The sequence below is a fragment of the Sus scrofa genome, chromosome 5 (assembly GCF_000003025.6).
Source record: "Sus scrofa isolate TJ Tabasco breed Duroc chromosome 5, Sscrofa11.1, whole genome shotgun sequence".
Taxonomy (NCBI): Eukaryota; Metazoa; Chordata; class Mammalia; order Artiodactyla; family Suidae; genus Sus; species Sus scrofa.
The window spans coordinates 11,225,100-11,468,892 of NC_010447.5; the positions used below are offsets into that span (position 1 = coordinate 11,225,100).

Consider the following 243,793-nt stretch of genomic DNA (forward strand, 5'->3'; position numbering starts at 1 on the left):
AAAGAGGTGGTGTGCGAGAGGATAATTACCCTCTTGCAGTGCTTTCTGTCTCTTCCACTCCGGCCTCCCATCGGCTTCTGCTCTCTGCGAGCGTGGTTGTGATCTCTCCTTTTGATCGGGCTGGTGGGTCTCCTCGAAGCCGGGCAGCTCTTCTCTTTGACCTGTTCTTTCACTCACTGCCACTGCTACCTCGTATTCAACCTTCTGGCGCCCTTTGCCAGCTCCTCACGTTTGGAGAGCAGAGGTTCTCAGGTTAGCACATATCCGGCCCTTCAGGGGGCATCTTGAAAGAGACATGCTTCCTTTCCGTTCTCTCACAGGCAGGTGCACCATGGTGGTTGGGCCGTTATCCTTTCTGAAAGTCCGGAGGCCGCGTGCCTGGATTTGAAATAGGTGGCAATGCTCCTGGGTGCGGCTGTGTAGAATAAAGGACCCTCGGTGGTGGAAGGACGGCTCTGAGGCTGGGCCTCTGTCAGACAAGGGGCCATTGAGATGGAGTTCGGGAGCCATGGTGCTCTGCCTTCATTAGAGCCGAGGGATTAGCATTCTGTGTGCTGAGTCTCAGTGCCAGGTTGGTCTCCTAGCCCCCAGCACCTGCTGAAAGAGCACACCAGGTTTGCTGCGAACTCAGCTCTGGGCCAGTGGCCTTTTCTCAGGCTTTCCCCCTCGGCCTCCCTGGAGCGTTTGGCGTCGTACCTATGTGGCTGTGGCCTCTGTGCTGCTGCCTTAGTCCAGTCCTGGCTTCCTTTACGTGAACCTTTGCTGGTTCCCCTCCTTTTCCTCCCACTAAGAGGCAAGTCTGCCCCCCCCAACTCTATTTGCCGTAATTACTTCTTTATACGGCCATGTATTTGTCTTCTTTTGCTCTGTAACAAGTTAGCAGAAACTCAGAGGCTTGAAACGATATCCATTAGCTCCTAGCTTGTCAGGTCAGAGGTCCAGCTTCATGTGGCTTGCTTCTCTGCTCTGAATATCTGAAAGCTGAAGTTAGGTGTCAGCAGAACTAAGATCTTATCTAGAGCTTCTAGAAGAAAATCTACTCCCCAGCTCATTCCAGTTGGCTGAATTTGGTTCCTGGCAGCTGTTGGACTGAAGTCCCCTGGTTTCTTGCCAGGTGTCAGCTGAGGCCTCTCAGCACCTGGAGGCCACCCACATTTCCTGCCCTGTGGTCCCCTCCATCTTCAGACCAGCAACATCAAATTCTTCTCATGCTTCAGATCTCTGGCTCCCTCCCTCTCTGACCTCTACAGCCATGGTTAGGTGAAGCCCACTCAGATGTCTCCCTGTCTTAAAGGACCTTCATTCCATCAGTAGAATCCTTTTGCCATGAGGGAGCATGATCATAGGTACTTCATGGTCACAGGGTCCACCCAGACCTAGACATAGAAGAATCTGCAAGAGCAGGATCCCTGGGAATCATCTTGGAGTTCCGCCTACCCCAGCCTCATTCTTGAACTCTAAAAATGATACCCCAGATATGCTCTGACTCCATTCCACTGTCACTTGGGGGATTTTGCTAAAATCTGTGTCCTCATCTGTTGGTCCCTCTAGCTTGGCCGCCCATCAACTTCGTCTCTCCTGCTCTTGGGCTCAGAGCCTCAAACAGTTCCTCCCCTTTTGCACTCTTGTATTTTGCTGTCAGGCGCTGTCTCTCTTCCTGCTCAGCTCTGGGTCTCGCTGACATCATCTCCCTAGTGTAGGACTCTGTGTCCTGCCTGTTGTTTTGCATTTGTCTTTCTCTTTCTCTCGCTCTCTTTTTTCTGGCGGGGGGGGGGCACCCTGTGGCATATGGAGTTCCCAGCTCAGAGGTCAGATCCAAGTTGCAGTTGTGACCTACCGCTGGATCCTTAACCCACCGTGCCAGGGATCAAACCTGCATCCCAGCGCTGCAGAGGTGCCACCAGTCCCATTGCACCCCAGCAGGAACTCCATGCGTTTGTCTCTGAGCTGACGTCCCTCCTCCCTCCAGCCTCCTTGCCAGTTAACGCTCCAAAACGCTGCTTCCCCATCGTGAAGCACAGAGGAAGGGTTCTTAAATGCCGCAGGAACTCAGAAGGCTGCTGCAGGACTTTTTGTTGTTGTTGCCACATTTGCAGCATGTGGAAAGTGGGCCAGGGATTGAACCCGCCCCACAGGCAGTGACCCAGGCCAGTGCAGTGACAGTGCTGGATCCTTAACCCGCTGCGCCACGAGGGAACTCTAGCTTTTTTTACCTTTTGAAGGAAGTGCAGAGATATCTCTCGGAACATGACTCCTAAGTTGTTTAGACCAACTGCTTAATAAAGGGGGCTCCTCACTGTTTCTTTGGGCCTAGCACTGCCGTGAACCAGGAAGGCTGAGGAATCTCTGCCATGTGACCTTCAGCAGTCACTTCACTCTGAGTCCAAGTCCCCACATCTGTGAGAGGTGGCTGGGAAAGATAGTCCCCAGGGTCCCTCTCTGCCTTGTCTGCATGTGTGTGCACACCCAGCGTCAGACTCGGACCTCACCTCTGCACCCGTGCTCCACCCACCCCACCCTCCCGCTCAGCCGGCAGGACGCCTATGGGAGACCCTTCCGCTCCACACAGCACATCCACACTTGCCTGGCCCTTGGGCTGAACTTGTGTGTGTGTGTGTGTGTGTGTGTCCTGGTCTGGATGAACTCTTGCGAAGAGAGGAGTTGGGTTTGTTGAGCGCCTGCCGAGTAACCGGCTACGCAAGGGAGGGACTGAGTCTCTGGCTCTAAATGACCAGTCTTACTTCTGCTCGCCGTCCTCCCCCAGCCAAGCCCCTTGGGGGCTCCTTCTCGGCCAGGGGAGGCAGCCGGCCTCGGCTCCTGTGACCCGGGCTCTCCTCCCGCAGCACTGTAACGGCGTCGACTGGCGTCAGAAGCTGGATTCCCAGCGAGGGGCCGTCATCGCCACCGAGTTGAAGAACAACAGCTACAAGTTGGCCCGATGGACCTGCTGTGCGCTGCTGGCCGGGTCCGAGTACCTCAAGCTTGGGTGAGATTCCTGTGGGAGCTGGGAGCTCAGCTTCTGCAAAGAGGGCCCTGCCGGCGGGGAGACCAGGGCTGGCCTCTCCGTTCCCTCGGGACGAGCAGCAGGCCTGGCGCCGAGTAACTGATCCCCGACCCCAGGCCTGGCCGTGGCTCTGCACCGTCCTGCCCCCATGTCATTCTCCTCCCCCAACAGGTACGTGTCCCGGTACCACGTGAAAGACTCCTCCCGCCACGTCATCCTGGGCACCCAGCAGTTCAAGCCAAACGAATTCGCCAGCCAGATCAACCTGAGCGTGGAGAACGCCTGGGGCATCCTGCGCTGCGTCATCGACATCTGCATGAAGCTGGAGGAGGGCAAGTACCTCATCCTCAAAGACCCCAACAAGCAGGTCATCCGCGTCTACAGCCTGCCCGACGGCACCTTCAGCTCCGATGAGGATGACGAGGAGGAGGAGGAAGAGGAGGAGGAGGAAGAAGGTTTGTAGCCAGCCTCGCTTCGGTCTGCCCGGGGCTGTGGGCTGGCTTGGGCACAGGCAGCTCTGCGGCCACAGTCTCTCTAACCTGACGTGAAACGTGGGCCGTTTGCCGAGAGCTGGCTTGGAGTAGCGCTCCGTCTGTCTCGGGAGCAGCTTCCAGAGCCTGCCGATCACATGACGGGGTTGGGGAGCAGAGGTCCCTTCAAGGTTCGAGCGAGGAAGAAGCGTCTAGAGGCAGGTGCTGGAACCCCCCGCCGTCAGCCGGTGTTCTGAGCGGGGAGAGGTGCTCCAGGTCGGTTCTCAGCCTGCAGGCTCCGCGGGCCTGCTTCACCAGTAGGGGGCTGCGGGCAGTAGCCGTTAGTCCTGTGAGCATCTCAAAGGTTTCACTTCTGAGGGAAGGTGGTGGAGACCATAAGCGATTCGGCAGTTTGACGTGGCTTTTGTATCTTTCAGAGGAAGAAACTTAAACCAGATGGCGACGTGGAGCCGGAGTCTGTACTCCCGCGGAGCCTGCGAGGGCTTTGGGTGCCTGCTGGAGTGTTTGTCTGATCCTTGCTCTCTGAAGCCTGACAGTTGGAATAAAGTAAAAGTCTGTGTAGTCTCTTAGCCTCATCGTGTGCCTGCGTTACGACTGACAGCCCTTCTTCCTCCCCCCAGTAGCCTCTGCTCGCGAGAGGGAGGCCGAGGTACAGAGTCTCTGCAGTTTGTGATGCGGGCCCCTCCGTGGTTCCTGAGCATTAGTAGTTTTACATTCCTGAGAAGGAGAGTGTGCTGGCTCATTTCGTTTTTTTGTTTTGTTTTTTTTGTCTTTAGGGCCGCACCCGCAGCACATGGAGGTTCCCAGGCTAGGGGACTAATCGGAGCTTTAACCACCCACCTACGCCACAGCCACAGCAACGCAGGATCCGAGCCACATCTGCAACCTACACCACAGCTTATGGCAACGCTGGATCCTTAACCCACTGAGCGAGGCCAGGGATCGAACCCGCAACCTCATGGTTCCTCGTCAGATTCGTTAACCACTGTGCCGTGACGGAAACTGCTCATTGTGTTCTTGAGCCCCTTGGAATTACCCTTTCCTGGGGAGTGCTGGCCGTTGGGGACTTCCTATGAGAAGCCCATTTCCACAAGCACGAGTGCCTGCTGGTTGCATGCCAGGCCCAGCCACTGCTCTTAGAGACACACGTCACTGGTAGAAGAGGAAGCAGGGCAGTCTTTGAAGGTTGGGGTAGGCTCGCTGCCGATGAAGGGCACTGCCTCAGAGGATCGTGGTGGGTGTTCCACTGGGTGGTGATCGTGATGGTTTGTAAATTGCTCTCAGGCTTGGCTTGGACTGGTGACAGAATCTCAAGCTGGCACCCTCAAAGAAACTATCACGAACAGATCAGCTACAGGTGTTCAAGATGTGTAACCTTTTTTTGCTTTTCAGGGCCACGCGTACAGTTTATGGAAGTTCCCAGGCCAGGGGTCGAATCGGAGCTGTAGCTGACGGCCGACACCACAACCACAGCAACGCGCGAACCCAGCCGTGTCTGTGACCTACACCACAGCTCACCACAATGCCGGATCGTTAACCCACTGAGTGAGGCCAGGGATCGAACCCACATCCTCATGGATACTAGTTGGGTTCATTGCCACTGAGCTGCAATGGGAACTCCCAAGGACGTGGAAACTTTTTTAAGTGGATAGTGTTCTGTTCTTGACACCGAGGTGATCATCCTGCCACGTATCATACTGAGTTTGTTTTCAATGTAGCTGGGGCATTAAAATTCACATTAAAGTAGTGACAAGGGTCATGGGGTTTCAAGGTCGAGCTGGTGCTCACCAAGCTGCCTCTTGCAGACCCACATGCAACCCAGCAGGATTAGCTGGAGCGAGTGGGCAGGTAGAAGTTAGTTTTGGTCTCATTCCCTAAAAACATCTCGCATCCACCTCCGCATGCTTTATGTCTTTCATCTGTCCATCCTTCCATCTGTTTGCTTGGGGCCACCAAGCCCATTGCTCTAAAATGGTCCTGACTCAAAACCCTTCCAGAGTGTCCTGCAGCCTACAGTCCAGGCTCAGCCTAGTCGGAAGCCCCTTCCTTACCTTCTCAGTCCTGATTTCCCAGTACAAAGTAAGACCAGCACCTGTTTTAAGGACTTAATGATTCGCCCAGACCCGTTCTTGTGATCTTCACGACCGCTGCTTCATTTGGGGTTAGGTACCTTTGTCGGGTGTCACTGTTGACTCAACACGTTACTAAAGGCCTCCTGTGTGTCAGATGCTGGTGAAAGCCCTGAGGTCACTACAGTGAAAATCACTTCTCCTCTAATGGAGCTGTTCTCTGAGGCTGATACAGGCTTCAAAAAAAAAAAAAAAGATAAATGGCATTCCTTAGGGAGTACTTTGATCCGAGAGCTCAAGGATGACTTTTCTAGAGCTGTCCCGGTGATGACTCCTAATGAGAAGGAGCTGCAGCCACGCAAGGCTGGAAGACCATAGGGTTCCTTCCACACCAGGCAGGGCTGCCTGCCCACCACACCCTTCGGCCCCATCTCACGGGACTCCTTAATAGCCCTTGAGCTTTCCTGTCCCTTCGAATCAGGGCACTGTGTGCTGCCCATGTAGATCTCAGGCAGGACCCCCTTCCGCCCTGGGGGAGCCAGCCCGGTCAGCCGGTTCACTTGAATGGCAGCCCAGGGTCTCCCCATCGTCCTCCGTGCTGCCTCCATGGCAGCTGCGGTTTCCGCATGAGCAGCACACTCGTGCTTAAGTGGCTTTACACGGGCCTACCGTAGGCCACTTTGTTGACGACATTACCAACAATGAAATAAATGTTCACATTTTAAGGCAAGACAAGAAAAATTTAAACCTCAAATCTTTTCTCCACCCTTTGCCCTCTTCTCTCCCTTCTAGTGTGCACTGTGCGTCTGCTTCTGTGGTAACCAGCCCTCTCCAGTGGCAGAAATGCCTGCTTACATCAATTTTTTTTCTGGTGCCAGCCATGGAACTCCTTAGAAGGTAACATTCATTTCTCAGTCCTGTGAGGGCTCACGACCCACCGCTCTCCTCATACATGCAGACATCATTGGTGAGCTTCCCGTACAGTGTCAGGACCCTGACATGCCCTCAGAGCAATCAGGACAGAACAGACTGGTTCTCCGATACCCTGGGGAGATACTGGGCCACACCTAAGAAAATTCTTAGCTTAAATGCCTACAACCGTCCTAATCAATGATGCAACTCTCTTAGAGTCTTGCCCATTTTACGAGATTGTTTCTTGCGCTACCAAATGCGACAGCCTCAAAAATAATGACTAGATGACTTGAAACAATTAACCAAAGATATACTTCTATAAAATCAAGGATTTTATAAATCAAGGATTTTATAAATCAAGGATTGGTTCGGTGGATTAAGAACTCAACCTGGTGTCCGTGAGGATGTGGGTTCCATCCCTGGCCTCACTAATTGCGCTGCCACAAGGTACAGCATAGGTCACAGACGCTGCTCAGGTTCTGTGGCTGCAGGGGCTAGGCCGGCAGTTGCAGCTCTGATTCAACCCCTAGCCCGAGAACTTAATATGCCGCAGGTGCAGCAGTTAAAAAATAAAAATAAAAATCACTGATGGTAAGTAATAAAAGGGAATCGTGACCTGGACCAAATAAGGAATGTTGCCCACCATCCAGTTCTACAAGAAGCAAGCCATTAGCCGCTGTGGTCACTAACCTGCCATCCACCCTGGAAGGAATTCAGGGTGAGGGCTGGGATGAGGCACTTTGTGCTCTAGGAAAACTGGCAGAACTCACCCTCAGATAGTTAAAATATTTTCAGGAGAAAATCTTAGGAACCCAGTTTCTTGCATCTTCCCATAATCAGAGAAGCACTAAAACCATTAGCTGAGCTGTCTGGTCCTCATGCCTAGCAGCAGCCTCCTACCAGGATGTGTTCTTGATTGCACGTATCCCTTCATCAAAATCTCATATATACGAGCCTCCCTCCCCTATCTCTTGGGAACATTCCTCAGAGCTTTCTGAAAAGCTATCTTCTGGGCTCTAATCCCCAGGATGGCTCAAATAAAAATTTCCTTTTCTTCCTTAGACTATTAATTAGTTGTTCATAGACACCAAGCACATGAAACATGATTCATGAGTCAAAAACATTTGTGGTGTTCCCTGGTGGCTCAGCAGGTTAAGGACCTGGCGTTGCTGAGGCTCTGGTCACTTCTATGGCCCAGGTTTGATCCCTGATCCGGGTGAGGGAAGAGGACTTTTTCTTGGAAAGAGCTTATCATTTGGACTATAAAGGGGGGGTGGGGGTGGTAATTAATGCCAGACTGCACTTTTTTTTTTTTTTTTTTTTGCTTTCTTGGCCACCCTGAAGCTCATGGAGTTCCTGCTACACCAAAGCAGCACAGGATCATTTAACCCACTGTGGGGGCCAGGAGATCAAACCTGAGTGCTGGCACTGCAGAGAGAACACCGATGCCGCTGCATTACAGCATGAACGCCTACAGGCCACTTAACCGCTTGATCTTAAGGAAACTGACCCGAAGCTCCACTTGGCCCGTCGGCTCTATTAGATTGGAAACGACCGCTGGCCTTCAACATCAAGTCAGTCCTGTTTGTTTCTTTAAGCAATAGGCTGAATCGCTGTAGCCAACACTTGTTTTTGTTTGTTTGTTTGTTTTGTCTTTTTGCTATTTCTTGGGCTGCTCCCACGGCATATGGAGGTTCCCAGGTTAGGGGTCCAATCGGAGCTGTAGCCACCGGCCTACGCCAGAGCCACAGCAACGCGGGATCCGAGCCGTGTCTGCAATCTACACCACAGCTCACGGCAACGCCGGATCCTTAACCCACTGAGCAAGGGCAGGGACCGAACCCGCAACCTCATGGTTCCTAGTCGGATTCGTTAACCACTGCGCCACGACGGGAACTTCGCCAGCACTTGTTAATTGGTTTATCAGTCATGGCTTCACCCAAACGGATTTCCCGTCTCAAAATACTGAGCCGCCAACTACTCTTTGGCTACATTAACGGACCGTCACAGCTGAGATGATCTCCAAAAAGCATCTGCTCCCATGACTCCCTCCCACGTGGAAAGGCACAGCTTTAAGGAGCTCCTGGACCCTTGACAGAGTCTATCCTCAGGTGGGCCACCACCGGCTGACGCGGATCTACCCCCGAGGCAGCACGTGCGCGCTTCTCCCGCGCGGCGGGGAGCCGGGGACCCGCCAGCCCATCCCCGGGTGACGCGCGCGCCGCCACGTGACCCCGCCCCCCGCCGCTGGCCAAGGCGGGAGGGGTGGGGCCGGGGCCGGGGCCGCCGCCTCAGCCGCGCGGCCGGGCGGAGCGCGGTCTCACTCCGCTGCGGGCTGTCCACCGAGCAGCTGGGAGGTTCGAGCGCTGTGCTGGGGGTGGGCCGGCGGGCCCGGGAGGCGGGAGCTGCGGGCGTGGGCACCGCGCACGCGTAGGGAGCGGCTCCCGGATGCAGCGCGCCCGCATGAGGGTGGCCTCGCGCCGCTCCGCGGCAGGTGTGCTGGGGCATCTCTGCCAAGTGACCGAAGAGGCCGGGGCGCTGGGCAGGGAACTGGGGTCAGCAGGCCACACCTCCTTCAGGCTAGAGCCCCGGAGGGCAGGGTCAAAAAGACGTGACCCTCGGGGGTCTTGAGACGCCCCAGAGGGTTGTTGGGCGCTCCGAAATTAGGGGAAATTTGGGGAAACACCCACCTTCTTATTACTATGGCAATAAGAAGGAGTCTGGCGCCCCTGGGAGCCGAGATCCTAAGGGAGATGGAGGGGTTCGGGACTCCTGCAGGGAGCCCAGAACTGTGCTTGAAACGATGGAGGCGGGGCAAATGAGTTCAGAGGTCCTTGGGTTCGGGTCCTTGCTCCCACCCAAGTTGCCGTGAGCTCTCCCGCAAGGCTCTGCCTCTTTCTGGGCTCCCAGTTCCTCGTTCACGTCCCCGGGACTCGAGGGGCCTTCCGTGGTCCAAGGTCTCACCCCTGTGGTCTGCCGTAGGATGGGCCTCTCTGCCGCGGCTCCGCTGTGGGGCCCCCTGGGGCTGCTTCTGGCCATCGCCCTGCACCCGGCTCTCTCTGTGTCCCCGGCCTCGGAGCCTGCGCACCGGGACTACTGCGTCCTGGGTGCCGGGCCCGCGGGCCTGCAGATGGCCTACTTCCTGCAACGGGCTGGGAGAGACTACACTGTATTCGAACGGGCCGCCAGGCCGGGCAGCTTCTTCACGCGGTACCCCCGGCACCGCAAGCTCATCAGCATCAACAAGAGGTACACCGGCAAGGCCAACGCCGAGTTCAACCTCCGCCACGACTGGAACTCTCTGCTCAGCCATGACCCCCAGCTGCTCTTCAGACACTACTCCAGTGCCTACTTCCCCGATGCTAGCGACATGGTGCGCTACCTGGGCGACTTCGCGGACCGGCTGGGGCTCCGGGTGCGCTACAACACGACCATTGCACACGTCACTCTGAACAAGGATGGGCAGGCCTGGAACGGCCATTACTTCATCCTCACCGACCAGAAGGGCCAGACATTCCAGTGCAGGTAAGGAATCGGGGTCCAGAGCTCACCTGCTGAAGCTGGAGCCTTTCCTAGAAGAAGGAAACCCATTGGGTGGCCCGAAGCCTGGGAGAACTGGGAAAAAAAAGGATATTTCTGCAAGTCTTTGCTTCCCTGAAATTCAGTGCTGAGAGGTTCGGTTCAGCCATCGTTTCGCACGTGTTTCCTAGAAATGTGTGTATTCAGAGATGCTTGAAAATTCTGACCATTTCTTTCCTCCAGGATTTTTCAGTCTTTCATAGCTTCATACTCACTGAGGCACTCCAGCATTGGATAAGGTATTCACCATTGCCTAAGCCTATGCACCCCAAAACCCTTTTTGTAGCGCATCTCCTGGAACCAGTGTTCCCCAAAATACATTCTGAGAGATGCTGGCAAGTGTCCTGCAAGTATTGACGGGCTCAGTGGCATTTCAGGACTGAATGAGCGGGAGGCCAACAGGCAGGCCTGCCAGCATTCAGGTTTAACTTGCTCCGGCTTGGGAGAAAGCTGAATATCATGTAGACAGCCTCAGAGGTAACTCACTCTACTGTGCTTGTTTAATCCTCACGAGGACCCTAGGGAGAAGGGTCATGGATCCCCTTTTACTGATGAAGAAGAGAGGCTCAGAGAAGTTGAGTAACTGGTGCTATGTCACACAGCTAATAAGCGATTCAGCTGCCACTTGAGCTCACATCTTCCTGACTCTGGCTATGTTCTCTTTGTGCTTTCTTTCTTTTTAGGGCCGCACCTGTGGCATATGGAAGTTCCCAGGCAGGGGTCAAATCGGGGCTGCAGCTGTGGCCTTCGCCACAGCCACAGCCACAGCCACGCCAGATCCGAGCTGCATCTTCAACCTATGCCGCAGCTTGCAGCAAGGCTGGATCCTTAGCCAACTGATTGAGGCCAGGGATCAAACCCGCATCCTCACACTGATTGGGTTCATAACCTGCTGAGCCACGACAGGAACTCCCTGAAGCCTGTGTTCTTCATGCTGCGCCAGACTGCCTCTCCCTTCCCGACCATCAGGCAGGTGCTCGCCAAGAATTGATCTTCCCCTGCCTTTTGCCAGAGGCCCAAATTGTGCCAATTTGGACCCCTGCATTTTAGGCAGCGGTGCTACAGTGGCGGGGGGGAGTCGGGTGTGAGCGAGTGGCCAGACCTGAGAACAAGAAGCAGCAGGGGCTGCCCACGCCGCTTCTCCAGGCCCTGGTTTTGAAACCACCTTGTGATCAAACCATTCCTGTGCGGGCCGGCAGGATCCAGCTCCCAGGCTGCCCACCGCAGGCTCGTACTCACCACCAGTAGAATGACCAGGACTCTGGAATCAGACTGGTCTGTGGTCACATTCGGGCTCTGCCGTCTGAGGAGCTCTGAGGCTTTGAGCCCACGGGAGCCTGTCTCTGCACCTGTAAAGCCAGCCAGATAACACCAACACAGAGCTTCTTTGAGCGGTAAGATGAGGCATAAAGCCCCTAGTCCAGGGCCTTGTACAGAATCACTGCTCAGCAGATTCTGCATCTGCCAGGTGAGTGAGCCAGTGGGAAAGCAGAATGGTCAGGTTTCATTTCCAAGTACCGAGGGTGGCCCTGGGAGGGACTGCTGTGTTCAACATCATGTGCCTTTTAAAGAAAGAAAGCAGAACAAAGTGAAGTGACTTATCTGATTTCTCAGGGTGTCATCCTCTCCGCGGTCAGAGAGTAAAAGTAATTCTCGTGGAGTTCCCGTCGTGGCGCAGTGGTTAACGAATCCGACTAGAAACCATGAGGTTGCGGGTTCGGTCCCTGCCCTTGCTCAGTGGGTTAACGATCCGGCGTTGCCGTGAGCTGTGGTGTAGGTTGCAGACGCGGCTCGGATCCCGCGTTGCTGTGGCTCTGGCGTAGGCTGGTGGCTACAGCTCTGATTGGACCCCTAGCCTGGGAACCTCCATATGCCGCGGGAGCTGCCCAAGAAATAGCAACAACAACAACAACAAAAAGACAAAAAAGACAAAAAAAAAAAAAAAAAAAAAAGTAATTCTCGTGGTGGGTGTAATTCTCAGGAAGGTGTAAAGGAAACTGCCTCCCCTGGATCCCTCCGTGAGGGACCTGGGGACAGTCTCAGATGCACTGGGACGGGTCAGTAAGCGGGTGAATGAATGAATGAATGACCCGCTTTCTTTCAGGAGCCAGCAGTCCGGCTGAGGTGGGCGAGCCAGGCGGCAGGTCCGAAGTGGGATTTTCACTTAGTGGTTTCATAGCTAAGAGGCTAAACCATCTTTTCTCTGTCCCCCTACCCCCACACCTGCAGCGTCCTGCTCGTAGCCACTGGCTTGTCAGTTCCCAACCAGGTTGACTTTCCTGGCGCCGAATACATGGATGGTTATGAGTCCGTGTCGGTGGATCCCAAGGATTTTGTGGGTCAGAATGTGCTGATCCTGGGCCGGGGGAACTCGGCCTTTGAGACAGCGGAGAACATCCTGGGCGTCACCAACTTTATCCACATGCTGAGCCGCTCCCGGGTCCGGCTGTCCTGGGCCACCCACTACGTTGGCGACCTCAGGTATGCCAGGCAGGTGCTTGCGCATCCTCTGCCAGCGGCCCCTCTCGAGCTGTCCCTGACCCCCACCAGCCCAACCACCCCATCCCTTGAGTCTCCCCGGACCCTGCACAGGCTCCTTGCTGTCCCCTGACCTTTCTCTGGGGCCCCAGGGCCATCAACAACGGCCTGCTGGACACCTACCAGCTGAAGTCCCTGGATGGGTTGCTGGAGTCCGACCTGGCAAATCTGGCCATCGTGAAGGACCACAAAGGCAAGTTCCACATCACCCTCAAGCTCTACCTGGAGGTAGGCAACCACAGCGCCGACGCCATCCCCCTCCCCGAGGACGAAAGTGACAACTTCGCCATGCGTGTGCCCTACGACCGGGTCATCCGCTGCCTCGGCTGGAACTTCGACTTCTCCATCTTCAGCAAGTGAGTCCTAACGGGTGGAGGAACTGGATTTGTCTCAGCAAAGCCCTCCGGCCCCTCCCTGGGCCGCTGAGTCTCGGGCCAGTGGGCCACCAGCAGTAGGGCTTTCACGATGGCACCTCCAGCGTGGATGTGGGTGCTGTCTGGTTTCCCACCCGGGACACGAGCTCTCTGTCCACTGGGAGCCCCCGTGGCTGGGAGGCAGCCGCAGCAGCATCGGCCCTCCCTGTCTCTTGTGACTCTCTACCCCGGGGACAGGAAAGCAGCTCAAACAGAATAGGAAGAGCCATTTACAGAAAGGCACTGTGGCCTGTGGCTAAGAGCACAGATTTTTTTTTTTTTTCTTTTCTCAGCCACCCTTCGGCCTATGGAGGTCCCGGGCCAGGGATCAGATCTGAGCCACACTTGTGACCCATGCCGCAGCTGCAGCAGCGCCAGCTCCTTAACCCACCATGCTGAGCCAGGATCAAACCTATGGCCCAGCGCTCCCAAGACGTCACCAATCCCATTGTACCACAGTGGGGACTGCCCACAGATTCTCTACTGACCAAATCTGTGAGCGCTGGGAAAGTGCTTTAGCCAGGCTGTGCCCCGGTGTCTTCAGCACTAAGATGGGAGTCATAGCTTCTCTGTCTAGGGCTATGGGGAGGCTCAGGGTAGGCAGATCCTTGGCATGTGCTATATATGCAGTAAAAGTTAGCTGCTCACATTCTTTATCACTGTGTTTTGAAGACCTGCTGCACGGATCCTTGTCTTTAGGCCCTGCCACCCCGGGACCTTCACGAGGCTTGGGATTCAGCATCCCACTTTCCTCTGGCCAAGGCCATGTGGCCAAGGAGACACTGCAGGGCCTGAACATACCCTCCTGCCCCATCAGGTCACAGGGACCCAGAGCCCAGCTTCCAGGCAGGCCTGCATCCTGGCTCTGTCCCTGACCAGCACATCTTTAACCTGAACCTCAGTTACTCTGTCTGTTAAATGGACAGAGTTATACCCACCTGCTAGGGTCATGGCGTGGTTTAACTTCGAGAAGGAATGGAAGCACTACCTCCCTCCAGGCCTGTAAAATTGTCTTGTGCACAGCAGCCTTTTTTTTTTTTTTTTTTTTTTTTTTTTTTTTTGTCTTTTTTTAGGGTCATACCCACAGCACATGGAAGTTCCCAGGCTAGGGGTCGAATCAGGGCTGCAGCCACCAGCCTCCATCACAGCCATAGCAACGCAAGATCCGAGCTGCGTCTGTGACCTACACCACAGCTCATAGCAACGCTGGATACTTAACCCTAGTTCAAAGTCAGGGATCGAACCTGCGTCCTCATGAATATTCGTTGGGTTCATTACTGATGAGCCAGGATGGAAACTCCACAGCAGTGATTTTTAACAACACTCTCCACTCACAGGTCCCTCCGACTCTCTTCAGGGGGTGACTTCAGCAAGAAGTACCCACTGGTCAGAGCCAGCTACGAGTCCAAAGGGAGCCGGGGGCTCTTCATCCTAGGGACTGCCAGCCACTCCGTGGATTACCGGAAATCTGCCGGGGGCTTCATCCATGGATTCAGATACACAGGTGAGCCTGGCAGAGAGAGCCACTGTCCCCAGACAGAAGTGTCCCCAGGGTTTGCCTGATTCCCCTAAAGCAGCCTTAACGGGATTGCTTATTGGCCATCAATCGCAGTGGGTTTGTGTGGTCTGAGTATAGGTCTAGAAAAGTATTAGACAAGGTATAAGAGCAAGTACCCCCGGGGGTGGTGTATTACACTCGTTAGCCTTGTGCAGATGAAGCACCATGTGTCGGCAAGAACGCTGAGCTTGGGGACAGCTCACGTGGGTGAGCTGCTTGGTTGTCGGGGGTGAGGCTTCGCCACCTCACTCAGCCCCGTTGGCCCTTCCTGATGTTGGGTGAGGCCAACCCTCCACCCCCGGGGGGGCTGCAAATACTGGAGTAATAACCCGGAGGCCGTGCCCCTCTGAGCATTAGGTACACCCAGACTCTTTGAGTACTAACAGATTCCTATAAACATCACAACCAGATTATATCAGCTCTTTTCCAAAACTCTTGGTACCAAGGGTATAAATTTTCTGCGCTCTGGGTAGGCTTTTGGATGGGTGCATTATTGCAGGAAAAGTTTGCCATAAAAACACCATAAGGGTCCTTCATCCTGACGCTTCTGTATTTAATGTGATGCCTCACTTGCCTTAACACTAGTTTTAGCAGCTTCCTCTCCTTCCAGTTTGGCAGGAAAAGATCATTGTGTTTGCTGTTGATTTCCAGACAATATATTTTATACCTGATGCATGTTGTCAGGGAAGGCGACTGAGGAGAGAGTGTTAGCTGTCTGCTTTCCGAACTGTTTGCAGATTGTGTACACACACACACACACACACACACACACACACAGAATGGGAAGAGTCTGTCTGTCAGGGAAGGCGACTGAGGAGAGAGTGTTAGCTGTCTGCTTTCCGAACTGTTTGCAGATTGTGTACACACACACACACACACACACACACACACACACATACACACACACACACGGAATGGGAAGAGTCTGTCTCTCCAGCTGGGTCTCCCCAGCCAGAAACCCTCCTCATCGTTCCTGCGCCTGTCCTTGCACCCGCAGACACTGTCCCATCTCTCTTGCTTCCTTCCATCCACTGATCTTTCCCCAGCTCACCGGCTTAATCCTCACCATAGCCCCATGGGACAGATCCGGTTAGTTCAACTCTGTTTTTCATCGAAGGGAACCAGGGCACAGAGACGTTAAGTCACTTAGCCGAAGTCACCCAGCCAGGGGACAGCAGAGTGGGCACTGGAATCCACACCTGTCTGACCCTGGGGCTCCTGGCTAACCACTAAGCTTTGGGCAAATGGGAGACAGTCCTGGATGGACCAGCCACCAAGAGCCGTGGTCCCTACTACTAGCAGAGGACCCGACAGGAAGGGGCAGTGTGGCTGTTCACAGTACATTCTGCCCAACCTTACTCATCATTCAGCTGAAAAACAGGTCCCCAGGAAGACAGGCCCTCCCTCTGCTGTCACACTCCAGTGCTTCCCAGTCTCGCTTTCCTGCCCTGGTGCCTCTTCATCTCTCCTGACTAGTCGTCCTGCCGCTGGTCTCTGGCCTCTCGTCCGCTGCCCTTCTGGCTGGTACCCACGGAAACAACCATTCCTTTTTTCTTTTCTCTTTTTTTTAAAGGCCACACCTGTGGCAAATGGAAGTTCTCAGGCTAGGGGTCAAATTGGCACTGCAGCTGCCAGCCACCGCCACAGCCACAGCAATGCCAGATCCGAGCCACGTAGGCTACCTATGCCGAAGCTTGTGGCAACGGCAGATCCTTAACCCACTGAGTGAGGTCAGGGATCGAACCCACATCCTTATGGGTACTAGTCAGGTCTGAAACCTGCTGAGCTACAACAGGAACTCCAACTGTTCTTTAGACAGAACTCCTCCAGGGGCTCCCCATCCAGCTCTTAGCGTGGCGTCCAGAGCTTTGTGTGGGGCTGGCACCAGCTCCCTTTTCCAGCCTGGCCCTTGCCTGCCTTTGAGAATGTTCCGGTTTCTCTTAAGGTTTTCTGTCTTCCCACCCATGCTCCTGTGGCCTGGCACCCTCCGCACACTCCCCAGCTGTGCAATTCCCCAGGCCTTCACGTAAGGCAGCCTAACCATCGTTTCCTCCAGAACCAGATGTCTGTCTAGTGAGGCTGACCGCCCTTGCCAGTGACCATTGGCCGGCTAAGTCTCCTGTCACATGAACTGTCTGTCTGTGTCTTTGCCTGTATGTGATTTGGGTGTTGTGCTGATTCATTTCAAAGAGCAGGCAGCTGTGCGTGACGCCCCAATTTCACAGCAGCCTCAGGTGCACAGAAAAATGGCTCCCTGTTTGCTGAGACAGCTGTTGCTTTCTGGCCTTACACATACACAGCATCCCAAAGCAGAATTTAGTCACAGGTTGGGTTTAGGCAGCGAAGGGGAGGGAGCAGTCAAAGGTTTTCCATTTACAGAGTTCCCGTTGTGGCTTGGCGGGTTAAGAACGCGACTCGTGTCCATGAGGGTGTGGGTTTGATCCCTGGCCTCACTCCTGGGTTAAGGATCCGGCGTTGCCGTGAGCTGTGGCATAGGTTGTGGATGCAGCTCGGATCCGGCATTGCTGTGGCTGTGGCGTAGGCTGGCCGCTGCAGCTCCAAGTCCACCCTTAGCCTGGGAACTTCCATATGCCACAGGTGCAGCTCTAAAAAGACAAAAAAAAAAAAAAAGAAGTTTCCATTTGGGAGTTTCTAGTACACATGGGGACTGTGTTTCAGAGAAAGGCTCTGAGTCTGGTCTGGTTTGGACACGTCACATGTGAGGTGAGGGCAGTGGGACCTCCCTATGCAGGTGGCCTAAAGCAGAAGTGGGCACGCTTCAGCCTAGGGCCTTAATCCAGCCAGGCCCACGCATTTTGCTGTCCTCTCTGGCTGATTTCCCTCCAGGGCCAGAATTGAGTAGGTGACAGAGACCCTAGGGGCCGCGGAGCCAAAAACACTCCCCAGCCGGCCCTTTTCAGGAAACACGCACAGACCTTGCTCTAAAGCCATCTTCTCAGAGCGTGCATGCACATGGGTCCTGAGTTCAGAGCTGATGGGGATTCTGCATCCCCCCCCCCCGGAGGTGCAGGATAAAATCTTAAAGGCAGCACACCGTTCCTCCCTCTTGGCTGTTTCAGCGCGTGCTGTCCACCGGCTGCTGGAGCAGCGCCACCATGGTGTCGCCTGGCCCGCTACAGAGCACCCCGTCACACAGCTGGCCAGTGCCATCATCCGGCGCATCAACGAGGCCTCTGGGCTCTACCAGATGTTCGGTGTGCTGGCCGACGTGGTCCTGATGAAGGAGTAAGTGGTCCTCCCTCATCACCCCCCACTCCCCACCCCCTACCCCGCAAACTAGTTCTTCTGAGCAAAATCAGTGAAACCAACACCTCACAGCTCGACAGACAGACAGATCTGGGTGTGAAGGCGGCTTTGCCACTTCCCCCAGTGTGATGTGGGACAAATTAATTCGCCTCTCTGAGCACTTTTTCTCATCTGCAAAATGAAGCTAATAACACCTACCTGGCAGGACCATAGGAAGGACTAGGTGGTCACTGGTACAAGGCGCCAAACAGCTGAGCAGTCACCACCTGTGTGAGTTAAAGGGCTCCCTGGGCCAGGAGTGACAAGAGGTGGGTCACAGAGGACACGCCTGAGAAGGAAACCATGCAGAGCAGGAAGGGAGAAGAGCTGGGGGCAGAACTCAAAGGACAGGTGCCCATGAGATGCCTGGAGGGAACAGCCTGGTCCAAAGCCAGGGAGCGCAGCAGCACGCCAAGTTTAAGGTCGTGCAGGAACTCAGCCGCGCTCAGAACAAAACCCCCATCACCCTGACTCCTGTCTTTCTCACCCGTTCACCACATCCACCCCAACTGCAGGTCCCTTCACACTGTGTCTAGGACGCAACCGCCTTCGCCACCTTGGTCTGAACCACAAGCCTTTCTCACCTGCACCGACATAGCAGCCTCTTACCTCTGCTCGCAACACAGTGGCTGGAGTGGTCCTTTTAAAACTTGAGTCACACAGGAGTTCCCGTCGTGGCGCAGTGGTTAACGAATCCGACTAGGAACCATGAGGTTGCGGGTTCGGTCCCTGCCCTTGCTCAGTGGGTTAACGATCCGGCGTTGCCGTGAGCTGTGGTGTAGGTTGCAGACGCGGCTCGGATCCCGAGTTGCTGTGGCTCTGGCGTAGGCTGGTGGCTACAGCTCCGATTGGACCCCTAGCCTGGGAACCTCCATATGCCGCGGGAGCGGCCCAAGAAATAGCAACAACAACAACAACAAAAAAGACAAAAAACAAAAAACAAAACAAACAAAAAAAAACTTGAGTCACACAAATTCATCTCTGTTCAGCAGCTTCCCTTTGTCCAGATGATGCCCACACTCACCGCCCTCCTTGCCTGCCCCCTCCCCCGGCTCCACTCCAGCCACAGTGACCTTCTTCCCGTCTCTTGAACACACGGAGGCGTTCACGCCCTCCCGGACCTCTGATGCCGCTGTTCCATTAGCCTGGTCCCCCCCTTTCCGCACATACCCATTTCAGGTTACTCCGAGCTTTCTGTCATCCCTCCCAAGTGTAAGGTCGGGGCTCAGCTGTGGCAGTACCATTCCAGGGAGCCGAGCAGGCCCGGTCAGCGTCCGTACGCTGTTTGATGGTCACTTCTTAGAAGGAGAGGCAGATGCACATGCACACTCGTGCATGCACACACACACACACACACACCCCCCTCTCACCTCTGCCACACCCCTGGGTATCTTACCCTGCTGCCTTGCCACTGTCCCCAGGAATGCCACAGCCTTCGAGTACCTGGAGGAGTTCCCCATGCAGATGCTGGCCCAGCTGGAGACGATCACAGGAAGGCAGGCCCGGCACGGGCTCTTCGTCGTCAACATGGAGTATGGCAAAAATTTCTCCGGGCCCGACAAGGACGTCTTCTATTACGACCGGTCTGTGGGGTACACGGAAGACGCCTGGCTGTCCAACTTCCTCCATCCTGTCATCTACTATTACAGGCACCTCCCCACCGGTGAGCGGGGTCTCCCCCCACCCCCGCCCAAGCATGGCACTCCTGGATCCCCACTCGGTTAAGCCCCCCTGCAACAGCCTCAGCTGACAGGAGGGGGACCGCTGGGGCCTCAGCTGACAGAAGGAGGACCGATGGGGACTCAGCTGACAGGAGGGGGACTGTGGGGGGCTCTGCCCAGAGCCTAAAGGGGGCAGAAGGTCCAAGAGTGATGATGCTATTCCCAGATTCTGGCCCAAATCTTGACCTGGGCAGGCCATATGTGGAGTGTCGTGACACCGCCAGCCACCACATAGTAAGAGGGACACTTGTTGCTGGCTCCAGAGGAGGCTGATCACGGAATGGGGAGGGGGTACCTGGAGACTGACTGTTAGAAGGAACTGGAAAGAGGACAGGACTTGGCTAACACAGAGAAGCTGGGCAGTATCCCCAGGGCTGTCCTTTCCTCGCTATGTGACCTTGAACCATTACTTAACCCCACTGAGCCCCAGTTCCCTCGCATGTGAAGTGGGGTCACAGTGGTACCCCTCCATATAGGATTGTATGAGGATTGATGAGATAAAGCGCAGAACACCAGCACTGTGCCCGGCACAGGATAGCCACTCAGATGACCAACCCGGGGAATGTCACTCCTGCTTCACGACTTGGAGGGGTGTCACTTGGAAGAGGGTGGTCTAAAACAGAGGGTGTTCCAAAGGGTACAGGTGGTGTCAACAAGTAGAAGCGACAGGAACGCAGGTATAAGGAGCAGCCAGGAGTTCCCAGCATGGCTCTGTGGGTTACAAACCTGACTAGTATCCATGAGGATGTGGGTTCGATCCCTGGCCTCGCTCAGTGGGTTAAGGATCCGGCGTTGCCGTGAGCTGTGGTGTAGGTCACAGACGCAGCTCAGACCCCGTGTGGCTGTGGCTGTGGCGTGGTCCGGTAGCTGCAGCTCCCGTTCAGCCCCTAGCCTGAGAACTTCATACGGCCCCGATGGTGGAACAGGTCACCTCCCAGAGTTTCCTCTGCACGGGAATGGTCATGGCCTGGTGTCCTCTGACAGGGACCCATGGAAGGGTGTGCCCATCAGGTGGGAAACTGGACTAAAGGGGCTTTACAACCCCTTCAATACAAGACCCCAAGTCTCCTCGCAGACCAATTTCAAAGCAGTCACAATAGATCTCGGTCCATGTGAGTCCTAAAACAAAACCAAGTTTGGAGTTCCCTTGTGGTGCAGGAGGTTAATTAAGGATCCGGCATGGTCACTGCCCCTGTGGCACAGGTTCAGTCCCTGCGCTGGGAACCTCTACATGCTGCAGGAACAGCCAAAAAAAAAAAAAAAGAAGAAGACCAAGTTCAAGCAATTGGTCTCCGTTCTGCCCTCTGACAGCGCAAGGATCTAGCCTGGTCCCTCTTCCTCACATCAACCTTCCAATCGTTTGGAGAGTCAGGGGGAGGAGCTGACCTGCATCAGGAAGGCTGAGCATGAGGGAGGGAGGGGGCCAGGTATCGGGATGCAGGAGGGAAGGGAAGCCTCGTGCTTGGCTCTGATGCAGCTCCCTCCCGCCCCCTACAGAGCAGGAGGTGAGGTTCCGCCCAGCAGACTGGCCCCTGCCGCGGCCCACAGCCATCCACCATGTTGTGGAAGATTTCCTGACGGACTGGACAGCCCCGGTGGGGCACATTCTGCCTCTGAGGCGCTTCCTGGAGAATTGCTTGGACACGGATCTGCGAAACTTCTACGCAGGTAACTTCAGGTCCCAGAAGGACAAAGGGATTGGGCTGGAGGGTGAAGAGGACCAGGTAGCTCTGTGCCTGGTGGAATTTTAGGATGTGCGTCTAGAAGTCCAGACCCGAAACTGCTGTCTCCTGGAACAGGAAGGACTTGATCTTCATCGAAACCCCTCTTCCCAGTACAGCACACCTGAAAACACTGAACAAAACTAAAGAGCTGGCAGCAAAATAAGGGAACTCCCCACTAGGATGCTAAGAAAAGCACAAACCTGCTGCTGGGCAAGGGGTATCTGCTGATCATCCGTAGCCTAGAGCCTGGGGGATGGGAAGGTGAGGCTGAAGCAGGTAGGAGGCCTATAGAGAGACCCGCAAATAAGGCTGAGATCTCATGGATCAACTGGGAGGCAGAAAGCACTCCCAAGAGAGATAGAGAAGATGGACACTTTTTGGCTCTGAGTCGAGTCAGGGGGACATCTCCCCCTGAGAATTTCCATCCACTAGGCCTCACTCATGTGAGTTTGGGGCCAAAATTCACATCATCAATTATGGAAGCCAATGCAAATCTTCTGCGAGGTAGCATGCTTCAAAACTAGGCCTTGGGAGTTCCCGTCGTGGCGCAGTGGTTAACGAATCCGACTAGGAACCATGAGGTTGCAGGTTCGGTCCCTGTCCTTGCTCAGTGGGTTAACGATCCGGCGTTGCTGTGAGCTGTGGTGTAGGTTGCAGACTCGGCTCGGATCCCGTGTTGCTGTGGCTCTGGCGTAGGCCGGTGGCTACAGCTCCGATTGGACCCCTAGCCTGGGAACCTCCATATGCCGCGGGAGCGGCCCAAGAAATAGCAACAACAACAACAACAAAAAGACAAAAAAAAAAAAAAAAAACTAGGCCTTAAAGAATTCCCACAGGTAGAAGATCGCACTGTGGCGCAGTGGAAACAAATCTGACTAGTAACCATGAGGTTGCAAGTTCAATCCCCCCGGCCTACACCACAGCTCACGGCAATGTTGGATCCTTACAAAGACCGGAAATTGGGTCAGAAATCAAGCACTTCCAAAATCTGTAAATAAATTTAAAAAAAAGATTACTGAAAATAGAAGGAAAGGGTAGAACTACCAGAATTGACCAGGTAGTTTTGAGAAAGGTCCAAATAGAACTTCTATTCTGTTTGGAAATAAAAACATAAATTTGTAATCAGAAATTTGGTGTCAAGGTTAGTAGCATATTAGACAGAGATGAAGAGAGAATTGGTGAACTGGAAGACACACTTAAAGAGGGACTTGAGAAGTCTCATGATCCAGAGGGAGAACTGATCAAATTGTTGCCTGTTTTTTTTTAACCCCCTGAATCACCAGGGTATCTCCTTCTTTTTTCTGTTCAGCAAACATCCATTGAACAGTGATTGGGTTTTTTTGTTTGTTTGTTTTTTGTTTTTTTGTCTTTTTGCCATTTTCTTGGGCTGCTCCTGCGGCATATGGAGGTTCCCAGGCTAGGGGTCGAATCAGAGCTGTAGCTGCCAGCCTATGCCAGAGCCACAGCAATGCAGGATCCGAGCCGCGTCTGCAACCTACACCACAGCTCACGGCAACGCCGGATCCTTAACCCACTGAACAAGGCTAGGATCGAATCCGAGACCTCATGGTTCCTAGTCGGATTCGTTAACCACTGAGCCACGACGGGAACGCCTGAACAGTGATTGTTTATCAGGCACTATTCATATCAAACCGGGCTTGAGGTGGTGAGTCCTTGGCCTGTAGGTCAGAGAGCTAGTGTCCTTTCATCCCTCAGTCCACTTTGAAACAAAAATGTATATATGAGGGAGATGCCTTAAAACAATAGTTTGAGTCCTCTTTTGGTGCAGCAGGTTAAGGATCTGGCGTTGTCACTGCAGCAGCTTGGGTCACTGCTCTGGTGAGGGTTCAATCCTTGGCCCAGGAACTTCCATATGCCGTGGGCACAGCCAAAAAAAAAACCCACCAAAAAACCAATAGTTTTAAGGTAATAGGCTAAATGTATGTAGATGCGCACACAGAGGAAATTCATAGAGCAGAGCTAAGCAGCTTTGAGGTACATTCTGCAGATATCCACTCTGACCCTACACTTAGACGTGAAACTCCACGTTGTAGGTCTGAAGACCTCAGCTATGAAACCCCTGCCTGTTTGTCAAGGTTTCAAGGGTGCATAGAGATGCGAGAGCCTGTTAGGGAATGTTTTCCTTCCCTGAGTTAGGGATCCCATAACTACATCATCACAGCTCTTTAGCCTCCTGGCTCCCACGCCCTAAATATCCCCAGCAGTACAAGCCACTAAGTGTCACTGCCTTGAACTTGCAAGAATCCTCCCACAAAGGGCCAGCTGGCAGACGGTGGGCTTCCCTTCACCTCCTTGGCAGGTGTGCAGTTGCTAGTTCTGGCCAGAACTGCTGGGCTTCTCTGCCCTGCAGAAGGGGTGGCATGCGTCATAGGAGGGCTGCTTACCCAGAGGCCACCTCACTGCCCCTCCTCTGTTCTCTCCCACACCTGCTGTCTTCCCAGTTCAGAGGGGGTGGTCACAGCCCATTCTGCCAGGGGCCCTCTGTGCTGTAAGAGGTAAATTTGGAAATAAATTCGTGTATCACAGCCTGTTCACTTACATGAGCCTTGCAACATCCTCTGTAAGGTACCCTGGTCACTGAGAAAAAGACTCCAGTTGGCTTTCAGACACGACATCTTCCCATCCAGTCTCTAAATCCCTCAGAAGGCTGAGCCCATATCAGTTTCATCCCTTCTGCTTTTTTTTTTTTTTTTTTTTTTTTTTTTTTTGTCTTTTTGCTATTTCTTGGACCGCACCCACGGCATATGGAGGTTCCCAGGCTAGGGGTCTAATCGGAGCTGTAGTCTTTGGCCTACGTCAGAGCCACAGCAACGTGGGATCCGAGCCCCGTCTGCAACCTACACCACAGCTCACGGCAACGCCGGATCATTAACCCACTGAGCAAGGGCAGGGACCGAACCCGCAACCTCATGGTTCCTAGTTGGATTGTTAACCACTGCGCCACGATGGGAACTCCCCTTCTGCTTTTTAAATCAAAAGTTGTGTAAATACTTCGCCAAAAGGCTTTTCCCCACTTCCTTTTCCATCCCCTAGAAAGAACGACTTCTAGCTCTTCTGGTTGTCTTGTCTTGTCTTGTCTTGTCTTGTCTTGTCTTGTCTTGTCTTGTCCTTCCTTCCTTCCTTCCTTCCTTCCTTCCTTCCTTCCTTCCTTCCTTCCTTCCTCTCTCTCTCTCTCTCTCTCTCTCTCTCTCTCTCTCTCTCTCTCTCTCTCGCTGCACCCATGGCAATGCCGGATCCTTAACCACTACACCACAAGGGAACTTCCACGTATTTCTAAATGATACATATCCACAGCTCTTTCGTCATTAATCAGATTAACCTGCACACCAACTTCCTGCTGTGGCAAAGATGAGGGTTTACCGGTTTTATCTTTACATTCTCTGCAGTATTTACTTATTTATTTATTTTTATGGCCGCACCTGCAGCACATGGAAATTTTCCAGGCTAGGGGTCCAATCAGAGCTGCAGCTGTCAGCCTACACCACAGCCATGGCAACACTGGATCTAAGCCACATCTGGGACCTACACCACAGCTTGCAGAAGGGCTGGATTCTTTTTTTTTTTTTTTTTCCTTTTCTTTTCTTTCAGAGCCACACCCATGGCATATGGAGGTTCCCAGGCTAGGGATCGAATCAGAGCTACAGCTGCCGGCCTACCCCACAGCCATAGCAATGCCAGATCCAAGCCACGTCTGTGACCTACACCACAGCTCATGGCAATGCCGGATCCTTAACCCACTGAGCGAGGCCAGGGATTGAACCTGCGTCCTCTTGGATGCTAGTCAGATTCATTTCTGCTGAATCACGATGGAATTCCATCAGTGCTGGATTCTTAACCCACGTAGGGCTCAAACCTGCATCCTCACAGATGGCTACATCCTCATGGATTCATTTCCACTGAGCCGCAACGGGAACTCCTCTACTTTGCTTGGAAGTGCTTTACACTCGGTATTTGCAACTCAGATATTGCTCTGCAGGGAACTCTGAGCTCAGAGCAGGGCAGACCATGAGTTCCCCACCCACGGGGCCAGCTTCCACAAGAGAAAGCTGAGGGGCAGCCCCTGAGTGCCTGAGCTCCCACCGCAGCTGGCTCTTCACACAGCATCATGCGAGGTCCCCATCTCTGGATGCTGATCTGCCTCTTTGGTTTGCTTTCCTTTGGAGCCTTGTTGTTCCAAAATGTGGAGGCAGCCTCCTATTCTTGAAACCTCAGGAAGGGACGAAATCCACAGCTACCCAAGTCAGATGGGAGCTACCCAGCAAAGTCAGCTTCCAGGCTCAAGAGAGGGAAGGTACCAGGTGAGGCCCCCAGAGCATCATCAGTCCCTCCCCCGCCCCCTCCCCACACCTCTCAGCCCTTCTCCTTTTGCTTTTGTGTAGAGTCCTGCTTCCTGTTTGCCCTAACTCGCCAGAAGCTGCCGCCCTTCTGCCAGCAGGGGTACCTGAGAACACAGGGCCTGGTGGGGACCGAGAGCCTGCGACGGCACGGAGTGGAGAGCGGGCTCCTGCAGGACTATGCCGCTGAGGGCTGGCCCTGGCAGGACAGCAGCCAGCAGCCTGATGACCATGGGCCGGGAGGCTACACTCTGGCTCCAGGGCCTCCAGTCCAGGCCTTGGACAGCAACAAGGAGGAGCTCTGACGGCCAGGCTTCTCCCACCCAGGCCCACGGTCAGCCCTCCCCTTTCCTCAAGGTTCCACGCTCCCACCGACACGATTGCCAAAGACCACTCCGTCATCGCAGTGACCACAGCAAAGCCACACGGAGGACACGTAAGGACTGAGCGATGGCCATGCGGTAATCTCCCCTCCTGTGGTCCAGAGAAGGCGTCTTCTACCAGAAGGAAGGGAGCCGCCTGCCCTGCCAGACTACTTGTCTAAAAATACACGGGCCCGGAGCACCAGGCCGGCCTCGGTTCCGTCCCCATCGAGTGTCCAGAGATTGCTTTTCCTTCCAGTCTGCTCTCCAGGGCAGCCAGGATCCTGCCTGCCCCTGGAGTGTTTTAACAAGTGGAGCCCAGCCTCATCTTCCTAAGGGGTGCAGCCAGCACTCTAAAACCAACGCTGTAACAGCCTCGACCCGTAGGCCGGGTGGGACCTGTTTCTCCCTAATGAAAATTCAGAGAAGTTAGGGAAGTCCCAGGGTCCCAGCCAAGGGTCCCCCGTCTGGTCTGCGTAGCCCTAAAGCCTGTCCCGCCTCACCACCCTGCCTCTCCCCGCCCCCAGCCCTGCTTTCAGAATCCCTGGGGCTTATCATCCTAGGCCAGCAGAGCTAGGACAGCTCTCTGCAGGGCCATCTTATCTAAGCAGATCTCTCCCCAAGGGAGGAGCAAGCACAACTCCGAGCTGCTCTCCCCCAGGACCGCGCTCCCTGCCTTGCCTTCTGTGTTCTCTTCCCTTTCATCCCACTCCTTTGCCCTCTGGCATCCCCGAACAGCCCCTGCCTCTACCCTGCCCCATTCCGATTTGAAAAATTGTCGCCAAGCTGTCTGTCAGCGGGGATTCTTTTCTTTCCAAGGTGATTCACTGCCCCGAGCCTGGCTCGTGTGCCAGGCATCATTTCGAAATGCCTCTGTGAGATAATGATGATGAATTTCGTTTCTGGTCCCCTGAAGTCTTCTGGCTCTTTTCACGGTCCTTCCTCACCCCCGGGAGTCTGCTCCCTTCTCACTCTCCCATCAGGCCTTTTAGTCCCATTGATGAGGAAGCCATGGGAAAGCATTTGTATGTAAAATAATCGTGGTGGCTTTTCAAAGCCCAGGATCAAAGGTGATTGCTTTCTGACTGGTTCTTACCAGTCCTTCTTGTGTCCCTAAGCATCCAGGGATGCGGGCTTTCTGGCTCCACAGCCCTTTGCTGGGAACAGCCTCTTCCTTGTGGCTGCGTCCAGAATCCCTTGCCCCCTGGCCCAGCTGTCTGTCTTCCGGTCGTTTGCAGAGTGACACCGATGAGACTCCTGAGACTCCAGCAGCCGCAGCTTATCAAGGAGGAGGTGTCAACCCCATGACATTACTTGGCATTATTTGCCCAGAGCTGAAACTTCCAAATGAAGGTTCTCTCCCTAATCCCTGGGTGTTAGATTCGCTGTATTTCACACACGTTACGGGTCAACCGAAATGGACGCCCACCCTTCCTTTTCCAAAACCTTTTAAAAATAATAAATCTTCACGAGGACCATACCCGTACCATCCAACCCTGCTATACACGTCTTGCCTGCCCAGTCACCAAAGGCTGGCTGAGCCCCCAGGTTCAATAAAATGTCGAGGTGCTATAACCAGTGGTTTGCTGACGCCTCACTACGTGACGTCTGCTGCTTTTCCTGTCATGTGCCAAATTGTTGACTCCATCGAAATATCACCAGCTTATTTGTGTTTAACATGGTTCCGTTCTTGCTCAGCTCACAAGAGACTTAAAATTCCCTGGTGTTCTCCCTGTAAATTAATAGTTGGCTTCAAACAAGTATCTTTTCCCGTGAAGGTCTTTGCTGCATCTGCTGGAATCTTATCTAGATGGGTCGCTTCTCCTAGCAAACCACCCACACTCCCACCCCAGGCTTTCTTGTAAATCCTCTACCCCCACCCCCCATGCCCATTGCCTTAGGCATGCCCCCTGCCGTCTTTGGTATCTGCCTTCTTCCCCACTGTGTGTCTGAACTCACATTTCCTGCTTCCTTGCCTGAGTTCCTTTTCTGATCAAATCTGGACAGCCCTCCAGCAGACACCATTTCCAGCCAGAACGAGTTCCTCTTCTAGCCAAGGCCTGACTTTGTTCAGTCCTTTTTTAAAAAAAATAAAGTTACCCAGGCGAAATAGGTAAATCAGCGAAACAATAGGCCAGAAGCAGAGCCGATTCTAAGTAAGACAGAGAGGATATTTAAAGGGAATCACAGGAGTTCCCTGGTGGCCTAACAGCTTAAGGATCAGCATTGCCACTGGGTGGCTCGGGTTTGATCCCTGGCCCAAGAATTTCCTCATGCCACAGGGAAAACCAAAAAACAAACAAAAAAAGGCAATCACAGACCAATGGAAAAGTTTATACAGGACTGTGCAATAACTAATGTTGGACCAACGGGTTAATAATATGAGAAAAAGGGACTAGTATCCATGAGGATGTGGGTTTGATCCCTGGCCTTGCTCAGTGGGTTAAGGATCCGGCATTGTGGTGAGCTGTGGTGTAGGTCACAGAACTCACACTGCTGCAGCTGTGGCACAGGGCGGCGGCTACAGCTCCGATTCAACCCCTAGCCTGGGAACGTCCATATGCCGCAGGTGTGGCCCTAAAAAGCGAAATAATAGTAGTAATAATTTGGGGAAGAAAGTCTCATTTTAGACCTCTTTAGTATGAAAGAAATTTAGTATGAAATTTAGATTTCATACTGCTCTTCAAAATTAATTCCAGATGACTATTCCAAAGCCATATAGAAACTGGAGGTGAAGATTGGCTACTATAGTAAAGGAAAGGGCTGGAGTTCCCGTTGTGGCTCCGCAGATTAAGAACCCAAGTAGTATCCATAAGGATGCAGATGCAGGTTCGATCCCTGGCCTCACTCAGTGGGTTAATGATCCAGCACTGCTGCAAGCTGTAGCGTAGGTTGCAGATGTGGCTTGGACCTGGTGTGGCTGTGGTGTAGGCGGCTGCAGCTTCAACCCCTAGCTTGGGAACTTCCATTTGCCACAGGTGCAGTCCTAAAAAGAAAAAAAAAAAATTTTAAATAAAAGAAAGAGCTTTCCAAGTTTAGGAGCAACAGAAGAATTCCCTGGGGGAAAAGGGTTAATATTTCCAGGTATACCCAGCTAGCCTATACCAAATTAATGTGACTAATTTTAAAGAAAATTAAAGGGCAAAACAGCATGGGCAAAAATTAAAGGGCAAAACAGCAAAAATAATTATGGCAGAATACAACACACAAAAATAATAAATAAGCCAGTATCTGTTATATAAGGAACTGATCGAAATAAAAGAAAAATGAAGAATAGTTAAGTAAACTATGGTACGTTCAGCCAATGAATATTATAAAGCCTTCAAAAACTCTAAAAAGTGGTAGAAAACCATATGGTATCAGTACATATGTGACTAAGTTAAAAGACTCAGGATGTGAAATTGTAGTTACAAGTGCTTGTAACTATATAAAAATAGAAAACCATATACAGGGAAACAAAAGGAAATATCCCCAAATGCGGTAGTTTTCGGTTTGTAGAGGTCATTTATTTTTCCTTTTTCCTCTTTTGCCTATTTGTGTTTATACTCTATGCAGAAATAAATTTGTCTATTTTTCAAACCCATCTCTGCTTTTGGCATGTAAGGTTGCTGGGAGCAGGGGGCGCTGGGAGCTCTTCCCAGAGGGCTCACGCTGCCCCTTGATCCAGGTGGAGCCCCTGGTGTCATCCTTGACCCCAGCTGGGAAGACACCACACTGTCGGAAGACAATGTGCTCAGTCTAGAGAAGTGAATTTGGGAGTTCCCGTTGTGGCCCAGTAGGTTAAGAACCCGACCAGCATCCATGAGGATGCGGGTTTGATCCCTGGCCTTGCTCAGTGGGTTAAGGATCCAGTGTTGCCATGAGCTGCAGGGTAGCTCACAGGGTAGGCCAGCACCTGCAGCTCCGATTCAACCCCTACCTAGCCCAGGAACTTTCACATGCCGAATTTGCGGCCCTAAAAAAAAACAAACAAAACAAATAGAAAAGTAGATTTGAAGTGGTGTGTGCTCCTCTCCTTGACTTTGGACGGACAGACCCAGCACAACAGAGGAGACCTCTGGAAGAGTCTTCCCTCCCGAGTGACAAGAGAAGGAATATCATTTTGGGATTGAGATAAGCCCCAAATTCCTTCTGCATGATTAAAGTGGAGTGGCCCCAGAGTCTGCCTGGAAATCAACTCAGCAGAAGTGAATTTGCCCGGTTCATCATAACAGCTAATCATTTATTGCGTATCTACCACGTGCCCAGAACTGTGCTGTGGTGGTGCTAGAGATATGTCCACAGGAGTTCCTGCTGTGGCACAGTGGGTTAAGAACCTGACTACAGTGGCTCGGGTCACTGCAGAGGCACAGGTTCAGTCCCTGGCCCAGCACAGTGGGTTAAGAGATCTGGCGTTGCTGCAACTGCAGCTCAGATTCGATCCCTGGCCCAGGAATTTCCATATGCTGCAGGTGTGACCATTAAAAAAAAAAAAAAAGATATGTCCACACATTCTTTGCTACTTCTCCCCCCAAAGAGGTGGAGCTTAAATTCCTCTGCTGTTGGGTGTGGGTGGTACTTAGAGAGTCAATTCTAGCAGATGGAACACAGCAGAAGTGACAGGAGGTCATTTTCAAAATTAGGATATAAAAAAGACCATGGCATTCGTCTACCAAGAGAATGTGCTTTCTCTCTCCATCCACCCATCCCTCTCTCTCTCTCTCTCTCTCTCATCGCTTACTCTAGGGGAAGCCACCTGTCACGTTGAAAGGACATCTGGTGTGGAGAGGCCCATGTGGCAGGAATTAAGCCCTGCCAACGGCCATGGAAGTGAGCCTGGAGGCGGGTCATACTCTGGTCCAGCTGTTGGATGACTACAGCTCTGGCCATCACCTTGCACATAGCCTCAAGAGAGACCTTGAGACTGAACCACTCAGCTAAGCAGCTCCCTAATTCCTGACCTACAGAAACTTCGTGATAATGTTTATTGTTTTAAGATGCTGAATTTGGAGGGTTATTGGTTCGACAGCAATAGAAAACTAACACCTGCACTAAATAGCTTGCCTCCCTCCATAAATGTAATTATCACCATGACCCTAAGAGGTGGTAGATATTACTCTCCTCATTTTACAGGTGAGGAACCTGAAAACAAGGCACAACAAGTCAGTAGTGTGATCCTTTGAAAACCCACCTCTGGAGTTCCCATCATGGCTCAGCGGTTAGCGAACCCGACTGGCATCCATGAGGATGCAGGTTTGGTCTCCGGCCTCGCTCAGTGGGTTAAGGATCTGGCGTTGCCATGAGCTGTGGTGTAGTTCACAGACGCAGCTCGGATCTGGTGTTGCTGTGGCTGTGGCGTAGGCTGGCAGCTGTATCTCTGATTAGATCCCTAGCCTGGGAACATCCATATGCCAAGGGTACAGCCCTAAAAAAAAAGAAAAAGAAAACCCACCTCCTCTGAGCCTTCCCTAAATATTAAAACATTAAAGCAAACATCTCCTCATCACCCTCCTCATGAATTTCCCTTATGTGAACACTGGATGACAAGAATTAAGAAATGACAATATCAAACCCAGGAGAGTGATTTCCACAGGAAGGTGGAGAAGTGTTAAAATGCTGAGTACACGAAAGAGTACCTTCAAGGACTTCCTGTTGTGGCTCAGAGGTTAAGAACCCAACTAGTATCCATAAGGATGAGGTTTTGTCTTTTTGCTATTTCTTGGGCCGCTCCCGCGGCATATGGAGGTTCCCAGGCTAGGGGTCGAATCAGAGCTGTAGCCATCGGCCTACGCCAGAGCCACAGCAACGCAGGATCTGAGCCGAGTCTGCAACCTACACCACAGCTCACGGCAACGCCGGATCGTTAACACACTGGGCAAGGGCAGGGACCGAACCCACAACCTCATGGTTCCTAGTCGGATTCGTTAACCGCTGCACCACGACGGGAACTCCCAGGATGAGGTTTTGATCCCTGGCCTCGCTCAGTGGGTTAAGGATCCAGGATTGGCACAAGCTATGGCATAGGTCACAGACATGGCTTGGCCCTGGTGTTGCTGTGGCTGTGGCCGGTAGCTGCAGCTCTGATTCGACCCCTGGCCTGGGAAATTCCATATGCCATGGGTGAGGCCCTAAAAGGAGAAAAAAAAAAAGAGTACCCTTGGAAAGAGTATTACTCCACTCCACCAAACCAGATGTCTGTGCTACGGGTAGGCTGGGATGAGTCCAGATGAGAAGAGGCGAGCTCTGGAGTCTGGAGGGTCAGGCCTGACGAGGCTTCGGCCTCAGTGAGCATCCGCGGTCCTCTGACCAATTACAGCATCATCTCCAAAAGCCAAGTCGGATCCTTCCCTAGAAAAGAAACCAGAGCCAGCATCATTGCTCTGCAGAAGCCTATTTTTTAAATGTGGTAAAAAGTGCTGACGGCGGAGTGGTTTTTGTTAGGCTGTCAGTTTTAAGAAAGCATTTAATTCAATCTGGCAACCCAGCCAGAATGTAAATCTGCTACAAAGTGAAGTCAATGGGCAAATATATGAGACGCTTTAGCCCAAGTATTTAATCCAAGCACACCACACAGCTGATCCACCAACCCTGAAATAAAAAACAGCATGCAACAGATGTATTTAAGGGGAGAAGAAAGGACCAACAGAATGTCTCTTTCTTCTCAATTCTGCATTAAGAAGACTGGTTTCCCTGCTCTTCTGGAGAAGGCTCCAAGCTTCGTGTGAATGGCAAAAGCTTTCAAAAGTCTGTCACCTGCTTTTTCATTCTTTTTGAGATAGGACCATCTCAGACCTGTTTCTCAAGACATTCCAAATCACCATAAATTAACTAGATGTAAAAGACGCCCACCAATGGGGAAAGAAATGACAATGCATATCAAAATGTTCACAGTGTGTTATAACCCACCAGGGTGGTTTAGCAATGTTTACAAAAAACATAAGGAGATGAGCCACTTAACAGCAGCCGTGTTTGAGTTTTAAATAAATTGGTCTATCAGGAGGAGAAGAGGCGCCTAGAAGAACTCCACTGTGAGGCACTGTGATCGATTAAAGACAGCAGAGTTCCCTGGTAGCCTAGCGGTTAAGTCCTTAGCCTTGTCACTGCTGTGGCTCAGGTGTGATCCCTGGCCCAGGAAGTTTGGTGGTGCCATGGGTGTGACCGAAAAAAAAAAAAAAAGGCCAGAAGTTCTACAACAACTGTAGAAATGTGAGGTCTGTGGGAGCTCCCACTGTAGCTCAGTGGTAACGAATCTGACTAATATTCAATCCCTGGCTTTACTCAGTGAGTTAAGGATCCGGCGTTGCTGTGAGCTGTGGTGTAGGTTGCAGATGTGGCTCAGATCCTGCATTGTTGTGGCTGCGGTGTAGGCTGGCAGCTGTAGCTAATTTGACCCCTCGCCTGGGAACCTTCATGTGCTGCAGGTGCAGCCCTAAAGAGAAAGAAAAACTTAAAAAAAGGAATGTGAGGTCTGTGTCCCCTCCCCTGGATGAGGATGGCCTCTGAGACTGTCCTGAACAAAGGAACATGGTGGCAGCGATGTCACACCAGTTTCTGGGCACAGGACTCGGGAGACTGACAACTTCCACTACCCCTCTGGGAACCCAGCCACCAAACCATAAGGCAGCCCTTAGTTTCATGTCCCTTATTTTTACTTTCTGTCATGTACCTGTGTTCTATGTTATCTATGCTTTCTGTCTCCTGAAACTCAAAACTCTTAGAGCACAAAGTGGTTTGTCTCTGATTCTCCGTTTTAGCCTCCAATGCCCAGCATCTGATGGTTTCATAATCTAGGCTAGATGATTTATCTTTTTTTTTTTTTTAACTTTTTCTGCCTTTCATGGCCACACCCATGGCCTATGGAGGTTCCAGGTGAATCCAAGCTACAGCTGCGGGCCTGTGCCACAGCCACAGTCAAGTGCGATGGGATCCAAGCCCTTGACTGTGCGACCTACGCCACAGCTCAGGGCAACATTGTCAGATCCTTCACCCACTGAGCGAGGCCAGGGATCGAACCCACAACCTCATGGTTCCTAGTCGGATTCGTTTCCGCTGTGCCACGACGGGAACTCCTGGATGATTTATCTTTTCAGGGCCTCAATTTCTCTCATCTGCCATTTGCTTACTGTAAGGATAAAATAAGTTGAACCATGAAGAGTGCTAGAACATTTTCGAGGCAGGCAGTAAGGACCACAGATGTGCCGGCCAGAATTTCGTTATTATGAAATTCCTAACCTTTGTATAGGGTAAGCATTGTTAGAGCCTCATGTCGATAAGGACCGAGGCCAAAAGGGTTGAGTGATGTGCCCAAGGTCACTTAGTGGGTTAGGGGCAGAACTGGTGAAGGAGCAGGTGGTTCCAACTCTGGGCCCAAAGCTCATTTTTCCACCCACAGCTGCTCGCGTTCAAGGACGGGGAGCAGAAGCGTGCCAAAGGGTGAGGGAGGCAAAGACGTTTGGCCAAGAGGAAAGGTCCATTTTTGGGTCCCTTCTGCAGCCTCTTGCAGCTGTGGGCTGCACCCTGGCCGGCAGAATCTGAGCCACCAGACCTAGCCAGGCAGGAATGCGTGAGGAGCCCCACTCCAAAATCGGGGTGTGACCCAAAATGAGCCCTGGTGCCTGGTGTCCCAGGCTCCTGAGGGCACGGGCCAAAGCGGGGAGATGTTGGCCCATGCCCACCTTGGTCACGGCCCTGACGCTCTAGGTTTATGCTGCTGCAGATCCCGGGAGGGGGGCCAGTTGCCAGTTTTTGAGTCGACGTTTATGTCGCTGTTCCTGTATCAAGTCTCTCTGTTCAGAGGGGTGAGGGGACATTGTGTACTTGCTGGAAACACAACAGAACACGAATCACGTGAAACCAGCTTTGTGAATTGCGAAACATAAGCCACAGCTCTAACTGTTCTGCGACAGCATTTTTTAAAAAATACAAAAAGCTAAGAAGGAAACTGAAAACAAGGATACCCTAGAAGCAACACGCCTTGAAGACACTCACAGTCACCTTAGACTACGGCCACCATCTCTCCTGCTCTCTCTTTTTTTAAGGTGCCTCCCTCCAGCCATAAAATCCTCAGACATGAAGTGACTGAAATGCACCCATCCCGCAGTCCTGTCCCCTGCCATCCAGCCCTGCAGAGGTGGGATCCCAGGGGACCAACTGTGCCCAGCAGCCCTGAAGGAGGCTGTGAAGCCACACTGCCACCATGTGGGCACCTTTGCTTACAGCTGCTGCTGAACACGGCTGCTGCTGCATGGCCACCTGGGTGTTTGAGACCCGCTTTGTCCTCCAGCGGCCAAGATTGGCTGGTTGGTCCCAGGGGTTGGTGGGGAGAAGAGGCAGCAGCCTAAAGTCAAAACAGATCTTTGTGAGTTCCCATTGTGGCTCGGTTAACGAACCTGACTAGCAACCATGAGGTTTTGGGTTCCATCCCTGGCCTCGCTTAGTGGGTTAAGGATCTAGCGTTGCCGTGAGCTGTGGTATAGGTTGCAGACGTGGTTCGGATCCCTTGTTGCTGTGGCTCTGGTGCAGGCTGGAGGCTACAGCTGATTAGACCCCTAGCCTGGGAACCTCCATATGCCGAGGGTGCGGCCCTAGAAAAAACATAAAACAAACAAAAAAGCCAAATCTTTGCTTTAAGCTTCCATCTCCTACCATCTGGATGACTCTGGACAGGCTACCTAACCTCTTTGTGTCTCAGTTTTCCCATCTGTAAGATGGGAGCTATAACAGGACCAACCTCATAGGGTTGTGGGATGAAATACTAAATACACGTTGGGTGTTTAGAACAGTGTGAGATGTTTGGTAACTTTTCAATAGATTGGTAACTTTCAAACCCTTTGACCATGATCCACAGTAAGAAATACATTATAGGAATTCCCTGGTGGCCTAGCAGTTAAGGATCCAGCTTTGTCACTGCTGTGGTTCGTGTCACTGCTATGGCGCAGGTTCAAGCCCAGGAATTTCCAATGCCATGGGCACGGTGTCCCCCCCACCCCCATACATTCTATGTCACAACCTAAGACATACAGATATATGGACATTACACCAATAAATATTCCACAAAATCATACTTATAACATGCAACATACTGTGACATTTTCAATTCTGATTGAAAAAAAAAGCTGATCACGACTCACTAAATTGATTTCACAAGCCCACTGGTGGCTCACATCCCACAGGCTGAAAAACACCGCAATAAATAAACACGAGGTAGCAGGAGAAGCTTTATCCTGGTTCAGGGTGCCAGTGCTGGCTTCCTTCCCTTCCCCTCACACCTGTGCCCTGAACCTGCCTTGTGACTGTGCTGGAGCCAGGCCAGATCGGCTCTGCTGGGCAGATGAGCCACCGTATAGCTGGGGAGCCCCTCTGTAGACCTTCTCTGTGCCTGGCTCCCAGGCTCTTGCACCTGCAGGTGCGAAGGAGACAACTTTACTGATCATGCACGAACAACGTGCCAGGTCCTGGGCTCCGTCCTTCCTGCAACTGCACAGCCCTTTGTGAGGAAAGCATCATTCCTCCCATTTCTCAGCTGAGAAGCCTGAAGTCAACAGAGGTGACGTGACTATGGCGTCAGATAAAGCAGGACCGGTCCTCCTTGGGAATTCTCAATGTGAATGAATCAGGGAAATTGGCCTTCCAGAAAGCACTGTGGAAATGCTAAATAGGATTCATCAGAGGCTCTGGAAGAGAAAGAGCTGGAGACACAGAAAAGCAGAAAGGAAAATGGGCAGGGTGGGAGTGCCCCTGCCAGATGGCGTCTGGCATTAGCAGGAACAGCTGCACGGAGGGAAAATGACCTTGAGAGAGCCAGTTTCTGAGGGTCCTGCTGCTGGCTCTAGTGGGTTGGCTCTAGTCCTTGGTGGAGGCAGAGGCAAAAGCAGGGGTCAGACGGAGGGGGGACCATGCCCACCCGTGCCCTCCCCTGGTCTCCTGCCTGCGATGGACAAGGGACTCCATTTAGTGGAGGGCTGGCATGGCTGCTGCTGGCCAGGGGAGGTGGACCTGTTCCAAGGAGTCCCCCCCCCATCCCAGAGGACGGCCCCTGCACAGCTGTGGCTGTGGCCCTGCCTGCCCAGGGAGCGAGGTAGTGAAACTGCCAATTGGACGGAGGACAAATAACAGCATGATTCGGCCAAGATGAGCTGGAGAAAAACATGGCAAGGATTTTGGAAGGGCAAATGGTCCCGTGCAATGTGATGGGAAAAATAGGATTTGGAATCAAAGATAAGATTTGGGTCTTTGTCCACGGAACAAATAATCTCTGAGCACCTGCTACCATGCTCCAAACTGTAAAGTAAGCAATGGAGAGCCGGAGCCCCCAAGTGCAGATAGTACAGTGAGTGAGGAAAAAAGAAATGGTAACTGGAGTTCCCCCTGTGGCTCAATAGGTTAAGAACCCAATTAGTATCCAGGAGGATGTGGGTTCGATCCCGGGCCTTGCTCATTGGGTTAAGGATACAGTATTGCTGTGAGCTGCAGTGCAGATCACAGATGCAGCTCAGATACTGAGTTCCTGTGGCTGTGGTGTAGACCTGCAGCTGCAGCTCCGATTCAACCCCTAGCCCAAGAACTTTCATATGCCACAGGTGCGGCCCTAACCACCTGCTCCCCCCCACCCCCCAAAAAAATGGTAACAATGCCAAGTGCACGAACAATGCACTGAGTGGTGACTGACAGGTGCACAGGGGCTGTGGAAGCACAGGGGAGGGACTCCGGGACTCCACCCCCACTCAAGGAGGATCGGGTAAGTGCCTCCAGAGATGATGCCTAGTCTGGTAGGTGTTTAGCATTTTCTCAGCTGGACAGTAGAGAGAAAAGCCTTCCAGGCATGGGAAGTAGCAACTACAAAGTGCAGGGATGGGAGAGACATTTAAGCAAACTATGGAACTGTGATTCCCACTAGCTGGAGTGTAGATTGAAGTGAAAGTGTGAGATGGGGCTCTGCCAATTTACCTGCTTCCTGACCTTGGCCTGGGAACTTCTGCATGCTGCAGGTGTGGCCAAAAAAAAAAAAAAAAAAAGAAGAGGAAAAATACACTCAGCTTAATAAGCATCTATGGAACATCCTTGGTGAGCCAGGTTGTATCAGGTTGGTGCTGGGTGTATGGACATGTGTAAAAGCTGGAGATCCCTATGCTCAGGGAGCATATGGTCTCACGGGAGAGACAGACACTGTGCAGTGTGTTATGGACAAAGCACCAGAGAGAAAAAGGCAATTAATGCTGCTCAAGAAGTATGAGTAGGTGTTCTACCGAGTGGACATAGAAAAAAGGCTTTCAAGTTAAGCAAAGGCAGGGAGGAGGGAGAAGCATTGATTTATTCATAGAACCATAAGAAGTTATGAGTGGTTGTAAGGTCTTAGAGCCAGATTTAATCCCTCAAACTGCCGACTCCCTTATCTTGTTCAACCAAGAGCAGCCTGTTCTGGAATGATGACTGCCCTAACTGCATTTTGTCTTTGCTAATCTTCAGTTCCCACCATATCATGGAACATTGTTACAACCCCTCACCTCTCCTCCTACCCCTCCCATGTAGCCTGATGCCAGCCCTGACACTGGTTACTTTAGCCACAAGCCTCTATAAAACCTATTCCCCCGCTAATACCAGGGAGCCTGTGCTTTCTCTCAGTGCTTCTGGCCATCTTCTGTTCAGTAAACCTACTTGAAGCCTCAACGCTCTGGACTCTCTGCCTCTATTTCTGCTCTGAAACCCCACAGCCCTTTCCTGCTCTAACATAGGTAAAGGGTGCAAGGGAGACAAGGGGTGGCTGTGAGACCAGCCTGAGACACACAAATGCCTAGACTCCTGTTGTCCATGACAGCGACAATGGGTGAGAAAGGAAGGCCCAGGCCCAGGTAGATTCAGGGATCATCACACTTTGCCTGGGGCCTCAGAGGCAGGCCCTCCAAGTATCACTACCAGTTGGCATCTTGTCTGGGCCCAGTTTCTCAGCAATCCCAAAGAGACAAGGGTGGAAGACAAGCTGAGCTTTTCATGTCACATTTTGGGAAACTGAAGTCCCCAAGGGCAGGAAGACTTGCTCGAAACCACGAAGTTATACAGTCACATATGACAAATACGAGTCAGCGTTCTCTGGACTCCCAACTGAAGTCTTTTGCTTCGAAGCGACATTAGGACAATGAGACAAAAGGGTGGACATGCTGGTCAGCAAGTGTTTGCAAACTCGAGGACCACGCCTCCCCACCGCCCTTCTCTCCGCCCCCCCCCCTCCCTGGCACTCCCGCCTCCTTCCCCTCCTCTTCCGGACCCTCCTCCGGAGCCCTCCGGCCTCTTCCTGTCCCTCCCCAATGATCCGCCCCTCTTCCGGTTCCTCCCCTAAGAGCCCGCCCATCTTCCGGTGTCTCTTTTCAAGAACGCTTCTCTTCCGGTCCCTAACGGAGGCTCCGCCCGTGCCTGCCCTCTAGTTGAGGACTTGCTCAGGTTGCCTTTCCCGGAAGTGACGCTAAGGCCCGCCCCTCAGGAAGTGACGACAGAAGTGCCCTTGACCGGTGGGGCGGGCCGTGCTGTGCGTCGCTTCGCTCTCGTTGCTGGGAGGTAGGGGCCCTGTGGGGATGGTTCGAAGTGGTATCGCGGCTGAGGCGCCTCTGCAGGCGCGTTCCCATGCAGGCCGATGGCCGAGCGGGCAGAAACCCTGGGTGGGAGGAACTTGCCATTCGGGGAGCCGGGGTTCCCAGTTCCTTCCACACACACGTCCCTTCTTTATTAATTCCCCCCCCACCTGCTCCCGTGTCACTTCGTTCCTATTTGAATTGTTGCTTGTCTTCTTTCCTGAACCTTTGACAACTCTCCTTTGTCTTTAATTTCCCATTAAAACTCCTTTTAAAAGAGTAATCGATAGAGTAAGGACTTTTCAGACTGTCGTGGGCTCTAGTGTCGACTCTCCTTTAATAATTGGGTTGCTTTGGATATGTCACAATTTGCTTGAGCTTCTAAGTCCTTATCTATAATATGAGCAGTAGTACAGTAGAAACTTCTTCATCGTTGATCTGGGAGGACTCTAATGCCTGTAAGATACCTATCTCTTAGCAGGTGCTCCATAAATATTGATTCCTTCCCCCCTTCCGTCTGTTGTAATTTCACCAATATCCTGCTTTTTGGGTTGTCGACCTAGTTTTCCCATCCTGGTTTTCGATTCCTTTTTCCCCTTGATTCTCATTCTTTACTCACTTTTCCTCCAGAAGTCTTATGTATTATTTCCCAACATTTTGTTTCTGGCCCTGCATCTTGAGCCCCCTGGTACTCCCACATACCTTTCTGATTTCTGGTGTGTTGACTTCCTGTTCTTTGCCCCTACTCTTCCTACCTCTTCCCTTCACAGATGGCTCAGCGTCTTCTCCTGAGGAGGTTCCTGGCCTCTGTAGTCTCCAGGAAGCCCTCTCATAGTCGGTGGGCACCCCTCGCTTCCAGAGCCCTGCAGACCCCACAGCTCAGCCTTAGTAACCTGACAGGAACACCCAGCCAAGCCCGGTCATTATACACTACCCAGGTCTGTACAACAACCTTTAACATCCAGGATGGACCTGACTTTCAAGACCGAGTTGTCAACAGTGAGACGCCAGTGGTTGTGGATTTCCATGCACAGTGAGTCCTGGGGGGGTCAGTAGAAGACTGGGTGTCACTTGTTCTGGTATTTATTGAGCACCTGCTATGTCTCAGTACTATGTTTGATGCTTCTCACATAGAGATCGGTGAGACCGAATCCCTTATCTCAAAGATTAGTGTAGTTTGGTAGGAAACCGACTAGTAGGAGTTCCCGTTGTGGCTCAGCAGGCTGAGAACCCAACTAGTATTCGTGAGGATGTGGGTTCGATCCCTGGCCTCGCTCAATGGGTTAATGGTCTGGTGTTGATGTGGCTGTGGTGTAGGCCGGCAGCTGTAGCTCCTATTTGACCCCTAGCCTGGGAACGTCCATATGCTGCAGGTGAGGCCCAAAAGAGAAAGGAAGAGGCAGACTAGTAAACAATCTTCAGTCTTCAGAACACTCCGTGGGTATTCCCATGGTGGTACAACGGCATTGGCAGCAGTTGTCTCTGCAGCTCCAGGCCACAGATTTGATCCCTAGCCCAGCGCATTGGGTTCAAGGATCCATCGTTGCCACAGTTGCGATGTAGGTCCCAATTGCAGCTCAGATCTGGATCTGATCCCTCCTGGGAACTCCATATGCCTTGGGGTGGCTGTAAAAGAAAAAAGAAAAAAAAGGAAGAAAAAAAAAGAAAGAAAAACTCCAAATAGTGCTGTGAAACAGTTATGTTCTGTATCTCACTGCCCAAGTGGCTCAGGTCATCTTTAGCTTGGACCAAAGCAGGAAAAATAAGGCTGTAGTATCATCTGGCTTTTGGTATATTACCAGTTCCTGACTCTGCAGATAATTGTGTTTAACATCTTGCCACCCAAGCGGAGAAGGGCTAGCAAAAAGTTGTCAGTTCCACTGATAAAAGTTAACAGTTGGGTGCCCAAGCGTGCACTGGATGGACAGGAGTTTCTTTCTGGTGCCCTGTGAGTTTGTTTAAAGGATATTTAAATGCCTATGGCATTCTGGTTGTCGGTCTGGCCTTTTTTTTTTTTTTTTCGGTTGTTATTGTTGTTGTTGGCCTTCTTCCTTTCCAGACCTTTGGAGCCTGGCTGGATGCCTGGTTCTAAAACTACTGGACAAACCTTTCAGAATAGGGCATCCTTGGATTTCCCGTGTGGCTTACGACAGAATGGGGCATCCTGAAATGGGAGCCTGAGTTAGAAGTTGGGAGACCTTGTGGGCAAACCACTGACAGATTCTTTTGCTTTCCTTCGCCTTCTTTCTCTGACTCACCATGCTGCCTTGGGCAGGCCATGTGATGACCTTATGCCTCCCTTTCTTCACGTGTGGTAGGAGCTAAGGTCTTGCAGACGGGGCTTTTAGGTGTTGTGAGTTCATTAATTGAAATCTCTGAATGCAGAGGGTCTTCAAAGCTGAGAATAAATTAGGAGTCACAGGGAGTTCCCGTTGTGGTGCATTGGAAATGAATCCGACTAGTATCCATGAGTTGGATCCATGGCCTTGCCAGTGGGTTGGGGATCTGCCATTGCTGTGAGCTGTGGTGTAGGTCAGAGATGCAGCTCAGATCCTGAGTTGCTGTGGCTGTGGTGTAGGCTGGCAGCTACAGCTCTGATTTTACCCCTAGCCTGGGAACCTCCATATGCTGCAGGTGCAGCCCTAAAAAGCAAAAAAAAAAAAAAAAATTAGGAGTCATCAGGCAGGGGTTGGTGGAAGGCAGAGCTGTCCTGCCCTCCTGGTCTGCTGAGCACATTGGAGAGAGCTTCCCAAATGAATGATTTGGGGTGGGGGAGGAGACACATGCCTCATCTTCCCCAGCAAGGAAGCAGGGGTGAGTTTGTTGATTCAGTGCCAGGCACTGTCCTTAGTGCCACACACTTAAGGATGACAGCCTAGGCTCATTACCTAGAAGGAACACCTGTGTTCTGTGCAGTGCTGGCAGTGGACACAGGGGCTGGGGGTTCAGAGAGGAACCTGGGGCTAAAAGAAGATGATTGGAACACAACCTTGGGTACAGTCCCGGACCTTGCCCAGGTCTTGTAACTTGTATGGGCCTCAATTTCTTAGGAAGGTGGTTTCTTTTCTTTTTTTCTTTTGTTCTTTTCTCAGCCACCCTGAGGCATATGGAGGTCAAGGGGAGCTCCCCAACCAGGGATCAGATCCACGCCCCAGATGGGACCTGCGCCCCAGCAATGCCAGATCCTTAATCCACTGTGCCAGGCCAGGGATTGAACCTGTGTCCTGGGGCTGCATAGATGCCACTGATCCCCTTGTGCCACAGTGGAAACTCCAGGAAGATGGTTTCTTTTCCTTTGCAGGGTTGAGGGTTCTGTGTAGCAAAAGCTGAGAAGGCCCTGGCACAGTGGCTGGCATGTTGTAGAAGCTCTGTAGCCATTGGTTTCTGCTGCCTTAGGTCCGAGCCTGTGAGGTGTTCGAAATAACTCAGCACAGGTATCCACGTTGTCTTGGTTGATTTCTCATCACAGCCTCGAGAGCCAGAGTCTCCCTTTCAGAGGAGGAAACCAAGGCTCCAGAACAATCAGCTAGTTGGTGAAGAGCCTCTCTTTGAGCCCACACTTTTTTGGAGGGGATAGGGGCCACGCCCACATTATGCGGAAGTTCCTGGGCCAGGGATCAAACCCGTGCCCCAGCAGTGACCACATCGGATCCTTAACCAACTCTGCCACCAGGGAACTCCTGAACCCAAACCTTTTAACTTCAGATCACATATTCATGTTAGGTCAGTGTATTTCTTTTAGATATAGTAAAATAAGTGAAATCCAGGACCTGTGAAAAGTCTCCAGCTGCAACGACTCCTGGCATTAACTGGCATGTCAGCAATGCAGGTTAATATTTAACCGCTATAAGCAGAGATGATGAAGGCAGAGGCCCTCAGGACGGTATGGGTCAAGGGGAGGTCCTGGGAAACGGTAGATTGATTGCTGAGTGCTTCTGTGACGGGATGCCTCTTTCCCCCCCTCCGAGGTGGTGTGGTCCCTGCAAGATCCTGGGGCCAAGGTTAGAGAAGGTGGTGGCCAAGCAGCATGGAAAGGTGGTGATGGCCAAGGTGGATATCGACGACCACACAGACCTCGCCATCGAGTACGAGGTACGGGTCAGCAGGCTTGCTGCAGGGCAGCTGCTGTGGGATGCTTGGGGGTCACAGGACAGCGGGAGCTGTCTCCGAGCAGTAAGGGGCGGTCTTGGCTTTTTCCTGGAGATCTCAGCAGTTCAGAGCACTTTGTGGGTGTGACTCCATTGACCCTCTGAGCCACCTGTCTCTCTTTACCACCTTTAGAAAGTGACGTGTGACCCAGAACACCAGGTTGTGCTCTGAGTTTCGGGAACCTGATGCCTTCCTTCATTCATGCATTCATCAGTCCATCTGTGAGCCCTCCAGTGTGCCAGGCATACATGATCCTGGCAGAAATAAGATGAGCTCCTTGTCCTTGGCTGACAGGGGAGTCCAGGGGACAAGGAATGTGTCACATCGGAGGGGTCCTCTGAGCAGAGCTGTGAAGGATGCACAGAGTAGGCAGGGCCGAGAACACAGCAAACCCAAAGACTTGAGCTGTTCTCCCGTGTTTGATTGGCTTGTGTGTTCCCTCAACAGACACATTCAGCATCCCTTCAGTGCTGAGGCTGTGCTTTGGTGCCGAGAGTAGAGCAGTGATCAAAGCTGGTAAAAACCCCTGCCTTCTCGGAGCTTCCATGCTAGTATTTTAGATCGGGCATCTGCAAGCTTTTTCTCTAGAGGACAAGGAGGTACACATTTGAGGCTTTGGGGGGCACTGGTCTCTGTAGATACTCACCTGTCATGTAGCACTAGAGCAGTCATAGGCAGTTGCAGCACATGGGCGTGGTTCTGTGCCCGTAAAACTTACTTGTAAGAACAGGCAGGGAGCAGCGGGTTTGGCTTACGGGCCACAGTTTGCTGATCCCTGTTTTAGATAATAAATGCTATGGAGAAAATAAATCAGGAGGAGGGGGTGGGAGTGTTGGCCAGGGGCCAGGGGAGGGTGTCCTTTTTAAAGGGTGGGCTTGGGAAAGGCTCCGGAAGAAGCTGATATCTGAGCAGAGACCTGGAAGGAGTAAGGGATGAGCCATACAGCTCTTTGGAGGGATGACCTGGGCAGAGCAGACGTCTCTTGCAAAGGCCCTGAGGTCAGGGTCTCATCCACTGCTTGTCGAACATCAGGGCCGTTGTGCCTGTCGCAGAGCAGGCCGGAGGAAGAGGAGCAGGAGATGCCTGGGCTGTGGGGCAGCCTCTGGGCCTCAGAGGCCAAGGGGAGAGGTCCGTCATGGCTGGCTGGCCAGGGTGAAGGGTCGAGCAAGGAATGAGAGGAAGGCAACTGCGAAAGACGGCTGTGGCCAGGTTGGAAGAGGCCTGGATAACCTCTCACCTGCTTAGCCTCTGGGTGGTGTTATTACGGAGCCAGGGTCACACCCGACGGCCTCTGGGCCAGATCTGGCTCACTGGCTGATGGGTCTGGCCCTTGAAGTGTTTTTTAAGATCCTGAACCAGGTGCTGGTGTTGAAACCTCAGGAGGTTTCGTGTGAAAATCCAGATCTCTGGCCAGAGTGAACCTTCACTCCCCCCCGGGAATAAGCGATGACTGAAAGGGTTGGCCTCCGTCTTTCTCAGAGTTTGGAGGTCTAGGCTCAGCTCTTTCTAGACCAGGTCAGGTAGAGGTGCCCAGCCTCCAGCCAGTCCACATGGCAGGGAGTGGGTGGGAGCAGGGGCGAGAATAGGCTGCTGCCCAGGGAGCGGTCACTCACAGGGAAACCAGGCTGTCCTGACCAAAGGCAAAGGAAAGGGATAGATACTGGGCAGGCAAAGCCACTGATGCCGACCGCAGATGGTCAGGGGACATTGCTGAAGTTAGACAGTGGCGCTGGCTGACAGGTGGCATGGGGGGCTGCTTACCAGGGTTTGAGGGAAGGAATGAATCATTTTTTTCAAAAGCTCTCCCACTGGCCGCTCTGTCAAGGGGGCCCCCAGCTCTCAGTCCTTGTCTGTCCCACCCCCAGGGACCCACGGCTGCTGCGGGAGTGAGGGTGTGGCTTCTGGTGTGAGCTGAGGGCTGGAGCATCCAGGGTGATGGGTGGGCTTGAGATGCCTTAGGCTCCCTCCTGGCACTGCTGGGTATCACCCCAGCTTCGGCCTCACCAGTGGTCTTTAGCCAACACCTCCTGGGAGCCAGCCATGTACTGGGAACTGTGGTCCCTGGATGGATGCAAAGAAGGGTAACCCAGTGCCTCCAGTTGTGGTCACATGAGTGGTAAGAGGTCCCAAGACCACCCCGCCTGCATTCCAGATGACGAAGGGCAGGGCCTCTTGTAGCTCTTCTCCCTTCGTCCACTGTCCGCATAGTGTGTGGGTCACGTGAAAAAAACCTCCAGGCTGCTGGGCCCAGTCACCTGCACGCAGCCTCTGGTTTTGCCAAGCCCTGGGCTGACGTCATTGCAGAGCTTAGGCAGCTCCGGGGGTGGGGAAGGGGGCTCTTCCTGACCCCTCCTCCACCCCTTTCCTTCCTTCCTTCCGTCTTGCCTGTATTGCAAGAGAATCTGAGGAAGACGTTTCAGCCAAGACATCCTTAGTACCTCCGAGCCTGCAGGCCTTTTCCACATGGTGGATGAACTTGGAGACACTGCTTTAAATTATATTCAGGGGAGTTCCATCGTGGCGCAGTGGTTAACGAATCCGACTAGGAACCATGAGGTTGAGGGTTTGGTCCCTGCCCTTGCTCAGTGGGTTAACGATCCGGCGTTGCCGTGAGCTGTGGTGTAGGTTGCAGACGTGGCTCGGATCCCACATTGCTGTGGCTCTGGCGTAGGCCGGTGGCTACAGCTCCGATTCAACCCCTGGCCTGGGAACCTCCATATGCCGCGGGAGCGGCCCAAGAAATAGCAACAACAACAACAACAGACAAAAAAAGACAAATAAATAAATAAATAAATTATATTCAGGGAGCCAGGCGTATCTCCCCAGGCCCCCCTGCCACCCCACCCCCAGCACACACACTCAGGGCGGGTCTCCTTCCTCACAGAACTCCCCTCCCCTCCCTGGAGTGTCGCCCTCTCCCAAAGGAGAGAAAAGGCAAAGCACCCAGGGCTTTGGGTGGATCGTGATGTGGTCTCTTGAGCCTTAATGCTTTCCTCTGTGGCTTCCGCTGCTGACCTCTCGCTTGGGATTTTTATCCTTTTATTTTCTCATCTTGTAGAGAGTGTCATTTAAAAGAGATCATAAAGGGAGTTCCCGTCTTGGCTCAGCAGTAACAAGTCTGACTAGTATCCATAAGGATGTGGGTTCGATCCTTGGCCTCACTCAGAGGGTTAAGGATCCAGTGTTGGTGTGATCTGTGGTGGAGGTTGCAGAGGGGGCTCAGATCCCATGTTGCTGTGGCTCTGGCGTAGGCTGACAGCTGTAGGTCCAGTTCGATCCCTGGCCCAGGAATTTCCATATGCCGCGGGTGTGGTCCTTAAAACCAAAGAAAAAAAAAGAGCATATAAACAACCAAAATAGTGATCATATTACCATCCAACAAAGCACTGCCAATATCTGGGATACCTCGTTTGGGTTTTTTATTTGAATTTTTTTTAATGTTCCATGTAACTTCATAGGCAGTTCATGAATAGTATTTCAATGTTATTGAAATAAGGCACAGCTGCAATGCATGGTACTTTAGTAGTTACATATCCTCCTCTTTTTTTCTTTCTTTCTTTTTTCTTTTTTAGGGCCGCACCCACAGCATATGGAATTCCCAGGCCAGGGGTCGAATCAGAGCTGCAGCTGCTGTCCTACACCACAGCCACAGCAACGCTGGATCCTTAACCCACTGAGCGGGTCCAGGGATTGAACCCGCATCCTCATGGATATAAGTCGGGTTCATTCTGCTGAGCCATAACAGGAATTCCCCTGTTTTCTTCTAAATCAGCACTTTTAAACATTAATATGACCTGGGGTATTTTTAAAAAGCAGATTATTATTCAGTGGGTCCAGAAAAGGTCTAAGATTCCGCATTTCTAGTGAGTTTCCAGGCAAAACCGCTACTGGGAGTCCACCACCATACATCAAGGAGCAGAAGTTCCGAAGCTCTGGGCTGGCTTCTTGGGAGCTGCCATAGCGAGTGGGTTCACCCTGGGTGCTGCACATTCCTGTGTAAGGATACCTACCCACCTTTAGGGCCTTGTGCAGAAAAGCTGAAAATCCCCTGTGCTCAACCTTGCCTCCCTTCTCCACCCCCAAACTGACCTTCTGGATCCTTTTGCTCTCTGTGTAGTTTTGCTTTCTCCAGTAGGTTGTATAGTTGGATTTGATTCTTTCAGTAATAGTTTCTCCGAGAACCCTTCTCTCTCCAGAAGCCTCTACAAAGCCTTTGATCCTTCTCATTTGAAGCACAAAATCCTTTTTTTTTTTTTTTTTTTTTTTTTTGTCAAAATTTTTAGGGCCGCACCCGCAGCATATGGAGGTTCCCAGGCTAGAGGGTCTAATCGGAGCTGTAGCTGCCACTCTATGCCAGAGCCACAGTATTGCCAGATCCAAGCTGTGTCTGCGACCTACGCCAACAGTTCACGGCAACTCCAGATCCTTAACCCACAGAGGGAGGCCAGGGATCGAACCCGCAACCTCATGTTTCCTAGTCATATTCGTTTACGTTTTGCCATGGACAGGAACTCCGTGAAATCCTTTTAATGTGTCCCCACATGCCCCTCCCCGCCCTGCCGGGACTCATGTTCGTCTCCCATTCCTTGCTCTTGGGCTGAGGTGCAGCAGAGTTTGACGTCACAGTAATGAAGTCACACAGATCTTGTTTCCAATCCCAGTCCTCCCACTTCGTCACCCAGCCTTTGAGCCTTGGTCTTCTTGTGTCTGAAGTGAGCCTCCCTCAAGGCAGGAGAGTATGAGGTGGCACCCGCAAGTGGTCTGGATGGTCCCTGACCCTTAAAAAGCACCAGTACGTGGCCACCCGGGTGACAGTGATCTTTTCTTTTGTGTTCTACCATTAGCCAGGGAGGTGGTCACCAGTGTCCTGAGCCCTAGTGCTGTGCCAGGTCCTTAGCAGTTCCCAGGTGGAGGAGCTCGAGGTAGGCAGGAAGAGGCTTCAGGGACACTGAGCTGGGGGTGGGGTGGGGTGAGGAGACCACACACACCCCCCCCTCCCGAGGCCCCGGGACCTTTGGACCAGCACGAGAGCCTCCAGGTGGCTTCCCGAGCAGGAGGAGATCAGTGCGTCTTAGGACGTCTTTTCATCTCTTCTCCAGCCCCTCGGCTCCCTCAGTTGCGTCGGAATTGAGAGGGAGGCTGAATTCTTGCTCCACCGCAATCCCTTTACACTGCCATGGCCATTCCAGAAGAATGTGCAAGGGGCTGTGCACTTCCATTTAAGGCCGTGTCTGCAGGCACAGCCCCTCCCCACTTGTGAGCCACACTCGGGGTCAGCAAAGCCACATCCTCTTTGGGGCTGAGGGGAGGCCAGTCACAACCCAGGTATCCCTGCAGTGTCCCGGAAGATCCAGCTTCTTGGCAAGCCTGCGGCTTTGTGTGTGTCTGTCTGTCTGACTCGAGACTCAAACTTGCAGGAATGCCCTTGGTCAGTAATGACTAGACTTGGTTGTCATGAAAAGACAGTCACAGCCTGTCTGCTGTGCACCCAACTACAGCCTGGTGTGTGGGTGTGCAAAGCACATGCATGAGTGTATGCAAATGTGATTGTGATGGGAACCATCTGGAATTCTCAAAACACTCTGCTCCAAGCCACCTTGGTGAGCATAGGGTCCTGCCTAGAGGGAGAACTCTTTAAAAACAACTTAGACCACTTCTCATTTGTTGACCTATAGCTTTTACTTCAGTTAAAGGAGCGCAGGACAAAAAAAAAAAAAAAAAGGAAGTTCCCATTATGGCTCAGCAGGTTATGAACCTGACTAGTATCCATGAGGATGCAGGTTTGATTCCTGGCCTCGCTCAGTGGGTTAAGGATCTGGCACTGCTGTGAGCTGTAGTGTAGGTCTCAGACACAGCTTGGATCTGGCGTTGCTGTGGTCGTGTTGTAGAACGGCAGCCATGGCGCTGATTCAACCCCTATCCTGGGAACTTCCATATGCCTCAAAAGCAGAAAAAAAAAAAAAAAAAAAAGAAAGAAAGAAAAGAAAAGAAGCACAGGACAGCACGGGATCCAGAAGGTGCAGAGTTAAACAAGAGTTGGTGACTGAGCCTTGCACCTCGGTTGAGAGTTGCCAGATGTGAGGCCGCTGCCTCCACAGACACTAGAGGGCGCAAAAGACAGAGCACTGCAGGCCCTTGGGTACCTCCAGGAATTGTATCCTGCCGCGAGCCTCTCTGGGCCCTGCCAGGGTCAAGAATGACAAGGACAGGAGTTACCCTGGTGGTTTAGCGCACTAGGAATCTCACATGGTCATCGCAGCAGCTCGGGTCTCTGCTGTGGCATGTGTTCGATCCCTGGCCCCTGAACTTCCACATGCTGCAGGCACAGCCAAAAAGAGGGGGAAAAAAAGGACGACAAGGGCAGGAGCCAGTGGGGGGCCATGAGCAGTGACGTGTGGTCTGCCCACCACCAGATGGGTCTGCCCCACATTGCCCCTGGGAGGCATGTCAGGTGCCACTCGAGCAGCCCCAGGGCAGTCCTTGAAGGAGGATGAAGGCACTAATGAGTCCAGGGACCATGTCGTCTGTTTATCCCTGGAGCCTCTCAGGAGAGGGGTACACAGCGAATGGCAGTGGCACCTGAGATTGGGCCAGTCGGGCCTGTGCTTCTGTTTGGTACTGACATGTGCGCAGGTAGAACCTTCTAAATCATGGAAGCCCCCAGGCCAGCGATTGAATCTGAGCCGCAGCTCCGGCAACACCAGATCCTTTAACCCACTTCGCCACAGCAGGAACTCCTAGAACATTCAAAGTCTTAAGTCAGGCTTCTCAGAATGGCTCCTGGGCAGGACCGCGCTCAGTATGTGAAGACTGGGTGTGTTTATAGGAATCGCCATTGTTACTTTGTAGTTAACTTGTGTGTAAGGAAAGTCTGTGTTTATCTTGTTCTGTTTATGTGGGTTTTTTTCAAATGCCCACAAAAGCCAGGCAGGGAGCCCAGGCAGAAAATGCACGATGCCAGCGCAGGTCTTGGGCCTCATTTACATACCGTGTAATCCATACAGGTCTCCTGGGGAGCTTGAGGAAAAGCTTCACAGGCCAAGAATATTCAGCCCCCCTAATAAATAAACGTGGGATCACAGGGTCGAGCCCTTCCTCCTGCATTGCCCGGTGTGAGTCAGTGGATTTCTGGACCCTTTTAACCATCATTTGGTGTGAAGCTAAAGGAACTCGCATGGGGCCCTGGGTTTGATTTTCGTGATGAGCCCTCTGAGGCTTCCGTTTATTGGGTGCCCACTGTGCACCAGGCACATCATCCCAGGGCAGGGCGCTGTGCTGAGACTTGGCATAAATTATTTCATTCAGCCACCGTACCCACTCATCTGAGGCTGGGCCGTGTCTCCATTTGCTGATGCAAACCTGAGACTGAGGGTGATGAAGTGACTCACCCAGAAGGGCTCGAGACAGGGATGCTGGCCCCAGGGCCTGAGCTCCTGACCACTCAGCTTCTCTGTACAGATCTTTAACCCTTGTCCTAAACCCGCCCACTAGAGACTCAGCCCCTTTCACAGAAGAGAGCACTGAGGCTGTGACCCAGCCAGGGGCCCCAGCTAGCTAGTGGCAAGGCCAGGATCTGGATTTTCCTGGTCCCCCGGGGCCAGGCCTGCCCTCCGGGAGGTTCTCTAGCCCCTCAGCTCCTCCCTGCCCCCCCCCCAGCCCTGGCTGCAGCTGCATGGGTTATTTTAATCTCGCCTGTCATTCCAGCCGAACCGCTGGGACAGTGAGTCAGCCGTGCGGTTGGGGGAGGTGGGGTACTGCTGAGAGCCCACAATGGAAAAGTTTCTCCAGCGAGTGGACCTCCAGGCCCTGCAGCAGCCCCGTGCACACAGAGGCTGGGGGCCCCACCCACCCGAGGCTTTGGGCAGTCATTGCCCTGCACAAGACCCCGGCCCCCTCCACAAAGGCTTGGGACTAATGCTCAGGAAGAGCTCTCCTCGGCGTGACTCGGCCTCCTTTGTCCCCTCCACCCAGGTGTCGGCGGTGCCCACTGTGCTGGCCATCAAAAATGGGGACGTGGTGGACAAGTTTGTGGGCATCAAGGATGAGGACCAGCTGGAGGCCTTTCTGAAGAAGCTGATTGGCTGACAAGCAGGGAAGAGTCCTGACTGCCCCGGCCTGCCATGGTCCCGGGGGACCCCGTAGAACTCACAGCCCTTCTGTGCCAGCCCTTCCCGCCTCGTCCCTCTGACTGGCCCCCATGGGCCCGTGCTTTGGAGACCAGGCCTCCAAACACGGGACCCTCAAGCGCTCCCAGCCTGGCTAGCTGCCAGGCTGGCCGCCCCAGGAGCCAGGACAGCCGTCTTCCCACCCGCTCTGCTCCCTCCAGGATGCTTGGACAGAGCCGCGGGGCCAGCCTGTGGTACCACCTTGGTCCCATCTCCCTGATCCCTTCTGATCTGAACCCTGGTGCCTGGCTCATCTGCCTCCTGCGTTTTTCTTTCCTGCTGCTGTTTTGTAAAAAAGAAAGAAGGAAACTAGAAACCCGAACAAGTGAGAGTAACATACAGTTCTCTCATTTTGTGCAGGTCCTTAATAAAGAACTTTTGTGATCCCTCTACCTCCCACTGTGAAGACCAGACCCTGGGCCCTGAGCTAAATTACCCTCTGTCCACACCCCCTTTCCCGCCAGAGAGCCACCTTCCTCCCAGGCACAAGGGCAGCGAACGTGCGTCGCGCTGGGGGCATCCTGCACACCTTTGACTCTGGAAGGTTCGAGACACTACCTTCCCTCCCCATTAGCCAGCCCTTTCTCTGAGTAGCAGGCTTCACTGTGAAAAGACTGGACCAATAAAACGAGGGTGTGCACTGTCGACAGCTTCCCTCTGTCTGGGCTTCAGGAGCGCTTGTGACCCCTTCCCAGGCTGGGCCGCTGTCCGTTTTCTCCTCTGACCCCCAGCACCCTCTTGCCCTTGACTTGCCTGTCGTCAGTCAAGGGAACACCTTTACACACAAGGCCAAAGGGCGATTGTTGTCTCCGGTATGCAGATGAGGACACAGGCTCAGGAGCGCAGAGCCTGGGTGTTTTGGGGACATGGGTGCCTCAAGCCTCGGCTCTCACAGCGGCTCCCCTGGATCCTCCAGAGCCTCCCCCAGTCCCAACCTAGCGAGGGCCTGCCTTCCTGTGTGTGTGCTGGAACTCCAAGGCCCCTCTGCCCCTTCTTGTTCCTAGCTCCTCCTGGCCCATGGAGGAAGGTGCCAGGCAAAGCAGGCTCGGCAGCCAGGAAAGCCTTTGCCCTCATGTGGTTGAGCTGCCCTCTGGCTTGCTTGCCTGCTTGCCCAGCTGGGCTATCCCACACCCTTTCCCTCGGCCCCGGGGCGCTGTGTGCTCTCTTCTCTGTGGCTTGCCTGTTGTTAGAACTGCCTGGGTTGCCGTGGGGTGTTTAGAGGGTCAGCCCTAGGACCGCCTTGAGAAGGCTGCTGTGACTGGTGCAGGAGGGCAGGGTCGGCTCAGAAGCAGGGCCTGTGGCTGGATCTGTCAGAGGCTTGTGGAGGGAAGGGCACCAGCAACTAGCATTCGTGGAGAAGGGCCAGGGGCTGTGTGTAAGAGGAATAAGTGCAGCCAGTGCTCAGGGAGCACTTCCTGGGTCCCAGGCACTGTTCTTTGTCTTTTTTTGTTTGTTTGTTTTTGTCTTTTTAGGGCCTCACCCTTGGCATGTGGAAAATCCCAGGCTAGGGGTCGAATCAGAGTGGCAGCTGCCGGCCTACACCACAGCCCAGCAACACAGGATCCTTAACCCCCTGAGGGGGGCCAGGGATCCGATGTGCATCCTCATGGATGCTGGTCGGGTTCATTTCCGCTGAGCCACACCGAGAACTCCCTCGGGCGCTGTTCTAAAGCACCCCTCCCACGGCAGCGCCCCAAGAAGAGCACCGTCATGACTGACCCCTTTACACACGAGACCCCCTCCAAGGTTGGGGACCTTGTCCAAGATCACAAAGCCCTCGGGCACCAGGCTGGCCCCTGCCCCTGCACTCCCCCCATCCGCTCGTAAAGGTGGTGTATGCGCCCCATCCCACAACCAGCTGCCAGGCAGCTCACGTTACTGAAGAGGTTCTGAGGCAGAGGTACCTGGCAGGTAAGGGCTGGGGCCAGAATTCAGAACCGGGCACCCTGACTCCTGATCCTGGGCCCTCTCCAACTGTCCCCCACTGCCACTCCTAAAAAGGTGCCCTTTGCCAACACTTGTATGTGCATGACCTCATTTAATTCCTCTCTTGTGAGGCAAGTATTATTTCCCTATTACAAGTGAAGGAACCGGTTTGAGGAAATTGACTTGCCCAAGGTCACATCTGAAAGGCGATAATGCCCGATTTGAATCCAGGCGGGGGTCTGGCTGTTTCCCCCCACCCCAGGTAGGTGTGGAGAAGGGCTGGCAAAGGCGTCGGGCAGAGGCAGGGCCTCTGCACAGCCCGGAGCTCCCTTTCCTTAAAAGGTGTGCTGCAGAGTGAGGTGAGCTGGTGCCTCCGCTGCTCCAGGTTGGCAGTCTCTGCCCAGAGGCTGTTCGTGGCATGAGTCACTGGCGGTGATCCTCTGGGTGATCCCGTTTGACTAATTCCATGGCGCTGATCTCACTGGGACGCAGCTGGCTCTGCATCGTTGGCCCCGCTGTTGCCCTCTGGGTGCCTCAGGCTCCTGGCCGTGGAAGAGGGGTTGGCAGAGCAGCTGCAGGGCCTGGCAGTTCTGCTGGGGGTCAGGGGAGCATCTCCATCCCCCCTGAAGCACAGATACCTGCCAAGAGCCCAGGAAAGGGGACATAGCCATGGGCTCCCCCTAGTCCCCAAGATGTCTGGGGTGTGACCTCTGTACATGTACTGTCTTGATACCAACTTCATCCCGGTGACCTGGAGGCAGGAGGTGAAAATGGAAGCTTAAATTTGTAGTGCTGGCTCGTCTAATCACGTCTGTCCTGTGGTCCCCACCAGCCCCCTGCCGGCACTTCTTCCCATTTCACAGATGACACAGCACAGAGTGACGTCAGCAGAGTGGCCGAGGCACCGTCCCAGATGCTCAGCGCTGAAGCGCCTTAGCAGGTCTTAGAGGCATTTGGATGGATGGCTGGTGGTCGCTCGTGTAGGTTCCTTCTGAACAAACACAGGAGAGAAAGTGACGGCACCCTCAAGGGTCTTATGCTCGGAGGCAGCAAAGGACAGCAGGTCGCTCTGAGCAGATGTCAGAGTGCGAGGGTATCATCCAGACCCTCAGAAGGGCACAGGGAGGGGTGGCTTCCCCAGGTCACAGTGTGTTTGTGGTGGGGACCTGAAGCCGAGTGCCTGACTTCAGCCAACCCTAAATGAAAGCGAGTCACGGCCTTTGCTTCCCTGGGCTCCAGGAGCAGAGAGTGAGGAGGGCGGCCGGGACTCTGAGAAGGGCTGTGTCCGGGGCCAGGACCTGCGGGTCAGAGGGATATTGTTGAGGCTGTGCCCGTGCCCTTCCCAGCAGGCCCTGCCCAGGGCAGGGGGCACGGGGCCAGGTCAGCCCCTACCCCAGACGCCTGAGGAAAGCTTCTCTGGAAAGTGAAGGTAATTTGGCCGGGCTGCCGGAAGCCCCTAATGTGCGGGCCCTGGGCTGGGAGGGCCCAGAGAACAATGTCAGAGGCCGGCAGGACGCTGCGGACAAGCCCGGCTTCCAGGCATGCTGCCGCAGTTCCTCTCTGCTGCCTGGAACACCGGCTGCAGGCGTGACCCTGAACCCCGTTCTCCAGGCGGCTTCTATGGCTCTGCCGGAAATCTGGGCCACGGATTGTTCCAAGGAGCCTCCCCTCTCCTGCCTTTTGGAAGCTGGGGGTGACCACCAGCCGCTCCACAATGGTGCAAGGAGGACAAGAAGAATCAGAGCTGAGTTCAGGGCGGGAGCTGGCCACCCACCACTAGCGGTGTGGCCCTGGGCACGTTTCCTCGCCGTCCTGAGGCTCAATTGTCACATCAGCCAGATGGGGATGATGCGGGCTCGCATTCACCGAGTGCTTGTTACGTGTGCCGTCTCGCTGCGCCCTCCCAACAACCCCAGGTGGTAGGGTCTACCATTATGGCCATTTTACAGAGGAGGAAACTGAGGCCCAGAGAGCGTAAGTCATGCGGCACCAACAGGCTGTCGAAACTCAGATCTGAACTCAGAGGTGTTCGATTCCAAAGGCTCTGTGTTCTTACCCATGAATAATACCGCGTTCTCTTTGGGGCAAACTTTTTCACCATTTTGAGCAGTTGCACCATCTGCAAACTGAGGCTAATAACCATCACCAGGGAAAGACGCCGTCAAGTAAACATGCTGGTACCCAGCAGGAGCTCAAGAAATGTCCGTGGCTTTGCTTCCCCCCTCCCCAGCTCTCCCCCCTCCCACTACATCTTAAACAGGAAACACAGGGCTTCCCGAGATAAGGACCCCAGCACCTCACCATGGGAGGGGCCCGTCATTGTGCCAGGTGGGGAGCCTGACATGTGCCTCTGTGTCCTGACTCTGACCCCTGCCGCCACCCTGTCCTGCTCCAGAGCTAGCTCAGTGGGGCCAGTGGCAGCCCCGGGGAGCCAGGGGGGGTGACCTCACCCTTGAGGAATGCCCACTGGAATCCACCCTGAGTCTGCTCCTCTGTTCCCCGTGCCTCCCGGTCACGTCTGACGGGCTTCTCACCACGCCTCTAAGCCAGCCAGCCGCACACAGCCACTGATGGGGGACCTTTCCTGAGCCCCGCCGCTGCCGCCGCCACCACTGCACAGCTGCTAATGGTTGCCTCGGGGTGAGCTGGGTCCCCACCTTCAGCCAGCTTCCTGGGGGACCACAGGCATGTAGCTGTCTGCCTCCGGTCTGCTGCCTGCCTCAGCCTCCAGCAAGAAGGCCGTCTGGCATTGATCCCTTTGTGTCCCCCACTGCCAGGTGCGCCCCCCCCATCTCCGCCTCCCAGCCCCCACCTGAGGTAGCGATTACTGTTTCCACTTCATGGATGAGGAAACTGAGGCCCAGAGAGGTGGTGTGATGTGACCAGAACACAAGACACCCTAGGAAATGAGGGTGAGGTGGCCCGACTCAACCCCTAATCCTGCCCCTTTGCTGCCACCTCAGGGCATATGGAATCAATCCGTGTCAGAGCTGCGACCTATATCACAGCCACAGCAACACTAGATCCTTAACCCACTGCACAGGGCAGGGGACTGAACTAGTGTCTCCACTGAGACCGGCTGGATCACTAACCCACTGCGCCATGGCGGGAACCCCTGGGCCTCTCTCTTTTATCTGCCTCCCCCACCCTGACCCTGGGCAGTGGGTAGAAGCGTCTTTTGCTTAAGATCTATTCCTAGGAGTTCCTGTTGTGGAGCAGTGGTTAACGAATCCAACTAGAAACCATGAGGTTGCTGGTTTGATCCCTGGCCTCACTCAGTGGGTTAAGAATCTGGGATTGCCATGAGCTGTGGTGTAGATGTGGCTCGGATCCTGCATTGCTGTGGCTGTGGTGTACGCTAGCAGCTATATCTCTGACTCGAGCCCTAGCCTGGGAACCTCCATATGCTGCAAGTGTGGCCCTAAAAAAAAAATTTTTTTTTAAAAGATCTTTTCCTAGCGTTCCCGTCATGGCTCAGTGGAAACGAATCTGACTAGTATCTATGAGAATGCAGGTTCAATCCCTGGCCCTGCTCAGTGGGTTAAGGATCTGGCATTTTGTTAGCTGTGGTATAGGTCGCAGATGCAGCTAGGATCCCGTGCCCTTGTTGGTGTGGCTGTGCAGTGGTGTAGGCAGGCAGCTACAGCTCCAATTTGACCCCTAGCCTGGGAACTTCTATATGCCTTGGGTGCAGCCCTAAAAAAGCAAAAACAAAAAAATCTCTTCCTAAGTCTGGAATATTCTCTCCACCCCCCACATGGTGGCCTCACTCCCTAACCTTGGCCAGCTGGTGCCTGTGGGTGCCCCCCTGGGCTGCTTGGTGCTGGGGATTAGGAGTCAAAGCAGAGGAGGGCCCAGCCCCTGCCCTCAAAAGCTTACAGTGAGCACACTGTTGTTACAATCTAAAGTCTAAATGTCACACTAGGTACAAGTAACATTTATCATCATGCTGCTAAAGCACAGAATGAGTTGAAGCCCTGAAAAGGAGCAAACCTGCAGGGCTGTCAGGTAAAGCATAGAGAGGAGGTGATGGGAGTTCCTGTTGTGGCTCAGCGGGTTAAGAACCCAACTAGTATCCATGACATTTTGGGTTTGCTCCCTGGCCTTGCTCAGTGGGTTAAGGATCCAGCACTGCCGTGGCTGTGGTGTAGATTGCAGACGAAGCTCGGATCTGTCGTTGCTGCAGCTGTGGTGTAGGCTGGCGGCTATAGCTCTCATTTGACCCCTAGCCTGGGAACTTCCATATGCCATGGGCATGGCCCTAGAAAGAAAAAGAAAAAAAGCGATGTTTAAGAAGGGTTTTGTTGAAGCGCCCCCTGTGGTGCAACATGATCAGCAGTGTCTCTGGAACCCTGGTACACGGGTTCGATCCCTGGGCTGGCACAATGGCTTAAGGATCTGGTGTTGCCACACCTACAGTGTAGGTCACAACTGTGGCTCGGATCTGAACCCTGGCCCAGGAACTCCAAATGCCATGGTGTGGCCAAAAAAAAAAAAAAAAAATTTAAAGTGTGGTTTTGTTTAGAAGAATTGAATAGGGGTTAGTCAGAAAGGCAAAGAGTGGAAGAGCATTCCAGGCAGAGGGAACAGCATGTGCAAAGACACAGAGGTGGTCCATTTTAACATAATCACCTCTGTAAAGGCCCCATCTTCAAACACAGACACATTCTGAGCTTCTGGAGTTTAGGGCTTCAGCAAATGAATTGGGAAGACACAACTCAACCCATAAGAGCCTGTTACACAGTTTAATAGCCATCACTGGGAGTTTCCATTTTGGTGCAGTGGAAATGAACCCAACTAGCATCCATGAGGATGCAGATTCGATCCCTGGCCTTGTTCAGTGGGTCGGTGATGCAGTGTTGCCCTGAGCTGTGGTGTAGATCACAGACACAGCTCAGATCCCATGTTGCTGTGGCGGTGGTGTTGGCTGGCAGGTGTGGCTCCAATTAGACCCCTAGCCTGGGAACCTCCATATATCGAAGGTGTGGCCCTGAAAAAAAGGAAAAAAGCAAAATAGTAGCAACTAACATAACATACGGAGGTTCCAGACGCTATTCTAAATGGTCCGTATATTTACACGTTTGGTGCTCATATAAGCCTTGGAGGTAGGTCCTGTTATGAGCTCTAGCTTATGGATGAAGAAACTGAGGCACAGAGGGATTTAGTTACAGCTTCAGGTCACACAGCTGGGAAGGGGCAGAGCCAGGATGGAAACCAGGCAGCCTGACCCTGGGGTCCCTGCTCTTGACCGCTGTAGCCTTCCCACCACCCCATGGCAGCGGTTCTCTGCACTCCCAGGACCACCCTGTAGCGTATCCCAGACCAGAGGACGCCACTCAGCTATGGTCACACCCTTAACCACTGTCCAATATTTAGGTATTTTTCAGTTAATTTTTTTGTTCATTATAAATGAGGTCAGAATGAACATGTTTCGACGCAAAGCTTATGTTTTTTCTTTTGGATTTTATAAATGTGGGATTCCCAGGTCAAAGGGAGCCTATTGCTGTGGCCAACAGCCTGCTGAAGGAGTGTCCCCAGGCCTGAAACCTGAGCTGGAGCCCAGCACCTGCGCCTCCCACCTGCTGCTTTACTTTGGGGGAGGGGAGGCCCAGCAGCAGGAATGTCATCAGACCTGCCCCACCTCCAGCCACCCTTTTGTCCCTGCCACCTTTGCCTTAGAAAGTTCCGGGCCCCAAATTGTGGCATTTCTGAAAGGTCCCTAGTCCAAAGCAACCATTCATATTCACATAAGGATCTGGTGACGGTCATGGGTCTGGGGTGGGACCTGGGAACGTGCTTTTTGGGGGTTGGGGGGCTGCGCCCATGGCATGGGATATTGCCAGGCCAGGGACTGAACCAGCACCACAGCGGTGACCCAAGCTGCTGCAGTGACAGTGTTGGGTCCTTAGCCCACTGCACCGCAAGGGAACCCCTGGGAATGTGCCTCTTTACAGCCCTAGTGATTCCGAGGCAGGGGCTCATGGACTAGACTTTGAGAAAACGCAGCTCCCAAGCTCACCGCCCTCTCTAAGGCTCTCCTCGTTCTCCTCTTCCTTGAGCTGCCCTTCCAGGTCCGCACCCCTCCCACGGGGCCAGGCACAAAAGAGGACTCTGCCCTGTTGAATGAGTGAAGGAATGGATGAAGCGTGTAACCTTACCAAGGAGCTCTTCCGGGCCGTGACCTGGGCCGGGTCTGGTTCTCCTTCTTATCCCAGCCCCAGACCCATTACCAGGAACCCTCTCCCCTCACCTAGGAAGCCCAGCACCTCTGCCACCTGCTGTGTGACTTTGGGTACCCCTCTGAGGTTCGCAGGGAGAGACTGTTTCTACAGGAGGTGAGAGGAGCAAGAACTAGTCTCCCTAGGGGTGTCTTCTCCCTGCCAAGTCCCCCCAAAACACCCCCCTTTCCATGTTCACACCTGCTTGCCCTGCTGAGTACCCATGACCCAGGAGTGACTTTACAGGTGACCGCTGGTGGAGGACTGGTGTTTGCTCAGCACTTGGCGCTGACCACTGAGCCACAGCCAGGCCAACGCAGGGCTGCAGTCTCAGGCCACAGGAGTGGGAGTTGCCTCTGCAGCAAGGGGCAGGAGCGAGGCTCTGCCGGGCTGGCCCAGGCGCCCCCTGTCCCAGTGCTGGCCACTGGGGCCCAGGGGGAACTGCAGAGACGCTTTCCTGGACAGTGGCCCGGGAGGATGAGGCCGGCGGGGTGGGAGCCGGGTCGGTGGGGCTGGGGCAGCCTGGGAAGATGAGTCTGTGCACGTGAGGCCTGGCCCGAGCCCTCACTCGCTAGGCGGGCCTGGCCTCGGAGGCCTCCTCTCTGGAGGCTGCATTTCTCAGAACTCCGCTGCCCCGAGTCATTAACCTCAGGGCAGGAAGGCCGTCAGAGGCCAGCTCCCACTCCGGGTTAGTGGAGGGAACCAGGCCTGGAGAGGGGGGAGGGGAGGGGGGGAGCTGAGAAAGGCTGGGGAGGGGCCGGGTCAGGAGGTGGCTCTTACAGAGACCCTGCTGAGGCATCCCCGGCCCCCTTCTCCAGCTGGCCGTCCACCAGACTGATGCCACGTGTCCACCCATCTGTCTCCCCCACCGGCCTAACAGTTGGGAGGGACTTCCTTCTCCAGGCACCAGAGTAGCCTGTGAATCTGTCCAAGTGAGCTGAACGAGCCCCAAACCTGAGCCCTTCTGTCCCCTCCCCTGCCGCTGAGCTGGGAGTCTGACTTTTGGCGGGAGTGAAAGAGAGAGAGAGGAGGAGGAAGAGGGGGGTGTTTTAGCTGCTTGAACCCTCTGGGCTGGAGGGCATTGTCTTCTCTTCTTCGGGAAACTCCCTATAAAGCAGGGGGACAATAGACCCCTAGCCAGGGAACCTCCGTATGCCACCCGGTGTGGTCCTAAAAAGATGAAAAGACAAAAAAAAAAAAAAAAAAAAGCTCGGGGACAATGGCACGGACCGGGGAGGGGGTGGAGGTGGGGGTCCTCTGAGACTAGGGTTTGGAACTTGATCTAGAGTGACCAGCCATCCTGGTTTGCCTGAGACTGAAGGGGGTTCCAGGGACACGGGATTTTGGGTGTCTTACTCTGCCATCCACTGCGTAGCGGGTAAGTCATCACTTTTGCACGCCTGCGTCAGAGGTTCACCTGGACTCTGTCATGCCATGAAGCTCCCAGGAGGCTAAGGAAGGAAAGTTAGAAGGGGAGTTCCTGGAGTTCCTGTCGTGGCTCAGTGGTTAATGAATCTGACTAGGAACCATGAGGTTGCGGGTTTGATCCCTGGCCTCGCTCCGTGGGTTAAGGATCCGGCATTGCTGTGAGCTGTGGTGTGTGTGTAGATTGCAGGCATGGCTCGGATCCTGCGTTGCTGTGGCTCTGGTATAGGCCGGTGGCTACGGCTCCAATTAGATCCCTACCTTGAGAACGTCCGTATGCCGTGCTTAAAAAAAATAAGGGGAGTTCCTGCTGTGGTGCAGTGGGTTAAAAATCCTATTGTGTTGGCTCAGCTCGCTGTGGAGGCTTGGGTTTGATTGCTGGGTTAAAGGAGCCGGCGTTGCTGCAGCTGTGGCATAGGTCGAAGCTGCAGCTCAGATTTAATCCCTGGCCTGGGAAGTTCCATATGCTGTAGATGCAGCCGTGAAACAAAAAGAGAAAGCTAGAAGGTGCTACATCCTAGCAGATGTGAGATTTATTTTCTCATCGTGAGTGGTGACCACCAGCATCCTGGTGTGAGAGCTTCTCCTCGCCTTCCCATCACTGCCAGAAAGTCACTCATTCACCACCAATGAAAAGCCAGCACCTCCTAGGCGCCAGGCACTGGATGTGCACAGGCGGAGAAGGAAAAGCCCAGCCCTCACAGAACCCAGGGTGCACGCATGAGTATTTAGAACACAGTAGGATGAATTTGTTCAACACAGCTTTTCATGAGCAGCCACTGTGAGCATTGTACAGACATGAACTCATTGGACCCTCAAAAATAACACAGTGAGGTGGGCATTTTTTTATTCTCAGTTTGCAGATGAAGAAATCAAGGCTCAGAAAGATTAATCAGTAGATGTTAGGGGAAGGACACTAAAAGGTACCTTCTTGAAGGATGAATGTATATCTGAGTGTGTGCAAGGGAAGGACTTTCTAGGAGGGAAGCATGGAACAGCATGATGCCTCCAGGGAACAGCAGGGTCAGTGGTCCGTGTACTGAGCTGAGAGGGTCAACACTGGAGAGGCGGATAGTTTTCCACTTCTTTCCTTCTAGGTTCTTTGGCTGGTATATTGATATAAGATAGATTAATAGGAGAAAGACAAACCCAGGTTTACTAACACGTATATAGCTTCTGTGTGCATGGGAGAGACCCAGGAAACAGAGTAGCTATCCGAATGGCCAAAGCCATCACCTTAAACACAAAAGATGCTGGGGGTGGGAAGTCAGTTATGGGAGGTTCCCAGGCAAAGCACAGTAAAAGAGAGCGAGGTTCTTATGCAGATTTAAACCCTTATCTTCTCCTGGAGAAGAGTTTCTAAAATTTAGAGCCATCCTACTCTCCCTCCCACAGAGAGGGAGGCACACTTACAAATAGAAATTTCCCTTATAAATGTAAATGTTTCTTACAAAAAGGTAACTTATGCTCAGTTTTCATAGTTTCTCTCACATCTGCTCTTCTAAAAAAAAAAAAAAAAAAAAAAAAAAAATAGCCAGCTTAAAATAATCAGTATACCGGCGTTCCAGTTGTGGCTCAGCAGGTTAAAAACCCAACTAGTATCCATGAGGATGCAGGTTTGATCCTGGGCCCTGCTCAGTGGGTTAAGGATTCAATCTCTAGCCCGGGAACTTCCAAATGCCCAGGTTCACCTCCCTCAAAATAAAAGTCAATACACAGTCAGCAAAGCCTGTGGGCGCCTGAGAGGCTGTGAAGGGCTTTAATGAGTGGACTGGAGGTCACAGAAGAGCAAAGGACAGAGCAACTGAAAAGGGTCGAGGTTGTAAGAAGAATTTGGAGGGAGAAAACAGCAGGCCAGGTGACCAGCGCCCTGACTCACGCTGGACGCTTTCTCTTAGGTTTAGTCTTGTCCCACCAAGAAGGGTTCAGTCAACTGAACTCTTCCAGTGGATCCATGGCTGATGTTTAGCCAGGCCCAGGGCTGAGCCTGGGGTTACAGAGACTTCCCCAGTGCCAGTTAAGAAAAAGTGCCCACTCGGGGTAGCCGTGCCGCTCGGTGAGTGAGTGCTGCTCCAAGGTGAGCTCACTAAAGGTTCCCTCGTTGCCCCCAGGTGCTCCAGTGAGGATCTGTGACCTTTAAGGGGAAGAAACCTGCCCACAATCGCAACGGGAGTCAATCAAGTTCAGCCCAGGTAAGACGGGGCTGGCGCGGGTCTCAGCCCGGAGACCGGGGCCGGGGGAGCCCCGGGGCACTTGGGGGCACCACTGCAGGGGCGCGCCCTTGCGGAAAGTGTTCTGGCAGAGGTTCCGTCGGGCTTCGGGGCGGGGTCGGCCGGGTGGGACGCCCCGCCCCGCCCGCGCCGCGCCTGCCCATATAAGGTGAGCGCGGCCCCAGCGCCCTGGGAGAGCGGTTGTCGTCACCTGCGTCCGTCGGTTCGGTTCCCCCGGCGGCGGCGCAGCCCGCCCGCCCGCCCCGGGCATCCTTCCAAGGCCGCGCCCCCCAGCGCCTTCCTGCCGGGAAGCGCCGCCCCGCCTCGCTTTGCCTCTCCGTCTGGAGAGGCTGCCCTGGGGCATCGGCTCACATTAGGGCACTCAGGACTCGGACCGTGCCCGGCCCAGCCCGGGTCTGCGCACCTGCGGGTCCTGGAACTCGCCGAGCGAGCAGGCAGGGGTGGGTTTGGCCGAAAGTTAGAGAAGAGGGTAGTGCTGGGCTTCCGGAAAGCCAGGAGTAGAGTGGGAGGAAAGTCAGCCTCCTTTCAAGGATGGCCCAACCCGTCGGGCGCCTGCTAAGTGCCTGGCATCGAGCTCAGTTAAAAAAAAAAAAAAAAAAAAAGTTAATTGCTTCCACTAACTTGCATGGTATGGCTTAGTAAGAGCAATCACTCAAGAATCACAGGACTTGAGTCAGAATATTGCTATATTGCTTACTGGATCCGCCCAGGGGTAGGAAGTAACCCGAATCCTTGGTGTCTGAGTTCAGCCTTGGTCCCCGGTCTTGTTTGTCAATGTTAGGGGGGCATGGGTACAGTTTTTAAAAGCAGCGATGTGCTTATTTTTCTGCGTTGCAGTAAATCCTGGTTAGCATTAGGGAGAATGTCTTTTGCTGGATTTCTTTAACACATCCTTAAGCAATTTTTTTTTTTTTTTTTTTTTTAAAGCAAAGGAAAGATAGATCCCAGACTGGGAGCCTTGGGCAAGAGATAGGAGCTAGGTAAATTTAAAATTAAAAACACATGAGTTGTGTGTGTGTGTGTGTGTGTGTGTGAGATGATTTAAGAGTTTCCATTGGGAGTTTAGAATGACTTTGGCACTTGGCTTTCTATATATAGCTGGTGGTGACATAGTCCTTTAATATTTTTAGTATGAAAATGTTCACACATACAAGGGCATAGAGAATAATAGTACAGTGTTCACTTTCAAAATACATGCATGTTTTAACATGTGAACCGATTTTATTAAAGTATATTTGATTTACAATGTTGTGCCAATTTCTGCTGTACAGCAAAGTGACTCAGTTATATATATATATATATACTTTTTTCTTTTTCTGTCTTTTGTCTTTTTAGGGCCGCATCCACAGCATATGGAAGCTCCCAGGCAAGGGGTCTAATTGGAACTGTAGCTGCCGGTCTACACCACAGCCACAGCAACACTGGATTCAAGCCGCGTCTGCGACCTACACCACAGCTCACGGCAATGTCGGATCCTTAACCCACTTGAGTGAGGCCAGAGATCAAACCGGCGACCTCATGGTTCCTAGTCAGATTCATTTCCGCTGTGCCACAATGGGAACTCCTATGTTCTTTTTTTAATATTCTTTTCCACCATGGTCTATCCCAGGAGACTGGATGTAGTTCCCTGTGCTGTACAGTAGGACCTTGTTGTTTATCCATCCGAAATGTAATAGTTTGCATCTGCTAACCCCAAACACGCAGTCCATCCCACTTCCGCTCCATCCCTTGGCAGCCACAAGTCTCTTCTCTTCTCCATGTCTGTGAGTCCGTTTCTGTTCCATAGATCGGTTCATCTGTGCCATAGTTTGGAGTCCACATATGAGTGATATCATGTGGTATTTGTCTTTCTCTTTCTGACTTACTTTACTTTGTATGAGAATCTCCAGTTCCCTCCACGTTGCTGCAAATAGCATTATTTTGTTCTTTTAATGGCTGAGTCGTATTCCATTGTGTATATATACCACATCTTCTTAATGCACTCATCTGTCCATGGACATTTAAGTTGTTTCCATGTCTTGGCTATTGTGAATAGTGCTGCAATGAACATAGGGGTGCATTCTTCTTTTTTTTGGGGGGGGGGCATACCCCCAGCATATGGAAGTTCCCAGGCTAGGGGCCTAATTGGACCTGCAGCTGCCAGCCTACACCACAGCCACAGAAATGCCAGATCTGAGCTGTATCTGTGACCTACACTGTAGCTCACAGCAATGCTGGATCCTTAACCCACCTGCATGAGGGTGGGGATCGAACCCTCATCCTTATGGATACTAGTTGGGTTCATTACTGCTGAACCACAACAGGAACTCCTGCATTATCTTTTTGAATAAAAGTTTTGTCCAGGAGTTCCCGTCGTGGTGCAGTGGTTAACGAATCCGACTAGGAACCATGAGGTTGCGGGTTCGATCCCTGCCCTTGCTCAGTGGTGTAGGTTGCAGACGCGGCTTGGATCCCGCGTTGCTGTGGGTCTGGCGTAGGCCGGGGGCTGCAGCTTCGATTCGACCCCTAGCCTGGGAACCTTCATATGCCGCGGGAGCGGCCCAAAGAAATAGCAAAAAAGACAAAAAAAAAAAAAGTTTTGTCCAGATATATGCCCAGGCGTGGGATGGCTCATATGGTAGTTCTCTATTTAGTTTTCTGAGGACCCTCCATAGTGTTTTCCAGTGGTTGTACCAATTTACATTCGCACCAACAGTGTAGGAGGGTTCTCTGAGCTGATTTTTTAAAAGTCAGTTCCCACAGTGGTACAGTGGGTTAAGCATCCAGCGTTGCTGCAACTATGGCATGGGCCAAAGCTGCTGCTCAGTTTCAATCCCTGGCTGGGGAACTTCCATATGCCACAGGTGCAGCCGAAAATAAATACATAAATAACAGAAATAAAAGTACAGGAGTTCCCGTCACGGCGCAGTGGTTAACGAATCCGACTAGGAATCATGAGGTTGCGGGTTCGGTCCCTGCCCTTGCTCAGTGGGTTAATGATCTGGCATTGCCGTGAGCTGTGGTGTAGGTTGCAGACGTGGCTCGGATCCCGCGTTGCTGTGGCTCTGGCTTAGGCCAGTGGCTACAGCTCCGATTAGACCCCTAGCCTGGGAACCTCCATATGCCGTGGGAGCGGCCCAAGAAATAGCAAAAAAAAAAAAAAAAACATAAAAAAGAAAAAAAGGAAAAGAAATAAAAGTACAAAGAGTGCCAAGGCAAAACTTCTGAGCTTGCTATCGGCCTGAGGTTTGGCATGGGCAGCCTGGGGCTGCCCTGAGCCAGGGAGGATAAAGGAAGCCCTTTGGGGCCCACGTGCAGTGGGAGGAAGGAGAGGGGAGCCACTCACCCCCACCCCTGGGAGCCTTATTGACCTTCGCACACCTGCAACACGCAAGTTCCTCACGCCAGAGCACCCCACTCAGCTGCCTCTAAACTCAAGTCTCCTTGCCTGGGTTATTCCTCCATTTGCTTTCTTGGCTACGCATCTGGACCCCAGGCACCCACCTCACATGCCAGAGCCAGAGGAATTTTCTAAACCATGAATCATATGACCGTCTCCCTTATAAAGCCTTCCTCGGCTTCCCAGTGCCCGCAAGACAACCCCTAGCCCTTAGCAGGGCACATGTGCCTTCCCTAGTCTGGGACTCCCAGACCCCTCAGCCCCTTCGCCCTCCACTTCCTCCTAACCCTTTACCCTCAGGCCAACCTGGACCATTGGCAGTTGCCCAAATAGTCATTCAGTCAAGGTTTAATAGGACAGGGCACCAGAAAGAGTGCTCAGCAGTGGTGAGCAGCACAGCAAGTCGCGGCTCATGTCCCTCTCCTGGGATTTACCATCTGGTGGGGGAGTGAAAAAAATAAGTGTGAAAAGATTATTTTGAAGTGTTACGTGCTATAAGGGGCCTACAAAGTATCGAGAGGGTTTTTGCCTTTTGCCTTGAAGACCCCACCCTCTTCTTCCTGCTTTAGTCCTCTGCCCAGTGGCTCTTGTCATCCTCTTAGACGCTGGTACAGTGTCATCGGATCCATGGGTACAGTGCCCCCCACCCTTTTTTTGCTTTTCAGGGCCGCACATGCAGCATATGGAAGCTCCCAGGCTAGCAGTTGAATCAGAGCTACAGCTGCCGGCCTACACCACAGCCACTGCCACATAGAATCCAAGCTGCGTCTGCAGCCTACACCACAGCTCAGAGCAACGCCAGGTCGCCAACCCACTGAGCCAGGCCAGGGATTGAACCTGCATCTTCATGGATACTAGTTGGATTCATTTCTGCAGAGCCACAACAGGAACTCTTATCACACTGGGGTGGGGGGGTGTGGGCTGGATTTACATGCCTGTCTCTCATATGGGACCATGAATTCCTCCATGGAAGTCGCCTTACTCTGTTTGGTCTGGTGTTCCTAGCAACTTGTAGGATACACAGCCATTGTTGGATGACATTAAAACGGCAAGCCTCGGAGTTCCCATTGTGGCATGGTGGCATTGGTGGCATCTCTGCAGCACCAGGATGCAGGTTCAATCCCTGGCCTCGGCACAGTGGGTTAAAGGATCTTGGCGTTGCCACAGCTGTGGCATGGGTCGTAACTGTGGCTCTCTGATCTGATCCCTGGCCTGGGAACTCCATATGCCAAGGTGGATAAAAAGGGAAAAAAAAAAAAAATCACCAAGCCTTTGTACCAGGACCCCTAGTCCCAGAGCAATTCAACCTTCAGTCAATATTCATTCACTTATTTTATTTTTTACATATTTTATTTTATTTTTTACAGTTGGTTTGTTCAAATCTGTGTTCAAGCAAGGCCCATAAATTTCATTTGCTTGGTAGTTCTCATAAGTCTCTTAAAATCTGTGGGTTTCATCTCTGTCATTTTTTTTTTTCTTTTCTTTCTTTCATTTTTTTTTTTTCTTTTGGCTGCACCTGCAGCATGTGGAATTTCCTGGGCCAGGAATCAAACCCAGCATCCATGTTACAGCAGTGAAAATGCCAGATTTTGTTTTGTTTTGTTTCGTCTTTTTTTTAGGGCCATACCTGCAGCATGTGGAAGTTCCCAGGCTAGGGGTCTAATCAGAGCTGTAGCTGCCGGCCTACGCCACAGCCATAGCAATGCTGGATCCAAGCCATAGCATGCGGCAATGCCAGATCCTTAACCCACTGAACACTGAGCGAGGTCAGGGATCAAACCTTCATCCTCATGGATGCTAGTCGTGTTCTTAACCCGCTGAGCCACAACGGGAATTCCCAATGCCAGATCTTTAACCCGATGAGCCACCAGAGAATTCCCATTCACTGATTTTAAATGACATCCTCCATTCATTAAAGCAGACCGTGCTAAGCTCCCCCTCTATGGCTCCCCTGCATGGACCCGTTGATTTATAGAGGGTGAGTGCAGTGCTGGGGCAGATCATGGGACTGCCAACAAGAAAGGGGTCATCCTGCTGGGTCCCCGGGGGGAGTGTCATTTGAACAGAGCCTTTTTGGGTGAAGGCAGGATTGGGTGTCAGGCTGAGAGAAAGGGGAATCTGAAGGAGGCTGAGAGGCGTGAGTGTCTACAGCTGCTGGGGTGTGTCCGGAACACGTGGTCCCCTGTGTGAGCCAGGAGCTGGGCAGGTAGGCTGGGGCCGGATGGGAAGGGCCTTGCATGCCAGCTTGCTTTCCCCTGCTGGTGAACAAAGGGCTAGATATGTAATCTAAGCAGTGGCTTTTCAAGGTTTCTTAACTGTGACCAGGAGTCAGATGCAGGTTACATCACAACCTGGCACAACACACATTGAAGTGAGTCCCATGAGACAATTTACTCTTACTCGGATATTTTCTATTTTGTTACCAGCAAGATCATTATTATTATTAAATTCCAAATGTAACTCAATTAATTTCAAGATCCACCTGGACCTGCAGTTTGAGAAACATTGATCCGAGAGTCCTTCTCTAGCCCCAAGCCTAAGGGTCTAGTGGTGGCTGTGAGGCTCTTACTTCGTAAGTAATTTTAATTTTTAGGATCCTGAGAGGCAGGTCTTTATTCCACAGCTACTTTGACTTGTAAGGCAGCCTAAGAGGGTGGGGCAGGTCCACCAGCTTCCTCTGGTGTGTGCCCAGTGCTCTCATCATCCAGACCCAGTGGCTGCAGGGTGCTCCCAGCTGGAGTTCCTACCTGGGTCTGTGATTTAAACAACAGAGGAGGGAGTTCCCACTGTGGCACAATGAGCCGTGTCTATGGAGTGCTGGGATGCAGGCTCGATCCCTGGCCGGTCAGCCTGCTTCCCTCCCCATCCCTTCAGCCCCTGCCCCACCCCTTGTTCTGAGAAGTCTCCACTTGGCAGTTAATTCCCTTGCCAGGCTGGCTGGATGACACAAACCGGGGTGGGGGTAGGGGGTTGGAGGGGGTTAGGGAGAAGGGGTGGGTGAGGCCCCAGCTGGGGCTCTGACCTCTGTGCCATCACCAGGGGCCAATTCTTCCCTGGGTTCTCTCGCCTGTGTGGACCACTCTGCCCGCAGGCTGGCACTTTGGCTTAGCAGCAGGGCAGGCTCTGTCCAAATTCTCTTCCATCTGGAATCTCTGAGGCCTCTGGAGAGATTTGGGAAACCTGAGGTGTGGGGTGGCCCTAGCTCAACCTTTGGGGCTCAGAACTCAGGAGCCAGGGGTGACCTTGGCAACGGAGTCCAACTCTCTCCCTGGAGGATGTGAACACGGAGGCCCAGAGAGGGGCGAGAACTCACGCGAGATTACGCGGAAGTGAGACTCAGAGCGCGTCTGCAGACTCAGGACCCTGGCTCTGAATCCAGTGGTCATTCTTTTCATCGTTCTGCCTTGGGGGTCTGCGGAAAGGGGGGAGGGGCTGGGAGAAATGTCCTGTCTGCGAGAAGCTGAATTGTGCGCTTGCCAGGGACCCCAACCTGGGAGACCTAGCCACCCTCTTCCTGTGGACCCTTCTGGGGACACGACCCTACCCGTGCTGCAGTGAGGGGGCGGGCCAGGTGGGGCCTGGAGCCCATGGGCTCACCCTGCTTTCTCTTCGTGTGTGTGTGTGTGTGTGTGTGTGTGTGTGTGTGTACACGCACGCTCGCCCTTCCCACCCCCAAGAGGAGAAGAGACCCTCTCTTCCTCCTCTCTCCACCCCCACCCGGAGCCTGAGCCGCCTGAAGGAGTGACGTGGGAGGATAAAGCCTGTGGGAACCTGTTTTCACACAGGAACTTGCTGCTTCCCTGGGGGCCTCAGGATTAGGTTGGTGGCTCCTAGTCCATTCTTTCTGGAGACACCGGATATGGCCTGAAATCCAGGCACAGGGGCCCTCCACCGCCCCAGAGTCTCCCTGGCTCCTTGGGCCCTCGCCACACACGTTTCCTTCTCAACTCACTTACCTTTGCCACATGCGTGTCTTGTCTCCAAAGGGACCCATGCTGCTGCTGCTTTTTTTTTTTTTTTTTTTTTTCTTTTTTACGGCTGCACCCTCAAGCTAGGGGTCTAATCAGAACTGCAGCTCTTTTGAGACCAACCCTTCTGTGGGTCTGAGACCCAATGTCTGTAATCAGGATTACAGCAGGGAGAGATGTGGGCCTCTCCACAGGGAGGCAGGGCCAGTCCTGGATAAGATCTGTGGCTCTTTTTTTTTGGCCATGTCCTTGGCATGTGGAAGCTTCTGGGCCAGGGCTCAAACCCGTGCCACAGCTCTAATAAGAGCCAGTGCAGTGACATGTGGAGTTCCCTCCACATGCTTCTTGCGGCTTTGAAACCAGCTCTTCTGTGGCTCAGTGGTTAACGAATCCGACTAGGAACCATGAGGTTGCAGGTTCAGTCCCTGGCCTTGCTCAGCGGGTTAAAGATCCGGAGTTGCTATGAGCTGTGGTGTAGGTGGCAGACGCGGCTTGGATCCCATGTTGCTGTGGCTGTGGTGTAGGCCGGCGGCTACAACTCCGATTGGACCCCTAGCCTGGGAACCTCCATATGCTGCTGGTGTGGCCCTAAAAGGACAAAAAGATAAAGAAAAAAAAAGAATATATATATGTATGACTGGGTCACTTTGCTGCACAGTAGAAATTGATGGAATGCTGTAAATCAACTATAATGGAAAAAATAAAAATCATAAAAAAATCTTTTTCCAGCAATGGAAAAAAAACCCTAAAAAATGTAAAGTAAAATATATATATATTGATTGGAGTTTTTTGGTTTCGAGAAACTAGCTCTGAAAACTGAGCAGAAAAAAATGGGGGTGGCAGTGTTTGCTGGAACACAAAGAGCCTCGCTGCTGGGATGCAGGAAGTGTTGGCTGCCAGGGCCTCCCCAGGAAGCTTCGTTCCCCGGTGGTGTCTTTTTTTTTTTTTTTCCTTTTTTTTTTTTTAGGGCCACACCCGCGGCCTATGGAAGTTCCCAGGCTAGGGGTTGAATCAGAGCTATAGCTGCCTGCCTATAGCTGTGGCCACAGCCACAGCAATGCTGGATCTGAGCCGCGTCTTCGACCCACACCACAGCTCACGGCAACTCCAGATCCTTGACCCACTGAGTGAAGCCAGGGATGGAACCCGCATCCTCATGGATACTAGTTGGGTTTGTTACTGCTGAGCCACGATGGGACCGCCTCTCTGGTGGTTTCTGTGCCTTTGGCTGTGGGTCCTGAAGAGATGGCTTTGAAGGTGGGAGTGTCTGAGTTCCTTCTTGGGCGTTCCCTGGACGGGGCTCCACCACCTTCTCCTCCACTGAGTCTGGGGAGCGCCTCTCCAGGCTGTGGCATCAGACGCCTCTCCCCGAGTGCCTGTCCTCAAGGTTCGGATTCTGGGCAATAGTCAGTTGCCTGGCTTGCGTCACCAGCCTGCTTCTGGAGAGGAGGGGCAGGACCTTGGGATGTGCCGGTCCGCCAAGTGAAATGGTAGATCCTCAAAGGAAAGGTTGTCCGGCATCAGAACAAGGAGGAAAGTGATGCTGAGGAGGCAAATCAGACGCTCCCCAGGCTGAGGTCCTCCCACTGGCCCTAGATCTGGCCTCCCTGAACTGAAAATTCTCTCTCTGTTTGCCCTCTCCTTTCTGACTTCTTTCCTTCCTTTCCTCGAATATTTCCTGAATGCTTGCTCTGTTTCAGGCACCACTGGACCGTGGGAATAGAAAGATGAGTCAAACTCAGGGCCAGCCCCAGGGAACCCATCTAATCCAGATCAGCATACACGGCCACTCAGCCATGGCGTGGGCAAGGCAGGCATTGCCAGTCGAGCCCAGCACACCTTCCCCGGGAGCCTGGGCTGGGCCTCAAGATTCCGCTCAGCACAGAGCTCCAGGCAGGCAGTTCTCATCAACTGGAGTTGGTCCAAGCTATGGGAATTCTTTGCTACGCCCAGCCAAAAACACGCCTCTTTCCCATAACACTTCTGACACTTAAAACCAGCAGAATTCCCCTAGGCTGACCACCAGGCTCATTTCTACTCCTTAAGGCCAGTGGCATCGGTGCCTTCAGCTCCTGACCCTGCTTGGCTGTTGAGTCAGTTTGGGGGTTGAGAGCCTGAGCACAGTTCCTGCGGACAAGACTGCATCCGAGTCCCATCCCTCGCACTGCGTCCTTCTGAGCATCCTCGGGTTTGGGTGAATCTTCTGTGGCTCCTGTAACAAATCACCCCACACTGAGCGGCTTAAAATAAGATAAATGTATTTTTTTTTTTTTGTCTTTTGTCTTTTTGTTGTTGTTGTTGTTGTTGTTGTTATTGTTGCTATTTCTTTGGCCGCTCCCGCGGCATATGGAGGTTCCCAGGCTAGGGGTCCAATGAGAGCTGTAGCCACCGGCCTACGCCAGAGCCACAGCAACGCGGGATCCGAGCCGCGTCTGCAACCTACACCACAGCTCACGGCAACGCCGGATCGTTAACCCACTGAGCAAGGGCAGGGACCGAACCCGCAATCTCATGGTTCCTAGTCGGATTTGTTAACCACTGCGCCACGACGGGAACTCCAGATAAATGTATTAATGACCACAACATTGTAAATCAACTATACTTCCATAAAAGTTAAAAAAAATGAAAAATATTGGGAGTTCCCGTTGTGGCTCAGTGGTAACAAACCCAACCAATATCCATGAGGACGCGGGTTTGATCCCTGGCCTTGCTCGGCGGGTTAAGGATCTATGAGTTGTGGTGTAGGTCGAAGATGAAGTTCAGATCCTGAGTTGCTGTGGTTGTGGTGTAGGCCAGGAGCTGCAGCTTTGATTTGATCCCTAGCCTGGGAACTTCCATTTGCCTTGGGTGTGGCCCTAAAATGGAAAAAACAAACAAACAAAAAAAAGAGGATCCAGAGAGACCCCTTGCTCCCTCCACCCCGTGAGGACACAACAAGAAGCTGTCGGTTATAAACTAGGGAGAGGACTCTTAGCAGAAAGTGACCATGCTTGCTCCTTGATCTTGGACTTCCCAACCTCCAGAACTGTGAGAGATACTTTCCTTTCTTTCTTTTTTTTTTTTTTTTTTTTAATTTTTCTAGGGCCGCACCCTCGGCATATGGAGCTTTCCAGGCTAGGGGTCTAATATCTGTAGCCTCTGGCCTACACCAGAGCCACAGCAACGCTAGATCTGAGCCACGTCTGTGACCTACACCACAGCTCATGGCAATGCAAGATCCTTAACCCAATGAGCAAGGCCAGGGATTGAACCTGAAACCTCATGGGTCCTAGTCGGATTCATTAACCACTGAGCTGCGACGGGAACTCCGAGAGATACTTTCTATTGCTGCTAAGTCACCTGCACTGTGGTATTTTGTCATAGCTGCCTGAATGGACTGAGACTCTGCCTCCCTGCGATTAGGGCCTTTGTGATGCCAACAGGCCCACCGGGATAATCCAGAATAATCTCCCCATCCCAAGAGCCTTAACAAAATCATATCTGCAAAATCCCTTTTGTCCCATAAGGTAACATTCATAGGTTCCGGGGATTCGAACATGGGCATTTTGAGGGGCTGCAATTCTGTCTGCCACACACCCCTTGCCCATAAAATGGGGGTATTGATAACCCACTTCATAGGCTTGTGGGGAGGACGATGCCTATGAACCACTGTGCAGAGTGATCTGTTGCTGCTGTAGCAAATGACCATGAACTTGGCTTAACATCACACAGATTCATCATCTGACAGTTCTAGAGGTCGGATGTCTACTACAGGTTTCACTGTAAAAATCAAAGTGTCAGCAGGACTGCATTCCTCCTGAGGCTCTGGGAAAATGCATCGCTTTGCCCTTTTCCAGCTTCTAGAGGCCGCCCTCGTTCCTTGGCTCCTGGCCCCTTCCTCCATCTTCGCAGCCAGCAGTGTTGCCTCTTGGACCATTCTTCTGGTAGCCTCTCTCCCTGCCTTCTTTATGCCTCCCTCTTCCCATTTAAGGATGCTTGTGATTACATTGGGCCTATCCGCATCATCCAGGCTCATCTCTCTATTTTAAGATCAACTAGGAGTTCCCGTTGTGACTCAGTGGTTTAAGAAGCCAACTGATATCCATGAGGATGTGGGTTTGATCCCTGGCCTCAAAAAGTGCGTTAAGGATCTGCCATTGCCACAAGCTTCGGCATAGGTCACAGATGCGGCTTGGATCTGGCATTACCGTGGTGTAGGCCAGCAGCTCAGATTGGAAGCGCTTAAAATTCCATGTGCTGCAGGTGCAGCTGTAAAAAAAAAAAGAGAGAGAAAGAAAAATCAGCTTCTTAGCAGCTGCAACTTTGCCAGGTAACTATTCACAGGTCTCAGGGACTAGGATGTGGCCATCTTTTGGGGGGTCATTTTCCTGCCCACCACATTCTGGAAGGGGAAAGGTTGAACAGGCCCTGTCTCATTTTAATCTTCCCAACAAACATGGCAGGAGATTCATGTCATTAACCGCATTTTACAGGTGGAGAGACTGAGGTTAAGATCACACGAGGTGAGTGCCTATTGTGGTGCAGCAGAAACGAATCTGACTAGTGTCCATGAGGATGCGGCTTCGAGCTCAGTGGGTTAAAGATCTGGCGTTGCTGTGCTGAGGGTCGTAGACGCACCTTGGATCTGGTGCTGCTGTGGCTGTAGTGTAGGACAATGGCTTCAGCTCCAATTCGACCCCTACCCTGGGAACTTCCATATGCCTTGGGTGTGGCCCTAAAAAGACCAAAAAAAAAAAAAAAAAATCACACCAACATTAGGGAGTTCCCTGGTGGTCTAGTGGTTAGGATTCAGTGCTGGCACTGCTGTGGCCCCGGTTTGGTTCCTGAGGCCAAATGCTCAGTGCTCTGGGGGCTAGGTAGAAGATTAAGATGTGGGCTCCACCTCTAAAGGAATTTATGATGTGTTGATCAGGAGATGATGATGCAGACACATCCAAAGCAGAGAGAAGAAGGAGGGAGAGAAGGGGGGGCAGGGGGTGGGCAGAATGGCCTCTTAGCTGCTGATTAGGACCCTAGTATGAGAGGGCTGGTTTTAGGCTCAAAACCTAGCTCTGTCGCTTCCCAGGTGTGTTTCCAGGAGCAAAGAGAGCCTGTTTTCTCCCCTGTCAATGGGAATAAGAATACTCTTTCATAGATAAGATTGTCACAAGGACTAAATTAATGTTTGTAAAGCATTAAGCAGGCGCCTGGCACATAGTAAGAACTCAATAAAAGCAACTGATATCATTATTTTTTTTTCTTTTTAGGGCTGTACCTGCAGCGCATGGATGTTCCCAGGCTAAGGGTCGAATCGGAGCTGCAGCTGCCAGCCACAGCCACAGCCACAGCCACAGCAACACTAGAGCCGAGCCACATCTTCGAGCTACACCACAGCTCACGGCAGCACTGAATCCTTAATCCACTCATCGAAACCAGGGATCGAACCTGCATTCTCATGGATACTAATCTGGTTCTTAACCCGCTGAGTCACAAGGGGAATTCTTCTTTTTCTTTTTTCTGTGTTTTTGTTTCAATGTATCTGTCAGTAGCAAACTGTTTCTCCAAAGGACACCCTACCTGGAATCCCAATAGTCATATGCGTGCAGAAACTCCTCCCTGTGGCCTCCAAGGCCCCTGCCCACCTGTCCAGCCTCCTATCTCCTGTGCCTCACCCCTTACCCACCACCAGAGGCCCTACAGCCTTGGGAGGTAAAGCTCACCCCCCTCCCAGACCTTCTGGTCTCCTCTCTCCCCTGATGCAGTGTGCCTAGCGCTTAAAATCAGGATTCTGATGTCCCAGTTGCAGCACTCATCTGCTGTGTGCCCTTGGTTGTGTTCCTTACCCTCTCTGGGCTTCAGCCCCTTCCTCTGCGCTCTGGGTGTGTGATGATAGTCCAGTGGGCAGGTTGAGCCAGGAGTAAATGCAAGTCCACGCAGCTGGCCGGCAGCAGCTCCTGACCCCCAGGGCGCACGCTCCAAGCCTACTGCGTACTTCACATCTGTCGAGATGCAGCACAGGTGCGGCGCCTCACAGAGTCCGTCTGTGGTACCCCGCGTCTCACTGAGGCAGAATAACAATTCGGGTGGTTAGAGTAGGAACATGGGCTTTGATTAATCAATCAGTTAATTAGTTAACCCTGATTAATATCCATGATTTAGAATTTGTAAAAACAAATCCAGATAAAGAGGCCTTGCTTGTCGGAAGATTAACGATGGAAAATACATCTGGGGACGTTAACCTCTGATCTGCACTTTGGGCGGTTAGAAGCGGAATGTGAAGAATGGCGACTCTAAGTCTAAGGGAAAGAAGAACAAAGGACCATAAGGGAAGCTTGTGGAGCATATCCGGACTCTAAGCCCCTATTGGACGAGGCCCGATCTAGGTGCTGGGCCAGGCCAGTAAGGGAAAAGGAGGGATGGCAGCACCCCACGCTGGCACCCCTGTCTTTAAGAGATAAAGCCTCCTTGGAAGATTAGAGGATGGGAATTCGTCCTCCCCCTCCCAGGGTCTGTGCTGGGAGCTGCCTGCCTTCCTATAATCAAGACTTTTGCTGGCTTGCCGCCTGTGCATTCGCGAAGTTCATTCTTTGGCTCCGGGAACAAGAATCTGGATTCCAGTAACATCTTTCTGGTACCATCATCTCCCCTGCCCTGCTCTCACTTACCCATCAATAAGTTGGTCTGGAGAGAATCGCCAGGGCCAGGCTGGGCTGGGCATCACGGGCCGACTCACGGGAACCTGGCAGGGCCCTTCTCCAGGCAGCGGTGAAGACAAGAGTCCAGCCTGCAGAGTGGGAAGCCCCAGGAATTTGTTCTCTAACAGTCTAGGGTTCCCTGGGGCCTCAAGGAGTCAGGCCTTAGCCAGCCGGCCCCCAGGTGGCCCTGTGCAGGTTGGAGTGGCTGTTTGACAGCATGCCCAGTGGGTGCTGGCAGCCAGAGGAACCGGGGAGCCTGGCAGGGGTGTCTGGGTTCAGAATTAATTTTCTTTTTCTTTTTTTAAGGGCCGCACATGTGGCACATGGAAGTTCCCAGGCTAGGGGTCTAATTGGAGCTTCGGCTGTCAGCCTACACCACAGCCACAGCAACACAGGATCTGGGCCCTGTCTGCAAACTATACCACAGCTCACAGCAATGCTGGATCCTTAACGCACTGAGGGGGGCCAGGGATCGAACCTGCATCCTCATGGCTCCTAGCTGGGTTCCTCACCCCTGAGCCACAATGGAACTCCTTAATTTTCCATCTCTGGGTCTGCCCCTGGGCTGAGCAAGAATGGCCCGTGGCCTCTTGACTCAGGAATGTAGAGTGTGTCTTACCACCACGAAGAAGGAGGGGCCAGGCCTCCAGGCCTCTGAGCTCTAGAAGCATCTAATTGTTTGCTAAAACCACAGCCTGGGAGAGGTCTGAGGGGAAATGGGGCGTGGGGGGGGCAGAGATGCTGGCTCTGATTACCCTGCCGAGGAGGAGAGGCCTGTCCCTAAAAAGCAAAGTGGTCCAGGGGATGGATGGACAGAGGGTGGCCAGCAGGGAACCCCAACCTCCCACAGCCATAGTGCTGGCCCTGGCTTGGGCCCCTGGGGGGGTGGGTGGGCTGGTCCTCCCCCTTCTGGGCACCTCATCCACCCCGCCCAGTTCCAGCCCAGCCCGGCTTCCCATCCCAGCTCCCCATTGCATCATTTCTCTATTGCTGGAACGGAACTTCTTTGTCAAATGCCTCCTGTTAGGGTCCCCATTGGCAGGACCTAGTCTCAGGTAATTTGTGCAGAAACAATTTACAGTGTGCAAGGCACTGCACTTACCCAGCAACCTGGGATGGGGGAACAGTATGACCCATGCGAGCAGTGGTGGCTCCTTATCTTCTGCTGTGTCCTGAGGGCCCAGCCTGGCTATACCGATGGTCAGATGAGCAGGATTCCGTCCAGCTTTTCCAGAACCTCTAAGCCCTCTCTCTGCCCCAGAGACCCCCTCCCAGCCTCCTGGGGCTCCTGGCTTCTCCCCCCATTCTCAAGCTCCACTGCCTCCCATCCCCCACTCCTGTGTTTGTTCAGCTGCCTGTGGGGGTCTGTACTCCACCTCCACCTCGCCCCCAGCCAAGGTCAGTGAGCCAGCCCTGCCAAGGGGCACCCGACCTTCTAGACTATTCCTAGGCTGGCTGTCCTCTGCCCATCAGGGCCTCCGTCTGAGTGGTCTCCCAAATACAGACCTCAGAGGCCAATTTCCCTCGGCGCCTGCATCATTCAGAGTTCAACCAAAGAAGTAGCACCAGTAAGCTAAGTATATGCTGTGAACCAAAAAAAAAAAATGTCACTTGCCATTTCAGTAACAACCAGTGTTGCCTGCCATCAATCCATCAGCCATTGCAGCTGCCCTCCCCCAGACTAGCAGTAAACTTTCTTTTTTTAATTTTATAGCTGCACCCATGGCATGTGGAAGTTCCTGCGCCCGGGATGAATCTGAGCCACATCTTCGACCTACGCCACAGCTGCAGCAACACCAGATCCTTTACCCAACTGTGTACCAGGCTGAGGATCAAACCCACACCTCCACAGCGACCTGAGCTGCTGCAGTCACATTCTTAACACACTGTGTGGAGTTCCTGTCATTGCTCAGTGGGTTAAGAACCCGACTAGTGGGAGTTCCTGTTGTGGCTCAGTGGTAACAAACCCTACTAGTATCCATGAGGACGTGGGTTCGATCTTTGGCCCTGCTCAGTGGGTTAAGGATCCAGCATTGCTATGAGTTGTGGTGTAGGCCGGCAGCTGCAGCTCTGATTTGACCCCTAGCTTGGGAATTTCCATATGCCACCCTGCATCCCTGAGGAAAAAAAAAAAAAAGAACCCAACTAGTATCCATGAGGATTCAGTTTTGATCCCTGGCCTCTCTCGGTGGGTTAAAGATCCAGCATTGCCGCAAGCTGCTTGCTGCATAGGTTGCAGATACGGCTCGGATCCAGTGTTGCTGTGACTGTGGCTGGCAGCTGCAGCTCTGATTCCACCACTAGCCTAGGCACTTCCACATGCTGCGGGAGCGGCCCTGAAGATGACAACAGAACCCCACTGTGCCAAAGCAGGAACTCCATGCAGTGACCTTCTGATGCTCAAGTACTTTTTTTTTTTTCCCCCAGCAAAAGCTCTTATATCTCCTGGGTCCTCTCTTACCTCTTTGGAACAGCCCCTCAGTGTCGCTGAGGCTGTCTCCCCAGCTAGAGTCTCAATAAGGTCACTGAATAAGAAATAATTCTCATCTTTTAGTTTTATTTTTTTGTCTTTTTGCCATTTCTTGAGCTGCTCCTGCGGCATATGGAGGTTCCCAGGCTAGGGGTCTCATCGGAGCTGTAGCCACCGGCCTACGCCAGAGCCACAGCAACACGGGATCCGAGCCGAGTCTGCGACCTACACCACAGCTCACGGCAATGCCAGATCCTTAACCCACTGAGCAAGGCCAGGGATCGAACCCACAACCTCATGGTTCCTAGTCGGATTCATTAACCACTGAGCCACGACGGGAACTCCAATTCTCACCTTTTAGGTTGTGCTCTGTTTTGCTGTCAGTAGTATGGAGTGATGGGTGGATTACCTGTAAGGAATGGGTTTTTGCAGCTGTGGGAGCTGGTTGGACAGGTCTGAAATCTGCAAGACGGCCATCAGGAAGGGCCAGCGGAAGTTTCAGGCCCAGGCTGACGCTGCTGTCTGCAGCGGAATTTCTCTCTGTCTCCAAATCTTTACCTTAATCACACGTGCAAGGTTCCTTTCACCTTATAAGGTCATGTAGTCACAGGGATGTGGGATCAGGATGTGGACTTGTCTGGGAGGTGGCCTCCACCCTTCCCGTTCATTCATTCCTTCATTCTCTCAGTTTCCCACCCATAGTCGCGCTAAGGGCCAGGCCTGTGCTGAGGGTCCGGCGCAGAGAGGGAGGCCACTGTGGGGGCCGAGGCGGCAGGAGAAACAAATGATTGGAAGTTGCTGTCATGGCTCAGAGGTTAACGAACCCGTCTAGTATCCATAAGGACACTGGCCTCGCTCAGTGGGTTAAGGATCAGGTGTTGCCGTGGCTGTGGGGTAGGCCGGCAGCTACAGCTCTGATTGGACCCCTAGGCTGGGAACCTCCATATGCCGCAGGTGCAGCCCTAAAAAACGCAAAGAGAAAAAAGAAAAGAAAAAGAAACAAATGATTGTGACACATTATGGAGGTCGGGGTTCAAGGGACTTTGATGACATGGTGGGGGTAAAATCTGGGACGGGAGGAGGCGAAGACTGGCTTGTGTGGAGGGAGGAGGGTGTCTGTGGGCACTGGGCTGTGCCAGGGCATGCAGGATGCCAGCGTTCCGCTCTCTGCAGTCAGAGTCACTCCAAGCCCTTATGGCGGGGGGGAGGGGGAGGGCATCAGGAAATATGAAAACAAACACAGATCTGTGAGGGAGTGGACAGCAAAATTCCCCAGGTTCCTTAAGAAAACAATGAAGCCCTGCAGGGTGACTGGAGCGCCCCTCTGGTCAGCCCTTGACCTGCAGCCCCCTCCTTCCGCCCTCCCCTGCTCCCTCCCAGCTCCTTTTATGATCAAGTGCTCGTGGGCTGGAGAGGCCCCTGTAGCCTGGAGTGTTCAGGGGGGATCCGAGAGACAGGGGGTGGCTCTGCTCATCGGTTCATCCCACAGAGAGTGGCAGACAGAGGCCCCCCCACTGTGGGTCCTCCCTGCCCAGGGGCACACGGGAGGGTGGGATGCTGCCAAGGACCGCTGGGCTGGGCCTTGCTGCGTGGGTGAGGCCTATAAAGGGCTCTCCTTTCAGCAGCCTCCTCTGAGGGCCCCCCCATCCCCCATCTCGCTTCCTCCAGCTTCTAAGTGCTAGGAACGCAAGAGAGAAGCAGGGTGGCCTGTCAAAGCAGAATTTGGGCGCCAACCACTTGAATGGAAGTGAACAGGTCTGGAGCGGGTGGGGTTGAGTCTCTTTTCCTTTTCTGTCAGGTTAGGGTAATTCCCCACCCTCATTCCTGGCCCAAGGCCATCGGCTCAGGAGAAATCCTGCCCCCGGGGTACTTCACCTCCCGCCACCATTAACCACCACCACGGCCCATTCCAGAAAAATCTCCAGGAAAGCAGCAACTGTATCCGCCTGCCCACCGGTGTCTCCTTCAGGCTCTGGCATGCGTTGGGGGTGCAATAAACTCCCCTCTTCCTTCCTTCCTTCCTTCAAACAGCCCCCGTGAATCAGTCCACAGTGTGGCAGGTGGGCTTGAGGCTGAGGCTTAGGCCGTGTACTTTCTTCACTTTACAGATGAGGAAAGGGAGATTCAGAGACCTTAATCGACTTGCCCAAGGTCACGCAGCAGGGAACAGAGCAGACATTCGGACCTACTTCTTCTACTTGGCTTTTTCCACTTGACTCAAAGTGTGGAGGTGTGTAGGCGAGACAGGAAGGTGGCCTTTTGAGGAGGTGGTCAGAACAGCAGGAGATGAGCTGGGACAAGTGGGCTGGGGCAGGGTCACGAGGAGCATCCAAGGTCAAGGGAGGGACCAGGGAGGCTTTGGCTTTCGTCTTGTGGGCCACTGGGACCGGAAGTCTGTTCCTGCTTTGACCCTTGTTCAACCAAGGTAGTCTCGGAGAGGGCTTGTCACGGGCACTCCGTTTTCTCACAAGTATATTGATAATTGCTCATGATCCCTGTGCAAAGCGTTTGAGCCTTGGAGTGACACACATCTGGGTTAAAATCCCAGCACTGCCCCTTCGTGCATGGTTGGAAGATGCTAGCAAGTGATGAAAGTATTTACTTCGGAGCCTCAGTGTCCGGCTGGGGAAAGTGAGGCCGATGACACTCTTCTTGCAGGGCCCTGGGAGGCTCAAGAGGGACAGGTAACCTAAAGCGCCCAACAGCGTAAATGCCTGATACTGATAGCTGCTATTATTACTGTTGTTGTTGTCGTCGTTACCATTAGCTGCGCCTTCTGGCGGCGAGGGGGAGAGTCAGACCCAGCATTAAATATGCCAGCTGGGGAGCTCCCAGGTGTTCTGTGCCCCCCATTCCCTCCCTGCCCCCCAACCCTGGCACGAGCTTGGAGCCCTTTGCTTCTGGCATCTTGAGTGTCTGGGCCTCTGTAAAGCGGCTGTTGACCCCCTCCTGAGCAGCGTGAGAAGCAAACCGTCCAGGAGACAGGAAACGCAAGGCCCCGCCCTGGCTCTGCCTTGACTTGCTGTGCTATCTTGTGCGAATCATTTCCCTCTCTGGGCCTCAAACAAGCGAGGGGGACTGAACCACTTGAAGACCTGTTCATTTCTTATCTGGGTACCTGAAACCTGGGGATCGAAATTGCCCCAACCTTGGTGCGTGCAGGGTCCAGTTCAGAATCAGGCCTGGGAGAGGATGCCCATCAGGTCCAAGTGCCCAGTTCATGAAGCCCCCGAAGATTTATTTATAAGGAGTTCCGTGTGGTACAGCGAGGGGATAGATTCAGCAAGTTAATATGACTCTTTATGTGCTAATATGCAATGCTTGTACGTTGTTGTGGCTCTGGCGTAGGCCCGCGGCTACAGCTCGATTCGACCCCTAGCCTGGGAACCTGCAAATGCCGTGAGTGTGGCCCTAAAAAGACAAAAAATAAAAAAATAAAATTTAAAAACATCAATGAAATGCTTGCAAAGACATGTCAAGGGCAAAAGCAAAGTGAAGGACAGTGTGGATAACAAGCCTCCCTAAACTAAAAAGGGGAGGACAGAATAAAAGGGGGGAGAAAGAAGTTCCCTCGTGGCCTGTGAGTTAAGGATTTGGCCTTGTCACCTCCATGGCTTGGGTCACTGCAGTGGAGCAGGTTCGAACCCTGGCCCCAGAATTTCTGCATGCTGCAGGTGCAGCCAAAAATTAAATTAAATTAAATTAAGTTAGGGGCAAAGAAGAGAGGAGGGATGTCTGCAGAAGCAACTGGAAACTCGGGCTGCTTCTGTGGAGGGGGCCTGGGTGGCAGGAATGGGAGAGTGAGAGACTTTTCACGGCGCCTCCATTGTACCTTTTGAATTTGATACCACGTGAATAGTTTATCTAGGCAAACAAATTAAATGAGTAGCATAATCAGGCAGCTTTGTCCTGACCCAGCTCCCTGCGCCCTTAACCTCCAGCATTCTAGAACTACTCCAGGGCTTGTGTTGTCCTTATCAAAATTCCTTTAGGCCTTTGACTCCTGTCTCAGCCTGTTTGCAGCATCCCCCAGTCTGTGGGAGCGGGGTGAGTCACAGCCACCCCCCACCAGCTGTTTGCCATCTGAGACCTTCCTGCAGGGGACGAACCCTTTCCAGCTGTGGCCTCCATCTCTGCAAAGACTCTGGCACGCCTTTCATCTCTCTCCTGTCTCTCCCTTTTGACTATAATTCAACTCCCATTTATTGGCTGTGCCAGGCACTGTGGTAGGAGCAATGAAAACCTCCCGACAAATCCGGAAGGGAGGGATTACTAGAGCAAGGGGAGAAATGTGGGAGTGGGGTAGCGATGATTCTATGTGTGTGGCAGCAGGGAGGTGGCATCAGGGAAGGCTCCCTGGAGGAGGTGGTACCCGGAAAGACAAGTACTCTTCTGAGCAAAGTGAGGGAACTCATCATCTGTTCTTTCTTTTTTCACGTTTTATTTTTATTTATTTATTTATTTATTTTCTTTTTATGGCCCTGCTTGTGGCATATGGAAGTTCCCAGGCCAGGGGTCGAATCAGAGCTGTAGCTGTCAAGCTATGTCACAGCCACAGCAGCACCAGAACCGAAATGCATCTGCAACCTACACCGCAGCTCATAATGGGAACTTCCTTATGCCGTGGGTGCGGCCCTAAAAAGGACAAAAAAAAAAAAAGAAAAGAAAAGAATTGCCAGACCCTTATCAGCCCACCTGTCTCACTGTAACTGTTACAATCTTCCTAAGGCCCGCCCCACCCCAACAGGCCTACTCCTCCCTGCCCCCTATTAGGAAAGGTATGTGGCCCACTCCCCTCCTCCCCTCAATCAGCCTGGCCTGCTCCTTCCTGCCCCACTACTAGAAAAGGTTTGTAGCCCACTCCTTACCCTGCCCCTATGGGGCAACATATGCCCCCAACCAACCAGCAAGTGTATGGGAAGACTCCATCCCTCCCCAGCCAATCAGCAGGTGTATGGCAAGACCACGCCTCCACTCCTTTGTCTCTGGGCTATAGAAACAGACACGCCCTTGTGCCCTGGTTATCTGGATGCTGGTCCACTGTGTGAACAGTGTCTCTGTCAATAAACGTGTCTTTTCTACATCTTGGTTTAAATCCGGAAAATACTTTTTCCACCCATATGCAGAGCCCACAACAGCCAGGACCAGACCGCACGCCCCTAACTCCCAGCCCAGGGCTTGGTACTCTGCGCCTCTGCCCCCCAGAGGGTTGGGAGCTCCAGGCAGCCCGAGGAAAGGCTTCCAGAGGCAGGGATTGCCTGGCACTCAGACCCCGGGCAGTCCTTTGGCAGGTGACACAGATGGGTGGTGCTAAGTGCTGTCCCAGGAAAGGATCTGCCTACTTTATAATCTGGGGTGACTGCTCTGATTGGGCTCCACTTCTAGCCGCAGACCTGGGGAGGAGAGGGCGACCTGATAAAGGCTATCTCATGGAACTGCCCTGTGGAACCGGATGTAGGAATCAGGCCCAGTTACAGGTAAGCAAATGAAGATTTAGGGAAATGAAGGGACTTGCCCAAGGCCCTGAGGCAGGGACGACCCAGCTTGGCAATGCCCATGGGCGGGGCAGTGCCTGTGCCGTTTCTAAGAGATCCTTCTCCTTCTTCTTCTTCTTCTTCTTCTTCTTTTTTTTTTTTTTTTTTTTTTTTGTCTTTTTAGGGCCGCACCCATGGCGTATGGGAGTTCTCAGGCTAGGGGTCCAATTGGAACTGTAGTTACCAGCCTGCACCACAACCACAGCAACGCCAGATGTGAGCAGCATCTGTGACATACACCACAGCTCATGGCAACGCCGGACCCTTTAACCCACTAAGCGAAGCCAGGGGTCGAACCCACATCCTTATGGCTACGAGCTGGGTTTGCTACTGCTGAGCCACCACAGGAACTCCTCCATGAACAAGGTCCTTCTGCCTGCCCTTGAGGGGGGTCCATGGCCCTTCCGCCAAAATATATGCGTTTCTGACAAGGGGCCTGAAACCCCTCCACGAGCTCTCTTTCTTCCTGGTTACTGCAAACAGCGCCTCACAAGCAGCAGGTAACCCCTGAAGGCATTACCGGCCCTTTTGCTTTGAGTGTGAATTAGTTATCAGACCCTGAGACTGGAGCAGAATGCAGGGCCCTGCCCTATATGACACATGACAGGTGAGGAGGGAGAGGTCCCTGGGCAGGGCTATGCCCTGGGAGTGGCTGGGTGGAGCTTCCCCCGAAGCACCTGGGCCCCATGTCCATCCAGGTGGCACTGAGTGAGTAGGGAGGTGCCTGGGGTGGAGGTGCGGGACGACGTGGACGAAGCACCGACTTTTTTTGGGTTCCAGCCTGAGCTATGCCATCTCCTACCTGTGTAGCCTTAGGTGAGCCAGCCACTACCCTGAGCCTCACAACCTCACCTGCGCAGTGGGGATACACTGCTGTGTCTACCTTGCAGATGGGAGCTATTGAGAAGGTGTTCCGTTCCCGTCCCCATTCTCACACGTGAGCATGAGAAGCCCCTGGAGGGCTCCTTGAAACCTAAAGGCCTCACCCCAGAGTTTCTGCTTTAGTTAGTCCCGGGAGGGGCCTAGGTGCCTAACTAACTAACTAACTAACTAACTAACTAACTAAGTGTCCTGACAAGTTCTGATGCTGCTTGTGCTGGGACCACTCCTCTCTGAAAGATCTCTGAATCTAGGAGATTGAGGAGTTCCCGTTGTGGCTCAGTGGGTTAAGAAGGCTACTGGTATCCATGAGGATTCGTGTTTGATCCCTGGCCTCGATCAGTGGGTTAAGGGTCTGGCATTGCTGCAGCGTAGTTTGCTGATGTGGCTCGGATCTGGCATTGCTGTGGCTGTGGTGTAGGCTGGTGGCTGTGGCTCTGATTAGACTCCTACCTAGACTAGGAACTTCCATATGCCTCTGGTGTGGCCCTAAAAAGCCAAAACAAAAAACCAAAAAACAAAAAACCCACTAGGAGGTTGGAGAGGGCGGGGTGCAGAACAGAGCCTAGAAAAGCTGCCAAATACAAACTTGAAATTTTGTAGGGATTTTGCCCCCCTGTCACCTTGGCTGAACAGAGGGTGCCAGGAGGAGAAGAGGAAATGGCTACAGGGCCAAGGGTCGAGGGCCAGGGCTCTGAGCTGTCTCCAGGAACCTCTCCTTTAATCCTCCATCCGCTCTCTAACACTACAGAGAGCTGGTCTCTTGCACCTACTTCAACATGAAGAAACAGGCTGGAAGAGGTTCGGGGACACGTCCAAGGCCATGCACACAGCAAAGTGGAAACGGGAACCCAGACCTCTCACCCTGGGCCCTGGATGTTTCCTAATGCACTCCACCGCCCCTCCTGTTATCTGGTAGAGGGAAAAATATATTAAGAGCTGTGCAAATTTGTAGGGGTGGCTCATCTAAGCTCCCCCTCCCTGCACCCAAAGCCCCGCCTCTGCAAAGGTTGCCCTTCCCCCCACTCGGCTTCTCTTCTTGCCACGCCCACTCCCAGCTCCTTGCCCTGAAGTGTCCTTCTATCTTCCAGGAAAGGGACTGCAGCTTTTGACGCCAACCACCCCCCTCCCCACCCTGCCCCCCACCCCCAGGACTTGGTGCCAACACCCAAGAGGTGCTCAGTGAACTTGGGGTTTGCCTCCCTTGCTTTCCTGGTCCTCCCCCCACCTCGAAAAGTTTGTCCTCAGAGCCCTTCCAAAGTGACATCCTCCATCCTGAGTCCCCAGGAGTGGGAGGGATGCTGCGTACCCAAGGCTGCCGACAGGGTCAGAGGGGAAACTGCATTTCCTGCCGGGGCCCCTGGGGAGCCCTGTCTCTCAGAGGTCAGCTGGGTCTCCAAGCACAGCTCTGGGGGAGAGGGGGCGGGGAGGGGAGAGGAAGGAGGGGGGGAAGGACAAGGGCACAGAGAGGAAGGGGGCAGCGAGAAGAGGAAGGACAGGGGAAGGGGAAGGGAGGCAAAGAAAGAGAGGCAGGGGTAACAGAAGATTCGAGAGCATGAGACGCAGAGAGGGAGAGTCAAGAGAAAAGGATCAGAGAAACAGAAAAGCGAGAGCAAGTTAGAGACGAAATGGGAAGGGGTGTGAGAAAAAGATCGACGTTGACATAGAGAAACTGGCAGGCAGATATGCCAGAGAAACGGAGAGCAGGCGGGCACCGCCCGAAGGAAACACCTGCACTTCCCGCACCTCACTGAGTTTCTTCTGGGTGTTCTGCTCTGTGTGTCTGTGCTGTGACACCTCAGGCCTTGGATCAGCACATCCAATTGACCAGTAAACATCGCTCTCACAGCCCCTGATGGAGGAAGCAGGCCGGCCTGGAGGGAGTGGTCAGCTCCCCACGAGCCGTGGGAAGAGCCCCCTGGGATCTTGAGTCAGATTCTTGGGAAAGCCCCTGCCCCTCTCCCCCAAGCACATCCAGGAATTCTTTTGCTTTTCTGTTGCATTATCATTCATTACAAGGTATGAAATACTGTTCCCCGGACTGTACATCAGGGCCTTGTTGTTTATACAGAGTCGTGTGTCTCTGCGGATCCCAAACTCCCGATTTATCCCTCCCCACCCTTCCACTTTGGTAACCATATGTTTATTTTCTGTGTCTGTGAGTCAGTTACTGTTTTGTAAATACGTTCATTTGTATCATTTTTCAGATTCTTTCGTGTCTCAATTTATGCCTCTGGGACAGGGACATTTCTCAAGGGGGTGTGGAAAACTTGAAACCGACCACTCAGGCCTTACAGTGGAAAGAATCTGGGCTTTGAAAGTCGGCCAACCCGAGTTCAAATCCAGACTCTACTATCTCTTTGCTGGGTGACCTCAGGCACATGACCTCCCCTCTCTGGGCTTTGCATCTCCTAAATGTGACTGGGCTCCCTAAGGAGTTTTTTTTCTTTCTTTCTTTTTTTTTTTTTTTAGGGCTGGATCCATGGCATATGGAAGTTCTAAGACTAGTGGTTGAATTGGAGCTGTAGCTGCTAGCCTACACCACAGCCACAGCAACACCAGCTCCTTTGACCCGCTGAGCGAGGCCTGCATCCTCCTGGACACTAGTTAGGTTCATTACTGCTGAGTTGCGGCAGGAACTCCTCCCAGGGGAACTTTTGCTCTCATCCTTGCACTCAGCTGGTGGGGGCTTCTAGCGGTTTCATGCCTTCCACAGGCAAAACCAGCCCCAGGTGACTTTAGGGAGTAATGAGATTTTACTGTAGGTCTTGTGGGGCGTGAAGGAGCAGTATGGTAAACACAAGGCAGGAAATTGAACAAAAATGCCCATTAGTCCTCTTTTTTTTTTCTTTTTGGCCACACCTGCAGCATATGGAAATTAACGGGCCAGGGATTGACTCCAAGCCACGGCTGCTGCTACCCACGCCACAGCCATAGCAATGCTGGATCCTTAACCCACTGTACCTGGCCAGAGATCGAACCTGGGGCACCAAAGAGACAACAGGTCCTTAACCCACTGTGCCACAGTGGGAACTCCCCCATTAGTCCACTTGATTCTCCGTATGGTCCTGTCTGCGCAGTGACAGCTCTGACTCTCTGTCCTCCGGTCCTCAGGCAGCTTCTCTAGTCTCCCCGGCTCCGACATTTGGTCTCCTCACTACTTCTCTTGCTCCTGTTTTTTCTTTTTACAGCCATGCCTGCAGCATATGGAAGTTCCCAGTCTAGGGGTTGAATTGGAGTTGCAGCGGCAGGCCTACACCACAGCCACAGCAACATCAGATCTGAGCTGCATCTGCAACTTATACTGCAGCTTACAGCAATTCCAGATCCTTAACCCACTGTGCAAGGCCAGGGATGGAACCTGCATCCTCATGGGCACTGCGTTGGGTTCTACAATGGGAACTCCTGCAGCACTGTGTAGGTCTCCCGTTTCTTGGAATCTTTTGCCCTTTTCTTACCCCAGGAAGGAGTTGAGCATCGTTACTAAGAACAAATCTCCAGAGTCAGATGAGCTGGGTTCGCATTTCAGCTCTGCTTCCTATTAATAGTGGCTTCACCTCTACATACCTCAATTTCTTCATCTGTATAATGGGTTAAGGGCAGTGCCTGCTGGAATGAACAGTTGGGAGGATTAAATGCATTCATATATATAAGACATTTAATGGCAATGTCTGGCACAGAATAAACACCAAATGAACGTTAGCGATTATTCTTATCACTCCTAAGTCGACAAAGACTCACCTTAAGAATTCCCATCATGGCTCAGAAGTTAACGAACCCAACTAGCATCCATGAGGGTGCAGGTTCGATCCCTGGCCTCACTCAGTGGGTTAAAGATCTGGCGTTGCTGTGAACTGTGATGTAGGTTGCAGACGTGGCTCAGATCCCGGGTTGCTGTGGCTCTGGTGTAGGCTGGTGGCTACAGCTCTGTATGGACCTCCACCCTGGGAACCTCCATATGCTGCAGGTGTGGCCCTAAAAGACAAAAAAAAAAAAAAAAGAGATCTACCCTCTTTCAGAGTTCCTGTAGCGGCTCAGCAGTGATAAATCTGACTATTGTCCATGAGGGTGCAGGTTCGATCCCTGGCCTTGCTCAGTGGGTTGAGGATCTGGTGTTACTGTGCTGTAGGTCATAGATGCGGCTTGGATCCTGAGTTGCTGTGGCTGTGGTGTAGGCCAGCAACTATAGCTCTGACTCGGCCTCTAGGCTGGGAACTTCCATATGCTGTGGGTTCGGCCCTAAAAAGACAAAAGAATAAAAATAAAACAAATAAACAATTACCCTCTTTCCATGGCAAGAAGGTGCTGTGAATGAGAACTTTCCCTGAGGTTCTGCTGTGGCTCAGTGGGCTAAGAATCCAACTGCAAAAAAAAAAAAAAAAAAAAATCCAACTGCATTGCCCAATATTCTGTGATCATCTCTGTGGGAAAAGAATCAGAGAGAATGGCTATGTGTGTGTATGTGTATGACTGAATTACTTTTTTTTTTTTTTTTTTTTTTTGTCTTTTTGCCATTTCTTGGGCCACTCCCGCGGCATATGGAGGTTCCCAGGCTAGGGGTCCAATCACAGCTGTAGCTGCTGGCCTATGCCAGAGCCACAGCAACGCAGGATCCGAGCTGCGCCTGCAACCTACACCACAGCTCACGGCGATGCCGGATCCTTAAACCCACTGAGCAAGGGCAGGGACCGAACCCGCAACCTCATGGTTCCTAGTCGGATTCGTTAACCACTGCGCCACAACGGGAACTCCTGAATCACTTTTTTGTACAGCAGAAATTATCACAACCTTGTAAATCAACTATACTTCAATATAACTTTAAAAAATGAGGGAAAAAAAAAAAGAATCCTGCAGTGGCTTGGGTGGCTGCGGAGGCCTGGGTTCCGTCCTCAGCCTGGCATAGTGTATGAAAGGATCTGGCGTTGCAGCTGCAATCCTTTAATGGATGTGGCTTGGATTCAATCCCTGGCCCAGGAATTCTGTATGCCACAGGTGCAGCCATGAAAGAAACTAAACAAACAACCCCAATTTTTCCTGATCTATGTTAAATACACTAAATTCATGCTTATCATGTTCTGTGGCTGCCTGACATTTTTGCCTTTTTTTGTTTTTGGTTGTGGAAGTTCCTGGGCCAGGGATCGAACCCACACCACAGCAGTGACCAGAGCCACTGCAGCGATTGTGCTGGATCCTTAACCTGCTGCACCCAGGGGAACCTCCCACATTATGATTCTCACCTCCTTTTTAGCCTCTTCTGCATCAGGGAAGGAGGCATGAGACTCAAGCTCTGCCAATCAGAATTGACAGCATCCAGGAGACTTGTGTTATTAGTCGGGTTCATTACCGCTGAGCCACAACAGGAACTCCTGCTGCTTCTTTTTATATTCACTACTTTGTTGCATTTTTTGTATTCTACATATGAGCAATATCCTACAGTATTTGTCTTTCTCTGTTGTTCTCATTTCACTTAGCATAATGTAACCTTCCTAATAGCATTTAGTTCAGTGGTTCTCAAAGTGTGTTTCCAAGACTTGTATTTGAAAACTTGTTAGCAATACGGGGACCCAGTGAGAAATAAAAATTCTTGGAGTTCCCGTTGTGGCTCAGCGGGTTAAGAACCTGACTAGTATCCATGAGGATCTAGCTTTGATCCCTGGTCTTGCTCAGTTCCCTAACCTGGGAACCTCCATATGCCATGAGTATGGCCCCCCAAAAGACAAAAACAAGCAAACAAGAAATACAAATTCTTGGGCCCACCTCAGACCTCCTGAACCAGAAACTGTGGCGGTGGGGAGTGGGGGCCTGGCCATCCGTGTTCAACAAGCCTTCTGGGTGATTCTGCTGCTGGCTTAAGTTTGAGAATCGCTGTTCTAGTAATTCCCTTTCTAATTTTAAAGCAGCATGGACTCCACTGTTTGCAACTGAGTCCCCTGACTGAACTGGTATTTCTAAAGCTCTGGGGGAGTTACGAGGACAGCCTATTTGAAAGTTCTGGACAGGAATTCCCGTTGTGGCACAGAAGAAAGGAATCCGACTAGTATCTATGAGGAAGCAAGTTTGATCTCTGGCCTCACTCAGTGGGTCGGGGATCTGGTGTTGCTGTGAGCTGTGGTGTGGGTCGCAGATGTGGCTTGGATCTTGTGTTGCTGTGGCTGTGGTGTAGGCCGGCAGCTGTAGCTCCGATTCGACCACTAGCCTGGGAACTTCCATGTGCCGTGGGTGCGGTCCTAAAAAGCAAAAAAAAAGAGAAAGTTCTGGACACTAGCATGCAGGCGGCTTCATAGTCACATTATCATGTGCCCCCTGTCACCTTTGCCACATTAGGTTGGTTAGAGGCAAATCCCGGTCCCACCGCATTCAAGGGGAGGGGATTCCACAAGGATGCGACCAGCTGCAGGCGGGCTCACGGGGCTGCCCTAGGGCTCAGCCACCACAGGCAGCCTGAGTGGGTCCTAAAGTCAAGATTCCAGGAGTTCCCGTCGTGGCTCAGCGGTTAACGGATCCGACTAGGAACCAGGAAGTTGCAGGTTTGGTCCCTGCCCTTGCTCAGTGGGTTAAGGATCTGGCGTTGCCATGAGCTGTGGTGTAGGTTGCAGACACAGCTCGGATCCCGCGTTGCTGTGGCTCTGGTGTAGACTGGCAGCTACAGCTCCGATTAGACTCCTAGCCTGGGAACCTCCATATGCCGCGGGAGCGGCCCTAGAAAAGGAAAAAAGACAAAAAAAAAAAAAAAAAGATTCCAGTTAGATGAACAGAGAACACAAAGGAGCACACCGGTCCTCAAAAGCGGTCTTTATAGGAAAATTGTTCCCATCTTATGCCTTCAGGCCTTGACTGTAAGAAATTTGGCCTTGGGGTTCTCTTGTGGCCCCGTGGGAGGACCTGGCATTGTCACTGCTGTGGCTCAGGTCAGTGCTGTGGCCCAGTTTTGATTTCTGGCCTAAGAACTTCCGCATGCTATAGGTATGGCCAAAAAAAAAGAAGAAGAAGAAAAAGAAAGTCTGGTTTTGTTTTTTGTTTTTTTGTTTTTAGGGCTGCACCTGTGGAATATGGATTCAGAGCTGCAGCTGCCGGCCTATGTCTCTGCAACACCAGATCCCAGCTGCATCTGTGACCTATGCTGCAGCTTGTGGCAATGCTGGACATGTAACCCACTGAGGGAGGCCAGGGATTGACCCACCATCCTCACAAACACTATGTTGGGTTCTTAACCTGCTGAGCCCCAACAGGAACTCCCAGTCTTATTATTTGTGATCTTCCTCAGTGCCCAGCCCAGCTCCTGGCACATCGTGGGCCGTTAGCACTCCTTGGTTGGATGGCATTGTTGAGCTCAGTGACATATTCAAGCCACTCACCCATTCATTCGCTCATGTGTTAATTCAGCAAGTGTCCTGCATCCCTGCCGGGTGCCAGGCCCCGTGCCAGGTGCTAGGGCACAGTGTGGAACGAGGACCGGGCTTCGTCCTCATTGGACTGTTTCCGTCTCTGGTTTCTGGATCCCCTTCCCGTGCCCGGCCTGTGGTCCTGGTGTGCGGATGCCATTGGAGAGGTGAAGTCCCGAAGGACAGACCCTTGCCTGAGGCCACTCTGCAAGTCCAGCTGGCCTCCCTCCCCGCAGGACCTGTGGCCCAGCAGCCCCATCACGGCCCCATCTGGGGATCCTCCGTCTGGCTCAGAGTTTGGGGGCAGCCCCCCGTGGGGCTGGGGTGCCCTCCTGGGAGAAGGTCTTGGAGCCATGGGTGCTGGGAACATGGCTGATGTATGACCGCCTCCTCCCCCACCACAGGCCCGATAAGAAAGTGACCGCAGTCCCTTTTGGGTCACTTTCTCGCTCAAAAGAGGAACATGGTCTTGAGTGAAAAGGGAAGATATGGAAGAAGTGGCCCTGGGGGACGTGGTCGGCTCAGGGTCTGGACAGCGAGTTATCACAGGGCCCCAGCTCCTGCCTCCCTGGGGTTCTTCTGCTTTCCTGTGTACTCCCTTCCTTTTCCAAGTGTATTTCTTGGAGTTCCCTGGTGGCCTAGCAGTGAAAGGATCAGGTGTTGCCACTGCTATGGCTCGGGTTCGATCCCGGGCCCAGGCATTTCCACGGCCATGGGTATGTCCAAACCAAACAAACAAGCAAACCCCAAATGTGTTTCTCACTCATGATCCACAGGCATGGATCCCCGCCAGGTGGGTCCCCACAGGGCATGGCTCTCACTGACTCTTATTCTGCATCTGGGGGATTCTGACTTGGTTGGAGTCCGATGCGGATGCTAAGATGAGGATATGAATACAAGTCGGGCAGGTCCCATTGTGGCTCAGCAGGTGAAGGACCCAATGAGGTTGAGGATTTGGGTTTGACCCCTGGCCTGGGAACATTTGCCTGCTGTGGGCATGGCCCAAATAAAATTAAAAATGAAGGTTTAAAAATGAAATAATGGGGAGTTCCCTTTGTGGCTCAGCAGTTAATGAACCCAACGAGGATCCATGAGGATGCGGGTTCGCTCCCTGGCCTCGCTCAGTGGGTTACAGATCTGGCGTTGCCGTGAGCTGTGGTGTGGGTGGCAGTCGCAGCTTGGATCTGGCGTTGCTGTGGCTGTGGTGTGGGTGGCAGTCGCAGCTTGGATCTGGCGTTGCTGTGGCTGTGGCGTAGGCCGGCCGGCATTTGCTGCTTTGATGCGACCTCTAGCCTGGGACCCTCCACATGCTGCAGGTGCGGCCCTTAGAAGAAGAATACCAGTCGGTTTTTTGGATTGTGTTCCTGAGCAACTTAGGTGAGAAAGTGAAGGAGGGAAGGCAAGACGACTCCCTGCTATGAAGCCAGGTTCCACCACAGGCGACCGGGGAGTCCAGGAGCGAGTGTTGAACATGTACCTCCTCTGCCATCCTGCCCAAGGCGCCAGGGCACTGGGCTGCTTAATTACCAGCTCCTCCAGAGGGCATTCATTTCTGGGTCCTTCCAGCCTTCCCCTTAGGTCACGGGAAGCCTTCCAGCCGAGGGCGGTAGCCAGTAGGTCGCTCTGGGCTTCCCAGTATTGGGGCACCAACCGTGCCTACAGCCTTGGAACAGAGGGTTTCTCTGCTAAACATAAACCTTTAAAAGCCTGTGACATAAGCCCCAAACCCATTTCACAGATGGGCTGAGAGAGTCCTAGAGATGGCCAGGGGTGGACCTCAGGGAAGGGAAGGAAAGAACCAGGACTAGAACCCAGAAACCAGGTCTCCAGCCTGGGAGTCTGGAACCCTTTTTTGTTGTCATGTTTCATTTTGAAATAATTACAGATTCACTCAGCCGCCCCCCTAGGTTACCGTTCTGCGTAACTAGACTGTAATTTCAAAACCAGGACGTGGATGTTAATACAATGCACAGATCTCATCATAACTGGCCAGTTATACACCCATTTGTGTGTGTGCACACAGGTGGCTTTATGCCATTTTGTCACACGTGCAGCTTCCTGGGGCCACTACCACAATCAGGACACTTAACTGTACCATCACCACAAGACACTCCCTTGCAGCCACCTCTGCTGCCCATTTCTAACGCCTGGCAACCTTTATGCTCCAGCTCTAGAATGATGTTCTTTCGTAGGTCTTATACAAATGGAATCACATAGGAGGTATCCTCTTGAAATGTGCTTTTTTCACTCAATAATTTTCTCAAGGTTTAGCGAAGTTGTGTGTATCAATAGTTCATCCCTTTTTATTGCTGTATAGTATTCCATGGTATGGATGGATCATAGTTTGTTTAATTATCATCCACTGAAGGATATTTGGCCCATTTTTACCTCTTATGAATAAAGCTGCTGCAATGAACATTCATGTACAAGCTTCTGCCTTGTGGGAGGCAGAATAAAGGACCCCAAAGATGTTTATATCCTAATGCCTAGAAGCTGTGAATATATTACTTTACATGGCAAAAGGGACTTTGCCGATTGATAAAGATCTGTGTCATTGAAGTCTTAGCTGGGGACCTAGCTGCCCAGGGAAAGACTACATTTCCCAGATTCCTTTGCAACTACACACGGTCATGTGTCTAAAGTAAGGCCAATAGGTGTGAGTGAAAACAGTGAGTGCACCTTCTGAGTGGTGACCTGGATTTGTTATCTAATTCTGAGCAAGAGATTTCCCCTGAACTTAGCAGCCTAAAACAATAGACATTTATTATCCCGCACAGTTCCAGTGGGTCAAGAGTTTAGGACTGGCTTAGCTGCATGGTCCCGGCTGAGCATCTCCTATGGAGTTGCTGTCAAGGTGTTGGCTGGGTGTGCAGTTACCTGCAGGCTTGACTGGGCCTGGAGGATCTGCTTGCAACTTGTCTCCCTTACATGGTGGACAAGTTGATGCTGGCTGTTGGCGGGAGGCCTCAGTTCCTCGCTGTGTGGGTCTCTCCAAAGGGCCACTTGAGTGTCCTCAGGACACGGCAGCTGAGTGATCCAGGAGAGAGAAAGGGGGAGGCTGTGATCTCTTTTACAAGCTCGCTTTCAAGGTCGCAGTCCATGTTTCCAAAAATATCCTGTTGGTGACATGGGTCGTTCCTGTTCAGTGTGGGAGGGGATGAGATACAGGAAGGGATACCAGGAGCAGGGGTCACGGCCATAGTCTCGGAGTCTGGCTCCACATGTCCTTAATAGGAAAAGAATGTGACGGTCCTTTCCCTCTGCCTCTCTTCTCTTTGCCTGGAATGATGGTGAGGCTGAGGGCATGAGAATAAGAGCAAGCCCCGAGTGATGGCTGAGCAACAAAGGAGAAGGAGCCTGGGTGCCCAGCACTGGTGCGCTGCTGTGCCAGCCCTGGACCACCTCCCAGAACGGTTCCACGAGCAGGATATACCTCTCTGTATTATTCCGTGCTGTTACAGGCAGCCTAGGCTGTCCACCCCTTTGCTGACCCCGTGAGCTTTGGGCCCCACCCCCGCAGCTCCTTGCCTCTGGATATTAGGAGAAGGGAAGGTAGTGCTTGTGTCCCACCAGCTTCCGCTCCTGCCCCTCCCATCACTCGCACAGGTCCTTGCAGTTTAGAAAACAAGATGAGCAACTAAATGGGAGCCCCATCTCTCCCTTCCAACTGCCCGCATCACTTACCGTGCTCAAAGGATCCACAGAGAGCATCATTTCTTTCCTAGAAAGCTTCTTTAAGCCATACGAGTTTATATTTTATTTATTTATTTATTTATTTATTTGGTCCACATCCATGGCATATGGAGGTTCCCAGGCTAGGGGTCGAATCAGAGCTGAGCTGCTGGCCTACCCCACAGCCACAGCAGCACTAGATCTGAGCCGAGTCTGTGACCTACACCACAGCTCATGGCAATGCCAGATCCTTAACTCACTGATTGAGGCCAAGGATTGAACCTGCGACCTCATGGTTGCTAGTCAGATTCGTTTCCGCTGGGCCATGATGGGAACTCCTCCTGTTATTTTTAAACCTTCAATTTTTAATTTGATTTTGGCCACGTCCACAGCATGTGAATGGTTCCCCAGCCCGGGATCAAACCTGAGCCAAGCAGTGACCCAAAAGCAACTACAGTGACAGAGCTGGATCCTTAACCCACTATACCATAAGGGAACTCCAAGCCATGGGATTTTAAACCGCCCTGGAGAAATGGCTCTCAAACCATAAGCATCACTCTTTAAGTAGGTCTGGACCTTCCTACTGTAGCCCTGGTCGTCTGTTTAGATGCAGTTGGCAGTCTGGAAAGCTCTTTTCCACCAGTCCATTTTCTTTTCTTTTTTTTTAATCTTCTTTTTGGTTTTTTTTGGCATAGTCTGCAGCCGCTTGATGTGGGATCTCAGTTCTCAGACCAGGGATGGAACTCAGGCTGCAGCAGTGAAAGCACCAAATCCTAACCACTAGGCCACCAGGGAACTCCCTCCATTTGTTTTTTTCATTTGAATCTGAAAGCAACCCTTTGAGTCCCATTTTGCAGATGAGAAAAGTGAGGCTCCAAGAAGAAGCTGGAAGGGGCAGAGAAGGGTGGATGCTTGGGGTGGGGGCCTCCTCGGCTCCCTTACACCTTCAGGTTTTCCCTCACCGCAGTCTCATCGCTTTGCCCCAGGTGTCTTCAGGCCCCTTGAGGGAGGGCGGGGAGTCGGGTTTGTCACTCTGTCCTCGGTGTTCCTACGGGAGTGAGGCCATATAGATACCTAAGTCACAAGAGGGTCCTATGGGAGCCAGAAAAGTGAGGCCATGGGGAGGCCAGGCAGCCTGCCTGCTGCCATGCTCCCGGCCCTCATATGTGCCCAGCCTGAGCCTCAGAGAAGTCTTCGAAATCCAGTCGCTGTTCACTGTGTGCTCACTGCAGCCCGGGCAGTGAGGTAGGCCCTGTTATTGTACCCACTTCACAGATGAGGAAACGGAAACTTCAAGTTGAAAAGCATCTCCCAGACCCTGGGCAGGACAATCAGTGGTTCTGGGCAGGGCCCCCCAGGAGGCTTTTGGTCTGAATAGTTCAGAGGCATGTGGCTTCTCATCCCAAATTTTACTTTTTTTTTTTGCCATTTCTTGGGCTGCTCCCGCGGCATATGAAGTTTCCCAGGCTAGGGGTCCAATCACAGCTGTAGCTGCTGGCCTATGCCAGAGCCACAGCAATGCAGGATCCGAGCTGCGTCTGCAACCTACACCACAGCTCATGGCAACGCCGGATTGTTAACCCACTGAGCAAGGGCAGGGATCAAACCTGCAACCTCATGGTTCCTAGTCGGATTCGTTAACCACTGAGCCACGACGGGAACTCCTTATCCCAAATTTTAAAAAAGAAGAACATGAACACACCAGAAAAGTCCACGTGGTCCAACCCCAGCAGCAAACGTTCTGTTTTCCTTTGACATTCAAGTCTGTCTGTGGGGCTTCTGCCTGGCAGCTTCTGGGACCTCAGCAGAATCCATATTTTCTAGATAAACGCAGACGCCAGCCTCTGCACCCCCTGGCTTTTCTCTGGCTCTGTGGGAACCTTCACTCCTTTGCATTCCAGCAGCTGTGTCTGGGAGCCCCTAGGGAATTTCCTCTTGGCCAGTGACTTCTGAGACTTTAGTAAACAGCTCTTCCTGTTTGGCTCACTCATGGTCCCCTTTGCCCTCCCCAGGAATCAAGCTTGAGCTCAAGAGGGCTGCACGTGGGAATGGCTCATTCAGCTATTCGAAGGTATAAAGGGAAGTGCCTTGTGTGTAGCAAGGACTGAGCAGGCTGCTAAGGACACAGATGAACCTTCTAGGTGGGCCTGCCGCCTTCACGGACTTAGAAGCCAGCAAGGAAGACAGATTTGTTTTTGCCTTTTTTTTAGGGCTGCACCTGCGGCATATGGAAGTTTCCAGGCAGGGATGTTCATTGCAGCATTGCTAGAGGCAGATCCCTGCTAGGAAAGATGGAGCAGCAGCAAGAAACAGCAAAAAACATCCATACAGCCATGAGGAGAGGTAGATCACAAAGCAGTAAAGAGAAGTTTTGCGTTGTTGTTGTTGTTTTTTAATTATAGTCTATTTACAATGTTGTGCCAATTTCTGCTATACAGGGTAGAGACCCAGTCATATATATACATATACACACCCACATACATATATCCACACATATATATGTGTATACATATATATATACACACATTCCCTCTCTTATCCTACCTTCCATCATGTTCTATCCCAAGAGATTGGATAGAGTTCCCTGTGCTCTACAGTAGGACCTCACTACTTATCTATTCTAAATGGAATCATTTGCATTTACTAACCCCAAACTCCCAGTCCATTCTCATTTTTTTTCTTGTCTTTTTTTTTTGGAGGGGGGGGGCTGCATTCACGGCATATAGAGGTTCCCAGGCTAGGGGTCGAATCGGAGCTTACAGCTTATGCCACAGCCACAGCAACGCGTCTGCGACCTACACCACAGCTCATGGCAGCGTCGGATCCTTAACCCACTGAGCGAGGCCAAGGACTGAACCCGTGTCCTCATGGATACCAGTCCGTTTCCACTGAGCCGAAACAGGAACTTCCATTCTCATTTTTTAAAAGGAGGAATTTGTTTGTTTATTTATTTATGGACATGCCTACTGTATGTGGAAATTCCTGGGCCAGGGATGGAACCCACAGCAGCAACCCCAGCCACAGCAGTGAAAACACCAGATCCTTAACCCACTGCACCACCAAGAAACTCTGAACATTTCGGTTTCGAAAATTAAAATAGGGAGTTTTGGAGTTCCCGTTGTGGCGCAGTGGTTAACGAATCTGACTAGGAACCACGAGGTAGTGGGTTCGATCCCTGCCCTTGCTCAGTGGGTTGACGATCTGGCATTGCTGTGAGCTGTGGTGTAGGTTGCAGACGCGGCTCGGATCCCGCGTTGCTGTGGCTCTGGCGTAGGCCGGTGGCTACAGCTCCGATTGGACCCCTAGCCTGGGAACCTCCATATGCTGCGGGAGCAGCCCAAGAAATGGCAAAAAGACAAAAAATAAAATAAAATAAAATAAAATAGGGAGTTTCCACTGTAGGGCACAGGGTGAAGTATCCAGCATTGTCTCTGGTGACACAGGTTTGATCCCTGTGCAGTGGGCCCAGTGCAGTGCGTTAAGGATCTGGCATTGCAGCAGCTATGGCGTAGGTCGCAGCTGTGGCTCAGATTCAATCTCTGGCCCAGGAATATCCACATGCCTCGAGTGCAGCCATAAACAAACAACCAAACAAATAAAATTAAAATACATGCAAGAAATCCCTAAAAGGAAATTTATAAGAGTCGGGCGTATTTGGGGCCGGTGAATGGGAGTGGGGATCAGGGAAACAGGAAAACTTAAAACAAGTAAGGAGTCTTGGAGGGACCCCGCTATACCGTCAAAAAGTTATCCTCTGCACCTTTGTCCCACCCTTCCCCAAAGGGACTTCCAGCTGTTTGCCAGGGTGACTGCGCGTTAGGGCAATGGCAATAATCAGACTTTTCTGGCTCTGAATTGACCGTCGTTCCTGGAGACCCAAGATACCTCTGTGGGAGTTCCCCACTGGTGCAGCAGGTTGAGGGCCCCGTGTTGTGACTGCTGTGGCTGGGTTGGATCTCTAGACCCGGAGCTTCTGCATGCCATGGGCATGGCCAAAAAAAAAAAAAAAAAAAAAAAAAAAAAAAAAAGTCCCTGTGGTCCACCATCAGAGTAAGGGCTTACGCAGGTCAGGTGATCAATGGAGTGTTGCTCAGGTCTGTCCCACGCTTGGTTAAGTAGGTCCTCAAAACCCATCCCGTGGTTATTTCCCCGGTTCTAGAATACAAAAGAGACAGATGCAGCAACTGGCAGAGTCCCCATATGGCAGACACTGTCATTATCATCCTATCACCAGGATCTTACAGAAGGAGCTACTGAGGCATAAGAGATGGATTAACTTAGCTGGGGCCACATGGCTGCGAAGTTGGAAATCAAACCGTGGCAATTGGGTTCCAAATCCACACCCTTCACCATTATACTCTCCTACGCTCAAGCACTTGCAGCTTAGAACAGAGAAGCAAGTACACAACGAATGCCCAGCAATGCATTGCAGGATTGCTGTGACAGCGATGAAACGGGGGAGTTGTGGGGGTCTGGGTGGCGGGGTGAGGTTAGCGGAGGATTGCCAGCCGAGATGGTGTCTAAACACAGGGTTAAGGTATGAGTTGGGGGTGGAGTTCACCGATGGCTCAGCAGGTTAAGGATCACTCTCACCACTGCCATGGCCTGAGTTGCTGTTAGGGCATGGGTTTGATCCCTGGCATGGAAACTTCCACATACTGTGGGTTTGGCCAAAAAAAAAAAAAGGATGAGTTGGAGTTAGTGGGACTAAGGTGGGTGGGGTGGGCAGAGGGGCCCTGCAGAGGCGAGGGGCTGAGGCAGAGTGTCAGTGAGGGTGGCCCAGGCTGTGTGGGCTTCAGTGGGAGAGGTTGCAAACTCCTGGATGCGAAGGTACCAGGGCGCCTGGGAGGACTGCCAGGGGCCGAGTCCTGGCCCTGCCTCCTGGGGCCCAGCCCAGCTGCTGGAGCCCTGGCCCCAGCTGGTGACATTCCAGAGCACCCGGCATGTGGTTTCTGTACACAAGACCTTGGGGTAGTGTTGAGCAATGCACTCTCAGCCCAAAATAAACACTTTTTGGGTTTTATTTTTGCTCCTGCTTTATTTATCACCCTAGGCATCTCCCTGATCCCCATTAGAGGCCCCGAAAGGAGGGAGAAGGCAATTCCACAAACCTTGGAGGATGTGTGGCCTTTTGTTAAGGATGCTCGTCCCGGTCACGTGGACTGAAGCAGCGGTCCTTGGAGACGTTTCTCTGGTCCTTTGCAAACCAGGAGCAGCCTGGGAAGTGAGGGAAGGGATGGCCCTGGGGCCCCGCCACGGATCCCTGCAGAGAGGGACGGAAGTGGGCAGGCACTCCATTCTTAACCCTCACTTCACCTGGGAGACAGGCAGTAGTTTACCCATTTTTATAGAGGAGGAAAATCTGGCACAGAGAGGTAAAGGAATTGACCCGAAGTTGCACAGCTGCAGCTGGAGGGGCTGGGTTCAAGCCCCCCTCGGCCTGGCTATGACAGTCTTCTTTTGCACTAGCCCACCCTGCGGCTGGAAGTACACAGTCCAGTGTCTTTAGGCTGTTGAGACTTGAAGAAAGAGAGACGTAGAGAAGAAAGAGTCATCATTTTTCTGCTCTCATCTAGCCTGGGTCCAAAGTGACTAGTAGGAAAAGAATAATAGCTAACTTTATTAAGCACTTACTTTGTTTCAGGCACTGTTCTGAGCACTTTATTGGTATGAAGTCCTTTATTATTTCTTATTTTTTTTAGGGTCACAGGTGTGGTATCTTCCTTCCTTCCTTCCTTTCTTTCTCTATCACAAGCAAATCTTTTAAAATTTTATTTTATTTTATTTTTTTCCACTGTACAGCATGGGGACCAAGTTACACGTACATGTATACATTTTTTTTTCCCTCCTTTTGTTCTGTTGCAATATAAGTATCTAGACATAGTTCTCAACGCTACTCAGCAGGATCTCATTGTAAATCCATTCCAAGTTGCATCCGATAACCCCAAGCTCCTGATGGATGCCTCCCACTCCCTCCCTCTCCCCCAGGGCAGCCACAAGTCTACTCTCCAAGTCCGTGATTTTCTTTTCCATGGAAAGGTTCATTTGTGCTGTATATTAGATTCCAGTTATAAGTGATATCATATGGTATTTGTCTTTGTCTTTCTGACTCATTTCACTCAGTATGAGAGTCTCTAGTTCCATCCATGCTGTTGTAAATGGCATTATGTCGTTCTTTTTTATGGCTGAGTAGTATTTCATGGTGTATATATACCACATCTTTCTAATCCAATCATCTGTTGATGGACATTTGGGTTGTTTCCCTGTCTTGGCTATTGTGAATAGTGCTGCAATGACCATGTGGGTGCATGTGTCTTTTTTAAAGAAACTTTTGTCTGGATATATGCCCAAGAGTGGGATTGCGGGGTCATATGGAAGTTCTATGTGTAGATTTCTAAGGTATCTCCAAACTGTTCTCCATAGTGGCTGTACCAGTTTACATTCCCACCAGCAGTGCAGGAGGGTTCCCTTTTCTCCACAACCCTCCAGCACTTGTTGATATGCAAAGACAGTCAGCTGCTCCAGGCTCACAGCAAACCAGGTAGCAACCTGGTGGAAAGGGCTTCTTTCTCTGAAGAGTTCCAGCAAAGGGATTCCCAACGTAGCTCAGCAGTGAACAAACACAACTAGTATCCATGAGGACCCAGGTTTGATCCCTGGCCTTGCTCAATGGGTTAAGGGTCCGGTGTTGCCATGAGCTGTAGTGTAGGTTGCAGTTGCGGCTTGGATCCCACATTGCTGTGGCTGTGGCAACTACAGCTCGATTCGACCCCTAGCCTGGGAACTTCCATATGCTATGGGTGTGGGCCTAAAAAAAAAAAAAAGGAGTTCCAGCAAACATCCTGGGGCTGCCTCCCACTTTCTGGACTTGATCTCTGACCATCTCGAAACAGATCCTGATTGGTTAGTTCTTCGTCTTGTGCCCACCCCTGACTTGGGTGGGCCACCCCACTGGAGCCACAGGAACTGGTGTCTCCCTGAAAGAGAACTGAGTGCTGTGATCAGAAGCCAGGTTTGGCAGAGACTGCAGGTGACACTACAGGTGTTAAGAGCCTGGGTCAGGAAGCCTAGATTTCTGGTCCAAGCTCTGACTCTTCTTCTCTATGTGCCCTTACAGAGCCACTGTTCTTCTGAGCCTTAGTTTCCTCTTCTATAAAAGGGGGCTTAGAGTTCCCATTATGGCTCAGTGAGTTGAGAACCAGACGAGGTCTCTGTGAAGCTGCAGGTTCAATCCCTGTCCTTGCTCAGTGGGTTAAGGATCTGGTGTCGTTGCAAGCTGTGGTGTAGGTTGCAGATGTGGCTCAAATCTGGCATTGGTGTGGCTGTAGCTGTGGTGTAGGCTGGTAGCTGCAGCTGATTCAGTCCCTGGCCTGGGAACTTCCATATGCTGCAGGTGTGGCTGCAAAAATAAAATCAAATAAAACAAAATGGGGTTTGACTCTATCAGTAGGTCCCCAGCCTGGCTGCTGCTGGGATCTCCTGGTGAGCTTTGAATCATGTAGATTCCTGGCCTCCTGTCCTAGACTATCAGATCCAGTGGGTCTGGGGTAGGACCAAGGATTCGGCGTTTTGGATGACAACCTCCAAGGATTCTGATTTGTTTTTTGGATGAAGTGAGTCCCAAGGGCTCTCTCTTTCTAATGTTCTCTGATTCCAGAGTCAATTAATATCGGCCAAAAGGCTGAACAGGCAGAACGTGGCAGACACGGCGATGCTCCCCCAATGCTTCTCCCCAGCACTGGCCTGCTCGCTTTCGCTTGAGTGGGGCCCTGACCAAGGAGTTCTGGCCCTGAGATTGTGTGACAGGGACATGGGTCACTTCCAGGATGAGGCAGTTAAAGCCCATGCCCCAAAGGTCAGTCTCTCTCCTGCCTGCCTTCATCATTTGTGAAGGACAACCGGAGCTGTCAGATCACTGCCACAGGCAGCAAAGACGTGACAGTAGACACCGGGGACAACGTGGGCTTGGGCCGTGATGTCTAGCTGCCCTCCTTCGTCTGCCGAATGGGGGCCTCCTGTGTAGAGCTGCGCTGGTCCGTTCAGACTGTGGCCCCAGGGGCGGAAGCAGGAAGGCTGTCCAAGGCCAGAGGCATCCTGGGCTTTGGAGAGGTCTGGGTGTGGATTGGCTGGATGGGCCGGGGCTAGAGGGTGTCCACGTAAGGCCTTAGGGTCGAGAGAGCACTTTTGCTCCCAAATGAGGTGTTCCACCTAATCTGGGTTGGAGGGCAAGCCCAGCAGGGAAGATGAGTCACCCAGAGGCCTGAATACCTCCAATGCCAAGGGAAATGCATGCCTCGGGCTTCCAAATCGAGGTCATTTCCTTCCATAGAACATGACTGCAAATGGCTTTGAGAATGTTTACACCAATGGGTGGTCAGTCCCTTCAGAGGTGACCCCCTGGCTGGATTTGGAAGTTTTCCCCATGATCTTAGGAAAAAGCATGACTCTGCCTGTCCATGGTATATTCTGGCCCCTGTGGGTATCAGGTTATAAGTTGCCTTTGGGCATCTTCTTACCCCAGACAAGGCCTTGACCCGTGAGATTAAAATTCAGTTTTAAATGTTTATTATGTTTTGATTGCTATTGTTTATTATAGACACAGTGCATTATTTCCATCTTTTATTTAAATTAATTTTTCATTAAAGTATAGTTGATTTACAATGTTCTCTCAATTTCTGCTGTATTTAATTTAATTTTTAAATGTAAATCATACAAGTCAAAAGATACAGAAGGATGGACAGTGAGAAGCAAGTCATTTTTCACCCCTGTCTCTCGGTCCTTTGCTCCAGAAACAGAATCTGGGGAAATTTAAAGAAAAACTTGCTAGAGGAGTTCCCATTCTGGCTCAGTGGTTAATGAACCCAACTAGTATCCATGAGGACTTGGGTTCAATCCCTGGCCTCACTCACTGGGTTAAGGATCCGGCGTTGCCGTGAGCTGTGGTGTAGGTCACAGACACGGCTTGGATCCCTCACTGCTGTGGCTGTGGCTGTGGCTGGCAGCTGCAGCTCTGATTGGACCCCTAGCCTGGGAACCTCCATATGCCTCAGGTGCAGCTCTTAAAAAAAAAAAAAAAAAAAAAAAAGAAAAGGAAAGAAAAAAAGAAAAACATGCTAGTAATGATAGGTACTGTTTTTTAAATTTGTTGTGTTCTGGGCGCAAGCAGCACTTCCCACACCACTACCACCATCTTCCCAGTGTCCACAATGGCCCCATAAAGGTGGCATTTTACAGGAGAGGAAACTGACCTTTCCACAGGGGAAATCACTTGTCCAAGGTCACACAGAGAATAAAAGGCAGAGTCAGGGCCAACGTCATGTTTTTTTCCAATGTGCTGGCTGCCTTGTATTATCACGAATTACCATTGGTGTAATGTTTTTCTATTTATAAACTGTTGTCACAAGATATTTAAGCCTCATAACAATCCTGTGAAGCATACAGGGAGGACCTGATGGTTGTATCCAAAAGACAGATGATGAAACTGAGGTTCCAGGAGGACCCATGGCTCTCGCTACCACACATGGCTTGGCTCTGTTCCAAGTGCTTTATAAACTTTAACTGGGTTAAACCTAACAACAGCCCACGGGATGTTTAACTTTAGAAGTGAAGAAAGTGGGGGCAGAGCCTCTTTGCCTGCCCACTTGCATCTCTCACAGAATTCTATCAATAAATCTATTTCTTGCCTATCCAGAAAAAAAAAAAAAAGAATTGAAGAAAGTGAGAGTCAGAGAGGTAAAGGTAACTTGCCCAAGGCCAGTATCACAAGTAACTAGGAAAACTAGAACCCTGGTCTAACCTCAAAGGGATACTTTTTAAATCGTCAAGCACTAAGGCTGGCAGAGATGGAACCCCCTTGTGTTTTCCATCCGACTAGCCCTTCCATTCTCACATCCAAGTTAAGAGGGTCGTGTTATCACTCCGCATTTCCAGATGAGGAAACTGAGTCTCACAAAGTTGAGGTGGAGCGTTCAAAGTCACACAGATAAGAAATACGAGAGGCAGGATTTGCGCCTACTTTTGGTCCTCTGCGGGGGCTACCCTCGCCCCCCACCGCCCACCCCCAGGAGCGAAATCTTTGATTTGCTCCTTCTGACGAAGTCGCGTCCTGTTTTCACGTCAGCTGGGGCACGTCTGCAGGGAGTGATTTCACCGGCCCGGATAAGCACCTGGCAGGAATCACGGGGAATGAGGAAGGGAAAGTGTCAGTCCCGGGGTGAGACGAAATGACCCCCAGCAACCCTTCAAGCCTCAGTTTCTGCGATTCAGTGCCGTCAATCTCACTTCAGCCTTCCATGTATGCCCTGATCCTTATTTCTCCAGCTCCCAAATCCCAGGCAGTCCAAGTTCTTTTGGCCCTTGGCAGAAATTTTGCAGTTCTCACCCAGCTCGGTCAGAATGGGAACCTGGCAAACCTGTTGCGTCTCCAGAATCCCTGAGGCGGCAGGAGTTGATTATTTGCATAAACGTTCTCGATTGGTTCACGCGACGGAAGTGGGCAGGCTTCATCCATCCACCTGGCAGTGGGTGGAGCCTGCAGGACTTCCGGGCCGGAGAGGGTGGGAGGACCACCGGCTGCGGTGAAAGAGGCGAGGCGTCGTTTGTGGGTCAGAGGCGAGAACCATCTATAACTCGTTTACTGCTGTTCTGCAAGTGCGGCCTCCCTGTGCGTCAGTCTGCTGGGGCAAGACGTAAAACACAGTAACATGAGTTACTTCATTGGGGGAGGGCAGGACTGGTAGGGAGATTTTTATCTTAAAACCTTTTATGCCTAAGCTATGAACCTTGGGAACCTATTAAAACATATACACACACACATGTGTATGTGTATGTGTAGTTTTAATTTTATATATAATTTTCACTTTAAATATACTTTTTTAGATTTATGCTTTTTAAAAATTGAAGTACATAGTCGATTTACAACGTTGTGTTTCTGCTATACAGCTAAGTGATTCAGTTATACAAATATACACATATTCTTTTTCATGTTCTTTTCCACTATAGTTTATTATAGGATATTGAATATAGTTCCCTGTGCTGTACAATAGGACTTTGTTGTTTTATCCATTTTATGTAGAGCAGTTTGTATCTGCTAGTTGAAAACTCCTAGTTTATCCCTCCCACACACCCTTTCTCCTTTGATTTCTGAGTCTGTTTCTGTTTTATAGATAAGTTTATTTGTGTCATATTTTAGATTCCACATAAAAGTGTTATTATATGGTATTTGTATTTCTCTTTCTGACTTATTTAATATGATAATCTCTAGGTCCATCCATGTTGCTGCAGATGGCATTATTTCATTCTTTTTTATGGCTGAGTAGTATTCCATCATGTACATATACCACATCTGCTTTATCCATTCCTCTGTTGATGGACATTGAGATTGCTTCCATGTCTTGGCTATTGTAAATAATGCTGCTATGAATATAGGGGTGCATCTATCTTTTCGAATTATAGTTTCATCTGGATATAAACCCAGGAGTGGCGTTGCTGGATCATATGGCACCTCTAATTTTAGTTTTTTGAGAAAACTCCATACTGTTTTCCATAGTGGATGCATCAGTTTACATTCCCACCAGCTGTGTAGGAGGGTTCCTTTTTCTCCACACTCTCCCCAGCTTTTGTTACTCATAGACATTTTTTTTTTTTTTTTTTTTTTTTTTGTCTTTTGTCTTTTTTTGTTGTTGTTGCTATTTTTCGCTCCCGCATATGGAGTTCCAGGCTAGGGTTGATCGGAGCTGTAGCCATGGCCTACGCAGCCACAGCAACGCGGATCCGAGCCGCGTCTGCAACCTACACCCAGCTCACGCAACGCCGGATCGTTACCCTGAGCAGGGCAGGGATCGAACCCGCAACTCATGTTCTAGTCGATTCGTAACCACTGCGCCACGACAGGAACTCCTCATAGACATTTTTAATGATAGCCGTTCTGACCAGTGTGAGAATGTAGTTTTGATTTGCATATCTCTGATCATTAGCGATGTTCAGGATCTTTTCATGTGCCTGTTGACTGTCTGTATGTCTTCTTTGGAGAAATGTCAATTTTGGTCTTCCATCCATTTTTTCGATTGGGTTGTTTTTGTTGCTGTTGAGTTATATGTCTGTTCATATATTTTGGAAATTAAGCCCTTGTCTATCACATCCTTTGCAAATATTTTCTTAGTCTGTATGTTGTTTTTTCTTTTTGTTTATGGTTTCCTTTGCTGTGCAAAAGTTTATAAGTTTGACAAGGTCCCACTTGTTTATTTTTGCTTTTATTTCTATTGCCTTGGGAGACTGACCTAAGAAAATATTTGTATGATTTATATCAGAGAATGTTTTGCCTATCTTCTCTTCTAGGGATTTTATGGTGTCATGTCTATATTTAAGTCTTTTTTTTTTTTTTTTTTGTCTTTTTGCTATTTCTTGGGCCGCTCCTGCGGCATAAGGAGGTTCCCAGGCTAGGGGTCTATTCGGAGCTGTAGCCGCAGGCCTGCGCCAGAGCCACAGCAACGCGGGATCCGAGCCGCGTCTGCAACCTACACCACAGCTCACGGCAACGCCGGATCGTTAACCCACTGAGCAAGGGCAGGGACCGAACCCGCAACCTCATGGTTCCTAGTCGGATTCGTTAACCACTGCGCCACGACGGGAACTCCCTATATTTAAGTCTTTAAGCCATTTTGAGTTTACTTCTGTGCGTGGTATGAGGGTGTGTTCTAACTTAAATTTATATTTTAATAGGCTCCTACGGTGTGTGTATGTATGTATGTGTTCCACATATATGTGTGTGTAGGTAGAAATTGATATAGATAATAGATGGATAGATTTTAAGACACTATAAGGAAAGTTCCCGTTGTGGCTCAGTGAGCTACGTTAAGGACCCCGTGTAGTCTCCGTGAGGATGCAGGTTTGATCCCTGGCCTTGCTATGAGGGTTAAGGATCCAGCGTTACCTCAAGCTGCAGTTTAGGTCACACGGGTTTGGATCCAATGTTGCTGTGGCTGTGGTGTAGGCTGGCAGCTGCAGCTCCGATTCAACCCCTAGCCTGGGAACTTCCATGTGTTGTGAGGCAGCCCTAAAAAGAAATAAAAAAGACACTATCAGAGACTTATAAACTCCAAATTTCTTAGCCAGGCATTCAAAGCCCTCTGTGATCCGCGGGAGCTATCTGCCCGCTTGCCTGTCAACCCTGAAGTTACAGCCCATTGATTGTTCCATGTGTCCCACCAACTTTTTGGCCCCTGCATTTTTGCCCTCACCTCTCCCTCTGCATGGGACACTCTCTCTCCTTACAGCTCCATCTTTGTCCTTAATGTTTTTTTTTTTTTTCGGTCTTTTTAGGGCTGCACCCACGGCATATGGAGGTTCCCAAGCTAGGGGTCAAATCGGAGCTGTAGTCTCCAGCCTACACCATAGCCACAGCAATTCCAGATCCGAGTGGTGTCTGTGACCTACACCACAGCTCTTGGCAATGCCAGATCCCCTCCCTACTGAGGCCAGGGATTGAACCGGCGTCCTCATGGATCCTAGTCAGATACATTTCCACTGAGCCACGATGGGAACCCCTCCTTACAGCTCATCTTTGAAGTTCCACTCAGTTTCAAGGATCACTCAGAAGCCTCCCCCTCCTTAACCAATAGTGAGAATTGATCTCTGCCTCCTCTGTGCTTCCAGGGCACTTGCTTTGTGCTTGGCTAAGAGCACATGAGTCGACTAAAATTGTCCCCCCAGTCCCCATTGGTTCATCAGCCTAGCTCTGCAGCCGGGGCCCAGTATCATTTACTGAGCACCTCCTCTGTGCCAGCCACTTGTTCTGGGCACTGGGGATAGAGCAGGGATACAGCCTTACAAGTTCTTGCTCTCCTGGAGTTTATGTTTTAGTGAAGACAAAGAGTAAGTGGGTCATTTAGCGCAGTGTATAATTTGTCAGGCTGTAACACATGCCTGAAGAAAGCTAAAGCAGGAGAAAGGAGCTGCCTTGGAGAGGGGTGTTTATTCTCATTCAGATTAAGGGCTTGTTGTATGAGGTGCTATTTGGGGGGGACCTGAACGGAGTAGGGAGGGCACCATGAAAAATCAAGAGCGTTCCGGGCTGAGAGAGAGGGAACAGCCATGTGTCCAGTCAGTGCCCAGCAAACGGACATTGAATCAAACTGGACAGTGGAGCTGGGGAGAGAAGACAGTCACGGGCCCGGGAGAGAGTAGAGGCAGCCTCTTATATTTTCCGGGAGTGGTGAACTTGGCCTCTACCCAGGCGTCTGACCTGTAACCAGTAGCACAACCTTTGGAAGCCACACCCAATGAGTTAAGCTTCTCTTGGAGAGCAGCATGGAAATTGCTGGAAAGAGAACCTGATTCTGGGTTCAGTCCTGGTTTTGGCCCTTTTTTTTGTGACCTTAGGCGCCCCTTCACCCCCTTAAGCCTCACTTTCTACCCTGCCAGTAGGGCGATAACACCCACCTTGCTGGCGTATACCATAATATTAAGGGCTATCAATGATCTTTTAATTTGTTATTGTATTGAAGTATGGTTGATTTACAATGTGTTAATTTCTGCTGTGTATCAAAGTGATTCAGTTACACATATATATAAAAATTCTTTTTTATCTTCTTTTCCATTATGGTTTATCACAGGATATTGAGTATATTTCCTTGTGCTGTACGGTAGGACTTTGCTGTGTAGCAATCCTATATAAGTTTGCATCTGCTGATCCCAAATTCCCAGTCCTTCCCTCCCCCTTGGCAACCACAAGCCTGTTCTCTATTACTGTGAGTCTAGTTCTGTTTCATAGATATGTTCATTTGTCCCTATTCACTTTAATTAATGAATGAATTTTCTTTTTAGGGCCACACCCACGGCATATGGAAGTTCCCAGGCTAGGGGGCCAATTGGAGCTGCAGCTTTGGGTCTACGCCAGAGCCACAGCAACGAAGGATCCGAGCCACATCTACAGCCTACACCACAGCTCACGGCAATGATGAATCTTTAACCCACTTAGCAAGGCCAGGGATAGGATCCATGTCTTCAGGGGTACTAGTCAGGCTTGTTACTGCTGAGCCACAATGGAAACTCCTTGTGTTGTATTTTAGATTCCACGTATAGGTGATAGCCTACGGTATGGTATTTGTCTTTCTGACTTACTTCACTTAGTATAATAATCTCTAGGTCCATCCATGTTGCTGCAGATGTTATCATTTTGTTCTTTTTATGATCGAGTAGTATCCAACGGATATTCTTTATCCATTCACCTATCAATGGACTCTTAGATTGCTTTCCTGTCTTGGCTATTGTACATAATTTTGCTATGAACATAGGGGTGCATACATCTTTTTAAATTAGAGTTTTGTCTGGATATATGCTCAGAAGTGGGGTTGCTGGATCATATGGCAACTCTACAGTTAGTTTTTTCTTTTTTTTTAAGTTTTTTGAGAAACCTTCATACTCTTTTCCATAGTGGGTGTATCAATTTACATTCCCACCAACAGTGTAGATGGGGTCTCTTTTTTCCACCCCTCTCCAGCATTTCTTTTTTTTCTTTTTAGGACTGTGGCTGTGGCATATGGAAGTTGCCAGGCTAGAGGTCAAATCGGAGCTGCAGCTGCTGGCCTACACCACAGCCACAGCAACGCCAGATCAGAGCCACATCTGTGACTTATGCTGCAGCTGCAGCAACGCAGGATCCTTAACCCACTGAGCGAGGCCAGGGATCGAACCTGCATCCTCATGGATACTAGTTGGGTTCTTAACCTGCTGAACCACAGTGAGAACTCCTCCAGCGTTTGTTATTTGTATGTTTCCTCCCTCCCCACCCCCACCACCAGCTGCACAAGGTATGTGGAAGTTTCTGGGATTGAATCCTCACCACAGTAGTAGCCTGAGCCACAGCAAAAAAACAAAAACAAAAAACAAAAGCAAAACCACTGAGTCCTTAATCACCTGGCCACCAGGGAACTCCCACATATGGCCATTCTGACCAGGGTAATAAGAGCCACCATTTCTTTTTCCTTTTCTATTTTTTCTTTTTTATAGCCATCCCTGTGGCATATGGAAGTTCCCAGACTAGGGGTAAAATTGGAGCTGCAGCCGAGGCCTTCACCGCAGTCACGGCAACACTGGAACTAAGCTGCATCTGCGAGCCACACCACAGGTTTCCAGCAAAGCTGGATCCTTAACCCACTGAACGAGGCCAGGGATCAAACCCGCATCCTCACAGAGATAACATTGGATCCTTAACTCACTGACCCACAGTGGGAGCTCTGAGCCACCGTTTCTTGATCCCTAACCATGAGCCAGGTCCTGTGTTAAGCTGTTTACAGGCCTTATCTCCCTTATTACTGACCAGAACATTCTGAGGTATGCCTGGTGGCTTACTAGGCGGTTCAGTAACTTTCCAAAAGCTGCAGCACCCATAGGATTCCATTAATCTGCCATGAAGTCAATGGCATGACTAGTATTTTTTAAATGAAATAGATTAGAAGACATCACAGTATTGGGGGGACTCTTGTTTCATTAATGTGAGCGTTTTTGTTTTATAAAACATATTTCTTGGGAGTTCCTTGTGGTGCAGGAGGTTAAAGATCTGGCATTGTCCTTGAAGTGGTTTGAGTTGCTGCTGTGGTGTGGGTTTGATCCCTGGTCTAGAAACTTCCACATGCCGCTGGCCACTGCCAAAAGAATATTAAAAAAATGTTTTATTACATGCATACACACACACACACACACACACACACACGTATTTCTTTTTTTTTTTAATTTTATTTATTATTATTATTTTTTTTTGTCTTTTTGCTATTTCTTTGCTCCCGCGGCATATGGAGGTTCCCAGGCTAGGGGTCAAATCGGAGCTGTAGCCACTGGCCTACACCAGAGCCACAGCAACGCGGGATCCGAGCCACGTCTGTGACCTACACCACAGCTCATGGCAACGCCGGATCGTTAACCCACTGAGCAAGGGCAGGGACCGAACCCGCAACCTCATGGTTCCTAGTCGGATTCGTTAACCACTGTGCCACGACGGGAACTCCCCGTATTTCTTATAGTGGGTTGGAGGTAAAGACCAAAAACTGAAAAATGCTGTTTTTTTGGAGTTCCCGTTGTGGCGCAGTGGTTAACGAATCCGACTAGGAACCATGAGATTGTGGGTTCAATCCCTGCCCTTGCTCAGTGGGTTAAGGATCCGGCGTGCCGTGAGCTGTGGTGTAGGTTGCAGATGTGGCTTGGATCCCGTGTTGCTGTGACTGTGGTGTAGGCTGGTGGTCTGATTAAACCCCTAGCCTGGGAACCTCCATATGTCGCGGGAGTGGCCCTGAAAAGGCAAAAAGAAAAAAAAAAAAAAAAAAGCGTTTTTTTGGACACTGCCTTGGGTAAAATGCCCACTGTATTGTCTGGCATGTCAGGATTTGCTACATGCAGGGTTGTTGTTGGATTGTAACAAGTTAGGCAGCATACCTGGGATTGCTCAGTGGCCCCGGGCTCTCAGGCATTTACTCTCACTGAGGCTGACAACAGAACTGCTGGGTTCGTAGTTCCTGTTACTACTCCATGATGAGGAGGAAGAGGAAGGTTTTAGACCGTGTCCAGCCCTGATCCCTCTGCTAGATGGCTCTCAGGCCAGCCTCTACCCACCACTTTCATCTCCAGACTAAAAAACAGTAGAAATGAAAGCTTATGTGCACCAAAAAAAAACCAAAAACAAAAACGCACATGCATCTTTGCAGCAGCTTTATTTATAATTTCCACCACTTGGACACAGTCATGAGGTCCTTCAGTAGGTGAGCAGATAAATAAACGAGGTATCTCCAGACAATGAATATATATATATATTTTTTGGTCTTTTGTTTTTTTAGGGCTGCACCCGCAGCACATGGAGGTTCCCAGGCTAGGGGTCCAATCAGAGCTGCAGCTGCCAGCCTACGCCACAGCCACAGCCATGCCAGATCCAAGCCGTGTCTGCGACCTACACCACAGCTCAGGGGAACGCCGGAACCTTAACTCACTGAGCGAAGCCAGGGATTGAACCTGCAACCTCATGGTTCCTAGACGGATTCGTTTCCGCTGAGCCATGATGGGAACTCCCAGACAATGAAATATTTTTCATCACTGGAAAGAAATGAGCTATGACGTCATGATAAGCCACGGCGGACCCTTAAATGCATTGTTAGTAAGTGGAAGAAACCAACATGAAAAGGCTACATTCTATATGATTTTAGCTCTATGACATTCTGGAAAATGCGAAACTCTGGAGACAGTACAAAGATCAGTGGTTGCCAGGATTTGGGGAACGTGGAGGGAGGGAGGGGTGGCTAAAAGGCAGCGCACAGAGGACTTTTAGTGCAACGAAAAAACTCCATGTGATACAATAATGAGGAGTACCGCTCACTCTACATTTGTCCAAACACACAGAACGTACAATACCAAGCGTGAACCCAGTGTAAACTGTGGATTTTGAAGGGTTATGATCTATTCACACACGTTCATCCATTCTAACAAGTGTACCACTAAAAGTGGTTCTAATCACCAATGCCTCTGTGTGTGTGTGTATGTGTGTGTGTGTGTGTGTGTGTGTGTGTGTGTATTTCTCCACACCAAAAAGCACTGCTCTGACTACCAGCTGGGTGCCCCACAATTCAACTCAATTCTGAAACTGCAAGGGAGTTCCCTGGTGTCCTAGTGGTGAAGGATTTGGCATTGTCACTGCCATGGTTTGGGTGCCGTCCTTGACCCAGGAATTTCCACACATCACGGGTGTGGCCAAAAATAATTTTTTAAAAATATGACCCTTTCTACCTGGGGATTGTGTAGAGCCACAGGTTAAGGGCTCGGTCCTACGAGACCATTCCCTTCCCCCACTTTAGACACCAGTCACAACTCCAGGTTGTCCCCTGCGCTTCTAACCAACCAGCTATAGATGGCAGGTTCCAGTGCCCCCTCCTTGGGTTCAACTCATTTGCTAGAGGGTCTCCCAGAACTCAGGAAACCTGTTCACTCACTAGATCACTGGTTTTTTGCTTTTTAGGGCTGCACCTGCAGCATATGGAAGTTCCCAGGCTAGGGGTCCAGTGGGAGTTGTAGCTACTGACCTACGCCACAGCCACAGCAACTCAGGATCCTTAATCCACTGAGTTTAAGTTCCCAGGCCAGGGATCAAGCCTGCATCCTCATGGATGCTAATCGGGTTCGTAACCCGCTAAGCCACAACGGAAACTCCCTAGATCCCTGGTTTGTTACAAAAGGACAGAAGTCAGAAGAGCCAGATGGAAGCGATGCACAGGGCTGGCTCTGGGAAGAAGGGGCATAATTTCCATGCTTGCTCTGAGCACATCACTCTTCGTGTGTTTCCCAGTCTGGAAACTCTCTGAACCCTGTCCTTTTGGGGTCTTATGGAGGCTTCATTACAAAGGCATACCTGATTAACTCACTGGTGGACTGATTCAGCCTCCAGCCCTTCTCCCCTTCCTGGAGGTCAGCAGGATAGGGCAGAAAGTTCCAACCCTCTGATCCCAACTTTGGCTCCACTGACCCCCCTCCCATCCTTCAGTCCAAACGTCATGACACTTCCCTTGCTCTCGTCACTTAGGAAATCCCAAGGGTTTTGAGCTGTGAACCAGGAACTGGGGTTGAAAGCCAAATACAGATGAGCAAAATATTTGTATCTGACCAAATACCTACTTCTTATAAATCACAGTATCTCGACCCTTCTGGTGGGGGATGTTGATACTGGGCGGTGATGCACATGTGGAGGCAAAGGGTTTGTGGGAAGTCTCTGTACTTTCCCCTCAGTTTTTCTAAGATGTTAGTGATGCTCTAAAAAGAAAATCTTGGAGTTCTCTTGCGGCACAGCAGGGCATTGCCACTGCAGCCACTCAGGTCATCGCTGCGGTGCAGGTTCCATCCCTGGCTGGGAACTTCTGCATGCAAAAAAAAAAAAAAAAAAAAAAAAAAAAAAAAAAAAAAAAAAAAAATTAATTAAAAGAAAGAGCTGCAGAGGAGCTCCCGTTGTGGCACAGTGGTCAACGAGTCCGACTAGAAACCATGAGGTTGTGGGTTCGATCCCTGGCCTTGCTCAGTGGGTTAAGGATCTGGCGTTGCCGTGAGCTGTGGTATAGGTCGCAGATGCGGCTCGGATCCCGAGTTGCTGTGGCTCTGGTGTAGGCCGGCAGCAACAGCTCCGATTTGACCCCTGGCCTGGGAACTTCCATATGTCGCGGGTGTGGCCCTAAAGAGATGAAAAATAAAAACTCAATAAAATAAATTTTAAAAGAGCAGGAGGAGTGCCCCTGGTGGCCTAGCATCAAAGGATCTTATGTTGTCACTGCTGTGGCTCAGGTCATTGCTGTGGCTCAGATTTGATCCCTGGACTGGGAACTTCTGCATGTCTGGGTGCAGCCAAAAATGGGGGGGATGGAAGTGTTGCTAAGAATGGGTCCCTAGGGTCAGATATCCTGGGCTTGAAGCCTGGCTCCCCCACTATTAGCTCTGGGATGTTATGCAAGTCACTCAACTTCTCTGTGCTTCAGTGGCCTCATTTGTCACGTGGGGAATCTAAAGAGGCCTATTGCGTAGGGCTGTTGTGAGGTTCCCAGGAGGGACTATTTGAAATGTTCTCAGAAAATGTCTGGTACTTATATACATCAGCAGTCACTGTCCTCTCAAAGGCAAGCCAGAGCCAGAGGGACTTCGAGCAGAAGAGGAATTTCCAGCCCCCTGGAGGCCACCATTTTTTTTTTTTTTTTTTAATTTTCCTTTTATGGCTGCACCTGTAGCATAGGGAAGTTCCTGGGCTAGGGGTCAAATTTGAGCTGCAGCTGCCAGCCTTTGGGTTGGAGGATGTGGGCTCGATCTTTGGCCTCGCTCAGTGGGTTAAGGATCTCATATTGCGACAACTCGCAGCATAGGCTGCAGATGCAGCGCTGATCCAGCATTGCTGTGGCTGTGGTATAGGCCTCAGCTATGGCTCCTATTTAACCCTTAGCCTGGGAATTTCCAAAGGCTGCAGGTGAGACTGTAAAATGAAAAAAAGAAAGAAAGAAGGGAAGGAGGGAAATAAGAAAGAAAGAAGGTTGGTTCTTATCACACTGGTCAGAATAGCCATCATTAAAAAGTCTACAATACTACTCAGCCATGAAAAAGAATGAAATAATGCCATTTGCAGCAACATGGATGGACCTAGAGCTTATCATACTAAGTGCAGTTAGACAATGAAAGACAAACATCCCATGATATCCCCTATATGTGGCATCTTTTTTAAAAAATGAACTTATGTGCAGAACAGAGAGAGACTCGCAGTCTTTGAAAAACTTGTAGTTACTGAAGGAGACAGGCGGTGGGGGTGGGAGGGAGGGGCTGGGGGTCTGGGATGGGCACACGCGCTCTGTGGTTTATGGAACGATTGGCCCACGGGGACCTGCTGTACAGCACAGAGAACTCTACCCAGTATTCTGTGGTCATCTATGTGGGGAAAGAATCTGAGAGAGGATGGAAATGCGTGTATATATGACTGGGTCCCTTTGTTGTACAGCAGAAATGATCACAGCCTTGTAAATTAATCATACTTCAATAAAACTTCAAACGTTTTTTAAGTCTACAAATGGGAGTTCCCCATTGGCGTGGCAGTTAAGGACTTGGCTGCCATTCTTACTGCTGTGGCTCAGGTTACTGCGGTGATTTGGATTCAATCCCTGGCCCAGGAACTTCCACATACTGTGCATGGCAAAAAAAAAAAAAAAAAAAAAGGCTAGAAATAACAAATGCTGGAGATGCTAGAGAGGGTGTGGAGAAAAGGGAACCCTTTTTCGATGCTTCTAGTAGCTTGAAAACTTTTGGCCTCTGTTTACAAGGAGGCCCTTGCTGTGGGCCTCCACCTTGAGCTCTTTCTCTTTCGCTGGCACCTCCCTGTCTTGCCCAAGCACTTTGTGGTTTGGGCTCCGTTTCCTTTGGTTAAATGTCTTTGAGGTGCAGGGGCTTCTCTTGGGCAAGAGCGGTGCTTCCTCAGTCACTTATCTGCTCGCTGGGGTCTCAGGCCCTGGGGCAGCTGCCTCAGCCTTGCTCCGAACTTCTCTTATCTCCAGAATCTCATGAGTCACGCTCTCTCCACTTTGGCCAAGAGAACCTTGTCCACACTCGGGCCTCTCGTGTTTGGAAAGCACACATTTTCTCAGGTAAGCCTCATCAAAACACTCTTGTCATTGTGCTCAGGGGTAACGAACCTGACTAGTATCCATGAGGATGCAGGTTCCATCCCTGGTCTCACTCAGTGGGTTAAGGATCTGGTGTTGCCGTGAGCTATGGTGTAGGTTGCAATCGCAGCTCGGATCCTGAGTTGCTGTGGCGGTGGCATAGGCTGGCAGCTGCAGCTCCGATTCGACCCCTAGCCTGGGAACCTCCATAAGCCGTGGGTGCAGCCCTAAAAAGACAACAACAACAACAAAAATCATGTTAGATGAGGCATAGAAACACCAAGGCCCAGACCAGTCAAGTGACTAGCTTAAGATCACACAGCAAGGAGGGGGCAGAGTTGGAACCCATCCAGCCTTCTTTGCTAAATAATAAAACACCAAAATCTGTGTATGTGACACCGATGGTGTGCCAGGCAGTGTGCCAGGATTTTAACCTACAAAATCTCATTTAATTCTCCCCAGTGCTTCTCAGACTTTGCTGTGTCTCTGTACCCCCTGGATGTGGTGTAAAGAGGCAGACCTGATCCAGCAGGCCAGAGGTGGGGCCTGAGATTCTGCATTTTTTTTTCTTCTTTCTTGTGGCTGCCCGGCAGCATATGGAGTTCTCCAGCCAGGGATCAGATCTGAACTGCAGTTGTGACCTATTCTGCAGCTGTGGTAGCACCAGATGCTTAACCCACTGTGCCAGTCTGGGATGGAACTTGTGTCCCAGGGCTCCTGAGATGCCGCCAATGCCACTGCGCCACAGCAGGAACTCCAGGTTCTGCATTTCTAACAAGCTCCCAGGGCTACTGAAGCTACTGGCTTCAGTGGACTTACAATTTGAATGGCCAGGTCCCCTGGATGTCCTCAGAGCTAGGAATCACCCCCCTCATTCTTTCAGGTGAACAAATGTTGGCTCCAGGTGGTAGAGGGATGGCTGAGGACCACCCAGCTAGCAGGAGGAAGAGCTGAGATTTGGGCATCAGCTCCAGCATGCCAGCCCTTATATCCCAGCTGCCTCACCCTGGAGGTCAGCTTGCATTGGCTCCGAATTGCTGAAATCCTATAATGTCACCTGACTCCATCCCCACGCAGCTGGGCAGGGCAGCTAATACGGCTTCCCCATGCCCACGACTTCACAGCCACGTGGCCTGACCTCCCAGCACACAGAAGTCCATTGGACACAGAAGTAACAGGAGGCCAAATGTTAAAAATGCACTTTTGGGAGTTCCCGTTGTGGCTCAGGGGTAACAGACCCGACTAGTATCCACGAGGACGTGGATTGGATCCCTGGCCTCATTCAGTGGGTTAAGGATCCGGCGTTGCTGTGAGCTGTGGTGTAGGTCGCAGACGAGCTTGGATCCCGAGTTGCTGGGGTGGTGGCGTAGACTGGCAGCTACAGCTCCGATTCAACCTCTCGTCTGGGAACTTCCATTATGTGTCGGGTGTGGCCCTAAAAAGACAAAAAAAAAAAAATGCACCTTTGAAAGGAAGAGAGGCTAAGAGACACCCCCACACCACGTCAAGGTGCCACGCTTGGCTGTGGGTGCCTTGCTGGGCCTGGCGATGGGAGGCTGTGCTTGGCCACCACGCATCTTCAACTGCCTGTTTCCAGGGAATTGGAAGAGGCAGAGAGCACTTCGTGTTTATTTCTTTTTCTTCTTTTTATAAGAGCTTTATTGATATATAATTCACATTCCATAAAATGCACTCTTTTAAAGTGTACATTTCAGTGGTTTTTCGTGTAGTCATAGAGTTGCGCAACCGTCACCACTATCTAATTCCAGAACATTCTCATCATCCGCCAAAGAAACCCCATACTCATGAGTAGTCACTCCCCTTTCCTTCCTCCCCGAAGCCCCTGGGAACCACTTAATCTCCTTTTTGACTCCATGGATTTGCCTGTTCTGGACACTTCATGGAAATGGAATCATATGCTATGTGGCCTTTTGTGTCTGGCTTCCTTCACGGAGCATCACGTTTCCCAGGCTCATCCATGTTGTAACATGTATCAGAATGTCCTTTTTCTTGTCCGCTAATGCCCCGTTGTAGGGAACACCCCATATTTTTGACCCAATTATCAGTTCATGGACATTTGAGCTGCTGCCTCTTTGGGCTCTTATGAATCATGCACATTCGTGGACAAGTTTTGTGGAACATGTTTCCTTTCTCTTAGGTACGTGCCTTGGGATGGAATTTCTAGGTTGGATGGTAACCCCATGTTTGGTATTTGGAGGCACTGCCACACTGTTTTCCAATGGCTGCACCATTTTACCATCCCACCAGCGGTGCAGCACGGTTCCAATTTCTCTGATATTGGGATTTATTCATTTCCTTTTAAAGCTTCTCAGTGGCAACTGAGACTTCCTATTGGGCAATGCAATGTGGAATAAACATGTGGAGACTGTGCTGGGAGGAAGCACATTTGCCCTTGGAAACTAGCAGGCCTGGCCTTGAGGGCTGGTCCTCCCACCACGTTGTATGTTTTTGATAGTCACTCTGAGCTGCTTTTCTCTCTTGAGCCCTAAAGTGGGATCTAATAGGAGATATTAGAGGCAAGTAAAGTTTGAGAAGCTTTGGGCAAACCTGTTCTTTTCTTTAAAAAAAAAAATCACCCACTCACAAAGTCCTGGTTCTAAATTCATACTTGCTGGGAGTTCCCTGGTGGCTCATTGCATTAAGGATCAGGCGTTGTTACTGCTGTTCCTGGTTCACTGCTGTGGTGCTGGTTCAGTCTCTGACCCAGGGACTTGTGCATGCTGTGGGCATAGCCCAATAAATAAATAAAAATTAAAAAATAAAAATAGGGACGTTCTCGTTGTGGCTCAGCACTAATGAGCCCAATTAGTGTCCATGAGGATGTGGGTTTGATCCCTGGCCTCCCTCAGTAGGTTAAGGATCAGGCATTGCTGTGAGCTGTGGTGTAGGTCACAGACGTAGCTCGGATCCTGTGTTCCTGAGGTTGTGGTGTAGGCTGGCAGCTGTAGCTACGATTTGACCCATAGCCAGAGAATTTCCATATGCTGTGGGTGTGGCCCTAAAAAAGCAACAAAAATAAAAAATAAAAATAAAAATAAGAGTTCCCATTGTGGCTTAGAGGGTTAAGAACCTAACATAGTGTCTGTGAGGATGCAGTTCCAATTCCTGCCCTCGCTTGGTGGGTCAAGGATCCAGGGTTGCCCCAAGCTGTGGTGTAGGTCACAGATATGGCTTGGATCCAGCATTGCTCTGGCTGTGGTGTAGGCTGGCAGCTGCAGCTCCGATTCGACCCCTCCCCTGGGAACTTCCATAAGCCGCAAGTACGGCCCCAAAAAGGAAAAAAAAAAAAAATATGTTTTCACACTTGCCCTAATTGGGCCCACCCGTGGGAAACAGCAGTGTACTGGGAGACAGAGAGGTCTAGATTTAAATCCCCACTTTGTCTCTTAGCATCTGTGAGGGCTCGTGCTTGTAAACGCCACCTTCCTGAATCTCCAGTTCTTCTTCTTTGTAAAGGAGATTAGACACCACATCCCAGAGCTGCTGTCAAGATAAAACATCTTGCGATGAATGTGCAGTAGATGCCAGGCAGACCCACTCATTCCGCCTGCATTGGCCCAGATCCTATTAAGTGTCAGGTGCTGTGATACTAAGATGATTATTAGATCTGTGCTCCCAGGTTTGGGGGGAGCAGATAGATAAACAGAATTGTGTCAAAGTGTGATCAGGGCTCTGAAGGGGCTCGTGTGAAGTTCTCTGTGGTTGGAGAGGAGGCATGAACAGCAGAGGGAAGTGGCTGTGGGAAGGTCTGGGTGGCACGGGGGCAGGTGAGAGAGACCCCCTTTTCACAGGGTAGATGGTGGGGTCACATACTCCTCTTGGCTACCCCCTCCACCATCCACATCCAGGACCCAGACAGAAGTGGCCGGTCCACACTGAGACTGGAGGGAGGGCAGACCTTTGGCTCATAAATCCAGATCCGATAAAGGCTTAACACCCTCCCGGAGCATATATCCGAATCTCTGTATCCAAGCCCCAGTAGCCATAAGGCACTGTGGACACCATGAAGAGTGGATTTATAAACAGAAAAGAGACGTGACATAAATGGGGTTAGGGAGGGAGGCAGAGCCCCGCAGAGAAAAGGGCTGCTGGTTGTAACTGCCATTTATTTCCTTTTTCGGGCTGCACCTGCTGCATATGGAGGTTCCGGGCCTAGGGATCAAATCAGAGCTGCAGCCACCAGCCTACCCCACACTCGCAGCAATGCCAGATCTGAGCCTCATCTGCAACCCACACCACAGCCTGTGGTAACCCTGGATCCTTAACCCACTGAGTGAGGCCAGGGATCAAACCTGCATCCTCATGGATACTAGTTGGATTCATAACCCACTGAGCCACAAAGAGAACTCCCTGGAGGGCTTGTTAACATGCAGATTTGGATGCCATGGGTCTGGGCTGGGTCAGACAAAAGACAAAAGACAGACAAGAGGAGAGACGTGCCATATGTCAGGCGGAGGGAGAAGTCGCTTTCTATGGGAGGAGCGGAGTCTTGACGGATAAGTGGTGGTCACTGGGCAGAATCATCTCGGAAGTTATGGCAGCACTGGTGTGACAGAGGCCAGTTTGTAGAATGGGCAGTTTGAAAGTGCAGGGAGCGGATGCTGCTTGGAGGGTGGGTGGGGGAAGGTCCCCAGAGGACCAGAGGGTGACAGGTCTCATCCTGCATTCGGCCCAGGATACCAGGCTAAGAGTTTGGGCTCTTTATTTAAAAAAAACAAAAATTTTTTTTTTTTGCCTTTTTTTTGGTCTTTATAGGGCTGCACCCATGGCATATCGAGGTTCCCAGGCTAGGGGTTGAATCGGAGCTATAGACACTGGCCTACACCACAGTCACAGCAATGCAAGATCCAAGCCGCAACTGTGACCTACACCACAGCTCACGGCAACACTGGATTCTTAACGCACTTCTTAATCCAAGAATCGCACCTCTGAACTGATAGATGCCAGTCGGGTCCGTTAACCGCCGAGCCACGAATGGGAACACCAGTTTGGGCTCTTTAAGGAAAGCACTGGACATGTTTCTGGCCAAAGAAGGGCAGGACATAGGCTGTTTGAGGGCCAGGCGGAGTCTACTAAGACGGTGCAGCGAAGCGAGAGGTTTTGGATTTTGTGCAGTGAGCATATCTGGGCTCCAATCCCAGCCTGCCGGTCTCAGACAAGGAGCCAGGAGCTTCTTACGCCCAGATCAATGCTTCGTTTGTGCCTGTATCCCCAGGACCTGGCCCAGTTAAATGCCTGTAGTTTGAATGAACAAATGAATAAGCTAATAAAAATTAAAATATACACACTGCTATTTATGGGATAGATGGCCAACAAGGACCTACTATACAGCACAGGGAACTGTGTTCAATACCTTGTAATAACCTATAATGGAAAAGAATCTGAAAAAGAATACATATATATAAAACATGTACTGTTTGAGGAAGGTTGTACCCCCATTTTGCAGGTTAGTAAACTGAGGCTAGAATAAGCCGTTGTGACTCGCCAGAGATCACTATTAAATGGCAGAGTCAGGAGTTCCCATTGTGGCTCAGCGAGTTAAGAAGCCAGTTACTATCCGTGAGGATGCAGGTTCGAGCCCTGGCCTCTCTCTGTGGGTGAAGTATCTCGTGATGCCGTAAGCTGTGGCTCCTCTGAGCTTCCGCTAGCTTCCTTATCTGTGTGATGAGGGAGAATAATTGTACCCACATAAAAGCCTGAGATGAGGATGTACTAAAATGATGGATGTGCCAAGAGCTTAGTGCCAGGCCTGGCACACATAAGATTTCAGTAAGTCTGTGCTGAGCTGATGCTCAGAGCTGGGCTTCAGGAGATCAATCTCGGGATGCAGGAAAAAAACAAAAAAAGTGGAAGTGGAAGAGACAGTGGGGGAGGGCCCTGCTGGGTAACTCTGACCCTGGTCTGGAGGGGAGGAGGGAGGGCGAATACCAGAGGGCAGTGAGATGCCAGGGGGAGAAGGAGAGGAAGGCTAGGTGAGGTGGTGGTGAGGAGTGAAGGTTCATAGGAGTCAGAAAAAGGACAGGGGAGCGAGGGGGGCTTCTGGGTGGGAGTCTGGTTGGCGTGGAGATGCTGGCGACGTGAGCAGAGCAGGGAGTCAGGCGAGCAGACAGGTTTGGCAAGAACCACATCCTTAGACAACCAAACAATAGAGCAACACCGGGGATCTTGGGTAATAAAACTGTAGGTGATTTAGATGTTTCTCTTTATGTTTTAGAAATATTGGCTAACTTTAAAAATGAGGATGTATTGTTTTATATCTGTATTTTAATCCGTAGCATATTTTTATGTATTTCAATTTGATTTAATACATACATGATACATTCATATGAATCTAAATTTAAAAGAGAGAAAGGTTTTTTTTCAGTAAAATTCTCCAACTCTTAGTTCCCAGCCACCCAGTTCTTTTAAGAACAGCCAGTGTTGGAGTTCCCACCGTGGCTGAGTGGGTTAAGATCCAACTGCAGTAGCTTGGGTCCCTGAGGAGGCACAGGTTCAATCGCTGGCCCAGAGCAGTGGGTTAAAGGATCTGGGCGGTGTAGGTGGCAGCTGTGGCTTGGATTCAATCCCTGGCCTGGGAACTTCCATATGCCTTGAGTGCGGCCCTAAAAAAATTTAAAAAAAAAGAACAGCCAATGTTACTCACTTCTTGTATAGCCCTCCAAAGAGTCTAGGATGTGTTATTTTATTTTATTATTGATTTTTAAGAATTTAATTGGAGTGTAGTTGACTTACAATGCTGTGTTAGTTTCAGGTGTTCAGCAAAGTGAATTAGTTATACATATAACATATATCCATTCCTTTTCAGATTCTTTTCCCATATAGGTTATTACAGAGTACTGAGTAGATTTCTCTGTGTTATACACTAGGCCCTTATCACTTACCTATTTTGTTTTTTATTTTATTTTATTTTATTTCATTTTATTTTATTTATAGCCACACCTGCAGCATATGGACATTCCTAGGCTAGGGATTGAATTAGAGCTGCAGCTGCGGCCTATGCCACAGACACAGCAGCCTGGGATCCTGGCCACATCTGCAACCTATGCTGCAGCTAGTGGCAACGCTGGATCCTTAATCCACTACCCGCATCCTCATGGATACTAGTAGGGTTCTTATCTGCCAAGCCACAATGGGAACTCTCAACTTACCTATTTTATACATAGTTGTGTGTGCATGTTAATCCCAACCTCCTAATTTAAGGATGTTTAATTATTTTCGCAAAAAAAAAATAGTGTAGATTTTTAAAAAGACTGCAATAGGAGTTCCTGTTATGGTTGGATTAAGAACCCAACTAGTCTCCATGAGGATTCAAGTTCAATCCCTGGCCTCGCTCATTGGGTTAAGTATCTGGTGTTGCCATGAGCTATGGTGTAGGTCACAGACGTGGCTCAGATCTGGTGTTGCTGTGGCCGTGATGTAGGCTGGCAGCTATAGCTCCAATTCGACCGCTAGCCTGGGAGCTTCCTTATGACACAGGTATAGCCCTAAAAAGCAAAAAAAAAATTTTTTTTTTTTTTGTCTTTTTGCTGTTTCTTGGGCCACTCCCGCGGCATATGGAGGTTCCCAGGCTGGGGGTTGAATTGGAGCTGTAGCTACCAGCCTATACCAGAGCCACAGCAACTCGGGATCTGAGCCGCATCTGCAACCTTCACCACAGCTCATGGCAACGTCGGATCCTTAACCCACTGAGCAAGGGCAGGGATCGAACCCACAATCTCACGGTTCCTAGTCGGATTCGTTAACCACTGAGCCATGACGGGAACTCCAAAAAAGCCAAAAATTAAAAAAAAATTTAAAACATTTTAAAAAGACTGCAATAAAGGAAAAAATAGGCAAATTGGACTTCATGAAAAAAACCTCTGTGCATCAAAACACTATCAACAGAGTGAAAAAGGCAACTCAGAAATTAGGGCAAAATATTTGCAAACTATATACCTAATAAGGGATTCATATCCAGAATATACAGAGAACTCCTAAAATTCATCAACAAAACCCTCCAAAACAATTTGATTCCACGATGGACAAAGGACTGGAATAGACATTTCTTCACAGAAGACGTACAAATTGTCTTCAATTCAAAGGTCTTCACAGAAGACATGAAAATATGCTCAACATCACTCGTCATCAGGGAAAAGCAAATCAAAACCACAAGACACCACTTCGCCCCCGTTAAAATGGCTACTACCAAACCCCACAATATTTTCACCTATTTTCCTGTTGTATACATCATCTTTGTTGACAATGCTTTTTATTACAGAAGATAACAAGCGGGAGTGAGGATGTGGAGAAATTGGAATCCTTGTGCCCTATTGGTGGGAAGGTAAGACATGGGGGCTGTAAAAACCGTGTATTAAAAATAGAATTACCATCTAAGCCAGCAATTCTGCTTCTGAGCATATACCCTAAAGATCTGAAAACAGAAGAGATATTTGTGCATCTGTGTTCACAGCAGCGTTAGTCACAGTAGCTCTACTGTGCAAGCAACCTGAGTGTCCCTCAGTGGATGAAAGCGTAAGCAAACTGTGGTGCACACATCCAGTGGCATATGACTCAGTTCCCTTGTGGTGCATTATTCTTAATGCGGGTTAAGAATCCCGCATTATTGCAATTGCAGTGTGGGTTCGATCCCTGGCCCAGGAATATCCACATGCCATGGGCGAGGCCAAAACCCCAAAAAGAAGGAAATTTTTTTTTTTTTTTTGTATCTTTAGGGTTGCACCTGCCACCCGTGGAAGTTCCCGGCCTAGAGATGGAATCAGAGCTGCAGCTGCTGGCCTGCACTCCAGCCACCGCAATGCCAGATCCAAGCCGTGTCTGTGACCTACACCGCAGCTCACAGCCACTCGGGATCCTTAACCCACTGAATGAGGCCGGAGATGGAACCCGCGTCCTCATGGATACTAGTCAGGTTGGTTATTGCTGAGCCACAATGGGAAATTCTGACATACACCACAACGTGGGTAAATCTTGCAGACATTTTGTGGAGTGAGGAAGACAGTCACAAAACGGCAAATACTGTTCAGTTCCCCTGGCAAGAGCGATGGACTTAGCACAGTCGAGCTCATAGAGATAGAAAGTGGAATAGTGGTTTTCCAGGAGGTGGGGTGGAGCAGGAAAAGAGGATGGGCAGTTACTGTTTACTGGGTATAGAGTTTCAGTTTTGCCAGATGCAAAGAGTTTTTGAGACAGCTAGTGGTGATGGTTGCACAGCAACATGAATTTCCTTCGTGCCACTGAAATGTATGCTTAAACATAATTAAGATGCGAAGTTTTATGTTATGAATATATTTTGCCACAATAAAAACACATTGAAAAAAAAAAAAAAGGCTGAACATCAAGAAGTAGCTGGGGTCGGAGATACGGATTTGAAAGTCATTCACGGCGTTCCTGTGTGGTGCGGTAGAAATGAATCTGACTAGCATCCATGACCACGCAGGCTCGATCCCTGGCCTTGCTTAGTGGTTTGGGGATCCGGCCTTGCTGTGAGCTGTGGTGTAGGTCACAGACGCAGCTTGGATCTGGCACTGTTGTGGCTGTGGTGTAGGCTGGCAGCTACAGCTCTGATTAGACCCCTAGCCTGGGAACCTCCGTATGCCACGGGTACGGCCCTAAAAAGCAAAAAAGAAAAAAGAGAAAAGAAAAGAAAAGGAATTCATTCACATGGATATGGGAGAGCGGGTTAAAAGCCCAAGAAAGATTTACAAATCAAGGAGGGAGGAGAAGAGGGGAACAGAGAGCTGAACTAGTGGACTCTGGGGTATAGTGTGTAGCACATGGGCCGAACTCTGGCCCCATCACTTTGTAGCTGTGTGAACTTGGCAAGTCAGTGAAGTTCTTTGAGCCTCAGCTTCCTCATCTGTAAATGGGGTCAATGAGTATCATATCATATCATATCATGCCATATCATATCACATCATATCATGCATTATATCATATCATTTTTCTTTTTCTTCCTTTTTTCTATTTTGGGCCACACCTGAGGCATATGGAAGTTCCTGGGCCAGGGTTTGAACGGGAGCTGCAGCTGCAGGCCTATGCCACAGTCACAGCCACAGCCACAGCAACACGGAATCCAAGCTGCATCTGTGACCTACGCCATAGCTGGTGGCAATGCTGGATCAAACTGAGTGAGGCCAGGGATCAAACCTGCATCCTCACAGATGCTATGTCAGGTTCTTAACCCTCTGAGCCACAGTGGAAACTCCTATTCTATTCTATTCTATTCCATTCTATTCTAGCTCTCTCTAGCCTCACAGTGTCGTTGTGTGGACTAAATGAGATGATGTTTAATACAGCATTTAGCATGGTGCCCGCCGCAAGGTAAATCCCTCAATAAATGTGAGCCCCTGATCCAGGTGCTATTAAAAATATTTAACGACAGATATAACACAGGTACCAACCCACTGGAAGAAACACCACCTTCAGCAAACAGATGCAGCCCACACCTGTGCATTCCAGATGAATGTCCACCCTGGGCGGGGGCATAATCATGAAAGGGAGAAGAGGAAAGGTGACCAGTCGCTCTGCAGAGTTTCTAGAAAGTCTGTGTTGGGAGGAGGAGGTGTCAAGCTTTTTCCAGTGCTGTCTAGGAAGGCAAGACCTGAGTGAAACATTGGGCGTGTGCACCTCTGAGGGGCCGTTTCAGAGAGAAGGAAGGGCCCAAGGTGAGAGGGAGCAAAGCTGGGGTAGCTAAGGGACTGATGAAATGCCGTGAGCTAAGGCTTACTTTCTGGAGAAATCGATGGAGGAGGAGGAGGAAGACCTTGGACTGTTTCTCCTAGAAAGTATCATACAGAGTATTTGCACTGCCCTCAGCATTCTCTGGGCTCGGCCTCTTCGGCCCTCTGCCTCCCCACGACCTCCTGACAACCACTGATCTTTTCATTTTTTCCATGATTTTGCCTTTTCCAAAACGTCCTGTAGCTGGAATCTTGAATCCTATAGGGTGCAGTTTTTTTCATGTTGGCATCTGTCCCTTAATAATATATATTTAAACTTCCTCCATGTCTTTTCATGGCTCCACCGTTGATTTATTTTTAGTGCTCACATTTTGCTGTCTGGATGTACAGGGGTTTTATTCACTCACCTACAGAAGGACATCCTGGTGGCTTCCAAGTTTGGGCAGTTATGAAGAAAGCGACTGGAAACGTGTGTGGGCAGGTTTTGGGGTGTACGTATGCTTTCAACTCCTTTAGGTAAACTCCAAGGAGCACAGAGGCTAGATCGTATGGTAAGAGTATGCTTCGTTTTCGAAGAAACCACCTCACTGTCTTCCGAAGTGGCTTTGCAGGCTATCCATGAGGATTCCGGGTCTTCCACATCCACCCCCAGGATGTGGTGTGGTCGGGTGTTCGGGATGTTGGCCCTTGTTCTGATAGGTGTGTGCTGGCGGCTCACTGTTGTGTTTATTTTCATTTCTCTCTCTCTCTCTCTCTCTCTCTCTCTCCAGGATGCGGAACATCTTTTCATATGCTTATTTGCCCTCTGTATTATCTTCTTCTCCGGTTCTTGTTTTTTTAATCCTGTTTTTGTTTTCTTCTTCTTCTTGTTGTTTTCCAGTGGCCGAATCTGCAGCATATGGAGGTTCCCAGGCTAGGGGTCAAATTGGAGCTGCAGCTGCTGGCCTATGCCGCAGCCACAGCAACACTGGGTCCAAGCCACATCTGCCTCCTGTGCCACAACTTGCAGCAACGCCAGATCCTTAACCCACTGAGTAAGGCCAGGGATCAGGTCCTTAACCCACTGAGCCACAATGGAAACTCATATGTTGTTTTCTTTCTTTCCTTCCTTCCTCCCTCCCTCTTTTCTTTCTTTCTTTTCTTTTTCTTTCTTTCTTTCTTTCTTTCTTTCTTTCTTTCTTTCTTTCTTTCTTTCTTTCTTTCTTTCTGTCTCTCTCTCTCTCTCTCTTTCTTTCTTTCTTTCTTTCTTTCTTTCTTTCTTTCTGTCTTTCTTCTTTCTTTCTTTTGCTTTTTAGGGCCACACCCTTGGCATTTGGAGGTTCCCAGGCTAGGGGTCAAATCAGAGCTATAGCTGCCAGCCTACACCACAGCCACAGCAATGCCAGATCCAAGCCATATCTGCCACCTACACCACAGCTCATGGCAAGGCTGGATGCTTAATCCACTGAGTGAGGCCAGGGATGAAACCCGCATCCTCATGGAAACTAGTCAGGTTCATTAACTACTGAGCCATGAGGGAACTCCCTGTTGTTTGTTTTCCTATGTTGAGTTTTAAGAGTTCTTTGTTTATTTTGGAGGACAGTCCTTTTTTGGTTGTTTATTTTTCTGCACCCGCAACGTGCAACATGTGGAAGTCCCTGGTCCAGGCATTGAACCCGAACCACAGCAGCAACCCAAGCTGCTGCAGTGACAGCATCAGATCCTTAACCTACTGCACCGCAAGAGAACTCCCTCTGGTTTGTTTTTAAGACCGAGAAATCCCCAAGTATATTTATAGGCAGGTGAGCTGCCAAAATGTTGAGAGAAACAATTAGCAGGAACACAAAATTAAATATACAGTGTGACTTGAATTTTATTTTTTATGTTGTTTATAACTTAATATTATAATTACAAACTTAAAGAAAATTGTAAGAATAGTACAAAGGGCTATATACTTTTACTCATTTGTTTATGTTTTGCTCCAATTTTATTATCTTCCCTTCCTTTTTTTAAATTTTTTATTTATTTATTTTTGCCTTTTCTAGGGCCGCTCCTGCGGCATATGGAAGTTCCCAGGCTAGAGCTCTAATCGGAGCTGTAGCCACTGGCCTATGCCAGAGCCACAGCAAGACCACATCAGAGCCACGTCTGCGACCTACACCAGATCCTTAACCCACTGAGCAAGGCCAGGGATCGAACCTGCAACCTCATTGTTCCTAGTCAGATTCATTAACCACTGTGCCACTACTGGAACTCCTCCCCTTTTTAAAATTGAAGTACAATTAACCATCTGTATAGCACACAGATTTTTTGTTTTGTTGTTTGTTTGTTTGTTTGTTTTTGCTTTTTAGGGCTGCACCCCTAGCATATGGAGGTTCCCAGGCTAGGGGTCCATTTGGAGATACAGCCACTGGCCTACACCACAGCCACAGCAACGTCAGATCCAAGCCACATCTGTGACCTACACCACAGCTCACAACAATGCCAGATCCTTAACCCACTGAGCAAGGCCAGGGATCGAACCTGCACCTCATGGTTCCTAGTCAGATTCGTTTCTGCTGAGCCACAATGGGAACTCCTTTTTTTAAAATTAAAAAATTTTTATTTTTTTCACACAAATCTTAAGTGTGCAAATGAATGAATTTTACGTGTATAGACCCAGTGTAACCACCAACCAGAGCAAGTCAGAGAACATTTCAGTAGTTCAGAAGCTTCCTGTGGGCCGCTACCATTCACTAACTCTTCAAAGGGAAACTCATTCTTGCTTCTCCAACTAGAGAGTGATTTTTGCCTGTTCTAGAACTTCACACAAATGGAGACCCATACGATATCTACCTAAAAAAAATCTAAGTTCTTTCACTCAGCAGTATGACTGTTTCATTCATTAAATAAAAATAACTGATATGTCATATACCATAAAATTTATCCTTTTAAAATAATTTCTGTGTTTTTTGTTTGTTTGTTTTTTGCTATTGTGCTGAGTTATGCAATCATATCTACTATCTAGTTTCTAGTTTCAGACTATTTTCATTATCTCAAAAAAGCCCCTTCTGGAGTTTCTGTTGTGGCACAGTGGAAACAAATCCGACTAGGAACCATGAGGTTGCGGGTTCAATCCCTGGCCTTGCTTAGTGGATTAAGGATCTGGCATTGCTGTGAGCTGTGGTGTAGGGCGGAGACGTGGCTCGGATCCCGTGTTGCTGTGGCTCTGGCGTAGGCTGGCAGCTGTAGCTCCGATGGGACCCCTAGCCTGGGAACATCCATATGTCTCGGGTGTGGACCTAAAAAGAAAAAAAAAAGCCCCTTCATAGTCCTTAGCAGTAAATTCCTATTCTCTCCTCCCCTGTCCTTTGGCAACCACTATTTTCTCTCTTTAGATCTGCCTATTCTGAACATTTGATACACATGAAATTAATACTATGTGGTCTCTTGTGACTGGTTCTTTTTACTCTGGTTATCTAGGTTGAAGCCTGTGTTGGCACTCCATTCCTTTTTAGTGCTGAGTAATATGCCATTATAGGAATTGTTTATCCACCCATCAGTTCACAGATGTCTGAGTCACTGTGTTTTTACGCATAACAGCAGTTCATTCCTGCTTATTTCTGTACAGTAGTCCATTGTATGAACAAACGCAGTTTAGCCACCGTACCATGGATAGGCCCTTTTCTTCCCTGGTTTTAGGCTGTGTTAAGCTGCTATGACCATTTCTGCACGTGCTTTTCTTGGGCCCAAGAACTCATTTCTGTTGGGTATATACTTAAGAGTGGAACTGCTGATCATAAGTTATATAAGCATATTCAACTTATAGAGATACAGCCAAACACTTTCCCAAAGTGGTTGTAGAAACTTACACCCCCCCACACGCAATTAATGGGAGTTTTAGGGGCTCCCCATCTTCGCCAACACTTGGTATCTTAATTTCAGCCATTCTTGTTGGGGTAGTGCTATTTCATTGTGGTTTTAACTTGCATTCTGTGATAACTAATGATGTTTAGCATCTTTTCATCTGCTTACTGGCTAGTGATCCTTTTTTATGCCGTATTCATTTAAGTCTGCCCATTCAAAAAAAAAAACCGGGTTGTCTGTCTTTTTCTAAACATAGCTGTTCTTGATAAATTCTAGATACACACCTTCATTATACATACACCCTCCATTATATATTCTCCAGTCTGTGGCCTGATTTTTCACTCAAATATTTTCTCCTAGTCTGTGGTCTGATTTTTTTTTTTTTTTGTCTTTATAGGGCCATACCCACGGCATATGGTGATTCCCAGGCTAGGGGTCTAATTGGAGCCGTTGCCACTAGCCTACACCACAGCCACAGCAACACCAGATCCGAGCAGCGTCTGCGACCTACACCACAGCTCATGGCAATGCCAGATCCTTAACCCACTGAGCAAGGCCAGTGATCCAACCTGCAACCTCGAGGTTCCTAGTTGGATTTGTTTCTGCTATGCCATGATGGGGACTCCTGATTGTTGTGTTTTGTTTTTTTTTTTTGCTGAATGGAAATTCTGAATTAAAAAAAAAATTTATGGCCACACCCCACAGCACATGGAAGTTCCCTGGCCAGGGACTGAATCAAAACCACAGCTGTGACCTAAGCTGCTCTGTGGCAACACCAGAACTGGGCCCAGTGTGCTGGGCCAGGAACCAAACCCATACCTCTGCACCAGCTGCTGCGGTCAGATTCTACTTTTTTTTTTTTTTGTCTTTTTAGGGCCACAGCTGTGGCCCCTGGAGTTTCCCAGGCTAGGGATTGAATTGGAGCTACAACTGCTGGCCTACACCATAGCCCTACACCACAGCCACAGCAACACCAGATCTGAGCCGTGTCTGCAACCTACACCACAGTTCACGACAATGCTGGATCCTTAACCCACTCAGCGAGGCCAGGGATCGAACCTGCGCCCTCATGGATACTAGTCAGATTCATTTCCCCTGAGCCATGATGGGAATGCCTGCAGTCAGATTCTTAACCCATTGCCCTGCAGCAGGAACTCCTGGAAATTCTTAATTTTAATGAAGTTCAATTTCACAATCTTTTCTCTCTCTCTCTCATTTTTTTTTTTTGCTTTTTAGGGCTGCATCTGCATCATGCAGAAGTTCCCAAGCTAGGAGTTGGATTGGAGCTGCAGCTGCCGGCCTACACACAGTCACAGTCATGCCAGATCGGAGCCACATCTACGACCTACACACAGCTCACGGCAAGTCCAGATCCTTAACCCACTGATTGAGGCCAGGGATCAAATCTGCATCCTTGTGGATACTATCGGGTTTGTTTCCACTAAGCCACAGCAGGAACTCCCTCGCAATCTTTTCTTATGGTTTATTCTTTTGGTGTCTTAAGAAAATTTTACTTCTTCACGGTAATGAAGACATTCTCCTGTGCTTTCTTCTAGAAGTTTCATTCTTTACTTTTCACAGGTAGGTCTTTGATTCATCTTTGATTCATCCTAAACTTTCTCTCAATGATATAAGAGTAGGGGTCAAGATTCATGCAATTGATCTAACAGCATTTATTAAAAACACCATCTTCTCTCAATTTATTTGCAGTGACACCTTTGTAATAAATCAGATAACCATGTATATATGTAGATCTCTATTTTATTTTATTTTTCCATAAAGAAATTCATTTTAATGTTATATTGAAGAGAGTCCAATGACATATCATATCACATGTCAGGAGATACAAATCAGTTAGGAAGAACAAGATTGTATGTTGTAGGCTATAGATTTTGTCCACACCGTGCTTTAAAAACTGTTTCTCGGGAGTAACCATGGTGGCTCAGTAGAAGTGAATCCAACTAGTTTCCATGAGGATGCAGGTTTGATACCTGGCCTCACTTAATGGGTCGGAGATCTGGCATTGCCATGAGCTGTGGTGTAGTTCAAAGACATGGCTCGGATCCCGTGTGGGTGTGGGTGTGGCTGGCAGCTGCAGCTCTGATTCAACCCCTAGCCTGGGAACTTCCATGTGCCGCAAGTGCAACCCTAAAAAGCAAAAAAAAAAAAGATAAAAATAAGAAAATAACAAAAGTAAAAAAACCCACAAAACAAAAAAAACCCAACAAAACAAAACAAAACAAAAAACTGCTTCTCCAGTCAGGCAGATTACAGCTTTCTTATTTTCTTGGATCTAGGGGCTAGGATTGGAACGCCTAATGAAAATTTTATTTAGATACTAAGAAGTTCTCTGGTGTTTCAGCAGGTTAAGGATCTGGCATTGTCACTGCTGTGGCTCAGGTTCGACCCCTGGCCTGGGAACTTCCACCTGCCGCAGGCATGGCCAAAAAATAAATATTAAAGAAAATAGTAAATAAACGTGTATAAAGATTTGAAAGAAATAATATGATTGGTTAATAGTTTTTGCACGGTGCTGGTAAGGTTGTGGGTAATTTTTATTTGCTTTCTTTTTAGTGTTTTCCCCATCAACCCGAACCCCATTTTAATACGCAGATAAAGAGAAATATTTTTCTAAAGTATCATGAGAGGAGACACTATTAAGGGTGTAGGTTCTGGGAGACAGAGGAAGGGTTAGGCTGGACAGCAAGTAGGGGGCTTGCTGAGTTAGGGGAGCATCCAGGCTAGGAGAGGGTGGGAGAGGATTCAGAGTCTGGCTGAAGGGCCTTGCATCTTCTTAGTGATCTCAGTTCCCCGGAGAGAGTGGTGCTAGGAGGCTGAGGCTGAGGACTATGGATGATTGTCATTATCAGTAGTGAATCATTAGCAGCAGTGCTCTGTTGTAAGGGCACACTGCTTAGCAGTTTATAAAACACTTAGAGGTCCACGGATCCCGTGTTCCTCCCAACCTCCTGCGGGCTGGGCACGGCCCAGGGATTACCTCCATTTTAAAGATAAGGAAACAGATGCTCCCTCTTCTCTTTTTACTTTTTAGGGCTGCACCTGCAGCATATGGAGGTTCCCAGGCTAGGGATCCAATCCGAGCTGCAGCTGCCGGCCTACACCACAGCCACAGCCATGCCAGATCCCAGCCACATCTGTGACCCACATGCAGCTTGTGGCAATGCCGGATCCTTAATCCACTGAGCGAGGCCAGGGATCGAACCTTCATCCTCATGGATACTAGTCGAGTTCTTAATCTGCTGAACCACAGTGGGAACTCCCTTTTTATATATTTTTTCTTTTCTTTTTTTTAGGAAACATATGCTCTCTGAGACCTGGTCAAACATCCACCAAGGACCATTTTATGCCAAGCCTTGTGTTACTTCTGGGTCCACAGAAGCAAATAAGATATACTTCCTATCTGTCCTCAGGCAGCTCCCAGCTTGGGCAGAGGAAGCAGTAAGTAAATGGATAATTAAAACCTAGTGTGTAAGTGCTACGAGAGAGAGAAACGCACGATGCTCTGGGAATACAAAGGATGGGGCATCTAACCAGACCAGACTAGAGGGTCAAGGAAGACGTTTTGGAAGAGGTGACTTAAAAGTGAGTCTTTTTCTTCCATTTTTGAAAAAAAAAAATCGTGCAGGTGATATATGTGTTAGAAATACAGAGAAGCGAAAGGAAACAACGGTTGAAATCCTTCTGCCCAGATGTAGCCCTTACTTGTACTTTGCTATAATGCCTTTTAAATCTCATTCTCTCTCTGAGACATATGTCTATTTACACACACATCAGACAGCCCTAACACACACACAAACATGACACAAAAATCCAGTGCAATTCTGCTGTAATAGCACTCTGTAATTTGCTCTTCCTCATTTAGTATATTTTAAATCAGTAAATAGAAACCTGTAAACACTCTTCAATGACCTTCTGGGAATTGTTCAACATATGATGATCATATTTTATTCAGTCTTTTACATTACACATTTATTTCCAATATTTAATGACTATAAACAATGTTGCAAAGAAGAACTTTTAAGCCCATCTTGGTGCATTTTCCCAGTTATTATTTTGTGGTTATCAGAGAAAACTGATCAATTTACCTTTCATTCTGTATCTCTAGAGCTAACAGTGGGTATTTTTATTCTTTTTAAAAAATTTGAGGAGTTCCGTCGTGGCAGAGTGGTTAACGAATCCGACGAGGAACCATGAGGTTGCAGGTTCGATCCCTGGCCTTGCTCAGTGGGTTAACGATCTGGTGTTGCCGTGAGCTGTGGTGTAGGTCACAGACGTGGCTTGGATCCTGCGTTGCTGTGGTTGTGGTGTAGGCTGGCAGCTGTAGCTCTGATTTGACCCCTAGCCTGGGAACCTCCATGTGCCGAGGGAGCAGCCCTAGAAAAGGCAAAATGACAAAAAAAAAAAAAAAAAAAAAAAAATTGATAGGTGAAAAATGGCATCCCATCTAGTTGTGTTTGCATTTTAGATGACTAATTTTTTCGTAATTACTGGCCATGTATATTTCTTTTTCTTTTTTATATAATGATTTTTATTTTTTCATTATAGCTGCTTTATAGTGTTCTGTCAATTTTCTACTGTACAGCATGGTGACCCAGTTATACATACATACATATAGATTCTTACTTCTTTTTATTTATTTATTTAGTCTTTTTGCTATTTCTTTGGGCCGCTCCCACAGCATATGGAAGTTCCCAGGCTAGGGGTCGAATCGGAGCTGTAGCCCTCGGCCTACGCCAGAGCCACAGCAACTCGGGATCCGAGCCGCGTCTGCAACCTACACCACAGCTCACAGCAACGCAGGATCGTTAACCCACTGAGCAAGGGCAGGGACCGAACCCGAAACCTCATGGTTCCTAGCCGGATCCGTTAACCACTGAGCCACGACAGGAACTCCTTACTTCTTCTTTTTAAGTCATCTTTTTCTTTTCGGTCATTTTTATTTTGGAGTTATTTACTTATTTATTTTTTAATGGCCGTAGAAGAGTTCTTTACACATCATTGATAATAATTCTTTGTCACAGAGTTGCAAAATCTGTTTTCCAGTTTTCTCTTGACTTTAGATCGCACTTCTTTTGAAGTTCATTTGGAAGAATAGTTTAGTCATGATCGGAAGAACATTCCAAAAAGAAAGAGTAATGAGAAATTTGCCCCTTTAGATATATAATGTATTATGAAGCTACCATCCTTAAAGCATTGTGGAACTGGCACAGGAACACACAGAAAGATCAATGGATACACCTCAGAAATAGATCCAAGAATATATGAGTTCGGTAGGTGGTGATGGTGTGTGGACAGCTGGCTATCACAAAAATTATGTTAGATTTCTTTCCCACTTCAAAATCAGAATGAATTCCAAATGGATTAAAAATGTAAACAATTCTTTTAAAAATTAAAAAATTTAATCCTCTTGTAGGCAGAAACCGAAAAAAAAACAAAGTGTGCTTTGCCTACCTAGGAAAAAAACCTAAGAAAACATTTTGCAAAAATATCTGAAAGGAAGATAGAGGTAAAGAGCAGCACTCCAGGCTGAGGGAACCCGTTTGAGCAACGGTCTGGAGGCTGAAAGACTCCCGGCCCACTCTAAAAAGAGGGTCAGGGATCGAACTCAGGGCTCCCACAACGGATCCAGGGCTGAGTCCATGTCCGCCCCCACAGGCCATCTTAATTGTAAAACAGCACTTTTCCCATATATGGTACTTCATATGTGTTCTGGTAGGATGACATGGGTCACGGAAATCAGCTCGCGGGGCGGGGTGTCAGAATCCCGGACCTTCCCAGCCTCCTCCCGCCCCACCTCGCCCTGGCTCGGGCAGTGCACCAAAATCCCGGCCTGGAGCCCGCTGAGAGTCTCCTCCTCCTGATTGGACTCTCACTGTGTCAATCCGGTTCCTGGAACCTGGATGCTCTTTGGTTCCGCCCTAGGGGGCGGGGCTCGCGCCTAGGAAGCGCGGGGGAAGGTGCAGAAGGCGGAGGTGGGGGCGGATGGGGAGGATGAATCCCACCCCTCTGGCCCCACAGGCTCCTCCCGCCTCCTTCTTACAGGTCCAGGTGCCTGTCCATCTTAACCACAAGCGGGCTGGAGTGGGTGCAACAGCCTGGGGGGCGTGTACGTCCCTCCAGGCTCCGCCCCACAGCCGGCGCTGGGCTCCGAATGGGCGGGCACTGCGAGGGCGGGGCGGGAAGGAGGCGAGGAGCTGAGCAGGGTGCGGTGAGGCGCGCAGATCACCGCGGTTCCTGGGCAGGGCACCGAAGTCTGAGCGAGGCTGACCTGCTGCAGCTCCCGCCTCGCGCGCTCGCCCCACTCCACTGTCGCCTGAGCTCTAGAGAAAGCCCTCTCGGGAGAAGCAGCTTCAGTTCCCTCGGGCAGATCCAGGTTCAGGTGAGCTAGCCCCACCGGCGGGTCCCGCCCGGGCAGGCGGGCGGGGGCGGGGGCGACGGGAAGCGCGGCGTCTGGAGCAAGCCGGCAGACCTGTGGTTCTCGGCCGCCTCGCGGCCAGTGACCGACTTGGGCGGGCACGAACGCTGCGGGGCCCGGCCGGGGCACTGCATCCTTCGCGGAGAGGGTCCGGGACCCTTGCGCGGGCGCTAGGGGACGGCGCCCCTGGAAGCGAGGCCTCGGGAGCAGAGGAAGTCTTCGGGGCCGGGCGCTCCCCGGAAACCCCCAATCCTCTCCACTCTCCCGTCGGCGCACTCCGCCTGCCGGGCACCCGGCAGCCTCGACCTACCCCAGCTGCCGGGGCACGGGCCCCGCCCTCGCCTCGCCCAGTGCCCAAGTTAGGCAAACTTTTTAACCCCTTCCGGGAGCCTCTGTGCCTCGGACCCAGCCGCGTGGGTGAGAGTAGGGAGGGGGGTCTTGGAGCCCGGGCTTCTTTGGAAGTTTCCAGGCGTTTTCGAAACCGAGGTAACGGACAGACAGGGACCGTTTGGCAGCTGTCAGGGCGTCCTACTGACTCAGAATCGGACAATCCTGCAGCAGACATTGAGCTCCGCTCAGTTTCCGCCCTCCGCTACCGACTTCCTTATTTGCCCGTCTGTGATCGGCAGGGGGAGGAGGGGGACCGGGCGAGGTGCGGGTGGGTGCACCGGGAAGAGGGACCTGGCGGGGATCCGGGCTCGAGGAAGGAAAGACTTGCCTTTCCCCCGCTGACCCTCATCCTTTGACTTATCCCCGGGAGAGACAGGCCCGGGAAGGCCCGCAGCCATCTCCGAGGTCCCGGCGCGCACCTGATTCCACCGCACCTGCGGGCCGACCCACCGGGGCGGGGGCGGGGAGAGCTGCTCCCAGCTCCTTCACGACCTGGCCTGGGCTGTTGCATCGTCCCTGTTTGGGCCAGATCCAGGGCTTTCTACTTATCCCCCACCCCCACCCCGTCAATTTCCCTGGGCTGGGTGCTCACCCCTTGCTGTCCTGGGGCCGCGCCCAGGGCAGGACTGCACCCCCCCCTCCCAGCTCTCCCAGAGCCCCGGCGTCTCAAACGGAGACCGAGAACCCCGCTGGACCACGTTGCCGGCTGTGTTGAGTTGGGGGCAGGGTGAGCGCTGGGGTTGTTGTCTGTGGCCCCACCCAGCCGGTGTGGGGAGAAGGTTCCTGGGAAGTCCCAGGTCCTGGAGACCGGCGGCTCTCTCCGCTGGGTAATTGAGAGGCCCAGTCACTTCTTGGTTCACTGCACCCTTTCCTGGCTTTAACAGGATTGCAAAGTAACTGTTGAGTAACTTGAAGGAGAAGAGCTATAGCGCCTTCCTGCAACACTGTGGCCGTTTCAGACTCTGCTGTCTACAACCCCAGTGGGTAGTTTATTCCCTTTTGGGAAGGAGGGAGGCTGCTTTAAGGCCTATTTAGACAATCGCTTGATTAATATTAGTCGGTTTATATACGAGGCTCCTGGGGTGGGGGAAGGGCACACAGATGTGTAATTGAGCAAATATTTAACGGGCTTCTCTGTGCCAGGGACTTTGCCAGGTGGTGGGGGCTGTGAGGTTGAGTAAGACCTGGCCCCTGCCCTTGGGCATCTAGGAGAGAGCCGAGACAAATCCGTAGATGACTAAGGTGAGGCAGAGATGACAGAGACCCCAGAAGGGTACGGTGAGTCATGGGCTTGGGAGAGGGGAGCCAGGCCATCCTTCGCAGAACCCAGAGGCCTCGGCCATCGGCCATCGGCCATTGGCCATCGATGGCCACTGGCCATCGGGTAGTTTACAGTCAGGGGAAAGAGTGGCTGAGGGACTGAAATACAAAGGCAGCCTGTGATCGGTGTCCCAAGCACGCGGCAGACAAAGGGCTCGAGGAATTCTGAGCGGGGCCACTTCAGTCTGGGATGCGGAGGGAGGCTGCCTCGAGGAAGGAGGACATTGCAGGTTTGGCAAACTGAGGCAAGCCTTCCGTGTTGCAAAGTGAGGACTCCAATAGTGGATAATTGAGGGGTCATTAAAACTGCCAAGAGATGGCTCGGTGTAATTTGAGAGCCATCGTGTCCCCCAGATGGCTGCAGGGTGACTCCAAAAAGCTCTACTCTTCACATTCTGCAAGTCTTGGCAGTGCCCGTGGGCAAGATCCAGGTGCTGGGATTGGCAAGGCTGTCTGGGGAAGGGCAGCCTGAGAGGTACCGTCCTTGGGGCTGCTGGTCTGAAGGGCACGTGAGGGTAGAGAGAGGAAAGAGGGGGCCAGGGCTTTCTGGGTTTTATTTTAAACTTTTTAACCTCAGGGCTTGGAGATGGGACAACTTCCCTCTTGCAGGATGAAGGGCGCATGTTAATCACAGCCTGCCTTCTGCCTGTTCTTGCTCCAGAAAGAAAAAAACAAAACAAGGATGTGTTAGCTTTTTAAAAGGAGAAAAGCACACTCAAAATTGCTGCATTGTTGTGTCGCCTGGTGGAGGGTATTGCTAGAAACCAGGCTAGCTAGCTGCGCTCTCCTCACTTCCTCTTCCAGCTAATCCTTCCTTAAAGAACTTGGGACAGCCCTCACCAGCTTGACATCTTCATTTCAAAAGAGAGGAGGGGTTGGCTGTTGTTCTCAGAGCCTAGCTCTACCCTTCTCTTGGAGGGGGGAGAAAGACACCCAAAGCAAAGGGGAAAAAAAAGAAGTCTGTGCCTTGACAGCTTCCTCCCAAGCATCATGTTCCAAAAATATTTAGAATAACAAAATCTGTGTGTAGTCTTAATTAAACAAACGCCCTAATTTGCTGAGCATAAAACAGCATCTCTGCCCGCAGGGCAGGAAGTGCATTTTCCCTTTGTGTAGCCCCAGAGAGAGTCCCTGCCTCTCGGCCTTAACCCTTGGTGTGCTGAGCCCCTGGGCTGAAGCCCTCTGGTGACAACGGAATGGAGCCCCACCTGTCCCCTGGGAAGCGAAGTGCCTGTGACTTTCGGAATCCCATTCCTCCATAGCGTTGGAAGAGTGAGGGCATGAGCTTTGGCACCAGGCAGATTTCAGATCCTCACCCTGCCACCTAGATTACTGTAGACAGGTCATGTAACCTCGCCAGCCTCGGTGTCCTCAGCTGTAACATGGGAGTCAGGATACCACGCTGCAGGGTTGGGTGTGAGCATTAAAAGAAAGAAAGCAGAGTTTCTGCCATGGCGCAGCGGAAATGAATCCGACTAGGAACCATGAGGTTGTGGGTTTGATCCCTGGCCTCGCTCAGTGGGTTAAGGATCCGGCGTTGCCACGAGCTGTGGTGTAGGTTGCAGATGTGGCTCAGATCTGGCGTTGCTGTGGCTCTGGCACAGGCCGGTAGCTATAGCTTCGATTAGACCCCTAGCCTGGGAACCTCCATGTGCCTCGGATGTGGCCCTAAAAAGCAAAAAAGACCCCCCCCCCAAAAAAAAAAAGTAGAATAAAATAAGAGAAAGAAAGCATGTAAAGGGCCTGGTATAGAGTGACTATGTAGGTTTTTAAGAAAACATATAAATTAACTCCTGGGTGGTCAGGTGAGGAAATAGGGGAAGAGGGGGAAGTGGTTTTCCAGGCTCAGTGCTCTTTCTCCTTCTAGAAAGGTGGGGTGCGTGTGTGTGGACGCATGGACCATGGAGCCCAAGTGGTAAAAATACGGGTAGTTCGGGGCGCATCCACTGCTGATGCTTTCGGATGGTGAGCTTGTGCTCACCAGCCTTGTTTCAGGGCCCGGGTCCCGGCAGAAGGTGCACTAACTGCAGTTCTAGTTCTCAGACGTGGTGTCGGTGGTCTAGGGAAGAGCCAAGGGGTGACACGGAAAGACCACTGGCCTTGGTGTCTGGAGGGCTGGCTTCCGCCTGGGTGGGAGCAGCGTTTGATTTTGGTAGAAATTGCCACATCACCCTGCAGAGACATCATACCTGGTTCTGTGTCCACCAGTGCAAACATGACTGAAACACACAATCATTTTAATGTCTCCAAGAGGCCCCAGTTTCTTCTACAAGATGCCCTATTGGGAGTATAAGTTGCAATAACTCTTTTAGAAGGTGATTTGACATACTGTGGGAATGCCCCCACCCCAAAAAGAAAAAGCAAAAAAAAGAAGGTAATTTGACACTATTTGTCAAGTTGACGTCTTTATTTCTAGGAACTCACCCAGCACATAAACTCAACTGTGCAAAAGGAAATCTCCAAGGATAGTCTTTGTCACATGGTCAGAGAAAACGACAAGAAACAACCTAACTGTCCATTAAGAGGGTCAAATAAATTACGGCACAGCTGTGCAATGGGAATCCCTGCCTCCCTTAAAAAAGCGCAGCTGACTTACAGGTACTGATGAGGCCTCCTCTCCAAGATGTATTGGAAGTGGAAAAATCTAGATGCAAAGTAGGATATGTGGTGTTCCTTTCCATGTGAAACGTGGTATGTCCCCTCGGCTCTGTGCACAGAAAGCTACAGAAAGCCTGGTAATGGTGGTTGCCTCTAGAAAGGGCCCAGGAAGCCTGAGTCCAGGGTGAGCATTGCTTTTCCACTAAATATCTTTTTACATCCATTGCCCTTAATGGTCAAAATTGTAACATTTTCTTTGTTTGATTATGTATAAAAATAAGTGGTCCCCTGCCCAGTCTTGGAGGTCTCAACTTTCAAATGCATTACTCTCAGAGTTCCCATCATGACTCAGCGGTAATGAACCCGATTAGTATCCATGAGGTTGCAGGTTCAATCCCTGGCCTCACTCAGTGGGTTAAGGATCTGGTGTTGCCGTGAGCTGTGGTGTAGATTGCAGACTCGGCTCAGATCCTGCATTGCTGTGGCTGTGATGTAGGCCGGCAGCTGCAGCTCTGATTCAGCCCCTAGCCTGAGAACCTCCATATGCTGCAGGTGTGGCCCTTAAAAAAAACCCAGAAGCATTACCCTTGATTCTGGATTTCATACTAAGTGGCTCCTGTGTGCAGGGAAGCAGGAAGGGTTTTAAGAATGGACTGAATCGCTCTGTGATTGGACCATTTTCAGTCCCGTTTTCTTCTCCGTGATGTTGTATTATTGCCAGAGTAACCCCTTTACACAAATGTCTACTCTGCTCCACTCCCTTGTACTCTGGAAAATGGGATATGATTGCTTTTTCTTTGCTGTATGAGAAAAAGAAGCCCGCGGTCTGTGTCTGGAAAGTATTTCTGGATGCCCCTTTGCCAGCTTTCCCACAATTCCCCTGGCTCCAAATTGTACGCTGCCCTTTCCTGGGGAGTCCACCCTGGCCAGAAGGCTAAACCACACCTTTATCCTCTTGGGTCCTCCTCTTTTTAAAACTTGGGGTCATTGCACCCCACTCCATCTCCACTTGTCCCTCAGACATCTGGCCTGTGGTTTTTAATGCATTCATGTTGGGGAGTTCCCGTTGCGGCTCAGTGGGTTAAGAACCCGACTAGTGTCCACAAGGATGTGGGTTCAATCCCTGGCCTCTATCAGTGGGTTAAGGATCTGGTGTTGCCGTGAGCTGTGCAGATGTGGCTCGGCTCTGGCGTTGCTGTGGCTGTGGTGTAGGCCGGCAGCTATAAATTCTTGAGAAAATATGATCAGAAGGGTGTTTTGAGTCGGAGGGCCCTGATCCTCTCCCCAAGGAGGATCGCCTTAGCCTTTTATGATGTGGCGCCCGGAGAGGACACAGGCTCTGAGTTGGCTCTTTTCTATAGCACAGCTGGTGGAAGACCCTTCAGGGTCTCAGGCAGGCCTGTGTCCCTGCCAGGCAGCCTCCAGTCCTCCTGGAAAGATGGCATGAGTCACACATGCATGCACCAAATGAGCCCAGGTCTAAAATGGGCCTGCCACCCCATGGGCGGGTGGTTTGAAGGCTGGATGCCAGCCTGTATGTGCCCCCCTCTGCCTCCACCTGCCCCTCGGGCATTGATGGCACCAGATAGTTGCGAACTGCCTCCCTTGCATCTGACGCGTGTCTCTTGAAAAAGTAACTGAGGCAGGCAGGCTGCTGTTGGCATTTCTTGGGCCCCCATTCTGCCGCCTAGTGTCTCCAGCCCGAGGTGATTCAGCACCTGGAATGGGACACGGCACACCGGCCTGGGCAGGTGGGCCCAGACAAGGCTCCTGGTCTACCTTTGGCCGAGGGCGAGGCCTTCTTGGGAGTTTCTCCCCAGCTTGACTGTCGAGTTCCCAGCGGTGCCTTCAGCAGCTGCCCTCATCTCTAGCTACCCCGTCAGGAAGCCTCCTGCTGCAGCTGCTGCGGCTACGGCTACGGCTGCGGCTGGAGGGAGTCCCGCAGGGCCTTCTGGAAGTTGCCACCAAAGGGTGTGGCTTCCTGCCCTGGCAGGTTGGGCTGCGGCCTGGAGGGAAGTCGAAGGTGCAGCTCAGCTTCCCCCACCTTCAAGTCACTTCCTTGGTGCCTCTCAGAGACCCTTGGTCCTTGTGGTTCTTACTGTGCTCCCCAAAGGAACTAGGGACCCCCAGCAGAGGTCCCTGTCTCACTGCCCTGGATGTTACTTTGGCAGTTTTTGGCTTAGGTTTTCTTTTCCTTTCATTTTATCCCTAATTCTAAATGATGCTTAAAAATCCACAGCGACAGTACAATCCCCCCCTGAGATTGAAGGCATCTCAGGGACAGTGTAATTTTAACACCTGCTCCCCCCCCCCCATTAGAGAAGGAATGAGTTGCCCAAGCCCACTGTGGGAGTTGGTAGAAGAAAGCCTTGACCCCTGGTTTCACCCAACCCCAGCGCCTTCCTCTCAGAGTCCTGTGGCCTCTTTATTTAAAAGTCTTTTTGAGCTGTTATCACGCCTTTCCATGCCTCTGTGCCCTGTTGAGCCAAGCAACACGCGCTGAGCTCCTTTCATCTTTCCCCACCCTTCAGCCTTGTCTTTTTTGGGGGTGGAACGTGTTTCGGGTTTCTCAACTTCTTCCCGTTGGACAATCCCACTTAGGCTGGAAGTTCCCACAGCTCAAAAATCAATATTTCTCATGGGGCAGCGCCAGGCGGCGGGTGGCCATTCAGAGCGCCCCACGCTGGCGTTCTGCTGCCCTTCGGCCGGTCCTGATGTCTAGTCATGCTAAGTCATTTTGCATCTTGGGTGATCCATCTGTCGCATTTTTGATACAGAACCCACAGAGAGGGTCGACAAAACCAGGGATCAGACAGAGCTGGGACCAGACTGCCTTTCCTCCTGCGAGGCTGAAGCCCCAGTTTCCTCATCTGAAACATGGAGAGGCCACTTTTGTAGGCTTGTTGTAATTTACATGTAAATATATGCCCAGTGGCCTCCTGCTTGTCCTCCCCCTCTTCCTTTCCTCCCTTTTCCAGGTCATCCCCAGCATCATCTGTCTTTGGGTGGTAGGAGAAACAAGTTCAGGTTTAAAAGATTTTAAATTGGTCCAACAAGCCTGTCCCGTGATAACAGGGTGTGGTAAGATATCTGAGCAACCTACGAGAAGATTTCCTGCGCTTGGAGGCTGAGGTTTTCCAGGCTTGTGGCCTCTGCATTCTTCTTCCCAAACCATACAGTTCGTTCAACTTGTGTCGCTGAACCGAGCTGCTTTAAGCATTTAAAAAAAGCTGTTACAAAGCTGCGGAGGCACCTTTATTTCGAATTGTCTGTGTTCAAAAGCCGCCGCGTTTCCTGTGTTTTGCATGAAGTCACTGGGCTGAAGAAGGCAGCTTCCTGTCTGATAAACATAAAGATGAGGCATTTGGAACCGTTTAGGTGACTTAATCTGACTGGGCTGGAATGGGGGAGAAGGTTTTAGAACCTGCTGGCCTGGGAGGTCAGCAGCGGGGTCGTTTTTCATCTCCGCATCCCCAGGTTCTCAATGGGGCCTGTCTTGGCTTGGACTTGACCCCTCATCCTTGTTGCATGAGTGGAGTTCGGGTCTCATGGGTACCTGGGCCTGTGAGTCTGGGGACGCGGAGGCCCAGGCAGCCAAAGCTTTAGAATGCCGTTCAGTGATCTCTCCTTTTACAAAACACGGATGCCAGGTACTTGTCTGGAAACCTCTGGGGTACGGAAGTTGGTGGCAAGGAGCTAGTTTTTGTCTATTTTTTGGAGTTCCCTAATGGCCTAGCAGTTAAGGATTTGGTGTTGTGGGTTTGATCCCTGGCTGTGGGCATGGCCAAAAGAAAAAAAAAAGTGTTGGTCTGCTTTTTAATATGTAAGAGCCAGCTGTTGGGTATCGATCCCAAATTTCTTGACCACGTCAATCATCAGAGACACCTTAGGCTCCTCCTTCTCCGTGGCCTGCCCTGTGCTGGGCCTGCTGGGCTTCAACGGGGACGAGGGCAGAAAGCTGGTTCCTGTTCTCAGGAGACTTAGCCTCTGTTAGGGAGTTGGGGCACTGGGACAGAGAGACTTGGGACCTGGCGCAGCGAGTGCCACCCTGAGCAAGCGGGGTTTTCTGGGCATCTTGAGCCAGCTTCCTGGAGGCTCGGACTGCCCGGGAGGCGGAGGGAAGGTGGGTAGGGAGGAAGGAAGTGCTTCTGGAGGGTCACTGGCCCAGGAGTCAGGATGTCTGGGGTCGAAGCCCCAGCTCTGCCAATAATAGTAACAGTCGTAATAATAAGAGCTAAGTTTTATCAAGCACTTGTTTGTCCCAGGCACTGTGCTAGTGCTTTTGCACAGACTCTTTCATTTAATTCTTTGCTCATTCCCAGGAAGTAGGCAGTCATCCCCATTTTATGGATGTGGAGACTGAGCAGGGCTTCAGACTCAGGCGCTCTGACCCCAGCCCCATGTGTGGCCTTACCCTTCACTCCCGGGCTGGCCTTTTCTCACTTGACAGTGAGGGAGGGGTCAGACCGGCCCCCGGGGCCTCCTCCCTCGCTAGTGGCCGAGAATTGATGAGAGAAGGCACGATGGGCCTCCCCGTCCTGAGTGCAGTTGGCTGCACAGAGCGAGGCTGCCAGCTCGATAGGGTTGCCTTGGCTACTGGCTTCACCTTTAACCTCAACCGGCCGTGTTTCAAGTGTGTGTGGTTTGTCCTCAGGGAGGCAGCGTGAATCCCGGCTCTCGGCGGGGCCCAGGCTGCCCTTCCCTGGGAGCCAGCCCGCCAGAGGGCCGGCCACCATCTCGGCAGTGGGTTCTTCTTGGCGTCAGCCCACGTGCAATCATGCCTTCCTTCCGGCTGCCTTCATCCTTGTGTCTGTCATCCTTCAGCGCTTTACTGTGTGTGCTGTTCGCTAGGCCGGGTGCCGGGAATGAGGAGGGGAAAGCATGGGGTGCGGGGGTTGTTGCCAGGAGCTCTCGGGGTCTCACCAGAGTGCCCAGGGGAGTCTGAGCAGGCTTCCTGGAGGAGGCGGCAGCGGCACCCCAGCTGATGGCAAGGTTGGGACGTGGCACAGCACGTCCAGGGAGCAGGGCCGGGACCTTGTTCAGTTGCTCAGACTGCAGCGGAGCTTTGTTCAAGCGTGATTCAGGTCGCAAGGCCCTCTGAGTCACCCCTGGGCTAGTAAAAGCTTTCCTCTCCTCCGTAGTGGCTCCAGGCCCCAGCCCCTTCTAGAAGCCCCTGACAAAGGCCAATGGCCCATGAAGATCTGCTTCCTGGGCTGTTTCCTAGGAAAGGAGGGGCTGCAGGATTCCACCCCCAGCTCCTTACCCTCTGAGTGGCTGTGGGAATCCTGCCTGTGCCCTCTGGGTATGTGGTCAGCACCCTGTGCCCAGCTGGAGGATATGGGATGAGATTTTTCACTGAGTGTTGAGAGAGACCTAATTGTTACCGGAATTGGTCCTCTTTTTAAAGTAAAAGAAAAGGCATTTGGGGGTGGGTAGGTTTGTTTATAGCACAAACATTTTAACAGCGCTAGCAAGAAGCACATTTGCCCCTCCTGCTGGCCACTGTTTTTGCATCTTTCAGGGTTTTTATACACGCATATTTTATAAAATTAAGTATTACATTAGATCCAGTCTGTGTTCCAACTTAGTGCTATAATGTAAGCGTTTCCTCTGTTGCAACAGTCTCCACAATTATTGCTTTAATGGCTTTGTTCTGGTCCTCGGTGGGAAAAAACCTTACCGACCTTGCCAGAAATTCCACGGTTTGTTGGAATCTCTTGGAAATCCATTCCTTCAGCAAATACAGCACCTGCCAGGTGGTGAGGCTGTAGCTGAATGAGACATCCCAGGCCCTGCCCTCAGGGGCCTCCCAGTCTACACCCAGGGAAGACTCACTTCACTTTGGTGTTGCGGGGTGCCATGGCGTGGCGGTGAGCCTGAGAGAAAGCGGCAGCTCAGACGCCCGGTTTGAGTTGATGGGAAACAGGTAAAACCACTTTGTCATTAGTGGTGAGAAAGCCAAGGAACATGGACCTGGGAGATCTGGACGGGGGAGAACGTTCTGGGCTCGCTGGATCTTCACCCCCACGGGTTTGTGCTCTTAGGAGACCTGAGCCAGAAAACACGCCCCAGGGGAAGTGAAGGGCAGAGGCTGCAGGGGGCCTTGTCAACGGGGAGGCTGGGGCAGTAGCCCCTGGTCCTCCTTAGGGAGGGTGGCCCTGGGCGGGAGCTGCCCAAGGGTGGGGGTAGGAGGGTTGGTGGCAGGAGCTGGGGCGGGGGGGCTGGTCTGCCAACCCACCAAAGCTGGGAAAGCCACTTGCCCTCTGCTGTGACTCCTGCCTCTGGGGAAGGAACCAATTGTAGCAACAAGCTGCAACAGTGTAGTTTTGTTGTAAAGAGGAAGTTTCAGAATCCTAGTGGTTGCTTTGGAGCAGATTGATGTTTATGACAGTAAAGGTGTCGTGGGGGGCAGGGCGGGTGCTGGGCTGGGTGTAAGGGCAGAAGATGGGGGGTCAGGGGCCTAGAACCTGGAGTGCAGTGTCTTTGCTCTGGTTTTTTCTTTTTTGTCTTGTGTCTTTTTAGGGCCACACCTGCAGCATATGGAGGGTCCCAGGCTAGGGGGCAAATCGGAGCTGCAGCTGCTGGCCTACGCCACAGCTGCTGCCACGTGAGATCTGAGCCACGTCTGTGGCCCACACCACAGCGCACGGCAACGCCGGATCCTTAACCCGCTGAGCGAGGCCAGGGATCTAACCCGAAACCTCATGGTTCCTAGTCGGTTTCGTTTCCGCTGCGCCACGACGGGAACTCCTGGTTTTTTCTTTCTTTCCAGATAAATAGCTTCCTTGCGGAGGCTCCTTCGTCTTTCCAGCTCCCCACTGTCCCTGTCCCCTCACTACCCCCTTCGCCCCAGCTCAAGGGGCTCTGGCCTGAACTCTGCTGTCTACCTAGAGAGCAGGAGAGAAGCCCCCCGCTCCCCACCCCACTCACAAGGCCAGGGTGGGGCCTTGGACGGATGTGGTCACAGGGACACCTCCCTGGTCCTGTCTGTTTTAGGCTCTGCTGACACCTCATCGGGTCCCCTCTGCAGGCCGCCATAGGGATCTGGATCAGTACCAGGTCCTCAGGGTTGAGGTTTGACTGGGACAGCTCTGCGATGGTTCCCCCCCCCCCCCCCCCGCATTAAATAGACACTAAAAAACCAAGAACAGACCCTAAACAGAACCTAACCTTAATTTTTTAAACTTTTTATGTAACCTAACCTTGTTTACATAATGACTTAAAATTAGTAATAAGAATGTGCCATAAGCTGGGGATTTCAGCATTTAGTAGATTTTAATGTTCCCTGGAGGTCCAGGTGAGGTCCCTTGTGTATCTTTTAAAATCTCCTGTCACCTCGTTTAACTCCCGTTTGGTGGTGGTTGTAGGCTAGAGATTATCTTCGAATTTATGCTATTTTAAATTATTTCCCTGCTTTCAGGTTGGAGGAGGAGAGGTGGACACAGGAATAGAAAGTGCGATAAAGCTCGAGGAGGCAGCGGGGGCGGGGAAGGGAGTGGGTGACTCTTAAAGCGGCAGCTGGGTTTAAATCCCATTTTCAGTCAGTTTATGGGTTCATTAAATATGTATCAAAGGCTGGCTGTGTGCTGGAGACTCTTTAGGTGCTGGGGATACACGCTTGAATAAGAAGCAGCTCCAGCCTGAGGCTGACATTCTGGTGGGAAGAACCAGACAGCAGACAGATAAGCTCCCCGTGGCAGGTCAGGTGCTGGACAACCACGGGTGGGGGAAGGCCGGTTCAGAGCCCCACAGACCGGGCCGCTTATAGTCACTCATTTCTCACAGCTCCAGAGGCTGGAAGTCCAAGATCCCGGTGTCCGCGGGGTTGGTTTCCGCTGAGGTCTCTTTCCTGGGCTTGCAGACGGCCGCCCTCCTGCTGCCTCTGCTCAGTCTCCCTCTGTGCATACGTCCCTGGGGTGTCCCTGTGTCCACACTCCCTTCTCTTCTTTGGACACCAGTCAGATTGGATGACTGCCCACCCTCCTGGTCTCATTTTCACCTAAAGACCTCGTTGGAGACCCTCTCTCCAAATACAGTTATTGGGAGGTAAGGCTGCAGCTTGTGAATTTTGGGGGGCAGGGATTGTGTGTGTGTAGGCCTCTCTAATCCAGGGTCACTCTACGGACCCTCTAGGACTTTCCCAGTTGTTTCTTGTTTCTTGCTTCGAGCCCCAGTTCGCTCATCTGTTTCGGGTCCTTTGGGAGCTCAAGTGCGGAAGGCTCAGTGGAGTGTCTAGTGGGGGACCCCCAGTAAGTGTGTCCTCATACCCTGTCCTGCCCCCCACCTGCCCTTGGGTCACAGGGCACCTTTGCCCTCTGTCCCCTTTCATCCTCTCTGTGCCTGAGTTCCGCTCGTCATCAAAGTGCCTCGGTGACCAGGCCTCGGAATGGACTGGGAACAAACCAGTTCCTTTGTCGCTCTGCCTTCCTTACGGGGTGATGGCACCCCTGCCTGTTCTCGTGGACCAGCCATTCTTGGAGATGGCTTCTCCCCTCTGATGAGCCATCAGCACTGTTTTTGTACAAGCAGGGGCAACACTTGCAGAAAACTGGTGCAGGACTACAAACCTAGAATCCCAATTGCTGGCCAAAGTGTTGGATGGCTGCTGGGGAAGCTTCCCGTACTCAGTCAGCACCCCCACCCCCAACTGGGTTCCATCTTAGCCCTTCTCTACCCTCCTTGCTGGTGTTCTTGCCCCTGTTAGCAGTTGTCCCTGGGACCCTTGCACCGTAGTTGCCCATGGTAAGCACTTAATATACGTGTGAGAAATGAGTGACTATATTCATACCAAGTGTGAGTCAGACGGACCCAGTTCAGCATCAGCATCCTCACTCAGCTCTGTGTGACCTTACGTAGATGCTTTATTTCTTTGGGTCTCAGGCTTAACCACTGTGATGTGGTTACGTCTAGCACTTTATTAACTATGCAGGGGCCTCTGGAGTTGGACTTTTTGTCCTGATCTGGATTCTCCCCCTTGCTATTGACCTAAGGGGCATCATGCCAGTTTCTCTGCCAGTTTTCCTTGTCTGTGCAATGGAGAAAGTCAGAGCTACTATGAGCGTTTTGGTGCCCAGTAAAGTTTAGCTTTATTGTTTATTTGTTCTATTTATCTATAACTTGTCCAGCACAGTTCCAGGCTATCTATATCTATTTTTATTCATTTTAAACCTATTTTAATCTGTGTTTTCTTTGACGATAACGTTTGGAGTCACACTCGGCTTATTGCAGTTGAAGTTTTCCAATCCCACGAGGGTGGTGGTATTAAGGTTCCTATTTAATTTAATTTGCTTTTTTATGACTGCACCTGAGGCATGTGGAAGTTCCTAGGCCAGGGATTGAATCCAAGCTGCAGCTGCTGCAACGCTGGATCCTTTAGCCCACTGCGCGGGGCCAAGGATCAAACCTGTGCATTCACAGTGACCTGAGCTGCTGCAGTCAGATTCTTTTTTTTTTTTTTTGGTCTTTTTGCTATTTCTTTGGGCCGCTCCCACGGCATATGGAGGTTCCCAGGCTAGGGGTCTAATCGGAGCTGTAGCCGCTGGCCTACGCCAGAGCCACAGCAACGCAGGATCCGAGCCACGTCTGCAACCTGCACTACAGCTCACGGCAACACTGGATCGTCAACCCACTGAGCAAGGGCAGGGACCGAACCCGCAACCTCATGGTTCCTAGTCGGATTCGTTAACCACTGCGCCACGACGGGAACTCCTGCAGTCAGATTCTTGATCCGCTGCGCCACAGCGGGAACTCCTCATTCCCATTTTAGAGCTGGGAAGATTGCGGCTCCGAGACCCCAAGAGCCTCACCCCAGGATCTCAGATCCTCGCTCCCAAATCTCCTATCCTCTCCCTGGTCCTCTTAACTTTCAGGCCAGTAATTTCCCATAGTTGCTTCTGTTGCCTCTCCTGCCCTCTCATCCCACTTAACCCCTTGAAGAGGATAGTGTTTGCGAAGCTGGGGGCTTGTAGACTTCCCTGCTTTTGGACATAACCTTAACACAGTGGTTTTTGGTCTTGTGCCTTGCTGGCCTATGGTGCCAGGTGTAAAATCCAGCCTTCCTGCTCCTTCGGAGACAGGTCAGTGGGCGGCAGGTGGGGTGGGCGGCCAGGTGTATGCGGGGGCTCGGCTGGGCTCCTGCAGGGAACAACTCAGCTGTTCCCCCTCAGCCTTCCGCTGTCGCCACCACCTCCTAGCCGCCTCCAGCCCGCTGTTCTCAGCCTGCCTGCTGCCCAGCGCCGGGCCTGCTGCCCACCAGCCTACCAGCCATCTCCTGTGCCTGCCAGGCGGAGGAGGAGGTGGCTGTGTCGCGCCAAGTGCTCATGAAAAATGCCTCATTATGGGATTGATTCCTGGCTGCCGAGCCCTGTGGAATTCACAAGGCCCCATCCGGGCTGTGGCTTCTCACCTCCGACCCTCTCTCCTCCTCCTCCCTCCAAACCTACCTGGAGTCATTTCTGCCTACTTTCTGGCTGGCACGTGAAACCTCATGTCAGGGAGGAGGCAACAGTGGCCTCAGAGGCTGAGACCAAAGACCTGGCAGCATCCCTCCCTGCCACTTACTAGCTGGGTGCCCTGGTGCCCTGCTGTCCTCAAAGTGAGGACATGTTGGGGGACACTGGGCCAAGGGCTTTTCCAGGTTGCAAACCCCTGTGTGCCGCCTTCTCAGTCTGTACACCTCGGGCAAACCAGTGTATGAGAGGCAGAAAAAGGATGCCTGTCTTCCACTTTAAAACAAGTCCAGGCTTTAATTATCCTTAGGTTGAAATAGCCGAATTTCACCCCCCCTCTTCTGGCTTTCAGACAAGAATCTGAAGAATGTGGTACTCCTCTGCGGACCTGAGCAAAGATCAGGGGCAGGATTCAAGGCCCTTCCGGGGCTTTAGCAGGCGGCCTTTGCGCCCTGGACCCGGAACATTCCAAACTGGTTGCGGTTGGGAGTCTGAACTCCTGCCTCGGTTAGATTCCTGCCTCCTTGGTGGGATGTGCAGGGGACGGATGGGAGGAGCAGCCGGGGGAGAGGAACCCCCCCCAATGTCCTCCTCTTAGAGAAATTGGGTTAAAAAAGTTTGCAGCATAAACTTGACTGGGGTTGGTGTCAGCCAGAAGGACCCCTCCTGCCGCTTGGGTTCTGGGTGGCCGGGAAGATCGTGGCTCATCCTGGCCTCCTTCCCCTTCCTGGCATAACTGCTGGTCTCCAGGTCTTCCTGCCAGCTCTGCTGGCTGCTCTGTCCCTTTGCTGCCTCCCTGCGTGCTCAGAGTCTGGCAGGTAGGCCCACTAGGTACAGACACCAGCAGCTACTTCCTGTGCCTGGGAACAAGTCACCTGGGCTTCAGTTTCCTCACTTGCAAAGCAAGATACTAATGGAACCTAACTCTGGATTGCTGTGTGCGGTAGTGAGGCCTCATGTGAGAAGTACCTAGAGCTCAGTGTCTTGTTCTTGTTTTTATTTTTATTTTTGGTCTTTTTAGGGCCGCACCCGCGGCATATGGAAGTTCCCAGGCTAGAGGTGGAATTGGAGCTGCAGCTGCTGGCCTGGGCCACAGCCACACCAGCTCCAAGCCATGTCTGAGACCTACACCACAGCTCCTGGCAATGCTGGATCCTTAACCCACCAAGCGAGGCCAGGGATCGAACCCACACTCTTGGGAACTCTGCTGAGCCATGACGGGAACTCCCAGTCCTGTGCTTTGTGATTCCACTGCACAGATGGAGAAAGGAAGATGCAGAAGGGTTAAATTCCGTCCCCAGAGTCCCGCAGCCAGTGAGTGGAAGCTCAGAGCCTACTTCCAGGTTGGCCTGGTGTATCCTGTTGTGCACTGATGCGCACTCTCGTGTGTGTACGTCTGTGTCTGTTTTGGGGGGAGGGCAGTCTCCCCCCAGGGCAGGCCGCTGTGGCCCAGCAGCCCCTTCTCTCACCTGCAGCGTCAGCCTTGGCCCCTTTGGGACCAGCCGGTGGCCCGGGCAGAGAGGGATTCTCAGCAGGGGGTGAAATAAGCAGCCAGCGGGCAGGTTTCTGCCGAAGGACGTGGTGAGGTCATCCTTGTGGCCACACTTCCTGCTCAGGGACAGCTGGGTCGGCCGGCCTTTCAGACGCGGGTGCCACCGCAACCTACTCCAGCGACTGTAACCTAGCTTTTCCATGAAGTGTGACATAGGCGGGTTTTAGCTTCCCCCAGGCAGCGCCCACATGTGGGCCGTTTTCCCTGGAGGCTGAAGGCCCCGGGATGCGGCTTGTCTGCAGGGCTTCTCTGGAGAGCCTGGCTCTGTGCTCTGTGCAGCCTGTGTGCCCAGGGCTGGCAGCCTGCTGACTCGTTTGAGAACAGGCCTAAGGGCTGGAAGCAAGGAAGAGAGCCAGTTTGCCGTCCAGTTTGGGATTTTTGTTTCTGCCGCCCTGGGTGATCAGAACAGCCCGGGGTGAGGGCCTCCTGTGCCCACAATCCCAGATTCCCCCCCACTCCCCACCCAGACTCACTTTTGGGTTGTCCTGACCGCACCTCTTTTGTGAACCTGCCTGACCCTCTGGAGGAGAGAGAAGGAGGAAGATCCTCTCAGGTCAGTTCATATTGCTTTGGTGGAGAAGGAGGCCCCTTTTTTTTTTTTTTTTGACATTTAATGAGAAGGAGGCGCTTGAGCTGGTAACCAGGGGGCTCCTGGAAATCTGTGGACTGCACCCGAGGGTCTCTGTGACCCCCGAAGATGGTACCCAAAGGGCTCACCGCCTTCAACCAATTCTCAAAGGCCTCCTTGATGGCTGGAAGTGTTAAAAACCCACTGAGATGAGGACTTTGGGTTTCCTGTTTACAGAGCATGCGTGCGTGAGAACAGATGCGCAGTCAGCAGGCTATCATCAGGCAGGAGGGCCTGTTCATTATGGGGTCAGGCGACACTGCCCCAAGGGTATAAATGTGTGGAGAACACCTTTCTAGGGCTGTGGCTGTCCTCTCCCTTCCGATCTGTGTTGAGCCTTTAAGGTCACATGACTTCTGGGCCGCTCTTCCCTGTGGGGTTGGGCCTTGAGCTCTGAGTGGTGATGTTTTGTTTGCAGTAGATTTGATCTCTTGTTACTCGGCACACTCAGGAAGCTGGGCTCTTCTTTCTTTCTGTCCTTGTGATCTTCCACCTGGACTCCGAGTCCTTAAAGAATGTTTCCAGATCCAGGCAGGTCACTGCAGCTCCCTGAGCCCCTGTCTCTGGTGGGGGGCAGGGAAGGGGGTGGGGCCGCCGGCTGCCTGCCGTGGCTTTGTTGAAGTTGTCAGGGTCAAACGAGGGGGCCCGTGGGAGATGATCCGTCCAACCCATGTCAGGTGACCAGGCCACTGCCACTGCCAATTTACCTGCTTGAGGTTTGACAGCCTCCATCCCTACCTCTGGAACCCCACTTTGGCTTTGGACTTGAACTTCACTGTGTGACTTTGGGCACCATGTGCCCTTTGGACCAGTCTGAGCCTCATCTGCCCAGTGAGGGTTGAGTTGGATGGGTGTTTTTCAGACTCGTCAGTTGAGATGGTGGGTTGTGAGATTACTGGTGGCAACCAGTAGTTTTAGAAATTAAATAGGATGGCAAATACCAGAGTACATAGTGTGTGTACATATCATCTTGTGAGGCTTTTGTGTGGCATGTTTGTATTTGTGATACAATTTTTTTTTTTTTTTTTTGTCTTTTGTCTTTTTTGTTGTTGTTGCTATTTCTTGGGCTGCTCCCGCGGCATATGGAGGTTCCCAGGCTAGGGGTTGAATCAGAGCTGTAGCCACCAGCCTACGCCAGAGCCACAGCAACGCGGGATCCGAGCCGCGTCTGCAACCTACACCACAGCTCACGGCAACGCTGGATCCTTAACCCACTGAGCAAGGGCAGGGACCGAACCCACAACCTCATGGTTCCTAGTCGGATTCGTTAACCACTGCGCCACGACGGGAACTCCTGTGATACAATTTTTAAAATTAATTTTTCTACCGTGGCTTGAGATGTTTAGAAAAATGTTGGCGTCCCCCAGGATGCAGTGCTCTGGTGGGGCGGTCGTGGCGGGGGGGCTCTTTCAGCTCTGAGTTGAGTGCTTCCCACCTGCGGGTCTGAGCTGAACTGGGACTCTGCCACCACCGCAGCCGAGCCTGTACATGGAGTCCCTTGCAAGATCAAACTCTTTTAAAGTTCTTTACAAAATTCTGGGAAACGAGCTGCATTCCTGGGGCGGAATAAATCACGTCAAGTGAGGCTGGGCAGGATGTGACTTCAAACCCTGAAGTGGGCTGTGTGAGGGCCGCGCTTGTGACTGACTCATTATGAGCCAGCTTAGCGGGCGACACCGACTCCTGGAGGGAGGAGGCAAGGGTGTGGGGGAGGGGAGCCGGTGGCCCCGGGTGCTATCAAGCCCCGCTGCTCCTGCAGCTCACTTTGGTCCCCACTGTAGTTCCGTGAGTGGAGTGGTCCTCTGACCACATTGCAGGGACGTGCCGTCAGCTCCATCTGCAGGGGGCTACACCGCTGCACGCCCTTCTGTCCTCACCGCGGCCCTGGGGGGCAGCTGGCAGCATCCCCGTTTTACAGATGGAGAAGCCCAGGCCCCAGGGTCCCTGTTCTCTTAGTAAAGTGGTGGGTCTGCAGCTTCCAGGCCAGTCTGGCTGCCTCCTAAGTCTGCCTCTTTCTAAGACGCCTTCCGAAAAGGTCATGAATAAGTTATCACCACTTGGCAGGTCTCTCTCCCTTTCAGAGTCGACTTAAATGACTGCTCGATCAATCCAGGAAGATCGTTGACCTTCTGGCCAGTCCTGCGTCTCTTAGAAACAAAACGGACATTAGTGTACATCAGCTTTAGCTGGAAGGGGGACTGAGAAGACTGAGAACCGTGATCATATATGATCCTGGGTGGCCACAGAGAAGGCTCAGCCCATTCTGGGCCTTTCCTGCCTTGTCTGCTAAAGAGAGTCTGTCACTTGGGTTTGGAAAATAAGATGCAGGATTACTGGGCTTAACCTTAGGCCCTTGAAGAATGGGTGGCAGAGAGTCTGCTGGGCGTGGTCCTTGAAGTTTGGAATTTTGGGGAGACTGGAACCTTCCCCATGTTTTCAGGTCATAATGTATTGCTCAGTCCCTACGCAGGCGGGCCCATGATGGCCTTAAGCTCTCAGCCCAGCAGGAATGGGATCGAGATGGCTGTTGGTGGTAGTGGCTACGATACTCAGGGATTTTGTTTGTTTTTTGGATCATTTAAACGTTACTCAGAATAACCAGCTGCCAAAGGCCCGGTGGGTCCCGGGCTGAGTGGTCTTCATAATTGTCTTTCATTTCTGACCCCGGATTGGTTTCTCGGCCACCGTGCTGTGGACTCAGGAAACCAGCCTGTTGCACTTTCCCATAGAGACAGCGGCTGTATAATTAAATCTTCTCAGTATGGTTATTTTTCTGCGTTGGGTCTCAGCAAACTGTGTTCACATGCTTGGGGAAAGAAAAACTGTCCTATCAGCAGAACCGAAGGGAAGGAATAACTTCACTGCAGGAATCCGAAGGTTCTCGTGTGTGAAGCTCTGCTAGGCTGGGGCGGGGGTGGGGGCGGGGGGGGGTGCTCTCTGCGGGAGGGCACGGTGATGTGTTCAGTGTGCAGTTCCTGACGGGAAGGAAGCCAAGCAGTTCTGTCACCCTTGTGAAACCTGGAGTGCATGGGGGGGTGGGGTGGGGGAGTGATAATCTGTACCTGACTGCTTGGGAGGGGGGCCCCACCCCCATTTCTGAAAAGACTTCCCTGCACTTTCTCTTGGGCAGCTGAGTAGAAGCTCCTTACCAAGTAGGTGAGGCACATGTGTGATCTCACTGCACAAATATTGAGCCAATTAAAAGCAAAGTCAAGGTCCAGCGCAGACAGACGACTGAGCCATAGGTCCAGCCAGCGGCTGCCTGCCTGGCCTCTTCCCTGTAAAAGAGAGCTGCATTGCTGAGAGCTGCATTGCTGATGTGCCTGACACCAGACAGGAGGGCCTAGGAGGGAGCAGCTGCTCTCCTGGACGGCCGGCTTCCCGAGGACACAATGCGAGCTGCGAACCCAGGCGTCCTCAACAGTCTAGTTCACTTCCACACGCACGGGCGGAGGCTCCTGACCCTCTCTGAGTGTGGAGTAGAGGGCCCATCCTCGCCTTCAGGAAGTTCTAGGGCCCTTGGGGACAAGCAGAGAGGGCTGTGGTTCTGGGACAGGCAGACTGTGCTGGAGCAGGCCTGCGGGCGGAGAGGGCGAGAGGGATAACGCACTGGGTGTTAGGAAAGGCTGCCTGGGTGAGTGGGGATTGTGATGGAGCCAAGACTGTCCCCTGGGGAGCCGAGGCCAGAATGAGAGTGTCCGGCAGGGGACGAGAAGTGGGGCTGGAAAGGTAGTTGGAGGCCTTGTTGAGGGAAGGCCCTGGGGTCTTTCTCTTTAGGTGGGAGGGACCATCATGCTGCCTATGGTAGAATTCTTGAATAGCAGAGCCGTGTTGCAACTCTTAACTGCTTCCTGCCCCGTGAGCTGATTCTTTAAGACCCTACCTGGTGGGGAGTTCCCGTTGTGGCTCAGTGGTAACGAACCCATGAGGACATTGGTTTGATCCCTGGCCTTGCTCAGTGGGTTAAGGATCTGGTGTGGCTGTGGCGTGGGCCAGCAGTTGCAGCTCCAGTTAGACCCCTAGCCTGGGAACTCCCCCCGCCCCCCAAAAAGGACTGTGCCTTGTGGCCCTAAGGTCAGGATGGTGTCTTCGTGGAGGCCCAGCGGGCACTTTGGTCCCCATGACACAGGATGCAGATCTGTGCTGGAGTGTTCCTGGGATGCTGGGTCCCTTCTCACTTAGGAGGACATGACTGAGGGGGGCTGTTCTGATAGTAGCTCCGAGGTTGAAGTCTGTGCCTGCCTTTGTGCCTCTCTTGTGGCGGGTGACCTCTTTCTCGGTAGCCCTGTCGTGGGACTGGAAGCCCCCTCCTGGCTGATGCGGGGTACTTTCCAACTGCCGACTTCTGGTTGCCCCCCTAAATTGAGGTCAGGGAGGGTGATCTTTTTAAAATACAAATCCAATGATGTCACCCCCAACCCCCACCCCCATCCCTAAAATAAAGTCCACATTCCTCCGAGGGGCTGATAAGATACCGAGTGAGCAGCTGCACACATCCCCCTCCGCCAGCCTCCTCTCTGGCTCCTGCCCCGCCCGCCCGCCGCCCCACCGCCTGCTCTAAATTCTGGTGTCAGTTTTGATGGTCTGTGTTCCTTGGGTGCAGGCCCTGCACCCAGGTGCACCCTGGGGCTCTCAGGAGCCCTGGGAAGCCCCTCCAGGAGGCCTCTTAAGGAGGGAAGGGCAAAGGGGGGGTTCTGGAGCTCTGGTGCTAAATTCCTCTCTGGCCTGTCAATGGTCTGGTTTTCTTATCTGCTCAGCATCAACACAGGCTCGGGTTGGAATACTGCTAATGGAAACAAGTCCCAGCTTCTTCTGTAAGCAAACAACATTCCTGAGGTGGGGAGGGAGGGGGCCCACGCTGGCCTCCCATTCCTCAGCAGCCGCTGGGAGGGCCCCCCACCCCCCGGAGAGCCATCACCTTAGGGTGGGGGGCTGCTGTAAGGTGGCCCCTGGGTGACAGAGGGGCTGGCCGGGAGCTTACGCAGCCCCGTGTTTACACAGGGAGGCTCCGTGTCCAGGTCTTGTTTGAACCTGATAGCAGCTGCCGCCAGGTGATGTCCACAGGGTGGCGGCGCTGGTCAGTGTCAAGCCAGACTCAGATCCAGCTCTGCTGCCGCAGGCCTTGTGCACACGTCCCACCGGACCGGCCTCGAGAGCTCATTTTCCTAAAGAGTATTATTATTCCTGGACGCGAAGCCCAGTGGACAGAATGAAGTGAGTTTCTTTACTGCAGGCTCCTCAGCACCTTTGAGCATCGCGGCTCCGGGGGGGCCACGGGAGGCAGCCTTTGCAGCCTTCCTGGGCCTGGAGGCCCTCTGCCCCCATGCGCATCCCTGGGGCTGGGAGTCACCAGTACCACGTCCTCTGTGGACTAGCGTAACCTGGAGAAAGAGTCTCCAGGCTTCGGGAAGATTTTGTAGGCCCCACGTATCATTCCAGGCAGGATTAGGGTTCACCTGGCCAGGAGGGCTAAGTTGAGGAGTTGGGAGGGGAGTTCCCTGCAAGTGGTGGATTCTCTGCTGGGAAGTTGAGTTCTGATGGTCAGTGTTGTTTTGTTTTTTTTCTCTTTTGGAAGCTAGGAAATTGAGGTGTTCACAGCATCAGTATCACAGGAGTCATGAGCGGGGGATTCACACCCAGGTCTTTCTAACTCCAAATTCATGCCCGTTCCGTCACGGTGCCTCACAGACACGTAGCAAGATTTGTAGAGTCGGTGCCCCACGTGGCAGGAGATTCTCCAAGTTCCGTTTCTGTTCTGAGTTGCAACCAGAGATGATGCTTTAGCAGGTGTGGTCTGAGGGCCAGAGAGGCAGGGACGGTGGCTGAAGGCGTTCCTTGGGTCCCAGTGAGGGCAGCGGCCACCCCAGCTGAGGTCCTTTCCGCTGGTGGTAGAAGCTAGGCATCTCCACTTTGGTTTATCGGGGGTGCTGGATGGTTCCAGAAAGCTGGGATGGTTTATCAAACTTTCTGCAGAGCTTCTTGGGGACCAAGTAAGTGATCCTCATTGCTGTTTGTCTTTGTGGATTGAAAACCCCACTAGGCTTTCTCTCCCTTCTTGTCTGGGGGATGTAAAAATTAGTCCGCCAGTGGCTTGGGCTTCGTAGCAAATTAAGTGGTGCCTTCACCTCTTCCTCTCTGGCCTCTTTGCACAGCTCAAGGGGCTTTTCCAGCCCCTTGTTCCTTCTGCCTCCTCTTCGCCTAGGTCGTTATTCATTCATCATTCAGGAAAGCTTAATTGAGCACCTGCCCCCGGTCGGGTCACAACTTGTGCTAGGCGTTTGCAGTCGAGATGCCTGAGAGCTGATCCCTGTCGTCAGATGAAAGCCCGCATAGTGACAATCCAGCTGTTTGAGTCCTGCAGTGCAGACAGTGCAGAGCCCAGGAGAAAGGGCCACTCCGGGGAAGTCTTTGCAGCAATCAGAGAGGGCCTTACCGAGAGCGGGACCTTGAGTGGTTTGAGAGGAGGGTCCTGGTGCCGAGAACACCTCTTCCTCGAAGGCCCAGAGGCGTGAGCAGAGTGGGATGTGAAGGCAGTGACTGTGAGGACTCGGGGATGCTCAGGCTGCGCCCGAGAGCAAGGGCTGGGAACGTGGGCGAGATTAACGCGCAGGGCCGCAGAGGGCTTACCCCCAGTGCAGAGGTGATTAGATTTTATTCTGGGCAAGATGCGGAGCCCTTGAACTGTCTTGAACAGGCGAGTAATATCAATAGAATAGGAAGCAGCACAGATAGAGATGGAGCTGCTGAGTCATCCTGAAGGCAGTGAGGAGGTTGGAGTGGAAGGAGGTAGAAGATGCAAGAGAAGAAAAGCTAAAGGAAGCAGCAGTCATAGCCCAGAAAGGAGGGCACGTAGGCCTGGCCTGGAAGGGGCGCTGGCCGTGACCTTGGCGGAGGGTTTGCAGATCCACCAGGGAGGAGTTTACAGTGACTGTCTTGGGTGACCAGATGGACGGCGTCTTGGCCAGAGATGGAGACCTGGAAGAGAGTGCAGGTTTGGCGGGGGGCGGGGGTTCAGGGTGATGGTCCTTGTGGGTCCTCAGGTGGAGATGGCCCTCTCATAGGTGGGAAACACTCATCTGGATATTTATTGTCCCTGAGACTATTCCTGACTTGCTAAAACCATCTAGTAAATTGAATTTGATGGATTTCCCAGGATGATGGGTTGCACTGGAAAAGCTATGGGAGTGACCCCCACCCACTCCCACCCCACGTGGCTGCTTCCTGCCTGCCGTTAATCACCTGGACTGCTGGATACTGGTGGACTTTGCTTATGAATCACTGGCTGAGCTGCCGTGTTGGAGGCTCTGAGAGAGATTCATGTCCTGCCTGGGGAAGTACATCAGCCTCCTTGGCCTGATTTTTTTTTTTTTAATTGGGCATTTGGTCACATCCCTTAACATACAGTGTATTAAAAGGGACCGTCCTTCCTTGGTGACAGTGCAGTGCCAGCCGTGATGGGTGTAGTTCGGGTTCTAGGAATCTTTTTGCTCTGAGGACTTCAGTTTTAAGGAGAGTTGGTTAGTGCCCTTTGGAGCTGGGGGAGAATCTACCAAGCAGAGGTCTGGCTTCATGATGTATCCTTTGCTCTTACTAATTCCTTAAATTAGGAGTTCCCAAATGGGAGCAGTTTCCCCCCATGCCACACCTTTGGCCATGTTTGGAGACACTTTTATTTATTTATTTTTTCTTTTCTTTTCTTTTCTTTTTTTTTGGTTTTTTAGGGCCACACCCACGGCCTATGGCGTTCCAAGGCTAGGGGTCGAATCAGAGCTGTAGCTGCCGGCCTACGCCACAGCCACAGCTACGCAGGATCCGAGCCGCGCCTGCAACCTACAGCACAGCTCACGGCAACGCCTGATCCTTAACCCACAGAGCCAGGCCAGGGATCGAACCTGCGTCCTCATGGATGCTAGTCAGATCAGATTCGTTAACCCGCTGAGCCATGACGGGAACTCCTGGACACTTTTGGTTGTCAAGACTGGGGACCACGTGCCAGTGTTGTCTAGTGGGTGGAAGTCAGAGGTGCTGCAGAATGCCTTACAACACGCAGGACAGCCCACAACCAGGAATTATTTGGCCCCAAATGTTCACGGTGCTGAGGCCAAGAAACCCTGCCTTAACTCATCACATAATTTCGTAGTTCATGAGAAACTACACCTTCTTCCCCCTGGGCTAGGAAATACTCTTGGGGCCATCCTTTCCCTCCGCCATCAATACTCAACCCCTCTTCTGAGACACGAATGTCATCTCCGTGAAAATCTCCCTTGACCTTCAAGGTTTTCCATTCAATCACCCCCTTCTCTGTTGCTTTTTTTTTTTTTTTTTTTTTGTCTTTTTCTAGGGCCACACCCGTGGCACATGGAGGTTCCCAGGCTAGGGATCTAATCGGAGCTACAGGTGCCAGCCTAGGCCAGAGCCACAGCAACACCAGATCCGAGCCGAGTCCGCGACCTACACCACAGCTCACGGCAACGCCAGATCCTTAACCCACTGAGCAAGGCCAGGGATCGAACCTGTAACCTCATGGTTCCTAGTCAGATTTGTTAATCACTGTGCCACGATGGGAACTCCCCTTCTCTGTTTCTCCCAGCAAGTTTCCTCTTCCTTTGTCTTCCTTCATTGAGTCTTGACCCGTGGTTGGTGGAATTCGCGGATGGGGGGCAGCCGTGCTCCCTCTTTGTGTATATGGCAGACCTGTCTATTGGGCACCCGCCGTGTTTGGTGTTGAGTGCAGCAGTGAAAGGGTCAGAAAACCAAGGCTTGCTTTCCATCCACTCCAAAAAGTCCCCGATTGGCACTCTGACTAGGGGTATGTGTGTCTCTCCTGACATTCCACTGCATCATAAGCTCCTTGGGTCCTTTGTACCTTTGTTCCAGTATTTTTGCACCCAGAGAGCCTCTGTATGTATTAGTTGATTGAATAAGTAAATCTAATGGGTTTGGGAATTTCTGTTTAATTCAGCAGCTGCCTTCCTAGAACCTTCCTTAACAACGGAACTCAGGCACCGTGGTGATTCCATGTAGCTGGAAGGCAATGGCTGTTAAAGAGAAAGAGATGGGGCCTGATTACCTGTGCTCGCTGGCGTGGGGGTGGGGCTTAAAAAAAAAACAAAGGGGCCTGCTAGTGTACATGGGTGACTGAGTTGGAACAGGGCTCCCCTGTCTGGGGTTGAGGTTGCCCGGGTCTCTGAACTGGAACCTTGGCTCCAGAGAACATGCATGGCTCGCCCAAGGTCAGGGTTCTCACCTTCTTTTAAGCTCTGCGATTTGCAGTGGAAGTGTGGAGAGTCCCTGGTACAAACCAGTAGGAGGCGATGGGGTTTGCAGCCTGCAGTTGGCGTAAATAATGTGTTTTACTGGTTTGCTTCCCCAGGGGGTTCTCAGCTTGTGTTCTCCCCACAGCCCTAGAGGACTTACAGGAAGGCAGTACGAGTGACAGCCAAGCAGGGCCTTGTGGTCTGAATGGCTCTGATTTTGAATCTGGTCTTCGGGACTTGTCTGAGCCTCGTTTCCCTTACCTGTCAAATGACTATGAGGACATACACCTTGTGAAAAGATGGCGAGGCCTGAGTGAGAAAATGCAGACCTGGTTAGCAGGTCCCGGGTGTGTTAAGATTGAGCCGGGATGACCTGAAAGCTCCAAGCCCAGATCTCAGCCCCTGGCAGCCTTTACTTAAATCCCACTGTCTAGGAATGGAAAGGCTCAGTGTTTGGACCACTGATGTGTCCTAGCAGAGTAAGTCCTGTCTTAAAGGAGCTGGCAGTGTCTTTTCCAAACAAGCACACAAGTAAGTAGAGAGAGAACCAACAGGAGGGAGGGAGGGGAGGGAGAGGGGGAGGATTCCTTGGGAAAACAGGAAGGAGCAAAAGGTCCAGATGGATCTTCTGGGGGGGGGTGGGAAGAAGGCACATCGTCGAGGAATGACATTTTGGGTTGAAAGCAGAGGTTTTTGGTCAGCGTATTTACTTTCAGTTTCATCATTTCCTGAGAATCCTAATTTAGCCTCCGGTTGTGTCCTCTCGATTATGGCCTAAAAAGGCAACTACTTGGGTTTCTTGGAGTTGGACTGGCACCCGCAGGAAGCCGGCATGGCGATGCTTGATCTGATCTTCAATGGGCCAGAGCTGACTTCTTTCGCCTTAACTCCTTGCTGGCCTGCCAAGTCCCACCGCTTCCCAGGACCTCGGAGGCTCCCCAGTCTGAGCCACATGTTCTTTCCCGCAGTTTTCTTGGTGCCGGGGCGGTTGCTGCCACGTGGATACCCTGCCCAAGTGGCTGTGCACACCCGTCTACCCCTCTGGAAAACAGGGTGATAATGATCTTGGGGCCATGGAAATGCCCGCATGTTCCTTTGCTCCCGCAACTCCACGTGAGAATTTATTTCAAGATGGTCCACTAGATAAGAGGAAAAAAACCCTAGTGTTAGTTTTGTTGTTCATTATTTATTTTCTTTTATTTTTTACTGTTTAAGTCAGCTTTATTGGGGATATAGTTTGTACCCATGAGAAACAAAATGTACCCATCTTTTTTTTTTAATGTAATGATTTTTACTTTTTTCCATTATAGCTGGTTTACAGTGTTCTGTCCATTTTGTACTGCACAGCAAGGTGACCCGGTCACACACACATATACATTCCTTTTTTGCACAGTATCGTGCTCCATCGGAAGTGACTAGATAGAGTTCCCAGTGCTACACAGCAGGATGCTTTGTATTTTAAATCACTGTGCAGTGTTATACAAAATGTGAACCTCCGTGCCCTGCCTGTGAGAATTGAAAATCAGGTGTTTCTATGAGCCAGAAGGGACCGCTAAGAGAAAGAGGAAACTAATGTTTGTGGGTAGAGTGTCAGGAATTTGGGATGGGGATGGGGTCTTTTTCTTTCATTTTGTAAACCTTTATGTGACGCACAGTTTTCTTTTTTAAATTTTTAAAAATTTCCCCAATACATTATCTTTTTTTCTACTGTACAGCATGGTGACCCAGTTACACATACATGTATACATTCTTTTTTCTTATATTATCATGCTCCATCATAAGTGACTAGACATAGTTCCCAGTGCAACACAGCAGGATCTTATTGCATATCCCTTCCAAAGGCAATAGTCTGCATCTATTAACTCCAAGCACTCGGTCCACCCCACTCCCTCCCCCTCCCCCTTGGCAACCGTAAGTCTGTTCTCCAAGTCCATGATTTTCTTTTCTGTGGAAAGGTTCATTTGTGCCGTATATTAGATGCCAGATAGAAGTGATATCATATGGTGTTTGTCTTTGTTTCTCTGAATTACTTCACTCAGTGTAAGAGTCTAGTTCCATCCATGTTGCTGCAAATGGCATTATTTTGTTCTTTTTTATGGCTGAATAGTATTCCATTGTGTATATATACCACATCTTCCTAATCCAATCATCTGTTGATGGACATTTGGGTTGTTTCCATGTCTTGAACACACAGTTTTTTTTTTTTTTTTTTTTAAATTCAGAGGTCATTTAGGATGGTCCCGGGACAGGGCGGGGAGAAGTGGCTGCATGCTGGCTGTTGTGATCACGCAGTCGCCTCCCCACTGTTCTTTCCCTAAAGCCTCTTATTTCATTGCTAACAGCTCTTGACGATGGCACCTTGTTCTACCTGCTTCCCTGGGCCCAGGAGCCTCTCCCTGATGCAGGTGGAAACAGGTGCTCAGCTGCAGCCCCGTGGCTCCCAGATCCTTGAATGTGGATGTCCCTGGCCGGGCGGGCGGGCGGGCTTCAATAGAAACCCCATTGTTTATCATGACCTCTGTGGCCCTCCCCACCGACCTAGCCCATGTATTGATCTTGGCACTGTTTGTGAACCCACGTCATTCCAGAATTGCTGAAACCAAATAGCTCTGTCCTTGGCCTGGCCAAGCAGGGCGCAGCCGTGTTTAATGAAAAGTTCTGCCCAGAGAGAGAGGCCCTGAGGCCAGTGGGGACTCCTCAAGCCCACCGTCCACCGGGGGCTTGGCCCCCCTGGAGGCAGAGGGCCTCAGCCCTCTGTGTGGGTTCTTGGAGGGGCATGGGGTACCCCTCTCTCTTACAGGGAGTTTGGCTTGGTCTGCAGGCCTCCGATGGCTGTCAGAGGTAGGAGGCCGTGCTGGCCTGTACCTGCCCTCTGTCCTCCCACTGAGGCCCGAAGGTCGGGCTGAATCAGGAGCAGAGGGCGGTGGGTTGGGCGGAGTTTTCCCCCTGACACCTGCTGTAACGTTCATGGCGTCCAGCACAGGCTCACTGATGAAAGGGCCAGCAGTTTACCCAGATTTCCAGGGTAAGGCCCAGGGCCTACAGCCCGAGGGAGCCTGCATGCTCTTTGTTCTTGGTTCTCCCAGGGCTGGAGTTGCTGGGGTGAACTGGAGTTTGATGAGGGCCCAACATCATCCTGCCATCACTGATGGGCTGGCTGTTGGCAGTCACAGGCCACGGGAGTGAGAATGTTGAATTTACTGTGCTTTGATTTCTGAAAGACCACACAGTCCATACTGGCAAGTCTCATTCTCAGCCAACCTGCCTTCCTGATAGTGCCCGGTAAATACTTGGCGAATGTTATGTGGGGTGCACTCCCCTGGACCCCCCCCGCCGTGTTCCACTTATTGACAGTTTCAGCCCAGCTTCAATGCCAACCTGACCTCTTTCTCAAGACCCCGGGCACAGGTAGGTTGGAAAGAGTCCCAGCCCAGGGGCCAGATCAGCCCATGACTGGGCTGGGTGACTCTGGGCCAGCCACCTGCCCTCTCTGGTCCTGTTTCCTCAGTTGTAAGCTGGGGATAATAAAAAAGTTTTTTTCCCTGGGTGATTTGATGGTTAAGTGAGGTTGTGAACAAGCCAAGCCTGATGTTGGTAGGTAGATACCTATTGACGGGCCCCTTTCCCCCTTCTCTTGGAGCGATGTGGTGGCTTCACTGGGCTGGGTTGGTGGAACTCTTAACGAGCAGCGGGCTTTGGGTTTTAGGCAACAGGGTAGAAGTGGATCCCTTTTTGTGTATTGATGGGAGATGGTCTTATCTTTTACGGACTTAAGGTCTGCAAAAACTGAGAACCAGCAGCCAGTGAGGCCCTGTGCTCAGTGGTGGTTGCAAGCTCTTGAGTGTGGTGGTGACATGATTGGGGAGAGTGGTGTGGGGAGCCTGGGTGCTCAGACTTTGCGGAGGACAGCTGGCCTGTGGTTAGAAGGACGGCAGAGAGGCAGCGGCAACTGGTATTTACTCTGGCAGAGAGCGACTTTTGGTTTGCTTAAATGGACCAGCCAGAATGGAAGCGAGGACAGCCCGAAGAGGCCCTGTTTAGCCGCCAGCCCCCAGCCCCACACAGAAGATGAGGCCGGCCTGGTGGTTTGCAGGCATCCCATTCCTGCCTTGTTTGCTGCTGCCTAACTCTGGGCCCTGCCTGCTTTTCCCGGGGCGGTGGGGAGTGGGGGGGCAGTCCTGCAGGTGGATGGCGCCCCCTCGTCCCCCCACTCCAGAGGGGCTGCCAGGGTTTGCTTGTGCTGGGAATGTAAACAAAGCCACCAGCTGAGCTGGCTGGGGAGGCTGCCAGGCTCGGCTCCTTGGTCTTGCCTTCCCTCTTTGGGGGCGGGGAGACGGGGAAGCTAGCAGATTTCCTGGAAAACAGCCTCTCCTGGAGTGAGTCCAGGGGAGCCCCTCAGCCTTGATCTGGAAGCCATTTAATGAGCCTAGATAAGAAGGCCTGGGCGGGCCAGCTTTTCCTTTTGTTCCCCTCCTGCCTAGCCTCCAGCCTCCCTGGCATCCACGTTCCTGTTGGGATCTGGAAGCATGGACGCCTGTGTGACCCTGGATTTGGATCTGGAGTCCCCCTCGTCTCCTGTCGTGAGCGAGGCAGTGAGCTTCTGAATTGTTCCTCCGGTGGCTGTGGGCTGGCTCTGTCCTAGACCAGTGTCTCTAAAACCCTGCGTTTGGTTCCCGCAAAGCAGCTGTGCCCGCAGCTGATCTTAGCTTGAGCCTTTGAGCAGGAATAAGTACGGTGGTTGATTCTGGCAAGTCCACGGGACCAGGAGCCCTTCCTGGGTGACTTCTGGACAAAGCCCCTTACCTCCAGGGAGCTTCTGTTTCACCTGTAAACTGGGAGAGTAACAGGTATCGTACCCTCTTACGGAGGTGTTAGGATCGGAATCTTCTGAGATAGTGAGGTGTGTGTTATAGTATTTCATAAACTATAAAACCACACAGATGTTAAGGGTTTATTATTTCATCATCTTTCTTTTGTAAATGAGCTTCCAAAAAAAGCCAGCACACATGGGCTTAAGTTCTGGCGGCCCATAAATTGCAAGGGTTGCCTTTTCTTATTAGTGCCCCCAAAGGGAGGCACTCACCTCTCTCCGTGATGTTTCCTGGAGGATGACTTCTTTTCTTCTCACCTTAGTTCTTGGGGCTGTATTACCAAGATGGAATTAAAATCTGTTGGCAACATATTGGTGTGGTGTTTTCTTCTCTTGGTTGACTCCGTAAAATCAGAAAAAGTTGGTTTTTTTGTTTGTTTTGCTGTGCCCCTGGCATGTGGCATGTGGCAGTTCTGGGGCCAGGCGTCGAACCCATGCCACAGCAGCAACTCGAGCTGCTGCAGTGACAACACCAGATCCTTAACCCACTGCGCCACCAGGGAAATGCCAAATAAGAAAAGGCGTTTTAGAGACTTCCACCCGTGTCTTTTTTGAACGAACTGGAAACCTGTTCTGATTGGAAGCCCTCTTAAATTGTGTGGTCCCTGTTCTGCCTTGGCTGGTGAGCATAGTGACTGTAATTACACCTGTGTTTGGGATTCTTATTATGCTCATCATTTGTCATGATTCTTGATTATAGGTCTGTTTGTGTATTGATCCTAGGACATATCATTAATTTCTTTTTCTTTTTTTTTTTTTTTTGCCATTTCTTGGGCTGCTTCCGCGGCATATGGGAGGTTCCCAGGCTAGGGGTCTAATCGGAGCTGTAGCTGCCAGCTACGTCAGAGCCACAGCAACGTGGGATCCAAGCCACGTCTGTGACCTACACCACAGCTCATGGCAACGCTGGATCATTTATCCACTGAGCAAGGGCAGGGATCGAACCTGCCACCTCGTGGTTCCTAGTCGGATTCGTTAACCACTGCTCCACGACGGGAACTCCCCTCGTTAATTTCTTAAAGAATCCCGGATATCAACTTGGTTTTGCAGCAATGTACATCTTTCTCCCAAAAGTAGAGAACGAGAAAATTCTGGCAGGTTGTACAGCCTGGTTATACGGCGTTTCCCTTATTATAAGGCTGTACAGTTTGCAGAGATAGGAGGTGAGTGATCTCTGCAGCTGGTGCAGTTGTAGCTCATGTTTTGTCCTTTTTTCTCCCTCAGGTCCTGGCCGTAAGTCGCCATGGCGCAGCAAGCCGCCGATAAGTATCTCTATGTGGATAAAAACTTCATCAATAACCCGCTGGCCCAGGCCGACTGGGCTGCCAAGAAGCTGGTATGGGTGCCTTCCGACAAGAGTGGCTTTGAGCCCGCCAGCCTCAAGGAGGAGGTGGGCGAGGAGGCCATCGTGGAGCTGGTGGAGAATGGGAAGAAGGTGAAGGTGAACAAGGATGACATCCAGAAGATGAACCCGCCGAAGTTCTCCAAGGTGGAGGACATGGCCGAGCTCACTTGCCTCAACGAAGCTTCAGTGCTGCACAACCTCAAGGAGCGCTACTACTCAGGGCTCATCTATGTGAGTGGGCGGGGCTCTGCGGGGAGGGAGGCCCCAGGGCTTATCTGCATAATGGGGTGGGGCTATGCAGGGGAGGGAGGCCCCAGGGCTTATCTGCATAATGGGGTGGGGCTATGCAGGGGTGGGTGGCCCCAGGGCTTGGCTACAGAAGTGGGCGGGACTCTGCACCAGAGGGAGGACCTACCGCTGAGATTTCCTGAACAGTCTAAGTGGAAAAGTTCCTGTGTAGGCTGGCTTAGCTCAGCCTTCTCATCTGGCAGATGGGAAGGAGGGAAGCCCAGAGAGGGCAAGGGACTTAGGCAAGGTCACACAGCCAGGTGTTGGCAGGGTTGAGACTGGAACTTGGGCTTCCTGACTCTTGCCCCAGTTCTCTCTCTGTTTCTTGGTGAGACTATTAGATGGACCAAAAGCCCCCGTCCCTTGGGGTATTAACCATTGAAATCCAGAATTGGTGATCTGCAGAAAAACAGACAGCCTTAAGGGAAGCTTTGCTTGTCTGTCAGGGGGAGATGGGAGCTAAGTCCTGCCGTCTGGGGGTGGAACTGTCATCCTCAGAAGCTTATGTTAGACCCGCTCTGCTGGCCTCTAAGAAATGGGTCCACTCGTAAAGCAGAGTGACTCAGGGCATGGGGGGAGTTGGAGCCTCCAGGACCTGGGTCCAGTCCCAGCTCTGTCCCTTCCTGACCATGCGTTGCTGTGGGGAGCCTCACCCTTCTGCGAGGAGTCTTGAGAATGTTGTCAAGCACCCACCCGCCCTGGGCTTGCCCTGGGCTCAGAGGGGCCTGGCCTCTGTAGCTGCTGCCATTTGTCATAGGTGAAGTAAATCTGACCCTCTGCTTGGTCATTTACGGCTGTCACTGTTCAGCTTGGGTCCTTTTGGAGATTTGCTGGTGTGGAACAAGTCGGTGGACTGCTGGCTGCAAACGGAAATACTAGTTATGAAAGCGCATTCGACATTACTTGCTTCATCCTTCCTCTCCAAGCTTGGGTTTTACTCTTTAGGTGGGTGCGGACCTGCACCTACAGGCTCGTGAGTAGGACCCGAGCCGTTTTTCCAAGACTCTCCGGTTGCAAGCATTAGGCGTTAACTCCCACTTTTGCTTCTTTGCTGGCACCTTCTGTGTGCAGATCCTCCTGCCTCAGACCAGCCTCCTCCTCGGGGTCCTCACCAAAGGAAGTCGATTATCTGTGCAGTTGCCTTCGTGGAGACCCCAGCAGGTGCAGAGCTGCCTGGAGATCAAAGCCGCTCAGTGGGGCTGCCCAGGCAGGGGGCGCTGCCTCATTCACAGGCACCCCCCCCCTCTGTTCACGTTCCAAATTGCAACCCTGGGAGCCTTTGTGCGGCGTGTTTGCCTGGTGTTGTGGGCGGCGTGGCTAATTCTGCGCCACAGCTGCTCTGTTTCTTCGGTGGGGGGAGGCCTGGGGACAGGGGGCGGTTGGGCACAAAGAGCCTCTGTGGCCCATGAATGGAGCAGCTCCCTGGCGTGGCCTTGTGGGAGCAAAGCCACTTGCTCAGTGTCTGCGCCTTCACGGGCCTCCAGCGAGAGGGGCTCGTAGCTCATCCTCTTCCTCCCACCTGAGCTGCAGCATTCATTCTGTGCTGCTTAGCTTGATGCCCCACTGATCTGACGGGATTAGCCCAGAGGACTTTGAGGTCCTCTCCACCTGCCCACCCAACTGTCAGAAAGACTGGTGCTGGTCACCCCCAGGCCCTTTCTGCTGTCACCACCAGCTGTTTCCAAACATCTGGCCCCGTGGCACACCCCAAATGTGTGGCCACACGAGTCCTTTGCTTTCCTCAGGCTGGATTTCCTAGAGTGTGGGTTTTCTCAAACCCCAGGAACAAAGCTCACTTGTTTCTGAGCTCCTGGGATGACCTCGCTGCTCCCTGGCCTGCATTTCGTCCCCACCCCACAGTCATGGAGGGAAAACCAGAGGTTTCCCGCGGCTCTCCCGTCTTCCCGTAACAGCCGAGCCGCAGGTTGCCAGCACCATGTGCAGACTCCTTAGCGTCAGAGCTTCCCTGGTCCCTCGTGAAAAGAGTAACTGGAGGGAAAACAAACGACTGATTATATGAGGAAGGAAGGGGATGAAGGGCCCTGCGTCCCCTCCTCCAAGCAGAAGAGGCAGCCAAACACACTTGTTCATCTGCAACCTCAGCTGCTCTTTTGCAGGCAGGCCAGTGCATGGCTGCGGTGAGTCCCTCTGGAGTCCTGCTTTCAGCCTGACTTCTTTTTGGAAAGTCCAAGACCTGTGACCTTTGGCCAGGGCTGCAAAGAGCCTTTAACCTCACGACTGGTTCCCGTGTGGACCCTGCCTTTGAATTCGGCCACAAGATCCACCCAGTTTTGGCGGGAGCAGAGGGGGCAGGGTGGAAGGGACAGGATTGGCACAGCACAGACCCTCGGATGCTGGCTGCTGTTGGATCGAGGGGCAAACTGGACAGCGAGGGTGGAGGCCACCCATTGCGAGGGAAGCAAAGGGCTGCGAGGAGCTGGGAGAACGCCTCTCTGCGACCGAGGAGGTCGGCTCTGGGGGAGGAGGGGTGGTGTTGGGACCTGGGTCTGCTTCCAGCTTTGACACGAACTGCTTCATGCCTTCAGCTTTCATTCCAGAGTCGGGGCTGCAGGTGTATGTGAGTCATGGCTTTTGGGCCTCGCTTCACTGGCTCCTTCCTGGCCTGTGGCCTGTTTTCCTAGGGAGAAGGTGCTTGGGTTGCTCCAGCTGCCGAAAGGGAGCTGTGTCTCCTGAGAAGTACCTGTCACTTGGGAGGGCTCAGAGGTCTCACCCAGCTATTAGGAGTCTGTCTTGTGTGTGTGTGTTGGGGAGAGGGTCTTGGAAGAAAAAAAAAAGCAGGAAAATTATTACTAGTTTTTTGGCTGTGCCGTGTCAATGTGGAAGTTCCTGGGCCAGGGATCGAACCTGTGCTACAGCAGCAACCCAGGCTGCAGCAATGACACTGTATCCTTAACCCCCTGAGCCACCAGGAACTCCCAGGAAAAATTATTAGAAAAAGAAGACACAGAAGAAAGGCGGGTCTGCCTAGACCGTTGCCCCTGGAAACCGAGCCCCTCTGAGCCCCTCTGCACGGCTGTTGCAGGGGCTTTGAGGCTCGCAGCCACTCAGTGAGATCAACCAGTTTGCCTGCACCCATTTTACAGACTGAGAATTGGAGGTTAAGAAACTTGCCCTTGGAGTTCCCGTCGTGGCTCAGTGGTTAACGAATCCGACTAGGAACCATGAGGTGGCGGGTTCGATCCCTGGCTTTGCTCAGTGGGTTAAGGATCTGGCATTGCCGTGAGCTGTGGTGTAGGTCGCAGACGCGGCTCGGATCCCGCATTGCTGTGGCTCTGGCATAGGCTGGCAGCTACAGCTCCGATTAGACCCCTAGCTGGGGAACCTCCATATGCCCCAGGAGCAACCCAAGAAATGGCAAAAAGACAAAAATAAATTAATTAATTAATTTAAAAAATAAAAATAAAAACATTATACAAAAGAAACTTGCCCTTGCTGGGGTTTGACTCTGGGCCCTGATTTTAACCTGTCAGGAGCCTTATGTTGAGAGTATAGATGAATTGGGCCCCCCTCCAAGGAAGACCAAGTCTTAGAGAAGGCTCTCAGGGCACATGAAACTGGTCTTTACGTTTTTTTAGAGATCTTTGTGTGCACGTCTCTAGAAGATTCCAGGGAGAGGGGTGTCTGTCAGTGACCTGCTATCTCAGAGGATCTCAGGGGTTGAGGAGCACAATGAGCCTCTCCCATTGCCGGAAGTTGTGCTCGAATATCTTGGAGAGTCCTTGAGGGTAGAATAGTGTGTGTTTCCCCGCAGTTTGCTTTTGCTGCTGCCAAACCCTTTCCCCTTTGTGCATCTCTCACGATGACACACACATCGCTCATTGTCCTTGGATGGAGTTTCGTAACTGGACCCCTACTGTCCACGAACTCACCCCGGATCTCGCCCGATGCACAAGCTTGTCGACACGCAGTGCTGGCAGCAGTCTCACCATCGAGGGAGGGCCCCCGCCCCCAACTGAAAGGGCAGAGATGGTGCCAGCGCCCCCACGCCTCGGCAGGTCGGCCGGAGCAGGGCCCGGAGGACGAGGGGATCCAGTGGGCGCCTTCCCATCAGGCCAACTCGGGGTCCTTAGAGGCTGCAGACATGTCTCACCACCAGGTTTGCCCGTGGTTGGGAATCAGGCTTCCTAACCCATTCCTGGTTGCTGCTCTTTTCCTCAGACCTACTCAGGCCTGTTCTGTGTGGTCATCAATCCGTATAAGAACCTGCCCATCTACTCGGAAGAGATCGTGGAAATGTACAAGGGCAAGAAGAGGCATGAGATGCCACCGCACATCTACGCCATCACGGACACCGCCTACAGGAGCATGATGCAAGGTGAGTGCTGCGGGGCCTGCCCAGCGGCCGGGGCTCTCCCCGCAGCCTTGTCCACACCTTCTCAGGCACTCATTCGCATTCACGGTCTTGGTGATCTTATGGCTGGATCAGCCTTGATGGTGTGGTGATGGGGCCGTGCACCGGGGTCTGTAAGGCACTGTGTGAGAGCTGAGGCTAGTGGCTCTCAAAGGAGATGTTTGTATGTTGATAGAATGTTCCCGAAGCTTTGAAAGTTCTTTTCCTAATTATTTTCCCAATTTTTCATACTTGTCAAGAGTCCCTCTCTCCATCCTCTCACTTCCAGTCCTCTTCTTCTACCAGTTACTTCCTTTCCTCCCTGATTTTCACCTCTTCCTCCTCCTCCACCGTCTGGAAACTTGCTTCCGTCTTCACATCTTTTACCAAAAAACCAGCCACAAAGTCCCTCCTGGGTTCTGGGCCCCTCTGTGGGTTGTGTCTGCTCTCCCTGCTACCGTCTTTCAACACATCTCAGCCACACCCCTGGCTCTGCACTTCTGGCCCCGCCGCCTCTCCAGACTGTCTGACAAAGGTCGCCTGCCTTTCTGTGGAGCTTCGAGCTTATCTTGACTAACCTCTCCCAGGGTTGCATGGTCTTCACCACTTCCCTTTGAAAGCCCTTCCCTTCCTGGTTCCCCTGATCTTTGCTTTGCCCATTCTGCACGCTTCTCTCCTGTTATGCCAGGGGCTCCTTAAGCTCTCGTCTCTGGACAGTGGCCCCATCCACTCCAGTGGCTTCACTGTCATTTTCCAGTGGAGGCCTGGCTCTGTTTGATCACTGCCAGCCATGTGCTCCCGGCACCATTTCTCCATCCACCCAGTCCCCCGGGCCTGGAACCTGGCTTGTCTTGCGCTCTCTTCTCTCTTCCTCAGCCCTTTGTCCAAAGCCATCAGCACTCTCTTCAGATTTTATCTCTTCCAGCATTTCCGACCTCCCTTCCCCTCTTATCTCCATGGCCCTGGCCTTAGTTCAGGTCTCTATAATTTTTTGCTTGTGCTAGTCCTCTGACCTCTTAACCTTTGCTCTTCACAGAGCCCTGTTCCATCAGAGAGTCGCGTTTTAAACCCCCTGTTTGAAACCTTCTTGAAAAGGCTTGGAAAGTCCCCTCATGGCCCCAAAGATAATCCTCAAGCCCTCCGGCAGCATATGGTACCCTTCACACCTGGCCTGCTGCCTTCCTCTCCACCTTCCTGACTGCCTGGAACGCCTTGCATTTCTCCAGTAGGCCTTTCTGCTTCAAACCGCCGTGTCTGGCTCATCTGCCCTGTAATAGCTGGCAAGTCTCTACTCTTGTTCAAGACATAGCTGAAGCCAGGGAGGATGTCTGGGCTGGATTGGCATCAGAGCCCTTGGTAACACTTGGACTTAGGTGCCTTTGTATTCTCAGAGCTTAGCCAGCTACCTGGCATAGGGCTGTGTTCTCATATCTTGTATTGATAGTGGTTTTTCATGTCCTATTACATGGGCATATATATGTATTTTTTCCTTTAAACTTTGTGAAAAGTCAATCTCGGCAGTGGTAGTGAGTCTTGTGTTAACAGCTTTGTCCCTGATTTAGTGGTTTAAAGTGGCAACATGCAGGTCTGCCTTGTACCATCCACGTCGTGCTGTGGAAGGTGCTCCTTGCCAAGCTGGGTGAATTGTGTAGGATGCACAGGTTTGGCTTACCCTTTGGCTCATGTTCACGTCTATCAAAATTCCTAGAGGAAGCCAGCCCCTTAGTTTTAAAAGAGGATGTCTGTTGCAGAATGCTAACTAGAACCAGAACCGTCTGGTGGAAGAACTTTCTGTGGGATTCCAGAAGAGCCTGAGTCTGCCTCTAGAGATGATGAGTCAGTTTTCTCCCTGCCCTTGTAATGGGCCTCATGTAGGAAGTATGAGCACCGCACTGCTGAGTTAGGGTATGTTCCTGCGCTTGAATCTTGGACTCAAAGGGTTTTCTAGCAAGTGGGCTTTTTCATCTCCAGGCAAGCCATTGTGAAAGGAATAATGCAGTGATGTACAGCATGGCACCAGGACATGGAGCCTTTGGAACTGGGCTGCCAGCCTGTTTTCTGCCAACCTGCAAGACCCCTTCACAAAAAGATATGCCCAATTTTTATTTGCCCAAACTTTAAGGAATTTGGAGGGGTAGGAATCAGCTCTGTAGCTTGGAGACAATTGAGGGGACAAAAAGGAATTTGCAGAGGGCTGGAGCTTTCTTTGGCATTGATTAGGGGGTCTTGGCTGTACATGGAATGGCCTTGAGAGGAACGTGGGCTGTCTCAAGTTATGAGGGTAAGTGGGTGGGTGTTTGCATCACCTGGAGACCAGGAACGGGGTGCTCATGTGCAGGCCCTGGGAATCTGAGGTCTTGGGGCTTCCATTTAACAGTCTGTAGGTGCTGGATCCACATTCTTTCTAACCCTCAATCTGAGTTTTCACCTACTCTGCTTCAGATTGGACTGACTGCAGTTCTTCAGCCCCCAGGTTGACTGGGGACCTTTCCAGGTTCTCTCGTGTTGCACACATTCCGCTGGCAAAGCCATTAGCAGCAGATTTCTTGATCTGGGGACAGGGATTCCTCCTTAATGAGCAGAAGTGGCCCCTGTTAGGACACAGTGGTTCACCAGTAAAGATTTAAGTTCCCAAGAGGAGCCTTTGGGGCTGCTCTAAGCCAGGTATGGACAGTGGAGCCTTGGGGTCCGCAGGCTGTTAGAATCGACACTGCTCTTGGAGAGCGTGTCTTATCAGCACACGCTGCCCCTCTGGCTTTGGGGGAACTCAGGCCTGTCCGTTACCACTCACATGCTAAAAGGTGCGGCCAGACAGTTCCTTTTCTGCTTTTTCTTTAAACAAGAACTAGAAAGAGATTTCCTCCCTGAGCTGGCTGTGGCTTGTGACAGACTAGCGTTTATTCTGCCAAATAGGGCAGTTGGTGGCCTTATGCTTATATGAGATGAGCTCTTTGACTTCTCCTCGGACTGCCCTCTGTCTTTCAGCTCCTAGATGTTCTGGTTTGCCTGTAGGTCCTGATTCATGCCTGCTGTCCTGCAGTTACTATTGACCATGCCCTCTCTCACTTTCATAAACACCCCAGTTTGGAAGATAAGTTATATGGTTTCTCTGCTTATTTGCCAGGCTAAGCCAGGGTTTCTCACACTTGGCACCATCGACATTTGGGGTGGATAATTCTCTGTTGTTGGGGGCCTGTCCCGAGCATTATGGGATGCTTAGCTTCCTGGTCTCTACCCACTAGACACCACTAGGACCCTCCGTCGCCAGTTGCGACCGCCAAAAATGCCCCCAGACATTGCTGCCAAGTGTTCCTTGGGGGGCAAAATTGCCCTCGCTTCAGAACCGCTGGACTAAGCATTGCCGATTGGTTTTATTCTAAGCGTCAGCTCCCATTGATCAGTAGTGGCTTGCCTGGTCCTGTGTTGGCAGAGAACCAGGACTCAATGCCCAGGAATGCTGGAATAGATTAGCGCTGTCTGCCATGGGCACAGGATAGGACATGGCAGCTTATGGCACCCTCGATGGGGCCGTGGAGATGGCAGATGGAACGTGCCAGAACACTAAGAGGTGCAGTACATGATTCTGGCGCTGGAGGCGCTGGCAGTCCAGGTGGAGGGACAGACGTGTTTGTACACAGAGACCTGTGGCTGTAGCTGTGTAACAGGACAAGTTGCCACCTCTACCTGGTGCCAACCTGACCACAGCAGGTGTTGGGTGTCTTGGGAGTTCAGGGGAAGGTGAGGCCGCTGCAGCCCGGGGTGGTCAGAGAGGCTCCGTCCAGGTCGGTTGCTGCGGAAAGGCTGGCAGGTCCGTGTCAATAAGTGGTTACAGCCCAGCCCAGACGTGCGGCACAGTTGTGTTTGTTTTAATCCTCAGCCTCGGGTTTAATTAAAGTTGCAGTGACCTGGTAGGTTCACCCTCCCAACTCTGGCTTCCCGTTAGGTTAATTTTCGTCCCTGGCTTTGCTGGGTCTTCCTGCCTAGGGGCGGAACCGTTGCTCGGGATCTGTCAGGCGCCGGAGCCTTTGAACCGTCTGAGACGGCAAGGATGAGAGACAGCAAAAGGCAGACATCAGCCCTGAGGGGTCAGGGTTCCAAGGGCCGCCTGGGGATTCAGCAGAGGCTGCAGGGGTGGGGTAAGGGCGCTCCTGGCTTCCTCTGAGGCCCAGCCCCAGGGTCTCCCTGGGTGGGTGAGAGTGTGTGCTTTTATAGGAGAATCAGCGGGTTACAAACAATCTGAGCCCAGTTATTTTCTCAGAAAGAGGACAGAAACCCCTCTTCTGTGTTAATTAGTTAGACCGCCAGGCTCAGTTCACTTCCAGTGACTTTATGGTATTTTAATGAGCCCCCAGCATTTCTGGGGGAGTGGCGGCAGGGCCTGCTTTCCTTCCAGACCTAAAGTCATCCGAGAACTATTTAACCCTTTGCTCTGTGCTGCTCCCACCTCAGCTTCTCAGTGGAAGCTGCCCCAGGAGTGTTGGGTCACCAAGTGCCCAGTGAGTGTCCACCTGCCACTCAGGGGCTGGTTAACCTTTTTGGGTGAACAAGGTGGAATTTGAGCATTTTTCCTCACATCTGAGTATGATCCTGCGACCTCACAGGTAAAGGGACAGGCCCAGAAACATGTACTCACTTGTCCGAAGGCCCCCAGAGAGCCAGCCCCGGAAACCAGACCCCCGATTCCTGTCCTGGTGCCCATCCTCCTCTGTGGCTGGTGTTCGGCAGGATGTTCCTGCCTGGCCGGTGGCTTGGGGTCCTCTCGCCTCCCTCCGCATTCTCCCCGCCTTACCTGTGGCTCCCGTGGACCCGTCGGCCCTCCAAGGTCTCTGGGAGGAAAGGTCGCCGCGTTGAGGAGGCGCTGGAAATGCTTTGAGGGCCCAGTAAACCGTGACTTCGAGCAGACTCACCAGGACAGGCTGCCGAGGAAGCCGCAGATGTGATGACTCCACTTAGGCAGGAATGTGCCAGCCAGGAGGCTCGGGCCCTGCCAGAGGGCCCTGCCAGCAGCGGCACACAAAGGCCCCGCTGTGTGCGGGGAGGTCCAGAGCCGCCCAGCGCCTGTGCCCCCGAGGCGGTGGCTCGCCCCGAGGGCTGCGCTTTATCACCCCTGCCAGCCGAGTGCTGGCCCAGCTGGAAGTCGCCCTGCGGGGGTGGGGGCCTGGGAGGCAGGCAGGCCCCCTCGGGCAGGAGAGTGAGCGCCCAGGGCACGGGGGCCCACCCAGCTTGAGGGCTGCTGGACAAGCGATGCCGCGCTTCTGGAGCCAGTCAACAGGAGGAGGCCGTGCCGGGCCTCTCTCGGCCTTACCTGGAGGGAGAAGCTTGCCTTGTGAGCTACAAGGGGGTGGAAGACAGCATGGGGTTTGGACCAGCCAGAGTCTGGCTCTTTCCTGTCCTGACCGACCGTGTCCACTTGGGGCCTTCATTTTCTCATCTGCCTTTTGACTTGATACACGTACCTGGCGGGGTCATTGGAAGGACCAGACAAGGTGCTGTGTGTACGGTGCTGGCCTCAGGTGCCTCTGGAAGGTAGCGGGGGGAGCCTGGAGATGCGGTGTCTTGGGTGAACCGTCCCTGCCTTCCCTGCGGCTGCACGTGGCATTTCCCTTCCACCTGTGCTCCCTCTTGCTGGATGAAGGTGGTAACCAAATACCCCCTCCGAGGCTGCTTCATCTCCTTGGTGAGCTCCCTCCCAGAGTCCAGGCTCAGGGGACCAGCACACATAGGTAGTGGCTTGCCGAAGCTGCCTTCCCTGCAGTGACCGTGTGACACATAGGCGTGCGCTGGCAGAGGTGACCTCCAGCTTGTCTGATCTGGTCCATGGGCCGGAGCTGGCAGCGCGAGGCCTTGGGGTCCCTGTGGGCTCGGGGGCTTCCCAAGAATGTCTGCACCTCAGAGGTGGAGTCATCCTCAGTCGAAGTACCGGTGGGTCCCCAGCGTGCGCTATGACAGGCGGCCCTGGCCCCTCTGCCCGAACACGGAGGGCCAGGCAAGGAGACTGCTCGGTCAGCACCCCCCCACCCCAGGAGGAAAGTGGGGCCCTGGCAGGATGCTGCTTAATTACAACTGTGGTCACGCCTGTCAGTCTCACTTCTATAAAATGTTCTTTCTAGAAGAGGAATCTGTGGTTGATGGGTCCTTTTCAAGGATTCAGCTTTTGGCTTCTTTGTTTTGCTTTTAATCCAACCCAATCAGCCTGCTCTGCTTTGCTCTGAGCTCGCAGAGGTGGGAGAGAAGAAAGATGTGCCCTCTTGGAACCTGAAACTTTGGCGGCGGGGGGGTGGGTGGGGGGCTCGAAAACTGGGCCCAGGATCTCTGTTACTGCACACACACCACCAAACAGACGACGCAAACCCACCTGCAGAGTCTCTAAAGGCTGAGCTGCTTGTGCTTTTCACCTCCCTGGACGCTACCTCCCAGCTTGTTTTTCCTGTTTTCTCAAGTTCTGGCCTTGAGACTCCCGAAGAGCGTGTCCTGGTCTGTCAGGGCTGAACGTTGATGCCTTTGGGGAAAAGGGTTGCTTTCCTTCCCCTGCCTGATTGCTGGAATTAAGCTATCAGAAGCGAGCAAAACAAATTCCCTAAAATTGAAGAGAGAGAGCTGAGAGTCTACAGCCGTGAAAGTCGGAAAAACCGAAGTGGCTCCTGTGGAGTTCCTTTAGTTCTGACCGAGGCCCATGGCCCAGTGTTGACCTTTGTAATAAACTCTGAGGACCCAGCTGTTCTTCTGGCAAACAGACTCTGCTGTTGGGGCTTGGGGGTGCCTTTTCCAACTGGACTTTGTGACTCTTTTTTTTTTTTTTTTTGCCCTATAGGGCCACACTCACGGTATATGGAGGTTCCCAGCCTAGGGGTCCAGTCGGAGCTGTAGCCGCTGGCCTACACCAGAGCCACGGCGACACGAGATCTGAGCCGCGTCTGCAACCTACACCACAGCTCACAGCAACGCCGGATTCTTAACTCACTGAGCGAAGCCAGGGATCGAACCCGCAACCTCATGGTTCCTGGTTGGATTCGTCAACCACTGCGCCACGACGGGAACTCCCAGGACTTTGTGACTCTTCATGAAGAGCTGGGCTCTCCAACATGAGCTGGACCTCAAAACACAGTAGGGCAGAGCCTAAGCTGAAAGCCAGGGACAGACGCCAAGGTCCAAGAGCAAATCCTGGCTTAGCAGTCACCAGCAGCCCTCTTATTTCATGTGATTGCCCTTCTCGAGGCGACCAGAGCCACTGGCTTCTGCAGAGAACATCTGCCCGTCCACCTGCTAGCACTGGTGTTCCGGGTTCTCGGAGTTTGGCTGAGCCCATCCACGGCACATCCCCAGAGCCCTCTGTGCTCCTTGGAGGGCTGTTTGTACTCTGATTTGGAGCCGAGTTTGTCATGAGCTTTGCATGCCGGTGTCCATCTCAGTCCCTGTCTGTGTCCCATCGTCCTTGAGCCTGTCCTTCCCCGAGAGCCCAGCCCTCTGCAGAGCTGTGGCCCGGGGCTTAGTGCTCTCACATCGGGACTCAGCCCTGGCCTCCTCCTGCCTGGCTTTCTTCTCCCCCAGGGGCTTGTTTCAGAGCAGGGCAAAACTGGCCTCAGGGGTCATCAGGACCCTCCACTGTCTACACGCGCATGTGGTTTTGAATCTCCCTCCATCCTGCCAGACCCACGAGGGCTGCCTCAGCAACCCACGTGGAGAAGCTCTTGCTCCTGTCCACGCCCACGGGGAAGGTGGATGAACAGCCAGCATTGGTTTGGGCAGGTTTGCCTGAGTGCTGGGGGTGGAGAGGGGCCTCGCTTGCCCTGTTACACAATGAGGGAGCAGTCTCTTGGGCTTCTTTCTAATTGTCAGGGGTGCTGCTGGGGGAATGCTGCCTCCCGTAACGGGGGGCTTGGGCCTCCTCTGCCAGGTTCGGACAAGGGGCTTTACCTGGGGGAGTGTGTGGGTGGAGGCACAGGGTGGGGCCAGTGGCTTCTGGCGTGGAGAGCTGCTGATGGAGCGTCTGCTCGGTCTGGGCCCACCTTTGTGCCTGGAGAGAACACTGCTGATGACCAGGCCATGTGCTTTCTCCCTGCTGGCTGCCTGCAGGGCAGGCAGGCAGACAGGTCGGCCGCTGTAACACGAGGCCAGCATCCGCCTGTGGCCTCTGCTAGTGGGCAGCATTATTTTGCACCTGCTTTTACTCACCTCTCCGTCTGCTTCCCTGGCACTTGGAACCCTAGCTCGTGAGTTGGGCTGGCTTTGGAGAAAGTAGCAGGCAGCTTGCAAGGCCCATGCAACAATTCATGAGTGGGGACGGCCCTTTCCGTGCAGCGCAGAGGCGAGACGGCTGATGGCACTGAGTGCCCTACCCTGTGTGGACCCCGTGGGGAGGACCTAGGCGTCTAGAGGCCTGAATGTGTGGCCTAGCTTACATGACTTTGACCAAGTCGTTTCTTGGGACTGGGGGTCCTGCGCTCTGGATGCCGGTGATTGGGCCACATGTTTTCTAGAGCCTTCCCAGCTCCCAGATTCTGAGCTCAGACCCACAAGTCTCTCCCATGGGTTCTACACTTGCTGAAGCGCTTTGCATTTTGGCCCGTGGAGACCGTGGTGCCGTCCCCGAGAGGGTTTCGGGAGAGGTGACTCTGCCGTCCAGGCGTCTGTCCCAGCAGTTTGAACGGAGCAGGCGCTGTGCAGCCAGGGGTCTGCTGTGCAGTTTCTGTGAAAGACGGTCCCCTGGGTGGTGGGAAGACTCCAGCCTGTTTGTCCTGGGTTACGCTGTCCCTGTCACCCCACGCAGGCGTGTCGTCCAGCCTGAAAGTGCCCTTTGCTTTCATTTTCTCCTGGCTCACATCCATGACTCGGTCAGTGCTCAGGCAACCTGGGTGACCTGCATGCAGATGGGTCCCATGGGCAGGGCTCTCTTGCAGGTGGCCCCAGAGCAGCCCCGCCGGAAGCCCGCCAGGCCTTCTCCCAGCGAGCTCCCGGTGAGTCAGTCCCGGGCGGCGGTCGTTGGTGAACCAGGCTTGTTCCCTTCCTTCTGTACTTCCTGTCGGGGCTGATGTCACATCGCAGCGGCGGCGTGAGCCTCGTGGCCTTTTATGGACAAGAATCGGCAGCTCCTCTCACAGAGGAAGTGAGCAAGAAGGCCCCTAGTGCCAGCCTCTACCTGGGCCGAAACACCTGCGGTCAGGGCTCCCCTCTGCCCACCTGCGCTGCCGGGGCTTCCAGGCTGACATTGGTTCTGAAAGGCCTGGAGCATTTGGGGCTTAAAATAAAATCAGGGTGGGGGGGTTTGGCCTCAGTGCTGAATATGTAATTTAAAACCTTTCTCATTGTTGATCTGAGGAGGCCCCACAGCGGGAGAGCTGGCAAGGGCTCGGGTCGTTGAGGACAGTTTCTGAGCACCTGCACTGTATGCCTCAGGCTTCAGTTCTCGGGGGGGGGGGGGGGAGCCCCCCGCCCCCTTCCCCAGAGGCCAGGGGGCCAGGCATCCGGAGGGGACCTGCAAAGTGGGGGCCCTGGTACCCAGGGCTCTGGAGCACGTAGCCAGTGGCTTTCTTCTCTCTGCAGCAGCTTAGACACGTGGGCTGCTGGCTGTAAAGTGTGCCCCTTGGAACCTTGGCTCCCCTGCCCTGGCAGCTCTGGTTTTTAATCTCCTGCTGTTCCTGTTGGGGATTCAGGAAGATTTTATCTGAGGAAGGGCTGCTGCTGCTTTTAAAAGAGTTGAAAACCTCTGCAGAGATTTGTAACCCTGTCTTTTTTTTTTTTTTTTTTTTTTTTTTTTGTCTTTTGTCTTTTTTGTTGTTGTTGTTGTTGTTGTTGTTGTTGCTATTTCTTGGGCTGCTCCCGCGGCATATGGAGGTTCCCAGGCTAGGGGTTGAATCGGAGCTATAGCCACCAGCCTACACCAGAGCCACAGCAACGCGGGATCCGAGCCGCGTCTGCAACCTACACCACAGCTCACGGCAACGCCAGATCGTTAACCCACTGAGCAAGGCCAGGGATCGAACCCGCAACCTCATGGTTCCTAGTCGGATTCGTTAACCACTGCGCCACGACGGGAACTCCTGTAACCCTGTCTTTTCTTGTAACCCTGTCTCGTTCGCCATCCCGGCTGCGTCAGGACCAGGGCAGGAGGGAGGAGTCAGGTGGGGCGCCTGTTCCCCAGAGCAGGGTGGTCTCTGGTGGACGCACGCCCTTGCTTCTGGGCTGTTGGGTTCCTGTCGGCCTGTCTGTCTCCTCCAGTTTGGAGGAAGAAAGGGTATGTGCAAATAAGCCTTCAGTCCATCTAGGTCCAAATCAGGACTCAGGCAAACAGTGGAGTGGCCTGGACTCTCGAGGGTCCCTGTCCTGTGAGCACCGTGAGGGAAGGGCTTCTGGAGGGAGTGTTTGGGAGGGTCCCGCTGGGATGCACCAGGGCTATGACATAGTAAACTGAGTCAGGCGGAGAGCAGGCTGGCTGCTGTCAACTCCATCCACTCCTCTACCCAGAGGAGATGCTTCTCGGCTCGTGCAGAACAGGGGCGGTGCCTGCCTCATCCACCTCCTAAGATAACAGACCCAAACCTGCTTTAAGACCTGCAAAGACAGACTCTGGGGGCCTCCGTATCATTCATGGCGGGCAGGTGGATTTGAGGCAAGAGGTAAAGAAATCAGAAAGGCCTCCCATCAGTTTTCCTCTATAAAAGCATTTGCCCAAATGAATGTTCTGGCCAAGCAAATTAAAGTTTAAAGTGTAAATTACAAGGATTGGAGTGTTTCCTTTTAGACCGTGTCGATGGTGGTATCTTGGCTTCAGGAATTGGAGGTGAAAGGTCAAAGGGGAGGAAGAGATGGAGATGATAGGGTAGGTGGAGGTTACATAATGAGTTTGGATCTGGAGCTGGGATTAGAAGCATGTGCAGGCCTGTGACTGAGTGTCTGTGCGTGTGCATCTCTGCAAACATGCACTTGTGCACCCAGTGTGTGTGTGTGTATACGTGTGCATGTGTGTGCATACATGTCTACTCATGCCCAGAAATGCCTGGGCCCTTGTGTCTCTGCACACACGTGTCCACGAGCAGCTTGTCCACGTCCCTGTGCGTGCGTGGGGGTCTGTGTGTGTGCCCTCATGTGTGTGTTCGGGGGCTCTGTTTCCTGTTGTTCAGCAGCTCAGCATCTGGCTCCTCCTCACACAATTAGAGGAATTCCAGCCATCCCAGGGACCAGGCCTGGACAGCCCTGGGAAAACAGTTCCTTCTGGAAGGGATGGGAATGTTGCCTTTTATGGTAGTGTCAGCCGCCGCCACCTCCCAACTTGCCGCCACGCGCAGGTACATTCTTGCCCACTCGCGGGGCGGTGACCGAACATGCCTGCAGCTGGGCCCCCGCCTGGGCTGCAGCCGGGGAGGCCGGGCCCGGATCACAGCTGTGTTTGCTCCAGACCCTTCCCGGGGCGGGTGCTGGAGGCAGCTGTGGCTTCCCTGGCCTTTAGGCCCCCCCTGCCCCGGCCTTCCCTGCTGCCTTATCGAGACTGGGTCTGTCTCAGCCCTTGCAGTGCAGCTTTGAAGGGCTCTGTCCTGTGGGAAAGTCGAGGTGGGGGGAGCAAGGTCACCCCTCCCAGGCCTGCTCTGAGCTGTTGCCCAGTGGGGAGCCGTCAGGGGCGGGGTGCTGTGTGAGTGGCCGGGTTCCCTCTGCACCCCCACGGTGTTGATATTTCTAGGGGCCTGGAGGGAGGGCTGCAGAGGAGGGCGGGAGCGGCTTCGGCTTGTATTGGACACAAGGGTCCTTTGGCTTCTTCCTGGCCGGGCTCCCTCCTTGCCTCCCGAGTGACCCTCAGACAGGAGAAGAGTGGTCGTGGATGGCCAGCCCTGTGGGCTGCCGGGATCAGGCGCTGGAGGCTCCCCTCGCTGAGGCAGGTGGCCTTGCTGCGCAGCGCCTGCTGGTACCAAACAGCGAAATCCATCTCCTGTGGCTGTAACACACAGGAAGCCCCGAGTCACCCTCCCGAGGCCGCGTCCTGCAGGGCCTGGCTGGGCAGTCAAGCCAGTGAGGGGGGTCCTTCCAGGTAGCCGACCGCAGTTTCTACTGAGCACCGATGCTCCTAACAACTGCTAGAACCCTGTGACTTCTCAACCAGTTCTCCCGCTGCCCCGGCCACCGCCACCCATCACAGCCACCCCACGATGGGGAAGAGTGACTAGCAGCCCCCTGCGGCGTTCACGGTCTTTACAGGGTACCAGGCTGGGTCCGTTTCATGTTCTGTCTTTCAAACTAATCCCGCCGGCCAGTTAGTAGCATGTTTACTTTATGAATAAGGAAACCGAGACTTGGAAATCTAATAGCTCACTGCAGCCAGATATTAGGAAGTCGTCTGGTCCTGGATTCAGGTTGATTTGACCTCAGGGAGGCAGGGGTTGTTCCATGTGATGGGATGAGAAGGGAAAGGATGAGTTTGTATTGTCAGCGGTTGTTTGAAATCACACACTGAGTCTCGAGCCAGGTCAGCCCGAATATCTTAAAGCATTTTGGTCGAACGTAGCTCTCAGAGCTGGGCATCCCTCTTCCTCCTGCACCCCAAGGGGAGGGCACTGTTCCCATCCTTATTGGCTGCGGGGTTTACAGAACTGGGAGTGTTGCCGAACGTTCCTGACCCCAAGGCCTGGAGACCCCGGTTGCCCTAGAAATTGGTCAGAGCTGGTTCTGCTGTACTTTGGTTCTTTCCAAGCTGCCTCCAGACTGACTTCACTGAGTGTTTTCCCCGTGCCGGACACCGCCCTGGTGCTGTCACACATGTGCTGTCCACTTAGATTGTCATCCTGCATCACAGGAGGAGGCTGGGGCTCCGGGAAGGCCATGCCTTCCCCCAGGGCTGTCCCACTGCACAGCCAGCCTCGACCCACCGCTCAGCCAGTGTCATACCTGGATCGGGAGAGTGTGTAAAACACCAGCCACAGGGAGTTTTTGTTGTGGCTCAACAGGCTAAGGACCCGATGTTGTCTTTGTGAGGATGCAGGTTCGATCCCTGGCCTCGCTCAGTAGGTTAAAGGATCCAGCATTGCTGCAAGTTGCAGCATAGGTCACAGATGCGGCTCAGATCCAGTGTTGCCTCAGCTGTGGCATAAGCTGGTGGCTGCAGCTCTGATTTGACTCCTGGCCTGGGAACTTCATATGCTGCAGGTGTGGGCTATAAAAAGAAAAAAAGCAAAAATAAATAAAACACCAACCATAGGCCTTGTTTCTGACAGCCTCGACCCCCACTTAGAAACACAGAGGGCAGAGTTCCCTGGTGGCCTACTGGTTAAGGATGTGGGCTTGTCACAGCCATGGCTCAGGTTCAGTTCCCGGCCCAAGAATTTTTGTATGCTGTGGGCACAGCCAAAAAAAAAAAAAACAAAACACACCCAGAGGGCAGGCCCCACCTTAGCACTCAGTAGACTTTCAGGGGAGCTTTCCAGAGATTAGTTTTCTCGGAGGTGGAGACAGCACTATTTCTGTGTCATGGGGTGGGGTGGGCAGCAGGGCGGGTGCTTGTTAAGCTCCTGGAGGAGGGAGCAGCTGCCCAGTGTCACTGCCACCTAGGAATGCCCCTCCTCCCAGTGAGGCATAGGGTCAGCATGTGTCGGTGACACGGAGGGTCCCCCGCCCCCGCAAGGCCAGTATCTGAGGCTTTTCCGCTCCTGGGCAGTGGGCAGGGCAATGGGCAGCGCTCCAGAAGCCGGGGGCGGGGAGGCGTTCAGGTCTGCTGGAGGTTAACCCGATCGATGTCTTCCTTTGCTTTTCAGACCGAGAGGACCAGTCCATTTTGTGCACGTAAGTCTCTCTGTCCGGATGGTGGGGCGTGTGTCGCCCTGACCTGTTGTTAATCTTAAGGCCTCCCCCCAAAACCTCGATGAGGTCCATTCTCAATTCAAGCCCCTGCCCCTTCCCCAAGGGACAGGCCTGTGCTTGCTGTCCAGTGTCCCGCAGCGCCGATGAGCTTTATTTCAGGGGCGTGGGTTTAATGTCCTTTCCTCAAAGAGGGCGGTGGGGTTTATAGCAGAGGAACAGCAAGGGTCTCCCCCCAAGGGCACGCTTGGGAGCTGATTGGCCCCAGAACGCATCCCTTCTGGCTCCGAACCCCAGCTTTCTTTACCTGGGCTTCATCTCCGTCCTCTGAACCTAACAAGGAATAGCACAGACCATTCCTTCAAGTGAAGTTTCAGAGGAACACGTATAAGCGCCTTTGACCCCTGAGTCAACAGCTGCCTCGAACTGATTCCTGAGACATGTGGAAGCAAAGCTGCCGAGTGACCAGGGCAGCCAGTGGACAGAAGTTAACTTTCATCGGGCCTCCCCAGGGCCATGGGAAATGGCCTGAGCGAGGATTCCAGAGCTTAGCGTTGGTTCTCCCGCCCCCTTTCCTGCCACTGGATGTCAGGTCCCTCGTTGGCACCCAACAGGGTGGTAGACCGCAGAGCTTGCGGTGGGGCGGGGTGGGGGGCAGGCTCCCCGGATGGGCCTCCACTCCCCTGAGCGCGTCCTGGGCTCTCTTGGCAGGGGTGAGTCTGGAGCCGGCAAGACCGAGAACACCAAGAAAGTCATTCAGTACCTGGCTCACGTGGCCTCTTCACACAAGAGCAAGAAGGACCAGGTGAGTGCAGGCCTTCCTCCCCCGGAAGCACCTGCGCTTCCCCAGGAAGAGCACGTGATGGTTCATGGTTTGGCTTAAAGGAGAGTGTTTTGGGGAGCGAAGCAGAGGCCGGGCCCCCTTCCCTTGGCCGTCCTTGACCTCCTAACTGTCTGAGCTGCTCTGGAAACCAGAGACCGCCCGAGGCCTGCAGCTCATGCTGTGTGGCCTCCAGCTCTGAGGTCGGAAGAGAGGTTCCCACACCTGGTTCTCCAGTTGCTGGAGACTTGAAGGACCCCGGGCAGGCCTGCAGGGAACCCCTGCCTGTGTTCCCCGCTGTCGAAATGCCTCTGGGTGGACGGCCCCCAGCGAAGAGAGAAAGGGCAGCTGGAAAGTCGTCTCACTTCCCTTTTTCTCCCCTCTCCCTCTTTGGTGGATTGTGGTCGAACCCAGAAGTGCCCTCGCTAGGTGAGCTGCACGTTTACTGCACGTTCTGCACCAGGAATGCCTGTTCTGCCCATCGTGTGCCCTGGAATTACAAGTTTTTTTTTTCCCTAAGCAGCTTTTCACTCCACACCGTTGTCACTCTCTGCGGCTAGACCTCTTCTCGTAGGCTCGGCTCACTGACTGTCCTGGGAGGAGGGGCTGGGGTGTGACACGTGGTGACCTTGCGTGCACTCTTGAGATGACAGCTCCTGCAGAATGGGGGACAGGCCTCGCCACCTCGCTCTTCTCCAAGGCTCCGGCCAGGCCCAGGGTGCCCCTGAGCACGATGGCAGTGAGGCCCCGTGCGGAACCCTGACCGAGGAGCAGTGGAGGGGGCGTCTGTGCCCTCCCAGACCCCCCCACGCCCAGTGTTCCGGACGGAACGGAGCTGGCCGCCGCTGCCGTGCCCAGGAGCAGTGCCCAGAGTGGGGGTGGATCCATCTTTTACGCATGCCCGTGTGGTGCTCTCTGTCTGTCTCTCAAGCACACACTCTTACACTTCCCTGTGACATCTAAGTGCCAGTGGTGTCCCCTCCCGCCGGCAGGGGGAGCTGTACCATCTGGGTGGCCCCCCCTTGCCGGGGCACCCTGCGCAGCTTGTGTAAGTAAGTAGTGGTGTGTGTCTCTCTGCATGCGGATCTGGGGTGTGTCCTGCAGAATGTCCTAATGAGCGCGGGCTTCTGGAATTGGACCAAAAGTAACTTTTCATGTGCCAGACTTCTCAAGACATTCCGAATCTTTTTCCAAGGGGCGTCAGGAGTTATATTTAGAAATGAATAGTTTTCTTTTGCTCACCCCCTCCCCTGTTTTCCATTCTTTTTAGGGGACCTATTTTTAAAACAGGGCTCTGAGGCGAGGAGTTCTCTAACTGTGGTTTTTCCAAATCTGAACTTGCAGTAAGATCCATTTCCCAACGATGTACTGTGTGTTTGGGGTGTGCCTGGATCTCTGGAGGGTGACCTCGGAGTCCCTGCCCTGCGGGACAGGAGATGGGCCCACAGTTACAGAGCAGAGCATAGACCCACGTGCCTCACATCTGGGGCTGATCCAGCTGCAGAGGGCAAGGCAGGCCCCTGCATTTGGGCGGGATGGCAGGTGGGGGCTGTGACAGTGGAGGCAAATTTGTCACGGCCTCTTTCTTGGGGTGCTGTGTGTCATGGGCACCCTGTCCCCAGCTCCAAGTTCAACTAGAGTGATTGAATAGGTTGCCTCTGGCTTCCCATGACCGCTGAGGCCCCCAGTTGTAAAGGCTGTTGACTGGTATGCTTGATTTCCCGGCCTGAAGCTGTGCAGTTATTTCCCACACACAGCTGGGTCCCGAGGCACTCTTGAACTTGGTTGTGGGCCTTGTGTTCTGGGCCCATCTCAACCTACTCTGGGGGACCTCCCACCCCGCAGTGACCCAGAGGCTCATCCCAAAACCGTCCACCAGGACATCTCAAACGTCACTTTGTGGGCAGGGCCAGGCTTTGGCCAGACTGTGGGCTGGCAGAGCAGAGCTTGGGGAAGGGGCTTTGCAGGTGGACTTCCGGTGTCTGAACAGTGACCTTTGACGGCTCTTCCTCTTCCTCCCTCTGTTTTTTATGTACTAGTCGGAGCCCCCTGCCAGAAACACCACCCAGTGAAGCCCTTCAGAAACCACTTGGGTGATTCCAAACCTCACGAGCATACACTGCCCACAGTATCGCATCATTTCCTAGGATGCGGATTTCACTGAAAAATAAAGGTCTCTTCTGAGCCCACTTAGGAATCAATGACGAGACACCCCTAGGTTAGCCATCACCATTGTCTGCACGCAGGGAGCTTAGCTCAGGAATTCGAGGTGGTTACTCCTGGGTTGGCCCAGTGGCCCCATGTTCCGTGGCAACAGCCTGTGTCCCCAACAGAGACCTACGGTTTGCCTCCAAGCTGGAGCAGGCGGCCGGCTCCGGCATCTGTCTGCGGGGACGGGAGTGGCTCGGCCAGCCTGGCAGCCTGGCCTGTGCTTTGAGAGGGCGTTCTAGTGGGTGGGGGAGCAGCACTCGTCCAAATCTGGCTCCGTGGGCTGCCTCGGCTCCTTCCAGGCGGTGGGGGCCCAGTGCCCTGCAGCTGCTGGTGCCAAGCATTCGTGTAGAGCCTGCTGTGTGAATTTGACCCCTGGTCCCTGACCCTCTTCCCCTTAGTCTGTGTGGTCTGAAAACATGACTCCCCAGCTTTGGAAGGAGCTCTGGCTGGGGGTGGCTGCGGAGGAGGAGAGCCAGTGGTGGGGGCTCCTTTCCGTCTCTGGTTGGCTTGGCTGGACCCCGAAGCCTCCTCTGCATCTGCAGCCACGTCTCGCCTGCGGCAGGTGTGTCTGGGAGGCTGTACAGTCTGGGAGGCTGTAGTTCACGGCCCTCTTGGGAGCCCCTGCTCCTCCTCGTTTCTCCTTTCATCACAAACAGGCAGCGTTTATTCCCGCAAAGTCCTGGCTTGACTCCAGCCTTGCTGATAAATATAAAACCCCGCCTGGCCCTTGCGATGTTCTCTGTCCCCTAGAGGGCGTCCAGGTGTTAAGAAGAAGAGCCGTGGTTTCCTCAGCCAGTGTTAGTTATTACCTGGGCTGGGGGTGGTGGTGATGGGGGGGCGGTGGCTGCTTCTGAAGGCTGCTCACCTGACACTCACTGTAGAGTCCCGGGGGGAGGGGGTGCGGAGACAGAGACAGGAGGGTGTGAGGTTGGGGGCTTGAATTCCATTACCTACTTTGCTAGTCGGTGGCTGGACGGCCTCAGGCAAATCACCGTGCCACCCCCACCCCCGTCCCCCAACCTCAGTGTTCTGTTCTGTGAAATGAGGCTACTTCGTTCCCCGCCCTGAGGATCACGAGGGTCCAGGGATGAGAAGGCACAAACAGGTGTGCGTTTCGTCACCCCCCAAGTATCACGAGACCGCAGGTGGGGTTTGTGGCTGATATCCATGAGCAGGTCAGCAGCTGGAGCGGGCCTTGCTGGTCCCGTGCTCAGACGTTCCACCTGCTGGGAGCAGGGTTGGCGGGGGTTGGGGGGGCTTTGGTGGCAGGACAGGGAACCAGCAGGGAAAATGCAGGGTTCATGAGGACACAGATGAGAGGAGCTGGTATCTTTGGTGGATCCGGTTCCCTCTCTCCTTGTACTGTGAAAAGGAAAAAAGATTTTTGCAGGCTCTCGGGAGGGGGTTAGAGGCAAAGGGGGCAGAGGGAGGCTGGTGACTGTGGGGACAGAGACTCTTAAGAGAAGGATCGGTGCCTCTGGGTCTCTTCTTGGTTCATGTGCTGCTTCCCAACACATCCTCCGGGCTGCACCTGGGCCGTGGTGCTGCAGGTCCCCAGGGCTGGGTGAGCTGCCACGTTCCCTTCTAGGGCCGCTGGGCCGTCAGTCCAGGGAAGCAGGTCCAAACCAGTCAGGTTTCCAGACACCTGGCAAGAAGGTCCCTCTGGAGACGTGCGGGGACCAGGCCAAGGCTGGCGTGGCCGGAGCCCATCTGGAAGCCCTCCGTCCCCGGCGCGTCGGGCGCGTGGACACAGCGCTGCCGCCTGCCGTCCATCCGTCGGAGCAGCCTGGCCGCCCCCGCCGCTGCCCGGCCCTGACCGCCCCTCGGGTTCCTTTCCAGGGCGAGCTGGAGCGGCAGCTGCTGCAGGCCAACCCCATCCTGGAGGCCTTCGGCAACGCCAAGACCGTGAAGAACGACAACTCCTCACGCTTCGTGAGTGCGGGCGCTCGCGTCCCAGACTTGGGGAAGGGTCAGACGTGGTGCTTCCCGGGCCAGTCTGTGCAGTGGGTTGGGTCAGCTCAGGTGGCAAAGCCAGCTAGGCGGCGGGGGGAGTCCCTTCCGTTCCCCTGACTGTCCTGCTGTAACCAGAAGCCAGTTAGAACCCAGGGCCAGGGCACTTGCAGAGAACCGCTTCCCTGTTATCTGTGGTGGAACTCAGGCAATGCCGGAGCGGGTCGGGGCTCCAGGCTTGGCGGGTGTGACTCTCCTGGGTCCTGAGTCCCCATGTGATTGGGGCGCTGCGGGGCCCTGGCTGAGGACACAGGCACAGTCTCTTAGTTTTCTGCCTCTGATCTCTCTTCCATCGTTCCTTAGGGCAAGTTCATCCGCATCAACTTTGATGTCAACGGCTACATCGTTGGAGCCAACATTGAGACCTGTATCCTTGCGGTTCCTTGTGATGAGTGTTCGGGGTCTGGGGGAGTGACCTTGAGGGAGAAGAGGCTGTTTCCTGATTCCAGCAGTTTCCCCTTCCCTGGCCTGTTAGGACCCCTCATCTCTGGTACCCAGAAGAGATCCAGGACAAGGTCCTTGAGAACTCAGCTCGGGGCTCAGGTGTTTCTTCACGGGCGGGAGAAAGTCCAGCCCTGAATGGGCTGGGAGTCGTGAAGGTCGCCCAGGAGCCCCCAGAGGGTGGGGTTGGGCTGGAGGCTCCTTTGTTTCTCCCCGCTGTTAGCCTGTGCCGGCGAGGTGTTGGGAGCACCGTTTGCAGAGAAGGGGGGCCCTTTAAACAGACAAGACTCACACGTGTGAGGGCCACCGTTTGCAGAGACCACACCTCGGGAAGGATGGAGCCCAGGTAGTTCGCCTTGGTTTTGTTTGTCCATCTTCTGCCTCCCCTCCCACGTGCACGAGTCCTTAATGCTCGCCCAGATCTCCTGGAGAAATCCCGTGCCATCCGCCAGGCCAAGGAGGAGCGGACCTTCCATATCTTCTACTACCTGCTGTCTGGGGCTGGGGAGCACCTCAAGAGTGAGTCGCCGGCTCGCGACCTGACCTGGGGGCTCCCCCCGCAGTGGGGCCACACACCGCAGTAGGGAAATGAAGTCTTGGCCTTGGGTCTGGCAGGAGCAGGCGTGACTTCTGTTCCTGGGCCGGCTGAGGGCTTGGCCTCTGTTTCCGACCAGCCCCGGGCAGGAGGTGGGGTGGGGGGTGGGGCCAGGGTGGGCCCCTGTGCTCTCTGGGGCCACGTGTGAGCCCCTCTCCACACTTACTCCGGGACGTGTGTGTGGCTGCTCTGCACTTGCTGGACTGTTTCTGGGCTCCGGGGCCCTTTCCGCTCTCCCACACCTTTGAGGTCACCGTGTGGACTGGAGCCTCTGGTTCCATCACCTCCTGGCCTTCACGAACCCTCGCCCTCTGCCCCCGACAGCTGATCTCCTGCTGGAGCCGTACAACAAATACCGCTTCCTGTCCAACGGGCATGTCACCATCCCCGGGCAGCAGGACAAGGACATGTTCCAGGAGACCATGGAGGCCATGCGGATCATGGGCATCCCCGAGGAGGAGCAGATGGGTACGGCCCGCCCTGCCCGGGGGGGAGGCAGGGAGGCTGGACGTCGCCCCCTCAGGGCCTGGCGGGCCCTTCCTTAGTGAGAGAAAGGCCTTGAGCGTGTGGGGCTAGTCCCTCAGATTGAAGGTTCAGGGTGGTTTGTTCCCAGTCGTGTCGCCAGGGGACACAAGGGAACCAAGGTCAGGTTCCTGGCTGCCCAGGGTCTGGGGCCACCACTCGTGTCCCTGCTGTTCGCTGAAGGTGGAATGTTCCTGCTTTGTCCGGGCAAGTGTGGAAGGGGCTGGGCTGGGGTCTCTGTGCTGGTGAAGCCCAGAGTCAGTAGCAGTGTGGGGCTTGCCTGTGTCTTTTCTCTAGAGGGAGGGGGGCAGGGTCTTGAGGCTTTGTTTTACGAAGATTCTCTAGCACTATGGTCAGAGCCACTGTTGCTCCCCATAGACACCACGCAAATGGACAGGCCCGGCTGTGTTCCAATAAAACTTTATTTATAAAGGCAGACAGTGGGCCCCTGGGTAGAGGCACACCCTTGGTCCAGATTTGGAAATGCTGGGAGGGTTAGCAGAGCTCGTATCGAAAGGCTGTCCACGCTGAGGCTGGCGGGAGGCCCTAGAGACGTGGTTCGGGCCAAGGCCTGGTGCCCTGGTGCTTGTCCTGCCTGTGGGCCCCCCTTGAGGGCTTACTCCACCCCACGCCTGGGTCTGAACTGCCTTTGATTTTGCCCCGAAGGCTTGCTGCGGGTCATCTCGGGGGTCCTCCAGCTGGGCAACATCGTCTTCAAGAAGGAGCGTAACACCGACCAGGCGTCCATGCCCGACAACACGGGTAAGCCCGGGCCCCTCACCTGAGAGACGGGGGCAGGTGCCTGGGTTTGGACCGGCTCGGGAGGAGTCTGAGAGAAATTCCAGATACTCCTCTCTTTTTTCCCCCCCGGTATGTGTGTTTGTGGCTGCCCGTCACTCTGTATGTTTTGTAAACACGCGTGAGCTCACGGAGTGAGCATCAGCATGAGTTAGAAAACCCATGCCCACAAGGGCCAGCGTTTCCTCCATGTGTTCTGAGGCCAGACATGTTATCCCAGTTGTTACTGCTGTCACTCGTCCTGCTCATGAACTCGCTAGGACATGAAACACTGTTGTCACCGCCCCTCGGCCACTGCTCTTCCCTGTGGTCTCTCAGGGGCTTTCAGAAAATGTCATGGGCACGCGGATTGTCCTGTTCGGTCCCCCATCTGGGGCGGGGTGCTCCTGGCAATGCTGCCTGTGGGCAGGACCCCTTTTCTGGCCAAGGTGTGCAGAGGTACCGATGCGAGGCCCCCAGTTAAGATGCTGGCCTGGCTGAGGGGAGAGCCGCCTGTTCTGTGTCCCGCGGAGGAAGGACCTGTTCGGTTGTCTTGGAAACGCTCACTCAGTTACCGGAGCTTTCCCAGGTGGAGCTGAGGGACTCGTTCTCTTGGGTTTAATTAAAACCTTTCATTCCTCCTCTCCATACTCTCTGAAAAATATCAGCGGCCCAAAAAGTGTCCCACCTCTTGGGCATCAACGTGACCGATTTCACCAGAGGCATCCTTACCCCGCGCATCAAGGTGGGACGGGATTACGTGCAGAAGGCGCAGACGAAGGAGCAGGTAAGCCCTCTGGCCGGGGGTCGGGCTGCCTCCTCGGTGAGGACCACTGCAGCGGCCAGGCTGGGGCCTGTGCTGGGCCATCGCTGTGCTTGCCACTGTCCCCCTCCCCATTCAGTCCCCACGGCACCTCGGTGAGCAGAGTGCCGTTACCCCCACTGAGAGCACGAGGAAGCTGGCACAAGCCCAGGGTCCAGGATCACGGCCAAGGCCCCCGCCGAGGAAGGGCCATCCCTGGGGGCGGCCTCTAGGCTGCCTTGAGCCTCTTGCCTCCAGGTGATGTGGAGGCCGATTGGTCAGCAAGGATGCGGGGGGAAGCGACGCGAGCACACGCTGTTCCTGAAGCACGGCCCTTCCTGCGGCCAGGGCGGTGGCACCTGCCATCCTTGGGGCCCAGGCCAAGCAGCGGTCTGTCCCCCACCTGCTGTCCTGCCGCCCATGGGGAGAAGCAGCAGGGGTCTGTGCCACACACACGTGCCCACTGCCCAGGACCTGAGCCCCTCCCAGCAGGGCCTGCACTGGTGGTTTCTGGTTTCTCTCATGGCCCTGGCACTGGGCTCTTTTAAACTGCTGCTCCCAGCTCCCAAAATTATGAAGTTCCGTTGATCCGTCTGTCCTTTTGCCGTCCACTGTGCCTCACACCAGCGGCCGACGGCTGATGTTATGCAGAGTCCTCCCTCCAAAGCCAAGAGCGGTGTTTTCAAAGGACGCCGGGCACGGTTAAGGCCTGCTGTTCATTTCCCTGATGAATGCAGAGGCTTTAGTCTTTCTTTATAAAAACACGACACTCACACACTTAAGATTCAGAAGATACAGACGAGTCTAGAGAAGGAAAAACATTGCTTCGGTCCTACCCGGCGCCTTTACGGGGCGGCTCTTTCTTTCCTGCAAGGGCCTTTTCTTTCTTCCTTTCCTTCTTTTTTGAACTTAGAGTTGGCACTGTGGCTGTATTATGGAACTTCTCAAGTAATATTCTGCAAAACAAAGCAGAGTAGTGAAGGGAGCCCATGCACCTGTCACTCAGGTGGCTTCAGGAGCCACACATCTTGGCCAGTCTTGGCTTGTGGTTAACCCGATCTGCCTGCACAAGCAGATTTGCAGCAGCTCTCAGACAGGTTGTTGTTTCTACTGTAGAAACTTCACTTCGTGCCCTTTATTTTAAAAAGGCCTCTAAGTTCACTCTGCCTGTATGGTTGGACATTTGAGGTTGCCACACGTTCCTTATCAGTGACAATGCAGTGAACAAATTTGTATGTGGAGCTTTGTTCCATCTTGAGGGCTATTTATCTGGGGCTGGGCCCCATAGGTGACATTTGTGGAGCCAGGGCATGAGGGCTTAAAGGCTCCGTGTGTCTGATCCCCGCCCTCCTGGGTGTCCCCCCCAGGCTGACTTTGCCATCGAGGCCTTGGCCAAGGCCACCTACGAGCGCATGTTCCGCTGGCTGGTCCTGCGCATCAACAAGGCTCTGGACAAGACCAAGCGGCAGGGCGCCTCGTTCATCGGCATCCTGGACATCGCCGGCTTCGAGATCTTCGATGTGAGCGCCTCCCTCGGGCCCCTCGCGCCCCCTCGGCCCCCGGGCCGCTTCTCCTTGGGCTGAGGTCCTCTCCTGCGGCCCCACAGCCCCCCAGGCCGGCCCCTCCTTCCCGTGTGGACACAGGAGACCTTGGTTGGGCGTATTTTCAGCTTAAACAAGATGCCCTTTCCCAGCCAGAAGTGCTGGCGAGACTGGCACCTTCTGGACGGCGCTCCAGGAGGCCTCAGGGCAGGGGCTCTCTGTTGATTTACTCTCTTTTTAGTCTCAAATATTTATCGGGTGTTGGGACAAGACATTGTCCCTGCCCCCAAAGACTTCGAGGTCAGGTAGGAAAACTGATGACTACAGAAGGGGAGAGGTTCTCAACTTGGGGTCCATGGTCAGTTTCAGAGGAACCATGAACTTGGGTGGGGGAACGAACCTCTTTCTTTGCTGGGAACCTCCCTGAAATGCAGGCAGTTTTGTCGGCTGTGGCCTGAGCAGAGTATGCGAACCACAGCTGCAGTAGCAGTGCCTGTGATCTGCCTCCAGAAGAAATCAGACATTTTCACATCCCAGGAGTTGTTGCCGAGGTGTTGTCATGCCCATTTATGTTCATCTCTACTTAAAAGTTCTCGAGTTATTAAACCCACGGCTTGTGCTTGTTAATGTAGAAGCACCATGGGAGTTCCCTGGTGGCTCAGTGGGTTAAGGACCTGTTGTCACAGCTGTGGCATGGGTTCCACCCCTGGCCAGGGAACTTCCATGTCCCTCAGGCATGGCCAAAAAAAAAAAGAGGGGGGGGCACCATGTATTCATGTCACAATATGATAATTACGTCTCAACTTCTCTCTTTTGGAATCTATGCATTTTAAAACGTCCTTCTGATGCAAAGGGCGTTCCCAGACTGCTGGAGAGGGAGAGGTGTGGGCCCAGAAGTGCAGCCCCTGCGCATAAGTGTGATAATGGGAGGCCCAAGCTTGGAGGGGCCTGGGGAGGTTCTTCACAAACACCCGTCCCCTGCCTCCCCTGGGCTTCGCGGGCCTCGCCGCAGGACAGGCGTCTCTGACCGGGTTTCCCTCTTGCAGCTGAACTCCTTCGAGCAGCTCTGCATCAACTACACCAACGAGAAGCTGCAGCAGCTCTTCAACCACACGATGTTCATCCTGGAGCAGGAGGAGTACCAGCGCGAGGGCATCGAGTGGAACTTCATCGACTTCGGCCTCGACCTGCAGCCCTGCATCGACCTCATCGAGAAGCCAGTAAGGCCAGACCCGCCAGGCCTCGGCCTGCCTCTCGCTGCCCCTCTGGGGATGGAACTCTCCATAAGCCTAACACCAAATGATTTCCTTTTGCAATGAGGAGGACTTCTCTTTTTTAAATCAGTTGTGGTTTCCAACCAACCAGAACCCACATGGCTCCCAGGCTTGTCAGCCAGTCCCCACAATGCCTGTGTCTGCTCTCTGGTCCTGAAACTCAGTGCACGGAAGGGCCCTGGGCTCTGGGGCGCTTTCTCTTCCTCAGGAGGCTGGTCCTGAGTGTCACCCCTCTCCCCAGAGTGGTGCAGACCTGGGGTATGTGGGGCGGGGTTCGAGAGGGTCTGCAGGACCTGGCACCTGCTGAGGGCAGCCTCTGGGTCGTGGGTCAGGGGTCTACACGGCCCCTCAGGCCCACCAGGTGATCCCCAGCGCACTAACTGGAGATCCCTGGGATGGATCATTGGGCGAAGGTGTGTCGGCCATAGCCTAGAGCCCCAAAGGTTTCCTTTTAAACCGGAATGCCATGAAAACTGAGTGCTTTCAGTGATGCTCCTTATTTATTTCCCCTGTGGGGGAAGCACCGCCCACCTTCTAGAAGGATGCTGGGAGTTGGCGGAAGTGGGCGGTTCCCTTGTCGAGCCCCCTGCTGGGACGCTGTGCTTCCTCCAGGCAGGCCCCCCTGGCATCCTGGCGCTGCTGGACGAGGAGTGCTGGTTCCCCAAAGCCACGGACAAGAGCTTCGTGGAGAAGGTGATGCAGGAGCAGGGCACCCACCCCAAGTTCCAGAAGCCCAAGCAGCTGAAGGACAAAGCTGATTTCTGCATCATCCACTATGCCGGCAAGGTGAGGAGCAAACAAGGGAAGTGCCGGCCCGGCCCGACCTTCGTGGGAGATTCTGAGTCCTGCGCCCTGAGGTGGGGGAGGGGCACAGTATTCTAGTCCCATAACTCATCTGATAAGGGGTCTGGTGGCAGGGTGGCCACAGTCCACATTCACAACTCCTGGGCACTGTCCCATGTGAGTGAGGCTTTGAAGCTGCAGTACCCTGTACGTGCTCAGGCTGGTAGCATGTTGTGTATTATCATTAGGTGCATTTTCTGTGTGCAGAAGTAAGATGTGTGCTAAAGGCATGGGCTCTGGCGTTGGAATTAGAGCTCTGCCCTGTGTGACTTCGGCCCGGCTACTTCACCTCTCTGAAGCTTGGTTGCCGCCTCAGGAAAACGGGGGTGACCACCGCTGTACTGGGGTCATAGCGGGGCAGGCAGTGCTCTGGGGCGGGGCGTCTCAGCCCCCACTGCCCACAACAGGGGTGGCTCAGTGCTTGCTTTGTAGGCTGCTTAGCCGCATCTCTGGCTTCTCCCACCAGAGGTAAGTAGCGCCCTCCCTACTGGGGACACCCAGAAACGTCTCTGGATGTGATAGGTGTGGGGGCACAGTCCCCAGGGTGAGAGCCACAGTCTTGGACGATGGCTTTGTCATTGCCAAGGCCACCGGCCAGTAAATGGCAGAACTGCCATCACCCAGCGGGCACGCACCCTCTAGCTGGCTTCCTCCTGGGGCCAAACCTCACTGGACAGGAGTGTCTGGTCTGCAGCGTCCGGGCTCAGACTGAGCTGGTTTTTCTCAGCACGCTGAGTTGCTTGCAGAGTCTCTAGCAGCTGGTTACACTGGGATGTGTGACCAGCTCGGCTGGGCCCAGTCTCCCGTGCTGGTCGTGATGAAGGGTGAGGAGACTGGCGCTTTCCCAGCGCTGCTCCCAGGCCACCTGTGCTCCTGGGCCCAGAGCTGCTCAGTCTCCCCTGCTTAACTTTGCTGGCTCCTGTGGCTTCGTAAGCCACTCTTTACATGAGATAATAAAACCTGGGAGGTCCCGTTGTGGCATGGCAGAACAAATCTGACTAGGATCCATGAGGTGGTGGGTTTAATCCCTGGCCTTGCTCAGTGGGTTAAGGATATAGTGTTGCCATGAGCTGTGGTGTAGGTCGCAGATGTGGCTTGGATCCCACGTGGCTGTGGCTGTGGCTGTGGCTGTGGTGTAGGCTGGCGGCCACAGCTCCGATTAGATCCCTAGCCTGGGAACCTCCACGTGCCACGAGTGTGACCCTAAAACGCAAAAAAAAAAAACCAAAAAAACAAAAACACCTGCTTCTCCAGTTCCTTAAGGTGGTACCACCTGAGCTGCCAATTCCACTTCCACCTTTGTTAGAAATGCCAGAAGGCATTTGATGCAGTGCCGTCTGTGATGCCCGATACTGGGCAAGTCCATAGGAGGGTTGAATGGTGACACTGGCTGTGTGCTTCCTCACCGGGGCTGTGCTCCTGTCATTAAAATGACAGGGACGCCGGCTATGCCCAGGGGGACAGATGGCCAAGACACCCAGCTCAGATGTTTTTTTATATTTTATATATTTAAAACATCGTATTATGCATGTCAATAAGAACATTGGCTTTTTAGGGCCGCACCTGCATCATATGGAAGTTCCCAGGCTAGGGGGTCAAATTGGAGCTGCAGCTGCTGGCCTACACCACAGCCACAGCCACGCCAGATCGGAGCTGCATCTGCAATGTACACCACAGCTCTCAGCAATGCCAGATCCTTACGTCACTGAGTGAGGCCAGGGATTGAACCTGCATCCTCATGGATACTTGTTGGGCTCCTAACCGGGTGAGCCACAATGGGAACTCCCTTTCATCAGAAACGTTTTCCTAAAGAACGTATTTCAAAAAAGATAACGATAGTACATGCTCGGAGAAAACCTGGATATCCTGAAAATACAAGAAACGCAAAAATACTTGTCCTGTTCCTCAAAGGAAATAATCATAACATTTCATTAATATCTTTCTGGGATTTTTCCCTTATGTTCCTATTACCTTAAAAAAATTTAAAAACAAACGTTTTATGGCGTAGGTGCAACTGTGTGCTGGGCATTTGTGTGGTCTTGCCCTGTCACGTGACTCCACAGAGACACACTCTGGCAGCGTCCACTCTTGTCACTTACTTGTTTCCTGGGGATAGAACCGCCAGATGGAGGGGTTCGTGGTTTTTCGTGTCTCCACACGTGGGGTCAGCTCGTCCTCCAGGAGGCTGTGCACCCCGGTGCCCCCGAGCAGCCTGTGACCCGGGGTCCCATCTGGCAGGTGGATTACAAAGCGGATGAGTGGCTGATGAAGAACATGGACCCGCTAAACGACAACATCGCCACGCTGCTGCACCAGTCCTCTGACAAGTTCGTCTCGGAGCTGTGGAAGGATGGTACGCCCGCGGCCCTCACCCACTTCCCCGGCCCGCCGCCGGGCCTCGTCCCTCCCCGGCAGCGGGCAGAGCCCAGGACAAGGGCGCGCGCGTCTCCACCGATGCGGGCTGGCGGGCTTGTGTCCACTTAGCTCCCAGGAGCGTGGACTCCTCCAGCCCTAAGGGTCAGCCTGTCCTGAGCCCCGAGCATCCTTGAATGTGCTGTGCAGCCACTTGCTCTCAGGCAGAGACTTCTCAGGGCTCCACGGTCACAGACAAGCCCGGGCTTCCCTTGCGGGCGTCGCTCGGTGGCCTTAGACCAGCCACCCAGGTTCCCTTCCGGGTCCTCCCCGCAGCCCCTCCTCTCCTCGGAAGCTGTTCTTTTCGTTGGTTCTGCCGGTTTCTCCTTGCCTCTGCCTGGGTTTTGCTTTAACCTCTCTGTTGCAGAGATGCAGAGCACCCAGCGAGCCTATTTCTATCAGCGCTTTCCTATCCTCCACCTAGAACCAGGTGACTGGCCGCCCGGCGTGGCGTCCGTGTGTGGTGCATCCAGGCCCGTGTGGCACACGCTTCTGCTGAGCTTTCTCTGCCGCGGCTGCGCCTGCCTGACTGCCCTTCCCCGGTCTCCGCCCCGGGCTTGTGAGCAGGCTCCTCCCCGCTCCCTGGCACAGGCCTCGGCTAGAAAACCAGCCCCATCAGGGCCGTGTTTAGATATTGGCGATTTTGTGTTTTAGATCTTAAAAGGAAAAAAAATCCCTATCCCCTTCAGAGCTGCCCCTCGTGAAGGCGATGTCTCATCGCTTGGATTGCTGCTGTGTGTGAGCATGAGGGCTGCTGGTGTGTGTGTGTGTGTGTGTGTGTGTGTGTGCGCGTGTGCGCGCACATAAGAGGTGGGAGGGCATCCGTGTATCCATCCAACAGCACTTTGCAGGCACCTGCTCCTCCTAGGCCAGGCCTCCTGGGAGAAAGACATGCTCACATGAGACACTCAGTCATGGGGTGTATTCAACCCCCGCCCCGGGCGACCTGAGTGGCTTTCCCAAGCCACCCACTCTTGGGACACTTTTGGTGGCCAGTCAGAGGGGCTCGGTGGTGGCTGCATGAGGTCCCAGTGCCTCCCGTTGTATTTGAGGGGCTCATCAGGTCCACCCTCACTCCCGGCTTCCCTCTCGAGCATCTGTCCTTTTTCTTGTCTTCAAATAAAGGACAGCGATCTGGCCACAAAGGAAGAGGGAGCCGATTTTGTCACAGAATTCTGAACTTTTGCATCCAGCAATGGAAGCCGTTAAATTTAATACCGGCTCTTGCTTAAAACAGACCTTCTCTCTCTGGCCACTTAGGCTGGGTTTGCGCCTTGGAGGAGGTGGTTCACGTCATTGCTCTGGGCAGGAGCCTCGGTGACAAGGGCTACTTCCTGAGGGTTGGTTTAGATGATAAAGACCCGGGAGCTTGGAGACCAAGCGAGACCCGAGAGGAAGGAGGAGCCTGGGTCTCTGGGGAAGCCCTAGGTGGCCCTGGGTCTCTGGAATTCTGTGCTTTGACTGCACCCAGGCTGCTTGAGACCCTGCTGGGGGGAGCTCTGCGTGGGGGGAGTGCAGACAGAGGGGGTCCTCCAGAGCCCTGTGGGCGGTGGCAGGGTGGCTTTTGTGCTCCTGCCTTCTGACTCTTAGCCCAGGACTGTCAGGGAAAAGTCAACGGGCCTTCAGGATGCTGATTTTTGAATTTCCACTGGGATCCAAGGATTGCAGAGTCCCTGTAGGTCAAGTCTGAACACCTCCTCAGAGCCAGGCGAGCAGACCAGCTCGGCTCCTCACTCCAAAATGCATGTTTCGCTGTTGTGCCTGTGGGTTACGAGCCTCCCAGCGTGGCTGAGATGAGTGAGGGGGGCGTGGAGTTAGCCTTCACCAGCGCGCTGCTCCCCCTAGTGGCTCCGCAGTCTTTCCAAACCCTTTCCTGCTTTCTGCTCCCTGCTCACAAGGTCAAGTTTGCTCAGCGTTTGGAGATGACCTTGGCCTGCTGTGTAGACTCCAAGTAGAAAAGGTCTGCTGTTCCGTTGTCTCCTCTTTTTCTGTCCAAATGTCTGTCTCCTTCCCAGCTGTCCGCCCCCCGCCCGGACCCATTGGGTGCTCACGCGCGCTTTTCGTGGTCTCCACAGTGGACCGCATCATTGGCCTGGACCAGGTGGCCGGCATGTCGGAGACGGCGCTGCCCGGTGCCTTCAAGACGCGCAAGGGCATGTTCCGAACCGTGGGGCAGCTGTACAAGGAGCAGCTGGCCAAGCTGATGGCCACACTGAGAAACACCAACCCCAACTTCGTCCGCTGCATCATCCCCAACCACGAGAAGAAGGTGCGGCTGCTCGGCAGCGTGGCAGGGGGTGCTCAGCCCCGTCTGTCTCCACCGTGGCACACGGAGCCCTCGGCCTCGGAGCCCTCTGGGGGTGGCTCGGGGACTCTTAGGAGATGGCCTGCACTTGTAGCCTGCGTTTCTGCCTTGCTCGGACCTGGCTCTAGCACCCGAGCTGTTAAAACTGTGGGGGGCGGCGATTCCCAGCTCCCGGGGAGGCTTTTGTTCTGTTGCCTCCGGAGGGACCTGCCCTTTCTCCGTTAGTTCCTGGGCACAGAAGCGGGAGCACATGCGTGTATTTCCTTCCCTAGGCTGGCAAGCTGGACCCCCACCTGGTGCTGGACCAGCTGCGCTGTAACGGCGTCCTGGAGGGCATCCGGATCTGCCGCCAGGGCTTCCCCAACCGCGTGGTCTTCCAGGAGTTCCGGCAAAGGTGAGCGGGGCCCGCAGCCCAGGGTCTTTGGTCGGGGAGCCGTTTCCTCCTTCACCTCGAGCTGGATCCGGCCGCCTGGCTCCTCGCCTGGTCCTCTGCGCCACCCTCTGTGTGTGGAGGCACTTCCCCGTTTTGCTACCAAAACGAAAGTCCTCTCATTGGCTTTCACCCCTGCTGACTGCAGGGGCCTGGCGCACTTTGCCGCAGTTAGAGGAGCTCTGAAAAGAACGAGCATCAGGGAGTTCCTGTCGTGGTTCAGTGGTTAACGAATCTGACTAGGAACCATGAGGTTGCAGGTTCGATCCCTGGCCTTGCTCAGTGGGTTAAGGATCTGGTGTTGCCGTGAGCTGTGGTGCAGGTCAAAGACACGGCTCGGATCCTGCGTTGCTGTGGCTGTGGTGTAGGCCGGTGGCTACAGCTCCGATTCGACCCCTAGCCTGGGCATATGCGAGCGGCCCTAGAAATGGCAAAAAGACAAGAAAGGAGCATCAGCTGGAGACCGGAGCATGGAAGGGACTTTATGGAAAAGGAAGCCTGCTGTGCGTGGGGAGGGGGGCATTAGTGGTGCCGGGCTCTTTGCCTAATGACTGTGTTTAGTGCCAGTTGCTGTCATGACGCAGCCCCGTTTAATGGCTTGGACCACCCCGTTGATGAGCAGTTCCTGCAGCATCTCGGGGAAGAGCTGGGACTGGCCTGCTGGGGTTACAGACGTGGATGCTAGCACACAGCTAGTAAGCCTAACGCTCACTGTGGAGTGAGCCAAACGGTTCAGTGGGTGTTGCCATTCACTTTCTGGAAAACACCAGGCCTTCCTTGTGCCATTCAGCCTAAGAGAAGAGCTAGGCGGGTACACGGAATGGCCCCTGTCCTTCAGAGACTTTCTGGGAGATGTCTGTGTCTGCTGCCCTCTGGGGGGACCTTGCCTCTCTCGTGGGCATCCCAGCCCGTGTGGAATTGGAGCTGGGGGCGTTCTGACCCGGCTCCCTCTTCTTCCTCAGATACGAGATCCTGACACCGAATTCCATCCCCAAGGGCTTCATGGACGGGAAGCAGGCGTGTGTCCTCATGGTGAGTAGACATAACGTCCCCACCCTGTCAGGTGGCCTGTGGCTGGTGGGCACCCACTCCATCAGCGCTCGTGTGACCGGAGGGGCCCTTTGCGTCCGTTGACAGCTGTGCTCTCAGGTTCCACTAACAAGCCAGTTCTGACTCTGTCCAGCACCCTGGGTGGCAACCCCCTCGGGTCTCCGGTGGTCGAGGTGCCCCGAGGGAGCTGGGTGGGGAGGAGGGGTCAGACCTGTGGCATCTCAAGGCGGTGCTGGGACGGTCCCTTCCTTCGGGGCACATTCTGGTTCATTCTTGCTCCCGTCTCCTCCCATCATCACGCGCAGTGTGTTTGGTGGGGCACTTCCCCACCAGAGCACCACAAACTGCCCAAAGCCACCGGAGGCTGTTTCTGGGCTTTTCATCTCTTTTGCCCGCCCCAAAACAGTGCCTGATGGGCAGCGGGGACTGGGTTCTGCTTGCGTGAATGAAGGCCACGCTGGGGCTGCACCCACTTGGTCACTTTTCCGCTTTGCAAGCAGGTGTCCTGCTGGGTCTGACGTGACCAAGGTCAGCAGCAGCACCTCTTGTTTTCTTTACTTCACGGTCTTTCCGGAGTCAGCAGAAGATGGGCCAGAGGGGGGGTGGGGGAGGAAAGAGAAAAGGGAGGAGAATTTCTTTTTTTTTTTTTTTTTTGGAGGAGAATTTCAGCACCTGCTCTGAGCAGGCAGTGCATTGAGGGGCAGGGAGTGGAGGCTGGAAAAGGGAGCGGGAGCCAGCTCCTGCCCTCCGATGCGGTCAGCCGGCGCGAGGGGGCGGGAAGGATGGGGCCGCGTGTCCAGCTCCTGGCTGGGCCACCCTTTCTCCAGGCGACACAGCTGCTGGCCAGTGAGGGTTGTCCTTCCTTCAGCCATAAGCAGGTCCCCTCCATCCCACTTTGCAGGGGAGACAGGACTGGGTTCTTATTGCAGGGAGGAAGGTGGGGTGCAGGGCAGGGGGGTACCCATGTGGGCTTCCCCTCCCCCCACCTTCCCTTTTTGTGGGGCCTTTTCTGGGCACCGAGGGCCCCCAAATTCCACTTACCCTCCTCAAGACTCTGCCTCTTGGAGCTCAGTCTAAATCTCTTCTCTCCCGGGCAGATAGACAGACGGACAGATAGACCCTCCTTGCCAGTGGGCAAGTAATAAGAGAGCCTTGTCACTGTCCCCACACAGCTCAGTGACAGTAACGAAGGCTAAAGTCCATTCAGCACTTGTCACACGCTTGGCCCTGTGCTCAGCGCTGACGGCGCGTCTCGTCTGATCCTCGGAGCTCTCCTAGGAAGGAGGCACCAGCATTTGCTTTGTTTGTTGACGTTTCACTAAAGAAAGCGTCATTCCCATTCTACAGCCGAGGAGATGTGGGCTCTCAAAGGTTAAGCGGTCACCTAAGGAGCGTTTGATCCTGGGCCTGGCCTGAGCTGGCCTTCCAGAAAGCAATGACGCCTGGCTCCCTTTGCTTGAAGGGTGGTGACCTGACTGGGCGTCTGTGAGTGTGACTGCAGTGGGGGGCAGGACAGAGAAGGAAGGGGGTGACCTGTGAGGCCCCTCCAGTGCCAGGTTCTGGGTTTCCCTGCCCGTCTGACTCGTTACCCTGCCCCGGCTGCCCCCCACCCCGGCTTGCCCCCTTCCCAGTGTCCCCGCCCACCCCTGCCTCCCCCAGCCCGGCTTTCTCTGCATCTGGGGAAGGCTGCCCGCTGAGCAGAGAGATGGCCCGTGGCTCCGGGCCCGCCCCTGGCCGTGGCCTTGCTCTGGGGCTCCATGGCGGCGGGGGTGGCACGCGGTAAGTGGCCGGCTCTCCTCCATCCAGATCAAAGCCCTGGAGCTCGACAGCAACCTGTACCGCATCGGCCAGAGCAAGGTCTTCTTCCGGGCGGGCGTGCTGGCCCACCTGGAGGAGGAGCGGGACCTGAAGATCACGGACGTCATCATCGGCTTCCAGGCCTGCTGCAGGGGCTACCTGGCCAGGAAGTGAGTCGGACGCCCACCCCACCCGAGGCCTCGCCAGCTCTCCCGCTGCCAAGGGCGCTTGGGAAATGGTGGCCGGGGCGCCCCGATGCCAGTCAGGTGTCACCCTGGGAGGCCCCTGTGGCTTTGCCTGCCCACCCCCCCCCCACCCGCTTCCTGGGGTTTAAAGTGAGCGGGTCAGAGTTCCCATTGCGGAAACAAATCCGACTTTGGAAATGAATCTGACTAGGAATGATGAGGTTGTGGGTTCCATCCCTGGCCTCGCTCAGTGGGTTAAGGATCCAGCGTTGCCATGAGCTGTGGTGTAGGTCGCAGATGCAGCTCAGACCTGATGTTGCTGTGGCTGTGGTGTAGGCCGGCAGCTGTAGCTCCGATTCGACCCCTAGCCTGGGAACCTCCATGTGCTGCAAGTGCAGCCCTAAGAAAGCAGGAAAAAAAAAAAAAGTGAGCAGTGGAAGGGGGTGACTGTGCTCCTGCCCCCCTGCCGTTCCTCGCTGTGTGACTCGTTAGGGAGGACACCAGAGCCACTGTCCCCAGAATGCCCCGTGCTCCAGGGGAGGCCGTCCGTGAGTCAGAGCAGCTCCTGTGGGGTCCCGGGCTCACCTGCTGCAGGACAACGGGCGGGACATCTCAAGGCTGTCCCCTGAACCCCTCGGTGTCTGTGCTCAGGGGCTTCCATTCTGGCCTGAGCTCTGAGCCCTGAGAGCAGAGCATGAGGGTGTGGTGTTTGGCTGAGGGGACCTTCACAGGAGGTCAGCTGTTGTTACTCTCTCGCCAAACACATGCTCCAAGGTTGTGGGAGGCACAGGGTGAGAGGCTGCAGTCGGTAGGTCGCCTTAACGACCTTCAGTCACACTTGCCTTGGATCTATGGTGACCTCGAACCTGGTCCCCTTCTGTGCGGTCACCCGCAGGTGACCCCAGGCCAGCCTTCTTCCCCTCTCGTCTGTTTTGAGAGGCCCCCGGCACCTCAGCAGAGCCTCTGGGAGCGAGGTCAGGGCTGCGGGCGGGGGGTCTGCTGTCCCTGCGGGGGTGCTGACCGGGACCCTCACTGCACAGGGCCTTTGCCAAGCGGCAGCAGCAGCTGACGGCCATGAAGGTCCTGCAGAGGAACTGCGCCGCCTACCTCAAGCTGCGCAACTGGCAGTGGTGGCGGCTCTTCACCAAGGTGGGTCTGGAGGGGCCTCCCCGTGACACGGGGGACGAGTGGGCCTCGTGTTGGCCTCCTGTGGGGCTCAGGCCTGGGACCGGCCCTTTGCCCGTGTCTTCACGCCGGGCACCTGAGCCTGGGACGGCTGGAGGGTGTGAGCCGGGGCCTCTGTCCTGTGTGGGCTGCCGAGGCTGCTCTTGGGTGGGGCCAGGACAGCTTCAAGTGCAGCCTGTGGGACATCAAGGCCCCCTTCACCCACCACAGACCCACGTGGGGCAGGTGCTGCCCACCTGGGAACCCATAGGAGGGTCGGTCATAATCTGGACACTGCTGGACGGGTCCTCCCAGCCTTTACAAGAATCCCTTTCTTGCTAGAGATGGTCAGACGGCTTTGTTCTTAATAAGTGATTTGTGGTACTGGCAAAAAGACTAAAAGGGTAAATAAAATAAAAACTCATCAATAATCCCTTCAACCTTGAGCCAACATCAATACTGAACAGATGTTTCAGTATGTTTTCCCGCCTTTTTTTGACTCCCTGTCAATCTCCGTTACGTAAACCATACATTCTTACGCAGCTGAGTAAGAGCTTGGCTTGCCTAAAGTCTTGGGTTGCTCTTTCCATTTAAAATTCCTTCTTAGCGTCATTTTTAAGAACTGTTTGCTAGAGATGGTTCATAATTGCTCTGGCTACTTTTCCAGCAGCGGACTTTATCTCTTTCCTAACTTCCGCTAGTGTAAGCCTGCTGCCCTGACCGCCTGCATGCACACATAGGAGTCCTTTCCCCAGAATGTAATTAGCAGGTCAGAGGCTCTGCGCATTGATTTCCCGTTTGCACCCCCTCTGCCCAGCATCCTCCTGCCCCTCCCTCTCTTGAGCTTGTGCTTCCACGGGTAAGGGGAAGCTCCCCTGGCTCTCAGCCAGGACAGGCATCTCCCCCTGAGCATGCCTCCTCCTCTGTCTCCTCTCCTAGGTTAAGCCACTGCTGCAGGTGAGCCGGCAGGAGGAGGAGATGATGGCCAAGGAGGAGGAGCTGGTGAAGGTGCGGGAGAAGCAGTTGGCTGCGGAGAACAGGCTCACAGAGATGGAGACCCTCCAGTCACAGGTGGGTGTCTACAGGCTCTGCCCAGGTCGTGCTGCCACCTGCTGGCCAGCAGCAGGCGCAGCAAGCTTGGTGTTTAAGGAGATGTGTAATGGTAGACAAACTGGGGTTAATCCCTCAGCATACCCCATTCGGGGTTATAAGATGTCGGGGGCTGCCCCACAGGGTGGAACATTCGTGATTGTTGGGTTCAAGGCACAGCTCCAGTACTTAACCTCTCTGAGCCTCTTTCCTAGGGATCTCGGTGTGCAGCTCTTGGAGTGGTGGTGAGGGGTGAGGGATGTGATGGTTAGGTGTGCCTGGGAGCTTACGCATCCTGAGACAGAAGCCACTCTGCTCAGCAGGGGCTCTCCTCCCAGGAGCCTGCCTGGGGACCAGCTCTCCTGGAGGGATAAGCGGCCGAGGAGGTGGTAGGAGCTTACATGTCCCATGTGTTCTTGCAGCTTATGGCTGAGAAGTTGCAGCTGCAGGAGCAGCTCCAGGCAGAGACAGAGCTGTGTGCCGAGGCCGAGGAGCTCCGGGCCCGCCTGACGGCTAAGAAGCAGGAGCTGGAGGAGATCTGCCATGACCTGGAGGCCAGGGTAGAGGAGGAGGAGGAGCGCTGCCAGCACCTGCAGGCCGAGAAGAAGAAAATGCAGCAAAATATTCAGGTACCAGAGGAAGGGCAGGGCCGACCCTGGGAGTTGCCGGGGGAGGGGGCGGTTCACAGGTGCCTGGGGAGGATGGCGCCGCACCCTTTTCCGGGGGCAGCCCTGGGGTGGGATGCTCTTTGGGGCAGTTACTTCTGTGCCCATGAACACTGTCCCACTGAGCATCGAAGCCCATTTAATTCCCCTTCTCCATCCTCTCTCCGGCTGCTCTGTGGAGCAGAAGGTGGCAGTCATTGGAGGAAGCCCCTCCGAACATGTGACCCCTAGATTGGACCCAAGTTCTTGTCCCCATACCCCAGAACCCATATGTGGGGACTGGGCCCCATCCCAGTGGTGCTGCAGGCTCTTGGGGGTCTGAGCTGCTCACAGTCGTCCTGGCTTTGCTGTAGGAACTGGAGGAGCAGCTGGAGGAGGAGGAGAGCGCCCGGCAGAAGCTGCAGCTGGAGAAGGTGACCACCGAAGCCAAGCTGAAGAAGCTGGAGGAGGACCAGATCATCATGGAGGACCAGAACTGCAAGCTGGCCAAGGTGAGGCTGTGGGCTGGGTCCCAGGGAGCGGTCGGCAGCAGGGAATCGCACTGGGGTGGGAGGAGGGACGGGGTCAGAATGTCACCCTCCATCTCCAGGGGGTGGGGTGGGCAGGTTGACGCGGCAGGATGCCTGCCGGGACCTGCAACGTCGGGGGTGAGCATGCTGAGTGATGGTATCTGGCTGTTACACCGGCTGTGTGGTTGATGCTTGGGGGCCTTCCTGAGATCAAGACTCAGCAGTGCCCACACGAAGCCAATTGTGAGAAGAGCAGCTGGGGTCCTGGGGCAGGGACCAGGCAGGGAGAAGGTGGTGCCATCCTGCCTGCCCTGAACTCCCTCCCAACACTCGCCACCACCTGCAAGTCTTCTTACCTGAGCAGAAAGGGATAACACAGGCAGGAAGAAGGGCTTGGCCATTCCATCTGTGCGGTCAAGGAAGCTTCTCCAGCGATTTCAGGAGAGCTAGTGAACTTGGTCAGGTGTTAAGGCCCTGCTCTGCCCTTCAGTCCTAAATGTCTGGGTGCTGTGAGGAGAGCTGCCGTGTTCTTCGCTCAGCTAACTCTGACCCACCCTCCCCTGCAGGAGAAGAAGCTGCTGGAAGACCGGATAGCTGAGTTCACCACCAACCTCATGGAAGAGGAGGAGAAATCCAAGAGCCTCGCCAAGCTCAAGAACAAGCACGAGGCGATGATCACCGACTTGGAGGGTAAGGGGTGCCCAGGGTTGGCTCTAGGCAGCCAGGAGCTGGGGCGCCAGGCGGGTCTTCTGCTCACTCTGTGCAGCGAGGCCGGAGTCTGCAGCGTCTGGGCGCTGACCTGGGGGACGGTGCCCGCTCCCTGTGGAGGACGGTTCCCAGGTGAAGAATTGAGCTCTGGTGTTTCTCTGTTGTCAGCACCACATGTTTCACAAGCTTCTCAGATTTCCTAGGGAGTTCTAGGTTTGACCCCTACTAGCTGTGTCATCTTTCACCTGTTATTTAATCTTCATGAGCTTTGGTCTCTCTTATCTCTAAGGGGCACAGAGACAGGGTGAGCGTGAGGACTAAACTAAATCACGGACATGCTGTGCCTCGTGTAGGATGCTGGCCAGCTGTCACGAGAGGCCATTGCTTGACATGGGACAGGAAGACAAATCATACCTTCACCTCCCTGTGTCCTGGGGTTCATGATGTCCAGGGGGACGGGTCAAGTTCAGGCTGTGCTATCTGGAGACTCCTTGCCCATGGACAACACAGGGAGAGAGGAGCCAGAGATCACTGCTCCCTCTGTGGAGACTCAGGGCATCCCGGTGCCCAGGACAGTTGTCAGTGTCCCCTGGATGTAGGGCCAAACCATCCTGGCTGGTCACTGGGAGAATTTTCCCAGCCTGGTTTCCCAGCCCTCCGGGATGGAGTGGGTCAGGCCGTCCAGGGGAAGAGAGCTCCTGACACAGGGACCTCTTCACCCGGGAACAGCCTGAAAGACCCCATCAGCCAAGAGGTCTTAGAGCAGCACGCCCACCAGATTGGCAGACATGAAAGTGAGATTGACACTCACCAGTGTTGCCAAAGATACAGAACAGTCAGAACACACACATGCTGCTGGTGGAAGCCTACACTGGGAGGCAGCTTTGGAGAACAATCTGGAAGTGCCCAGTAAGGCGGAAGCTTTGCCTGCAACCCATCACTCTCATCCACGTGAGCTGTGGGGTCACAGGCCAGCACGCTCACAGCATCATTGTTCAGGAGGGCGCAAGACAAACACAGTACAACTGCCTGTCAGGCTGGAGGGTCGACAGATAAGTTGTGGTGTCATCGCATGTGGGTATTAGACAGAAGGATACAGCTTACAGTGACACTCAGGTGGCTAACTCTCCTCATCGTGCTGAGTGGCAAAGGGAGGACAAGGAATGGGCCGCCAGCCCTGCTGAGCACACTCTGGGCAGGTGCGGTTCCAAGTGCTTTCAGACACCAGCCCATGCAGGGCTCACAGCAGCCTAGGGCAGGAGCCTGTCTTACACCCTTACTATTCAGATGAAGCACAGAAAGGTAAGGAGATCACCTGGGTGAAGTCATAGCAGCCAAGTAAAGCCCATTGGACTCAGGTCCATAGAACTTACACATGACAGATCCCTTATGTAAGTTCAGATTCATGCCAAACTAAAACAAATTTTTAGGGAGACAGATGTGGTACAGCCTCAGAGGGAAACGAGGGAGTTGTAAAACACAGCTTTGGGGAGTAGTTCCCAGGTGAGAAAGTCACAGGTGGTGTTGGAGAGACAAGGACTTGACAGCATAGGGTAACATTCTTTTCCTTCATCTAGGAGCTGGTATAGGTTTCTGTGTATCATGACCATTTAAACCTCACGTATGTTTTATAACAAATGTTTAGTATTTTATATTATAATTGAGTTCCCTTGTGGTGTAGTGGGCTAAAGATCTGGCATTGAAATTGCAATGGCTCAGGTCACTGCTGTGCCGTGGGTTCGATTGCCAGAACTTTCATATGCCAGGGGTGCAGCCAAAAAAAAAGGAAGACAAAGGCATAAAAACCTGCAGTCACCAAGGGCTCCCTGTTCTCCCTTCTCAGAGCGCCTGCGGAGAGAGGAGAAGCAGCGTCAGGAGCTAGAGAAGACCCGCCGGAAGCTGGAGGGAGACTCCACGGACCTCAGCGACCAGATCGCCGAGCTGCAGGCTCAGATCGCCGAGCTCAAGATGCAGCTGGCCAAGAAGGAGGAGGAGCTCCAGGCTGCCCTGGCCAGGTGAGGGACAGCATCAGCCTGCGGCCAGGTGGCTGGCACTGGTGCTCTCGGCAAGCTGCGGGCACATATTCCCTTGTTGTCTCGGAAGCCAATTTATGGCAAAACATTTCCTGTGTGCTAAAAGCAGTTTAATGCTTCTTTGTCATTTTGACTGTAATCCCAAAAAAGTCATCCATAACCCTTGTCACCTAATCAAAACAATCCTCTCTCTTTTTTTTTCCTTTTAAAAAATATCTTGGCTACAGGCATGCTTTTTAAAAATAGACTTTATTTTTTAGAGCATTTTTAGATTCAGAAAAAATTGAGAAGGTAGAGAGACTCCTCAGGTCCCCACATGAATAGAGCTTCCCTACTAGCAACCATCCCCAGGCTAAGAATGATACATTGGTTGCAATTCACAAACTGCATTGAGACATCATTATCACCCAAAGTCCAGAGCACATTTGTATTTTTATTTAGTTGCCATAATCATGGACTGTAGCATTTTATTTCCTTGTTTTTTTTCCATTTAAATTTCTTTTTTTTTTTTTTTTTTTTTTTTTAATGTTTCAAGCACTGGATCGTAACTTGGAAAATGAAGGGATTCCTCTGTGAGGTTTTTGAATTCTCAAAGTGGAATTGCCCTTAAGTCTTCTGGATGCCTCAGACATTTTTTCTAAGCTCCCAAAGGCCATGACTGTGCCTGCCAGAAGTGGCTTTGGCTGCACCTCTCTAAAGCCTTTTCTGTGAACTCTGCTCTCTAGAGGTGACAGTGACCTCACTCTGAAGTTGTTGGTCTCTTTGGCAGAGTGGAAGAAGAAGCCGCCCAGAAGAACATGGCCCTAAAGAAGATCCGGGAGCTGGAATCTCAGATTTCTGAGCTCCAGGAAGACCTGGAGTCTGAGCGTGCTGCTAGGAATAAAGCTGAGAAGCAGAAACGGGACCTCGGGGAAGAGCTGGAGGCCCTGAAAACAGAGTTGGAGGACACTCTGGATTCCACGGCTGCCCAGCAGGAGCTCAGGTGTGCCTTGGGGCTGACTGGCCCAGTCACTGAGGAGGAGGGAAGTGATGGTGGGACAGGGAGGCTGTGACCTAGAAGGGGCGGACCCAGGCCTCTGTGCCCAGTGGCCTTACTGTCCTGGAGCAGAGAGCATGAGAGCTGATGGGTCCTCAGCACCTTCTCCCTGAGTGGAGCGGAGTAGACCTGTTGAAGAGCCTGGCTTGGGGTTGGGGTGAGGCAAGGGTGGGCTTTAGGCTGAAAGGCTTCAGAAAGCCCCACAAAGTGTGTCTGTAGGATGGATGGCCGAGGAGGGAGGCCAGCAGGCCAGAAAGCTGCCCCGGGGTGGCCAGTGCCCCATACCAGGGTCAGTGCACCAGGGAAGAGCCCAGGGCAGCCGCCTCCAGAGTCCTGGCCCCCCCTGAGTGTGTTGATCTGTCCAGGTCCAAACGGGAACAGGAAGTGAACATCCTGAAGAAGACCCTTGAGGAGGAGGCCAAGACCCACGAGGCCAGATCCAGGAGATGAGACAGAAGCACTCGCAGGCCGTGGAGGAGCTGGCAGAGCAGCTGGAGCAGACGAAGCGGGTATGGGGCCCGGGGACTGGCTCCGGGAGGCTCTACCACCGTGGGAGGGAGGGGGTGGCTCGTGGAGCCCAGGCTCCAGCCTTGAGCAGTCCTGTGCCTCGGTTTCCCCATCTGTAAGGGAGGCTGCTGATGGGTCCATCTCAGACCATCATGTGGTCGGAGTTGGTAACATGTAAGGCACTTAGTTATCAGGGCTTAGTAAGCTGTTCAAGTATCATTTTTATTATCATTCTCATTCTGTTCACCAACCTGCCAGACCAGAAAGTTTCATGGACTTGGAGTTTTCTGAAGCCCAGCCCCTCTCTAGAGCACCCCTAACAGGTGGTCAGCTGGAGTCTTCTTAGGACAACGTGGGGGCTATTGACCCCAGCGGGTTTCTCAGCCAAGCTGAACAAGGCAGTCCTGTGGCCTCCAGCTCACAGCCACTCTTGGTGGCAGCCGGAGAAGGCAAAGGCCTTCCATGTGGCACCCTACCCACTATTTTCAGAAATATGCCCTGTCCCCGGCTCCCTTCAGCCTCCACCTGGTCTGGGCAGCTCGAAGCCTTGCCTTATCCTTGAGCTGTTTTTACCCAAAGTCCGTCTGCATTCACTCTGGATCCGGTTTATCCTGAACTCGCCCATGACGCCGTGGCTGGCTCGGTGGAAACGAGAGTGGGATTGTCCCATTTACTCTGTAAACTCCACTTTTGTGTTTTGAGAAGAACACTGCGTTATTACTTCAAACATCACATCGTTAAGCGACTTTCCTGGAAGAGTCTTAACTGCGAGCTGTGATAATTTCCTTCGTCCTGTAATAATATCGCTAAGACCTGACATCAGCAAGGACAGCATCTTGCAGGGGGACGCTGGGCGGGGATTGTTTGGGCGTTGGGGAAGCTGAGGCCCTCAGGGCCAGGCCAGGCCACGTGCTGGGTGTCCCCAGCCAGCCAGCGGAGGGATGAAAACAGATCAGGCCCAGCCTTCCGAGTCCAGTGTCAATTTTGCAGAGGCTGCAAGTTCTGGGTCTGGACCCGCCGGCTCTTGTGATGCTGTTAGACAGACGGGCCTCCCGTCAGGGCACAGGGGCTCCCTTTCACATCTTTGCTTCCCCCCCCCCCCAGGTGAAAGCCAACCTGGAAAAGGCCAAGCAGACCCTGGAGAATGAGCGAGGGGAGCTGGCCAATGAGGTGAAGGTGCTGCTGCAGGGCAAGGGGGACTCCGAGCACAAGCGGAAGAAGGTGGAGGCGCAGCTGCAGGAGATGCAGGTGAAGGTCACCGAGGGAGAGCGCGTGCGCACGGAGCTGGCCGACAAGGTCTCCAAGCTGCAGGTGAGGCCTCCCCCGGACGCCTGGGTCCTGGCCCGTGTCCCCAGGGCATTCTCCCCTCCCCCACAACTGGCTCAGGTCCAGCCTGGACTGAGAGCCGAGGTGGGGCCCGAGCAGCTGTGGCCCACCGAGCTCACGGGCCTTTGTCCCCTGTCTGCACGCAGGTGGAGCTGGACAACGTGACAGGTCTCCTCACCCAGTCGGACAGCAAGTCCAGCAAGCTCTCCAAGGACTTCTCTGCTCTGGAGTCCCAGCTGCAGGACACGCAGGTGAGGGTGGCTGCGGGCCGGCAGCCCCACTCATGCTGGAGGACCGTGCCCGCAGCCGTAGCGGACAGGCCTCTGCTCTCCTGGCACAGAGGGTCCGCCCCTGCGTCTGCAGGCTCTCTGGGTCCTCCCGCCTCCCCGCCAGGTCTTTGCCGGCTGTCCCCCGAATCTGGGGACCAGCTCGTCCCTCCCTTTGAGGGTGTGGGGACCTCGGGGCCCTGACACTGCGTGTCCTCGGAGTAGGAGCTGCTGCAAGAGGAGAACCGGCAGAAGCTGAGCCTGAGCACGAAGCTGAAGCAGGTGGAGGATGAGAAGAACTCCTTCAAGGAGCAGCTGGAGGAGGAGGAGGAGGCCAAGCGGAACCTCGAGAAGCAGATCGCCACCCTCCATGCCCAGGTTCGGAGCCAGCTCCCCCATGAGAAGCCCCAGGCTGCCCTACAGGCTGGGGAGCTTCTGGCGTGGTGCCCACTGGACCCCAAGGGCACAACCCTGCTGCCAGGTCTCCCAGGCCTCCCCGAGCTGGAAGGCCTCTCCTTGTGAGCGCCCCCCCAGACCAGGGCGCGTGCTTGGGGCTCCCAGGGAGAATGCAGGGAACCCGTGAACTTGACTGGAGGAGACAAATGTCTCCACTTCTCCAGTCTCTGGGTGGCGTTTGGCTCATGAACACAGGCAGTGGGCTGTGACCAGGCACTAACTCTGGCCTGGTCGGTAGAAACCGCTGGTCCTTGTGGCCGAGCTGTGGCCGGGCTTTGCGGAGGTCGTCATGCACCTCACTGTTCAGGAGCCTGCTGTTTGCGGTGCTGATAAAGAAGCACGAGGGTTACTGAGCCACAGTCTTAAGAAATACCCATCAATCGCACTGTTCTATATCGGTTTACTTGGTAATGCTGTGTATTTTACTTATGCCTGTCAAAACATCATTATGAGGAGTGCCGTTGTGGCTCAGCGGTCAACGAACCCGACTAGAAACCATGGGGTTGCGGGTTCGATTCCTGGCCTTACTCAGTGGGTCGAGGATCCGGTGTTGCCATGAGCTGTGGTGTAAGTTGCATACATGGCTTGGATCCAGTGTTGCTGTGGCCATGGTATGGGCCTGCAGCTACAGCTCTGATTCGACCCCTAGCCGGGAACCTCCATGTGTCATGGGGGGGTTTAGGTGTGGCCCTAAAAAAAAAAAAAAAAAAAGGCAAAAAAAACCCCACATCACTATGAGAAGGCCATAGTAGTGTCTAGACTCTCAAAGGGTCTGTGGCCAAAAACAGACCAGTAGATTCTGGATCTTGTCTTCAGACTTAAATGGGCTGGAAGATCTGCGCCAACTCAGGCGCGGCTCAGAGTCCCCTCCGCACCTGGGCAGGGTAGGGAGCAAGTTCACGCGGTGGCAGCTGTGTGTCCAGGTGCAAGGAGGTGGCTGCGGGAGGGGCGCTGGCAGGCTCCTAGCAGATGAGCTTCCGTGGGGCGCCAGGCTGCTGCCTGGAAGCGGGGGTGGGTGGGGTGGGGGAGTGGAGGAGGCTCCTGCTCCAGGCCTTGGTCTTGGCACAGCTCACAAGGAGAGGCCTTCCAGAGCCGACCTGCAGTGTCCGCCTCCCCTGGGCTCTGTGCACCGACACCTGCCCTCTGCAGAATCTCCATGCCCCTGGCCCCGGGGGCGGAGTGGTTTGGGGGCACTCTCTCTCTGGGGTGGCGTGTGTGCTGGGCACCTCCTTACCTACCCGCTGGCCCCGCTCAGGTGACCGACATGAGGAAAAAGATGGAGGATGGCGTGGGGTGCCTGGAGCTGGCCGAGGAGGCCAAGAGGAAGCTCCAGAAGGACCTGGAGGGGCTGGGCCAGCGCTTCGAGGAGAAAGTGGCGCCTACGACAAGCTGGAGAAGACCAAGACGCGGCTGCAGCAGGAGCTGGACGACCTGCTCGTGGACCTGGACCACCAGCGGCAGAGCGTCTCCAACCTGGAGAAGAAGCAGAAGAAGTTCGACCAGGTGGGTGCCGGCGGCGTCTCCTTCTCACATCCTCCCTTCTGCAGTCCGCCCGGCCCAGGGGCACCGTGGCCCGGCCTGGGGGGGCCCTTCTGGGGAAGGCGGTCCCCCATTCGGGTTCACTGAGGGGCCGGAAAGAAAATGCCCCCAACCCAGGGCCGCTTCACACACTAGGTTCGGGAGCACCTTTTTTCAGATTTCCTGCAACGAGCGCTTTTCATCTTATTTAAAATCTTTGTTCGCACCTCTGGCTCGCTCCAGCAGATCTGAGGCAGCTTCCAGAGGTGCAGACAGTGGGGGCGGGAAAGAAAAACGGAATAAAGCAGGTGGGAGAACGGGCCTAGGGCGGTCGAAGGCTGTCATTCTGGCAGTTTTTCGCTCACGTGGCGGCTACTCAGCGTCTGAAGTCACGTGTGCAAAGTCTGCAGTGTCCCCCATCTGGCCCATTTGAGAAATGGGTCCATGGAATGAGGTTCTGGGGCAAAGGGAGGGAAACAAGATGATATGGCCAGAGGGGGACGGTGCCAGGGAGTGTTCCAGCCTCGGAGGAGCGCCACGCATGGGGTTGGGGCCTCCGAGCAGCCAGATGGCGCGTTCTGGCTGTGAATCTGAGGGGTAAACCCCAGCCAGTCGTGCAGGAGAACCACGGCCTTTCCAGGTGAAACACTTCCTGTGGCTTCCATGGGAGGGGCGCCAAGGGTGCAAAGCATGTGGTTACTCAGTGATAAGAGCTACACCCGCTCTGAAGTGTGGTGGCAGAGGCCATCTCTACCCTCGTGCAGTTACAAGGACACACTGCATAGCGCATGTGACCCTCAGAAGCCACCTGCTCTCCCTGGTCCCCCTCCCCCAGCCCCTGGGCCCTCTTTTCCCCAGAGAGCCGGGGGCGGATGCTTTGCCTGCTGGAGGCCAGCAGGCTCTGAGCTCTTTGCAAGAGCCCGTGGCTGGAGCTCATGGTGCCCGCCTCTCTCGCAGCTCCTGGCCGAGGAGAAGACCATCTCCGCCAAGTACGCGGAGGAGCGCGACCGGGCGGAGGCCGAGGCCCGGGAGAAGGAGACCAAGGCGCTGTCCGTGGCGCGGGCGCTGGAGGAGGCCATGGAGCAGAAGGCGGAGCTGGAGCGGCTCAACAAGCAGTTCCGCACGGAGATGGAGGACCTCATGAGCTCCAAGGACGACGTCGGCAAGAGCGTGAGTCCCGAGCCCGCCGCGGGGCGGGGTCTAGGGGCTGAGGGGGGACCCTGTGGCCGCGGACCCGGGGCCTCACGTCCCTCTGCTCTTGACCGGGACCCCGGCGGCAGGTGCACGAGCTGGAGAAGTCCAAGCGGGCTCTGGAGCAGCAGGTGGAGGAGATGAAGACCCAGCTGGAGGAGCTGGAGGACGAGCTGCAGGCCACCGAGGACGCCAAGCTGCGGCTGGAGGTGAACCTGCAGGCCATGAAGGCCCAGTTCGAGCGGGACCTGCAGGGCCGCGACGAGCAGAGCGAGGAGAAGAAGAAGCAGCTGGTCAGACAGGTGCGGCTGACCCTCCTGTCCCCCCCGGGCCGGCGCGGGCAGGGGTGGGCAGGGACTGACCACGCTGGGTCCTGGGGGCTCCTTTCTCCTTCCTGCACTGGGACCGTGCCCGCCAGCCCTCTGTCCCGGGGCTCAGTACCCCCCACCCGCGGCACCTCTACCGGGTTTTAGTCAGTAACTCTCACTGCCCCTGGAGGCCCTGTGCACCAGCCCATCCAGGCCCCGAGCTGAGGCAGGGTCTGTGGCTACGACCGGCCCCCTGAGCCACCCGTGTCTCCCCAGGTGCGGGAAATGGAGGCCGAGCTGGAGGACGAGCGGAAGCAGCGCTCGATGGCTGTGGCCGCTCGGAAGAAGCTGGAGATGGACCTGAAGGACCTGGAGGCCCACATCGACTCAGCCAACAAGAACCGGGACGAAGCCATCAAGCAGCTGCGGAAGCTGCAGGTGAGCTCAGGCTAGACCAGACCTCAGCGGCCCTGGGACACTAGTGGGGCAGCCAGTGTCCCACTCGCTGGGCATGCTGGGAAGTGCCACCGTCCCCTCCCCAAGTGGAGCCCTCAGCTCCGTCTCAGGTGGAGACTCAGAGAGAGACCCAGAAGCTGAGTGGAGACAAAATAGAAGCACCCTTGCACAAAGATTGACTTTGAGCACATTAACAAAGAAAACAAGTATTAACCTAGAAATGAAGTGACGTTATAGTCACTGAGTCACCTAGTGGCAGATTTCCAGATAAACCACACCTGACCCAGATAGTGACCTGGTCCAGCCTTAATGGACGATGAAAGTTCTGAGCTGATGGTTCAGAGAAGCAGCCTGGAACACAGAACATATACTTGGCCTCATCAATAATTAACCAGTGATACGTTTCAAAAAGCAGTTCTGAGATGCCACCTCGTACCCAGCAAACCAGCAACAACAAGAGCAGACTTACGCATCTGGCAGTGGTGAGGTCGCAGGGCATAGATGCTCTCAGTGCTGGTGGCAGTTCTACCTGGTACCACCTGGCTGTGCCCAGCAAGGGTCACACCCTTTCCCCTGGGGATCCCACTTGGGATTCTATCTGCCAAAGGAAAAAAGAAGCTTTTTCTCAAGATCTTTAAAGTTAAAGAGAACCCAAGATCTTTCAAGTTAAAAAGAACCCAACCTTTGTTGGACATGTGACCGTGCCATGGGGTGGGACTAACCTGGCAGGTGGCCATTGACCTGGACCAGTGAGTGTGCAGAGGATGGCGCCAAAGCACAGGATCCACGTCCACAGGAAGTGGTAGAAAGCAAACAACAACGCAGCTGGGGCGTTCCTGTTGTGGCTTAGCGAGTTACAAACCCAACTGGTATCCATGAGTTGCAGGTTCTGATCCCTGGCCTCACGCAATGGGTTAAGGATCCGGTGTTGCCATGAGCTGTGATGTAGGTCACAGATGTGGCTCAGATCCCATGTGGCTGCGGCTGTGGTGTAGACCGGCAGCTGGAGCTCCAATTCAACCCCTAGGCTGGGAACTTCCACTGCCGCAGGTGCAGCCCTAAAGAGAAAACAAAAAGCAAAAATGCAGCTGGACCAACGCTGCCCCTAAGAGTGCTTTGTAAATCCTAATGGTCAGAAGGGCAAAAAACGCTAAAGAGACACTGTGTCTTTACCATTTTGCCTTTTTATAATTAAGTAGGTCGAATATGGTGGCAGGCTGAGAACCAGCCACCAGTCCCCGTTGGCGGGGTGTCCCTGTGGGGGGGGGGTGCTAAGCCTCTTGTCCTGCCCCCAGGCTCAGATGAAGGACTACATGCGGGAGCTGGAGGACACGCGTGCCTCCCGCGAGGAGATCCTGGCACAGGCCAAGGAGAACGAGAAGAAGCTGAAAGCATGGAGGCCGAGATGATCCAGCTGCAGGAGGTGAGCTGGGCCCTGCGGGAGCAGGACCATCAGGGCCACCGCCCTCTGGCCAGCAGGGGGCAGCTCAGGCTCCCCCTTCCTGCCTGGGCCGCCGGGCCAGGCTCCAGGAATGGGGTGGTGCTTCTTTGTGAACCAGTGCCCTGCGGGGCTTCATTAAGGAGCAGGGCTCCCTGGTGTGATTAAAACCTGCGTGTGAATTAAACTGTCACCACTTGGGACAGGCTCCCTCGCGTGAAATGAGGCTCTGTGCTAATCACCACCGCCTGCCGTGACTTGGCTGGCGCCTGGCGAGGAAGGCTCCCTCCCGGAGGCTTACCCCACCGAGTGTCCCCCTGGCGACCTCGTCCCCCACACGAGGCAGATTGCGAAGGCCTTGCCTGGGCTCTGGGCGGTGAGGTCACTGGCTGCTGGGTTCGGCCCCCAGCTGGGCCAGGCATCTGGGCTGACATGACCGGCTGTGTCCTCTGCACGTGTGGGTCTCTGGCAAGGCCTCCTCAAGGTCAGGGTGAACCCCTTCTCCCCAGCCGGCTTTCAGAGCCCTGGCTCTCTGGCCTTAGCTTACGTCTCTGTCCTGTCCTGTCCCCCTGGCTTCCTGTCTGCCCGGAATGTGGACGGGCCAGCATCCTGTTCGGCCGGGATGATTCCTTATTTTTTGCAACATCCCCAGCACCTGGCTTAGTTTTTAGCCCCGAGATAGGGGGGTTATGTAAACATCTGGTGCCTAAGCTTTGACCTCAGAGGGGCTCATGAGAATGGGCTTCGTGGAGGAGGCAAGCCTGGGAAGGGCTTCGAGGGGAGGGGCCGGGGGCTCAGAGGACAGGGGACGGAGGAGGTGGGCTGTCGGGGCTGCACGAGGCCGCAGCAGGTCACGGTCTGGGTTCCCGCGGCAGGAGCTGGCCGCCGCCGAGCGTGCGAAGCGCCAGGCCCAGCAGGAGCGGGACGAGCTGGCGGACGAGATTGCCAACAGCAGCGGCAAAGGGTGAGCAGGGCCGGCACAGCCTGTTCTGCGGGGTGAGGAGGCGGGCGCGGGGGGTACCCCCTGTGGTTCGGCCCTTCTCACTTCTCCCATGCCCACCTCAGGGCGCTGGCGTTGGAGGAGAAACGGCGCCTGGAGGCCCGCATTGCGCAGCTGGAGGAGGAGCTGGAGGAGGAGCAGGGCAACACGGAGCTGGTGAACGACAGGCTGAAGAAGGCGAACCTGCAGGTGGGTGGCCAGGGCTTTGCCCGTGGCGGATGCCTCCTGATGCTCAGGGAGAATGTCCTGGCACCTGTGTCTCCTTGGCGCTCTCTCTCGGAGTTTCTGGGCCCTTCCTGGTGATCGGGGGCCCTGCAGGGTCCCACTGCCCCAGCCTGGGGCCCGTCCTCGAGGTCACCAGCCCTTCTTTTCGCAGATCGACCAGATCAATACCGACCTGAACCTGGAGCGCAGCCACGCCCAGAAGAACGAGAACGCACGGCAACAGCTGGAGCGCCAGAACAAGGAGCTCAAGGTCAAGCTGCAGGAGATGGAAGGCACCGTCAAGTCCAAGTACAAGGCCTCCATCGCCGCCCTCGAGGCCAAGATCGCGCAGCTGGAGGAGCAGCTGGACAACGAGACCAAGTGAGTGCCCCTTGCCATGGCCTGGCATGATCACGGGCGCCTCTCTGTTCCTGTCCCTGAGTTCCCGAGGCTGTTTCCCTCCAACCTGATGGGTCTCATCCCTTCCCTGCGGCCCTTTGCTAGGGCTTGCGAGTTGGAATAGGAGCCCATGGCCTGCCTCGAAAGTTAGGGGGCCTGGTGACTGTCTCTGCTGGCTGAATTGGAGGGAAGTGGGATTCCCACTCACACGGGCAGCCCGTCTGTGGGCCCAGCAAGACTGGACTTCTTTGGGGTAATGGGAGCTGATTTCCCCTTCTCCTAGCTACACGTGTGTTTCCCGAGATATGTCACTTCCCTTCGCTGAGCCTCAGTTTCCTCATCTGTGAAATGGGGCTAAGCCCAGTACCTCCCATAAGAGAGAGAGTGCATGACGGGTGTTCAGTAAGGACGGTCCTTCCTCAGCATCAGGGCCTCCCTAGGGGGGACATACCAGTGAGGCCCTGGGAATGGCTTGTCCGGCTTGTGGTTTGTCAACCAGCCCATCCAAAAGAGGGCACGCCCCTGAGCTGCTGTGTCTGTGCCTCGCAGGGAGCGCCAGGCAGCCTGCAAGCAGGTGCGTCGGGCCGAGAAGAAGCTGAAGGACGTGTTGCTGCAGGTGGATGATGAGCGGAGGAACGCGGAGCAGTACAAGGACCAGGTGAGCGGGTGGGGCGGCAGGGCCCCTGCCCCGCAGCGGGGGAGGGCGCGGAGGGCCGCAGGCCTGCGGAGTCCTGACCCTCGTCCCCCGCCATGCATCTCCGCAGGCGGACAAGGCGTCCACCCGCCTGAAGCAGCTCAAGCGGCAGCTGGAGGAGGCCGAGGAGGAGGCCCAGCGGGCCAACGCCTCCCGCCGGAAGCTGCAGCGCGAGCTCGAAGATGCCACGGAGACCGCCGATGCCATGAACCGTGAGGTCAGCTCCCTCAAGAACAAGCTCAGGTGAGTCCCGCAGCCCCCTTTGCACGCCTCTTTCTCCTTCAAGAGGTTCGTTTGTCCCCAAAATCCGAAGTTAGAGAATGAGGCTCCTATAAAGTCAGTCCCCTTTCTCGTTCAGATGTCGGTGAGCAAGGCGCTCAGTGATGCTGAGGGTACCAATCAGAGACTCCTTTCTGGTTCTTCTTGCCTTCAGGGTGTGGCCACAGTAAACTCTCTGAGTAATTTATTTCCATCCTGTCTGAAAAGCCTGTTTCTGTTGCAGCATTATACTGGTCCCTGGCACAGCTTAGAAGCTGAGTTAATACTGGCCTCTTCCAACAGCGAAGAAATGGAGAGGGCTGCTTTGCTTTCTCAAAGCAGAGTCACGTTCCGACAGCAGCCAGTGGTTGAAGCAGAGGGCCTTTCTGGCTGAAATTATTACTGCTTACCTTTTTGATTTTGGGGCATTTTTTTGGCTGCACCTGCAGCATGTGGAAATTCCTGGGCCACGGATCAAACTCATACTACAGCAATGATCCGAGCCAGAGCAGTGACAACACCAGGTCCTTAACCCACTGTGCCACCAGGGAACTCCCCTCACTGCTTACCTCCTTTTCCCAGTGATCCTTCCTTTAAAGCAGAAAAGCAGCAGGAGCAGACATTCTAGGCAGGATGTGATAATGATTTTCTTCCCCTGGACCGGAAGGCGATGCCTGTCCTCCTATGCTGTGCACAGTCGTTGTGTCTCTTGGTGTCACCTGTTGGGCACAAAGAGTGACCAGAGGGTGGCATTTTGCAGACGTGGCGTGTGTGCCTCCCCACTTTGAATCAGTCCCCATTTCCTGATGGTTTTCTGCTAGTGTTTTGAATGAAAGCAGGACATGTGGGTCACCTGCTCTGAGGGCCTTCCTGTCCTTCCTGGAGGTGTGGCCCAGGAGGCCCCTGGGGCTTCTCCCGTGGGAGCTAGTTTCTCTCTAAAGGTCGCTTTGAAATGTGTGAGCTGTGCCATGGCTGCTGGCCGGCCTTGCTGACCCTCGCTGCCTCTGCTTCCAGGCGTGGGGACCTGCCGTTTGTCGTGCCGCGCCGAATGGGCCGGAAAGGTGCCGGCGACTGCTCAGACGAGGAGGTGGACGGCAAAGCCGACGGGGCTGAGGCCAAAGCTGCCGAGTAACAGCCTGCTCTTCTCCTGCTGGCCGAGAGGGACGCCACCGCTGCCTCCCCGCCCCAGTCCCCGCAGCACCCCCTCCTCCCTCTTGGGACTGCTGTGACCGTGACCCCACCCTCTCCCCGGCCCTGGGGACCTCAGGCCGCACCTCCCTGCCCGTGCCCGCCAGGCCTCCTGAGGGCATTTGGCTTCCTCTGCTGCAGCCCCTCCCGCTCCCCTCCCACCCAGTCTGATACCAAAGAGTCAGGGTCCGGGGCCCCCGGCCCGGGAACAGAGCGACCAGCAGGACCTCCCACCCTCTCTTGCCAAAAAGCACAAGACGGTGAGGCGAGGAGGGCAGGCCACCGGGGGTGGGCAGGAGAGTTTTCTACACATCTATTTTTCTTCAGACTAAGGAGTTTTGATAGCCTGACGCCCCAGAAGAATTGTCACCTTCCCCCGCCTCCGCCACCAGCTCTCCCCTCTCCCTTCTTTGCTGTTGGCAATCACACGCGGTGACCTCACACCCTCTGCCCCCCCAGCCCCCCCTCCCGTGGGCTCTGGGTGGTCTGGCACAAGCAGGCCCCGGGGGGTCCACCTCTGTGCAGGGCACAGGATGCTGGGGGTGGGGAGGGAGGGCCCTTCCTCCCCACCCCCGCTGGGCAGCGCCACTGTCCCCTTCCTGATTCTAAAATGTCTCAAGTGCAATGATGACCCCTCCCCTCCTTTGCCGAGGCTGGCCCGCCCCTGCTGCAGCAGGGCTATTGGGCCGAGCAGACAGGGCCTAGGGGCCAAGCTGGAAAGGCCAGCCGTGGCTTCTCCCAACACTCTTGGGGACCAAATGTATTTAATGGTTAAGGGACTTGTCCCAAGTCTGACAGCCAGAGCAGTAGGAAGGGCCAGAGGCCCTGCCCCATGATCTCCAACCTACTCCAGGACTGGGGCCCGAGGGTAGTTGATCTGCACCGTTAACTCAGTCTAGTTCAGAACTCCGCTATCTGCACAGAGATCTTTAAAAGGAAAAAAAAAAAGTTTCCTCCCTCTTCCTGTAATAAATGGTAAAATTCCAGGGCTTTATCACTGCCTTTCCTGGAACCACGTCTAGAAGAGAGTAGCTTGTCCTACACTGGTCTACACTGGTGGCTGAATTTCCCTGTACCCCTAACTGTTTTGTATATGCTGCATTTAGACTTACTTATGGCAAAGGCATTTTTTTTTTTTAAAGGAAACAAACTCAAGAAATCATGATGATATATAAAAGCTACGTTTGCCTAAAAAGCTCTGAATTCAGGTCCCAGTTGCTGTCACAAAGGAGTGACCAGAACTCCCACCCCCACCCTTTTTTATATAATGGAAGTGCCTTAGCATGGTTGCAGCTGTCACCACTACCGTGAGCTGGTTTACAGATGCTTTCCACTGAGCGTCACAATAAAGAGGATCTTGTGCTACACGTGTCTGGGGGGGTGTGTCTGCCAGGGCGGGTGGCCTAAAGGGGACAGTACCTGGGCCACCTGGAAGGGATGTGCTTTGCTTCTGCATCAGGTACCTACTTTGTACATCATCTGGAAGCTTCCAGGGGTGCAGCTCGGCTGGAGCACAGGCTGCGGTAGAGGCTGGCAGCCATGCAGAAAGGCAGACTGGCCAGATTCAGGGATGCTAAGAACATCTCATTAGTTTCGGTTCCTTTCAATTCCTGAGTGCCTGCTATGGGCTGGACCCTGAACTGGTCCTGAGGTAGAGAGGCCAGGCCCAGGTGCTAACTTCCATGAGCTTCCTTATCATCAGATGAGGCAAAGCCTGCCCTACAGAGGGTCGTCTCAGGTGCCCTATAAGCAGGAATGAGAGTTGGTGCCCAGCCTGTGGGTGTGGGAGCAGGGGCTCTTGAGAGGACTCTCAGCTTTCCTTCCTCCCTCCCTCCCTCCCTTCCTCTTTTAACAAAGGCTGGGCATAAGCCAGGCCCCTTGCTAGGCGGTGGGAATGCAGGGCAGTGAAGACGTGTCCCTGCAGTTGCAGGTGGGAGGGAAGGGAAGAAAAGGCTTTCCTTAGGGGAGGAGTTTGGCTCCCGCTTGATTCGAGGTGTGGGCTCAGGCAGCAGAACTGCAGGCAGGGCCCCCAGGGCACTGTTTGGCTGGCACAGTTGCCCATTTCTATATAAGCTCCCATTTATGGGCTGCAGAGGCCAGGTCCTGGGCATACCTTTTGGGAGGGCCACCGTTAAACCCACTCACGACCCACAGATATCACCTCTGAAGTTCCAGTGGCTTGACTGTTCACCTTGTGCAGGGGAAGTGGTGCGGGACCTAGTGTCCTCTGCCTACCGAGGGAACAGTCCCCAGCGCTGCCTGACCGTCCACCCGACATGAGCTTGAAAGCCCCGGGGGCTACTGATTCCCAAGTCCCTTGCGGAAGGGAGGGGTCCTTGTGCCCTCTCCGGCCGTCCACGTGCCGTCTATGGAGCTCAAACCTGCAAGCGCCCCTCCTCCTTGAGCCTCCTCTCATGACTGCCAATCATCCTCCTCCGCTTGTTCCTGAGGTGCATCATCTGGTTCCAGCATGCACTTGCTTCCTCACTTGCATCCACTGAGCTGTCACCTTACCCACTGGTCTTTGGTGGCAATAGATAGCTCCTTATCCCTAATTCTACCCAATTGCTTATTTTTTCAAATGATTGCAAACCTTGCACCCACCAGACTATGGTTATGAACACAAAAGCTGGCTTCTGCACGTGGCCAGCGAGTGTCTGGCACAGCAGTTCTGTGCTGGGAACACGCATCCAATGTGTTAGGTGCAAGGCCTCTGCACAGGGCTCACTCTAGGCAAGTGAAACTAGACTAATCACAAAAGAAGAGGGTGGACCATCTAGAGTCCATCTGATTTTTCCTGGGATTCCAGTGGGCTTTGCCCATTACACTGTGGTGACTTCCAGAACTCAGTTTTTTAAACTTAATCAGTTAAATTTTGATTACTAAGGAAAATGTAAGGACAGGCATATAGATAATTAAAATCAATGAACCAATGGAAGTCAGACAAGATGGTGGAGTAGAAGGGAGGTCTTTGCCATCTTGTCTTGGTGAAGCAGAAGCTCATGGAGTTCCCATCGTGGCGCAGTGGTTAACAAATCTGACTAGGAACCATGGGGTTGCGGGTTTGATCCCTGCTCTTGCTCAGTGGGTTAACGATCCGGCATTGCACGTGAGCTGTGGTGTAGGTTGCAGACACGACTCGGATTCCAGGTTGCTGTGGCTCTGGTGTAGTCTGGCAGCTACAGCTCCAATTAGATCCCTAGCCTGGGAACCTCCATAAGCCGCTGGGGCGGCCCAAGAAATGGCAAAAAGACAAAAAAAAAAAAAAAAAAAAAAAAAAAAAGCTCACCTCTCATGAGCATACCAACCTTACAACTAACTGTTAAACAACCATCAATAAAAGATTAGAACTAAGCCCCCCCAAATTCTATATCCAATGGGATAGAGTAAGAGGGGTACACTCATGATGTAATCAAATCTCATACTCCTGGATAGGTGACCCACAAACTGGAGAATAACCATATTGCAGAAGTTCTCCCACAGGAATGAGCTCTGAGTCCCATGCCAGCCTCCCCAGTGTAGGGGTCTGGCATTGGAAGGAGGAGCCCCCAGACTGTTTGGCTTTGAAGGCCAGTGGGGCTTGATTGCAGGAGCTCCACAAGTCTGAGGGAAACGGAGGCACATATCTTGGAGGGCATACACAAAGTCTTGCATGCACTGGGACCCAGGGTAAAAGCAGTGACTCCATAGGAGCCTGGCCAGACCTACCTACCTGCTGGTCTTGGAGGGTCTCTTGCAGAGGTGGAGGGTAGCTCTGGCTCTCTCTGGGGTCATAAAAGCTGGCAGAAAGTGTTCAGCCACATGAACTCCAGCTGGATGCAAACATCTTGGATCCTTGGCACTGAGACCTGGCCCCACCCAACAGCCTATAGGCTCCAGTGTTGGGAAGCCTCAGGTCAAACAACCAACAGGGTGGGAACATGGCCCATCAATCAGCAGACAGGCTGCCTAAAGAATTCCCGAGCCCATAAACATGTCTGCATATGCCCCTTGACACAGCCTTACCCACCAGAGTGCCAAGACCCTGCTCCATACACCAGTGCCCCTCCAACAGGAAACCTGCACAAGACTTTTGGTCAATGTTACCCACCAGGGGGGCAAATACCAGAAGCAAGAAAACTACAGTCCTGCAGCTTGCAGAAAGGAGACCACAAACAGGTCAGAACCTACCTTTGGAACCAGCTAGTCCCTGGCCCTTGGGTGATGAGATGAGCATGTACAGCTGGTATACATAGGATATCTCCTACAGGGGGTCATTTCTCCAAGGTCAAGATTAACTCACCACATGCATAAAAAGACAAATAGAAATTTAAATAAAATAAGACAGCAAAGGAATATGTTCCGGATTAAGGAACAAGAAAAAACCCCAGAAGAACAACTAAGTGAAGTGCAGACAGGCAATCTACCTGAGATAGAGTCCAAAGTAATATAATCACAAAGATGATCTGAGAATTTGGGAGGAGAGTGGATATACAGAGCAAGAAGTTACAAGAAGCATTTAGCAAAGAATTAGGAAAGATAAAAAACAACCAAAGAGAGTTAAAGAATAAAATAACAGAAGGAATCTACAGCAGAATGAATGAAGCGGGAGAAGGGATTAAGACGGCAGAACAGAAGGACTGGAGCTCACCTTCTCTCATAAAAACAACAAAATTTCAATCAGATGCTCAACAGCCTTCATCCAAATGGACTGGAAACTTTCAAAAAGATATCCTACTCCAGAAGACAAAGAGAAGGCCACATCAAGAGGTAGGATGGGCAATTATACAATATAAGCAACCCCATACCTCCCAGGTGGGAAGCCCACAGACTGGAAAGTAACTGTATCACAGAGACTCACCTACAGGAGTGACAGTTCTGAGCCCCACGTCAAATCCCCACATCTGGGGATCTGGCACTGGGAGAAAGAGCCCCCAGAGCACCTGGCATTTGAAGGCCAGTGGGGCTTGTGTGCAGGAGCTCCATGGGACTTGGGGAAACGGAGACCTCATTCTTGAAAGGAGCACACAGACATTCAAATGCACTGGGTCCCAGGGCAAAGCAAAGTCTCCATAGGAATCTGGGTTGGATCTGACTGCAGTTCTTGGAGGATCTCCTGGGAAGACAGGGGGTAAAGGTGGCTCATTGTAGGGGAAGGACATTGGAGGCAAAGTTCTCAGCAATATTCATGAGCATGTGTTTCTCTGGAGGTGGCCACTGTGGGAAAATCTGGCCCCACCCATCAGCACTGAGAAGCCCCAGGCCAAACAATAATCCAGGTGGGATCACAGCCCCACCTATCAGTAAACACACTGCCCAAAGACCCCCCAGGCACACAGCCACCTCTAACCTCACCCAGAGACACAGCCTCACCCACCAGAGGGATAGGAATCAGCCTCACCTACCAGTGGGCAGGCACCAGTCCCTCCCAGCAGGAAGCCTACAGCAAGCCACAACTTCAGCCAGAAGAGGGCAGACATCAGAAGTAAGAGAGGCTACAACATTATTGTTTGCAAAAAGGACATCACACCAAAAACCTATAAAAATGAAAAGGCAGAGAACTATAACTCAGATAAGGAAAAAAGAAAAAAAAAAACTCAGAAAATCAGCTAAGTGATCAGGAGATTATCAGGTACAAGAAAAAGACTTTTGATTTATTATTACTCAATGAATTTATTACATTTATAGTTGTACAATGATCATCACAATCCAATATTATAAGATTTCCATCCCCCAACCCCAGTGCATCTTCCTAAACACCAAACTGTCTCCTTTGGAAACAATACGTTTTTCAAAGGCTGTGAGATAGCATCTGTTCTGCAAAGAAGTTCAGTCTGTCCATTTTTCAGGTTCCACACGTCAGTGAAAGCATTTGATGTTGGCATCTCACCATCTGACTGACTTCAGTTAGCATGATAAACCCTAGGTCCATCCATGTTGCTAAAAATGCCATTATTTCGTGCATCTTAATGGCTGAGTCATACTCCATTGTGTATATGTACCACATCTTTGTCCACTCCACTGTTGATGGACACTTAGGTTGTTTCTATGTCTTGGCTATTGAAAATAGTGCTACCATGAAAATTGGATGAGTACATGTGTCTTTTCGAGTCATGGTTTGGAGGTGTCCCAGAAGGTGAGGTGTTAGCTCTTATCTTAATGATTGGTAGAATTCGCCCGTGAGGCCACCTGGTCCTAGACTTTTGTTTGGTGAAATTTTTTTGATCACAGCTTCAATTTTGGTTCTTGTGATTGGTCCATTCGACTTTTCTATTTCATTTGGTTTAGTCTTGGCAGATTGTACTTTTCTAAGAATTTGTGCATTTCTTCTAGGTTTTCTGTTGTATTGGTATATGGCTGCATATGGTAGTCTCCAGTGATCCTTTGTATTTCGGTGATGTCCGTGGTGACTTGTCCTTTTCCATTTTAATTTTATTGATTTGAGTCCTCTCTCCTTTTTTCTTGATAAGCCTGGCTAAGTGTTTATCTATTTTTTTTGCCTTTTCTATGGCTTCCTCCTGTGGCATATGCAGGTTCCCAGGCTAGGGGTCATATCAGACCTGAAAAGAAATGAAGAGAGTCTCAGAGAACCCTGGGACAACATTAAACACACCAACATCCGCATTATTGGGGTGCCAGAAGGAGAAGAGAGAGAGGAGGGGACAGAAAAACTATTCCAAGAGAGAACAGCCGAAAACCTCCGTAACGTGGGAAAGGAGCCACTCACTCCAATCCAGGAAGCACAACAAGTACCATACAAAATAAACCCAAGGAGGACTACACCGAGACATATATTAGTCAAACTGACCAAGATTAAAGAGAAAACACTGAAAGCAGCTAGGGAAGAGGAACCAGTAACATACAAGGGAACCCCGAGAAGGCTATCGGCAGATTTTTCAGCAGAAACTCTGCAGGCCAGAAGGGAGTGGCATGATAGACTGAACGGGATGAAAGGATAAAACTGCCAACCAAGATTACAGCAAGGCTCTCATTCAGATTTGAAGGAGAACTCAAAAGCTTCCCAGATCAGCAAAAGCAAAGAGAACTCAGCAACACTAAGCCAGCCTTACAACAAATACTAAAGGAACGTTCCTGGGCAGGAAAAAAAAAAAAAAAAGGACAGCAACAGGAAGCAAAAATACCACCAATGACAAGGCTCACCAGTAAAGGCATATACATAGTAAAGATAGGAAATCTTCCATGCACAGTTATGCTACCCAAATCAGAAATCATGAGAAGAGGGGGGTACAAATGCAGGACAGTGGAGATGAACTTGCAATGCAGAGACCAACACCTTAAAACAACCTCATCTATATGTATATCGACTTTTCTATCAAAAATTTCAGGTCAGCCGCAAACCAGAAACCTACAGTTGATACACAAACAAATAAGAAAAACCAACTCAAATACAATACTAAAGATAGTCATCCAACCACAAGAGACGAAGGCAAGCAAAAAGAGCAACAAAAACAAATCCAAAGCAGTTAATAAAATGGCAATAAGAACATAACATATCAATCATTACCTGAAATGTGAATGGACTAAACGCCACAGCCAAAAGACAGAGGCCGGCTGAATGGATACAAAAACAAGACCCATACACATGCTGTCTTCAAGAGACCCACTTCACTTCTAGGGACACATACACATTGAAAGTGAGAGGATGCAAGAAAATATTCCTTGCAAACGGGAGTCAAAAGAAAGCTGGAGTAGGAACACTCATATCAGACACAATAGACCTTAAAATTAACAATATTTTAAGAGACAAGGAAGGACATTACATAATGATCAGAGCATCAATCCAAGACGAAGACGTAACAATTTTAAACATCTACGCACCCAACACAGGTTCACCACCATATATAAGGCAACTGCTAACAACCTTAAAAGGACAAATCGACAATAACACAATCATAGTGGGGGACTTTAACACCCCACTTACAGCAACGGACAGATCGTCCAGACAGAAAATCAATCAGGAGACACAGGCCCTGAATGAAGCATTAGGCCACATGGACTTAATAGAGATTTATAGGACATTCCATCCCAAAGCAACAGAATACACACTCTTCTCAAGTGCACCTGGAACATTCTCTAAGATTGATCACACCCTGGGCTACAAATCCAACCTCGGAAACCTTAAGAAAATTGAAATCATACCAAGCAACTTCTCCAAACATAATGTTATGTGACTGGAAATCAACAACAAGGAAGAAACTAAAAAAAAACACAAACACGTGGAGACTAAACAACATGGTACGAAACAACCAATGGATCACTGAAGAAATCAAAGAGGAAATGTAAACATACCTAGAAGCAAATGACAACAAAGATACGACACTGCAAAACCTATGGGATGCAGCAAAAGCCGTTGTCAGAGGAAAGGTTACAGCAATACAAGCCCACCTCAGGAAACACAAAAAAGCTCAAACAAACAAGCTGACTTCACCTCTAAAGCAGCTCGAGAGAGAAGAACAGGCGAGACCTAAAGCGAGTAGAAGGAAGGAAATCCTAAAGATCAGAGCAGAAATCAACGAAATAGAAAGGAAGAAAGCAAAGAAACGATCAATGACACAAAAAGCTGGTTCTTTGAAAAGATCCACAAAATTGAGGAGTTCCCATCGTGGTGCAGTGTTTAATGAATCCGACTAGGAACCATGAGGTTGCGGGTTCGATCCCTGGCCTTGCTCAGGGGGTTAAGGATCCGGCATTGCTATGGGCGGTGGTATATGTTGCAGAGGCGGCTCGGATCCCGCATTGCTGTGGCTCTAGTGTAGGCTGGAGACTACAATTCCGATTCGACACCTAGCCTGGGAACCTCCATATGCCGCGGGAAGCAGCCCTAGAAAAGGTAAAAAAAAAAAAAAAGAAAAAAATAGATAACTCCTTTAGCCAGACTTATCAAGAAAAAAAGAGAGAGGACTCAAATCAATAAAATTAGAAATGGAAAAGGACAAGTAACCACGGACATCACCGAAATACAAAGGATCACGGGAGACTACTATATGCAGCTATACACCAATACAACAGAAAACCTAGAAGAAATGGACAAATTCTTAGAAAAGTACAATCTGCCAAGACGAAACCAAGATGAAGTAGAAAAGATGAATGGACCAATCACAAGAACTGAAATTGAAGCTGTGATCAAAAAACTTCCACCAAACAAGGGTCCAGGACCAGGTGGCCTCACGGGCAAATTCTATCAAACATTTAGAGGAGAGCTAACGCCTCTCCTTCTCAAACTATTCCCAACGACTGCAGGGGAAGGGACACTCCCAAACTCATTCTGTGAGGCCACCATCACCCTGATGCCAAATCCAGACAGAGATACCACAAAGAAAGACAACTACAGGCCCATTTCACCGATCAACATCAGTGCAAAAATCCTCAACAAAACACTAGCAAACCACATCCAACAATACATTCAAAGGACTGCACATCATGATCAAGTGGGATTTGTCCCAGGGACGCAAGGGGTCTTCTAGAGCCACAGATCCATCCGTGTGATACACCACATGAAAAAACTGAAAAACAAAAGCCCTATGATCCTCTCGATAGACGCGGAAAAAGCCTTTGACAAAATCCAACACCCATTTCTGATAACAACCCTTCGGAACGTGGGCATAGAGGGAACCTACCTCAACGCGTAATAAAGGCCACCTATGACAAACCCACAGCGAACATCATTCTCAATGGCGAAAAGCTCAAAGAATTCCCACTGACATCAGGAACAAGACAAGGATGCCCGCTCTCGCCACTACTCTTCAGCCTAGTTTTGGAAGTCCTAGCCACAGCAACCAGAGAAGTAAAAGAGCTAAGAGGAATCCAAATTGGAAAGGAAGAAGTAAAACTATCACTGTTTGCAGATGACATGATACTATACCTAGCGAATCCCAAAGACTCCACCCGAACACTGTCAGAGCTCATCCAGGAATTCAGCAAAGTCGCAGGATACAAGATCAATACGCAGAAATCGACGGCATTTCTATACACGAACAATGAAAGATCGGAAAGAGAAATTTGGGAAGCAGTCCCGTTTACCATCGCATCCAAAAGAAGAAAACACCCAGGAGGAAACCTACCTGAAGAGATAAAAGACCTGTGCTCTGAAAACTATAGGACACCGAGATAAGGAAATCAAAGATGACACAAACAGATGGAAAGACATACCATGCTCTTGGGTTGGAAGACTCAATATTACCAAAATGACGATACTACCCAAGGCAATGTACAGATTCAATGCAATCCCTACCAAAGTACCAAGGACGTTTCTCACAGATCTCAACCAAGATATTTTAAAGTGTGTTTGGAAGCACAAAAGACCCAGAATAGCCAAAGACATCCGGAAAAAGAAAAACGGAGCTGGAGGAATCAGGCTCCCAGACTCCGGACTATACTACCAAGCAACAATCCTCAAAGCTGTGCGGTACTGGCACAAGACAGAAATACTGATCAGTGGAACAGGATAGAGAGCCCAGAATTAAACCCGCAAACCTACAGCCAACTAATCTATGACGAAGGAGGCAAGAACATACAATGGAGAAAAGACAGCCCCTTCAAGAGTGGTGCTGGGAAAACTGGACAGCCACACAGAAAAGAACGAAATTAGAACACTCCCTGACACCATACACAAAAAGAAACTCCAAATGGATTAAAGACCTAGATAGAAGACAGACGCTATAAAACTCTTCGAGGAAAACATAGGCCAAACACTCTCCGACATAAACCACAGCAACATCTTCTCAGATCCACCTCTTCGAGTCATGACAGTAAAAACAAAAATAAACAAATGGGACCTAATCAAACTCAAACATTTCTGCACAGCAAAGGAAACCCTAAGCAAAAAGAAGAGACAACCCACAGAATGGGAGGAAATCTTTACAAATGAAGCTACTGACAAGGGATTCATCTCCAAAATTTATAAACAGCTTCTGCAGCTCCATACCAAAAAAACCGAACAACTCCATCAAAAAAATGGGCAGAAGATCTAAACAGACAGGTCTCCAAAGAAGACAAACGGATGGCCGAAAAACACATGAAAAGATGTTCAACGTCACTCATTTTTAGAGAAAGGCAAATCAAAACCACTGTGAGGTACCACCACTGCACACCAGCCAGCATGGCCACCATCAAAAAGTCTACAGACACTAAGTGCTGGAGAGGGTGTGGAGAGAAGGGAACCCCATTACACTGTTGGTGGGATTGGAAATTGGTGCAACCACTGTGGAAAACAGGATGGAGATGCCTCAGAAAACGAAAAGTAGAACTCCCATTTGATCCAGCAATCCCACTCCTGGGCGTCTATCCAGAGATAACCACGACTCGCAAAGACACACGTACTCCTCCGATGTTCATGGCAGCACTATTTTCAATAGCCAAGACATGGATACAACCTAAATGTCCATCAACAGTGGAGTGGACAAAGAAGATGTGGTACATATACACAATGGAGTATGACTCAGCCATTAAGAGGCACGAAATAAAGGCATTTTTAGCGACATAGATGGACCTAGAGATTATCATGCTAAGTGAAGTCAGTCAGATGGTGAGACGCCAACATCAAATGCTTTCACCGACATGTGGAACCTGAAAAATGGACAGAATGAACTTCTTTGCAGAACACACACAGACTCACAGACTTTGAAAAACTTATGGTTTCCAAAGGAGACAGGTTGGGGGTGGGGAGATGCACTGAATGTTTGGGGTGGAAATGCTATAAAATTTGGTTGTGATGATTGTTGTACAGCTATGAACATAATAAAATTCATTGAGTGAAAAGAAGAATAAGTGAAGCAAAAGAATGAATCAGTGAGCTGGAAGACAGGGTGGTAGAAATCACTGCCATGGAACAGAATACAGAATGAAAAAAATCAGGGTCGTTTAAGAGACCTCTGGGACTCCATCAAACACATTATGTGAGTCCCAGAAGGAAAAGAGAGAGAAGAGGCCTGGGAAAATATTTGAAGAGTTACAAGCTGAAAATTTTTTTTTTTTTTTTTTTTTTGCTTTTTTATGGTTTTAGGGTCACACTCATGGCATATGGAGGTTCCCAGGCTAGGGGTCCAATTGGAGCTATAGCTCCCAGCCTATACCACAGCCACAGAAGCATCAGATCCAAGCTGTGTCTGCAACCTACATCAAAGCTCATGTCAAGACTGGATCCTTAACCCACTGAACAAGGCCACAAATTGAGCCCACAGCCTCATGGTTCCTGGTCGGATTCATTTCCACCTTTCCATCATGGGAACTCCTGAAAACTTCTTCAACATGGGAAAGGACACATTTGCCCAATTTCAGGAAGCTCAGAGAGTTCCATACAGGATTAACCCAAGGAGGCACAGGCTGAGACACATAGCAATCAAACTGACCAACTTTAAAGACAAAGAAAATATTGAAAGCAACAAATAACCTCCAGGGGAATCCTCGTAAGTCTATCAGCTGCTTTTGTAGTAGAAACTATGCAGGCCAGAAGGGAGTGGCACAATATATTCAAAGAGATGACAGAAGGAAAACCTACAACCAAGAACAGTCTACCCAGAAAGGCGCTTGTTCATAGTTGACAGAGAAAACAAAACCTTCACAGACAAGACAAAGCTAAAAGAAGTCATTACCACCCAGCCAGCTTTATGACAAATGCTAAAGGAATTTCTCTGAGCAGAAAAGAAAAGGCCACAACTAGAAACAAGATCATTATGAAATGGAAAGGCTCACAGGCAAAGGCAAACTTACAGTGAAGGTAGGAAATCATCCACACACAAAATACTCCACAAAAACCAGTAACCATGAGAGGAGGAGAGTACAAATGCAGGATATTTTAAACGCACTTGAGATTAAAAGATGAGCAACTTAAATCAATCATGTTGTATAGAAACTGCTATAGCAAAATCTCATGGTAACCGCAAACCAAAAATCTATAATAGACATACATACAAACAAGAAAAAATCCAAACGCAGCCCTAAAAATATTCATTACATCACAAGAGAACAAAAGGAGAAAGGGGGCAGGGGAAGACCCACAAAAACTAATCCAAAGCAATGTACATAATGGCTATATGATCATTCATATCAGTAATTAGTTTAAATGTAAATGACTTAAATGCTCCAACCAGAAGACAGACTAGCTGAATGAATACAAACACAAGATCCACCCCCATATGTAGGCTGTCTATAAGAAAGATAAGGAAACAATCCCACTTATCATCTCATCAAAAAAAAAAAATACCTAGGAACGATACTATCTAGAAGGCAAAAGACCTGTATGCCCAAACTATAAGACTCTCATGGAAGAAAATGAAGACGACATGAACCAATGGAATGATACACCGAGTTCTTGGACTGGAAGAAAGAATCAGTATTTGCAAAAGGACAATACCACCCAAGGAATCTACAGACTCAGTGCGCTCCCAGTGAAATTACCAATGGTATTTTTCAGAGAACTAGAACAAAAAATTTTAAAATGTGTATGGAAATGCAAAAGACCCCAAATAGCCAAAATGTTAAAAAAAAAAGGAGCTGGAGGAATCAGGATCCCAGACTTCAGACTGTACTAAAAGCTACAGCAATCTACACAGATGGTACTGCCACAGAAACAGACATTGAGATCAACGGAACAGGATAGAAAGCCCAGAAGTAAATCTACACACCTGTGGTACACTAAAGTACCACAAAGGAGGCAAAAACATACAATGGAGAAAAGACAGTCTCCTCAATAAGTGGTGCTGGGGGAGTTCCTGTTGTGGCTCAGTGGTTAATGCATCTGACCAGGAACCATGAGGTTGCGGGTTTGATCCCTGACCTTGCTCA

At 52.5% G+C, this 243,793-nt stretch overlaps 4 protein-coding genes and 1 long non-coding RNA gene across 9 annotated transcripts in view; all 5 read left to right on the top strand.

Moving 5' to 3' along the window:
- The window catches only part of EIF3D (eukaryotic translation initiation factor 3 subunit D), a 15,847-nt gene extending 11,788 nt beyond the window's left edge, over positions 1-4,059 (top strand). Inside the window, 3 exon segments of the mRNA NM_001244723.1 lie at positions 2,844-2,986; positions 3,176-3,459; positions 3,912-4,059. Of these exon segments, the coding sequence (NP_001231652.1) occupies positions 2,844-2,986; positions 3,176-3,459; positions 3,912-3,925 (441 nt within the window). The 3' untranslated portion in view covers positions 3,926-4,059.
- Positions 8,736-29,614, top strand: FOXRED2 (FAD dependent oxidoreductase domain containing 2). 2 transcript variants are annotated; one of them, XM_005663826.3, is made up of 9 exons: positions 8,736-8,833; positions 9,459-10,001; positions 12,285-12,536; positions 12,686-12,949; positions 14,344-14,510; positions 17,645-17,810; positions 19,292-19,533; positions 21,089-21,259; positions 25,716-29,614. In XM_005663826.3, exons 2-9 carry the CDS (start codon positions 9,460-9,462, stop codon positions 25,973-25,975), a joined length of 2,064 nt encoding a protein of 687 aa, XP_005663883.1. In that variant the 5' UTR covers positions 8,736-8,833; position 9,459; the 3' UTR covers positions 25,976-29,614.
- Positions 39,371-64,289, top strand: TXN2 (thioredoxin 2). 3 transcript variants are annotated; one of them, NM_001243705.1, is given in 4 exon segments: positions 39,371-39,559; positions 40,344-40,606; positions 43,542-43,665; positions 51,694-52,532. In NM_001243705.1, coding segments are annotated over 3 exon segments (501 nt in total). In that variant the 5' UTR covers positions 39,371-39,559; the 3' UTR covers positions 51,808-52,532.
- On the top strand, positions 84,772-128,480 carry LOC110260650. Of its 2 annotated transcripts, none has more exons than XR_002343909.1 (3): positions 84,772-85,655; positions 119,692-119,781; positions 128,078-128,480. It is a non-coding gene; the product is annotated as an uncharacterized LOC110260650 (long non-coding RNA). The 2 variants fall into 2 exon arrangements; XR_002343908.1 differs by lacking the exon at positions 84,772-85,655 and adding an exon at positions 107,891-108,308.
- MYH9 (myosin heavy chain 9) lies at positions 140,504-231,376 on the top strand. Its single transcript, XM_021091538.1, is given in 45 exon segments — positions 140,504-140,724; positions 173,048-173,399; positions 177,636-177,792; positions 191,541-191,568; positions 192,295-192,388; positions 196,454-196,546; positions 196,928-196,991; positions 197,486-197,584; positions 197,985-198,128; positions 198,849-198,944; positions 199,628-199,746; positions 201,129-201,281; positions 202,349-202,522; positions 203,189-203,362; positions 205,658-205,772; positions 206,199-206,261; positions 207,907-208,100; positions 208,409-208,530; positions 209,529-209,598; positions 211,423-211,583; positions 212,639-212,747; positions 213,702-213,833; positions 214,274-214,480; positions 214,870-215,007; positions 215,592-215,715; positions 217,577-217,748; positions 218,536-218,748; positions 219,168-219,235; positions 219,238-219,311; positions 220,414-220,620; positions 220,782-220,886; positions 221,127-221,279; positions 222,613-222,730; positions 222,733-222,860; positions 223,833-224,045; positions 224,156-224,368; positions 224,651-224,812; positions 226,126-226,219; positions 226,222-226,253; positions 227,144-227,232; positions 227,334-227,457; positions 227,645-227,853; positions 228,421-228,529; positions 228,636-228,808; positions 229,838-231,376. Coding segments are annotated over 44 exon segments (5,937 nt in total). The 5' UTR covers positions 140,504-140,724; positions 173,048-173,066; the 3' UTR covers positions 229,956-231,376.

Coding starts and splice junctions, on each gene's coding strand:
- FOXRED2 (XM_005663826.3), top strand. CDS start 9,460: ATGGGCCTCTCTGCCGCGGCTCCGCTGTGGGGCCCCCTGGGGCTGCTT. Junction 12,537..12,685: donor CACTACGTTGGCGACCTCAG/GTATGCCAGGCA, acceptor CTGGGGCCCCAG/GGCCATCAACAACGGCCTGC. Junction 19,534..21,088: donor TTACAGGCACCTCCCCACCG/GTGAGCGGGGTC, acceptor CGCCCCCTACAG/AGCAGGAGGTGAGGTTCCGC.
- TXN2 (XM_005663827.3), top strand. CDS start 39,577: ATGGTTCGAAGTGGTATCGCGGCTGAGGCGCCTCTGCAG. Junction 39,616..40,343: donor CGGCTGAGGCGCCTCTGCAG/GCGCGTTCCCAT, acceptor TTCCCTTCACAG/ATGGCTCAGCGTCTTCTCCT. Junction 40,607..43,541: donor GTTGTGGATTTCCATGCACA/GTGAGTCCTGGG, acceptor CCCCCCTCCGAG/GTGGTGTGGTCCCTGCAAGA.